The sequence below is a fragment of the Rattus norvegicus genome, assembly GCF_036323735.1.
Source record: "Rattus norvegicus strain BN/NHsdMcwi chromosome Y unlocalized genomic scaffold, GRCr8 chrY_unlocalized_10, whole genome shotgun sequence".
Lineage (NCBI taxonomy): Eukaryota > Metazoa > Chordata > Mammalia > Rodentia > Muridae > Rattus > Rattus norvegicus.
In genome coordinates this window covers 704,449-987,500 of record NW_026947368.1, presented here as the reverse complement: position 1 = coordinate 987,500, position 283,052 = coordinate 704,449, and the positions used below count along the sequence as shown (strand labels likewise).

Below are 283,052 nucleotides of genomic sequence, written 5' to 3'. Positions count from 1 at the left end.
TAGTGGATGTCTGCTTCTGTCTGAGTCAGCAGCTTAATGGAGTCTCCAAGAGGGAAGCCATGATAGACTCTTTTCTCCAAGCATAACAGATAATATTGTCAGGGATCAGTGCTCATCCATGGGGTGGGTCTTAATCCGCACTAACCATTGGTTGATCATTCCTCACTCTCTGCTCTATGCACGGCCCTTTCATTTCTTGTGGTCAGAATAAATATTGGGTCAAAAGTTGGTGTCTCTCTCACTCCATTTGGTTTGCTCTCTGGCTACAGGAAATGGCTTCTTCAGGTCCATTTCACTGAGGCTGTGAGTCTCAGCTAAGGAAACACCCACTGATTAATGGGCATCTCTTACCCCAGCTCTCTGCCTCTTTCTGGATATGACCTCTACCTCCACACTCCTATCCATCTAGGCTGTTGTGTCTGGCCTCAGTAGCAGAGGATGTGATCACAGAGACTACATAGGCAAGGTGAGGAAATACCTGTGGGGTCCCCTCCTACTCAGAGGAGAAAGGACTGGGGGAAGGATTGTGAGAGGGGTGAACTGGAGGGGGGCAGTGTGTAGCAGGTAAAGTGAATAAATAAACAAATAACTATGAATATAACTAAGTCTACATGAAGGTAAGAAGCAGGTGTGTGTGTGTGTGTGTGTGTGTGTGTGTATGTGTGTGTGGGTTGTAAGTAAGTAAGTAAATTTGAAGTAAAGATCAGGTGTGCATGCGTCTGTGTGTGTGAGTGTGTGTGTCTGTGTATATGTATGTGTTTCTGTGTGAATATATATATATATATATATATATATATATATATATATATATATGAAAATAAGCAGGTGGGTGTGTGTTTAATATTAAATTATCACATTTGAGAAAACAGTGATCTATGCAGAAGACAGGAAAGCTTAGGCACTATATTTACAAAAAAATGGTGTTTGCTGAAGATGAAGAAATGATTCGATGATCAATAGCATTATCTCCTCTTCCAGAGAACCCTGGGACGATCCCTAGCTCCCGAGTGACAGCTCACAAGTGGCTGTAATTTCAGCATCACAGAATCTCACACCCTCTTCAACCTCCTGGATACTAGGCATGCATGTGCTGCACACGTGAACAAGCACGTCAAACTCTTACATATGTTCAACAAAAAGTTTAAAAACGGAAGAGCAGTTCCTGTTTCGCATAATTTGTTTTTCGTGAATATTCATGGTGATGATCACAGTCAAACAAACACTGTATTTATCTATAGTGCAATCAAAGCCACTAAAATTTAATGATCACGAGTCACATAAAATCTATTTATTTAAAAAAATTACAATAATAATTTGCAGTAATGAAATTAAAATTTTATCAATATACAAATTAATAAACATAAATATTCTCATATAGAGCTGAAAATAATACTTTCCACCTATGTGTTTGGCTTTTATAAATATTGCAGTTTGTGGTTAGTTTTTTCTTGGTTTTTGGAGGAGTTCATTTCCAGGTATTAGACCATAAACTGTATAAACTCATGCAGAATACACTACAGGAACTTAGGCTCTCTTGTGTTGAATCCAGGAAGGTTGCTATCTGTTTTCCTTCTTGTCTGGTCAATTTTCTCTATGTACATTGCAAGGTTATATTTGTTCTTGGATTCTTCCATGTTTGTGAAGCTGACAGATGATAGATGATAAGTGGAGAATATTTAATTTTTGAAGATCATTTTTTGAAGCTATATCCTGATGTGTGCACTTACAATGTTGTAGATTTTCCAATGCGTGGCCAAATGAACAGCTATTCATGGACTAAACATGCCTTATAACTACTGTTCCTTTGTCTTTTTAAAGAAGAAGTCAAAAAGGGGTGGTGTTTAATATAAAGGACTCTGAGGGGGAAAACAGGAAGGAGGACAGCATTTGAGACATAAATAAATTAATAAAATAAATAAATACAAAATATAAAGCAGAAGTCAAACTATACAGGAATATCAAATTTAATTGATAGGAAACAGTATGGTTTTGTATCGTAACCTACTTCCTGGATTTTATTTAATTTAATCAATCTAATGACTAATACTCATAAATCAGAACGTTGACCAAATCATAATAGCAATGTTTCTAGAACTGAACACTTTCTATTCCCATATCCAATCCAGAAATCCAGTTGATATTTAGTTATTACATATCTTATGACATTCTATTCTGTTATAATTCATTACAATTTTTATCTTCTGTGACAACACCTTTGAAGATAAATAATTACTTAGCTAGAATGTTTTTAAATTCTGATTTACTCAGTGTTTTTTCTCTTTTAGGTTGAGATTATATGTACTAGACACAGATACCAAAAAGTGTTTTTTGCTTAGCTTATCACAGTTAATCATTAGGAAAATGACTGTCATCTTAACAACACCCAATTATGGAGCAATGAAATTATTTTAAATTATTTTCCTTTTGTAGTTAAAATATTTTAATGTATTTTTCTTTTGTATTTCCTTTTAAAATAGTAGAAGTAATAGGAGAATTACTTAAAGCCTATGGAAAGACTTTGTGTCTCTTCAAAATTTTAGGATTTGTTTTCAGCATCTCAGTCATTTTTTTACCAACATTTTGACCTGAATGGTCCTTACTGCATGTAAGTAGACTCAGAACAATGAGTCCGAGAAGAATATAATTATTGTCTTTCTTTTGGGTGACTGATACCTAAGACAATACTGTAGTTTTAGTGTCATGGTAATTTTTTTAATGTCTTCCATATTTTCAGCACACTTAAATGGAATTTTATTTTTGTTTCATTATAGTCATAAAGACTCAAGATTCTAATTTTATGTTATTTTATTTTCTTGTTGAATAGCAACCTGAACCTAATGATCTGACACTAGCTGAGTTTTATATTTATATTCTGTCACTTGTAAACCCACTTCAATTCCTGTATAATGTGTGCATGCATGATTTTGTGCGTGTGTGTGTGCTTGTGTGTTTGTACGTGTATTTGTACGTGTGTGTATGTGCATGTGTGTGTGTTTATCTGAAACTATGATATTAATGTTGAGAATCACCTGGCTGAAATTCTTTTCCACCGCCCTATTAGAAATCAAAAAGTGGAGGAAAGCCTACCCCTCTTCCAAAATCATAGGACCTAGGTGCCCAGAACTGAAGTATGAACTGTCCAAATGGTAAACAAAGCAGAGGCTAACAATTCACTGTCCTGAGAACTACTTAGCAGTTCCAGTCCAATGCAATGAATTTACATGTACTGAGGAATATGGAATTGTAGAATAATGAGCTGAGATCATTTACAAACAATTTCTGGAAGATTTCCAAAGAGCTGTGAATGGATACAGAGAATTTTCAAGGCCCCTGAAACATAGCATGTAGTTTACAATTGTTTGCAATTAAGCATGGTGGTGAATAAAGAGAACACTCTAAAACAAAGTAATGTTTTTTTTTTAAGTTTGTTTCAAGACAGCCAGAAAGAGCACAGTGGTTTTGTTTTCTTTCTTTCACAGACTTTGCACCTTTTTGAAAGTGTATTTTGGGATCCTTAAATACCTATTTATTATCAGAACTTTCTTCAGACCCAGAGTTCTTCTCAGTGCTGTTTTGACTTCTCGGTTCCTTAAGCTATAGATGATGAGGTTCAGCATGGATATCACTGTGGTATGGAAGATGACCTAGAATATATCAACTCCTTGTGGGTGGTAAGATTTGGGCTTCAAGTAGTTTTGTCCCAACCCTACAAGGCAACCTAATCCACATGAAACAATTGCCAAAGAGGCACATACCTCAAAACTCATTTGATTGCATAGTAAAGCTGGGCCATATACTGGTAAAAGACCATGGTTGCCAATAGGCAGCACTCAGTTGTACCAAAAAGTGTGAAGAAAAACATGTGTGGCACATCCCTCCTGAGACATTCCTCAGATCTCACTTACAAGGCTCTAAATATCTTGGGTATGACAGAGCCAGTGTAACCAATTAACAGGATACATAACTTCACCAAAAAGAAATACATGGGGGTGTGTAGAGATGGACTAGTGTAGATAGCAAAGGCTATGAGAGTAGAATGAGGGAGAACAGGAGGAAGCATTCTCCAGGAACCTCAAAGTTCTTGGCAATTGCAAAGCATTTGACAGACAAGACTTTTTCCTGCCACAAAGAGCAATTGACACAATTCACACTCATCTCCAGGAAGACAGCAGTAAGCCATTAGAAGGATTCTTGAAGATGAGAGATATTGATGTTTTAATACTTTTAGAAAATCAGTTACATCAGAGTCAAAGTCTTTCTCTGTAGACAAAAAATCAAAGCTTAGAAGTGATTTTTCTCACAGATTTTCATATCTAATACTTTCTCTCTTAACACCTGGGTATTTTCCAAAGTGTGCTAAGCATTGAGCCAAGTGTCCAAATATTTACAAAGATAGTGCAAGCTTGAATCCTGGCATTAGTGAACCTCAGGCAGAAGGTTTATCATGGGTCTGAGTCCAGTTTCACAAGCTGTATAAGCAATCATTCAAATTAAGGAAAAGAAAACCTTGAATGTATCTCAATTTTTTACCCATTCTTATCATTCACGAGTTATCAATGTTATGCTGAAAAACTGATCAACCCACACATTTTTATGTTTTCATGTTGCCATAGTTATAGTCTTTCCAACCACCCTGTGTGTGTGTTGGGCCCCGATTATTCTCTGATTGCTATTATGAATATTCAAACCCACACAATAAAGGTATCATTTCCTCACAACTCATTATTTTTGAAGATAAAGGAAAATAAAATAATCATTTGATAAATAAATTATTACTGGTTTTAATACATAGAATTAATGCAAGGCACATATCGATGTCTGCACAGTAACAAGGTCATCAGAGAAGCTTTTTAAGATGTGTAAAGTGAGCCATGAAAGTGAAGAAGGATCATCCACACAACACCATACCCCTCATGCCACAACCTTCAATATGAAAGCTTGTATTTGTAACTTAATTGTTCCTGTCTCTTTATAGAACATGTTTTCTTACCAGGAGTATCACTGCGTAGGCATTAAATTTCTGTTTTCTTAATATCGTTAATGATATTCTATCAACCAGACTATTGATTTAAATAAAGAAAACTAGAATAAAAGATGTATTATCTGGATATGTAGTCCAGGCTAACCTGAAATTCCTAATTTCTCTCCCTCATTCTCTTGAATGTCAGTATTCTAAGAGCAAGACATTGTGCCTGGCTTGATAGAATTTCCTTCCTATTCTTTCATCTGAACATCATAGAATTCCAACAAACTACCTGTATTTCTTTACACACAGTATCTTTACAGTTCATTCCTCTTTGTTCATTTTTGCATATGGCACCTGCTGTGTGCTTGCTTGGTTACTTACTTGGAAAACTGTTCACTTCCAGCACAGCCTTGTATGTGTTCAAATACCATCCTTCTCTTCTGTCTATAGTTACACTCTGTTTTTCACAATGTAACTGATAAGGTAGCTGTTAGCGCTGTGGTGGTGACTACTTTTCATCTTGTTCACATTGTAGCCTTATATGGAAACTGAGTATGGACTGCAAAGTTCTTATCATTATGTTTACCATCCTTAATAATCTCTGAGCTCTTGTGTAATGAGAAGCTCCAGTATTTAGCTTAGTTTGGTTCCTTGGGGATTCTGCCTTTCCCTTCCCATTATATCTTTTGAAGATATAATGTCCTCATATCCCTCAAATATTGGAATGTGGCAAACTCATATTTCTCACACTCTGATAACTTTTCCCTTCAAATGAGATGGCCTCTCCTGTCTTGAGTAGTGAATATGTCTTTTCTGAAGTTTGGGTTTTTTGCCAAAAGATACTCCACTCTTTCCTGACAAGAGTATAGTAGGAGATATCACCAGCCTCTTAGGCTCTCTTTCTATTCACTTGATATCATGAAACGTCAGAGGTATGTGAGTACATCAGCAAATGGATGATCAACAAATCAAATGTGGGTTTCAGTATTTTCAAATTATAAATAAATAAACATGTTACATATGTTCATAAATACCATATAAGAAACACAACCACATGCACACATACACAAACACACACACACACACACACACACACACACAGAGAGAGAGAAACACACACTTTTATGCCACATCCACATTTGTGCCTATATATTCATGCAGAGAGAGAGACACAGAGAAACACAATAGGGAAAGAGCACGTAGAGATTGTACATGAACTAAAATGTTAGTATAAATAACAATGAAGGATAACAATATTTGTTTACATCCTGCTTCACCATTTGGTCACTTATAAACAGGGCTAAGAAAAATATGTTTTCCCCATGAGTTTTCTTTTCTGTAAATACGTTAATTTCCCAAATCACTTAAGTTGATTGTGTGTGGAATGCTTGTCATCTACGTGCGTCATGAGCATGTGTGCACGTCTACCCACAAACATTTCAGATTTACATTTTATACACTCTGTTTTGGAGAATTTCTCACCATGTTACATAATTTTTGTTTCTATTCACTAATTGATAACTAGATAAATTTTATACTGGGGATAATGAAAAACACAGCTCCCCAAAACAACAACAACAACAAAAAAAGAAAAACAATACATAGTTTTCTTATGGGGGCAGGGGAAATAGTCAGGTATAATAGCTTATTAGATCTATTAGATTAGATCTGCCCATTCATGCAAAGTTATGAAAATCTAAGTGTAGAGAACATAGAGTAGACTTAAAGCTCAGACAATTATGAAGCAGGAGTGCTCTTGTAAATAACTGACAATTTAGTGGACTCTGCTCTTGTAGAAAAAATGCTTGAATCCATAGGATTCTATTGTGATGCATTTCACACTTATCTTGATGTACTGTAAGTATTTCTCCATATTAAATTAAAACAAACCAAAACAAATAAATAACCTTCCCACAGCCAACACAGAAATAGACTACATTTTTATTTGAAATATGTTTAAAGCAACTTCCTTTTCCTTAGTAGTTTCTGTATTTTTATTGGTAGCTTTCTAGAGAGTGAGGCCTTGCCACTCCCAGTAAAATTTTCAAAATATCAACTCAAGAACTAGCATGTTTTATTTACATTTGAATTTGTGCAATAAAAAATGATTCATGAGAAATCTAGAGGCTGGGATTTTTACTGTGATCTTTGTTGCAGAGACTGTAATTAATTCTTTACACAAAGCTTTGATTGTTGTTAGGTATGATACTGGCTTAAGTAAGTAAGGGACTGTTCATTCTCCCCCTTAACCACAGCTTCATAGCCTTATATGCATGTCTAAATTACCAGTACCATCCATGTTCATTGAACGGGACTTAAGCAAAATTAGAGTGCTGTTGGCTGTCACCAAGCTATTTATGCCACTGCCCTGCCCTTTTGGTTATCCTGCCATGTTGATCATTGTGTTTTACAGGCTTGATGTGAACAATCACTTGAAGCTGGCAAGACTGATGATTGTAATTACAGGTTATACTAGAAATTCGACCTGTGCCTGGCACATCTTGCTTTATAAGAATAGTGACTTTCTGATAGGCAGGAGGATGTAAAAGTTAAATTTGGTCTTAACTAAAAAAAGTAAATTAACTTTTTCCTGCTACAGCATCTTTAATTAACTGAAGCAAAATAAAATCTATTTACTTAATGTTGGGGAAACATCATTTAACAGTATAATCCATCTCCTTTTAAGTTATAAAAAGTCACAGATAGTTGGAAGCTGTCATACTCTGTAAAATTGGCATCAGGATAGTGACAAGGAAATATTCTCTGTTTTATGCAAATGCATAATAATAATAAACAAAATTATGTACCAAGCTTCATGCTTTAGGTAACTAATTGCATGCATTCAATTGTATCTAAGATAATTTCATATTAGCTAGGTATCAAGTGCTTTATAATTATGATTAAATTATTAATTAAATATTAAAATAAGCATACAAGAGTTACCAAGTAGACAGGGAAAATACAATATATTAGAATAGTCAAAAATATTTATTAAAATCCAAATGATGAAAAAATTGTATATATAAAAGCAGCCTGGAGTTATATGTCACCTTAAAGTGTCATAGTGTGTTCCAGTGAGGTAGTTTAGCAGATAAAATTTCATGCCATGAAAAACCAAGAACCTAAATTTGATACCTACACATATATGTTTGAAAGACTTCTATATTCACCACATGACCAGAACACATAAAAGCTTACACAGAATATTAATAATGAGACTTATGAGAACAATAATAATAAGAAAAAGAAAAAACAAAACTCTAGGAACATTTTAAAGAAATAATGTATTGGCCTTAAAATAGGAAATTCAACACATTTTCTTTGTACATTTACTATTCAACTTTTACTTCATTCTATATGGAATAAAAATCACATCAGATGGATTGTATAAAGAAAGAGAAGACTGCAAACTGTAAAATTAATATAGTCATTGCAGGGAAAGAAACAGAAACTATCCCAAGGTTCGATAAGTAAACATTTAGAGGATTTATTGCATAATATTAACATATTTAATCCAACACATCTTACGATGAAAAAGAAAAGAAAGCTGGAAAATATAATGCCTGAATGTAGTCATAGCACCTAAAATGTGGCAAGATGTCTCAAATTCAAAGATACCATGAAATACATGAGAACATTATAAATAGTTTGATTTTATTATGGAATAAGTATTGTAGTGTTAGCTTAGTAGTTAAGAGCACTTACTGCTCAAAGAGCAAACATGTTCAGTTTCCAACACCCAGGAAGCCACTTGCAACCAGCTGTAAATGCAGCTCCAGGGGATCTGACAGCTCCTGGTCTCCCCAGGTGCCTGTGTTCATATGCACAAATCTATACAGAGACATTCACACATAACAGATAATTAAAATAAAAAGATTAATGAATGTATTTTCTGCCAAAATTATAAATAGTAAGCCTTCTACATATGCAAACACAATTGATGCAATGTAATAAGAAAGGAGACAATTCGCAAATAGTACTTAGCGTAAACTAAGGATTAATGCTAACACAGTTCAGTAAGCCTAAAATTCTAAACTTCACGAGTGAATTGCAATGTGGATGTTAAAAAGAAACTAGCATTTTAATTTTTGAGTAAACTATTTTATAAATTATATCATTTATTTACATTATTTCCATTGTACACTCTCCTGGTCCCTTCCCACAGTTCCTCATCCCATTCCACCTCTTCCTTCCCTGACTCCAAGAGGATATTCCCCAGATCCTACCAGGCACCATAATCCCTGTCGACTCAAGTCACTCAAGGGTTAGGCCAGACCAGCCAGTCCTCTGCTATACATGTGTCAGGAACTCAAATCACTTTGTGTATCCTTCCTGGTTGGTGGCACAGTGTCTGGGAAATCTCAGCGGTCCAGATTAGTTGAGACTGCTGGTCTTCCTACAGAGGTTGCCCTCCCCTTCAACTTCCTCAATCCTTCACCTAATTAAAGAACTGACAGAGACTGATAACTTTTTAAAATATATGTCCTATTTAATTTTTAATGGTATAGTATGGGTTTTAATATAAAATAGATGGAAATTTGGCAGTATTTATACAAGTATTGCATTAATTAACAGCCTTGACATCATTCCAACAACGTGTTTTGTAATTTGTACAAAATATAATGTAAATAATCACCATTGAGAACAGTGCCTGAGTCAGTGTCCATGCTGATTTTCTGTAGTAAACTTTAGTTAATGAAAATGAAAATTATCTGAATGCCACCATTAGGTTATTATTTAAGCAAATGAGTATACTACCATTTATTAAATGCATGATGTTCCATGAAGAAATTCCCCATGAACATGTATTCAATATATATTTTAAATGAAAAACAAATGACAGAATTATGTAATCAAACTTCATAAACATAAGATTTACACATATTCTATAATTTTGTTAATGTAGAGTAAACCTACCTCAACAGCAGGGGAGGAAGTAGACAGAACACTGGAAGTTCTAGGTCAATTTGAACTACACACTGAGACATAATTTTAAAAACAAATATATCAGATTTGAAAGAATGTCTGTCAAAGTGTTCTTAGTGGTTACATTTGGAAGTTTTAAGAAAGCAAGTTATTCTTTGACAACACCATACATGCACAGCACATGTATGGAAGCCCTCTAAACTCCCAATCTCCTATGTGCCCCAAATTTTTAGAACAAATCCCCATAGCACGTGCATGTCTTTATCTTTTTTTGCTTCATGACTCCCTGGATATAACCTGAGCCTCTTCTGTGAGCATGGGCATGAAGCTATACACGTAAGAACCGGTAAGACACCCCTGGCTACATCATTTTCTATTCTCCAGCACTGTGCTTAGTTCTTTAAATAGGCAGGATCAATATTATATAGAGTCTATTCCGATAGATGTAACTATTATTTGTTACTGAGTGCCACAACTGTATCATGCTCAGAGGACAGATCCTCACTGATCTCCTTACCTATTAATTAGCCCTTGAAAGAAGCCAAGCCCTGCATATCACCTTATCTCTAAACTGGAAGTTATCTCCAATGGGTAATCATTTGAATGTGAAAACTTAGTTTTCTCCAAGGGAATCTAACTGGGTACATGAACTAATTTTAAACGTAGACTTCATATAAAGCACTAACGGAACTGAACATCATCTTTGGAGGATCCTTGTCTCATAATGGGTTAGGACTTTTTCTTTAAAATGTCTTTTTCCTTTTGTTACTTGTTTATTTATCTAGTAATTGTTACTCTGTATGTTTTGTGTATATATTTTTTCCTGGTTTTATGTTTCCATGGAATTCCTGAGTGTGTGAATGGAAGTCTGGGTCTCTGTGTCTGTATCTGATATTTTTACCTTGTATTGGCTCTTTTCTATCTGCTTGTTTTGTTCTACTCCAGTTCATTAACTTTTATTTTATTTTTATCCCTTAAATAACTGTTTGTTTTCTAGTGAGTGTCAGAACAATGTAGATACAGATGACAGGAGAGGAATAGAAGAAAGGGGGTAATAGAGGGAAGGGAAATCATAATTCAAATATATTGCAACAGAAAGTCTAATTTTAAGAAAAGAATTTTAAAAACATACTTTTTAGTGCCTGTCTGCCCCCGTTTCTCAAAGTCTTAACTAGTTTCATATCAAAAGTTAATGAAAATATTTTAAACCCTTTCCAAATCACAGAAATTGATTTTATTAGAGCCGATCTGGAACTGCAACTATGGGAGTGAAGCTTCTATAGAGTTGCCATAATGCAGTAGGTGAGTCTTTAAATATTTTCAGAGACATTAATCCACTGAGGTTCAGTGGGAGTTTCACATGATGGATGTTACAAATTATGAATTGGAAGATATATATTTTTGATACTTCAGTTTTCATGAAACATTTCAAGATTAAATTAAAAGTTGTATGGGATACAATCATGGAATAAGTATGTTCCTTTGACATTTTCAAAATTAACCCAAATAATACTAAAATATCATTAATAAATCAGAACATATTGTATCCTAAGCCCATATCAACATGACAATTAAGAAATAGAAGTAGATGCGTATTAGTGGATAAAAGCTGTTTCTGTAGAGGCACTATAGTATTTCTGGAACAATTTCACTTTGTTGGTAGATGGGTTAAATCAAAGTCTGATAATGAAAGTCTTGCTGTAAAAGTCCATTCTCTCACTAAGGGACTCTCAAACCCTTTTGTATAGAGCACTAGCAGTTCAATCAATCATCTGAAGCAAATTTGGCAATGTCTTTATAACATTATAATTAATTTATAACATTATCATTACTTATAACATTATTATTACTAGTGTTCATCAACATCTATTCTTCAAGCAGAATACTTCTCATTTCATTCTTCAGTGTAACAAAATTCTAAATTCAATTTCATTTAAATTAGATGATGTTGGTGATGATGGCGTTGATAATGGTGTTCGGGGGACTGGGGGTGGTAGTGGTGGTGGTGGTGGAGGTGATTATGAAGATGACGTTGAAGAGGTCAAGAAAGAACTTTTTGGACAGAAAACAAAGCCCTAACTATTTTCGATGTTTTTCGTATCTTTAGTGTGTATAAGATCGACAGTGAAAAATAATCTATTGTAAGTGCTATCTTGGAAAGGAAGAGGTTTAATCTCATCAATAGTCCACAAACCAGAAGAGAAAGCAAATTTTGGCATGAGAAATTTATATGTATTCTCACATGAAACCCTTACCATAATTATAGCAATGAATCAATATAATTTTGTGAATTAGCAAATTGCCTTTCATAGTTTAAGTAATTAATATAAAGTGATCATATACAGAGTGAAATCCATGGCTCTCGGACCAAAGCCCATGGATTTAATATCTTGTTGTCCTAGGATTTTAAAAATGAATGACATAATTGATGGCAATGTACTACCCTGAAATTCTTACCATATAAGTGACAAAGACACCATATTATATGCTGTGTATCAGGTTAGACTTTTTTCATTCATATGTATTCAGAGTTTCAAAGAGTAAAATGGTTGAGGTTAAGAACAGGGCATTTTTCGGTTTGCATTTAAATCTCTAGTGTGCAGTTTGGTTTTGGTGGATCATTACACAGTGTTTCATTTCATCTTATTTGAACAGGTAATATAAGGTAACTGTACAGATTAATGAGCCTCAGTTCTATATTTCCATAATGCAGACACCATGCACTGAATTAATGTAACTACTTTTTTTTTTCACTGACTTTCCTGCAACTTACCAAAAGTTAAGATACTGTATTCTACTTTTAGGGGGAAAATTGAGTTCCATAGGATATCAAAATCCTTAATAGATTTTCAGAATTTTTTCTCATTTTAGAAATTTTATTTATTCTTCATACATGTATGTACAATGTACCATGATCACACCTATCATTAGTATGGTTCTACTCCCCCCAGATACATTTCCTTTCCAGTTTCATCTTCTTTGTATTTTCCATTTTTCTTTTCTTTGAAATCCATTTGTTCAGTGAGTACTCACTACTGGGATGTTCTCTAATCTTGTTGTCTTAATCATGTGCAGAACATGTGCATAAGAGTGTAGCTGAGGGGGTCGGGGATTTAGCTCAGTGGTAGAGCACTTGCCCAGCCAGCGCATGGCCCTGGGTTTGGTCCCCAGCTCCGAAAAAAAAAAAGAAAAAAAAGAAAGAGTGTAGCTGAAGTGAGACCATCGGTCCAATAATTGTGTCATGTCCAGAAGTCACAATTGCATCCTCCCTCCCATCACGTTCTGCCTTCTCCTTTTAGGCAATGTTTCCCCAGCCTTATGCTCAGCATTCTTCTTCTCACGCTCTTAGCACGTATATACGTTACACATATCTGCACTAATTGCAGCACAGTACACGTATACTTTTCTCTGACCACGGCTCATGAAAGCTGTAATCTATGGACAAAAACAATAAGAATTGTAGGGCAGTTTTACAACATGGCCATTTAGCAAAACAGGAGTAGTAGAATCCTCTCTACAGCCATCTGAGACATGGGAAAACTTTGACCGTGTTTATAACATGACATCTGACTTTCCTTCTATAGAAGAGGCTTCAAAGTCACACAAACAGTAGTTGCCTACTTTCATAAGATTAAGGTATTTGTCCTCACAGTTCTGTTTCTTTCAATTGGGACAATGATATCTAGCTTCATCAATATCCGTGCCAATGATGTAATTGTGCTCATTTTATGGTTACATAAAGGTCTATTGCCTATATATGTTATTTATCCAATTTTGTAACATGGATATTGTGAACTGTGAGAAGATAAACTCATTTAATGTAGGTATCACAGAAATATACAGGTAGATTCCTACAGGTACATATTTCATTAGTGGTACTACTGAATCACAAATGATTTCAGTTTTTAGTTTCTATATCTTTTTCTATAATAGTTATATTAAAATTTAGTCTGAGCAACTGTATACCAGGGTACATTTTCAAGCAACACAGTATAATCATTGTCATTTGTATTTATACTTAACCAATGATTTGTGGGTTTAGTATTTTTCATGTACATTTTGATAATTATTGTGCAATTATTTTAAGCATTTGTTCTAGTGTGTAATATATTTCTGAAGAATAAGGTATATTGGGTCTTATGCTATGGATATGATCCCTATGTCAGATAAAGAGTTGGAAAACACCTTCTTTTATGATAAGGTAAATTGCATCATCATTGCACTGATTCTTCTGCTGAGTTTCAAGTGCTGTTCATGCATATATATATAAACTAGAAATATCTATGGGAAGGTGAAGGAGAGGAAAATGTAAGACCAAAAATATGTTAAATGCTATATATATATATATATATATATATATATATATATATATATATATATGGAATCTTCAGTTCATGTATTTGTTCATGATAAAAAGCATGTTATTTAATGGGAAATAAGTTTTATGTTAACGACTCTAGCTCAATCCTCAATACTCAGTTATATTTCTTTTGCCCACTGTCCTCGTTTGGCATAGCTATGTGTGCCTTCTGAAGAAAATTGCATTCCCAGACCTCTATTTATGACCTCTGGTGGTAAGGAGAGAGAAGCTAAACAGCTAACCAAGAGGAAGTCCACAAATTGAGATTGGATTCAGAGCACAGTATTTATCTACAGTGAGACTATAATCTAGGAGATTACTGTTAAAGAAATAGCAAATTGTGTAATATTTTTTTTAATTTCCATACCAAACGCTGTCACTCCCTTGTCACTTCCTCAGAGTTCTGTCCCAATCCTCTTCTCTCCAAAGATGATGACACGGCTTGTTATGGCCCCAACTCTGAAACATCAAGTCTCTACAGAATTAGGCACATTCTCTCCAACTGTAGCCCGACAACGGAAACCTGTCTGGGAACAGATTCCTCAGTCAGGCTACAACTTTCAGGACTTCCCCCACTCAAGTTTTTTGCGGAAGCCGCATGAAGATTGATCTACCTGTCTGCCACATATGCACCAGGGGCCTAGGTCCACCCTGTGCATGATCTTCGGTTGGGGGCTCAGGCTCTAAGAGTTCCCCGTGGTCTAGGTTAGTTGACACTGTTGGTATTCGTGTGCAGTTCCTATTGCCTTTTGGGCCATCAAACTGTCCACAAGCTCCATCCATTGTTTGGCTGTAGGTGTCTATATCTCTCTGAGTCAGCTCCTGGGTGGAGTCTCTCAGTACAACATGCTCCTATGTGCAAGTGTAACACAACAACATTAATAATGCCATGAATTGGTGCTTGGCCATGGGATGGATCTCAATTTGCACTGGCAATTCACACAGTCGCTGATTTTCTTTTAGATTTGACAAATTTTGCATAGATTGCTTTGTGGGTGTACTTGTATCTTTAACCCTCCACTGGTGATCCTTCCTGGCTACAGGAGTTGACCACTTCATGTTCCATATCACCAATGTGAGTCACAGCTTAGGAACCCCCATAGATTCGTGGATACCTCCCTTATCCCAGGACTCTTTCTCACCATGGAGATTTCCCCTATGTCCTCATCCCCATAAGTTCAAGATTTCCTTTCCTTCTCATAACTATCTGGCCATATCTCCTGTCCCTTCCCACACATAATCCATTCTTTTCTCCCTTCCTTCTCCCATCCAGTTCCTTCCCTCAATCTCCCTCCAAGACTATTTTATTCCCCATTCTAAATGAGATTCAAGCATCTGCACTTGAGCCTTTCTTCTTGTTTATCTTCTTTGGATCTATGAGCTTTATGGAGGATATTCTGTAGTTTATGGATATTATGAACTTATAATTGAGCAATTTCAACAAGCCTGCTGAATCATATTTTTATAGTAGTATATCAACATTGAAATTATAGTTCAGTAAGAGTGAATGTCAGGAGGGGCAAAAATTAAGCAAAAAGCAACTTAAACATCGATCAAATCACATAATTTACCAGTTGATATTCTTATAATAATAATACTCTACCACCATAAGTAATTGTTACCTCTCAGGCGATTTTTTAAATGATACCAAAATTGGCAGGTAAGTGATTTTTTTACCAAATAATTATGGTTTTTTTGACTAAGATCAAATAAGATAAATATATTGTTTTGATATCACTTACTGGCATTTTTTCTCAAACATGATGTATATTGCATTAAACGTTAAGGTATTATCCTACCTCCGAAAAAAAAAGAAAAAAAATTACGATATCAGTTTTAAATTTTAATATTTATTTTAACCAAACCTATAAAGTAACAGGTTGCCTTATGTCATGTTTGTAGACATTCAACTTCTTCCTTCCTTCCTACTTTTTCCCCATGCACACTATGTCCCTAACACTTGCACTATTCTGTCTGTATTATTCTTACTTTTACATTCATATTCCACATGTTCAATAACATCCAACCCATACTGTTTAAAACCCTACTCTCTAATTTCTTGAGATCCATTCCAGTTTAATGAACTCAAACCACTAACAGCTTCACATAAATACAAGTATAAGAAAATGAGATTCTATTATCTACATTGGAAAGACCACATGGTATTTGCCTTTCTGAGTCTTTGTTACCTTACTTGGTATATTTTCTAGTTGTATCTATTTTCCTGAAACCATCATAGTTTAGTTTTCCTAGGGGTGAATGAAATACCATTGTGTATATAGTGTCAATCTTGCCTATCTACCTATCAATGAATATTCCTTACTATTCTCAATAAAAAAACAATAGATTTCTTTATGAATAACGATGAGAAATCTCAGATACATAAGTCAAGATTTATTACTGACAAACTAAGACAAAAATTTTGAAAGATAAATATAATAACATCTTTGTGTTTATATTAACTAGAGATGTGTATGTTGATAACGTAGTATCCATAGTATTTTATACTAATTAAAAATGGAGAATATTTAATAATTTAGAGAAGGTTTGTAAAATTGTCCATCATTAAGTGATATTTCCACTAAAAATTTAATCTTTTTATAAAATATTTTGATATATATATGTATATATATACATATTTAATTTACCTGCAAAATAAAGCACATTAAAAAGTTACTGGAATAAAAATCAATAAGAAATCCAAAGACCTGTTATATGAATAAACAGCAGACTAGGAATTATTGAAAACCTCTCCAGTTAAATTAAGAGACTTAGAAAGGAGTTAGCATTTTAATTGAAATACACATGTTGAACAAGATACAATAAAATCCTGAAACTCTAGCAAGATGGTTACAATGCATTCCTATCTGCTAAGGTTTCATCACACACATGGTACATGAAGAGAATGTATATATGAGAAATATTTATTCATAATTAACATTGTAACTTTCTTCATAAACTCAAGCAGACATGTATCTATTTTGTTGCTTAAAAAGTATGTACAAACTACGGCTTTTGATAATAACACTAATATTTCAAAACTATCATGTAAACATGCTAAGATTTTAATACAAAAGCCAGAGGTTTCAGAGCAACAATAGAATCTTAAGATGAAAAAGAAAAATGTTCTACGTACATAGACATGCATAATGAAGTCCCCAGCTAACCAATACCAGAGGGGTCAAATTTATTGTCCTATATATTCCATAGAATTATCTGTCCCAGTTCATTATCCCTTAGCTCACTTTTTTCTTATCTTTCTCTGTTTCTTATCTTCTCAGAGCAGGTTGTATTTCTCACAAAATTTGTTCAAATCATCTGATCTTCACTCCAACAAAAAGAAGCTGTATACTTTAGAGGAAAACCAATTAAAGGTTCTCATTCTTTATTGTGTACCGTTTTAGATTAGATTTTGTATGCTTAATAGACATCTACACCTCAATGATGTCCTTTCAAGATTGGTCTGAAATCCACCCTTAATTAACAATGTAAAAGCCCTTTAGCTAATCACAGAAAAGCCTTCAAAGTATATTTATTTGGGTTTATTTAATAAAAATTCAGCTTGTAGTTTAAGCATAATAGTGATGGAAACATCTTTTCATGCATTTTCAGTGCCTTCACATTATTTTATAGCTAAAATATTGCATTAGACTCAAGATAAAATTGTTAACATCTTACTAAAATAAAATGAAAATTTTTTTCTTTGTATACTACAGAACTTATAATTGAACTTTTTTCGAGACAGTGTTTCTTTTGTATCCCTGGCATTACCAGAACCCTCTCTTTCCCTTTCTCTGTAGACCAAACTGGCAATGAATTTGAGTTCTTCTGCCTGCTTCTACCTCCCCAGTGCTAAGATTAAAGGCCTGTGCCACCACACCCAGTGCTTTCTACATCTTTAACAAGCTCTTGTCTGATTATATTCCTAATCTTATTAAGTCAGTTCCCTAGAAGTACCTATAAGAAGTCCAATAACAACATCATATTTAGCACACCTAAATCCATCATCCTGAGTTACTGATTGATCTAGTCATCTAACAAGCTCTCTGAGGGAACTGAAAACAACAAATAATTGCTTTCATTACAGGAATAAAGAAAAGGCCTTCTCACTGCACAATCTCATGATATCATGGAACAATTCTTCCAACATTACAAAGTGAAATATCATAAAAATCCCTGTACCTGAAGCCACAGTTTCTTACCTTGTGTTTGGTTGTGCACACTATGACTGCCATTTCATTATAACCAGGTTGAACCAAAAGGTATTCTCTGCCCCAAGGATCCATTTCTATTATATTGTCATAATCAGCCATGTTCATTTAAATTTAACCACCTAGCACACCAAAGTGAGGATTTATAAAATACCCAACAAAAAACTGGGAAGAAATGCTACAAAAATAAATTCATGCCTAACAAAGAAACAGAATGTCTTTTACTTGTTGTAACACAGCGTCTATACATTTTCATTGTATTGATTGGTTCTGGGTATATTTGCAAGCCAATAAAATTGTATTTAAATCAGGAAACAACTTGTGAGATTTAGTTCTGTCTATTCCATAGCCTATGAACACTAAATTTAGATATCAATAGATATTAATAGAGAGCAATTTTCCATGTTGTGTCATTTCACTGTTTCTCAGATTTTTTTGTATAATTGAAACAGTATAGCTAAAGCTTGTTATTTAATATTTTCCCACTCCATTTCAATTTCTACTGTAATTCTGAATGATAAGTCTAACTGGAATCTGATTACATATATTGGCCCCGTACTTATTTTCCTTAAAATCATGAAGCAAAGTTTTATATGCTAGAAAGTATACTTTGGGAGGATATTTTTTTTTATTAACTTGAGTATTTCTTATATACACTTCGAGTGTTATTCCCTTTTCCAGTTTCCAGGGAAACATCCCCCTCCCCCTCTTGTTGTTTATGGGTTTTCCCCTCCCCATCCTCCCCCCCTTATCGCACTCCCCCCAACAATCGAGTTCACTGGGGGTTCAGTCTTAGCAGGACCCAGGTCTTCCCCTTCCTCTGGTGCTCTTACTAGGATATTCATTGCTACCTATGAGGTCAGAGTCCATGTATAGTCTGTAGGTAGTGGTTTAGTAACTGGAAGCTCTGGTTGCTTGGCATTGTTGTACATATGAGGTCTCGAGCCCCTTTGAGCTCTTCCAACTATTTCTCTGATTCCTTCAACGGGGGTCCTGTTCTCAGTTCAGTGGTTTGCTGTTGGCATTCGCCTCTGTATTTGCTGTATTCTGTCTGTGTCTCTCAGGAGTGACCTACATCCGGCTCCTGTCAGCTTGCACTTCTTTGCTTCATCCATCTTGTCTAATTGGATGGCTGTATATGCATGGGCCACATGTGGGGCATGCTCTGAAAGGGTGTTCCTTCTGTGTCTGTTTTAATCTTTGCCTGTCTATTCCCTGCCAGGTGTATTCTTGTTCCCCTTTTCAAGAAGGCGTGAAGCATTCACATTTTGATAATCCGTCTTGAGTTTCATTTGTTCTAGGCATCTAGGATAATTCAAGCATTTGGGCTAATAGCCACTTATCAATTAGTGCATACCATGTGTGTTTTTCTGTGATTGAGTTACCTCACTCAGGATGATATTTTCCAGTTCCGACCATTTGCCTACGAATTTCATAAGGTCATTGTTTTTGATAGCTGAGTAATATTCCATTGTGTAGATGTACCACATTTTCTGTATCCATTCCTCTGTTGAAGGGCATCTGGGTTCTTTCCAGCTTCTGGCTATTATAAATAAGGCTGCGACGAACATAGTGGACCACGTGTCTTTTTTATATGTTGGAGCATCTTTTGGGTATAAGCCTAAGAGAGGTAGGGCTGGATCCTTAGGGAGTTAAATGTCCAATATTCTGAGGAACCTCCAGACTGATTTCCAGAATGATTGTACCAGTCTGCAATCCCACCAACCTTGGAGGAGTGTTCCTCTTTCTCCACATCCTCGCCAGCATGTGCTGTCACCTGAGTTTTTGATCTTAGCCATTCTCACTGGTGTGAGGTGAAATCTCAGGGTTGTTTTGATATGCATTTGGGAGGACATTTTAATGGAAATTTAGTTCATCCCTTTTCATTAGTTGTTTCTGAATGACTTTATTATTTACTAATTTGTTTTAGACTTTTAGAAGTATTATATTGTTGTGTGTGTGTGTGTGTATGTACATACATATGTATATGTGATAGTTTAAATCTAATTTGACGAGAGAAAGTTGCTTGAGTGTTATTAATAATTTATGGACACAGTGACTTTTTGTATATGCTGTGTATATAACCTTGAAAATATGTACTGTATGTTTCTCCAAGAGCAATGATCAAATATGTATACTAGATCAAGCATACTAATTTCAGTTTTAGCTTTTTCCACACTAATTTTATCTCATTAGATGTCAAGAAAGAAATAAACGGAAGCATGAATCATCTCTTTACTCCAAATATAGGTAGACTCAATGATATATCTTGCTTTTGTACATGATTGCTCACCTTTAGTTCATAAATTATATATTTAATTTGCTCTATTTATATTAGAAATGTGTGGCATATTGTATATAGGTATTCGTTGATAATTTCCTTCTGTCAACAAACATTAGGAATAAAGGATTTATAAACATTATTACAAATTCTAAGATCATCCAGCTTCTTCCATAGTCAAATACCAAAATGCATAAATATCATAAACATTTTGTAATTTTAACTATTAACAGAAGTATTTGATGTACCATTCCTATAAAAATATTTTGATATTAACCATTAAAATTTTTCAAGGCGTAGTATAACTATTAATAAAGGTAAGTATAGTCAAATTGTTAGTATCTTTGAATCACAAATGATGTCAGTATTTTACATAGCCAAATATGCATAAACATGTAATTTTACACCTGGATTCCATAAACGTACATTGATACATTTCCACTCAAATCACCTGGGTCCAACTTACACGCATTCTCACAATTACACTATTACGCACACACACACACACATTCGTACATTCTTGTAATTACATACTTACACAGACATACTTACTTCCATATGCATATGGACCAAAAGACCAAGCACCAGTGCAGAAAAATGAGTTCCAATCTTTATTACATAGAGAAAGAAATCGCTTCTATCCTTTTAATGCTAAGTGAATTAAACCCAAGTTTGTAAGAGAAAAGGCTTGTTCCTTTTAATAAGAGTGAGCCTGAGTTGCTATTATGAAATAACCTTTTCTGTCCTACTATAAGGAGAAATATGCCTGCACCTTCTGTTCTTTCCAGCGTCTTCTCTTTTCCTCTTCTTCTCTGCATTCTGCATATTACTCTCTTATGTTACCTATAGTCTCTATGTTATTCTTCTCTACATTTCTTCTTAGACCAGATATTTTTGACTCAGTTCTACTAAGCTCAGTTCTCCTTAGCTCAAAGCTGACTTTTCAGCTCAGCCCCTCTCCAGCTCAGTCCATCTGTCTCTGTCCTTCCAGTTCAGTCCTTCTCTCTCAGTCCTTCTGTGTGTCTTTTCTTTCTCCTCAATACATAAACATATTTCAGAATACATGATCACGTGTTACAAAGTTCATCACTAGTTCATATGAAAGATCAAACCATAAATTGTAATACAATTTACAACCGAGAATTTTTATATGAATATCCATCAATTATAATTATCTGGCTAAACATTCATCACTAGGGTGAGCTCTACAGGTTCACTGAATATCTAAAACCATAGTTTATAGAGAAATTATTTCCAGACAAACCCAGTAAATATCTTATCCTCTGTCCTTGCACCTGTAACAAACCGTTTGTTCTCTTTTTGTGACTCTTGATAACTGTTTTGCAACCTCTTGGAATGTGTTCTGAGTAGGAGAAAGTCTGTTTATTATCTCAGAACAATTAACTGGTGACACCTGGGAGACTGGCAGAGTTCTCACTGCAATTTTGATTATTACAAAGAGACTTATAGCAGTCCCACTATAAAAGAGCTTAATACCCATTGATATAATTTTAGGAATTATTGTAGAATCATTATTAAGACTAAATAATTCATCTATTTGTCTGTATAGCATCACTACAGGACAGTACAACTTCATAGACCTGTAGAGATCTGCTCCAAAGGGGTGTGCTCTTACTCAATGATTGTTATATATGTCTAATAATAACAACATGAATAGCATTTCAATAGCAGGAAGCTTTCCCAAAATGAATCCCTTACTGCCTTACTTTTAAGGGCAAACCAGTTGTGGATTATAAAATAATCCAAGGCTATCCATATGAGGATTATCACCTGCTAGTTATTAGCTTGTCCTGTTATGGCTCCTGACACTTTCTTCTCAGTCCCACATGGTACCTTCTCCAAAACTGACAATATGATCCATCACAAAACAGGCCTCAACATATACAAGAAGATGGAATTTATCTCATGCTTCCGATGAGATCACTACAGACTAAGAATGGACTTCAATAACAACAAGATCCACATGTACATGGTATCCGAGGAATGATTTACTAAAGGAGAACTTGTTCAAGGAAGAAATAAATAAAAAAAAATTGAAGACATTTTGAATAAAGAAAAGGACAGTGTAACTTGGAACACAAAAATGCAATGCCAAGAGGAAAACTCATAGCTCTGAGAGGCTCCACAAAGAAACAGGAGCTAATATAGTGTAGCAGTTTGACAGAACACCTGAAAACTCAGAATCAATAAAATTCCAAATACACCAAGAGGACTAGACAGCAGGAAAAAATCAAACTCTGAACTGAAATCAACCAGGTAGAAACAAAAGGAATTATATAAAGAATCAACAAAACCAGGAGCTGGTTCTTTGAAAACTCCAGATGATAGGTAAATCCTTAGTATTCAAATTAAAAATAACAAAATCAGAAGTGAAATAGAGATCTACCCTTAGAAAATGATGAAACTCAAAAAATTATCAGATCATACTATAAAAGTCTATACTTAACAAAATGGGAAAGTAAGGATTAAATGGATAATTTTCTGGACAGATACAAGGTACCAAAGTTGAATCACGAGCAGATAATCCATCTAAATACTCCCATAACTCCTAAAGAAGTAGAAACAATCATTAAATGTCTCTGAACCAAATGATCCCAGGACCAGAAAGGTTTAGTACAGATTCTCTCAGACGTTCATAGAATACCTAATACCAATATTCTCCAAACTATTCCACAAACTAGACATAGAAGGAACACTACACAATTCCTTCCCTGACACCACAGTTATGCTTATAACTAAAGCAAACAAAGACCCAACAAAGAAAGAGAATTTCAGTCAATTTTTTCATGAATATCCCTGCAAAAATTCTCAGTAAATTTCTAGCAAGGCAAATCCAAGAACACATCAAAGCAATGATCCACCATGAACAAGTAGGCTTCATCGTGGAGATACAGGGATGGTTTAATATACAGAACCTGATCACTAATCAAACTAATCCCACTATAAAAACAAATTCAAAGAAAACAAAACAAACAATCATCTCATTAGATGCTGAGAAAGCATTGTCCAGAACCTACCCCTTCATCTTAAAAGTCTTGAAAATACCATAAATTCAAGGACCATACTGTACTCACTAAGAACAATATACAGCAAATCAGTAGCCACATCAGACTAAATGGAGAGAAACTTAATGCAATCCCACTAAAATCAGGAACTAGATAAGGATACCCACTCTCTCCCTACCTTTTCAATATAGTATTCGAAGTCCTAGCCAGAGTAATTAGAAACAATTGGAGGTAAATGGATAATATTGCTAAGGAAGTATTCAAAATGTCACTATATGCAGATGATGTGACCCCACAAATTCCACCAGTGAATTTTTAAAACTGATAAACAACCTTGGCAGAGTGGCAGAGTATAAAATTGATTCAAACAAATAAGTAGCCTTCCTCTACTCAAAAGAGAAACAGGCTGAGAAAGAAATTACAGAAATGACACACTTGACAATAGTCAAAAAGCATGTAAAATACCTCAGTGTGACTCTTACCAAGCAAGTGAAAGATATGTAAAAGAACACATGTCTCTGAAGAAAAAAAAATTGAAGATCTCAGAAATTAGAAAGATCTTCCATGTTGTGTATTGACAGGATTAATATTGTAAAAATGGCCATTTTGCCAAACGCAAACTACAGATTCAACGCAATTCCCATCAATATTCCAACTCAATTCATCACAGACATAGAAATGGCAGCTTGTATATTTATTTGGAATAAAATAAATCCCAGGATATGGAAAACTATTCTGAAAAATAAAAATATTTTGGGGAAATCACCATCCCTGAGCACAAGTTGTATTACAGAGCAATGTATGATGGAAAACTGTATTGTATTGGCATGAAGACAGGCAGGTACATAAATGAAATAGAAGTGAAGCCCAGAAATGAACCCACACAGCTATCGCCACTTGAAAATTGACAAAGGATCTAAAACCATCCAGTAGATAAAAAGATAGTATTTTTTTTAAACTGTGCTGTTTCAACTGAAGGACAGAATGTAGAAGAATGCAAATCAATCAATTCCTATCTCCTTGTACAAAGCACAAGTAAAAGTGGAATAAAGACCTCCACATGAAACCAGATAAACTGAAACTAATTAATGAAATAGCAGGGAAAAGCCTTCAACACATTGGTACTGGGGAAATTTTCCTGAATAGAACACCAAAGGCTTTTGTTCTAAGATCAAGAATCAACAAATGGAACATCATAAAATTTCAAAGTTTCTGTAAGGCAAAGGCACTATCATTCGTTTCATACAGCAACTAACAGATTGGGAAAAGATTTTTCCCAATCCTAAATCCAATAGAGAGCTAATATCCAATATTAAAAAAAAAAAAACTCAAGAAGATTTACTCCAGAGAATCAAATACCCTATTTATTAGTGGGGTACAGTTCTAAACAAATAAATTCTCAACTGATGAATATTGAATGGATGAGAAGCACATAAGGAAATGTTCAACATCCATAGTCCTTGTGGAAATGCAAATCAAAACAGTCCTAGATTCTACTTCATATAACTCAGAATGCCTAAGTTAAAAAGTCAGGTGACAACAGACTCTGGCAAGGGTGTGGAGAGAAAGGAACACTCTGTCACTGTTGACATTACAAGCTCTTAAAACCACTCTGGAAACCAGGCTGGAGGTTCTTCAGAAAATTGAACATAATATTTAGTAACTGAGGACCCAGCTCTACCATTCGATGGCATATATCCAAAACTTGCTCCTACCTACAAGGACACATGCTCCACTATGTTCATACCAGCCTTATTTGTAAAAGACAGAAGCTGGAAATAACCCAGATGTCTCTCAAATGAGAAACAGATTCATATAATGTGGTCCATTTACACAATGGTGTGGTACTCAGCTATTAAATAGAATGACTTCATGAAATTCATAGGCAAATGGATGAAACTAGAAAATATCATCCTGAGTGAAGTAACAAAGTCACAAATAAATGCCCATAGCATGCACGCACTGGTAAGAGGAAATTAGCCGAAGAGCTCAGAATATCCAATATAAACTCATATACACTCTGAAGCTTAACAAGAATGGCCAAATTGGGACTGCTTCAATCCCAATCAGAAGGGGGAAGAAAATTATCATGGGAGGCAGATGGAGAAAGGACCCTGTGTGGGAGAGGGGAGTGAAATAGAAAAACAGGAGAGCAGGATCAGATGTGGGAAGAGACAGGAGAGAAGCACAGAGGACCAAGACAATGAGAATAGAAAGAAGGAACAATGGAGGATTTGGGTAACCTCTAGAATGTCCCAGATACTAAGTATGTGACAGGTTTCTGAACCCAAAAGTGATGACATTAGCCAACATACACAACAACAATGAAATTAAACCTGAAGACAACACCTGCAGTAGATAGACATGGCCCCAGTGCAAGGATGGGACCAGTCACCCATCTCTTATTAAATCAGAGTTAGTCCTGTCTAATGGAAATGCAGGGGCAAATATGGAGCAGAGGCTGAAAGAAAGACCATCCAGCAATCTGCAGACACCAAAATAGACACTGTTGCTGATGCTGAGCTGTGCTTGCAAACAGGAGTCTGGTATGACTGTCCTCTGAGAAGCTCTGCCAGAACCTGACTGATACAGATGCAGATATTCACAGCCAACCATTGAACTGAGACTACATATCCCAATGGAAGATGAAGGGGAAGGGCTGATGTTGCTGAAGGAGACTGTAATTAGAGGTAGAACAACAATATCAATTAAGCAGACACCTTAGAGCTCCCATGGCCCTAACCACCAACCTTAGAATATACATGGTTTGGTACCCTACATATGTAGCAGAGAACTGCCTCATCTCACATCAGTGGTAGGGGAACCACTTGGTCCTTTGGATGCTTGATGTCCCAGAAAAGAGTGATTCTAGAGGGGTGAAGAAAGAATGAATGGGGCTTGCGTAGTCTCCCTCTTAGAGACAAAGAGGAGGAATATGTGGAGGTGTGGTTCATGGAAAGGGGATAATATTTGAAATATAAACAAATACAATGCTTAATAATACTACTAATAAAGGAGTGGTATTTTCCATACATTACCTTACTGCACAGGTTAGCTTGGAACATTTATTGTTGCCTAGATGCATATTTCTTCCTACAGTACCTGACATCTTGTTTCTCTGAGGAGTGTAGCCTTAGATCTTCCTCTTCATTCAAAGAAGGAATAAATCTTAACTACTTTCTCCAAGCAAGGGTGATTGTAGATATGTCTCTAAAAGGCAGGAGGCATTTGTAAAAGCTAATTTTTCCTTTGCTGATAATGAAGTGTCCTCCCTTATGCTTTTTGATGACTTTTCGTTGAAAGTCAATTTTCTATGATATTAGAATGCCTATTCCAGCTTGCTTCTTCAGACAATTTGCATGGAAAATTGTTTTCCAGACTTTTACTAAAAGGTAGTGTCTTTCTCTGTCCGTGAAGTGTGTTTCGTTTAGAGCAATACCCTGGGTCCGAATTATGTATCCAATGATCATTCTGAGTATTTTTAGTAGCAAATTGAATCCATTAACGTTGAGAGATATTAAGGAATAGTGATGGTCCCTTTCTGTTATTTTCATAATTGGGGTTAGTTTATGTTTGTGTGCTTCTCTTTGTTTTGTTGTGAAAAGATTAATTTCTTGCTTTATCTATCATTTTACTTGCCTCCTTGTTTTGGGGTTTTCTAGTTAGTGTCCTTTGTAGGACTGGATATGTAGAAAGATATTGTGTAAATTTGATTTTGTCATTGAATATCTTTGTTTCTCCATCTATGTTAATTGACAGTTTGGCTGGATACAGTAGCCTGAGATGGCGTTTTTGTTCTCTTAGTGTCTGTACAACATCTATCCAGGATCATCTGGCTTTCATGGTATCTGGTGAGAATTCTGGTGTAATTCTGATAGGTTTGCTTTTATATGTTACTTGACATTTTCCCTTACGGCTTTTAATATTTTTATTTCTTTTCCCCATTTGTTGTTTTGTCTATGAAGTAATGGGAGGATATCCTTTTCTGGTCCAATCTATTTGGAGTTTTGTAGGCTTTGTGTATGTTTATGGGCATCTCTTTCTTTAGATTTGAGAAGTTTTCTTCTATAATTTTGTTGAAGATATTACTGTCCCTTGATGTTGACAGTCTTCACTCTCTTCTATACCTGTTATCCTTAGGTTTGATCTTCTGATTGTGTCCTGGATTTACTGTATATTTTGGGCTAGCTGCTTTTCCATTTTACATTATCTTTGACAGTTGTGTCAATGTTTTCTATGGAATCTTCTGCTCAATAGATTATGTCTTCTATCACTTTTATCCTGTTGTTGATTCTCACTTCTGTAACTCCTCGTCTCTTTCCTAGCTTTTCTATTTACAGGGTTTTCTTCCTTGTGCTTTCTTTATTTTTTCTATTTCCATTTTTAACTCCTGGTTGGTTTTGTTCATTTTCTTCTCCTGTTTTGTTGTTTTTCCAGTAGTACTTTAAGGTAGTTTTGAGTTCCCTCTTTCAGGGATTCTACTTGTTTACTTCTGTATTTTCTCTTGTTCTGTACTTTCTTAAGGGAGTTATTTATGACCTTCTTAACATCGTCCATCGTCATTATAAAACGTGAATTTAAATCTAGATCTTTCTTTTCTGGTATGTATAGATATCCAGTGTTTGCTTTGATCGGAGATTTGGGCTCTGATGAGCCCAAGTAGTCTTCATTTCTGTTGTTTGCATTACTATGATCTCCTCTAGCCTTCAGGTAGAATCTGAATTTAGCTTGTCTTCCTCTTTCAGACAGTGGCTGGACCATCCTGTAGGCTAAGGTGTCAGGACTGCTCTAGACCTGTTTTCCTGTTTTTTTTTCTCAGTTAATGGAAGAGAGTATTTTGCTCTCATGCATGCAGTTGCTCCTGTCCATTGGCTTTCATCTGTCTCTGTGGGCAGGACCCAGAAGGAATTTCCCATACTTCACCTAGGTACTTCTGTGATGGGAGGCCATACAGAAGGCACAAGGTGTTTTCCTCTTGAGTCAGGAATCTGGGCAGAGAATAGTCTCCTCTATTTTCCCAGGAGTGTCTGCTCCTCTGAAGGTCTAGTTCCCCCACCATCAGGATTTTTGTGCAGAGAGCACTTTGTCCTGTTCTGCTCAGATCCAGGCATAGTCTGGAACATGGTGCTCCTGCAGTTTTACTCCTCCTATATTCCTGTGTCCAGAGGCACTATGCTGTTTTGTCTTGGGCCAGAAATGTGGGTAATGGTGGGCAGAAGTGGCAGTCTCTGTTCCTTGTAGGCCCACTATTGCCAACATTCCTGGGTGGTTAGCTCTCCCACAGTGTCTAGGAGCAGGGAGATCTGGGATGGGATCAGCGAGGTTCAGGAGCCAGCTAGAAACTGGAAGTCCCTTGTACTAGAGGAGTTCTGCCTTTGCATGTCCGAGTCCACCAGTCAGGTCAGTTAGAGGAGAAAAGTTGGACTCACCTCTGGTCTTAGGCCTGAACTCGCTCATTGGACTGACTTTCAGCTTTCAATGAGGGCTGCAACTAGAAACGTCTTGCCCCTACTGCTCCTGGGTCCCTTTGCCCAGGAGGCCCAGATGGAGCTGGGTGTTTTTTTTTCCTGAGTCAATAATATGAGCAGAGTTCTCAGGGTTTTTTGCCCCTCTGATGGTCTAAGACTTCCCCACACCACATGAGATTTGGGTGTTGAATACTGTTTGCACCAGTTCATATCCAGGTGCAGTTTGGACTGCAGGTCTCCTGCAGCTTGACTGCTCCTATATTCATGAGTCCAGAGGCACTATGCAGTTTCCTCTTGGACTAGGGATGTGGATAAAGGTGGGCAGAAGTGGTAATCTCTCCTTCCCTTATTTTTCAGTATTGCCCACTCTTCTGGGTGATCAACTCACTATCCCACAGAGTTTCCAAAGGAGTTTCAAATGTTCATTCCCTATCCTACCTGTCTGCAGTCTTTCCAATTCTCTCCAAAGTGTGTTGAAAAAGACCCCTCTGGTCAAGGGGAGGTACAACAGGCCCCATCAGACAAAGACGACTTCAAAAGTTATTCTCTTAAAGGTAATCTCAGTGATTTCTCATATTCCACAAATGGGTTAAGTCCTACCCACTCTCCACATGAGACTTTACTACCTTCTCCAGCTTTCAAAGCAGTGCAGAGAACTATGTCAACTCAGAAAGACATCAAAGACGTCCCCCATCTCCAACAATGTGCCTTATGCAATCTGCTTCATGTAAATGCGTTTGAAACCTGATTCTGCTGACAAAGGGGATTTCAGAACTTCTCTATTAAACCAAGAGGACATTCAAGAGTCCTCCACTCTTAAAAATGGGCTTAAATCATCACTTATGGTCCAAGGGGGACAAAATACATTCACAAATCCCCAAGTGAACCTCATAACACACATACCAGCCCAAGCAGAGACAAAATTTTCTACATGTACACCAATAGATCAAGGATCATTGCCAGTTTCAGAAGGTGATCTTGAGTGTTCCACACCCATGCAAGATGTGGTAGAAAATTGTGAGTCCACCCTTGGGACGCTTGTGCATTCTGCACATAAAAAATGTGATCTAGCACACTCACCATCTCCCCCAGTACTTCCAGTGTTCCTAAACAACAGAGAATTATTCAAATATCCTCTACCATTGAAAAGGATACTCCTGACTTGTCATCAGGCCCAAAAGAGACAAGTTTATCACAGCACACAGTCTATGAGCCATGGAGTCTCCATATTTATACAATGTACAGAGATGATAAAACATCATCTACCAACTCAGGGGACTCTAGGGCGTTCTGTCCTGAAAGGAGAGGCTAGAAAATTTTCCACATATACATCAGAGATGCTAGAATTTCCCAAAACTGAGCAGGATTCTGAGTAGTATTCTATCTCATAAAGAGACTGTGGGACAAGAAACATCTACAAAAGGAGTCCTACCCACAGCCTCATCTTTAGAAATGGCTAGTGGATATGACACATATACAAAAGATGTTCTAGGATATATTCCATCTGTATAGAAGGTTATGGATCCAACCATATGCAAACGAGGAGTAGGGGAACATGATATGCAAACTTCAGTGTTTGTACCATCCTCGACATCTCAGGAAAGGGATTTCTAGGATGCCCGTTTTGCAAAAGAATGCTTATGACCTCCGCAAACTTCACAGGAGGCTATAGCAACTTCCTTATCTCCTCAAGATCAGCCATCTTCCCCAACTGCAGAAGAAGCTACACACTCTTCCAAATATGCCAAAGGTTGCCCCTTCTTTATATCCACAAGTGGACCAAGAACATCTGCCAATTACAACAAATGCTCTGGATTTTACCTTATCTTCTGAAGGGGCTTTGGAACCTGTTTTGCCTATCAGGCAGGCAAGGGAACCTGACATTTCCATACTAAAGTCTTTTTCCACTTCTCAAGCAGAAGATATTTTTCCTGGAACTTCCACAATTCCACAACAATACCCAGAAACATCCTTATCTGCTCATGAGGCTCTCAGATCTCTCACATATGTCCATGATGCTCTAGGAGTTGTACATCTTCAGAGGAAGCTCTAATACCTTCCCCTGATTCTCATGTCACAGTCAGGATTTCTACATATATACATGGTACATTAAGACCTTCCTCTTCAGAGAAGGATGGCTAAGGACCTACTGCATCTGAACAGCATGCTTTACAACTATCCCCAGCTACCCACATGGATTTATTTCACAAATCCACTCAGGGGATATATAGTTGACATTCTCCCTCTACCAAAATGGACCACAGGCATCCAGTTTATAGAAACAAAATGTTAAGATTTGATCCTTCTGATGTAGTCTTGAGAAAATTCTCCTCTAAGAAGGACAGTTTCAAACTTACCCCTTCTCCCAAAAGGGATCTTGTGCCATCTTCACCTGCCAAAGAGACACCAAAAGCTACAATTACTTCACGAGAGTCTCCCACCTTCTCCATCTGTCCAAAGGTCTTTGGATTTTCCAAAAATGATGAAGGTATTGTGGAAAGTTGCCAATCCTTACAGGGGCATGCTGGACATTCCATATTGTCCCAGATGCTCAAGTAACTCCTCCTTCTATCAAAAAGGCAGGTTCACCATCTGTCCTAGGGTTTCAGGGAATTTCTTCACCCCACTCTAGGGCTCCAGAAAGTGTTCTCCATGCTCAAAGTGATTTGTCATTGTGAAAATTAGACTTTAAAAACACCCTATTTTTGTTTTATATTTCCAAAGGTCTGAGGGATAGTCCACATCGGAAAAACATCATTTAGACATTGTGCCATTAGCCAAAGTATATCAGAAAATTTCCATATCTTCCAAAGCATCTAAAAATCAATCTGGCTCTAGCACTCTTCCAGGCAAATATTTACCATCAGCAATACAAACCTCAGGACAATCGAAATCTAAAAAGGGGTATCTAGAAAATTTACCGTCTGACCAAAGCTATTTAGGAGGTTCAGCAACTTCTCCAAGAGGTCGGTGAATCTAGAGAACAAAAGAACTAAAGCCATCCTCCCAGGGTATTTTCCCAAGACCCACACATTTCTTCTTTTATTTTATGCCAAGACAGGTGTCCAGCTTCCTTCTCCCCATCTCTGATCTCTTCATCCTATATGTGCTCCCTCTAAAATACCTCTTTACTCTGAATTAGAGGCCAATTATTAAACCATAGTTACTAAGAGGGAATATCTGAGAGGCAGTTGCTGTCAAACAACACTTGTGATGTCACAGAAGAAGCTAGGGCTCTCCAGGATACAAGAGATTTTTCATGGAGGGCCTAATGGTGAGGTCACTGAGAACTGCCATAGTCCGACTGCTGAACAGATTTCCTTATTTTGACCAGATTCAAGGGTGCCCTTTCCAGGATGTCTCCTGTGACACTGTGGAAAACTTGACGTACTCCATCACTCTAAAGCTAGAGACTTCTCTCTGCTTCATTACTGGTTAAATGGTCTGAATGGAGAAAGTTTATCAGGGGCTTGGCATGGGTAGAAAAGATCTAGGAACACGGAGATAAGGAGACTCTTCTGAAAATTAATGTTATTCCCAGGTCCAATTCTATGACATAAAGTGCAATTCCCTAGGTTTTCTCTGTTTCCCAGGTGCCAGTATTTTCCCTATAGACCTTTAATTGAGTGAATATTGTGCTACATTTTCTGATTATACATTCATTCACATGGGACAATTTATATTTTCCTGCATGTGTACTAAAAAATTTCATTTTTCGAATTACATTTTTTGCAATGAATATGGCTACAAACGGGGCCTAGCTATAGAGCGAATATAACAGTGTAAATATTGTGTACCTCCTTCAAATGATAAACTCCCAAAACCTCATTTTATCCATTAAGTAGCAGACATCAGTTAAGCAAAGGACAACATGGAGTACAGAATATGGTTCTGTGGTTCTATTAGATATCAGTTCTCTAATATCGACCTTCCTGTGGTCCCATGGCAAGACAGGTCCACAGGGTTTTGGATGTTTGACCATGATTCATTCTTCAGGCTAACCATCAGTTTTTGGGTGATGGGCGACAAGAAGAGTGGCTTGAGGTCCAGTGAAACCTCAACTTCAATAGGTTGTAAGAACACGAGGGAGTCTATTTGGCATTGTCATTTGTGGATCCTGGATTCTTGACCTAATTACGCAGAATCCATGTAAATATTTCATCAAATCTCATAATAGTAGGAGCCACCAAATATATATATATAGATATAGATATAGATATAGATATAGATATAGATATAGATATAGATATAGATGATATAGATATAGATATAGATGATATAGATATAGATATAGATATAGATATAGATATAGATATAGATATAGATATAGATACATTGATTGATATATTGATAAACCAGTCACTAGATAGGATTGTTGAAGCTAAGAAGAGCATGCTGCCAGGAACTTGATATAGATCTTTCATGAGAGACACAACTAGAGTATGTCAAATACAGAAGTGAATGCTAGTGGCAAACAAGAGAACTCAAAATCGACCTCTTTTTTATGGATGTTGAGAAATGATTACTCGAGCTGAATGGGCTTTCAACCCCACAACAACAACAATTTCAACTAACCAGAGATTTCTGGTGCTAAACCAATATTCAGAGACTGTGTCTGGACAGACCTATGGTTCCAACTGCATAGGTAGCAGAGGATGGACTTGTTGGGCCCCAATGGAAGGAGAAGCCCTTGGTCCTCCCTAGGTTTGCCTCCCAGTTCAAGGGAATGTCGTGGTGCAGTAAGGGGGGCTATAGAATAAGGTTAGTGGGACTGTTTAGGGATCTCATGGACAGGAAACTGGAAAAGGAAATAATATTTAAAATGTAAATATAAAAATATCCAATTAGAAAAAGCAATAAAAATTGCTAAAAAATAAAAAAAGAGAGAAAAAAAGAAAAGTTAACTGCCAGCTAATCGCACCTATTCACGCAGAAATCTAAAGGGTAACTGTCAGGGAATGGTAGTCAGAGTAGTACTTGTGGAAAGACTGAGATGATGAAGTCTCAAATAGATGCTCTGCCCTCTCCCAGATGTCAGGGACTGACACAAACTGCACTGTAGGAATACAAAGCAAGGAGGGGTTTACTCCGAGCTGAGGACACAGTACTTTTCTTTTCCTTCTTCCTTGGGACCTTTCCCTTCAGTTAAAAATATAAAAGCCATGAGCTCTCAGGAAACAACTGGGCCCTTTCCAACACCTGGCTTTTGGAATAACAAAATTAATGATATAAACTCTCTGACTACAAGGAACCATAACAAGCAAGGAAGTCCAGATGCTTCTGAGAGGCCCTCAGCTCCTGATTCCCATATGTTGAAGGCTCAGATAAAGGCTATCTCTTCAGCAAACCCACTCAACCCCTAACAAGGTCTCACTGAGCTTTCCAATGGACCAAGTATTTCTTTCTTTTTTATACAAATAGAGAAGGCCAGCTTCTTTCTCCCCAACACTCTTCTCTTTACCCTCTTTCTTCTCATTCCCAAATGGCTGTTTACTCTAAATTAGAGACAATTAGTAAACCTTAGAGGTACTGAAGGATTATCTGAAAGGCAGTTGCAGTCAGAAAAACATTTGTGACATCACAGAAGAAGCTAGGACTCTCCAGGATACAAGAGATTTTTCAGGATGGGCCTAATGATGATGTCACTGAGAGCTGCTATGGCCTACCTGATAAACAGCTTTCCCTACATTGACCAGATTCAAGAGTGCCTTTTCCAGGAGTGTCTCTTGTGACACAGTGGAAGCCTTTATGTACTCCATCTCTCTAAAGCTAGAGTCATCTCTTTGCTTCATTAGTTGCTAGATGTTCTGAATGGAGAAAGTTAGTCAGGATCTTGGCATGGGTTGAAAAGGTTTAGGAACATGGATTGTAGGAGATTCTTCTGGATAATTATATTCCCAGGTTCATTCTTGTCACATACACTTCAATTTCCTATGTTTTCGCTGTTTTTCAAAGACAAGTATTTTTCTTACAGATCTTCAATTGATGAAATATTGTATTAATTTTTTCCTACATTCCTTGAGAGGGGATATTATATATATATTATAATATATATATATATTCCTGAATATGTATTAAAAATTGTTTTCCAATTCAATTTTTTGCAATGATTTTGGCAAATAATGGGACCGGGTACACAGTGAGTATGACAGTGTAAATTTTGTGTACGTACGTCAAATAATAAACTCCCAAATCCTTATTTTTTTCAAAAATTTTCAGACATCAGTAAAGCAGAGGACCACATTGAGTATCGAATTTTTTTCTCTAGATTTTTGATATCAGTAGTACAGTATCACCTTCCAGTGTCCCAGGGACAGATTTCAGGGTTTTGGATGCTTTACCATGATTCTTTCTTCAGGCCAAACAAAAGATTCAGGAGAATGGGCAGGGAGAGGAATTACTGAAGTCCAGGGAACCCTGAACTTCAGTAGGTTCATAAGAACAGGAGGGAGTCTATTTGGCATTTTAATTTGAAGATTCTACATTCTTGACCTAGTTGCACAGAATCCATGTTTAAATTCCACCTTACTTCATCACTGCAGGAACCATCAACGTGTGTGTGTGTGTGTGTGTGTGTGTGTGTGTGTGTGTGCCACCAAAAATAGATAAGATTGATGAAGCTAAGAAGTTCATTCTGCCAGGAACCAGATATATATCTTTCCTTAGAGACATGCACATTAAATGCGAAAGTGGGTGCTAGTGGCAAACCAGTGAACTTAAAATGGATGTCTTGTTGGTAGATTTTGAGAAAGTATTACAAGAGGTGAAGGGGCTTTAACCGCATATGAACAACAATGCAAATAAGTCAGTGCTCTCTGGTACTAAACCAATATTCAATGTAGGTACACAGACAAAACTATGGCTGGTTATGTCCTTCTTAAGCATCAATGGAAGGACAACCCATTTGTTCTCCCTGTGTTAGACTCACAGTTCAATGGAACATAAAGGGCCAGTAAGTGGCATAATAGAACAAGAGCAGGAGTCTGTTTAAGGATCTTATGGGGAGGAAATTGGAAAAGGAAATAACATTTGAATATAAATATAGAAATATCCAATTAATAATAAGGAATAAAGTATGGTAAAAATAAAAAAATGAAAGAAATTAAAGAGCAAGACCAACTATTCACACCTATTGACTCAGAAATCTAAAAAGTAAGAGTAATACTAGTGAAAAGATGGAGACGATGAAGTGTCTACTAGGATCACTTCTCTATCAAAGAGAAAAGGGTCAGACACAAACTTCACTAAATGAATCCAAATCATGGAGCTTACTCTGAGCTGCGGACAAAAGACCTGTCTTTCCTTTTTCCTTAGAAACTTTTTCTTCTGTGAAAAAAAAATAATAAGAGTCAGGAGCTTTCAGGTAAACAACTATGCCCTTTCTAATTCTTGGATTTTGTAAGAAATTAATGATATAAGCTCTCTGAAGTCCAGGACCCATAACAAGCAGGGAAATCCAGATGCTTCTGAGAGGCTCCCAACTCCTGATACCCATATGTAGAAGGGTCAGATCAAGGCTATCTCTTCAGAGAATTCATTCAAAACCAACGCAGGACTCACCAAGCTTTCCCATAGCTAATGTATATCTTCCATTTTTTTTTATACAAAGACAGAAGGTCAGCTTCCTTCCGCCCATCTCTGATATCTTCTTCCTCTTTGTTCTCCCTCCCAAATGGCTGTTTACTCTGAATTAGGAGCCAATTAGTAAACCCTAGAGGTATTGAAGGAATATCTGCGATTCAATTGCAGTCAGAAAAACACTCGTGATGTCACCGAAGAAGCTAGGTAAATGCAGGATACAAGAGATTTTTCAGGGAGGGCCTAATGATGTTGTCACTGAGAGCTGCCATGGCCTACCTACTGAAATCCTTTATTTACATTGAGCAGATTCGAGGGTGCACTTCACAGGAGACTCTTCTGTGACACAGTAGAAACCTTTACATACTACATCTCTCTAAAGCTAGAGAATTCTCTTTGCTTCATTATTGGTTACATGCTCTGAATGGACAAAGTTAGTCAGGGTCTTGGTATGGGTAGAAAAGGTTTAGGAACATGGAGTGGAGGAGATTCTTCTGGATAATAATTTTATTCCCATGTCCATTCCTGTGACGTACAGTTCAATTCCTAGTTTTTCTCTGTTTACCAAGGACACGTATTTTCCATCAAGACCTTTAATTGAATGAATATTGTATTACATTTTTTTATTGTACATTCCTTGATAGGGGACTTTTAATATTCCTGAATATGTAATCAATACTTATGTTTTCCTTTTCAATTTTTTTGCAATGATTTTGGCAACAAAGATGGCACAGCTATAGAATGAATATAACAGTGTAAATACTCTGTACCTTTTTCAAATGATAAACTCCCAAATCCTTATTTGCCAAAAAAATTACGAGACATCAATAAAGCAAAGGACAACATGGACAATAGAATGAGGTTCTGTAGTCCTATTAGATGTCAGTTCTCTAATAACTACCATGCTGTTTTCCCTGTGACACTCTGGAGGGTTTTAGATATTTTATCATGCTTCTTTCTTCAGACAAAACATGAGATTCATTTGGATGGGAAAGGAGAGGAATGGCTTCAGGTCCAGGGACACCTCAACATTACTAATTTCATAAGAAAAGGAGAGATTCTATTTGACATTGTCATTTGTGGATTCTTTATAATTGAGCTTGCTACAAAGAATCAATGTAAATATCATACCTAATCTCATGTGTGTAGGAGCCACCAAATATATATGTAAATATATGAATATTATCCATTATATTATGATATATATATATATATATATATATATGTGTGTGTGTGTGTGTGTGTGTGTGTGTGTGTCCAGCCACCAAAACTAGATAAGACTGTTGAATCTTAGAAGGCATGCTACCAGGAACAGGATGCAGATGTTTCCTGAGAGACACAGCTCAAGGACATCCAATTCAGAAGTGAAAGCTTGTGTCAAACCAGTGAACTGAGAACGGACCTCTTGTTGTTAGATTTTGAGAAACGATTACAAGAGCTGAAAGGGCGTCAACACCATAAGAACAAGAATGCCAAAAAAAAACAGAAATTTCATTTTCAACCAATATTAAAAGAATGTATATGGACCGACCTAGTGCTCCAACTGTGGAGGAGTATGGCCTTTTTGGTCACCAAAGGAAGGAGAACTCCTTTGGTTTAATGCCTAGGTTTAACTCCCAGTTCATGGGAATATCAAGGGGCAGTAAGGGTGGTTATAGAGGAATTGGAGGGGACCGCTCATAGATCTTATGGACAGGAAACTGGAAAAGGACATAACATTTGTAATGAAAATATAGAAATATCCAATTAAAGAAGCAAATAACTTGTTAATTTAGAGAAAATGATAGAAGTTATAAAAAAGAGAACTGCCTGCTAATCATCCTTATTGACTCAGAAACATAAAGAGTCATGGACAATGCATGGTAGTCAGAGTAATACTAGTTGAAAGATTGAGATGATGAAGTCTCAACTAGAAGCACTTCTCTCTCCAAGATGTCAGTGTCAGAAACAATGTGCACACTAATTTCTTCATCCCTCACATAACTGTAGCCTTTTATTTTTGATGTTGAAAAATAAATCGAGGCTTGGATTTGAGAAGCATCATTGATCATAGTATTCTGCTAATGCAGTTTATCCAAGATTCTTAAATACACAACTGCCATAAAATCCCAGAACACACAATTTACTTATTACAAAGCAAAATTAGCACTTCAAAGAGTATTTCAAGGCTGTGCCATTTTGGTAACTAGAACTGCTAGGTACTAAGTGGGAGTATTTATTTAATTTAGTGTTTAAAAGTATTCTTCTTTTATGTGTGTGTTTGCCCGAATGTATGTAAGTTTACCTTGTGTGTACCTAGTCCCTTCAGAAGTGAGGAGAAGAAAATGAGTCCCAGGCATTGGAATTGCAGATGGCTGTGAGCTGTCATGCGGTACTGGGAACTGAGCAAGTTCCTCTCCAAGATCAACAGGTTTCCTTAGGTACTGAGCCATTCCTCCAATCCTATTTTAACTTTAAACAAGTGTATTCATTAAACTAGAAGGTTAACAAAAACTTACAATCAGTCCCCTTGTACTGCTCTCTTTTTGCACTCCCTATAGACAAACATTTGTAATTATCCATCCCATTTGCCTCCTTAATTGTAAATGTTTTGATTAGTCAGTTTTAAACATTATCAATGAGCTGACAATTAGCTTTTAAATAAAAAAAAATATGCCAGCAAAAATCAGCAAATGGTTTCCATAGGGCATCTCCTCAGTCTTCATTCTGAATTCTTCAGATTAGTTCCTACCCCCTGCCCTAACTCCTCTTCTTGCCACACAGTGTATCCTCTTCTATTTTCATGTCACATGTTGTGATCACTACCATCCCCTCCTGCCTTAATAGCTCTTTTTAACCCTTTCATGGTCCCCTTTCTAGTTTCATTTCACACACACCCAACCTAGGTTCCTCATTGAGAGGAGGCAGGCAGAATTTGTATGACACTGTAACAGGATTTCAGAATGAAGGTAAACTGGACTGCACAATGGCTTCTTCACTTTTTTCTTATAAATTTACGATTATATTTCAAGAAAGTATAACTTTATTTTCTAGAGCATTAAAATATAAAATAATAAGGGTTTGGGGATTTAGGTATGCGGTAGAGTGCTTGCCTACCAAGTGAAAGTCCCTGGGTTCAGTCCTCAGCTCCAAAAAATAAGAAAAAAGAAAAAAAAAACAAAATATATAATAATAAAGAAACTGACTGAAAGAATCTATTTGCCAATATCACTGTATGGAATTCTACAAATGAGAAGTGTATGACAGGAAACAAACTAGCATTGATACAGAGCCACTGAACTTACACAGTGAGCACAGGAAACAAATGTGTCCAAGTGTTTACTCAACACAACAACAGTCATAAAAATCCCATGTGTGGTGATAATGAAGCAGCTTTACCTGTCCCTGCTTTCTTTCTTTCTTTAAAACGGTACTAGGGACTGAAATCTGCATCCTGTGCCTGCTTGTGCCTGCATGCTGACACCTGGCCCTGCCCCTTGTTTCCCTTTAGTTGAGAATTATAAAAAAGTATGTTCAATGCTCAGTGATGTTTCCTAAATTCTCATGTGAGGATGACTGCTTCCCTGCAAGGGCTCACCCGTGGCCCTGATACACACAGCATTTGCTTACGTATGCTGCTCCAGTCTTCACAGGCAACTTTCTCTGCCCAGGACCCCACAATCACATTCTTTTCAAAACACAAATTTGACATAATGGTGACATTTTGATATAGGTCAATACATTAACTCAGGCTTAGAAAGATGGTTCAGCAGTTAAAAACACTCTCAAGATGTCCTGAGATCAAATCCCAGCAACCACATGGTGGCTCACAACCATCTGTTATGGAATCTGATGCCCTCTTCTGGTGTGTCTGAAGACAGCTACAGGGTAGTCATATGCATGAAATAATATATAAATCCTTAAAAATTGTTAACTCAATCTCTATGCTATCCACAGCAGAACATTAGGCCAATAAAATTATCAAGAATTAATGAAGTCTAACACTCTTACTTTGATAATCTTCTGCAGACTTCGCTGTCTGAATGGCCTAGTTGGTGTACAGCTGCGATTGGATAAGGACAGCTAGATTCCCAGTTCATGGCTCAATGTTTTCAATATCTAATCACATTTACCTTTACTAAATCATCTGTGTAAGGATTCTTGTTCTTTTAATTTAAAATTCAGCATTTCTTAGCCCTGTAACTCTAATATGCCAGTAAAATCATAAATAATATAATATAATATAAAATATATTATATACAATATATGACATATATATTTTTTCTCCCACTTTGATTGGGTTGGCACTCAATTCTAACAAATGTCCCACTGGCTCTACTACACAAAAAAAAAAACAGATACGGTGTTTTGTGGACTATATTGGTATCTGGGATAATTGTTTTGTAATCATATTAGTTAACTAGACCTGTGTCAGTACTGCTGTATGACCTATCTAAAGATATATCTAAGATAAGTGTAAATGTTCCACACATGCTTTTTGGGGGTATAAAATTTCTTGACAGAGGAAATTGTTATCTCCTGCATTCTTATCAAAGAAACCCCAGTCCATCTTGAGATCCCAGATGAGGATATAGCAGGAGCTGATGATGCAAAGGATGACCACAGGTAAAAGAACACCATGGTGTCAGAGTGACTTTGTTCTGGAGAAAGAGGAGAGAAGAGGAAAAGGAAAGAAAAGGTTACTAGATTGAATTACAGTTCCTTAGTGAAGGTAGATTCTTCATAACACCATAAAGAAATCAAACTGTTAAAACAAACATCCTTAAAAGAATCATTGTCAAACAATGGTTAATAACAAATATGACTTCTCTGATGTGCCTCAACAATCATTGAGCTACCCGTATACAAAATTATACAAATGTTTACTAGGGGTCTGTAGCATTTCAGTGTACTCTTTTGATGTCTAAACATGAAATTTAAACTTCTACCACTAGGTGACAGCTTAGGTTAAAAGATGGGGAGAAAAACAGTGCAGAAACCACAGGAAGAGCCTGCACCACTTTCTCTCCAAGAGCATCTGGGGTGTTTTTAACTTTAGAGTATCCTTCACACACTGGATCATCAATGCTTACCCTTCAGGAGCACAGAGGACTCCAGAGAAAATGCTGAGAACACAACAGAGGTTATGATGAGTCACTTACTTGCCCTTTATGTTTATGGAGCTGAGCTTCCCGCAAGCTACAGAGATACATGACATTCCCTCCACGCCTCCCCCAACTGAGGCATCACCCATTCAAAGGCTAATCTGTCTTTATGCTGGAAACTTTTGGCTTTATTCTGAGAACACAATAAAGCACATCAAATTCAAATCAGAATAAAAACAATTTGTAAACATAGTCATACATTTTAAACTTTTTGGTTTTGAGTGCCATTTGCTTTCGGAAATCCTCCTCTGGTTATTTCATTTGTCCCCTTGATGTTCTCCAGTTTCAAGATATGGCTAGATAACCGATAAACTGGTTCTGAATTAGGTTTTAGGTATGAAAGTGTGTTATGTTTAAAAAAATTGTTGTTTATATCTAGGGTTTATAAAACATAAGACAACACACAAGATAGTTTGTAACCACTTGAAATAACATTGGAAAAGACATAGGTTTTGATTTCTGAATGCCTTTTTGAACCTTAGGGTCATTATTTTATTCAAATAAATGCTCAGACGTTTACTGACACAAGAATTGCACAGTCAGAAAGAGCTGATACCTTGCAGGCCTAGAACAACTGGAGTCAGTAGGTCTTATCTCATAAGATACATAACTGTTTGCTGACACAGTCATTATTAAACGGTAAGGCATATAAACTTACAGCTAGGTATATGTTAAAATAATAGACACTCAAATGTATCACTTCTTCCTGGTGTAAACTCTTTTTCTCTACACTTCGAAAGGTTGCATATATTCTATCTGGATGATAGAAACACTGTGCATTGTTGGTCTACTGTACATCTTCTTTCAACTCCACATGCAACAGTAAGTGGCATAAAACTGGGTCTGATGGGAAAATTTATATCATGGAAATCAAGAAACACTATAACAGAGTGTTCCCAATCTGTACTCCCACCTCAGAGCTGGTTTATTAAATAAATATACACCAGCATATGACTTACTTAGCTTCCTTTAGACAGTTAGTATGAGGTAAAGGCAAGTGATCCTAATTGGATCTATCAAAAAAAGAAGAAAATAGAGGAAGAGAAGTAAGAAGAAAAAAGGATGAAGAGGAGGAGGAAGAAAAGAAAGAACAGAACAGAACAGAAAGGCTCTGTTTTGATAGGAAACAATCTCCAGGTTTAATTCACTGTGGTTATTTGAATAGGTTTGGCCAAACAGACTGAAGGCTGGGTCCAAAGAGAGTGGCATTATTAAGAGGTGTGGCCTTGTAGGAAGAGACAGCTTTTAGTTCTAATATGTTCATGCTAGGCCCAATGTAATATACAGTTTCCTTATGTTCCCTTTGGATCAAGATGTAGAACTCTAAGTTCCTTCTCAGCATCAGTCTGCCTGTTCTTTGTCATGCTTCACACCATGAAAATGGATTAAACTTCTGAAACTTGTAAGCCAGCTATAATTAAATGTTTTCCTTTATAAGAATTGCTGTGATGATATTGTCTATTCACAGCAATAAAGTAGTGAGAAAGTCATAAGAATTTTCTTCATAAGCATATTGGTCTAAATATTTATATTAGAACACTGAATTTGAATTCTACGTATCTAACAAAAAACTTGTTATCTAGTTATATTTGGATTTCTTCAGAGGTCAGCTAAGTAGTAGGACTTATCAGCTTCACGGGTAATTAAAACACACTTACAACTTATCTACCAATGTTTACAAAAATAAAGCAAATTCATGAATGGAATGAAATCCAGTCTTCAATATTTAAAAAAATAAGATGAACAGAGAGATTAAAAGACAAGATATTTGATGATAAATTAGCAACATTCAAAATGAAATGTTTATGATAAGCCATGTAATCTACAAATTTTATTTCATTTTAATAATAGTAATAATAATATTATTATTATTAATAATAATAATAATAGTAATAGTAATAAATTAACTAGCTTGCTAGTAAGTGAGGACTTGCACATAATAAAAGACATATATCCAGTAAGTCATATGCTGGTGTTTGTCAAGTGAGCATAAGTAGTATCAAGTCTTATTACTTTATTAGTTAGTGAAGAAATAAATATAAATTAATGTCAGAGGAAAGTATTAATACTGAAACAAAACAGAGTATACTAATCTCCCTGCATTTCTACATTTTTGGCTTGTCTTTATAATACAATTGTTAAGATGGTGTGAGCAGCTTCCTATTTCTAAGCCCATTTATTCTATGAAACTTGTAGGAGAAAAAAATTTAGTTGTACTGGCTTTTAAATATCTTCACAGACTATTCCAGAGTAGGTTATATTTTACGTCAGATATCAATGATGCACCCATGCTACATTTGGGTCTCATTTTTTTATCTTCCCTATTTCCCTAATAAAGAATATTCCGCCTTTAAGTCCTCCTCCTTCTTTGGTATTGAGAGGATGTCCTGGAAGGATGCTACCACCACTTTAGTCCAGCAATTACACCGTAATCTCTCTTGGCTTACCCTGCTAGTCCACTTTAGTAATAATAAGGATCACAGAAAATCAAGTCATTGCTATTCTGCCAGAGGAGTCTCTCTCTTACTCATCTGCCATATTTGAAACAGAATATATGGAACAAATTTATAGAACTGACATCTATTGAATTTAAAATAAAAAAAATTTCATAACAGTTGCTGAGCAACAGCCATGATAGGAATGAAAGTGAAATAAGAAGGGAGAGGAGTGAAAGGTAGGAAACCAGAGCACCAAACAGCAACCCATCTCTTTTTGAAAGGTGCTTAATGGGGCAGCATGTGAAGGGTGTCTATCCTGTCAAAAGTCTCCTACTCTGATAATTAACACTTTGAAACCAAATTTAGATAAAAAGTTAAATGGGGCATACATTGTTTTCAAAGTCCAAACTTTGGAGTAAGCTGAATTATGCCTGAGGTTTGCGCGTATGAAAATTTGCATTTATTCCTATAATCCCCCAGATCAAACTACTGATTTTTGAGATTACTACTGTTCTCTGAGAAATTAATAGACAGAAAATCTGCAACATATAATAATGTAAAAGTTGTATGACTTCTGAAGAAACTATAGCCTGTATTCTGACTAATTATATGTTGCATGACATCCTCACAGTGACAGGCAGCAGCAGTGGGCACAGATCCAGCAGTCATGAGTTCATGACCCTCAGCAACTGGTTCTCCCCAGTGCAAAAGCTCTGATATGTTGTCGGCTACATGCATGAAATCCACTTAGACTGACCATATTCTCAATGCTCATTAATTACAGGACACAACTTTCTCATCCGTCAGAAGTATGGGTGCCTAGTCACTGGTCATCAGTGAGTTTTAGTGCACATATGATTCCACATGGTACTCCTTAGATGATGACCACCTTCATCTTTGAGTGTGAAAAGCAGCCATTCTCATTTTCATTCACAGTTAAAGATACGACAATCCGAGAGACGGGAGGTACAAAAATAACTGGTTTTGATCTGAGTTGGAAGCCAGACTCTATCACTTCCCAAGCTTATGGTTACAGGAGACTTGTACTCTTACATAATTGGATGTAGAATGTGGCTAACTAGTCCTAAGAATAAAAGAGGAAAAATGAAATAGCAATTCTATTCTGAAAATTTGTACCTCAGAGCATGCTTCCCTGATCCCCTCTCACATTTAAAGTGAAAAGGAAGTCCTAGAAGTATGGAGTACGATTAAAACTATTTCTAAGATAATGCAGGGAAATTGTTTTAAACCATACATAGAGGTTAAGGGAGCAGCTCTGTGGTAGAGCAACACTCTGCCTGTGTGAGACCTGGACTTGATATTCACATCAAAAAGAAAAAAAAAAAACCCAGCTGGCGGGGATGTGAGCAATGGGAACATTACTCCATTGCTGGTGGGAGTGACATTTGGAGATTTCTCAGAAAACTGGGAATAGTACTAACCCAAGACATAGCTATACCAGTCCTGAGCATATACCCAAAAGATGCTCCACCATCCCACAAACACTTCCTCAATTTTATTCACGATAGTCAGGAATTGAAAACAACCTAGATGACCCTCAGCTGAGGGATGGATACAGAAGACTTGGTACATCTACAGAATGGACTACTATCCAAATATTAAAAAAAATACATCATGAATTTTGCAGACAAGTGGATGGAGAATATCATCCTGAGTGATGTAACCCAATCCCAAAAGGACATGCCTGGTATGTATTCACTAATAAATGATATTAGCCAGAAAACACAGGATACTCATGTTACATTCCACAGACCCAATGAAGCTAAACAGGAAGGAAGGCACAATTGTGAACACTTCAAACTCACATAGAAGGGGAATAAAAATGTCATTAGAGTCAGATGGAGGGAGGGAACTGGGTAGAAGAGGGGATGAGAAGGGGAATGGGGGGAATTCATTAACAGGTGTGGGGAGGAAAAGGAGGGATGGCCAAATGGACATGAGAATGAGTGTAAATCTGCAACTGACAGGGGTAGGGGTGGGCAACTCCAAGGTGAGACAGACCTGGGATAAGGGAGTTGACCAAGGTCAATGGGAGCATCCTTAGCTGTGACTCACAGCACTGGGGATATGGTACCCAAAGAGGACACTTCCTGTAGCCAAGGCAGAAACCTTGGTGAAACAAGAGAGACACCATCCCATCCATGAAACTTGACCCAAAATCTATCCTGTCGTCAAGAAATGCAGGGACAGAGGATGGATCAAAGACTTAGAGAATGGCCAACCAATAACTGGCCCAACTATAGATGCATCACATGGGCAAACACTAATCCCTAACAGCATTAATGAGTCTCTGTTATGCTTACATACAGGAGTCTAGCATGGCTGTTCCCTGAGAGTCTCCACCGAGCAGCTGACTCAGACAGATGTAGGTAACCAAAGGAAAAGAGTTGTCAGAACTTGAGGACTCTTATGTAAGAATTAGAAGGAAGGATTTTGGGACCAGGAGGGGAGTGGAACACCATACAAAGACCAACAGAAGCAACTCATCTGGATCTTTTAGGCTCTCAGAGACTGAATCACCAATGAAAGAACATACCCAGGTTAGACCTAGGCCTCCCTGCACAGAAGCAGCCTGGACTTCATGTCGGTCCTGAACATCTTGCGGTGGGTGTTCCCAAAAGCTGTTGCCTGCATGTAGGATATGTTCTAACTGGGCTGGCATGTCAGGTTTCAGGAGCAGTGGATATGCCTAGTCTTTTAGAGACTTGATGTGTAAGGGTTGGGGGATATCCAGGAAGAACCCTACCTAGTCAGAGGAGAAGGGATTGGGGAATGCGGAGAAGGAATGTGTGAGTCAGTGATGAGGAGGGGGCAGTGGGCAGGATGTAAAGTGAATTAAGTTAAAAAATAATAATAAAGGGGGAAAAAACCCTAAGTGGTAGTGTCACATATCTTTAATCCCAGCACTTAGGAGGCAGAGGCAGGCAGTATATAACTGATAAGTGGGTTCAATATAATTCTAAAATTAGGAAAAGAAATTAAAAGAGGCAAAACAACCAGGAAACGAATAGTAAGGCAGGGGGAATCTGTTTACCAAATTGAGATGTAATATGCAGTTCCAGTATTGGCAAACACAAAACACAAATGAAGAATCTAGGAATGGACACCACAGCCCCCAAAATGCCTAATTGATCTTGAAAGCTGACGTTCAATAGAGCAGAGACAGCTCTTTTCAATAACACTAGTGTTACTCAAACCTGACAGCCAGATATAATAAAAATTTGACTATTTCAAAACTTACATAGAAATTCAATCAAAATAGATCATGGACTTACCTGTAAAACAAGAAAATAGGACACCAATTAAAACGTGAAGACCGAGATAAAAAAAAGAAAAGAAAAAAAAAAAAAAAGAAAACTTCAGACCAAGGCCTTGGTAAAGAGTCTTCATACAAGGAAATATTGATAAACTAAACTTTGATTGTTAAAGGCCATGTTAGGAGGAAAAGCATCAGCAGATGCTTCTTTGTGTAGCCCTGCCAACTTGGAACTCTCTGTAGACCAGACTGATTTGAAACTCAGGGATACACCTGCCTCCACTTCCCTAGTGCAGGGATTAAAGGATGGGCCACGACTGCATGACTGGGGTAATATTTTCTTATAAAAACTACCAGATTTTAAAAACTACCAGATGAATTCTACCTAATATGTAAAGAACTCAACAAATTAAAAAAAAAACTAATAGGAAATTCAACGAAGGGTGGATTGAAAACATACACTGATAATTCATCAAGAAACAAGAAATTCCAAATGAAACGGCTAAATTCCAATTTAATCATCTAGCAGTGTGGCACATGTGCTTGCAAATTGCTCTACAGAGTGACAGATGAAAACTGAAGCGACCTCTGATATACTGAAGTTCTCCAGAAGTGTGCTAAAAAGTAGACAAAGCTCCTTTCTGGGACTGGGTCAGTGTTTGAGATGGCTGGCTGTTCTTCCAGAGGACCCAGGTTTAATTCCCAGCATCCATATTTTTCTTCACAACTACCTAAAACTCCAATTCCAGAAGTTTCCATACCCTCTTCTGACTTCTAAGGACATCAGGCTCACACATGGTGCAGACATACATGCATGCTCAATGTTCACATTCATAAAAATATTAAGAGGAAGAGAGAGACATTCTCTAGTATTTCACTTGTGCTTTCTACATGTTTCTGTCACACCATGGAGCTCAACCAACCAAACTCAGACACAGGAGTCTTACACAGAAGGTAAACCTTACAGGTAACAAAGGAACTGTATTTTACACTTATAAACCTATAATTTAGATGAGTGCCTCTTTCAGTGTAGCACAGTTCATACGGTAGAAAAGTAAGCCAGTCCTACTCTGTCTATATTTCCAAGGCCATGTTCCAGCTCTTGACATACCAAGGCTTTTCACTCAAATGTTTCTTTAAAATTCTTTCTGGCAGAGGACTTGGTTAAATTGAAAGAGAGAAGTAATGAAACCTTACTGTAGGCAATGAAAAATTATGTGGGGGATTAATAAGAAAACAATTAGAATCTTTTAAGTAGTGTTTGTTTGAAGAGGAAGAATTGGGTGGGGAGGTTTTTGATACAGGGTCTTACTGTATAACTTTGGCTGTCCTCAAACTCAAAATCCTCCTGACTCAGGCTCTCAAGTGCTGGGATTACTGGGCTATACCCCCACACCCAGCTGTGAAGTTCTTGATATAGGAAACAGAATAGTGTTTGTGTAAGTGTCAGGGAAAAGAAGGACCACCCAGCAGTTTCTACACTTTGTACAGTTTTCTTTGCTTTAGTCTTTCTGTACCAGAAATGAGATATGTTGAGTAGGTTATAATATTTCACTTTATTTGGTAAATGTTGATTCCCCTTATGTAAACATGTAAAATTTTTGCCTTTAAAGAAGATAAGCTCTTTGATCTCCTTTAAAACCATTAAAAAATATGTACCAAGCACTGAGAAGCCTGCCTGAATCAAATGCAAATGCTGTTTCGATGAAATATTAGGTGATGACTAGATTTTTCTTTTTCTTTCCACTAAATAGAAAGGAAGCAATATTTTACTGTATGAAACAAATTTTCTTTCCATATTTCAATGAAAACCATATACTGCATACTATTCAGGGTATCACTGAGGAGGCCAAGGTGTAGCTGAGTATAAGGATATGCTTATCATGCTCAAGGCTTTATTGTAAATCCCCAACATGTGTATGTGCAATGTGTGCACATTTTTATCCACTACATTTTAAGATATATATATATATATACATATGTATATATATATATATATGTATATATATATGACATGTTTTATTTATTAGCATAATAGCCAACTTCCTAATTTTTTTCAATACTTCCTTTAAAATGTATTTTATTGGGGCAGAACAGATGGCTCGATGTTAAGAGCACTGGCTGTTCCTCTAGAGGATCCGGGTTTAATTCCTAGGACTCACATGGCAGCTCACAGCTGTGTGCAGCTCCAGTTCCAGAAGAACCTGGAGAGAAAGAGAGAGAGAGAGAGAGAGAGAGAGAGAGAGAGGGGGGGGTATAGATACACACACACACAAATGGTATTTTTTTTCAAATGTGTTCATGAATGAAATATGAATCTTTGAACACAGAGATTGGCTGCTAGCTGAATTCTTTTGTCTCCAAATATCAATGATAGCAAATAACTAATATCAAATATGTTTATTTTTTAATATAACAAAAGAGGCCAAATAAATATTATCATAATTAATCTTCCTAAATAGGGTGCCTAAATGCTCACCCACAATGATTCTAAGTGCAGAGTTAATGCATCCACCTCTATCTTAACAAATCATGCAGCATAAAATAAAAACAACCACTTCACTGTATCAATTTTGAAAGTGCACTTAATACAGTGCTGTTACTATGGTAACCCAGGCAGACTAGTTCTTTGAAAGAATCACATCAGAGTCTAAACAAGATCATGTCATGGTCTTTTACTCTACTTTCCTCACGAATCTTTCTTTTGCAAAAGCCTCAATAGAACAATATCTACATAATTAGTCATTTTGTCTACCTTCTTTTGTCCCAGTAATTATTTCTAAAGACTTTGTTTTTTAGGACACTATCCAATAAAATAACCTAACTAGGGCTGGGGCAATGGCTCAACTGGTAGGGCATCAGCCTAGCAAACTGATGCCCTGAGTTTGATGTCCATCACCACATAATACTGGTTGTTGTTGTTGCACATTCCTGTAATCCCAGCACTTAAGAGGGAAACAGAAAGAAAGGAGTAGGAAGTTCAAAGTCAAGCGTGCTACATAATGAATTTGAAGCTAGTCAGACCTATGTGTGGCCTAGCCCTGTCTTTTTTTAATTTTTATGTGAGACTTGTAATTTTTGTTTTGTTTTGTTCTGTTCTGTTCTGTTTTTTGTTTTCTCATTCAAGACAGTGCTTTTCTGTGTAACTCTGGCTATCTCAGAATTCACTCTATAGACAAGGGTGGCCTTAAACTCAAAGATCTACCTGCCTCTGTTGGGATTAAAGGGATGCACTGTTACCACCTGACATGAGACCCAATCTTAAAGAAAGAAAAAAGGAAAGAAAGGAAGGAAGGAAGGAAGGAAGGAAGGAAGGAAGAATGGAAGGAAGAAAAGAAGGAAGGAAATGAAACCTGAACACAATTCAACGACAAAATTTTGCCATGCCAAGTTCTAGACTTTTTGGTACAAAAATTATTTATGTGTCCGATATGCAGCAATATTCAATTTTTTAAAAAAACTTTTTGATATGATCAACAAAATTAATAAACGGCTACTCCATTTTTCTCTCCAGGGCATTCATGCAGCAAGCACACCTATAAAGTCTATAACATGTTTTCAGGACGATTCTTACAATGATTCTGTGAAGTAAATAGATATAGGTATTATTATCTCCACTTTAAAGATATAGCTATGTGTAAGACAAAAACAGCCGTGACAAATGGGGTCAAGGGAAACAGAAGAAGGAAACAGAATTACCCCTTACACTGCCAGGTGAGACTGGATGAGCCCTGTGGCTCAGTGACCACATGGCACACCACACTCAGGATCCTGAGCACGAGCCTGGTATCAAAAAATAAAAATAAGGAGTGAGACAGGGCTACTCACTTCTGTAAACCCAGAACTTGAGTGGTTATGGCAGGAGGACCAGACCTTCACGGTCATTCTCAGCTGCATGTCGTCTGAATGTCATCTTTTATCTGTGGTCTTGCAGGATGTGTGAGAGATTTGTGCTAAGGGTTTTCCTAATCACTGCTCACAAAAAATAGTATAATAGAAGCCTTTCAAAAATATTTGGTTTTAAACCTCCACAAATTTACCACTTTAACCATTCCTTAGGATATACAGTTAAACAAAGCTCTATTATTTTAAATCAGATATAAGGAAATAATAATAAGGTAATCTCACATTGTTTTGTTTTTGAGAAAAGAATATATTTACTATCAGTTTACATACCTATGCAGTAGATAAGTAATCAATGCATCAAATATATTAATGTAAAACTCTACCACATTAAACTATAGTTAAATAGGAAATATATATATTTATTAGTACAGAACTGCTTCATTTATAAATAAATTTGCTGGCTCAAACTTCTGTTCACATTCCCTAGCCCCCTGTGATACTGGGGACAAAGCATCCATTTCCTCATAAGCCAACTGTTCAAACACAGAGGTCAGAAAACAACCTGATGGAGGCAGGTCTTTTTTCTCTACCATGGGTGCTCAGGGACTGAACTCAGGCTGTCAAGTTTTGCTTCAGGTGCCTTTACTTGTGAAGCCATTTTGATGGCCCATCCCAACCTTCATTGTATTTCTTCTTACATCGTGCTAAGGAATGACCACAGAGCTCCATGAATGACAGGTAAGCTATATTATTTATTTTGAGACAGGATCTTATTATGTTTCCAAGTTTTTCTGAACTCACTCTGTAAATAAGACAGGCCTTTGACTTGTAATCCTTTTGTGTTGTTAAAGTTCTTTATGTAAACATAAGTTCCTCAAGGCTGAGTCTCAATGCTGAGCTTCGTGATTGTAAATGGTGTGAAGACCCTAAGCCGACTACCTTAGGCTGTCCCTTTGAAAGTCACTCACTGTTCACGCCTGAGTCTGAACATGCCTGTGACTATCCAAATCTGTCAAATGTGTTCTCTGTGTGTGGGGAGCTTGGCATCAGTGTCTTCCCAGGTGTTTTCTACCTTATTTTTTCAGACAAGGTCTCTGATTGAACCTGCAGCTCAATGACACCATAATATGACTGGAAAGCAAGTCACACTGTCTATCTCCCCAGAGTTGGAGTTATAGGTGTTTGCTGCCTTCCACAGCCTTTACATGGGTGTTAGGGACCAAATTCACTACAGCCCTAAAATGTATGCTTAGCAGGGCACCAGCCCTTACCAATCTGAAAGCTAAACATGTGACCAGACATCACAGATCTACACAGAGTTCCCCTTGTTTTGCTGCAGCCTGCTTATTTGCAGTGACCACCAATGTGATAAATGCACTGATTTATGTTTTTTTTTCTGTATCAAATAAAATATTATGTGATCACCTCCAGTGGTTATAACCTGAGTCTGTGCTCCCAGGCTACGAGCACTTAGGTTTTCCTCAAGAATTAACTATCTCTTATTTCCTGGGGTGAGTGCTGTATTTTGTGTCAATAGCACCTACCAGCAATTTTAACTTCCTAATGAATATATTACTAGTATAATTTATCCAATACTCATTTATATCTGAGACAGGAGGCAGATGTTTCTGATTATTTAGTAAAAGAAGCCATATAGCATCTTTTACCAAATCAACTGTCAATTCTATAAATCAAGGTGCATACTGGTATTGACTACTGGCATTCCTTAGGAGGAACTAAAATTATGGAATTCATGGGGATGTGTTTCCTTCACTGAGGTACTAAATTAAATTCTATCACTTAACAAGAATGGATACATTTTCAATACTATTCTAGCATAGACCCTATGTCATACTATGAATGTTCAGGGACACCAATATCATGGTACTAACAGTGCCCTCATCTGACATAGCATCAGATACATGTTAGAGCAACAGTAGTTTTGTACTTCTGAATATGTCTCCCAATTGAGCCACACAGAAAAGGTTACTGAGAACAATTTACGTGAGTATTTAAAAGCACTTTACTAATCTGCATTAGTCACAGCTCTTTGCACTGTGTAAGGTGTGGGCTGATGCCCTGTACTCAGCAGACAAAGAAGGAATGCATTTTAGTGCAAGGATGGGATATCACTGATTGACAGTTCTTGGAAAAAGGTTAAAAATTCAAAAGGAGCGTCTGCATTTGGTTCTGAACTTAAAAGTTTTTTTTTTCTATTCCCAACAGAAGAGCAGGAGCAAGTCATAGCAGGATGCCTTGGAGATGAGAAACAGGAGCGATCAGAGAACTCAATTTGCAATTAAATGGACTGTAAACAATTCTTACAAGTTCATCAAGGAAAATGATTAAAAATAAACTTGGTTGCGAGAGGGATTTTTATGCACCTAACCATTTCTTAACCTCATTAATAAACAAGGAAATTTCAACCTCCCCAAACCCCCCAAGAAAAATTAACAAAACAGTGCTCAAAAACAAAAAAAAAAAAAAAAACACTCTAATGAACTAAATTAAAACCCCAGGCAGCTATACGTTTACAGCCACTGAGCAACAGACAGGGTGAAACAGCATCACAATTCTTACCAACTGACTGCAAGTCTTACTGATAATAACTGCTAATTGAAATGAGATAAAAACTGTATTCAAGGCTAAACTGAGATAACCCGGGTCTGGAGCCTCAGCAGAACCAACGGCAGGGATGGCAGAGTCCAGGGCAACAGATTGCAGTAGTAAGGGCTCAGATGGGAGACCTCAGCCTACCTTTGTGGGTGCTGTAAAGGGCTGGAAATGTCACGATGAAGAAAGTCGTAGAGTATGTGCCAGGCAGCATGTACTGGATGAGAAAAGGCTCTTCTTGTGTCACAGTACCAGCACAGGCACTGAATGAAATAAAGCCAAGCAGGAATGCACTGAACAGTGGCTCGCACTCCGTATGTATATCTGTGGCAAAATTCTGGTTCTGTGAAGATTTCAAAGAAGAAGGAAAACAATATCACAATTCAAATGAATTAACTGTTCATACCATTTAGTCTCACAGTACAGGCAACCATCAACATATCCGTAAAACCCTAACCCGTGGGTTCACAGTCACTTTCTCCTATGCAGACACCACTTGCTCGACCTCTTTAGTGGATGAGAAACCGGAGAAGCTGAGGTGACTACTGGGCAAAGTTTTTTTTGATTTCGGAATATCCTAGAACCAATTCAAACAATTTTGTACTTTTTTCAGTTGGAATAAAATTATAGGAAAAGAGTCTATTAATAAAAGGAAGAAAAACACATGCTTTGTTCTATGACTTTAAACATAGGAAAATGTAGAAATATCACGGGTACTGAGACAACTTTGTAAGTGGCAAGTTACTATAAACATACACCCAGAGCACGCTCTCTATGGCCTCCTCATAATCATAGAATGCTTATGGCTCATTATTGTTTTTTATTGCTGCTCTGCAGTAATTTTTATTTTGGGGACAGGATTACATTTATGCACCCCAGTATGACCGACCATCCTATGGCTTCAGCCTCCCTTGCAGGGATTGCAGGGGCGTGGTGGCCTGCCACACCCAATTCATCATGATCTTTTCTGAGTACAAGCTAGATCTGTCTCCATTAGATCTGTGTTATTAATGCAGAATTCCTAACTAAATGAACTTGGCATCACCTAAGCATGAGTAAAGAACCAGAAGAAGGTCAAGACTTCTGAATTGACCAGGATGTTCTTTCTCACGGCATCTGACATGATTCTAAGCAATCAGTACATGGACCACTGGCACCTACAATGGCATCCTGAGCATTTCTATGAGGACAAGTTGCTGGCACTCTAGCCGTTGTGATACAGCTCCCAACACATATGAAGGTTGAGAGATTACTGCTGAATTCTTTAAGTGTAAGTTTTAGATATATTGGCAAGTGGTTGACTAAAATCATAACACAACCTAAAAGCCAAATAAATGATTTCAGATAAGGAGATTGCTAACAGGGTGACAAACACATTTAATTAGATGTGCAATGCTGTTGGATGAGTTTTCATCATGACCTTTACTGTCATAGTTATCATTCCCAATAGTTCTTTGTTTATGCTGGCAATTCACTAGTGTGAATACAAAATTATACACTAACTTGTGGATCATTTGGCAACCGGCCCGCCTCTCATCCCATTTTAGTTCTAATTGTTAAAACAGATCATATATTCCAGGTCCATGTGAATCACTGACAGGCTGATCATCTGATCAGCCAACCAGAAATTTTCAAAGCCTACCTAATGGAAGGGAGCAGTAAATACTGGATACTGAGAAAAAGAAAGGAAAAAAAATGAGAAAACATAGAAACAGTTCTCTGGTTCAAGGCTGACCATTCAGAGTGACTGCTGGTAAAAAGGAAACCAATAAATCACACAGATACACAAAGCTCAGACAACGAGGGTGGGTAAAGTAGTAAAGTAGGAAGGAGTTGAATGCAAAATTGGAAGGTAAACAGTGGATGAGTGTGTGGTTGTTGTTGAGGAAAGGAGGAAGGAAGGGGAGGGAGAATATGCTAGCCATAGTGGTTCGTTCCTGTAGGCCTTCACTTAGAAGGCTGAGGCAGCAATGCAACAAGTTTGAGGCTAGTCTGTGCTATGGAGTAAGACCCTTTCAAGAAAAAATAAGTGATGGAAGCACAATAGGCAACCTGTTGTTAGGGTACAAAGCATTTGCTGGACAGGGGAGCACTTGGTTGACTACAAATCTCTGCTTTGCCTATAAAAGACATGAAGGGCCAGACAGTGGGGGCTCATGCCTCTAATCCCAAAACAGGGAGGAAGAGGCAGGCAGATCTCTGAATTGGTGGCCAGCGTGGTCTACAATGTGAGTTGTAGGACAGCTGCACAGAAAAACCCTGTCTCAGAAAATCAGGGAGAGAAAAACAGGCAGGGAGTGTGATCATCTAAGGCCTGTTGCATTCTCTAAACTAAATGACACTCTTAGAGCATTGGGTTTCAAGCCCAGGGTCTTATGCACATGATGTATGCACTCTACCACTTGACTGCACCCACAGACTATATAATATTGATTTCACTAATGAAATGGTAATGACTGTGTTCGCCTTAAAATTTCCACAAAAATCACATCTGACCACTATTCTGAATATAATGATAAATCTTTTAAGCAACTAACTCATGCAATATATTCCCTTAGAGTTTATTGAATGGTATAGCTCAATTCTTATAACAATTCTCTTAAGGAGAATAGGTTGAGACAGAACTCACTATGTAGCCCAGGCTGACCTCTAACTTGAAATTCTCCTGCCTAAGTGCCAGGATCATAGTGTGTAACATCACGCCAAACTATGTCAATGGCATGTTTGCTGCTTTAGAGACATTAAGGGAGTTTTACTTTTGCTACTGTGAATGCTATCTTTTGATCAGAAAATTGTCATAGTACATTATTGAGGAATGAATATGTAGGTACAGAGACCATTATGAAATCAATTTCTCTGTCACAAGTTTAAGTTTTACCATAGGCTCCTGGAGTACAGCACCCTGGGCCCCATCACTGTTCTAACTGTAGGACTTGCTGTACCTTTTACTTCCAATTACAATACTAATTTTCCAATGTTCACTTCATTTTCAAGAGGCATATTTGTCTTGCTCCAATGGTTGCTTGCTCTCTTCTAGCCCTTTTCATATTTGTTTTAACAGACTTGATTATTATTATTCAGATTTACTCTTCGGATTACCACTAATGGCCTTCTTAAATCTCCTGTCCTCCTGGCTTTCATTCAGATTTCTATTTTCACACTAATTTAAACTACTACTAACCACTGAGACTCATCAATACCTCCACATCCCTCTAATCTTTTTAAATCAAATATCTTGTGCGAACTGAGTGACAAAAGCACACTTCAACATCTGTCTAGGTCCAGGGCATCTAGGACTATTGGAGTAGAGATATGATAAGTCCATAAAAACTATTTTAGAAAAGAAGGATGTTCTGAGGTACCCTGGGTGAAGTCACTTACTTTTATAGGTTTTCTGGCTTCTGAGCTGCTGCTTGTAGCCCAGCCAGAAAGTCTGGAATTAGATGCCCAGAACCACAGTACCTTGGTCAAGGTCAGAATCCTAAGGGAGGTGTGTGGAATGGAAACTGACTCTCAATACTATTATTGTTATCAGTCAGAGATCCATAAATGGACCCAGAACTTGGTTTTTATTTTCCAAAATTATTCAGTCCCTCTTTTTTGATATGAACAGGGTGGCCAGTAACAGTTTGCCTGCATTGCCTTTGGGTTGATTAACTTTAAAAACATTCTATAAAATAGAGATGAGTGTCTGAGTTTTCTCAGAGGAAGAGGGTTTCTTTGTGCTCTATTTGTATTGTTCACTGGATCTTAAGGAAACGCTTATCATAACTCTGGATACAGGCTCTTTACTCAGATCTTTTCTTCCCAAAGGAGAAAGATCAGAGGTTACCTGTAGGAAAATAATTGCAGGAGCTGCACATTCTGAAGCCATATTCGACTGTTGAGGACACAAGGAACTTAATTGGATCAATCCTAGGTATGCAATGAGATACTTCGGGAGAAGAAGAGGAAAGGGCACTTGGGCATGGCTGATGCACAGCATGATGTCATCAATACTAAAAAGAAAGAGGGTTGGTGTAGTTCTTCTTCATCTTAATAAATGTGTATAATTTTTTTAATGTTTTTTCTCTCCACGCATGGTTACGGAAAGATTGACATAATTTATTTATTTTTATTTACATTTTAAATGTTATTCCCTTTCTTTGTTTCACCTCCAGGAACAAACTATCCCATCCCTCTTCCCCTGATTCTATGATGGAGCTTCTTATACACCTACCACCTACTCCCTCCAACCTCCATTCCCTGACATTCCCCTACTCTGGGACATTGAGACTTGACAGGACAAAGGACCTCTCCTTCCAAGTCCATCCTCTGCTACATATATGGCTAGAGTTATAGGTAAATCCCTGTGTACTCTTGGGATTGTAGTTTTGTCCCTGTTATTTCCTAGGGGAAGGATATTTTTAAAGTTGTCACAGATATAATTTTAAGGAAACAGGTGCAAAGCAGAGAGGAACATGTTGTTATAAACATAAGCACACATCTATTGAAGGAAACTAATTAGAATGTCCAGTAGTTCTTATGATGCCCAGCCATACTTCTCCAGATTTCCAGTGTTTTTTTGTCACTGAACTCAGCCATTTAACATTAAAGGAAGGCCATTCTAACTCAAAGAATCCATACACACATCCTTGTCTTTATAAGTCTTCAGGAAATAATAAAGATATTATCCCCAAGGAGAGAACTGCTTATTAGTTTTAATACAAAATTCTCAACTCACAATGACAAACAACAGAATGTTCAGAAGAGACAGAGATAGACAACACATAAACAAATGTATATAAGGAGACAATTAATGGTGGCTACAACACAATCATACACTTCCGAAAAGGGTCATTTGGAGACATCTCACTAGAATCTTGATGTCTGTTACCAGAAGTAAAAAAATGGCCATCACTATGTTCAACAGAAGTTGTTATATCGAGTAGTGAAGTGGCAAGATAAATGACAATTTCTATAGGCAATTTAGACCAGGGTATCACAGGTGAATGAACAACTCTGTTGAGTTTCTTTGTCTTGGTTCCCTGTTGAATGCCTCAGGTTGCACTTTGAAAGAATTCTTCAGATATCAGGGTCATAGTCCATGATAAAATGTATAAGTTGCTCAAACTGGTTACAATTTCAAAAAGATAAATCTAAGGCTTCCCGATATTACAGGGTAAAATCGACAGACACCTCAGAATGACCAAAGCTTGGAGGAAAACATTTTCAATAGACTAACTCCAAATGCAAATTGCCAGATTGAGTTTTAAAGACACATATCCTGTTTGGCTATTGAAGGGGGAAACAAGAAAGCAGTCTAACAAGAGTCAAGAACATGTGGTTAGCTATGTCATCTTCTCAGTTTCTAAAAGAGCATTGGGTGTTCTGCCATAAAACTTATCAGGCCAGGGGGTAGAATCGCGAAACAGATTGAGCTTAGAAAAGATGGAGGGATCTTTGTCCTCATAGCCAATGTGAAAAGAAAATAGACAAACTAATGCAGAATGACAAAGGGTACAAAACCACCAGGAATGGAGATTGGTATCTAATGAAGTGCTTCTAATGGGTGAAGAAAATAAAACAGAGTAGTGAAAAAGGTATTTATAAATATAACCTAAGGTTGTATTTACACATGGTTGTCTAAATAACCATAACTAGTTGTAGAAAATGATTAATAATTGAAATCAATAATTGCTTCGTATTTTGTTAACAAAGTGTTTCTATAGATTTTTGTGTTTTCTTTCATCAACTACTGTACCATGCAATATAATAACAATTAAGACAATACAATCATTTTCATATTCATTTCAAATTTGAGATAATAAAGAAAGTGCCATAAATCCCATTTCACCTATTCTAAATCTATAACATGTTTGACATTGTGGAATTGATAATTATATCGCATTCAGTATAACTACGACCTGGTTTAATATATAATTCGTTTCGATTTGTATGTAGCATCATTCTACTATATCAAGGTACCATTATAATCTGGTCATTAATTTCATTTACAAATTATTCACAATATAAGGAAGTATGATGTTGTCTCAAGTTGACAAGAAGTAGACTCGTGATGGCTAATTTGGTTGCCTACTTGATTACAACTGGAATTATATAAAACCATAAAATAATGGGCATGTCTTTGAAGGAATTCTGCTTTCATTCAATGTGAAAAGATCTACTTCTAGTCTGAATATGTAAAATACAAAAACACACATTGAATCCAGATATTTAATTCTGCTACAAAGTGAGCAATTCCTTCTATTGGAAGCCTATATGAGGACATGGAAGAAAGAGGTGTTTGTTCTTATCCTGCTTGTTCTGTCTTGATAGAAAGTTTATTTCATTACTGGCATTAAATCTTAATTTAAAAGAATTCCAAAACCACAGAAGACAACTTAAGACATCATTCTTGGTGATGGTGCAACTATAAGATTCTTGAACTTAACTTTCACAGCCAGTCATTGTTGGATTAACTGGACCAGAGACTGTAAGTCACTGAAATAAATCTCTCCTCACCCCATATGTCCACAAACCAATACAGGCACACACACACACACACACACACACACACACACACACACACACACACACATATATATATATATATATATATATATATGTGTATATATATATATATATATATATATATATATATATATATATCAGATCTATACTTCTCTATCTGTTCATCTACCTACCATGATACCTAGATACCTAGACATATAAATAGACACAAACATTAATGTTAGGTTGTGTCAAATTGGTATAGACTCAGGATAGAGTAGGTGCCTCCAACCAAGTCACAGGGATTTGGTGCTTAATTCTTCTCAATCCAAGATATCTGTTACTGCTGTGGAAGCAAACTTCCTCCATAATTAGTATTCAGTTAAACAGGACATAAACAAAACTGTGCGAGAGTTTATAGGTATCTTAAGAAAAAAGATAAAGAATGCCAATAAAGAATTTTGGTTTCAATTAAACTTCATGCATTTAGACTCCATCTTTAGCACTATGTTTCACGGCTCAAAACTCTACTTTTTTTTCCCTGAGGCCTACATGCACAATGGACAACCGGGAAGACACTGCTTCAAGCACTTGCCAGTCAAATCCCCTTAAAGCACACTCTGCAGGAGTAAACTACACCCTCAATCTTGCACTCCATTTTCTGATGCACAACTCTGACTGCTTTCATGGAGACCAGCTGTGACTAGGACTAACCACATAAGGTCCTGCCCCAATTCCTTGTGTAACAAGACGCCTTAAAGCACACGCAGGAACCTTAAATAGCATCCCAATCCCTAGGGTCCATTATCTGGAGAACAACTTCCACCTCTTTGCTCTAGATTAATTTGGTAACAGGGTCCCCAATCAAAACTTATACTAGGTACCATAGAAACAAGTTAAGCACCCAAAACCCAATAGGTCACATAGGCCATAAACATCCGTGGATAGACTCCTACTGGGTTTGAACTTTTGCAAGTAACTGGTGCTCTGGGACACTCAGACTAGAAGTTAGAGAAAAAACAGGAATCAATGGTGTGGGGCATCCAAAAGCACTTTTCCAACACTGATAATCTCAGAAATCATCATGTAAATCAATAATAACTGCAAAACCAAGAGAGCTAAAGGCCAACATAAGATCACAATCAATAACTCCAGGGCAATTGGTAAAACCATGTTCTAGCTATCCTAAAGCAGCCTGTCATGAATATTAAATCACAGCTGCAGCAGAAAATGACCTTAAATCTAATCTTATGAAGATGGTAGAGAACTTTAAAAAAGTAATGAATAAGACCTGTAAATAAATATAGGAAAAGACGATCAAATGAGTGAAGAAAATGAATAAGATTGTACAAGGCCTGAAAAGAAAAATAAAAGAAATGATAAAAACATAAAATAAAGAAACCCTGGAAACAGAAACCCTAGGTAAGAGAACAGAAACTATAGACACAAACATCAACAAGGGAATATAAGAGATGGGAGTGGCAATTGCAGCCATAGAAGACAGAAGGAATTAATCTATCAGTAAAGAAAAATAGTAAATCTAAAACCTCTGAGAAATATGGGACACTATGAAAAAAGTAAAAAACAAACAAACAAACCTAAGTGCAATAGTAATAGTTGGAGAAGATTCTCAGTTCAAAATTCCAGGAACTATTTTCCACAAAGTAATAGAAGAAACCTCTCCTAACCTAAGGGAAAAGATGTCCATGAATGTACATGAAGTTTACAGAACAAGAAATATGTTTGACTAAAAGAAAAGAAATCAAACAAATGTGTCCACATAATAATCAAAACACTTAATCTACAGAAAAAGGATATTAAACGGTACAAGGAAAAAGCCCAAGAAACAAACATAGGCAAACTTAACAAAATTATATTAATTTTCAACAGAAGGTCTAAAAGCCAGAAAGGCCTAGCCAGATGTCTTACATACAATAAGAGAACACAGATATAGGAAAAGATCACCATGGATTAAAGCTAGGATTAAAAATCAAGGAAAAGTCTCTACAAACTCATATAAATTAGACAACTCTTTACCAAATGACTGATGGCCTCGAGAGGACATACAGAAATTAAAAACATTCTAAAATTCAGTGAAAATGAAGGAGTAGCATACAGAAACTCATGAGAAACAATGAGAGAATTGCAAAGAGGAGAGTTCACTTCAAAAAGGGCCTTTCCAGTCCAATCAGAGAGATCACGTACCAGCAACTTAAAAACACAGGGGAAACATCTAGAAGAAAAAAAAAAAAGAAAAAGGGATGGAGACAGAAGGAAGTTATCAAACTCAAGGCTGGAATCAGTAAATTAGAAAAAAGGAACACAATAATATTATCAAGGATCCCAAGAGTTGATAAAATTAACAAGTTAGCTAATCTAATTCAAACATGGAGGGACACTATCCTAACTAACAAAATAGAGAAATGAAGGGAAGCATAACGAGGAACAATGAGATAACTCAAAGAATCCTTAGGTTTACTACAAAAGCATATATTCCTTAACATTAAAAAATCAGAACAAAATAGTCAATTTCAAATTTAAATCAAGGTAAACAACTTAAATGGAGGTAAAGCCCCTAAGGAAATAGAATCATTAAAAGTCTCCCAACTAAAAAAGGGGGTGTAGAGTATGGCAGATTGGAACACATGTGGGAATCCTCCATCTCTAAGGCAAAGGATAGGGAGCAATTGAAGAGGAGCATGTGAGAGTGGGAATGGGATGAGAGGACTTGGAAAAGGCTGTAGTCCAGATGCAAAGGGAAGAGATGAAGGGAATTAAAACAAAGAAATTACTGGCCACATGACCTAACTCTCCCGCAGTTTTCCTTACTGTGTTGCAGTCTTCCTTTCCCTAACTTATGTTCCTTGTCTCACACACCTGTGGGCCCCTCAGACATGGGCACAGAGCTGTCACACAGAAGAGCCTGGAGAAATATTTGTTGACTGTCTGCTGAGAAGAGGGCAAGCTGTTGAACACACCTCCTCTCATATTTTGATTTTCGCCAACTAGCAACCTTCTAGGACACTTATGGAAGGTGATTTCGACCAATTGTGGATGACAGAAATTTTCTTCAGTCCTTTAAGGGGAGAAAATGCAAAGTTGGGAGTAGGTGAGAAAGCCTTCTGAATCCTAAGTGAAAGCTTTGTGTGGAGTTCCTCTACTTGCTTTCTGGTAAATCAGGGAAGAACCAGGCAAGAGTGCTTTCCTGGCGTACTAGGATATTGTAATCTAGTTTGTATGCAACAGGGCCACCAGGGGAAAGGATGGTTAGGAAGGCAAGAAATAACCAAAGAGCCTTGTAAGAGTCCATTGTCTTGGAAGTATGTCTGACTAATGCATACTACACATCACCATTAAGAGCTCCTTCTAATGTCACAGTGGGAGCCTGTCTGTATGTGACAATTGCGGCACCCTGACTGTACAGAGGATCTCTGAGATATACAATTCTTTATACACTAATCCTGATCTCTATAAGGTGTCTGGGGAGTGACCTTGGAGCACTGAGACAATAGGAAGACATAGCGCAAAACACACACACACACACACACACACACACACACACACATCAACACCACCACCAACACCACCACCACCACCATCAACAAGAAAAACAAAAACAAACAAACAAACAAAAAACAGCAAAGAGGTAATTTGTTGTAGAAAGAAAATTAATCCCAATCTAGTGTTTTTACCCTGTCTTTGTCCATTTTATTCCCTGTTAAAAGACACACACACAACACACACACTCACACACACACACACACAACAAACATACATACACAATTTTATTTAGATAAGCTATTATGAGGAATGGAACTGGCCAGATATTTACACTTTATCTCATTAAAATCTATTGTCTATCTATAATTCCACACTATTAGTATGTTTTCTCTGGCCTTCTCTTAAGTCCAATTAACCAGATGGTATGTCCATGCTTTTTTGAAACATCAACCATTGCATGTTCCTCCTCTTTCACTCTGTTTTCTCTTCTGGGTCTAATATGCCTTCCTCCCCCACCCTGACAGTAAATTCAGCCTCAAGTCTTCCAATGATCCCTTTTGGCTTCTTCAAACATCACACATACCTGTGTGTGTGCATGGGCATATGCATGTGCCTGTGAGTTTGTGTGTGTGTATGTGTGTGTGTGTGTGTGTGTGTGTGTGTGCATGCACACATTCACATGGTTAAAACACAAACAAACTTTGAACATAAAAAGAGAACTCATAACTCATTTGAAACAGCGCTCTTAGATGAGTTTATCAATCATCAAAAAAAAGTATTTCTGTTCTCAACTGGTGGCTTTTTACATACATGTTGGGAATTCAAACTCAGGTCCTCATATTTGCATGACAATGAAATCACAAAATATGACATCAGCCGAACAAATTACATTTGAATTTTGTAAGCTTCTTAGGTTTAGTCTACATGTTAGTTATAAATTCAGATACTATTTGTTTAAATACAAGTTGTATGGTTGCGTAGAAATTTTTAAGAGTCCTCAGATGCCTGATAGTGTTGGTTCATGCCTTTAATTCCAGTACCTGATAATGGGTGGGTGTAACTGTGAACTAAAGGCCAGCCTGGTCTATGTAGTGAGTACCATGATACCCAGGGCAATACAAATAAAACACTGTTTAAGAAAACAAAACAAACACAAAGACAGACAAACAGACAAAAGTGGCCCTTTGTCTGGAGCAATCTAGGAAAGGCTCAGGCTAACAGGTGACCCTCCTTGATTTCTCTGACCATTTGCGTGGACTAAGATGCATGAGCTAGAGTTCCAAAGGGTCAAGAGACTTCATCTGGGGATTGCTTCTTGCACCTGATTTGCCTTTCCTCTCAGACTTACAAGCACAAGAATTGCTGTGCATTGCCCTGTCCCCCAACAGTCCCCACTGAGTATCTGTCCTGCAGATCAACATAAAGATAAGCTTTCATATAATAATGTTGGTTAGATGAATTAATGATTTTATAGACTTCCTCATTTGCTTCAGATAATCTTAGAAATTAGGATTAAAGATATGATTTTAGTTGTTTGCTAGAAAGATGTAATAAAGCAAAACTAAAGGATAGAATGAGACCATTCCACTTAATAGTAAATAAAGGCTATATAATGATAAATACAAAAGTATTTCATTATTACCCTAAAAAGAGAAATAAGTTGGGGACGAATTTGTATTCAAGGTAAATATTCAGGACCACGTCTTAAGTCACAACTGTGCATGAAGTTTAGGCAATGCCATAGGACACTGTTTCTTTCAAATTATAAAGAACATATAGAATGAAACAACCCTTTGAACATCCTTCTCTAACTCCCATGATTTGTAATATTTTATATCTGAGGTAATTTTTAAGATCATTTGTTTAAGGAGACATAAAAATGCCATTGAAAAGAAATAAGTTTGGTGCTTTGGGGGACTCTTTCTCTACCCTATCAATCCTTGCATCGATCCATCGATCCACCCAAATGTATTGGTAGGTCCTCTACGTTTAATATCCACATACATGGAGGTATATTTGTATGCATTTAAGTATGCAGAACACCTGTGGATGAATCAGCTGTTGGACTGAATGACTATATATAAAATGTACACCAGTCTAAGCACATTATCCTATGTAAAGTATTTAACAATAACCTTTGGAACATTTTACCTAGATGGAATTCTTTTTTGCATAGAGAGAATATTGTCTAAAATCTATGAAAAGGTAAAAGCACTAAACAAAAGGTTGTGCAGCTTTTTTTTTGGTTCATCTGATATATATGGACTATATATATATATATATATATATGTATATATATATATATATATATATATATATAAACATCAGTGGGAGTGATGTCTTTCTTTCCCTTTTATATGAGGTTCAATAACAGTTAAGGAGCTCCCCAATCAGGGAGAGGCTCCTGGCTGACTTGCCAGAGAAAGCAGGAATAAATATTTTTCCTGAATTCCTTCTGCTAAATAGCATGTGGTAATCAACACATATTAACACTTGTTTAAGAACAAGTAATGAAGAGCTAAGGATTAGCACAGAACAGTAGGACAAAACGGAAATAGTTAATAAAGTGTCAAATTTGATGAACAAGTGATTCCCATATTTCTTTATTTATAGTCATTTGGATCTGATCACAATCTATGGTTCTGGTAATCAACTTCTTTGTTCTGGGTGAAGGTCCCCACAATGACTCTTCATTGCTCTGGAATGCCATCTTGTATTTACATGCTTTTGTGCTAATTTAACAATAATCCAGAATCATCCAACCTAGCTGTCAAACATCACATTATCTGATGTTTCCAAACCAAGTAATTGCTAGTCCCTACTGGCCATGGCATATCACGGTGTTGAAAATCCATTGTAGCCCTCAGCAATGCTTCTTCAAAACTTGTCAGCAGCTGCTGTACTAATCCACACATCTTTTGATACATAAACTTTCTCCTGTGAGAAAGAATAACCTATACAGCAGGCATCGTGTACTCTGTTGTATACGATGTTATTCTTTCAGCCGACACATTTCACTGTGTACTTATTATATATCGCAAACACTATTGGGAAACATCTGCCTATCCAAAAATCTCAAATGAAACCAGGATGAACTTTAAAAACTTTAAAAACGATTTTTTATGATCAGACCTTTAGTTCAGGCTTTGAAACATAACAATACACATTGATTTTCCTTATGGAAGAATAAATTCCTGACAAGAGTAGGGAGAGATTGCTGTCATCTCTGTAGAATATTAACATCAGTATCCCATTTATGTGATGTGGAGAGGCTTCAATACTGTACTGTGTAAATAATATGATGTTTTTGGTGTAGTCTGTCTAAATAACAGTGTGACATCCATATAGATTCCTGACCCAGCACATACGGAGGCCGGAGGATTCAGTCAGCTTGCTAAAGCCACTAATAGAGGAATGTTGCTCACCAACTCCTTGTTGTTGTACACCTTATTGGACTACTTGCCAGTGGGTGTCAAGGTTCAGAACAACTTTGTCATATATATATGACAGGAAACAAATTGGGGAAAGGTCTACACCAATCCTACACCTGACAGAGGGCTATTACCTAATACATACAAAGAACTCAAGAAGTAATGATTCAGAGAGACAAATAACCCTATTAAAATTGTGGTCCAAACTAAACAAAGATTTCTCAACTGAGGAATATCAAATATTTGAGAAGCATCTAAAGAAATGTGCATCATTTTTAGTCATCTAGGAAATGTCAATGAAAACAACCCTGAGATTCCACCTCACACATGTAAGAAAGGCTGAAATAAAAACTCAGGAGATAGCAGATGTTGATAAGGATGTCAAAAATGGGGAATGCTCCTTCTTTGTTGGTGGGATTACAAACTGGTTCAAACACTCTAGAAATCAGTCTGAGATTCCTCGGAAAATTAGAAATTGCACGACCTGAGGACCCAGATATATTTCTTCTTGGCATATAACCAAAAGATGCTCCAATATACAAAAAAGAGACAACCTCAACTATGGTCATAGCAGCCTTATTTATAATACCCAGGACCTAGAAGGAACCCTAATGGCATTCATCAGAGGAATGAATACAGAAAATGTGGTACATCTACGCAATGGTGTACTACTAGGGTATCAAACCAATGATCTCAAAAAAGACATAGACAAATGGAATGAACTAGAAAATATCACACTGATTGAGGTAATGCAATCACAGAAAAATACACATTGTTTGAAATCACTGAAAGTGAATATTGGCATAAAAGCTCAAGTGACCCAAGATGCAGTACACAGATAACTGGAAGCTTAAGAAAATTACACACAAAATGTGCATGGTTCACTCCTTTTTAAAAGGTGGAACGATACTATCTATGAATTAATAGCAGAGACTGATGGAATCCCATTCAGATCATGCCAAATATGTGGCAGAAATATGTATGTATGTATGTATATATATATATATATATATCACTCACTAGAATAGATAAATTGATAAGTTTGATAAAGCTAAGAAGTGCATGCTGACAGCAACTGTATATAGATCTTCCATGTGAGACACAGCTAGAGCACATCAAATACAGAAGTGCATTCTAGTGGCACATCAATGAGCTGAAAACGGACAGTAAGGGGGGGTTATATAAGAGGAGGGGGACCAGATAGAGATCTTCTGGGCAGGAAATTGGGAAAGGAAATAAGATTTGACATGTAAATATAAAAATATCGAATAAAACAGGAATAAAATTTGCTTAAAATTAAAAAATGTAAGAAATAAGAGAAAAGAAAGCTGCTAGGTAATCACAGCTATTAACTCAGAAATCAAAAGATCATTGTCAGGGAATGGTAGTCAGAGTAATACTAGTGGAAAGACTGAGATAAGGAAATCTCAACTAGAATCATTCTCTCTCTGAGATATCAATGTCAGACACAAACTGCACTATAGGAATCCAAAGAATGGAAGAGTTAACTGTGAGGGGAGGACACAATACTTGTCTTTCTCTTCATCTTTAGGACCTTTTTCTTCTTGACAAAAAGAATAAAGGCCATGAGCTCTCAGGAAAACAACTGTGCCCTGCTGAACACTTGGCATTTGGAATAAAGAAATTAATGATATAAAATCTCTAACTTCCAGGAACCAAAAGAACAGGGAAGTCCATATGTTTCTGAAAGGGCCCAAGCTCATTATTCCCATATGTGGAAGGGTCAGATCAAGGCTATCTCTTCAGAGATCCCACTCAACCCCTACTAAAGTCTCTGTGAGCTATCCCAAGTATCATATATTTCTTCCTTTTTTTTGTTACACCAAGTCAGAAGGCCAACTTTCTTCTCCCCATCACTGATATCATCATCCTCTTTATTCTCCCTCCCAAGTGGCTGTTTACGTTGAATTAGAGACCAATTAGTTTACCCTAAAGGTAATGAAGGAATATATGAGAGGCAGTTGCAGCCACGACAATACTTGTGACATCACAGAAGAAGCTAAGGGCCTCCAGGCTACAAGAGATATTTGAAGCAGGGTCTAATGATGATGTCACTGAGAACTGCCATGGCCTAATAGATAAACAGTTTTCCTTACATTGATTAGATTTGGAGTGCCCTCTCCAGGTATGTCTCCTGTGACACAGTGCAAACCTTTACGTACTCCATCTCTCTAAAGCTAGAGAAATCTCTTTGCTTCATTAGTGGTTACATGCTCTGAATGGAGAAATGTACTCAGGGTTTGGCATGGATAGAAATGATTTAGGAATATGGAGTGGAGAAGAATCTTCTATATAATAATTAATTGCCATGTTCATTCCTGTGATATATAGTTCAATTTTCTAGGTTTTCTCTGTTTCCTAAAGGCCAGTATTCTCCGTACAGATATTTAATTGAATAAATATTGTATTTCACTTTCTTATTGTACATTCCTTGATAGGGGACTTTATAAATATTCCTTAATTATGTACTCAAAAATATTTTGGTTTACAATTTCATTTTTTGGAATGATTTTGGCAACAAAAGGGGCCCAGCTATAGAGTAACTATAACAGTGTAAATATTGTGGACCTACTTCAAATGATAAACTCTCAAATCCTTATTTAATCCAAAATAGTTTGGTGCATATATATATATATATATATATATATATATGTATATATATATATATATATATATGTGTGTGTGTGTGTGTGTGTGTGTGTGTGTGTGTGTGTGTGCCAAAAGTCTAGCAGATTCTGAATGGCCATTTCTTCAGTCTCCTAAGAAGAATGCCTCCCTACCCCTCTTATGGATATTTTATTTACCCTTAAGGAAGGTGTGAATCATGTGCATTTTGTTCCTCCTTCTTGAGTTTCATGTGGTCTGTGCATTGTATCATAGCTAATTACAACATTTAGGCTGATATTCAATAATCAATGATTATATACTTTGTTTTTCTGTGATTGGGTAACCTCACTCAGGATGATATTTTGTAGGTCCATCCATTTGCCTATGAATTTCATGCACTCATTGTTTTTGATAGCTGAGTACTAGTCCATTGTGTTAATATAGGCCATTTTCTGTATACATTCTTCTGGTGAAGTACATCTGGGCTCTTTCCAGCTTCTGGATATTATGAATAAGGCTGCTATGAACATAGTGTAACATGTGTCCTTGTTGTATGTTGGAGCATCTTTTGGGTATATGCCCAGGTAAGGTGTAGCTGCGTCTTCAGCAAGTGCAATTTTGGAGGAAACTCAGGACTGATTTACAGAGAGGTTTTACCAGTTTGCAATCCCAACAACAATGGAGGAGTGTTCCTCTTTCTCCATATACTTGACAGCATATGGTGTAACCTGAATTTTGACATTAGTCATTCTGACTGATGTGAGGAGGTATCTCACGGTTGTTTTTATTTGCATTTCAGTGATGACTAAGTATGTTATACATAACACAAAGCGTTCTAAGAAATGATATTCTCCTAACTGGTGGTCTAGATATAGCTCTGTGCCAATTGATCCATTTCTCTCTCCTTCAAAGTTAAAGGCCAAGAACATCAATGAAATCCTCACAAAATCAGATATGCAGAAGCCAATTGAAGGGACAGTGTCAGAAAGTGCCTAGAACACATTTGCACAGGAGAAAATTTTAAGAACAGAACACCAAAGGTTCAGACTCTAAGAGCACCAATCAATTTACGAAATCCCATCATTCTGAAAACTTTCTTTAAAGTCAAGTACACTGACAATAGGAAAACAGCAACCTACACATTTGGAAAAGAGTTTTATGAACCATACATCTGAGAGAGGGCCAAAACCAAAAATATAGAAAGAACTCAGTAATGTAAACTCCCAGACAATCAAGCAACACAACTTTTAAACTGGATTACAGAGCTAACAAAGAATTCTCAACTGAGGTAGCTCAGTAAGTGAAAAACATATCGAGAAATGTTTAACATCCTTAGTTCACAAAAAGGCAAATCAAAATGAACACAAGAGTCTTTGTTAAAACAATCAGGATGGCTAAAACAAAACATTAATGCAGTAGCATAGTGGGCTATAATGTAGAGAAAGTTTAACACTCCTACAATGCTCGTGGGATTTGTAGCTGGATAGTCACTTTGGATGTCTAAGTGGAGGTTCAGAGAAAATTGCACATAGCTTTACTTGAAAACCCAGCTTTACCACTCACTTCAACAAATAGACTCAATCTTGATCCACACATAACACGGACATGTGATTGAAGATATTCACAGCAGTCTTACTTATAATATTTGAATGCTGGAAACAATCATGGTATACCTCATCTCCACTCAGGAATAAATACAGAAAATATGCTATATTTAAACAATGGAACATTATTCAGGTATTAAAAATGAGGACACCAAGAACTTTGTAGACAAAGGATGAACTGGAAAATAGTGAAGTAACAGAGATCGAAAAGGACCAAACACGGGATGCACTCAGTGACAAGCAGATCTTAGCCCTGCTAATAGAATACCCGCTATACAAATCCTTTATAACATGAAGGGTAACATGTTAGAAGGCCAAATTGTGGATGCCTGCAATCCACTTAGGAGGGAGAACAAAATAAACATGGAAGGCAGAGGAGTGGAGGAAGAGAGAGTAGCTAGAGGTGGAAAATGATGGACAAAGTGGTGGGAGTTGCAACAATTAAAAGAGACAGTGGAGAAATTCAGAGGAAATGTGGAGTAAATAAAAATAAGCATCAGTTGTTGGTGGTGAACTTGGGTATCTCCAGGAAAATCCCTGATGCAAGGGATGCAAGTATATCCCAGAAACTTACTGTGATGGTGGTAGTTTAAATTCCGAGCAGGAAAATAGATAGAACAACTAGAGACTGCCTCCTGTAGCTCGACATGCCCACCTGTGAAGGGATGGTGCTGCCCACACAGCTCACAATTTTTATCTATAAATGTCAAATCTAAAAAATCTAAATACAAAAATTAGCAGAGACTGTAGGAAAGGCAATGCAGATACCACCCAACCAGAAGATCAATTTCATCCACAGACTCCAAATCCTCAGACTATTCCTGATGTCAAGATGTGCTTGCATTAAGACCCTAATACGTCTCCCCTCTGAGGGGCTCTGCCATCTCCTGACTGTGACCGATGCAGAAAAACCTAAGCATTTGACAACACCTGACAGCCACAAAAGAAGAGTTAGGGGAATGAATTATGGATCTGGAGTGGATTGGAACCAATATGAAGAACAAAAGTATCCATTAAGTTTTCTCTTCAGATGTTCAGGAAATTTTCCATCTCCTAGAGTATGCTTTGTCCAGTCCAAGACTTCTGCTACATAGATATCAGAGCATATGTGGAATACAACTGCCTCATCTGCCATATCTGGGAAGGGAGGCAATTGGTCCTGGGAGACTTCATATCCCAGAGAAGGGGGATGTGGTCATGTAGATTGGGTAGCACAATATTAGAAAAATGAGGATCAGAATACCTTAGGGGTTTCAAGAAAGGAAGACCAATTTGGGAAATGACATTGGAAATGTAAATAAAAAGTAGATTATTTTACACATATAATGTATATAATATAATACATTTATGTTTACAACAGAGATATTCACATCTGTCTCATTAAGGAATATATATTTCATTATCTATACTATAGGTTTATTGAAAGTTGAAATCCATAATTTTTGTGAGTTTCTTATTATTGAAAATTCACATAGATATACCCAATCAATGTTTTATTTTATGTCCTTATGGCTATAAATCTTTAGTTACGTCGACAAAAAAAAATATTTTTTATTTCTGTTTCATTAGGTTTCCATTCAATGCCTCCAATGTCTCCAAATTTAACTGTACATCTCTATATTCCCTCCATTGTCATCCTCTTCCCTCTTTCTTCAAATGTGACATTCCCGTTCCTGACAGTGTTCCTCTGCAATCCATAAGTACATGTGTAAATGCCAAAGTGAGGACAGTCTGGACCACATCCCTTGACATTTACAATAAAGTAATCATAGCAATACAGTGTGGAGACTTAACATTCAGATTAAAGTGAAAATGTATCCCATTTTTCTTTTTTGATCTGGATTATCTCATCTATGATGACTTTTACAAAATACATTCATTGTCCTGAAAATTACATGCTTTCCCATTCCAATCTGTTAAAAGCACCACATTTTCTTTATGCATTCATTTGTTAAGGAACAACTTGAACATTACCAAATATTCAAGGGTTTCTATACTAGGATGAATCAACATTTGGATATATTTTCCTCGAGTTATTTCCATTTCTGCATTCCTGTAGAAACATCATATTGATTTCCAAAGTTGCTGTACAAGTTTGCATCCCCACCAGGAGAATAGGAATGTTCCACTCCCTCCACAACACAATAAACAAAAGTTGACTCATGTGTTATAAAACTAAATTTTCAGAAAGGGAAGAAAAAAATCTCAGAATAATTTTGATTTGCATTTCAGTAATGTATAAGGATGATAAATATTTCACTTTCGATTCTTAGTCACTTGAATTTCTTCACTTTTGAATGTTTTGTTTGGATATGTAGCCCAATATAATTATGTTTTCTTGATATATAGTGTTTTGGTTTTTATAATATGATTTATAGAAGCCCGTTGTTGAACATGTACATGGAAATAAAGCTTACTATTTTTGAAAAAAACCACTTTAAACTTATTAAGATAAAATTACAAAATGCACTCATTAAACTCACAGAATTGGCAGATCTGTTGTAACCAACAGAAACCATAACGTAGCTTCATTAAATATCCCTATATAATAAAACATTTTCTATATACATAATATTGAGGAATATAGTTTATATATTTTACTCTTTGAGAATTTCCACCAATGAATTTTGATATTTTTCCATTTATTTTACACATATCACTCTATTTCTTTGAATCCTACCTGTGTATATCTTCTTCATTAAAATAGTGTTTAATAACTCTATGATAAACCCTTACTAATATTTTTTTCAACCCTCCAACAGAAGACACTAACTGTCCATTGTATGTCAGGTAGTTATAGCAGCTTTCAGGTCTTTTCACTGGATTCTTGACTGTTGACTGGCTTGAAGCTGTGTAGGAAGCCACAGCTGCTATGTGACATGAGGGCAGCACTTCTTGTATCCAGAAGACGCTTCATGTCTGATCCCATCCACAATTTGGGCACCTACACTCTCTTTGCACCTTGTTTCAGGATGGCTTTTTAGCCTTGGGGAAGGGGTATAACATGTGTATCCAACTCATTATGGCTGAAATCAATAAAATGTAGACAACTATATAATGAAAGAAAGGAAGAGGTCACCCTTGGAAGGTATTAACAAGATCGTCATACCCTCTGGCCATGTTACGTAATGAAAGGTTTGAATTAATAAAATGAAAGAGAATATAGGAAACATGGAGAAAACTCAGACTATTTAGATTTACAGTCCCAAATCTAGAATATTTTTAAAGCATTCGTGATTTACTGTGGGAAGCGAGTTTAGCGGAAATCCCAAGATGGAGCTTGGGACTGCTACCCTGTCTCCCGACCAGCACGTGAAATTAAGCCACGCCCCATCATGAGAGCTGCACCTGTGCACCATGACGATTGATCAGGCCATGTGACATGGACCTATGAATGGAGGTTATGCAGACTGGACGGTTGAGGTGGTTGAGGGCGCATATAAGGGAGTGGGCTCGGGGGCTGGATGGAGACATTGTTCTGGCTTGCAGAAAAAGGGTTCCTGAATAAACTGCTTTGGGAAGAACATCACTGTGTCACACCTTTCCTGCTGGTCAGGGTTGGAAGCGACAGGAAAAAAAGAGTTACAGATGACTGGCAGAAAGAGAGGAAGTTATCACACATTAATTTGCACCTATACACTCATATTCTCAATAAAATACTTGTGAACAGATTCAAGACAACATTAAAAAATAATCTTCAACCAGGTAAGCTTTCTCCAATTCCCAGACTTACAAGTTTGATTAGTCTTGGGGAAGCTATAAGTATGGAGGATATAGTTCAACATAGTAAAGGCAAGGTACAAGAAGCCCACCACAAGCATCGTGCTAAAGAGAGAAAAATTCAAAGCAGTTCTACTACAAGCAGGAAGAAGACAAGTATATACACTGGTTTCATACCTATATATTACAGTATTTGTAATTTTACCTAGAACAATATGACAACTGAAGAAGATCCAGGAATACAAAAGAAAAAATGAAGAAATCAAATTGGTCTCAGTTGCAGATGTGATGATACCATTTTAAAAACTCTAAAAATGTGTCAGTCTCTTAAGACTGAAAAATATGGTCATAAAAGTAGAATATCATACGAACACACATAATTCCTGAGCCTTCATTTATGCCAATCCAAACCATACTGTGAGAAAATATGGGTAAAATTCCCCTCACAATAATCTGAAAATATAAAATAAAATATTGTGGATAAAAATATTTAAAACGCAAAGAGCACTATGAATTAGCTAGAAGTGATGCTGAATAGAGACAATTGTTCTCTGAAAGATTAAGTTTCTTAAAGCTGAAAATACATTCATAAAATAGTAGAATTCAAAGTGAACACAGAAAACACGTTATCTTTCCTGTTTTCCAATTTCAAACCAGAGGAGGGAAATCAAGGAAATATTCCACTTGAAACACTCTTAAAGTATATAACAAAATACCGTAGATTAGCATAGTTTTAAAGCATAATATTAGTTAGAAGACATATGAAGTAACCATGATCCATCCAGAATATATATAAGAACGTTCCAGCTGATGTTCTGAAGAACCTTAAAGACTTGTATAAATCAAATCTTTTATAGTTTTAAGGATAAGTAGATAATATAATAATGTCAATTTTTGATTAATTAAAAAGTTAATGCAATAAATATTGATTAGAAAATTTTACTACAATAAATCACCTACTTTTACGAAAGTCAAGAATTTGACTATAATTATTCTGCTATGGGACAGAGGACAACTTTAAAATACAAAGTGCTAACATGTCTAGGGAGATAATTTTAAAGAGAAATAAAGAGGGAGGAAAAATATCATGAGATTAAAAAAAGTAAGAGTTACATACATATGATGTTGTTGGCAGAGTAAATATTTCAAAAGATTGGAGCGTCCAGGATTGATTTATTGTTTTAAAAGTGAGGTTACATACCAGCAGGAGGATGGACTATCGGATCAGATCTCAAGAAAATGCCAAATGTTCTAGTTAGTACTACTATGTTTTAGTAAATATAAATGCCAATGTGGGAAATTGAAGGTTTTATTCACAACACAAGTTCCAGTTCATAATCAATGGAATCCAAGAAAAGAACACAAGGCAGCAGCATGAAATGAAAGAGGAACTCTGCTTATTAATCTGCTCAGCTACCTTTCTCTATAACCTCCTCAGCTTACTAGTGCTGGTACCATCAACAGTGGGCAAAGTCCCCATACATAAACTAGCCATCAAGAAAATGCAATACACTGATGCCTACAAGCCATTCTGATGGAGTCAGTTGCTCAATAATGCATTGTTTAGACAGCCACAATAAGCAATCACAGTAAGCCATAAAAGGAAAATAGAAAACTTACTCAATGCAAGGTAAGAGTACCCCTTCATGAATGGAATTTGAGGTCAAAAGTGAAGTTCTATGTGAGGAAGAAATTAGAAGGAATTATGCCAGAAATCACACATTATTTAAAATAAAAGTGACAAGACAAAGCTACAAATAAAATATTGTTAAGTTTGACATTTTGAAACCTCTTCTGGAGATTGAAAGGTAGCCTCAGGAAATGGATTTTGGCTGGCAGCATCATTGAACATCCAGTATTTGGTGGAGGATTTTCCATCAGAAGCCTTAGCTTTACCACAGAGGCTAGGTACAAAATACAAATCATAGTCAGTCAACTGATTGCCATATCTTGTGCTCCAAAGAAAAGGAACAGTTCATTTATTCATGATTTGGTGATGACTCTAACTCATTTCAGAGTCATAGATATTGCCAGCATATAGAAAACCATAAGACCCATTGTCAAACAGCAGTATTTTCCGCATTGCCCACAGTCACCATAGTAATACCAGTGGTGAGCTCTACAGTATTATTTGTTTCTGTTTCCTGTTTTTGCAGCTTATAAACCTTGTTCCTTGGACCCAAAGAGAAGTTTCAAATAAAATAATGAACAATTTTTGCATTGAAAGCTATTGGTGGTTTGTAGTGTAGTTAAAAATGAGGACCTCAAACAATCTTCACTCGGTCTTCTTCTTTTAGGATTGCGGTTGATTCGGTTTTGCTTTTGCTTTTTGTTTCATTTTGTTTGTTTTTTTTGTTTAATTATGTTTTCTTTTTCTTTTTGTTATTTGTACATACAGAGATCAAGAATTGGTCAGAAGAATTTCAAGTTCAAATTCAGATGGCTGGGAAGAACCCAGTCTTTCTACCACGTTCACATTGTTTGCTGTACTAGGGAATTTCTCTTGCCTTTAATGTTGCCCATTTCCACTTTTTGGATCGTTTTATCTTGGCATAATTAATACTATAAATATATTATAATTATTTGAATTTCAACTCTGAAATTCTAATTGCTCTATCTCCCTCCCAAAACCAGAGATATGGATTGAGTCTTGTTTGGTCACGTTTTGATTCTTAGATCGGGAATCTTCCTGCAAACACTGAAGGTCCTGTTCCAAAATTGATTCTGTATAGTTCAATAAAGATGCTCTTGGCCAATCAGTTGTGTGAATATCTAGTATTCCTGCAAACAGGCTAGTAGACACAAGGGTGAAGAAAGGATTTAAGGGTGGAGTAATAGCTACCAGTCATGTGAGATCTAGTATGGAGTGGCCATTGGTGTAGCAGGCAGGATGTTAGAAAAACAGTAAGATGAGGGCATATTGGGGTGCTGAGCTATGACCAATGAAACTGAGCAATTGAGCTAGGGCTCATTTAGAGGTGTTGAGGAGGGAGTAAAAAGGACAGCTTGCTATTTGTTAGAGGCTTAAAAAAACTTGACAATAGAGCTAAAGCACATCAAAAGTTCCTCAGCGTATGTGTCTTTCAAGTGCATTCTAAGGGAACCTGATCAGCTCTGGTAGCTTGGTCTTCCTGGAGCTTACACTGAGGCAATAGGAAAAACCTTCTGCAGAGTCTTATGAGAGCAATCCATGACCACAATGAGCGTGTCCAAATTGACCTTGACCATGAGAGTTAGAGCTGACCCACATGTATCTTTTGATTATAACCATTTCTTCTATGTGATCTTTTAGTGTTCTATTTGCTCAAAACTATTAGTGAAGAGGGTAAAATGATTCTAAAGGCTATTCTTGTTTGTCAACTATTCATCTGAGATTATTTAATCCCCAATGATAGAGGGAATATGTGAAGAATTTCTTAATAATATAAGGTCAATGTCAAATGTGCTTCTTATATGGATCATTGGAGTAGGATGTTGCATCTTTACCCTAGAATTTTATCAAGATCTATTCTTTATATTTATTTTTTCAGGCATCTGCAGATACATCCCTTTGAAAAATGAATCCTTCTCACTAGAGACTATAGAGAGAACCTGCATTTCAATGATAATTAAATGTCATTTCAAGACATCAAATCAAAATATCAAAGTGAGAATGGAATAAATTTATTAGGACAGTGTTTTGCGAACAACTTCTTTCACAAACAGCCTTGGAAGGAGAGTTCTGAAATTTTGCATTTTATATTTGACTTTGCTCGTACTCTGACACAATCAACTCAGAGCTGTTTGGGACTTTATGGGCAATTAAACACGACAAACAGAGCTGAATGCATCATATACTCTGCCGTCTGTGTTAATATGGCTACAGTGAAGAACAACCATGCTAAAGCTATTCATTAGTTTTTCAAACAACATCCTCATACAAGTGTGGACTTCTGTGGGTTGTTGGATGAATAGGTTAAAACACTGGCTGAGAGTTGCCAAGGCAGATGTGGGATGGTACATGCTTGGGGCATGAAAGGCCTGTGTGTAGATCATAAACAACTTCATAATACTCATTGCTTTAATAATTACTAGGAAGTGGACTTCTGTAAAATGACTTCAGAAGACCAGCATGGTAGGCAAACAGTAACTGATTCCCTGGAGATTTAAATGATCTGGATTGTGAAACATGGACTTAGAGGTAGAGACATGTCAGAACATGAAGACTGGAAAATCAAACCTCTGTTGCCTCTTAAGTTTCCCTACCCCATGGGTTGAGGCAAACAGCAACAGATTTTTTGCACTGAGGAATAGAATAAAAGCCAATTTGTTCTAAATCCCAATCCTAAGAAAATACTGAAATCATCTGTGATGCACTTCAACTCTCAGCATGGTTGAATGTCTGCTGTCAGCATGGGCTTTTACAGCCATCCCTTTTATAACTGCAGAGCTCCAAACTGCTTCAGCAACATCATTATATTCTCTTTCTGTTGCAGGGAGATTAGATCACTGTGACTACCTATGCAGTCTTTCTCTACCTTTAAAGATCCAAGGAACTATTCTCACTCCAGTGACCTGTTGTAAGTAATCTTGAATCGCATTGTTGTTGTTAGTAGATCTAATCTCTTCGAATCCCAGAAGACCATGTGTCCAAAAAAGTTGATTGAGGATGTCTTGGGTGTTTCTGTAATAGTGGCAGGTGTGATTGATGAACAGGACTGCCTTCCCAGACTAGATCTTGCAGTTCACATACACCTGAGCCATTCTGACAGCGTGCAGCTTCCCAGAAATGAATGTTCAGTTGAAGATACTGGTCTGTTTGAGAATGGCAATCCCAGTCTATTCTTAACTATGCCTTTTATTTGAATCCCCATAGAAAACATGGAAGAATGAAGCTTTTACTTTTTCATGTTTGCACTCACAATGCTACCAAACCCTCACATACATTAGAACCTGCATACTGAAAATTTATCCATATACTTATGACCAGATGAGACACCAAGCCTTTTGGACTAATAATCTAATGGATTCTAGGAGTTTACAAATAGTCAGCCATTGTTAAATTATGTGGTCCGTAGTCTGTGATCATTTTGAACAATCAGATTCCTCTATACAGAGAGATTCATCCTTTACTATCTGTTGGGAACACCAACTACTACACCAGGTATCTAGAGAAGACCTTTTATGGCAGTTTGTCTCTAGTAAGAGTTTCAGCTAAGTTACAAATTTCCAATGGACACATTCCCGTAGTCTGACTTTCAAAGGATGCTTTGATACAGCCCTTCTTATTTTCTATAGTTCTTGGCAACAGAATTAAAATATCAATTGTAATCTATCAATGAAATGCACCCTAATTTATTTGCATTAGTGCATCAGAGAGAAGGATTATAGGATGAACAAGAATTGAAAAACAAGATGTCCTTCCTTCTGAGGACCAAGACCAGGAAATCTGAACTACATAGAAATCTGAGACAAGTTGTCTGAAGTTTGTTCTTTCCTTCAATCATGGATCTCCTAGTGAAGGAGCTCAGGTCTCATGAGTTGGCAAAAAATAACTTTATTGCTGAGCCAGGTCAACTGCTGAATACCTCTTTCATGGACCTGAAGAAACTCTGTATTCATCCTGCTATAATGTGTATATATCTATGTATCATTCATAGAATGGACACTTTACTGTTTGTTTGAAAGCAACAGTTTGTCCCTGAAGAGACACTAATTTCTTCTTTCGCACATTATTTCACAGGCTGATGGTGGGTCTCATAAGTTTATTCTGGAAGTTGCTTTACAATAATCATTCTCTGATCTGGAAGAGACCCTTTTTAATGTTATAAGATCTGTTAGAACCATATCAACCATCATTTTCCATTCCCAGTTTAGTACTGAATCATTCTAAACTAAAGGTCTGTGGTCTCTGATAAAGGCAGCATCTCCCCAGACTAGTATTAATATTGCTCTTGGCACTGCATTTATGATACATCAATGTGATTTCCTTACCATTTTCATCCCCAAGAGAGTTTTTCAATTCTTAATTTCATCTGATGGGTCTAATCTACATCGTCACCCAGGATATTTGAGAGTTTTGCTAAAAAATTTTTAAAAAAGAAAGAAAGAAAAGAAAGGAAAAATGCAAGCTTATTTCACCAATTGACTCAGAAAACTTAAGTGTTAGTCAGTGGAAATACTAGTGGAAAGATTGAGATGATGAAGTTTCAACTAGAAGGACTGCTCTCTCCCAGATATTAGTGTAAGAAACAAACTGCACTATTGGTATTCAAAGCATGGAGGAGTTTGCTCTGAGCAGAGGACACAATACTTTTCTCTCCCTTATTATTTAGGACCTTTTTATATTTTACGAAAAGAATTAATGCCATGAGCTCTCAGGAAAACATCTGTGACCATCCAAATACTTGGCTTTTGGAGTAAGGAAATGAATGATATAAAATCTCTGACTTCCAGCAGCATAAGAACTGCGAAGTCCAGATGTTTCGGAGAGGCTCACAGCTCTTGATTCCCATATGTGTAAGGCTCAGATCCAATCTATCTCTTCAGTGATCCTCCTCAACCCCTACCAAGGATTCACTGAGATTTCCCAAGGACCACATATTTCTTCCTTTTTTTTGACACCAAGTCAGAAGACCAGCTTCCTTCTCCCCATCACTGATCTCTTCATCCTCTTTCTTCTCACTCCCCAATGGCTCGTTTTTCTGAATTACAGGCCAGTTAGTAAACTCTAGAGGTCCTGAAGGAATATTTGAAAGGGAGTTGCAGTCACAACAACACTTGTGACATCACAGAAAAATCCTACCTGCTAAATAGCTTCCTTACATGAACCAGATACAAGGGTGCCCTTTCCTGGTATGTCTCTTGTGACACAATGGAAACCTTTACGAACTCCATCTCTCTAAATCTACAAACTTATCTTTGCTTCATTAGTGGTTACATGCTCTAAATGGTGAAATTTGGTCAGGGACCTGGCATGGGTAGAAAAGATTTAGGAACATGGAGTGTAGGAGATTCTTCTAGATAATATTTTATTCCTAGGTACATTACTGTGAAATACAGTTCAAATTCTAGGATTTCTCTGTATCACAAAGGCCAGTATTTTCCCTACAGACCTTTAGTTTTAATGAATACTGTATTTCACTTCTTACTGTATATTCCTTGATAGGTGATTTTATAAATGTTCCTGAATGTGTACTCAAACATTCTAATTTCTAACTCATTTTTTGCAATGATTTCTCAACAAAGGCGCACAGCAATAGACTGAGTATAACAGTGTAAATATGGTGTAGCGACATCAAACGATAAACTCCAAAATTATAATTTATCCAAAATTTCCAGTTATCAGTTAAAAAAGGACCATATGGAGCATAGAATTTTCTTTTCTAGTCACTTTTGATATCATCTGCAAAAATATCTACATTCTAGTGTCTCAGGCCCAGATTTAATTGTTTAGGATGTTTTACCATGTTTCTTTCTTAAGGCCAAGCAGAAGGTAGAGGAGGATGATCACAAAGAAGAATGGCTTCTGGACCAGTGAAACCTCAACTTCAATAGGTTCATAAGAACAGGAGAGAGTCTACTTGGCAATGCCATTTGTGGATTCTACCTTCTTGACCTATTTGCACAGAATCCATGTTAAAATTCCACCTAACTTCATAATTGTAGGAGTCACCAAAAGTATATATAACAGCCACCAAATTAAATAAGATTGATGAAGCTAAGAAGTGCATTGTACCAGGACCTGGATGTAGATATTTCCTGAGAGACATAGCTAGAGAATGTCAATTACAGAAGTGAATGCTAGTGGCAAACCAGTGAACTGAAAACGGACCTCTTTTTGGTAGATTTTGAGAAAGGATTACAAGAGTTGAAGGTGCTTTCAACACCATAACAACAACGGTACCAATGAACCAGAACTTCCTGGTACTAGACCAATATTAAAAGACTTTACATGGACAGACCAATTTCTCTAAATGGATATGTGGCAGATGATGATCTTAATGGACACCAATGGAAGGAGAAGCCCTTGAACCAAGCCAGAATTGTCTTATAGTTCAAGGGATTGTCAAGGGGCAGAAAGTGTCATTAAAGAAGGGATAGTGAATAGGTAGGGATTTTATAAGAAGGAAAATTAGAAAGAAAATAATATTTTACAGGTAAATAGAGAAACATCTAGTTTAAAAAAAAGCAATTAAATTTGCTAAAAAATAAATAAACTCAAGATATAAAAGATAAGAAAACAGTCATCTAATCAAACCCATTGACTCGAAAATCTAAAGTGGTATTCAGAGTAATACTAGTGGAAAGACAGAGATGATGAAGTCTCAACTAGAAGCACATCTCTCTCCCAAATATCAGAGTCAGATAAAAACTGCACTATAGGAATCCAAAGCATCGAGGTGTTTACTCTGAGCTAGGGACACAATACTTGTCTTTCCCTTCTTCCTTAGGACGTCTTTCTTTTGGACAAAAAAAAAAATAAAGGCCATGAGGTCACAGCAAATCAACTGTACTGTTCCCAAAACTTGGCTTTTGGAATAAATCAATGAATGATATAAACACTCTGACTTCCAGGAACCATAAGAACTTGGAATTACAGATGCTTCTGTGGAGCTCTCAGCTCCTGATTCCCATATGGTGAAGGCTCATATCAAGGCTATCTCTTTAGATACTCCAGTCAACAGCTATGAAGTATGCACTTAGCATTCCTAAGGATGACGTATTTTTCTCTTATTTTAATACCACGGCAGAAGGCCAGGTTCCTTCTCCCCATCATTGTTGGGCACTATGGGAGTAGAAGCCTTTTGTCCTCCCTAGCTTTGTCTCCTAGTTCAAGGGAATGTCAATTGGCAGAAAAGGGGGTTTGAAAAGAAGGAAAGGGAACAGATATGGATCTTAAGGGCAGGAATCTGGGAAAGGAAATAATATTTTAAATTTAAATATAGAAACAACAAGTTAAAAAAAAACAATAAAATTTGCTAAAGAGTAAATATAATGAAAGATAAGAAAGAAAACTGACAATTAATCACATATATTGACTCGGAAATCCAAAGTGGTATTCAGAGTAAAACTAGTGGAAAGACTGAAATGATGAAGTCTCAAACAGAAGCACTTCTCTCTCCCAGATATCAGTGTCAGACACAAATGGCAGCATAGGTATCCAAAGCATGGTGGAGTTTACTCTGAGAAGAGGACACAATACTTGTCAATCCTATCTTCCTTAGAACACTTTTTTTTTTACAAAAAGAATAAAGGCTGTGAGATCTCAGGAAAACAACTGTGCCCTTCCCAAAACTTGGATTTGAAATAAAGAAATAAATGATATAAATTCTCTGACTTCCAAGAACTATAATAACAGGGAATTCCAGATGTTTTTGGGAGGCTCCCAGCTTCTGTTACCCTTATATTGAAGGCTCAGATCAAGGCTGTCTCTTCAGCCATCCCATTCAATCTGTACCAATGACTCACTGAGCTTTCCCAAGGACCATGTATTTCTTCCTTTTTTTATATCAAGAAAGAAGGCCAGCATCCTTCTCCCCATCTCTGATCTCTTCATCCTCTTTGCTTTCACTCCAAAATGGCTGTTTACTCTGAATTAGAATTCAATTAGTAAACACTAGAGGTACTGAAGTGATATCTGATAGGGAGTTTCAGTCACAACAATACTTGTGACATCACAGAAGCTAGGGCTTTCCAGGTTACAAGAGATGTTTCAGGGAGGGCCTAATGATTATGTCATTGAGAAGTTCAATGGTATACCTGCTAAACAGCTTTCCTTACATAGACCAGATTCGAGGGTGCCCATTCCATGTATGTCTCCTGTGACACAGTGGAAACCTTTACATACTCCATCTCTCTTAAGCTAGAGATTTCTCTTTGATTTTTTAAGCAGTTACATGCTTGGGATGGAAAAAGTTAATAAGGGCCTTGGCATGGGTAGAAAAGTTTAAGGAACATCTAGTGTAGGAAGTTCTTCTAGATAATATTTTTATTCCCAGGTTCATTCCAGTGACATAGAGTTCAATTTTCTTGGTTATCTATGTATCACAAAGGCCAGTATTTTCCCTACAGTCCTGTAATTAAATGAATATTGTATTTTACTTTCTTATTGTAATTTCATTGACAGGGCATTTCATAAATATTCCTGAAAGTGTACTCAAATATATTGATTTCCAATTCCATTTTCTACAATGATTTGGCAACAAATTGTGCCTAGCTATAGACTGAGCATAATGGTGTAATTACTGTGTACTCACTTCAAATGATAAACTCCTAAATGCTTATTTCATCTAAAAATTACCAGACATCAGCAACACATGGACTATAGAATTCGGTTCTCTAGTCCCATTTGATATTAATTCTGTACTACCTATCTTCCTGTGTTCCCATGGCCAGACTTGAGGGTTTTGGATGTTTTAATATTATTCTTTCTTAAGTAAAAACCTTAGATACTGGAGGATAGGCAGGGAGAAGAATGGCATTACCACCAGTCAAACCTCAAATTCAATATGTTCATAATACAGGATGGAGTCCATTTGACATTGTCATTTCTGAATTCTACATTCTTTACCTAGTTGGGAAGATTCTATGTTAACATTCCACCTAACCACCTAGTTGTAGGAGCCACCAAAAGTATTATATATATATATATACATCTGCCACCAAAACGATATAAAATTGATGAAGCTAAGAAGTGCATACATTATGCCAGGAACAGATATAGACCTTTCCTGAGAGACACAGCTATAGTATGTGAAATACAGAGTTAAACGATAACGGCAAATTCTGTACTGAAAATGGACTTCTTGTTGGTAAATGTTGAGAAAGAATTACAAGATATGAATGGGGCTTTAATCCCCATAAGAACAATGACAATGAACGAAACCTTTCTGGTACTAAATCATCATTCAAGACTGCACATTACAGACCAATGGCTCCAATTCCATATGTAGCAGAGGATGGTCTTGGTGAGCAACAATGGAAGAAGAGGCCCTTGGTCCACCCTAGGTTTGATTCCCAGATCAACGGAATGTCAAGAGGCAGTAAGGGGGTTATAGAAAAAGGGAAAATGGACAGGTCAGGGCTCTTTTGGAGAGGAAACTGGGAAAGGAAATTATATTTGTAAAGAAAATATAGAAGTATCCAATTAAAAAAGCAATAAATTGCTTAAAAAATGATATAAGTAAAAGAAAAGAAAATTGTCAAGGAATCATACATATCGACCCAGAAATTTAAAGGGTACCTGTCAGTGAATTGTAATCAGAGTAATACTAGTGGAAAGACTGAGATGATGGTGTCTCAGCTAGATGCATATCTCTGTCCCAGATATCAGTGTCAGAAACAAAGTGCACTATAGGAATCCAAAGCAAGGAGGAATTTACACTGAGGAGAGGATACAATACTTGTCATCACTCCTTCCTTAGGAACTTTTTCTCATGGAAAAAAAAATAATGAAAGTCATCAGCTCTCAGAAAAACAACTGAACCCTTCCGAACCCCTGCCTTTTGGAATAAAGAAATTAATAATAAAAAATCTCTGATTTCCAGGAACCATAACCAGCAAGGAAATGCAGATGCTACTGAGAGGCTTTCACCTCCTAAATCCCATATGTGGAAGGTTCAGATCAAGGCGATGTGTTTAGTGTACCCTCACAACCCCTACACAGCACCCAGAGCTTTCCCATGTACCATGTATTTCTTCGATTTTTAAACTAAAACATTAGGCCAACTTCCTTCCCCCCATCTCTGATATCTACATCCTATTTGTTCTCCCTCCTAAGTAGCTGTTTAAACTACAATAAAGGCCAATTAAAAAACCTTAGAGGTACTAAAGGAATGTCTGAGAGGCAGCTGCAGTCACAACATTACTTTTGATATAACAGAAGAAGCTAGGGCTCTCTAGATTGCAAGAGATTTTTTAGAGACGGCCTAATGACGTTATCCCTGAGAATTGCCATGGCCTACCTGCTAAAAATCTTTCTTTATATTGACCAGATTCTGGGGTGCCCTTTCCAGGAGTGTCTCCTTTGACACAGTGGAAACATTTATGCAGAATATCTCTCTAATGCTAGAGAGTTCCCTTTGCTTTATGAGTGGTTACCTGCTCTGAATGGACAAAGTTATTCAGGGTCTTGGCATGTGTAGAAAATACCTAGTAACATGGGATGTAGGAGAGCCTTCTGGATAATTTTATTACCAGGTCCATTCCTGTGACAAACAGTTCAATTTCCTAAGTTCTATCTGTTTCCCAAAGGACATTGTTTCCCTACAGATATTAAAATGAGTGGATTATGTATTTCATTTTCTAATTGTTAATTCCTTGATAGGGGACTTTATAGGTATTCCTGAATGTGTACTCAATAATTCTGTTTTCCAAATCTAGTTTTTTGCAATGATTTTCGCAACAAAGCTGGCCAAGCTAAAGAGTGAATTTAATAGTGTAAATATTGTGTACCTACTTCAAATGATAAACGCCCAAATTTTTATTTAATGCAGAAATTACCTGACATCAGTAAATCAAAGGACAGCATGGACTATAGAAAGCAGTTCTGTAGTCACATTAGATATCATTTCTTTAATATCTACCTTCCTGTGTTCCAAGGGTGAGACTTCAGGCTTTTGGATGTTTTAAAATGATACTTTCTTCAAGCCAAACAATAGATACAGGATGATGGGAAGGGAGAAGAATGGCTTGAGTTCCATTAAAACCTCAACTTCAATAGGCTCAAAAGAACAGGAGGGAATATATTTGGTATTGTCATTTGTGGATACTCCATTCTTCACCTAGGAGCGCAGAATCCATATTAAAATTTCACATAATTTCCTAGATGTAGAAGCCACCAAATATATATATATATATATATATATATATATATATATATATATATATATGTAGAGAGACAGAGACAGAGACAGAGACAAGGATGGATAGATAACTAGATAGATAACTAGATAGATAGATAGATAGATAGATCAGCCACCAAAATTAGATATGATTAAGATTAATGAAGCTAAGAAGTACATGCTTCCAGGGACAGGTTATATATATTTCCTGAGAGACACAGCTAGAGCATGTTATTTACACAAGTGAATGCCAGTGGCAAACCAGAGAATTGTAAATGGACCTCTTCTTGGTAAATTTTGAGAAAGGATTACTAGAGCTGAAGATGCTCTACACCATCAGTAGAACAATGACAATGAACAAGAACATTCTGGTACTATACAGATATTCAAAGACTGTACATGGGCAAACCTATGGGTCCAAATGCATATGTAGCAGAGGATTGCATTGTTGGACACCAAAGGAAGGAGAGGCCCTTGGTTCTCCCTAGGTTTGACTCCCAGTTCAAGGAAATGTCGAGGGGAAGTAAGAGGGGTTTAAATGTAAAGGAAGGGAAACGTTCAGGTCTCTTATGGAGAGGATACTGGGAAAGGAAAAAAAACATTTAAAATGTAGATATAGAAATATCCAAAAAATATTAAAATTAACTTAAAAATTAAAAAAAAATCAAAGAAATATAAGTAAATAAAACTGCAAGGTAATCAGACATATTGATTCAGAAATCTAGAGGGACACTGTCAGGGAATGGTAGTCAGCATAACACTAGTGGAAAGAATGAGGTGATGAAGTTTCAAATAGAAGCGTTTCTCTCTCCCAAATATCAGTGTCAGACAGAAACTGTACTATAGGAATCCAAAGCTGGAGGAGATTACTCTGAGCTGAGCATACAATACTTGTCTTTCCCTTCCTCCATAGGTCTTTTTCCTTTTGGGGGAAAAAATAAAAGCCATGAGCTCTCAGAAAAAAAAAAAAACACTATACCTGTCCCAACACCTGACTTTTGGAATAATAAAATTAATGATAAAAAATCTCTGATTCCCAGGAACCATAACAAGCAAGGAAAACCAGATGCTACTGAGAGGTTCGCAATTCCTGAATCCCATATATGGAAGGCTCAGATCAAGGCTATGTGTTCAGTGAACCCTCACAACCCCTACACAGCACTCACTGTGCTTTCCCATGTACCACATATTTCATTTTTTTAAACTAAACAGAAGGCCAACATTCTTCTACTCATTTCTGTTATGTACATACTCTTTGTTCTCCCTCCCAAATGACTGTTTGTACTGAAATAAAGGCCATTTAGTATTCCCAAGATGTACTGCCGGAATATCTGTGATGCAGTTCCTTGTGACATCACAAAAGCTAGTGCTCTCCAGGGTACAAGAAATTTTTCAGGGAGGGCCAAATGATGATGTCACTGAGAACTGCCATGGCCTACCTGCTTTCCTTATATTGACCAGATTCAAGGGTGCCTTTTCCAGGAGAGTCTCCTGTGACACAGTGGTAACCTTTATGTACTATATCTCTCTACAGCTGGAAACTTCTCTTTTTTTCATCAGTGGTTACAGGCTCTTAACGGACCAAGTCAGTTAGGGGCTTGTATTGGGTAGAAAAGATCTAGGAACATGGGTTGTAGGAGATTCTTCTGGATAATAACTCTATTACCGGGTCCATTCCTGTTACAAACAGTTCAATTTTCTAGATTTTCCCTCTTTCTCAAAGGCCATTTTTTTTCTCTACAGGCATTTAACTGAGTGAATTTTGTATTTCATTTTCTAATTGTTCATTCCTTGATAGGGGACTTTATAGATATTCCTGTATGTGTACTCAAACATTCTGTTTACCAATTCTAGATCTTTGCAATGATTTTGGCAACAAAGGTGGCCAAGCTATAAAGTGAATTTGCAAGTGTAAATATTGTGTATCTACTTAAAATGATAAGCTATCAAATTTTTATTTTATGCATATACATAGCTGCCTGAGTAAATAAAAGGAGAGCAGGGACAATCGAAAATGTTTCTGTAGTCCCATTAGATATCATTTCTGTAATATGTACCTTCCTGTGTTCCAAAGGGTGATATTTCAGCATTTTGGATGTTTTAAAATGATTCTTTCTTCTGGCCAAAGATAAGATAAAGGAGGATTGACAGGGAGGGAAGAACTTGAGGTCCAGTGAAACCTCAACTTTAATAGGCTCATAAAAACAGGAGCGATTCTATTTGTCATTGGCATTTGTGGATTCTACATTCTTGACGTAGCTGCTCAGAATCCATGTTAAAATTCCACCTAATCTCATAGCTCTAGGAACCACCAAAAGTATATATATATATATATATATATATATATATATATATATATATATATATATATATATACACATATACATATATGTACATATATATACACATATACATATATATAATATATATATATATACACATATACATATATATATAATATATATATACACATATACATATACATACATATATATATATATATATATATATATATATATATATATAATCAGCCACCAAAACTAGATAAGATTGATGAACCTAAGAAGCACATTCTGTCAGGAACCAGATATAGATCTTCCCTAAGGGACACACCTAGAGCATGTCAAATACAGAAGTGAATGTGCTGTTGCAAAAATATAAAAATAAAAAAGTAGTCTTTTACCCCGCTTACACTGTCACCATAGTTTCCCAAGCCTCTGCTAGATATCTTGGTTGAATACAGCCCTACTCCTCATCTTCCCAGTGTCTCTTACTGCCACACACATTCTTACTCAAATCCTCACATAAAAGAACACACAACAAAATAATCTTTGACCCAATTGATAAGATATAATAGCCCACTTAAGCATACCAAGCCTGGTACCATCCATACCTTTGGAACATTAATAACAACAAGTAAATAAACAGAGCAGAATCTTAACTTCACCTGCTATGGCTTCTCACCTCTCCTCTTCCTGTCTCTCCTTTTTCCTCTAGTCTCTTCTACTTCCTTCAAACTTCTTTCCTGCCCATTCTTCCTTCCTCCAATGATAGGCCTCCTTCTTTCCTGGACCCGCCCCTCACCTGTACTTCACAAATTTAATGGGAAAGTGGTTTTGGAGAATTCACCTGAGTTCTGAATACAGGACAAGGCACCTGTCCTTAGAGCAGTGGATTAGCATCAAAATACAGATAACTTCAGTGTAAACAATGTTTCCCCCTTTTTGTCCAGTTAAACAGACTTTTAATTTACATATCAATTGAGTAAGATTATTACCATTCAACAATTTTAAAGCATTTGATATACTCAACACCCAGTCTGTCACTATATCAGTTAGAAATAACATTTAGTTCTTCATTTCAGCTTCAGAAAGGCTTAAAATCTATATTATGTCTTGGCTAGATTGTATACTATCTGATAACTATCCGAAAAATATGTATATCCAGAGTTATACGGCCTGATAAGCAACGAGACTATAATCAGTCTCCAACCGTGCCAGAAATCTGAGAAAGACCAATATCTATACACATAGGAAGCCTAAGACCACTTCTAGTACTGAGAGGTTGTAGAGACACATTTCCACTAGCACAGTCCACTGTTAGCAACATGTGAGTGGGATACTTTCTAAACTTTTCAGTGTTTCTTCCTAAATATTGACTTTAAAATGCATTTAGCATAATAAATATTGAGGAGGATGGAGGGAGGAAACTGAAAGGGAGGGGAGGTAGGGAAGGGAGTGGGCTTTGGAGGAATTAGTTATAGGGAAAGCAGGGAAAAGAGAATGGAAATCACAAGTTTGGGGTGCACATCTCAAGGAAGATCCAGAGAACTGGGAAAGGCGAGTCCCCAGGATGTCTATTGGGGTGACTGTAGCAGTGAGGGTACAGATCCTTAATTTGCCAATTCTGTAGCCAGGAATGACCCACAGTGATGTGACAAGGAAAAAAACCCACCCATTAAACCTTCAATCCAAAGTTAACACAGCCTACAAGATCTTCAGAGACAAAGATAGAAACAGTAGACATGGAAGGAATGTCCAACCAATGGTTATTACAGATTGAGACCTACCGCATGAGCAATCACCTATCTCTGATACATTAAAGATACTCTATCATGCTTGCACACAGATTCCTAGTATAACTTTCCTCTCTGTGACTCCACCCTATACCTGAGAGAAACAAGTGTAAAGATTCACCACCAAACATTAGCTGGAGCTTGGGGAGTCTTTAAAAAAACAGGTGAAGAATCAAGGCCCAGATAATATGAGGGACTTCACAGAAAGACCAATAGAATCAACTCATGGGGACTCTTGGGGTTTTTCAAAGACTGAACCACCAACCAGAGAGTGAATATGGACTGAGCCTGAGCCACCAGGACATAGGTAGGAAATGTATAGCTTTGTCTTTTTATGGGTTCCCCTGACAATGGGTGTTGGCGTACCTTGAAGATGGAGCACCGATCTTGGGATGTAAAATGAGTAAATAAATGAATGAATTTTAAAGAAACAGATGTCCCATCTACATACAACATGTTTTGGGGAAACCCAATTCTAGTTGTTCGGTACCCACATGAAGACAAAGCCTGTGGACTGCCTATATCCTTAGAGGCCATAATCCTTTTCATTCTGTTCTTCCATCTGTGTCCCCAAGCACCACCCCTGGTATGGCTAATGGATGTCTGCTTCTGTCTGAGTCAGCAGCTTAGTGGAGTGTCTCAGAGGGAAGCCATGTTAGACTCCTTTCTCCAAGCATAACAGAGTGTCAGTAATAGTGTCAGGGATTGGTGCTCATCCCTGGGATGGGTCTCGATCTGCACTAACCATTGGTTGATATTTCCTCACTCTCTGTTCTATGCACGGCGCCTTCATTTCTTGTGGTCAGAATAAATTTTGGGTCAAAAGTAGGTGTCTTTATCACTCCATTTGGTTTGCTCTCTGGCTACCGGAGATTGCTTCTTCAGGTCCATATCACTGAGGCTGTGAGTCTCAACTAAGGAAACACCCATTGATTCATGGGCATCTTTTACCCCAGCTCTCTGCCTCTTTCTGGATATGACCTCTACCTCCTCAACCCATTCATCTAGGCTGCTGTGTCTGTCCTCACTAGCAGATGGTGTGATCACAGAGACTAGATATGCAAGGTGAGGAGATACCCGAGGGTTCCCCTCCTGCTCAGAGGAGAAAAGGCTGGGAGAAGGATTGTGAGAGGGGTGAACTGGAGGGGGCAGTGTGCAGCATGTAAAGTGAATAAATAAACAAATAACTGAAAATAACTAAGTCTACTTGAAGGTAAGAAGAAGGTGTGTGTGTGTAAGTAAGTAAGTAAACTCGAATGTAAGAGCAGTGTGTGTGTGTGTGTGTGTGTGTGTGAGTGTGAGTGTGTGTGGCTGTGTATGTATTTGTGTGTGTATGATATATATATATATACATATATACAAATACATATATACATATATATACATATATATATATACATATATATATATATATATATATATGAAGTTAAGAACAGGTGGGTGTATGTTTAATATTAAATTATCACATTTGAGAAAACAGTAGTCTATGCAGAAGACAGGACAATTTAGTCACTATATTTACAAAAAATGGTGTTTGCTGCAGATGAATGAATGATTCGGTGATTAATAGCATTACCTGTTCTTCCAGAGAACCCGTTGACAGCTCACAAGTGGCTGTAATTTCAGCATCACGGAACCTCACACCTTCTTCAACCTCCTGGACAGTAGGCATGCATGTGTTGCACATGTGAACAAGCATATGTACAACTAAAAGTATAAAAACAGAAGAGCAGTTCCTGCTTGACATAATTTGATTTTCGTGAATATTCATAGTAATGATCACAGTCAAATAAATACTTTATTGTTCTATAGTGCAATCAAAACCACTAAAAGGTAATGATCACATAAGTCACTTAAAATCTATTTATTTAAAAAATTGCAATAAAAATTTGCAGAAATGAAATTAAAATTTTATTAATATACGAATTAAAAAACATTAATATTTTCATATAGAGCTGAAAATAATACTTTACACATATTTCTTTGGCTTGTATAAATATTGCAGTTTGTGGTTAATTTGCTGCTGGTTTTTGTAGGAGTTCTTTTCCAGGTATTAGCCCATAAACTCTATAAACTCATGAAGAATACACTACAGGAACGTAGGCTCTATTGTGTTGAATCCAGGAAGGTTGCTACATGTTTTCCTTCTTGTCTGATCAATTTTCTCTACGTACATTACAAGGATATTTTTGTTCATGGATTCTTCCACTTTTGTCAAGCTGATAGCTGATAGCTGATTACTGGAGAATATTTAATTTTTGAAGATCATTTTTGAAGATATTTCCTAATGTCTGCACTATCAATGATATAGATTTTCAAATGTGTGGCCAAAGGAACAGCTATCAAGGGACTAAACATGACTTTTAACTAGTGTTGCTTTATCTTTTTGAAAGAAGTAATCGGAAAGGGATGCTGTTTGTTTTAAGGGACTCTGGGGGGAAAACAGGAAGGAGGACAGCATTTGAGACATAAATAAATTAAAAAAATAAATAAATACAAAAAATAAAGAAGAATTCAAACTATACAGGAAAAACCGATTTAATTGCTAGGAAACAGTATGGTTTTATGTCGTGTCCTAATTCCTGAATTTTTATACTTTAAGCAATCTAATGACTAATTCTCAAAAATCAGAAAATTGAAAAAAAATTGTTACAAGTAACACAGTAGGTTTACCAAATCATAACAACAATGTTTCTAGAACTGTACACTTTCTATGCCCATATCCAATCCAGAAATCCAGTTAACATTTACTTATTACATATCTTAAGTCATTCAGTTTTGTGATAATTCATTACTATTTTTATCTTCTGTGACCACACCTTTGAAGATAACTACTTACCTTCCAAGAATGTCTCTGAATTTGGATTTGCCCAGTAGTTTTCCTCTTTTAGGTTGAGATTATATGTACTTGACACAGATACCACAAAGTGTTTCTTGCTTCGCTTATCGCAGTTAAGCATTAGGAGGATATCTGTCATCTTAACAAGAACCAAATATAGAGCAATGAAATTATTTTAAATTATTTTCCTTTCATATTTAAAATATTTTAATGTATTTTCTTTTGTATTTCCTTTTAAAGTAATAGAAGTTAAAAGAGAATTACTTAATGCCTATGGAAAGACTGTGTGTCTCTTCAATACTTTATGCATTGCTTTCAACATCTCGTCATTTTTTTACCAACATTTTGACCTGAATGGTCCTTACTCCATGTAAGTAGACTCAGAACAATGAGTCTGAGGAGAATATAATTACTGTCTTTCTGTATGGGTGACTCATGCCTAAAACAATACTGTAGTTTTGGTGTCATGGTAATTTGTCAATGTCTTCAATATTTTCAGCACACTTAAATGGAATTTTATTTTTGTTTCATTATACTCATAAAGACTCAAGATTCTAATTTTATATTATTTTATTTTACTGTTGAATAGCAACCTGAATCTAATTATATAACTCTAGCTGACTTTTATATTTGTATTCGGTCACTTGTAAACCCACTTCAGTTCCTGTATGTGAATGCATATTTGTATGTGTGTGTGTAAGTGCATGTGTGTATGTGTGTGTGTGCGTGTGTGTGTGTGTGTGTGTGTGTGTGTGTACGTGTGTGTGTGTTTATCTGAAACTATGATATTGATGTTGAGAATCACCTGGCTGAAATTCTTTTCCACAGCCCTTTTAGAAATCAAAAAGTGGAGGAAAGACTACTCCTGTTCCAAAATAATAGACACTGGGTGAACAAAACTGAAGTATGGACTGATCAAATGGTACACAAAGCAGAGGTTAACAATTCACTCTCCTGAGAACTAATTAGCAGTTCCAGTCCAATGCAAAGAATTTACATGTACTGAGGAATATGGAATTGTATCATAACGAGCTGAGATCATGTACAAACAATTTCTGAAAGATTTCCAAATAGCTAAGAATGGATACAGAGAATTTTCAAGACCCTGAGACATTAACATGTGGTTTAAACTCTGTCCAGAGGAAACCACTTAAGTACAGGATTAATCTACTAAAGTAATTTAGTAGCAAGCATACTTTACAATTGTTTGCAATTAAGCATGGTGGTGAATAAAGAGAACACTTTAAAAAAAGGTATGTTTCTTAAAGTTTGTTTCAAGACAGCAAGAAAAAGCACAGTTATTATTTTTTTTCTTTCTTTCACAGACTTTGCACCTTTTTGAAAGAGCACTTTGGGATCCTTTATTACCTATTTATTATCAGAACCTTCTTCAGACCCAGAGTTCTTTTCAGTCCTGTCTTGACTTCTTCGTACTTTAAGCAAAGATGATGGGTTCAGCATGGATATCACTGTGGTATGGAAGATGACCAATAATTTTTCAACTCCCTGTGGGTGGTTAGATTTGGATCTCAAGTAGTTTTTTCCCAACCCTACAAGGCAACCTATTCCCCATGAAACAATTGCCTTGTGGGAACATACCTCACTACTCATTTGGGCTTCAGAATGAAGCAGGGCCATACAGTGGACAAAGGCCATGGCTGGCAATAGGCAGCACTCAATTATACAAAAAGTGTGAAGAAAAACGTCTGTGTGGCACATCCCTCCTGAGAGATTCCTCAGATCTCACTTTCAAGGCTCTCCATATATTGGGTATGACAGAACTAGTGTAACCAATTTTCAGGATACATAAGTTCATCAGAAAAATGTACATGGGGGTGTGTAGAGATGGACTAGTGCAGATAACAAAGGCAATGAGAGCAGGATGAGGGTTGACAGGAGGAAGCATTCTCCAGGTACCTCAAACTTCTTGGCGATTGAAAAGCATTTGACAGACAAGTCCTTTTCCTGCCACAAAGAGCAATTGACACAATTAACACTCATCTCCTGGAAGACAGAGCATTAAGCCATTAGAAGGATTCTTGCAGATAAGAGATATTGATTTTTTAATACTTTTAGACACTCAGTTACATCAGAGTCAAAGTCTTTCTCTGTAGTCACAAAAATCAAAGCTTAGAAGTGATTTATTCTCACAGATTTTCATATCTAATACTTTCTCTCTTAACACCAGGAGATTTTCCAAAGTGTGTTAAGCATTGAGTCAAGTGTCCAAATATTTACAAAGCTGGTGCAAACTTGTAGTCTTTGCACTAATGCTGTTCAGGCAGAAATTTTCCCATGGGTGAGTTCAGTTTCACATGCTCTATAAGCAATCATTGAAATTAAGGAAAAGAAAACCTTGACTGTATCTCAACTTTTTCCCCATTCTAATCAGTAACTAGTTATAAATGTTATGCAGAAAAATAGATCAACCTACTTATTTCTATGCTTTCGTATTGCCACAGGTATAGTCTCTCCAACCACCATGTGTGTGTGTTGGGCCCTGATTATTCTCTGATTGCTATTATGAATATTCAAACCCACACAATAAAGGTATAAATTCCTCAAGACCCATTATTTTTGAAGATAATGCAAAATCAAATAATCATTTGATAAATAAATGATAACTGGTTTTAATACATAGAATTAAAGGCAAGGCACATATTGATATCTACACAGTAAGGAGGTCATCAGAGAAGCTTTTTAAGATGTGTAAAGTGAGACATGGAAGTGAAGAATGATCAACCAAACAACACCATACCCCTTCGTGCCACAACCTTCAATATGACAGATGGTATTTGTAACTTACTAATTAACGTCTCTTTATAGAACATGTTTTTTAGCAGGAGTATCACTGCATAGGCGTTAAATTTCTATTTTCTTAATATTTTTCGTGATATTCTATCAACCAGACTTTTGATTTAAATAAAGAAAAAAAAGAATAAAAGATGTATTGTCTTGATATGTAGTCCGGGATAACCTGAAATTCCTAATTTCTCTGTCTCAGTCTCTTGAATGTGAGTATTCTAAGAACAGGATATGGTGCCTGACTTGATAGAAATTCCTTCCTATTCTTTAATCTCAACATCATAGAATTCGAACAAACTACCTGTATTTCTGTACACATAGTATTTATACAGTTTATCCCTCTTTGCTCATTTTTGCATATGGCACCTGTGGTGTGATTGCTTGGTTACTTTCATGGAAAATTGTTCATTTCCAGCAGAGCCTAGTCTGTTTTCAAATATCTACCTTTTCTTCTCTCTATAGTTACACTCTGTTTCTCACAATGTCACTGCTAAAGTAGCTGTTAGCACTGTGGTGGTGACTACTTTTCATCTTGTTCACATTGTTGCCTTATATTGAGACTGAGTATGGACTGCAAAGTTCTTATCATTATGTTTACCATCCTTACCAATATCTGAGCACTCATGTAATGAGGAACTCCAGTGCTAAGCGTACTTTGGTTCCTTGGGGATTCTGCCTGTCCCTTCCCATTATATCTTCTGAAGTTCAGTCTCATGTCCCTCAAATATTGGAATGTGGCAAACTCATTTTTCTCACACTCTGATAACTTTTCCCTTCAAATGAGATGTCCTTTCCTGTTTTGTGGAGTGTATATGTCTTTGCTGATGTTTGGGTTTTCTTGACAAAAAATATACCACTTTTTCCTGACAAGTGTAGAGTAGGAGATATCACCAGCCTCTTAGGTTCTCTCTCTATTCACTTGATATAATGAAATGTCAGAGGTATGTGAGTAGATCAGCACATGGTTAATCCACAAATCAAATGTGATCTTCAGTATTTCCAAATTTTAGATAAATAAACATGTTATCTATGTTTATAAATACCATATAAGACACACACACACACACACATACACACACTCACACACACACTTGTATGCCTATATATTCATGCAGAGACAGAGACACAGAAAACACAATAGAAAAAAGCACGTAGAGGTTGTACATGAATTAAAATGTTAGCATAAGCAACAATGAAGGATAACAGTATTTGTTTACATCCTGCTTCACCATTTGATCACTTATAAACACGGCTAAGAAAAAAAGCATTCCCCATGAGTTTACTTCTGTATGAATAAGTTAATTTCCCAAATCACTTAAGTTGATCAGGTGTGGAATGCTTGTCAGCTACATGGGTCATTAGCTTGTGTGCATGTCTAGCCACAAACATTTTAGATTTACATTTGGGTACACGCTATTTTGGGGAATTTCTCACCACAATACATAATTTTCGTTTCTGTTCAATAATTGATCACTAGATTAATTTTCTATTTGGGTTAATGAAAAAACACAGCTCTCCAAAACAACAAAAACAACAAAAACAACAAAAAAAGAAAAACAATACACGATTTTCTTGTGGGGGCAGGGGACATAGTCAGGTATAATACTTTATTAGATCTATTAGATTGATCTGACCCATTCATACAAAAGTTATAAAAATCTAAGTGTAGAGAACATAGGGTAGACTTAAAGCTCTGACAGTTATGAAGCGAGAGTGCTGTTGAACATACTTGACCATTCAGTGGACTCTGTTCTTGTAGAAAAAAAAATGCTGGAATGCATAGGATTCTATTGTTATGCATTTCACACTTATTTTAATGTAGTGTAAATATTTGTCCATATTAAAATAAAAGAAACAAAAAACAAAAACAAATAAACAGCCTTCCCACAGCGAACACAGAGAATGACTATATTTTTAATATGAAATATTTTTAAAGCAACTTACTTTTCATTAGTAATTTCTGTATTTGTATAGTTAGCTCTCTAGTTAGAGAGTGAGGCCTTTCATCTCCCAGGTAAATTTCCAGAATATTAACTCAAGAACTAGAATGTTGTATTTACATTTGGATTTGTGCAATAAAAATGACTCACGAGAAATCCTGAGGTTTCATAAAAGAAAACTTACTAAAGCTAAAAGCACACATTGCACCTGACATGATAATAGTAGGATATTTCAACACCCCATCCTCATCACTGGAGAGATCTTGGAAACAGAAATTAAACAGAGATGTAGAGAACATAATAGAAGTTATGAACCAAATGGATTTAACAGATAATTATAGAACATTCCATCCTAAAATATAAGGATATACATTCTTCTCATAACGTCAGGGAACCTTCTTCAAAATTGACCACACAATCGGTCCCTCAGCAGACCTCAACTGATACAGGAAGATAGAAATAATCCCATGCATTCTATAAGATCACCACACACTAAGACTTTTCTTCAACAATAACAATAATGTCAGAATGCTCACGTATACATGGAAGTTGAAAAATGCTTTACTCCATGACAAACTGGTCAAGGAAGAAATAAGGATAGAAATTAAAGACTTCTTAGAACTTAATGAAAATGAAGACACAACATTCCCAAACATATGTGACACAATGAAAGCAGAGCTAAAAATAAAAACTTATAGATCTGAGTTCTTGCGAAAAGAAACAGGAAAGAGCATATATCAGGAGCTTGATAGCACATGTAAAAGCTCTAGAACAAAAAGAACTAAATAAACCCAAGGGGGGTAGAAAGCAGGAAATAAAACTCAGAGATGAAATCAATGAAGCAGAAATGAAAAGGACCATACAAAGAATCAACAAAACCAGGAGCTGTTTCTTTGACAAAAACAATAAGATAGATAAACCCTTAGCTAAACCAACCAGAGGTAAAATAGACTGTATCGAAATTCACAAAATCAGAAAAGAAAAGGGAGACATAACAAGGGAATCTGAAGAAAGTAAAAAAAAAAAAAAAACAAACAAAAAAACATCAGATTCTACTATAAAAGCCTATATTCAACAAAACTACAAAATCTGGAGGAATGGACAATTTCGAAGACAGATACCAGGTAGCAAAGTTAAAACAGGAACAAATAAACTATCTAAAGAACCCCATAACTCCTAAAGAAATAGAAGCAGATATTGAAAGTCTCCCAACCAAACAGAGCCCAAGTAGAGATGGTTCAGTGCAGAATTTTATCAGACCTTCTTAGAAGACCTCATACAAATATTATCCAAACTCTTCCACAAAATTGAAACAGACAGAGAACTACCACATTCCTTACATGAATCCACAATTACTCTTATACTTAACCCACACAAAGACTCAGCACAGAAAGAGAACTTCAGACCAATATCCCTTATGAATATTGATGAAAAATACGTATAACATTCTTGCAAACCGAATCTAAGAACACATCAAAAAAATCATCCATCATGATCAAGTAGACTTGAACCCAGGGATGGAAGCATGGTTTAATATAGTAAAATCCATGAATGTAATCCATCATGTAAACAAACTCAAAATTAAAGAGCACATGAACATTTCATTAGATGGTGTGAAAGCATTTGACAAAATTCAACAATCCTTGTGGATAAAAATCCTGGAAAAATCAAGAAATGAAGGCTCATATCAAAACATAGTGTGGGGCTGGGGATTTAGCTCAGTGGTAGAGCGCTTACCTAGGAAGTGCAAGGCCCGGGGTTCTTTCCCCAGCTCTGAAAAAAAGAACCAAAAAAAAAAAAAAATACATAGTGTAAGAAATATACAGCATACCTGTTGCTAACATCAAACTAAATGGAAAGAAATTTGAAGCATTCACACTAAAACCAGGAACTAGACAAGGCTGCCCAACTCTCCCCTACTCATTCTAAACAAGACTCCATGCCATAGTCAGAGAAATCAGACAGCATAAGGGGTTCAACCAGATACAAATTGGAAGAGAAGATATCAAAATATCACTATTTGCAGATGATATGATTGTATATACTTAAGTGACCCCAAAAGTTCCACCAGAGAATTTCTCAACCTGATAAATAACTACAGTAAAGTGTCAGGGTATAAAATTACCTCAAACATACCAGTATCCTTCCACTCCTCAATGGATAAACACGCTGAGAAAAATAATGAAATCACACACTCCACAATAGTCCCAAATAATATAAAATAACTTGGTGTTAGTTGAAACAAGCAAATGAATGATCTCTATGACAATAAGTTCAAGTATCTGAAGGAAGGAATTGAGGAAGATCTCAGAACATAGAAAGAGATTCCTTGCTCATGTATTGACAGGATTAATTTAGTAAAGATGACTATTTTGCCAAAAGCAATGTACAGATTCAATGTAATCTCCATCAAAATTCCTACTCACTTCTTTAATAAAGCTAGAAAGAGAAATTTGCAAATTCATTCCGAATAAGAAAAAAGCCATGTAGCTAAAACTATCCTCAACAAAAAAAGAACTTCTGGGGGAATCATCACCCCTGAACTCAAGCAGTATTACAGAGCAATAGTGATAAAAAAAAAACTGCATGGTATTGGTAAAGAGACAGATGGATAGACCAGTGGAATAGAATTGAAGACCAAGTAATGAACCCACACACCCTATCGTTTGATATTTGGCAAAGGAGATAAAACCATCCAAATGAAGAAACATAGCATTTTCCAGAAATAGTGCTGGTTCAACTGGAAGTCAGCATGTAGAAGAATGAAAATAATCCCAATTTTATGACCAAGTACAAAGCTTAAGTACAAGTTAATCAAGGACTTACACATAAAACCAGATACACTCAAACTAATGGAAGAAAAGGTGGGGAAGAATCTTGGACACATGGGCATTGGAGAACATTTCCTGAGTAAAACACTAGTGACTTATGCTTTAATATCAAGAATTGACAAATAGGAGATCATAAAACAGCAAAGCTTCTGTAAGGCAAAAGACACTGTCATTAGGATAAAACTGCAACCAACGGATTGGAAAAGATTTTTGCCAATCCTATATCTGACAGTGGATAATATCCAAAATATACAAAGAACTTAAGAAGTTAGACTCTAGAAAGCAAAAATACCCTATTAAAAATGGGGTAGAGTGAGTTACAAGACATTCTCAGCTGAAGGTTTTCAACTGGTCAAAAAACACCTAAATAAATTTTCAACATTCTTAGTCATCAGGGAAATTCAATCAAAACAAATCTGAGATTCCACCTCACAGCAGTCAGAATGGGTAAGATATAAATCTGAGGTGACAGCAGATGCTGGCAAGGATGTGGAGAAAGAGGAACACTCCTCCATTGTTGGTGGGATTACAGACTGGTACAACCCTTTTGAAAATCATCTGAAGTTTCCTCAGAAAAATGGACATTCCATTACCTGAGTACCCAGTAATACGTCTCTTGGCCATATAACCAAAAGATGTTCCAACATACAACAGTGCAATATAGTCGAATATGTTCATAGCAGCCTTATTTAAAATAGTCAGAAGCTGGAAAGAACCCAGATGCCCTTCAAGAAAGGAATGGATACAGAAAATGTGGTACATCTACACAGTAGAATATTACTCAGCTATCAAAACAATGACTTCATGAAATTTATAGGCAAATAGAATAAACTAGAAAATATCATCCTACATGAGGTTATTCTATCAAAGAAAAACATACTTGGTATGCATTCATTGGTAAGTAGATATTATCCAAAAAGCTTGAATTACCCATCGTGCAATACACAGACCACATGAAACTCAAGAAGGATGATTAAAATGCAGATGCTTCACTCCTTCTTTAAAAGGGGAAACAAAATACCCATGGGAGGGGATAAGGAGGCAAAGTTTAGAACTGAGATTGAAGGACCTGCCGTTCAGAGCCTGGCTCACATGTAGCCCATACATATACAGTCACCAAAACTAGATAAGATGTATGAAGCTAAGAAGTGCAGGCTGACGATAACTGGATATTTATCTCTCCTGAGTGACACAGCCAGAATATGTCAAATACAGAGGCAAATGGCAACAGCAAACCACTGAACCAAATCAGACCCCAGTTGGAGGAATTAGGGAAAGGATTGAAAGAACTGAAGTTAATAATAACAATCTCAACCAAACAGAGCTTCCAGAGACGAAATTTCCAACAGCAAGACTATACATGGCCTGACCCATGGTTCCAACTGCATGTGGCAAAGGATGGTCTTGTTGAGAAACAATGGAATGAGAAACAATTTTTTTTCGGACAATGTTGTACCCCCAGTGTAGGAGAATGTGGGGAGGTGTAGGGAGGCTGTGAGTGAGAGGTGAACTCCCTTATAGAAGGGTAGGGGGAAGGGTTAAGGGGCTTGTGGACTGGAAACCTGGAAAAGGGAATAACATTCGAAATGTAAACAGGAAATATCCAACACTGAGAGAGAGAAAGAGTGAGAGAGAGAGAGAGAGGGAGAGAGAGAGAGAGAGAGAGAGAGAGAGAGAGAGAGAGAGAGAGAGAGAGAGGAGGAAGAATAAGAGGAAGAATAAGAGGAAGAATAAGAGGAAGAATAAGAGGAAGAAGAAGAAGAAGAAGAAGAAGAAGAAGAAGAAGAAGAAGAAGAAGAAGAAGAAGAAGAAGAAGAAGAAGAAGAGGAAGAGGAAGAGGAAGAGGAAGAGGAAGAGGAAGAGGAAGAGGAAGAGGAAGAGGAAGAGGAAGAGGAAGAGGAAGAGGAAGAAGAAGAAGAAGAAGAAGAAGAAGGAATTGAAAGAGAAAGAAAAATAAACTTCCATACTTCCCCATTTCCTCTCTTCCTCAGCTGTTGTTTAGGCAGTCATGTTAGTGAGATGCTATAAGTGTAATTTCTGGTGTTACTTTGGAACACCATCTCATAGTATACTTTAATCTCTTACAATCTTCTTTCCCCTCTTCTGTAATGTTCCTCAGCCTTGAATCAAGTGACGTTTTATAGATAGATGCATTGAGACTGCACCTGAAATTTCTGTCCTGCATTTTGAAAGGCTGGGATTTTTACTGTGATCTTTGTTGCAGAGACTGTAATTAATTCTGTATATAAGGACACATGACTTTGATTGATGTTAGGTATGATACTGGCTTAAGTAAGTAAGGGACTGTATATACTCCCCCATAGTCACAGCTGCAATAGCCTTATATATGTGGCTAAATTACCAGTACCATCCATGTTCATTGAACAGGACTTAAGCAAAATTAGAGAACTGTTGGCTATCACCAAGCTATTTATGCCACTGCACTGCCCTTATGTTTATCCTGTCATGTTGATCATTGTGTTTTACAGGTATGATGTGAACAATCACTTGAAACTGACAAGACTGGTGATTGTAATTATATGATATACTAGAAATTAGACCCGTGCCCGGCATATCTTTCTCTTTAATAGTTACTTTCTGATACTCAGGAGAATGTAAAAGTTAAATTTAGTCTTAAACTAACAAAAGGAAATTAAACTTTTCCTGCTATAGAGCATTTTTTAAATTAAGCAAAATAAATATTTACTTGATGTTGGGGAAATATAATTTAATAGTATAATCCAAACACCTTTTAAGTGATTAAAAGTCACATGTAGTTGGTAGCTGTCATACTTTGTAAAATTGGCATCAGGATTGTAAAGATGAAATATTCTCTGCTTTATGCAAATACATAGGAATAATGAACAAAATTATGTACCAAGCTTCATGCTTTAGGTAAATAATTGCATTTATTCAATTGTATATAAGATTATATAATATTAGCTAGGTTTCAAGTGCATAATAATTATGATTAAATTATTAATTAAATATTAAAATAAGCATACTTGGGTTACCAAGTAAAATGGAAAATAAAATATATTAGAATAACCAAAAATATTTATTAAAAGCAAAATGATGAAAATATTGTTTACATAAAAGCAGCCTGGAGCTATATGTCACCTTAAAGTTTTATAGTGTGTTCCAGTGTGGTGTCCCAGCAGATAAAATTTCATGCCTTGAAAAACCAAGAACCTAAATTTGATACCTACACATATATGTTTTGAAGACTTCAATATTCACCACAACACCTGCACACATAAAAGGCTACACAGAATATTAATAATGAGACTAATGAGAACAGTAATAATAAGAAAAAGAAAAAAAACTATAGGAACATTTTAAATAAATAATATATTGTATTGGTCTCAAAATAGGAAATTAAACACATTTTCTTAGTACATTAACTATTCAAAGGAAAACTAACTGGCTTTTACTTCATTCTATATGAAAGCAAAAACACATGAGATCGATTGTGCAGAGGACAGAAACAGACACTTATCCAAGGTTCTATAAGAAAAATTGGAAAGATCTACTGTATAATATTAACATATTTAATCAAACACATCTTACAATGATAAAGGAAAGAAAACTGGAAAAAATAATGGCTGAGTGTAGTCTCAGGACCAAGAATGTGCCAAGATGTCTCAAATACAAAGACACCAGAAATACATGAGAAAATGATAAATAGATTGATTTTATTATGGAATAAGTATTGTAATATTAGCTTAGTGGTTAAGAGCACTTATACTCTTAAGAGCAAACACATTCAGTTTCCAACATCCACGAAGCCACTTGCAACCAGCTGTAAAAGCAGCTCCAGGGGATCTGACATCTCCTGGTCTCCCCAGGTGCCTGTGTCCATGTGCACAAATCTATTCATACGCATTCACACATAACAGATCATTCAAATAAAAAAGATTCATGAATGTATTTTCTGCACATATTATGAATAGTAAGCATTCTACATATGCAAACACAATTGCTACAATATAATAAGAAAGAAGACAATTCGCAAATAGTATGAAGAGTAAATTAAGGATTAAAGCTTACACAGTTCAGTAAGGATAAAATGTTAAACTTCACTATTGAATTGCAATATGAATGTTAAAAAAATCTAGCATTTGAATTTATGAGTAAAACTATTTTATAAATTATTTTATTTAAATACATTCCTTCCATTGTACAATCTCCTTGTCCCCTCACACAGTTACTCATCCCATTCCACCTCTTCCTTCCCTGACTCCAAGACGATGTTCCCCAGATTCTGCCAGGCCCCATAATCCCTGGGGCCTCAAAACTCTCAAGGATTAGGCCAGACCAGGCAGTGCTCAGCTATACATGTGTCAGGGCATCAGAACAGATAGTGTATGCTGCCTGGTTGGTGGCTCAGTGTCTGGGAGATATCAACGGTCCAGAATAGTTGAGACTGCTGGTCTTCCTATAGAGGTTGCCCCCCACTTCAACTTCGTCAATCCTTCCCCTAATCCAACAACTGACAGAAATCAGAGACTGATACCGTTTTAAAATATATGTATCATTTAATTTTGAATGGTATACTATGGGTTCTTTCACAAAAAATTGATAGCATTATGTATTTATTATAGTCTTCAGAGATGGAAATTTGGCAGTATTTATACAAGTATTTCATTACTTTACAGCATTGAGATCATTCCAACAATGTGTTTTGTAATTTAAACAAAATATATTGTAAATAATCACCACTGAGTACAGTGCCAGAGTAGTGTCCATGCTGATTTTCTGTAGCGAACTTTACTTAATGAAAATGAAAATAATCTGAATACCACAATTAGGTTATTATTTAAACAAATGAGTAATCTACCATTTATTAAATGCATGATATTCCATGAAGAAATTCCTCATGCACATGTATTCAAGATATATTGTTAAATGAAATACAAATGAGAGAATATTGCATTATGTAATTAAACTTTATAAACAGAAGATTAACATATATTCTATAATTTTGTCAATATAGAGTAAACCTGATACAAGAGCATGGGAGGCAGTAGAAAGAACACTGGGAGTTCTAGGTCATTTTGAGCTACACAATGAGATCCAATTTTAAAGACAAATAGATCTGATTTGAAAGAATATCTGCCCAACCGATCTTAGTGGTTACATTTGGAAGTTTTAAGAAAGCAAGTTATTCTTTGACAATTCCATACATGCACAACACATGTATGGAAGCCCACTACACTCCCAATCCCTTATCTTCCCCAACCAACATATCCTCTTTAGACCAAATCCCCTCAGCACATGCATGTCTTTTATTTTTCCTTCATGACCCCCTGGATTTACCCTGAGTCACTTCTGTGAAAAAGACCATGAAGCTATACACTTAACAACTGGTAAGACACCAGTGGCTACATCATTTTCTATTCTCCAACACTTCGCTTAGTTCCTTTGAAAAGGCAGGGACAATATTATATAGGGTCTGTTCAGATAGATGTAAATATTCTGAGTTCCTGAGTGCCACAACTGTATCAATCTCAGAAGACAGCACCTCACAGATCTCCTTACCTATTAATTAGCCCTTGAAAGAGGCCAAGCCATGCATATCACCTTATCTCTACACTGGAAGTTATCTCCGGTGGGTAATCATTTGAAAGTGAAAACTTAGTTTTCTCCAAGGGAATCTCACTGGGTAACCAAACTAATTTTAAGGGTAGAATTCGTATAAAGAAATAAGGGAACTGAACAACATCTTTGGGGGATCCTTGTCTCATAATATGACAGAAGTTTTATTCGGAATGTCTTTTTCCTTTTGTTATTTATTTATTTATTTATTTATTTATTTATTTATCTATTAATTTTTACTCTGTATGTTTTGTGTATATATTTTTTCCTGGTTTTCTGTTTCCATGAAATACCTGATTGTGTGAATGGAAGTCTGTGTCTCTGTGTCTGTATCAGATTTTTGTAGCCTGCATTGGCTCTTTTCTATCTGTTGTTTTGTTCTATTCAAATTCATTAACTTTCATTTTATTTTTATCCCTTAGATGACTGTTTGTTTTCTAGTGAGAGTCAGAAGAATGTAGATACAGATGACTGTAGAGGAATAGAAGAAGGAGGGAATAGATGAAAGGGAAATCATAATTCAAATATATTGCATGAAAAAGTCAAATTTTAAGAAAAGAATTTTAAAAACATACTTTCTAGTGCCTGTCTGCCCACTTTTCTCAAAGTCTTAACAAATTTCATATTAAAAGTTAATGAAAATATTTTAAACCCTTTCCAAGGCAAGGAAAATTATTTGTTTACAGCCAATCTGGAACTGCCACTATGGGAGTGAAGCTTCTGTAGAGTTGCAATATTGCAGTAGGAAATTCTTTAAATGCTTTCAGAGATATTAATCCACTGAAGTCCAGTGGGAGTTTCACATGATGGATGTTAGAAATTTTCAATGGGAAGATATACATTTTCGATACTTCAGTTTTCATGCAACTCTTCAAGATCAAATTAAATGTATGGGATACAATAATGGAAGAGGTATGATCCTTTGAAATTTTCACAATTAACCCAAATAATACTAAAATACCATTAATAATTCAGAATATATTGTATCCTAAGCCCACATCAGCATGACAATTAAGAAATAGAAGTAGATGTGTATCAGTGGATAAAAGCTGTTTCTGGAGAGGCACTATTTTATTTCTGGGACAATTTCACTTCGTTGGTAGATGGGTTAAATTAAGGTCTGATAATGAAGGTCTTGCTGTAAAAGATCATTCTCTCTCAACAGGAATTTCAAACCCTGATGTACAGCGCGCTAGCATTTAAATCAATCATCTGAAGAAACCGTGATAATGTCTTTATAACATTAAAATGGCTGTACAGGAGTTAGTGTTAATCAACATCTCTTCTTCAAGCAAAATACTTCTCATTTCATCCTTCGGTGTAACACGATTCCAAATTCAATTTCATGTAAATTAGATGAAGATGATGATGGTGATGTTGATGATGGTGGTGGAGGGGGTGGTGGTGTTGGTGGTGGTGTTGGTTGTGGTGGTGAATATGATGAAGAAGTCAAAAACGATCTTTTGGGACAGAGAACAAAGCCCATACTATATTCAGTGTTTTTCCTATCTTTATTGTGTCTAGGATCGAGAGTGAAAAATAATCTATTGTAAGTGCTATGTTGGGAAGGAAGAAGTTTAAGCTCATCAATAGCCCACTATCCATTACAAGAGAAAGCAAATTTGTCATGAGAAATTTATATATATATATATATATATATATATATATATATATATATTCTCACATGAAACCCTTACCATAACCATAGCAATGAATCAATTTAATTTTGTGAGGCAGCAAATTGCCTTTCAGAGTTTAGCTAATTAATATAAAGTGATCATGTACAGAGTGCACTCCCTGGCTGTCAGGAACAAAGCCCGTGAATTTTAGATCTTGTTGTCCTAGGATTTTAAAAGTGAATGACATAATTGATAGCAATGTGCAACTCTAAAAGTCTTACCATATAAGTCACAGAGACACCATAATATATGCTGAGTATCAGGTTAGAACTTTTATATTCATAAGTATTTGGAGTTTCAAAGAGTAAAATTGTTGAGGTTAAGAACAGGGCATTTTTAGGTTTGCATTTCAATCTCTAGTGTGCAGTTTGGTTTTGGTGGATCATTAGACAGTGTTTTATTTTATTTTATTTGAACAGGTGATATAAGTTAACTGTACAGATTAATGAGCCTAAGTTTGATATTTCCATAATGCAGACAGCATGCACTGAACTAATGTAACTACATTTTTTCACTGAATTTTCTGCAACTTACAAAAAGGATTCTCCATTCTATTTTTGGGAAAAAATGACTTCCATAGGATATAAAAATCCTTAATATATTTTCAGAACTTTTTCTTATTTTAGAATTTTATTTATTCTTCACACACGTATACAATGTACCTTGATCACACCGATCCTTAACTTGGTTCTACTCTCTCTGGATACATTCCATTTCCAGCTTCATGTTCTTTATATTTTCCTGTTTTATTTTCTTTATAATCTATTGGTTCACTGATTACTGCCTGTTGGGATCTTCCCTAATTCATTGTCTTAACTGTGTATAGGACTTGTGCATACGACTGTAGATGCAGTGAGTCCATTGGTCCAACAACTGTTTCATCTCTAGATGTCACGGTTGGATCCTCTCACTCCCCAAGTTTGGCCTTCTCCTTTTCTGCTGTTTCCCCATCCTTATGCTCAGCTTTCTTTTTCTCACGGTCTTAGCACTTATATAACTTACATAGATCAACAGTAATTACGGCACAGTACACCTATACATTTCTCTGACCACAGATCATAAAAGTAGTAATGTATGGATAAAAACAGTAAGTATTGGAAGTCAGTTTAACAACATGGCCATTTAGCAAAACAGGAATAGTAGGATCCTCTCTATGGCCATGTGAGCCATGGGGAAAATGTGACCATGTTTACAACATGACATCTGACTTTCCTTCTATAGTAGAGGCTTCAAAGTCAAACAAACAGCAGTTGGCCATTTTCATAAAATTTATATAATTGTCTTCATATTTCTGGATTTTCAACTGGCACAATGTTATCTAGTTTCATCTATATCCATGCCAATGATATAATTTTGCTCTTTTGATGGTTGAAAAAAGGTCTGGTGCCTATATAAATTATTTTTCCAATTTTGTAACATGGATATTTTGAACAGTGAGAAGGTAAATACAGTCATGGAGTTATACCTGGAATAGACATATTCCTCAAGGTACATATTCCTTCAGTGTTACTATTGAATCACAAATAATTTCAGTTTTCAGTTTTATATTAATTTCTTTAGTAGCTATATTAAATTTTAGATCCAACAAACATATACCAGGGTTCTTTGTTCCAGCAAAACTATACAAACACTGTCATTTGTATTTGTACTTCATCAAAGATTTGTGGGTTTAGTAATTTTCATGTAATTTTTGATAATTACTGTGCCATTATTTCAAGCATTTAATCAACCATATTGCATATTTAATTGCATTACTTTATTTCTGATGAATAAGGTATTTTGTGTCTTATAGATATGATCCATACATCAGATAAAGAGCCAGTAAAGTTTCTCCATCGTTATTTAGTTGGTATCTCTTAATGACACTCCATTGTGAACATGTGCCATATTTCCTGTATCCATTCTTCTGTTGATGAGCATCTAGGTTCTTTCCAGCTTCTCCTATTATAAATAAGGCTGCTATGAACATAGTGGAGCACGTGTCTTTGATACATGTTGGGGCATCTTTGGATATATGCCAAAGAGAGGTGTAGTTGGGTCTTCAGATAATTCAATGTCCAATTTTCTGAGGAACCTCTAGACTGATTTCCAGAATTGTTGTTCCAGTCTCCAATCCCACCAAAAATGGGGGGTGTTCCTCTTTTTCCACATCCTCGCCAGGATTTGCTATCAGCTGAGTTTTTGATCTAAGCCATTCTGACTGGTGCGAGGTGAAATATCAGGGTTGTTTTGATTTGCATTTACCTTATGACTAAAGATGTTGAACATTTCTTTAGGTATTTCCCTGCCAATCGATATTCTTCACCTGTGAATTCTTTGTTTTGCTCTGAACCCCATTTTTCAATAGGGTTCCTTGTCTCCCTGCTGGCTAACTTCATGTGTTCTTTGAATATTTTGGATATACGCTCTCTATCTGTTATAGGATTGGTAAAGATCTTTTTCCAATCTGTTGGTTGCCATTTTGTCCTAACAACAATGTCCTATGCCGTACAGAAGATTTGCAATTTTATGCGATCACATTTGTCAATTCTTGATCTTAGAACATGAGCCATTTTTGTATTATTCAGGAAATTTTCTCCAGTGCCCATGTGTTTGAGATACTTACCCAATTTTCTTCCCTTAGCTTGAGTGTATCTGGTTTGATGTGGAGGTCCTTGATCTAGTTGGACTAAAGGTTTCTACAGGGCAGTAAGTATGGATCAATTTGCCTTCTTCTACATGCTGACCTCCAGTTGAACCAACACCATTTGCAGAAAATGCTATCTTTTTTTCCATTGGATGGATTTGGTTCCATTCTCAAAAGTTATGTGACCATGGGTTCATTTTTGGGTCTTCAATTCTATTCCACTTGTTTATATGCCTGACTCTGTCTTAATGCCATACGGTTTTTTATCACTATTGCTCTGTAATACTCCTTGAGTTCAGGGATAGTGATTCCCAGGGAAGTCCTTTTATTGTTGAGGACAGTTTTAGCTATCCTGGGTTTTTTTTTCCAGAAGAATTTATGAATTGTTCTGTCTAACTCCATGAAGAATTGGACTGAAATTTTGATGGGGATTGGAATCAATCTGTAGGTTGCTTTTGGTATAATGGCCATTTTTACTATATTAATCCTGCCAGTCCATGAGCATTGGAGATCTTTCCATTTTCTGAAATCTCCTTCACTTACTTCAGAGACATGATGTTCTGCTCATATGCTTATATTTTTTACTTGCTTGGATAAAGTCACCCTGAGATATTTTATATTATTTGAGGCTATTTTGAAGGGTGTCATATCCCTAGTTTCTTTCTCCGCTTGTTTAGCTTTTGTGCAGAGTTATTTTTATACCCAGGCCCTTTGCTGAAATTGTTTATCAGGCTTAGTAATTCTCTTGTGGAAATTTTGAGGTCACTAAGTATACTATCATATCATCTACAAAGAGTGCTATTTTGACTTCTTCCTTTCCAAACTATATCCCTTTGACCTACTTTAGTGTCTGCTTGCTCTGCTAAGACGTCTAGAACTGTATTGAATAAGTTGTGAGAGAGTGGGCAGCCTTGTCTAGTCCCTGATTTCAGTGTGATTGCTTTAAATTTCTCTCCACTTAGTTTAATGTTAGCTATGTATTTGCTGTATATATTTAGGTATGGGCCTTAAATATCTGTTCTTTCCAGGACTTTTATCATCAAGGGATGTGGAATTTTTTCAAAATCTTTCTCAGCATCTAATGAAAGGATCATGTGGTTTTCATCTTTGAGTTTCTTTATGCACTGGATTAGATTGTTGGTTTTCTGTATTAAAGCATCCCTGCAAGTCTGGGATGAATCCTACTTAATCATAGTGTATTATTGTTTAAAGTGATGTAGGATTAGGTTTGCAAGAATTTCTTTGAGTATTTTTGTGTCGATATTGGTAAGAGAAATTGGTCTGAAGTTCTCTTTCTTTGTTGGGTCTTTCTGTGTTTTAGTTATTACAGCAATTGTGGCTTCATGAAAGCAATTCGGTAGTACTACATCTTTTCAATTTTATGGAATAGTTTGGACAGTATTGTTATGAAAACTTCAGTGAATTTTGGATGGATTTCTGCATTAAACCTATCTGATCCTGGACTCTTTTTGGTTGGGAGAGTTTTGATGATTGCTTGTATTCCTTTGGGAGTTATGAGTTGTTCAAATGGTTTATCTTTTCCTGATTTAGCTTTGGTACCTAGTATTTGTCTAGGAAATTGTTCTTTTTCTCCAGATTTTCAAGTTTTGTTGAACATAGGCTTTTGTAGTAGATTGATTTTTTTTTTAAATTTCCTCTGATACTGCTGTTAAGTCTCCCTTTTTAATATTTGATTTTGTTAATTTGGACACTCTTTGTATCCTCTGTTTAGTCTGGCTGTGGGTTAATATATACTGTTGATTTTCTCAGAGAGCCAGGTATTGGTTCTGTTGATTCTTTGTATAGTCCCTTTTTTTTCTACTTGGTTGATATCAGCTCTGTGTTTGATTATTTCCTGACTTCTACTCATCCTGGGTGTATTTGCTTCTTTTTAATCTAGAGGTTTTAGGTGTGCTGTCAAGCTGCTGATGTATCCTCTCTCCTGTTTCTTTCTGCAGGCACTCAGAGATATGAGTTTTCCTCTTAGAACAGCTTTCATTGTGTCCCAAGAGTTTGGGTGTATTGTACCTTCATTTTCATTGAATTATAAGAAGTCTTTAATTCCGTCCTTTAATTTTTCCTTGACCACGTTATCATTGAGTAGTGCATTATTCAACTTCCATGTATATGTGGGTGTTCTTTCCCGATTGTTTTTGAAGAACAGCCTTAGCTCATGGAAGTCTGGTAGAGTGCATGGAATTATTGCTATATTTCTGTATCCTTTGAGGCCTGCTTTTTGACTGATTATATGATCAGTGTTGGAGAAAGTGCCATGAGGTGGTAAGAAGAATGTATTTCCTTTTGTTTTGGATAGAATGTTCTCTAAATATCTGTTAAGTCCATTTGGTTTATACCTTCTGTTAGTCTCTCTATGTATCTGTTTAATTTCTCTTTCCGTGATCTGTCCAGTGGTGAGAATGGGGTGTTGAAATCTCATACTCTTATTATTTGCAGTACCATATGTTCTTTGACTTTAGTAAGGTTTCTTCTTTGTATATAGGTGACCTTGTATTTGGAGCGTAGATATTTATGATTTCGAGTTCATCTTGGTGGATTTTTCCTTTGATAAATATGAAGTGTCCTTCCTTATGCTTTTGGATGACTTTCGGTTGAAAGTTGATTTTATATGATATTAGAATGGCTACTCCAGCTTGTTTCTTCAGACCATTTCCTTGGAAAGTTTTTTTCCAGTCTTTTCCTCCGATGTAGTGTCTGTCTTTGTCTCTGAAGTGTGTTTCCTGTAGTGCAACACGCTGTGTCCTCAATACATATCCAGTGTGTCAATCTGTGTATTTTTAGTGGGTAATTGAGTCCATTGATGATGAGAGATATTAAAGAATAGTGATGGTCACTTTCTGTTATTTTCATAATTGGAGATTAAAAAATGATTGTGTGCTTCTCTTATCTTTGTTTTGTTGTGAAAAGATTAATTTCTTGCTTTATCTATGATTTTACTTGCCTCCTTGTTTTTGGGTTTGCCAGTTAGGGTCCTTTGTAGGACTGGATATGTAGAAAGATATTCTGTAATTTGGTTTTGTCATGGAATATTTTGGTTTCTCCATCTATGTTAATTAGGAGTTTTGCTGGATACAGTATCCTGGGATGGCGTTTTTGTTCTCTTAGTGTCTGTATGACACCTATCCAGGATCTTCTGGCTTTCATAGTATCTGTTGAGAATTCTGTTTTAATTCTGATAGGTCTGTCTTTATATGTTACTTGACCTCTTCCGTTACTGCTCTTAATATTTTTATTTGTTTTTCGATTTTGGTGTTTTGACTATTATGTGATGGGATGATTTCCTTTTCTGGTCCAATCTATTTGGAGTTTTGTCGGCTTTGTGTATGTTTATGGGCATCTCTTTCTTTAGATTAGGGAAGTTTCTTTCTATAATTTTGTTGAATATATTACTGTCCCTTGATGTTGACAGTCTTCACTCTCTTCTATACCTGTTAAGCTTAGGTTTGATCTACACATTGTGCCCCGCATATCCTTGATGTGTTGGGCTAGCTGCTTTTCCATTTAAATTATCTTTGACAGTTGTGTCAATGATTTCTATGGAATCTTGTGCTCCTTAGATTATGTCTTCAATCTCTTTTATCCTGTTGGTGATTCTCGCATCTGTGACTCCTGGTCTCTTTCCTAGGTTTTCCATTTTCAGGGTTGTCTTCCTTGTGCTTTCTTTATTGTTTTTATTTCTATTTTTAACTCCAGGGTGGTTTTGTATATTTCCTTCTCCTGTTTTCAGTTTTTCCAGTAGTTCTTTAAGGTACTTTTGAGTTCACTCTTTCAGGGATTCTACTTGTTTACTTCTGTATTTTCTATTGTCCTTTATATTCTTAAAGGAGTTATTTATGACCTTCTTAACACACGCCCCCATCATGATAAAATGTGAATTTAAATCTAGATCTTGCTTTTGTTTAGATATACACTGTTTGTTTTGATGGGAGAATTGGGTTCTGTTGTGCCTAAGTAGTCTTGTTTTCTGTTGCTTGTGTTCCTGACTAGCCATCAGGTTGTCTCTGGAGCTAGCTTCTCTTGGTCTTTCTGGCGGTGGTTGACCGCCCTGTAGGCTTGTGTGTCAGGATTGCTATAGACCTGTTTTCCTGTTTTGTTTTACCCAGTTATAGGAACAAAGTATTCTGTTCTCAGGCATGTAGTTGCTCCTGTCCACTCCCTTTCATCTTTCCCTGTGGGCGGGAACAAGAAGAAAATTCCCATACTTCTCATAGGTCCCACTGTAGGTTGGGGACACTGATGGCACAAAATGTTTTCCTCTTGAGTCAGGAATCTTGGAAGAGTGTAGTCCTCTCTGGTTTCCCAGGAGTGTCTGCTTCTCTGAAGGTCTAGTTCCCCCACACTCAGGATTTTGGTACAAGGAGCTGTTTGACCAGTTCAGTTCAGATCCAGGCACAGTCTGGAACATGGTGCTCCTTTAGATTTACTCCTCCTATATTCCTGTGTCCAGAGGCACTAGGCAGTTTTGTCTTGGGCTAGAGGTGTGGGCAATGGTGGGCAGAAGTGGCAGTCTCTGTTCATTGTACGCTTGGTATTGCCCATACTCCTGGGTGATCAGCTCTCTTTCCCACAGCATCTAGAATCAGGGAGTTCTGGGCCAGGACCACAGAAGTTCAGGAGCCTGCAAGAAACTGGAACTGCCTGGTCCCAGGGCAGTTCTTCCTTTGTGTGTCCTGAGACCACAACTCAGCTCACTTCGAGCAGAAAAGTTTGATTCACCTCTTGTCTCATGCCTGAAGTTGCTCGTTGGGCTGACTTGCAGTTTTCCATGAAGGCTGCAACCAAAATTGTTCTGCCCCTACTGCCCCTAGGTCCCTATTAACAGAAGGCCCAGATGGAGCTAGGTGTTTTTTTCTTGAGTCAGGACTGTGAGCAGAGTTCTCAGGGGTTTCTGTCCCTCTGACAGTCTAAGACTTCCTCAACCCACACGAGATTAGGGTGTAGAATAATGTTAGGACCAGTTCAGATACAAGTGCAGTTTGGACTGCAGGGCTCCTGAAGCTTGACTACTCCTATATTCATGTGTCCAGTGGCACTCTGCAGTTTCCTCTTGGGCTAGGAATGTGTGCACCGGTGGTCAGAAGTGGCAATCTCTCCTTCCCTGTGGTCTCAGTATTGCCCACTCTTCTGGGTGATCAGCTCTCTGTCCCACAGAGTTTCCAAAGGAGTTTCAAATGTTCATTCCCTATCCTATAGGTCTCCAGTCTTTCCAATTCTCCTCCAAAGTGTATTGGAAAAGACCCTTCTGTTCAAGGGGAGTACAACAGTTCCCATCAGACAAAGAGGGCTGCAAAAGTTCTTCTCTTAAAGGTAATCTCTGTGATTTCTCATATTCCACAAATGGATTAAATCCTGCCCTGTCTCCACATGAGACTTTACTATCTTGGCCAGCTGCCAAAGCAGGGAACAGAGCCAAGTCCACTCACAAAGACAGACAAAGATGCCTCCCATCTCCACCAAAGTGCTTTATGCAATCTACTTCGGGTAAAATGAGCTTGAAACCTGATTCTGCTGACAAAGGGAATTTCAGAACTTCCCTATTAAAACAAGAGGACCTTCAATGTCCTATACTATTAAAAATGGGCTTAAATAATCACTTATGGTCCAAGGGGGACAAAATCCCCAAGTGAACCTCATAACACACATACCAGCCCAAGCAGAGACAAAATTTTCTGCATTTACACCATTAGTTCAAGGACCACTGCCAGTTTCAGAAGGGGCTCTTGAGAATTCCAAACCCATGTAAGATGTGTTAGAAAATTCTGAGTCCACCCAAGGAACTCTTACGCCTTCCGAACATAAAAAATATGTTCTAGCACCCTCACCATTTCCCCTTGTACTGCAAATGTCCCTATACAACAGAGAATTATTCAAATATCTTCTACCACTGAAAAGGACCCACGTAACTTGTCATTAGACTCAAAAGAGCCAGGTTTATCACAACACACAGTCAATGAGCCATGCAGGCTCCATATTTATACAATGTGCAGAGAAGATAAAACATCTCCTACATCCTCAGGGGACTCTAGGTCATTTTGTCCTGAACGGAGAGGATCCAAAATTTTCCACATATAAATCAGAGATGCTAGAATTTCCCAAAACTGAGCAGTATTCTCTGAGTAGTACTCTATCTCATAAAGATTCTGTGAGACAAGAAACATCTACAAAAGAAGTTCTACCCACAGCCACATCTTTAGGATTGACTTGTGGATTGGACACATGTGCAAAAGATGTTCTAGGACATATTCCATCTGTAGAGAAGGTTATGGATCGAACCATATGTGAACCAGGAGTGGTGGAACATGATACGCAAACACCAGTTCTGTAGCATCCCCGATATCTGAGGAAAGGGATTCCTTGGATTCCATTAGTGCAAAAGAATACATATGACCTCCGCAAACTTCACAGGAGTCTATAGAACTTCCTTATCTCCTCAAGATTAGCCATCTTCCCCAACTACAGAAGATGCTACACACTCTTCCAAATATGCAGAAAGGGTTGCCTGTCCTTCTTTATACCCACAAGCAGACCCAGAACATCTGTAAAATACTTCAATGGCTCTGCACTTTTCCTTACCTTCTGAAGGGGCCTTGGAACCTGTTTTGCCTATCAAGCAGGCTAGGGAAACTGACTCTTCTATACGAAAGTCTGTTTCCTCTTCTCTAGCAAAAGAAATTTTTCTTGGAACTTCCTCAATTAGTCAACAATATGTAGAAACATCCTTATCTGCTCATGAGTCTCTCAGCCCTCTCACATATGCCCATGATGCTGTAGGAGAGGTCTCACCTTCAGAGGTAGCTCTAATACCTACACCCCATTTTGATGTCAGTCAGGATTTCTAAACATGTACAAGGTACATTAAGACCTTCCTCATCTGAGAAGGATGTCTTAGGATCTACTGCATCTGAACAGCATGCTTTACAACTATCCCCATCTACCCAAATAGATTTCTTTCACATGTCCACTCTGGGCAGAAATACTCGACATTCTCCCTCTACCAAAATGGACGACAGGCATCCAGTTTCTAGAAACAGTGGTTTAAGGTTTGTTCCTTCTGATGGAGTCTTGAAAAATTTCTCCTCTAAGGAAGACAGTTTCAACCTTCCCCCTTCTGCCAAAAGAAATCTTGTGCTATCTTCTTCTGCAAAAGAGACACCAAAAGCTACAACTACTCTTCAGGTGAGTCCCACACATTCTCCATCTGTCCAAAGGGCCATGGAATTTTCAAAAAATGATGAAGGAAATGTGGAAAGTTACCAATCATTTCAAGGGAATGCTGGACATCTCATGTCGTCCAAAGATGCTCACAGTGATTTGTTATTGTGCAAATTAGACTTCAAAAATACAAAATCCTTTTATATTTCCAAAGGTCTGAAGGAATATCCACATCAAAAAAAAATCATTTGGACCTTATGCCATTAGCCCATGCATCTAAAAATCAATCTGGCTCTAGCACTCTTCCTGGAAAACATTGACCACCAGCCATACAATCCTCAGGACAATTGAAATCTAAAAAGGGGTATCTAGAAACTTTACCATCTGCCCAAAAGTCTTTAGGATGTTCAGCAACTTCTCCAAGAGCTCGGTGCACCTAGAGAACAACATAACTAGAGTCATCTTCCCAGGGTATTTTCCCAAGAACCACATATTTCTTCTTTTATTTTATATCAAGACAGAAGGCCAGATTCCTTCTCCCCATCTCTGATCTCTTCATCCTATCTGTTCTCCATTCCAAATGGCTCTTTACTCCGAATTAGAGGCCAAATAGTAAACCATAGATATATAGGAGGAATATCTGGGAGGTAGTTTCTGTCAAGATAAACCTTGTGATGTCACAGAGGAAGCAGGTGTTCTCCAGGAAGCAAGAGATTTTTCATGGAGGGCCTAATGATGATGTCACTGAGAAGTGCCATGGCCTATCTGCTGAACAGCTTTCCTTACATTGACCAGATTTGGAGGTGCCCTCTCCAGGAGTGTTTCCTGTGACACAGTAGAAATCTTTACATGCTACATCTCTCTAAAGCTGGAGACTTCTCTCTTCTTCATTAGTGATCACATGCTCTGAATGAAGAAAGTTATTCAGGGGTTTGTCATGGGTAGAAAAGATCTAGGAACAAGGAAGGAAGGAGATTCTACTCAAGATTTAATTTACTCCAATTTCCAACCTTCTGACATAAATTTCAATTCCCTAGGTTTAATCTGTTTCCTCGTTGCCACTATTTTCCCTACAGACCTTTAATTGAGTGAATATTGTGCTACATTTTCTGACTGGAAATTCATGGACCGGGAGCATCATTTATGTTCCTGCATGTGTATTCAAAAATTTCATTTTTCCAATTCCATTTTTGCAATGAATTTGTCAACAAATGGGGCCCACTTGTAGAGTGAATATAAGAGTGGAAATATAGTGTACCTACTTCAAATGATCAACTCCCAAATCCTTATTTTATCTATAAATTACCAGACATCAGTTAAGCAAAGGACAGCATGGACTATAGAATTTGGTTCTGTAGTTCTATTATATATCCTTTCTCTAATATCAACCTTCCTGTTTGTCCAGGGAAAGACTTGAGAATTTTGGATGTTTTACCATGATTCTTTCTTCAGGCCAAACATTATTTTCTGGGTGATGGGCAGCAAGAGGAATGGCTTGAGGTCCAGTGAAACCTCAACTTCAGTAGGTTATGAGAACAGGAGGGAGTCTATTTGGCATTGTCATTTGTGGATCATATATTCTTGACCTAGTTAGGCACAATCCATGTAACTATTCCATCAAAAATCGTAGTTGTAGGAGCCACCAAAAGTATATATAAGTATAAAAGTATATATAAAGTATATATATGATAGATAGATAGATATAGATATAGGTATAGATATATATAGAAATAGGTATAGATATAGATATAGATGATATAGATATAGTTATAGATATAGATGATATATATACATATGTATAGATATAGATGATATAGATTTAGATATAGAGATAGAGATAGATAGAGATAGAGATAAAGATAGAGATAGATAGATATAGATAGATATAGATATATAGATATACCAGGCACCAAAACTAGATACGATGATTGAAGCTAAGAAGATCATACTGCCAGGAACTGGATATAGATCATTCATGAGAGAACCAGCTAGAGCATGTCAAATACAGAAGTGAATGTTAGTGGCAAACCAAAGAACTGAAAATGGACCTCTTTTTTTAAGATGATAAGAAAGGATTACAACTGAATGGACTTTCAACCCCATAAGAACAACAATTCAACTAAGTAGAGATTTCTGGTACTAAACCAATATTCAAAGACTGGGCATAGACAGACCTATGGCTCCAACTGCATAGGTAACAGAGTATGGTCTTGTCTCCTTCCCAATGGAAGGAGAAGCCCTTGCTCCTCCCTAGGTTTGCCTCCCAATTCAAGGGAATGTCAAGGTACAGTAAGGGGGGTTATAGAAGAAGGTTAGTGGGACTGTTTAGGGATCTCATGGACAGGAACCTGGGATAAAAAATAACATTTGAAATGTAAATATAAAAATATCCAATTAGGAAAAGTAATAAAAATTGCTTAAAAAATAAAAAATATGACAGAAAAAAAGAAAAGTTAACTGCCAGCTAATCATACCTATTGACTCAGAAATCTAAATGGTAACTGTCAGGGAATGGTAAGCAGAGTAATACTAGTGGATAGACTGAGATGATGAAATCTCAAATAGAAGCACTTCTCTCTCCCAGTTATCAGTGTCAGACCCAAACTTCACTATAGGAATCCAAAGCAAGGAGGACTGTACTCTGAGCTGAGGACACAATACTTGTCTTTCCCTTCTTCCTTAGGACATTTCTCTTCTGGGAAAAACTAAAAGCCATGAGCTCTCACAGAACAACTGGGCCCTTTCCAACACCTGGATTTTGGAATAAAGAAATGAATGATATAACTCTCTGACATCAAGGAAACATAACAAGCAGGGATGTCCAGATGCTTCTGGGAAGCCCTCAGTTCCTGATTCCCTTATGTTAAGATTAAGGTAAAGGCTATCTCTTCAGCCAACCAAGTCAACCCCTAAACAGGGCTCACTGAGCTTTCCACTGGACCAAGTATTTTTTTTTATTTTTTTATACAAATACACTCCCAATTGGCTCTTTATTCTGAATTGAAGGCCAATTATGAAACCCTGGAGGTACTGAAGGAATATCCAAGAGTCTGTTGCTGTCAGCACAACACTTGTGACATCACAGAAGAAGTTAGGGCTCTCCAGGATACAAGAGTTTTTACACGGAGGGCCTAATGATGATGTAACTGAGAATTGCCATAGCCTACCTGTTAAACGATTTTTTTACATTGACCAGATCTGGAGGTGCAATTTCCAAGAGTGTCTCCTGTGACACAGTAGAAACCTTTACATATTCATCTCTCTAAAACTAGAGACATCTCTCTGCTTCATTAGTGGGTACATGCTCTGAATAGAGATAGTTTCTTAGGGGCTTGGCATGGGTAGAAAATATCTAGGAACAAGGAGTGAAGGAGATTCTTCTGGAGATTAATTATTTCCCCAGGTCCAATCTTGTGACATATAGTTCAATTCCCTAGGTTTCGTCAGTTTTCCATATGCCAGTATTTTCCCCACAGAACTTTAATCGAGTGAATATTGTTTTACATTTACTGATCGTACATTAATTGACAGGAGACATTATATATATTCCTGCATGTGTACTCAAAAATTTCATTTTTACAATTCCATTTTTTTTTGCAATGAATTCGACAACAAACTTGGCCCAGCTATAGAGTGACTAAACAGTGGAAATGTTGTGTACATACGTCAAATGATCAACTCCCAAATCCTTATTTGATCCTAATATTACCAGACATCAATAAAGCAAAGGACCACATGGACTATACAATTCAGTTCTCTAGTCACATTTGATATCTGTACTACAAAATCTACCTTCCTGTATTCTGATTGCCAGACTTGAAGGTTTTAGATATTTTACCATGATTCTTTCTTAAGGCCAATATAAGAAACAGGAAGATGGCAGGGTGAAGAAAGCTAGAGGAACAGTGAAACCTCAACTTCAAGTACAGGAGAGAGTCTACATAACATTGTCATTTGTAAATGGTACATTCTTGACCTAGTTGTGCAGAATCCATGTTAACATTCCACCTAACCAAATAGTTGTAGGAGGCACCAAAAGTGTGTGTGTGTGTGTGTGTGTGTGTGTGTGTGTGTGTGTGTGTGTGTATCAGTCACCAGTAATAGATAAGATTTATGAAGCTAAGAAGTGCATTCTGCCAGAAAACGGATATAGATATGTTTTGAGAGACACAACTACAGCATGTCAAATAAAGAAGTGAATGCTAGTGGCAAACCAGTGAACTGAAAATGGACCTCATTTTGGTAGAATTTGAGAAAGGCTAACATGAGCTGAAGGAACCTTCAACCCCATAAGAACAACAATGCTAATGAAACAAAGTTTTCTGGTACGAGACTAATATTGAAAGACTGTACGTGAACAGACCTATGTCTCCAACTGCAGAGAATGGCCTTGTTCGGCACCAGTGGAAGAAGAAGCCCTTGGTCTTCCCTTGGTTTGATTCACAGTTAAAGAGAATTTGAAGGGACAGTAAGGGGGGGGGGTTATAGAAGAAGTGGAGAAGGACCGGTTAGGGATCTTATGGGAGGAAACTCTTAAAGGGAATAATATTATAATTGTAAATAGAGAAATAAACATTTAAAAAGACAAATAAATTTGTAAAAATTAAAAAAATAAGATATAAAAGAAAAGAAAACTGACAGCTAAACACAGCTCTTGACACAGAAATCTAATGGGTCACTGTCAGGGAATGGTAGTGAGAGAAATAATATTGGAAAGACTGAGATGGTGAAGTCTCAACTACAAACACTTCTCTTTCCCGATATCAGTGTCAGACACAAACTAAACAATAGATAAAATAGTATGGAGGAGTTTACTTTGAGCTAGGGACAAAATACTTGTTCTTCCCTTCTTCCTTAGGTCCTTTTTCTTCTTGTCAAAAAGAATAATAGCCATGAGCTCTCAGAAAGAAAACTGTGCCCTTCCCAACACTTGACTTTTGAAATAAAGTAATTAATGATAGAAACTCTCTGACTTCAAGGAACCATAATATTCAGGAAACTCCAGATGCTTCTGAGAGTTTCCCAGCTCCTGATTCCCATATGTGGAAGGCTCAGGTCAAGGCTGTCTCTCAAGAGAACCCACTCAACCCCTACTAAGGTCTCATATAGCTTTACCATGGACCACATATTTCTTCTTTTTTATACCAAGACAGAAGGCCAGGTTCCTTCTCCCCATCTCTGATCTCTTCATCTTCTTTTTTTCTCTCCCAAATGGCTGTTTATTCTGAATTACAGATCAATTAGTAAACTCTAGAGGTACTGATGGAATATCTAAGAGGCAGATGATGTCACAACACTTGTGACATCACAGAAGAAACTAGGGCTCTCCAGGATACAAGAGATTTTTAATGGAGGGCCTAATGATGATGTCACTGAGACTTGCTATGGCCTACATGCTGAACAGATTTCCTTACATTGACCAGGTTCAAGAGTGCCTTTTCCAGAAGAGTCTCTTGTGAAACAGTCAAAACCATTACATACTACATCTCTCTAAATCTAGAGAATTCTCTTGGCTTCATTAGTGGTTACATGCTCTGAATGAAGATATTTAGTCAGGGACTTGACATGGGTAGAAATCACTTAGGAACATAAAGTATATGAGAATCTTCTACATAACATTTTTATTCCCAGGTTCATTCGAGTGACATACAGTTAAATTTTCTAGGTTTTCTCTGTTTCCCAATGGGCAGTATTTTCCCTATAGACCATTAATTTATTGAATATTGTATTACAAAAAGTGTGATCATGTTTTAGTTTTCTTCTCTTGCATAGTGTTGAAAAAGTGATACCCAATACAGTATTAGAACAAATATTACATAGTCACCTAAAGAAAGCAAATTATTCCCAAGGCCAACATAACTTCATAAGTAAGCAATTTGAATTTACAGAGAAATGGTTAAGTATTGTATTATTTATCTTCAAAAATACTCTTATAAGAATCTTTAAAAAAAAACAGAAATATAAACATCTGTATAAAAATGTCATCTGCTTCAAATGATCAGAATGCACATCTGTAATTGGGAATCATTATTAAATCCTATCAGGAAGCAGAGGGTAAAACTGGTTCAGAAATCAGTCATCAACATTCCAGCCTTTGTGACAGTCACACCATTAGTCTGTGCTGCCATTGTTCTTGATCCCTGACCTTAAAAGGTCCCAGCCTTTCTGAACTACCAATTGTTTCATACATTGTTTTTTATAACAGAGTCAGTAGGGAAAAGATCTTAGCCAGCTTCACAATCAATTTTATTTTTCCAAATGCTTTTTAAGGGTTGTGGTCCTTTTTACGGGTTGTGACAATTCTACATTTCCTTGGTCAACGATAGAAGCACTGATCTACCCCAGGGGCAATTGCTAAAAGACCTGGACCACGGTTATTGCAAATGCCAATGGCACTGCCCTCTGAGTGGTGGGAAGCTCCATGAGGATTTTCATGCACTTCTTAGATTAAGAGAGAATGATTGCAATAACTGAATGACACTCTGTGGGAAGTTCTCGTGGGGTTCATGACTCACCAAGGTCCAAGGAGACTGTGCTGAAGAGTGGGCCATACCCCAGGAGTTCTAAAGCTGTGTGCCATTCCTCCTTCACAGGCCTTGGCCATACTCCATGTCAGAATCAATATTGAACTATGCTTTTACCCTGGATAGAATTTCAAATACTATAAAGAATAGGGAGAGTGGGCAGCCTTACATTGTCCTTGATTTAATGGAATTGCTTTACGTTTCTTTCCCTTTAGATTGATGTTGGGTACCGGCCTGCTGTCCATTGCCTCTATTATGTTTCTGCATAGGAATCGTATCCCTGATTGGTCTCATGCTTTTAACATGAATGGGTGTTGGAATATTTTTGCAAGCTTTTTCAGCATATAATGAGATTATCATGTGATTTTTCTCTTTCAGTTTCATTTTATAGTGAATTATATTGATGGATTTTCAGAAATTGAACCATCCCTGCCTCCCACTAGAAATTAATAATTACACAGCATAAAGTACAGAAAGTATCTCACATTTACATGCATACTCCAACAGCTCCCCAGAAAACAAAAACAAAAAATACAAACAAAAAAACATGCACCCCACTGAAGAGAAGTAATACTCACATACCTTCTCAAACATCCCAATCGAAAACACAAAACCAAAAAACATGCAAGCAAAAAAACCCTGCTTCCGCAACATCTCATTAATAACTTTAAGCATTAATGTCCTCTACTCAACAGTAAAAGGACACAGGATAACACAGTGGATTTAAAAAGAGGAAAGATCCTTCTGTTGCACCCAAGAAACACAATCCAGGTACCGAGCTAGACACAACCTCAGACCAAGGGGTTGGAAAAGTTTTTCCAAGCAAATGGACACAAGAAACAAGATTGTGTAACCATTCTAACATCCAGCAAATCAGACTTTCTACCAAAAGTAATGAAAAGAGACTGGGAAGGACACTTATTATGCATCAGAGGAAATATCCACCAAAATGGCATCTCGATTCTGGATGTCTATAAGACAAAGACAAAAGCAGTAATATTGGTGAGAGAAATATTGCTGAAGTTTAAATATCACATTGAAGCTCACACATTAATAGTGGGGTCCATCAATGTCCCACTCTCACTAAGGGCAGACCATTGAAACAGAAACAAAAAAAAAATAAATGATGTCCCTAACACGGGGTTCAATTAAATTGACCACACTGATATCTACAGAATAGTTCACATGAACACAAAAGTACACACTCTCTTTTCAGTACCTCATGTAACCTTATCCTAAACTGACCTTGTTCTCCCACTCTAAACAAGCCACAACGGATACAAAAAGACTATGCTAAGCATTGGATCTTCTCAGATCACCAGGGATTAAAACTGGACTTCAACAATAAGAAAAAGTATATAAACTCATTGAAATTCAATAGCTCCAAACTGAAGAACCACAAGTTCAGAGAAGACAAGAAAAAGAAAAAGCGTTCTTAGAATTTAATGAAAATGAAGGCACAGATTCCCCAAACTTAAGGGACATAACGATAGCAGTGTTAAGGGGAACATGCATATGCAGCACAGGGAGCTTTCATAAAGAAATCAGAGTGACCTCACACTAGCAACTTCCCAGCATACCCTAAATCTCTAAAATAAAAAGAAGCAAATACATATTAAAGGAGGGGACAGAAAGAAATGATCAGACTCGGGGTGAGAGTGATCCATCAGAAACAAAGTGAATACAAAAATTAACAAAAAGTAGAGCTAGTTCCTTGGGAAAATCAAGCAGACACACAAAGCCCTAAACAAATAATGTAATAGGAGGTAAGACAGCATCCAAATAACAAAATCAGAAATGAATAGGGAGCCGCATAGATGGACACTGATGAAAGTCACAGAATCATTAGGTGTCAAAAACCTGCTGTCTGCAAAATTAGAATCTCTGAATTAAATGGATGATTGTATCGAAGGATAACACTGACCACAGGTAAACTGAAGTCAGATAAACTATGTGAATAGCTCTACAACACTTAAAGAGTAATTTAACCTTTAAACAGTAATTAAAAGTTTGCCCACTGTAAAATTGCCAGGACCAGATTGATTGAGCGCAGACTTCTACCAGATTTTCAAAGATATCTCAACCTACGCCTAAACACAGAAACAGAAGGAAAGTAGCCAAACTGATTCCATGACAGCATTGTCGCCCTGACACCAAAATCACAAATAACTCAACAAAGAAAGAATTTCAGACGAATTTCCCTGACGAACATTGGTGAAAAAAAGACTAGGTAAAATGCTTGAAAACAAAATCCAAGGACATTTCAATCCGCCATCCAGCGCCATTTAGTAGGCTTGCACCTGAGGATGCAGGAGTAGATCAATCGATGAAAACTTATCAAAGTGATCCACCATATTAACAAACTGAACTGAAAAAAAAATTCTGCCCTCAGCACTTTACATTAACGTGGGAGCTCTCCTTTGATTTTACTTTTTGGTAGTTGCATATCATGAAATATATATATATTTATATATATATAGTAACATATTAAATTGTTATATCCTAATATTATAATATATAACTAATATTAATATATTATATTAATATTAACATTTTGTATTATACATTAAATTATATTAATATGGTAAATATAATTAATATTGATATATTATGATATGATATTAAATTAATAAATAGTGATATAATAAATTAAATGAAATAGTACATTAATATATCAAAATTAATATATTAATTATTAATATATTTAATATGAATTTTTAATATGCACTATTACACAATGGTGTGAAGGAGCAGAATTGAAGAAACAAAGAAAAAAATGCAAGACTATCTCTTTAGATGCTGAAAAAGCCTTTGACAGAATAAATCGTCCTTTGCTATTTATGGTCTCAGGGAGACCAGGGATGACAGGCACATACATAATGCAATAAAATACTAAAATAAATAAAAAAAATATTACATAAAATGAAATAAAGCAGTCCAACAGTTAATACCAAATATGGGGGGGGGGGGAAAGGCAATTCGACTAAATTGGAGAATGAGAACAGAATGCTCATTTCGCAGCATCCTTTCAGTAAAGTCCTTAAATTCCCAGCTAGAGCAATAAGACAACCAAAGGAAGTAGAGGGGATGATATTGGAAAATCAGAACTCAGTGTATCACCATTCACACATCATATAATAGTGAACATATGTGATCCCAAAGATTTACCAGAAATGACCTACATATGAAAAACACCTTCAGCCGAGTGGACGGATGAAATATTAAATGAAAATAATCTGTCATGCAAATGACAGAGAGGCTGAGAAGAAATTAGGGAAGCAATGCCATTCATAATGGGCATATATATATATATATATATATATATATATATATATATATGAAATATAAAATAACTCTAACCTAGCACATCAGAAACATGTCTGGTGTGAACTCCAAGTCTCTGAAGAGAGAAACTGAGGAAGGTAGCAGAAGACAAAAAGACCTCCCATGCTCACGGACAGGTAGGATTAAGAGATTCAAAGAGGCCATCTTACTTTTGGGTGAAGATACAAAGTTGCTATCTCACTGTCAGGTGTGACATGGTTGCCAAGGTGCATGCAGGACAAGAGGCAATCTTGCAGTCATGTGTGGAGTCAAAGACGACATCTTGCTATTTGGGTGTGACATGGTTGCCCAATGAGCACATGTTACCTCATTGGCTGTGGAGGCAGGGTCAACCTGAAACATCTCTAGCTTTCTAACATGCAGATGGTGTCACAATTTCTAAATCACATAAGTCACCGAAAATAACCAGGGTAAAAATCTCTGACAGAGGGATGGCAGCCATTACTGGAGAAGGAAATGGATTTGGTGTCTGTAAGAACAAACTGCTCATGCCACGCCATTCAATCAGCCCAAGCATCATTGGATGAGGAGATCTAGATTTAGAGACTGAATGTTTAATGTTTTCTTGGGAAATTTTAACCTGCTCGCTACGGTTCACTATTATCAGGAAATATTTGAAATGGTATACTATGCAGCTGTGAAAAATAAGGACATTGTGAAGCTGCAGTCAACTAGATGGAACGAGTTGAGAAACCTGAAATTCCTCTGAGTGACATCATTGAAGACCTCGAGAAAAGGGAAACCTGGGCCTGGGCCACTGAAGACACAGATATCCATAGAAATTACAACAAACATGACCAAAGAAGAAACAAGTTTGTCTACTGGACTTTGGAGCAATGGTTAGAGACCCTACAATGGGAGATCTCTATTAACAGAAAATTTAATCCAGAAATACTGTTGAGGAAAGCTTGTTGGAATTTCTGAACCCAATGAACCCATAAAGAAAACACACAATCTGGTTATTATAAATACTATCTATAAATGTGTATTGGGCAGATCTAACGCTATCATAATGTATTCCCCAACCAGAAAACACGTTGCTACATGTGCTTTCTCAAGGCCATATGGATTCTTTCCATCATTACTTCTTCCTCGTTTTCTTCAGTCCTCTGCCTTCCCCTCTTACCCTCTTCTGCCTCTCTACCTAACCCCACAGTCAAACCTCCAGTACCAACTTTCCCCTCTGGCTCTCAGTAATAGGCTCTGGCATTTATTGAACGGTTAAAATGGGAAGAAGGTTCATATGCAATCACCTGAGTCCATGACAGAGGGCCAGTCGGGGGGAAACCTCCTTTAAGGAAGCAGATAAATATCAGGATACAAATTACTTTTGCTGGGGGAAGAGCAAATACTTATAATGCTTTCCATATCTATCCAGTGGATTCTGATAAAATGGGGAATATTCTTCCTAAAGAACTGGCTATACTACATCTTGTCTTATATCTGAAAAGACCTCTGCCATACCGCAAGGACATGTACTCCATTATGTTCATAGTGGATTTCTTCATAATGAACAGAAATTAGAAATAAGCCAGATGCCCCTCAACCAAACAATGGCTACAGATAATGTGGTTCCTTTACACAATGGAATACTACACACATATGAAAAATAAGGACATTGAGAAGCTGCAGTCAAGTAGATGGAATGAGAAAGTATTATCCTGAATGAGGTTACTGAGACCCAAAGTAACATGTACATATTCATTTAAAGGGGGTGTTAGCCATAAACTACAGAATTCACACACTAAGATCTACAGAACTAAAGAGGATAAACAAGAAGAAAGGGCCAAGAAAAATTCTTTAATTTCACTCAGAAGGAGGAATAAACTAATGAGAGGAGGCAGATGGAAGGAAAAGATTCTGTCCCTAAGGGGATGGGAAGGGAAATGGGGTTTGAGAATCATTTCTTGGGAGAGACGGGCAAGAGGGACAGAGGGCCAAGAGAACAAACTGTAATCAAAGACTGGGCAGGGTGGGTGCTATCTCTGTGATTTCCCTGCAATCTGGGATGGGTGAGACTACCCCTGCGTCCATGAGAGTGACTTTAGCTGAGACTCTTAACAGTGGGGATACAGATACTGAAATGGTCACTTTCTTTAGCCAGAGAGGACCCAAGGTGGAAGGATAAGGACCCAAAGCCACCCCCAAAATTTTGACTCAGAAATTGCCTCCACCATAAGAAACACATGGACAGAAGTAGAAAAGGAAATGAGGGAATGGCCAAAGGATAAGTGCCCGGATGTGAGCCTTATCCTAATGGCAAACGACAAACACTGACATTATTAATGGTCCTTTCTTGTGTTTGCAGACGGGAGGGTAGCGTTATGTCCTCAGCCAGGCTCCACCAAGCAGCCGACAGACACAGAAGCAGAGGCGCACGGCCAAATATCGGACGGAGCTCAGTGATTCTCACTGAAGAGCTGAAGGAAGGACTGACAGAGGTAGAGGAGCACAACAGTCTTCACGTGTGTTCACTAAACCTGTCGCCTGTCTGTGGATCCTGTTCTCCTACTCGGGCTGCGTTTTCAGTACCTGATGGGAGATAATGAATCTAGTTCTACAGAGACTTGATGTGCCAGGGGAGAGGTTGCACCAAGAGGGGTCCTCCACTCTGTCAGAGAAGAAGGGGAGTGAATAGAAGGAGGGACTGTAAATGGGTGGAGCCTGGAGGAGTGTGGTGAAAGGGCAGCATTCAGAATGTTACCTGTTGAATATATGCAACTATTCAAGCAAGGGGCGCAGGCATGACATCACTGGGATGAGTGCGTGAAATCATGGGTGTTGGGCATGACATCGTGTGGGTGGGACATGACATCATGAGAGTGGGACATGACCTCATGGAGGTGGGGGCATGATATCATCGTGATGAGGGCATGATATCATGAAGCTTCATGGAAAATAGTTGAAATTAGGAAAAAAAAACACCCCGAGAGTGAACTGAGACCTAGGGAGACAAACGTGGCGCACGTTTACCTATGGATAGTATCAGCTGTGAGATAAATCTTATTCTATCTACAATCCACAAATGGAGAGAGGTCACAGGAAAGGTGAAGGCCGGTGAGGGGAAAGCATTGACCTCTCTGAAAGGAAAACTGGAACAGATTCTGTGGATGAGTGAGGGCGACTGAGGACAGGAGCAGAGGGTCAGATGGGAAGAAGGAGAGATGGCGCGGTGCAGAGAGAACCGGCCAGAGTTAGGGGACATACGGGTTAGTGCAGAAACTTGATGGATGAACTGGTTTATTCACGGCATCTAGAGGGCAACCCCCCGAGGATGTAATCTGATAGAGAACGCAGAGTCCGAACCTTCAATCCTTTGAAATCAAGCGAGTAGGACCTCAGGGTTGGGGATGGTCACATTCAGTCGAGTCGATTTCTGAGGAAGTCAAATGGAGATCCCTGAACAACAGACGGATGCTGGGACAGAGATTATAAAAGCTCAAGCAAATGATGCCTTCCTGGTACCTTAAGCCTATTATCGATGTAAATGCACCCGAAAACCCCTTCCCCCTCTCCAAGATTTGTGTAGCCCTTGTTCAACCTGAGTAAAATATATGCACACAGCACGTCCCTGAATACCTTCTAAGAGAGTTGTGACACTGAATACCTTGGAGCAACCCCCAACTCACTTGCAGGCTGACCAATATTCTGTTGACCGACTAGTTCCTGGGGCCACTTCATCCTTTTGCACCTAAACACTCTAGGAAGCATACATCAGAGATGTGTGTGTGTGTGTGTGTGTGTGTGTGTGTGTGTGTGTGTCTGTGTGTTTCTGTCTGTGTGTATTTTTATGTGTGTGAGTGTTTGTGTGTGATTGTGTGTCTGTGTGTCTCTCTGTGAGTCTGTGTGTGTGTGTGTCTGTGTGTGTATTTTTATGTGTGGGAGAGTTTGTATGTGTGTGTTTCTTTGTGTGTCTCTCTGTGTTTATGTTGTCTGTATATGTGGGTATGTGTGTCTGTCTCTGTGTCTGTGTCTCTGTGTGTGTGTGTCTGTCTGTTTGTCTATTGGTCTGTGTCTCTCTGTGTGTCTTTGTGTATGCGTGTGTGTGTCTGTTTGTTTTTGTGTGCATGTGTGTGTGTGTGCCTGTGTGTGTGTGTGTGTGCATGCGTGTGTGTGTGTGTGTGTGTGTGTGTTAGTCATGCACAAGCTAACCATCCTTACACACAGACTGTCTGGTTTGCTTTTCTTTTTGGAAGGTTGGCAAATCTTTCTCTTGTCCTAAGAAAAGACCACCCTTGTTCTCAACTCTCTGTGAAGACATGACAGGTTGAGTGATTTTCATGTATGAGGAGTCTGTCCTAGTGAGAATTACTTTAATGGATTCAATAACCCTTGAAAAACACGTCTCTACATTTACTTTCCATAGTCTGTGATCCCTTGAGGGGAATATTCCATTATTATTATTATTATTATTATTATTATTATTATTATTATTGTCATCATCATTATATATTATTATTATTATTATTATTATTATTATCCCAGAATTATTCCATTATATTATTGTCTGCGCTGTTACTAGTTTGCTAATATTCACTGATGCCAGGAAGATTATGGTTCATGTGCATCCCAATGGACGGCCATGTTTTAGTTCTTGAAACTGAAAGTTTTATTTACATGTTCCCTAGAGCAAATACATGCAAGTACAGAAAGTTCCTTAGTCTTCTTCATGAGACTGACACCCTCACATAGTCCTCTGATCTATTTGAGAAAGAGAATTTGGACGAGCAATGGAAAGGTTGGTGACCAAAGACCCAAGGTAGGGAGAAATAATACAATTTTTCACAATGTTTCAGGCTTTGGGGATTGGTAGACATTAAATAACCATCTCTTCATTCATAGCAGGAATAGTCAAAATTATTAAATAATAGTAGGCTGAAAAATTTAACAACATATGTATGATGACTAATTTAAATTCCATATTTCGTCTCTGGAACATTACGTATTCTTTTTCAGGTTCTTCTTGTAATTCTTTGAAAACGTGGAACCCAGTATGTGTTTATCTGTACACATTCATAAAGCATGGCCGTCGCTCTAGTGATGGACAGATGACATGACTATCAAGAGACAGACTGACTTTCTTGCCAAAGGAGTAAATCTTCATGTTCACGGAGCCAGTTTCATTCCTAGGTGCAAATGATTAAAATACCCTGAGAATGCTTCCTCCAGCAGCTACCGTTTCGTATATGTATTAATATCTTAGGATGTGGGTTTGTTCTTTGCATTTTGTTTCAAGATCTACAAGAAAGTTTCGATTGTGTATACTATTTGGAGATGTTGTCTTTTATCTTTTCTATCGTTGTATACTGGGTTGTAGACACTCAGCATTTTCTGATCCATCTCTCACATGAGGAGCTGCAAATGAGATGAGTCTTCATCAGGAATAAAGGAAAGAAGACAGGTAAGGTTATAGATGACTCCCTGATGTATTTATCTCCTGTGAATCTGAGATGACTGTTGTCATCAACCTGTATATATAAACTTTAACTTTACAACAAAGTACACTTACATGAGTTTAAACCATTGTACTTTTCATTTTGGAAATATTTGCAATAAAGAGAGCATTCAAAGTAATAAAGTTGTGTGATGTATGTAACTCTTTTAACAGATTCCCTTGTATAACTTAATAGAATATATAAATGGTTTTCCTTCAAGTTGAATGTAATAAAGACAGTGACTCTTATATCAATATATGTAGTAATTGTGGCCTCTATAAAATTTAATATGTTCATATCTTGCCTAAACATTGACCACAATTACTGAAATTCTTCCTATACTTACTCAGTATTTTTCCTAAACACTGACTTTAAAATGCATTCAGCAGAATAGATATTGAGGCGTATGGAGGAAAGGAGGAAACTGAATGGGAGGGGAGGTAGAGAAGGGAATGTGTAGGAGGAATTGGATATAGTGGGTTTGCAGGAACTAGGTATAGTGAATGAAGGGAAAAGGGAATGGAAATCACAAGTGTGGGGTGTGCATCTCTAGGAAGTGCCAGAGACCTGGGAAAGGCAAATCCCCAGGGTGTCTATTGGGGTGACACTAGCAATGGGGATAAGGATTCTTAAAATGCCACTTCTGTTGCCACACATGACTACCAGTGATGTGACAAGAAAAAAAAAACCAACAACCAAAAAACCTTCAGTCCAAAATGAACACAACCTACAAGACCTTCAGAGACAAAGATAGATAGAGCAGACATGGTAGGTACGTCCAACCAATGGTTAGCACAGATTGATATCTACCCCGTGGGCAATCACCGATCGCTGACACTATTACAGATACTCTATCATGCTTGCATACAGAATCCTAGTATAACTGTCCTCTAAGTGACTCCACCCAACAGCTGAGAGAAAGAAGTGTAAAGATTCACCACCAAACATTAGCTGGAGCTTGGGGAGTCTTTAAAAAAACAGGTGAAGAATCGAGGCCCAGATATTATGAGGGACTCCACAGGAAGACCAATAAAGTCAACTCACAGGGACTCTTTTGGTTTGCCAAACACTGAACCACCCACCAGAGAGTGAACTTGTACTGAACCTGAGCCCTTAGGACATAGGAAGGAAATGTGTAGCTTTTTTTCTTTTTATGGGTTCCCCCGACAATGGGTGTTGGTGTACCCTGAAGATGGGATGTAAAGTGAGAAAATAAATAAATAAATTTTAAAGACACAGATGTCTCATCTATAGACAACTTGTTTGGGAAAGCCCAATTCTAGTTGTTTGGTACCCACATGAAGACAAAGCCTGTGGAGTGCCTATACCCTTAGAGGCCATAATCCTTTTCATTCTGTTCTTCAATCAGAGTTCCAAGCTCCACCCATAGTTTGGCTAGTTGATGTCTGCTACTGACTGAGTCAGCAGCTTAGTGGAGCCTCTCAGAGGGAAGCCATGCTAGACTCCTTTCTCCAAGCATAACAGAGTGTCATTAATAGTATCAGGGATTGGGGCTCATCCATGGGGTGGTTTTCAATCTGCACTAACCATTGGTTAATCATTCCACTCTCTCTGCTCTATGCACTGCCTTTTTATTTCTTGTGGTAAGAATAAATTTTGGGTCAAAAGTTGGTGTCTCTATCATTCCATTTGGTTTGATCTCTGGCTACAGGAGATGTCTTCTTCATGTAGATATCACTGAGGCTGTGAGTCTCAGCTAAGGAAACACCCATTGATTCAAGGGCATCTCTTACCCCAGCTCTTTGCCTCTTTCTGGATATGACATCTACCTTACCACCCTTATCCATGTAGACTGCTGTGTCTGTCCTCTGTAGCAGAGGATGTGATCACAGAGACTAGATATGCGAGCAGAGGAGATACCTGTGTGGTCCCCTCCTGCTCAGAGGAGAGAGGGCTAGAGGAAGGATTGTGAGAGGGGTGAACGGGAGGGTGGCAGTGTGCAGTATGTAAAGTGAATAAGTAAACAAATAGCTTTGAAAATACCTAAGTATACTAGAAGGTAAGAAGCAGTGTGTGTGTGTGTGTGTGTGTGTGTGTGTGTGTGTGTGTGTGTGTGTATGTAAGTAAGTAAGTAAACTTGTAAGTAAGTAAGGTAAGAGCAGTTGTGCATGTGTCTGTGTATGTGTGTAAGTAAGTAAACTTGTAAGTAAGAGCAGTTGTGCATGTGTCTGTGTGTGTGTCTGTGTGTATATGTATATATATTATATACATATATATATGATGGCAAGAAGCAGGTGGCTATGTGTTTAATATTAACTTATCACAATTGAGAAAATAGTGGTTTATGCAGAAGACAGGACAGTTTAGGCACTATATTAAGAAAAAAATGGCGTTGCTGAAGATGAAGGTATGATTCGGTGATTAATAGCATTATCTGTTCTTCCAGAGAACCCAGTGCCGATATACACTACCGAGTGACAGCTCACAAGTGGCTGTAATTTCAGCATCACAGAATCTCACACGCTCTTCAACCTCCTGGACACTAGGCATGGATGAGTTGCACACGTGAACAAGCAGGTAAAACTCTTACATATGTAGCACAAAAAGTATAAAAACAGAAGAGCAGTTCCTGATTGACATAATTTGATTTTTGTGAATATTCATAGTGATAATCACAGTCAAATAAACACTTTAGTAATCTATAATGCAATCAAAGCCACTAAAGTTAATGATCACGAGTCACTTAAAATCTATTGATTTAAAAATTTGCAATAAAAATTTGCAGTCATGAAATTAAAATTTTATTAATATACAAATTAATAAACATTAATATTCTCATATAGAGCTGAAAATAATACTTTCCACCTATTTGTTTGGCTTTTATAAATATTGCAGTTTGTGGTTAGTTTGTTCTTGGTTTTTGTAGGAGTTCATTTCCAGGTATTATCCCATAATCTCTGTTGAGGCTCTCTTATGTTGAATCTAGGAAGGTTGCAATATGTTTTTCTTCTTGTCTGATCATTTTTAACTATGTATATGACAAAGATACTTATGTTCTTGGATCTTTCCAGTATTGTCAAGCTGATAGCTTATAGCTGATAACTTGAGAATATTTAATTTTTGAAGATCATTTTTGAAACTATTTCCTGATGTCTGTACTATCGGTGTTGTAGATTTTCAAATACATGTAAAACAGCTATTCAGGAACTAATCATGCCTTATGTCTACTGTTGTTCTGTCATTTTAGAAGAAGAAATCAGAAAGGGATGGGGGTTGAGGTAAAGGACTCTGTGGGGGAAGACAGGAAGGAGGGCAACATTTGAGATATAAATTAAAAAAATGAATAAATACCAAAAATAAAGCTGAAGTCAAAATGTACAGGAAAATCAAATGTAATTGATAGGAAACAGTACTCCTTTTTTATCATAATCTAATTCCTTAATTTTATATTCCATAATCCATCTAATGAGTAATTCTCAAAAATCAGATAATTGAAAAACATTAACATATTACAAGTACCACAGTGATTTGAGCAAATCATAAAAGCAATGGTTCTACTACTGTACATGTTCTATGCCCGTATAAAATCCAGAAATCCAGTTGACCCTTAATCATTACATATCTTTGTTTATTCTATTCTGTGATAATTCATTACTATTTTTATCTTCTGTGACTACACCTTTGAAGTGAAATAATTACTTTGCTAGAATGTCTCTGAATTTGGATTTGCCTAGTGTTTTTTCTCTTTTAGGTCGAGATTCTATGTACTTGGCAGAGATGCCAAAAAGTGTTTCCTGCTTTGTTTATCTCAGTTCAGCATTAGGTGGATGACTGGCATCTTAATAACACCCAATTAAGGAGCAATGAAATTATTTTAAATTATTTTTCTTTTGTAGTTTAAAATATTTTAATGTATTTTTCTTTTATATTTTCTTTTAAAGTAATAGAAGTTATAGGAGAAGTACTTGAAGACTATGGAAAGACTGTGTGTCTCTTCAAAACTTTAGGCTTTGTTTTCAGCTTCTCCGTCATTTTTTTCCAACTCTCTGGCCTTAATGGTCCTTACTGCGTGTAAGTAGACTGAGAACAATGATTCTGAGGAGAATCTAATCATTGTCTTTCTGTATAGGTGACTCATGCCTAAAATAATACTCTAGATTTAGTGTCATTGTAATTTATATTTTAAAGTCTTCCATATTTTCTGCACACTTGAAAAGAATTCTATTTTTCTTTCATTATACACTATTCTAATTTTATTTTATTTTATTTTATTTTATTTTATTTTATTTTATTTGAGAATAACAACCAGAATCTAATTATCTGACACAAGCTGACCATTTATATTAGTCTTCTGTCACTTGTAAACCCACTTAATTTTCTGTATAATGTGCAGATAAATGCATGTGTATGTGTGTGTGTGTGTGTGAGTGTGTGCGTGTTTGTGTGTGTGTGTGTGTGTGTGTGTGTGTGTGTGTGTGTTTATCTGAAACACGGATGTTGATTTTGAGAATCACCTGGCTGAAATTCTTTTCCACCGCCCTCTTTGAAATCATAAAAGGGAGGAAAGATTACTCCTGTTCCAAAATAATAGGCCCTGCGTGCCCAAATCTGATATGTGGACTCACCCAATAGTACAAAAAGCAGAGACTAACAATTTACTGACCTGAGAACTACTTAGCAGTTCCAGTCGAATGCACTGAATTTACATGTACTGAAGAGTTTGGAATTGAAACATAATGTGCTGAAGTATTTTCTTGGAAGATTTCCAAATATGTAAGAAAGGATACAGAGGACTTTCAAGGCCCCTGAGACATTAGCATGTGGTTTAAACTCTGCCCATATCAAAATCTTTAAGTACTGGACTAATCTACTAAAGTTATTTAATAGCAAGCAAACATTAATATTTTTACAATTAAGAATGGTGGTGAATATAGAGAACACTCTAAAACAAAGTTATGTTTCTTAAAGTTTCTTTCAAAACAGCCAGAAAGATCACAGTGTTTTGTTTTCTTTCTTTCACAGACTATGCACATAATTATTATCACAATTTTCTTCAAACCCAGATTTCTTCCTAGTGCTTCCTTGATTTCTTGGTTCCTTATGCTATAGATGATGAGGTTCAGCATGGATGTCACTGCTGTATAGACCAAGAGTTTATCAACTCTTGATGTGTGGTTATATTTGGGCCTCAAGTAATTTTGTCCAAACCCTACAATGGAACCTATTTCCCATGAAATAATTGATAAATGGACACATACCCCATGACTAATTTGGATTGCATAGTTAATCTTGCCAATACCATAGCCAAAGGCCATGACTGCCAATAGACAGCACTCAGTTATACTAAAAAGTGTGGAGAAAAACATCTGTGTGGTACATCCCTCCTAAGAGAGCCCTCAGATCACACTGACAAGTCTCTCCATATCGTGGGTATGACAGAGCCCATGTAGCCAATTTCCAGGTTACATAAGTTGAGCAGAAAGAAGTGCATGGGGTGCGTTGAGATGGACTGGTGCAGATAGCAAAGACAATGAGAGCAGGATAAGGGTGAACAGGAGGAAACATTCTCCAGGGACCTCAGAGAACTTGGCATTTGCAAAGCATTTGAAAGACAATACCTTTTCCTGCCACAAAGAGCAATTGACACAATTGACACTCATCTCCAGAAACACAGAGCAGTAAGAAATCAGTAGGATTCTTGCAGATGAGAGATATTATTTTTTTAGTATTTTAGAGCCTCATTTACATCAGAGTCAAAGTCTTCTTCTGCAGTAACAAAAATCAAAGCTTAGAAAAGATTTTTTCTCACATAATTTCATATCTAATACTTTCTCTCTTAACACCAGGGGATTTTTTTAAAGTGTGCTAAGCATTGAGCCAAGTGTCCATATATTTACAAGAGAAGGTGGAAACATGGAGTCCTGCCACTAATGAAGCTCAGGCTCAAGATTTACCTTGCGTTTAAGTTCAGTTTCACATGCTGTACAAGCTATCAATCAAAGGAAGGAAAAAAAACCTTGACTGTATTTCAATTTTTTACCCAGTCTTATCATTAACCTGTCATCAATATTATACAGAAAACCTGATCAAAACACTCATCTCTATGCTTTCCTGATGCCACAGGTATAGTATCTCCAACCATCCTGTGTGTGTGTGTGTGTGTGTGTGTGTGTGTGTGTGTGTGGAGCCCAGATTATTCTCTGATTGCAATTATGTATATTCAAACCCACACAATAAAGGTATCATTTCCTAAAGACTCATCGTTTTTGAAGATAAAGTAAAATCAAAAAATCATTGGATATATAAATGATTACTGGTTTACATACATAAATTTAAAGCCAGGGAACATCTAGATGTCTGCACAATAATGACGTGGTCAGAGATGCTGAGCCATGAAAGAGAAGAAGGATCAACCAAACAGGATCATAACCCTTCATGCTACATCCTTCAATAATGCAGCTGTTATCTGTAACTTAATAATACCTGTCTCTTTATAGAACATGTTTTCTTAGTGAGAGTATCACTGCATAGACATTACATTTCTGTTTTCTTAAAATTGTTCATGATATTCTATCAATCACACTAGTGATTTGAATTTAAAAAAAGAGAAAAAAAGAGGTGTTGTCTTGATATGTATTCCAGGGTAACCTGAAATTCCTTATTCCTCTCCCTCAGTCTCTTAAATGTGAGTATTCTAAGAGCAAGACATTGTGCCGAGCTTGATAGAAATTTCTTCCTATTCTTTCATCTCAACATCTTAAAAATCTACCAAATTGCCTGTATTTATATACACATAGTATCTATACTGTTCATTCCTCTTTGCTCACTTTTGCATAGGGCAGCTGCTGTGTTGCTTGGTTACTTACATGGAAAGCTGTTCAATTCCAGCACAGCCTGGTCTGTTTTCAGATATCATCCTTCTCTTCTTTCTACAGTTACATTCTGTTTTTCACACTGTAACTTGTAAAGTAGCTGTTAGCACTTTGTAGGCTTTTCAACTTGTTCAAATTGTAGTCTTATATGGAGACTGAGTATGGTCTACCGTCCTTACCAACCCATGAGCTGTCATGTAATGAGAAGCTCCAGTGTTTAGCTTATTTTGGCTTCTTAGGCATTCTGCCTGTCCCTTCCCGTTATATCTTCTGAAGTTCAATCTCATGTCTCTCAAGTATTGGAGATGTGGCTTACTCATTTTTCTCCCAGTCTGATATCTTTTCCCTTTAAATGACATAACCTTTCCTGTTTTGTAGGGTGTATATGTGTTTGTTGAAGTTTGGGTTTTGTTGCCAAAAAATATTTTTTTCCTGACAAGGGTAGAATTGGAGATACCACAAGCCTATTAAGTTCTCTCTCTATTCACTTGATATAATGGAATTTCAGAGATATGTGAGTAGATCAGTCGCATGGTTGATCAACAAATCAAATGTGAGTTTCAGTATTTCCAAATTATAAATACACATGTTACCTATGTTTACAAATTCCATAAAACACACACACACACGCACACACATATACACACACACATGCACAAACACTCACATGTATGCCACATACACATGTGTTCCTATATATTCATACAGAAACACAGACACAGAGAAACACAATAGAGAAAGAGCACATGAAGATTGTACATGAATTAAAATGTTAGTATAAACAACAAAGCAGGGTAACAGTATTTGTTTAGATACTGTTTCACCATTTAGTCACTTAAAGACGCGACTGAGAAAACAATGTATTCCCAATGAGTTTGCTTGTGTGTGAAATAAGTTAATTTCCCAAATCACTCAAGTTGGTCTGGTGTTGAATGCTTGTCAGCTACATGGGTCATGAGCATGTGTGCATGTCTACCCACACACATTTCAGATTTACCTTTGTGTTCACTCTGTTTTGGGGAATTCCTCATAATCATTCATAATTTTCGTTTCTATTCACTAATTCATCACTAGGTTAATTTTCTATTGGGGATACTGAAAAACACAGTTCTCCAAACAACAACAACAAAAAAGCAAAATAATACATAGTCCCTCATGGGGGCTGGAGACTTAGTCAGGTATACTAGCTTATTACATCTATTAGATTAGATCTGCACCCATTCATGCAAAAGTTATAAAAATCTAAGTGTAGAGAACGAGACAGACTTAAAGCTCTGACAATTATAAAGCAGGAGGTCTGTTGTACAGACCTCTCAGTGGACTCTGGTCTTGTATAAAAATTGCTGGAATGCAGAGGATTCTATTGTGATGCATTTCACACCTATTTTGATGTACTGTAAATATTTCTCAATATTAAATTAAAACAAACCTCAGCCCACATCCCCGATGCAAGGAGAAATTGAACAGTACTTCTGGACACTGGGATACAGGAACAGTCAGCCACAGGTACCCACGATTCGGGTCTATAACAAGGCCTGCACTGAATGGCCAAACAGTTCCCTGTACGCAAATCCCTTAGGGGAGAGAGCTGGACCCTCAGAAGTGTGGATAATCCTGAGAAGTCAGAGGAGAATACCCAGCTTCCCACCATAAAGACCCAAGAGGGTTTTGCACAGTGCCAACTTTGCCCATGGAGGGTAAGTACGTACAGGAACAGTCAGGGTCATGATCATTTGATTCCTGCCTGTTCCTAGAGCTGGAAGAAGGTCTCCAGGAGTGCTTACACATATGGGAACAGAACACCTGTTCGCAGGAAAGGCTGACAGAAAACAAGAAAAGAGTTCTACCACAGAGCTGACACAGAGGGCTACAGCAGGGTCAAGTCACTCACAGAAGCAGTAAGGCAAGTGAACACCAAAGACAACCCAATAACTAGGAGCAGGCGAAGAAACCTAACTAACAAAAACCAATACTACTTGGCATCAGCAGAGCCCAGTTATCCCACCTAAGAAAATACTGGATATTTAAACACACCGAAAAGCAAGACTTAGATTTACAATCACATTTGTTGATAATGATGGAGGACTTTGAGGGAAACCTAAAGAATCCCCTTAGAAAAATGCAGGAGAACACAAGTGAACAAGTAGAAGCCCTTCAAGAGGAAAAAAAAATCCATGAAAGAATTACAGGAAACATCACCAAACAGGAAGATGACTTGAAAATAGATATAGAAATAATAGAGAAAGTAAAAAGTTGACAAAGATGGAGACAGAAAAACAAAGGAGGAGACAAAGGGCCGTAGATACAAGAATCACCAGCAGAATGCAAGATATAGAAAAGAGAATTTCATGGACAGGTGATTCCATAGAAATCATCCACACAACTGATGAAGATAATGGAAAACAAATGTTCCTGGCCCAAAACATACAGGATATCTAGGATAAAATGAAAGTTCAAACCTGAGGTTAATAGGTATAGAAGAAAGAGAAGACTCCCAACTTGAAGGGCCAGTAAATATATTCAACCAAATTAAAAAAGAAAAGTTCCCTAACCTAAAGAAAGTGATGCCCATAAACAAACAAGAAGCCCACAGAACTCCAAATATATTGGAGCAGAAGAGAAATTACTCATATCACATAATAGTCAAAACTCCAAATGTGCAAAGCAAAGAAAGAATATTAAAAGCAGTAAGGAAAATAGGTCCAAGTGAAATATATAGTCAGACCTATAAGAATTACACCAGACTTCTCACTAGTGACAATGAAAGTGAGAATATGCTGGACGGATTTCAAATAGACCCTAAGAGAGCACAATTGCCAGACCAGGTTACTGTATCCAGTAAAACTTTCAAGGATCATAGACAGAGAAACCTAGATATTCCATGACAAAACCAAATTTATGAAATCTCTTTCAGCAAATCTAGGCCTACAAAAGAAAATACATGGAAAACTCCAACACAAGGAGAGAAAATACATCATACCAAAAACAAGAATATAATTTCCTTGCAATGAAATGAAAAGAGAGACAAAGAAACATAATTCTACCTCTGACTAGGAAAATAACTATCTCTCAACATCAATGAACTCAATTCGCCAATGAAAAGACACAGACTCACAGAATGGATACATAAAGAGTAGCGAGCATTTTGCTGTAGACAGGAAACACACCTCAGAGACAAAGACGGATACTACCTCAGAGTACATGACTGGAAAACAAATTTCAAGAAAATTGCCTGAATAAGCAAACTGAAGTTAGATTATAATATCAATTAAAATTGACTTTCAACTAAAAGTCTTTAAGAAAAAGATAAGGAAGGACATGGCTTTCTAAGGAGGAAAAGGAGGATTATGACATCATAGTCATCAAAGGAAAAATCCACCAAGATGAACTCTCAACTGTATGTATCTATACTCCAAATGAAAGGTGACCTGCATTCATAAAAGAAACCTTACTGAAGTACAAAGCATACATTGGACTTCTCATGATAGATAATAGTAGGAGATTTCAACACTCCACTCTTATAACTGGAGAGATCATGAAAACAGAAATTGGACAGAGATGTAGAGAAATTAACAGAAGTTATGAACCAAATTTATTTATCAGATATTTATAGAACATGCCATCCTAAAAATAAAAGGATATACATTATTTTCAGAAACTCATTGAACCTTCTCCAAAATTTACCATATAATCAGTCTCTAAACAGGCCTCAACATATGCAGGAAGACAGAAATAATCACATGTATTCTATCAGATCACCACACACAAAAACTGGTCTTCAACAATAACAATAATGTCAGAAAACTCACGTATATGTGGAAATTGAACAATGCTCTACTTTATGACAACTTGGTCAAGGAAGAAATAAAGAAAGAATATAAAGACTTCTTAGAACTTAATGAAAATGAAGATACAACAGGCCCAAACATAAGTAACACAATGAAAGCAGTGCTAAGAGGAAAACTTATAGCACTGAATGCTTGGGAGAAGAAATAGGAGAGAGCCTATATCAGCAGGTTGACTACACACCTAAAAGCTCTAGAACAAAAAGAAAAAAGTAAACCCAAGATGTGTAGAAGGCAGGAAATAATCAAACTCAGAGCTGAAATGAACCAAGTAGAAACAAAAAGGACTTTAAAAGAATCAACAACACCAGAAGCTGTTTCTTTGAGATATATAAACCCTTAGACAGACTAACCCGTGGTCACAGAGAATGTATCCAAATTGACTAAATCAGAAATGAAATGGATCCAGAACAAAGAATCTGAAGAAATTCCCAAAATCAGGAGATTCCACTATAAAAGTCTATATACAAGAAAACTGAAAAATATGGAGGAAATGGACAATTTTCTAGACAGATACCAGATAGCAATGTTAAATCAGGATCAAATAAAGTATCTCAACGCCCCATGAATCCTAAAGAAATAGAAGCAGTTATTAAAGGTCTCCCAAGCAAAAAAAAACAAAAAAACAAAAAAACAAAACAAACAAAAAAAAACCCAGTTCCAGAAGGATTCCGGGCAGAATTTTATTAAACATTCATAGAAGACTTCATACAAATACTGTGCAAACTAGTCCACAAAATTGTAACGGAGCGCTACCAAATTGCTTCTATGAAGCCACAATTACTCTTATACCTAAACCACACAAAGACCCAACAAAGATAACTTCAGACCAATTTCCTTTATGAATATTGACGCAAAAATACTCAATATAATTCTTGCGAACCGAATCTAAAAAACAATCATCCATCTTGATCAGGAATGCAGGGATGTTTTAATATACAGAAAACCATCAATGTTATCTAACATGTAAACAAACTCAAAGATAAGGACACATGGTCATTTCATTAGATGCTGAGAAAGCATTTGACAAAATTCAACCACCCTTCAGGGTAGGGAGCGGCTCGGTAAAATAAAGATGGTGCCCACATCCAGTCCTGTCTGGTAATAATCAGTTTATCCCACATGCGCAGGCTTGTCCCCTTGCCAGGGCAGCTGTAGAATAATGAGGTGATCCGTATCCCTCCTCTGGTGAACTCAAAGGAAGATAGTCGACAGGGTTCCCCCTTATTCAGAAAGCTTGGATGATCGCCCCGCTACTATAAGCAGAACTGTCAAGTGAGGCAGCTCCTGACGGCCGGTGCAGTCTCGAGAACAGTCCCTCTCGAGCTTTGCTTGTTTCTCGAGATCAATGTACATTCAAGTTCGGCCTGCTTCCAGTTCAGGAAGTATCCATGGTTCTTGGGAGAGAGAGCCATACTCAAAGAGTACAGCTTAACTCATGTTCTCCACGACTCACCATTGGAAAGCACATTCACTGCCCCTTCACGGGGTAGTAGGCCACTTGACATTTCTTGTTCAATTTCCTTAATGACTCAATGGGCAAACGTGTGGAGAGGGACCAGCGAGCCTCATACCGGACTTTACCCTCAGACCATGCACCGCCTATATCCCAGCCTCCACAGCCTGTGAACCCCTTCAGTGCCCTCCAAGATGATTATAACATAGGACTCCAATGGTGGAAGCACTTGAAGGGTTCCCAGCCACCGCCGCCTGGACCCCCTTCAGTGTCCACCAACCAGATTGCAACATCCTATCCCAACTGGGGAAACACTTGAACAGCAGAAACCCGAGGGACTTTGCACCTCCGGGACATCTTAGAAGGACTCGGCACAAGTTCAGATGCACAAAACCTTATGAAGACCAGAGATTAAAAAAACCTGATGCTCGTGTTACAGAAAAGCTACAGAAACTCAAAGATCATATAAAGGCTTCAGTCAATAAGAGGGCCCTAAACCCCAGAAGGGAACTGACGGAGTACAAGAAATGGACAGTTCCACTTCCTTTGAGGGTTTCTGAGGGCATGAGTAATCCACTGACCAAGGTTAGCACATCACTGAGTAACCCACTGGCCAGGGATACCAGAACATCTGCTTTACATCCTGCTACTAGAAAAAGAGTGGCCTCATCTTTAGTGCCCATTCTTGGGAAGATGAAAAAAAAAAGGCAGATTGTCTACTGGGTTTGAAGAACATGTGGACTATGACGAGTTGGTAGCCAGAGTGCCTGCAACATCTACAAAACACAGTAGTGGAGAGAGCAGTGAAAGTCTCAAAGAAGATCACACCGTGCCTGGGCCACCATCTGCTGACTCTTCTACTGAAAAACTGGCACAGGTAATTTCCCCACACATTACAGGTTCCCAACATCCTTCCCTATCTAGACATGGAGAACTTGGATCTCCCATTTTTCCCCAAGATGTTCCTACCCACCCAAGACTTTCCGGAAATAACTAAATGTTTCCAATGTTCTATAGGTTTTTTTTCACATTTGTCAAGGTGTCCAAAATTCCAACCACACATCCTGAACGGAAAATCATACATTCTCCTCTTCCCAGAAGGAGTGTTTTTTTTTCAATCATTATTAACTTGGGAATTATTAACTTGGGACATTTCAAATGTTATTCCCTTTCCAGGTTTCCCCGTTAACATTTTTCTAGTCCCTCCCCCTCCTCTTCTATAGGGGTGTTCCTCTCCCGATCCTTCCCCACATTACTGCCTTTCTCCCAAAAATGCCATTCACGGGGTGTTCAGTCTTGGGAGGACCAAAGACTTCCCCTTCCACTGGTGCCCCTAATAAGCAGTGATTGATACGTATGAATTTATAGTCCAGGGTCAGTTCATGTATAGTCTTTGGGTACTAACTTAGTTTCTGGAAGTTCTGCTTGGATGGCACTTTTGTTTATATGGGGTCTCAAGCCCCTTCAGCTCTTTCAGGCCTTTCTCTGATTCCTTCACCTGGGATCCCTTTCTCAGTTCAGTGGTTTGCTGCTGGCATTTGCCTAAGTGTTTCCCATATTCTGGATTTGTCTCTCAGTAGAGATCTACATCTGGTTTCTGTGAGCCTGCACTTCTGTCCTGCTTCATCCATCTTATCTCGTTTGGTGGTTGTATATGTGTGGGCCCCATTTGAGGCAGGCTCTGAGAGGATGTTCCTTTTGCCTCTGTTCTATAATGTGCCACCCTATTCCCTGACAAGGGAATTCTTGTCTCATTTTTAAAGAAAGAGTGAAACATTCACATTTTGGTCATCCTTCTTGACATTCATGTGTTCTGTGCGTCTAGGGTAATTCGACCATTTCGGCTAATAGCACTTACCAATGAGTGCATACCATGTGTGTTTTTATGTGATTGGGTTACCTCACTCAGGATGGTATTTTCCAGTTCCATGCATTTGCCTATAAATTTAGAAGAGTCATTGTTTTTGATAGCTGAATAATATTCCATTGTGTAGATGTACCACATTTTCTGTATCCATTACTTTGTTGAAGGAATCTGGGTTCTTTCTTGCCTCTGTCTATTATAAATAAGGCTGCTATGAACATAGTGGAGCACGTGTCTTCATTATATGTTGGGACACCTTTTGGGTATATGCCCAAGAGAGGTATAGCTGAGTCCTCAGATAGTTCAATGTCCAATTTTCTAAGGAACCTCCAGATTGATTTGCAGAATGGTTGTACTAGTCTGCAATCCCACCAACAATGGATGGGTGTTCCTCTTTCTCTATTTCCTCACCAGCATCTTATATCACCTGGGTTTTCATCTTAGCAATTCTAACTGGTATAAGGTGGATTCTCAGGGTTGTTTTGATATGCATTTCCCTTTTGACTAAAGATAGTGAAGATTTCTTTAACTGTTTCACTGCCATTCTAAATTCTTCAGCTGTGATTTCTTTGTTTTGCTCTGAATCGCATTTTTCAATAGGGTTTTTTGACTCCCTTTAGTCTAACTTCATGATTTCTTTGTATATTTTGGATATTAGCCCTCTCTCTGTTGTACGAATGGTAAAGGTCTTTTTCCAATCTGTTGGTTTCCATTTTGTCCTAACAACAGTGTCCTCTCCCGCACAGAAGCATTGTAGTTTTATGAGATCACATTTGTCTATTCTTGATCTTAGAGCATGAGCCTTTGGTGTTTTGTTAAGGAAATTTTCTCCAGTGCCCATGTGTTCGAGATGCTTCCCCACTTTTTCTTCTGTTAGTTTGAGTGTATCTGGTTTGATGGGGTGGTCCTTGATCCAATTGGACTTAAGCTTTCTACAGGGCAGTAAGTGTGGATCAATTTGCGTTCTACATACTGACTCCCAGCTGGACTAGCACCATTTGCTGAAAATGCAATCTTTTTTTCCATTGGATGGTTTTGGCTCCTTTCTCAAAAATTAAGTGACCATGGGTGTATGGGTTCATTTCTGGGTCTCAAGTTCTATTCATCTGGTCTATCTGCCTGGCTCTGTCTCAATGCCATACAGTCTTTATCACTGTTACTCTGTAATACTGCTTGAGTTCAGGGATAGTGATTCCCAAGGAAGTCTTTTATTGTTGAGGACAGTGTTAGCTATTCTGTATTTTTTGTTATTCCAGATGAATTTATAAATTGATCAGTCTAACTCCATGAAGAATTGGATTGGAATTTTGATGGGGATTGGAAAGAATCTGTAGATCGCTTTTGGTATAATGGCCATTTTTACTGTATTAATCTTGCCAGTCCATGAGCATGGGAGATCTTTCCATCTTCTGAAATCTCCTTCAGTTTCTTCAGAGACTTGAGGTTCTGCTCATACACATCTTTTACTAACTTGGATCAAGTCACCTGAGATATTTTATATTATTTGGGGCTATTATGAAGGGTGTCATATCCCCAGTTTCTTTCTCCACTTGTTTAGCTTTTTTGCAGAGTTTTTTTTTTGTTTTTTTTTTTTTTATACCCATCCACTTTGCTGAAATTTTTTATCAGGCTTATTAATTCTCTGGTGGTACTTTTAAGGTCACTAAGTATAGTATCATATCAACTACAAAAAGTGTTATTCTGACTTCTTCCTTTCCGATCTATTTCCCTTTGACCTCCTTCAGTATCTGCTTGCTGTGGCTAAGATGTCTAGAACTATATTGAATAAGTTGTGAGAGAGTGGGCAGTCTAGTCTAGTTCCTGATTTCAGTGTGATTGCTTCAAGTTTGTCTCCACTTAGTTTAATATTAGTTACGGATTTGCTGTATATGTTTAGGTATGGGACATAAATTCCTGTCCTTTCCAGGACTTTTATCATCAAGGGATGTTCAATTTTGTCAAAATCTTTCTCAGCATCTAATGAAAGGATCATGTGGTTTTCATCTTTTTGTTTTTTTATGCAGTGGATTAGGTTGTTGGTTTTCTGTATATTAAAGCATCCCTGCAAGCATGGGATGAATTCTACTTAATCATAGTGGATTATTGTTTAATGTGTTGTAGGACTAGGTTTGAAAGAATTTCTTTGAGTATTTTTGCGTCCATATTGATAAAAGAAATTGGTCTGAAGTTCTCTTTCTTTGTTAGGTCTTTCTGTGTTTTAGTTATAAGAGTAATTGTGCCTTCATGAAAGCAATTTGGTAGTACTCCATCTGTTACAATTTTACGGAATAGTTTGGACAGTATTGTTATGAAATTTTCAGTTAATTTTGGATGGATTTCTGCACTACAACCTTCTGATACTGGACTCTTTTTGGTTTGGAGAGTTTTGATGATTTCTTGTTTTCCTTTGTGAGTTTTGGGTTGTTTAAATGGTTTATCTTTTCCTGATTTACCATTGGTACATTGTATTTGTCCAGAAAATTTTCCTTTTTTTCCAGATTTTCAAGTTTTACTGAACATAGGCTTTTGTAGTACAATAATATTTTTTTTTAAATTTACTCTGATTCTGCTGTTTTGTCTCCCTTTTTAATATTTGATTTTCTTAATTTGGACACACTCTCTGTATCCTCTGGCTAGTCTGGTTATGGGTTAATGTATCCTGTTGATTTTCTCAGAGAGCCAGTTATTGGTTCTGTTGATTCTTTTTATAGTCTCTTTTTTTCTACTTGGTTGATTTCAGCCCTGTGTTTGATTATTTCCTGCTTTCTACTACTCCTGCATATATCTGCTTCTTTTTGTTCTAGAGGTTTTAGGTGTCTTGTCAAGCTGCTGATGTATGCTCTCTTTTGTTTCTTTCTGCAGGCACTCAGGGCTATGAGTTTTCGTTTTGCACAGCTTTCTTTGTGTTCCAAGAGTTTGGGTATACTGTACCTTCATTTTCATTACAATCTAAGAAGTCTTTAATTTCTTCCTTTAAAATTTCCTTGACCAAGTTATCATTCAGTAGAGCATTGTTCAACTTCCATGTATGTGTAAGTGTCCCTTCCTAATTTTTATTGAAGAACAGCGATAGCCCATGGTTGTTTGATAGAGTGCATGTAACTATTTCTATCTTTCTGTATCATTTGAGGACTGCTTTTTGACTGATTATATGATCAATGTTGGAGAAAGTGCCATGAGGTGGTGAGAAGAATGTATATTCTTTGTTTTGGATAGATTGTTCTCTAAATATCTGTTAAGTCCGTTGGGTTTATACCTTCTGGTAGTCTGTCTATGTCTCTGTTTAATTTCTCTTTCTGTGATCTGTCCAGTGGTGAGAATGTGGTGTTGAAATCTCGTACTCTTATTATTTGCGGTGCCATATGTTCTTTGAACTTTAGTAAGGTTTCTTTTATGTATGCAGGTGCCCTTGTATTTGGAGCATATATATTTATGATTTCGAATTATTCTTGGTGGATTTTTCCTTTGGTGAATATGAAGTGTCCTTCCCTATGCTTTTTGATGACTTTTGGTTGAATGTCAATTTTATATGATATTAGAATGGCTACTTCAGCTTCTTCTTCAGACCATTTCCTTTGAAAGTTTTTTTCCAGACTTTTACTCTGAGGTAGTGTCTGTCTTTGTCTCTGAAGTGTGTTTCCTGTAGTGCAAAACGCTGGGTCCTCATTACATATCCAGTGGGTCAATCTGTGTATTTTGAGTGGGTTATTGAGTCCATTGATGTTGAGGGATATTACGGAATAGTGACAGTCACTTTCTTTTATTTTCATAATTTGAGGTTAGTTAATGTTTGTGTGCTTCTCTTATCTTTGTTTTGTTCTGAAAATATTAATTTCTTGCTTTATCTATAATTTTACTTGCCTCTTTTTTTTGGGTTATGCCATTAGTGTCCTGTGTAGGACTGGATATGTAGAAAGATATTCTGCAAATTTGGTTTTGTCATGGAATATCTTGCTTTCTCCAGTTGACAGTTTTGCTGAATACAGTAGCTTGGAATGGCGTTTTTGTTCTCTTAGTGTCTGTATGACATCTGTCCAGAATCTTCTGGCTTTCATAGTATCAGGTGAGAATTCTGGTTTAATTCTGATAAGTTTGCCTTTATATGTTACTTGACCTCTTCCCTTACTGCTTTTAATATTTTTATTTATTTTTTTGATTTTGTTGTTTTGACTATTATGTGATGGGAGGATTTCCTTTTCTGTTCCAATCTATTTGGAGTTCTGTAGGCTTTGTGTATGTTTATGGGTATCTCTTTCTTTAGATTAGGGAAGTTTTATTGTATAATTTTGTTGAAGATATTACTGTCCCTTGATGTTGACAGTCTTCACTCTCTTCTATACCTGTTATCCTTAGGTTTGATCTTCTCATCGTGTCCTGGATTTCCTGTATGTATTGGGCTAGCTGCTTTTCCATTTTACATTATCTTTGACAGTTGTGTCAATGATTTCAGTGGAATCCTCTGCTCCTTAGATTATGTCTTCTATCTCTTTTATCCTGTTGGTGATTTTCACATCTGTGACTCCTGTTCTCTTTCCTAGGTTTTCCATTTCCATGGTTGTCTTCCTTGTGCTTTCTTTATTGTTTCTAATTCTATTTTTAACTGCTAGATGGTTTTATTTATTTCCTTCTCCTGTTTTGCTGTTTTTCCAGAAGTACTTTAAAGTATTTTTGAGTACTCTCTTTCAGGGATTCTACTTGTTTACTTCTGAATTTTCTATTTTCCTGTATATTCTTAAGGGAGTTATTTATGACCTTCTTAACATCCTCCATCGTTAAAATAAAATGTGAATTTAAATCTAGATCTTGCTTTTCTGGTGTGTTTAGATATACAGTGTTTGTTTTGATGGGAGAATTTGGTTCTGTTGTGCCTAAATAGTCTTGATTTCTGTTGCTTGTGTTCCTGACTAGCCATCAGGTTGTCTCTACATTTAGCATGTCTTGGTCTTTCTGACAGTGATTGACTGCCCTTTAGGCTCATGCGTCAGGATTGCTGTAGACCTGTTTTCCTGGTTTTTTTTTTAACCTAGTTATGGGAACAGATTATTCTGCTCTCAGGCATGTAGGTGGTCCTGTCCACTGGCTTTCAACTGTCCCTGTGGGCAGGAACCAGAAGGAAATTACCATACTTCTCCTAGGTCCCTCTGTAGAGGATGGGTTCACAGATGGCACAAAATGTTTTCCTCTTTAGTCAGGAATCTGGGCAGAGTGTAGTCCTCTCTGGATTCCCAGGAGTGTCTACTTCTCTGAAGGTCTAGTTCCCCCACACTCAGGATTTGGTACAGGGAGCTGTTTGACCAGTTCAGTTCATATCCAGGCACAGTCTGGAACATGGTGCTCCTTTAGCTTTACTCCTCCTACATTGCTGTGTCCAGAGGCACTAGGCAGTTTTGTCTTGGGCTAGAGGTGTGGGCAATGGTGGGCAGAAGTGGCAGTCTCTGTGCCTTGTACGCTCGGTATTGCCCAAAATCCTGGGTGATCAGCTATCTCTTCCACAGCATCTAGGATCGGGAGCTCTGGGCAGGGATCACGGAGGTTCAGGAGCCAGCTAGAAACTGGAGTGCCTGGTCCCGAGGTAGTTTTTCTTTTGCTTGTCCTGAGCGCATGAGTCAGCTCACTTTGAGCAGGCCTGAATTCGCTCATTGGGCTGACTTGCAGCTTTCCATGAAGGCTGCAACCAGAAATGTTCTGCCTCTACTGCTCCTAGGTCCCTATGCACAGGAGGCCCACACTGAGCTAGGTCTTTTTTTTTCTTGATTCAGGAAAGTGAGCAGAGTTCTCAGGAGTTTCTTCCCCTCTCATGGTCTAAGACTTCCTCACCCCACACGAGATTAGGGTGTAGAATACTGTTTGGACCAGTTCATATACAGGAGCAGTTTGGACTGCAAGGCTCCTGCAGCTTGACTGCTCCTATATTCATCTGTCCAGAGGCACTATGCAGTTTCCTCTTGGGCTAGCGATGTGGGCACAGGTGCACAGAAGTGGGAGTCTCTCCTTCCCTGAGATCTCAATATTGCCCACTCTTCTGGGTGATCAGCTCTCTGTCCCACAGAGTTTCCAAAGGAGGTTCAAATGTTCATTACCTATCCTGCAGGTCTCCAGTCTTTCCAATTCTCCTTCATAGTGTGTTGGAGAAGACCCCTCTAATCAAGGGGAGGTACAACAGGCCCCATCAGACAAAGACGCCTGCAAAAGTTCTTCTCTTAAAGGTAATTTCAGTGATTTCTCATATTCCACAAATGGATTAATTCCTGCCTCTCTCCACAAGAGACTTTAATACCTTTGCCACCTGTCAAAGCAGGGCAGAGCTATGTTCACTCAGAAAGACAGTCTAAGATGTTCCCCATCTCCACCACAGTGTCATAAGCAATCAGCTTTCGGTTAAATGAGTTTGAAACCTGATTCTGCTGACAAAGGGAATTTCAGAAATTTCCTATTAAACAAAGAGGACTTTCAATGTACTACACTATTAAAAATGGGTTTAAATCATCACTTATGGTCCAAGGGGGACAAAATGCAGTCACAAATCCCCAAGTGAACCTCATAAGACACATACAAGCCCAAGAAGAGAGAAACCTTTCTGCATGTACACCATTAGATCAAGGACCATTGCCAATTAGAAGGGGCTCTTTAGATTTCCACAACATGCAAGATGTGGTAGAAAACTCTGAGTCTACCCAAGGGTCTCTTGTGCCTTGTGCTTATAAAGAAATGGGATGTACTGTCCTCACCATCTCCCCCAGTGCTTCCTATATCCTTATACATCAGAGAATCATTCAAATATCCTGTACCACCCAAAAGGACCCTCCTGACTTGTCATTAGACCAGGAAGAGACAAGTTTATCACAACACACAGTCAATGAGCCATGCAGACTCCATATTTACACAATGTATAGAGAAGAGTAAATATCCCCTTTCTCCACAGGGGACTCTAGGTCATTCTGTCCAAAAGGAGAGGCTCCAAAATTTTCCACATATACATCAGAGATGCTAGAATTTCTCAAAACTAAGCAGGATACTCTGAGGAGTACTCTATCTCATAAAGAGATTGTGGGACAAGAAACATCTACTAAAGGCATTCTTCCTACAGCCACATCTTAAGAAATGGCTTGTGGATGTGACACGTATACAAAAGATTTTCTTGGATATATTCCATCTGTAGAGAACATTATGGATCCAACCATATGTGAAAGAGTAGTGGTGGAACATAATATGCGAACACCGGTGTCTGTAGCATCCTCGACATCTGAGGAAACCAAATCCTTGGATTCCATTTGTGCAAAAGAATGCATACGACCTCTGCAAATTTCACAGGAGGATATGGGAACTTCCTTGTCTCCTCAAGATCAGCCATCTTCCCCAACTACAGAAGATGCTACACACTCTTCCAAATGTGCACAAAGGGTTTCCTGTCCTTCTTTATACCCACAAGGGGACCCAGAACATCTGCCAAATACCTCAATGTCTCTGGATTTTACCTAATCTCCTGAAGGGGCCTTGGAACCTGTTTTGCCTATCAATCAGGCTAGATAAACTGACTCTTTTATACTAAAGTCTGTTTCCTCTTTTCCAGCAGAAGTAATTTTTCTTGGAACTTCCTCAATTTCAAAACAATATATAGAAACATCCTTATTTGCTCATGAGACTCTCAGACTTCTCACATATGTCCATGATGCTTTAGGAGAGGTCAGCTCTTCAGAGGTAGCTCTAATACCTAACCCCCATTCTGACTTCAGTCAGGATTTCTCCACATATACACAGTACATTAAGACCTTCCTCACCTGAGGAGGATGTCTTAGGATCTACTGAGTCTGAACACCATTCTTTACAACTATCCCCATTTACCCAAGTAGATTTATTTCACATGTTCACTCTGGGGAGAAATAGTCGACATCCTCCCTCAACCAAAGTGGACCACAGGCATCCAGTTTCTAGAAACAAAGGGTTAAGATTTTATTCTTCTCATGGAGTCTTGAAAATTTTCTCCTCTAAGGAAGACAGTTTCAACCTTCCCCCTTCTGCCAAAAGGAATCTTGTGCCATCTTTTTCTGCAAAACAGACACCAAAAGCTACAACTACTCTTCAGGTGAGTCCCACACCTTCTCCATCTGTCCAAAGGGCCTTTGGATTTTCAAAAAATGACGAAGGAAATGTGAAAAGTTACCAATCCATTCAAGGGAATGCTGGACATCCCATGTCGTCCAATGATGCTCAAAGTGATTTTTTCATTGTGCAAATTACACTTCAAAAATACAAAACTTTTTTATATTTCCAAAGGTCTGAAGGAATGTCCACATCGAAAAGAAAATCATTTGGACTTTATGCCATTAGCCTAAGTATACTAGAAAAATCACATGTCTTCTAAAACATCTAAAAATCAATCGGGTTCTAGCACTCTTCCTGGGAAAAATTTACCATTAGCCATACAATCCCCAGGACAATTGAAATCTAAAAAGGGGTATCTACAAACTTTACCAAAAGTCTTCTTCTGCCCAAAAGTCTTAAGGATATTTAGCAACTTCTCCAAGAGCTCGGTGCACCTAGATTTTTATGAACTAAAGTCATCTTCCCAGGGTATTTTCCAAAGAACCACATATTTCTTCTTTTATGTTATACCAAGAAGAGGCCCAGCTTCCTTCTCTGTATCTATGATGTCTTCATCCTATTTTTTCTCCCTCCCAAATGGCTATTTACTCTGAATTAGAGGCCAATTAGTAAACCATAGATATAAGTAAGGAATATATGAGAGGCAGTGGCTGTCAAGATGACACTTGTGATGTCACAGAAGAAGCTAGGGCTCTCCAGGATACAAGGGTTTTTTTAGGCACTGCCTAATGATGAGGTCACTGAGAACTGCCATGGCCTACCTGCTGAACAGATCTCCTTACAATGACCAGATTCAAGGGTTCCCTGTCCGGGAATGTCTCCTGAGACACAGTGATAAGCTTTATAAGCTACATCTCTCTAAAGCTAGAGACTTCCTCTCTGCTTCATTAGTGGTTACATGCTCTGAAAGAAGAAAGTTAGTCAGGTGCTTGGCATGGGTAAAAAATATCTAGGAATGTGGAGAGAAGGAGATTCTTCTGGAGATTAATTTTATTCCCAGGTCCAATCCTGTGACATAATGTTCAATTCCCTAGGTGTTCTCGTTTTCCAAGTGTCAGTATTTTCCCTAGAGACCTTTAATTGAGTGACTTTTGTGCTACATTTTCTGAATGTACATTCATTGATAAGGGACTATATATATATATATATATATATATATATATACACACACATATATATATATATAATTTATTCCTGCATGTGTACTCAAAATTTCATTTTTCCAATTCCATTTTATGCAATAAAATTGGATACAAACGGGGACCAGATATAGAGTGAATATAACAGTGTAAATATTGTTTAGGTCCTTCAAACGATGAACTCCCAAATCCTTATTTTATCCATAAATTACCAGACATCAGTTAAGCAAAGGACAACATGGATTATAGAATGTGGTTTTGTAGTTCAATTAGACATCAGTTCTCTAATATCGACCTTCCTGTGTTCCCAGGGAAAGACTTGAGGTTTTTGGATGTTTTACCATGATTCTTTCTTCAGGACAAACATCAGTTTCAGGGTGGTGGGCAGCAAGAAGAATGGCTTGAGGTCCACTGAAACCTCAAATTCAATAGGTTATAAGAACAGGAGGTAGTCTATTTGAAATTGTCATTTTTGGATCCTATATACTTGTCCTGGTTTCAATTCTTGACATATTCCAATAAATATTCCATCAAAATTCATAGTAGTAGGAGCCACCAAAAGTATATATATATATATATATATATATATATATATATATATATATATTGATATATTGATATACCTGGCACCAAAACTAGATATTATTGTTGAAGCTAAGAAATGCATGCTGCCAGGAACTGAATATAGATTTTTCTTGAGAGACAAGCTAGAGCATGTCAAATACAGAAGTGAATGCTAGTGGCAAACCAGAGAACTGAAAATGGACCTCATGTTTGTAGATGTTGAGAAATGACTACAAGAGCTGAAAGGACTTTCAACCCCATAAGAACAACAATTCAACTAAGCAGAGCTTTCTGGTACTAAACCAATATTCAAAGACAGTGTATGGACAGACCTATGGCTCCAACTGCACAAGTAACAGATGATGGCCTTGTTGGGACCCAATGGATGGAGAAGCCCTTGCTCCTCCCTAGGTTTGCCCCCCCAGTTCATGGGAATATCAAGGTGCAGTATGGGGGCTTATAGAAGTAGGTTAGTGGGACTGTTTAGGGATCTCATGGTCAGGAACCTGGGAAAGGAAATAACATTTGAATTGTAAATTTAAATATATTTAATTAGAAAAAGCAATAAAAGTTGCTTAAGAATTAAAAAAATGAGAGAGAAAAAAAAAAGAAAAGTTAACTGTCAGCCAATCAAACCTATTGACTCAGAAATCTAAAGGGTAACTGTCAGGGAAAGATAGTCTGAATAATACTAGTGGAAAGACTGAGATGATGAAGTCTCAAATAGAAGCACTTCTCTCTCCCTGATATCAGTGTCAGAAACAAACTCCACTATAGGAATCCAAATCATGGAGGAGTTTACACAGCTGAGGACACAATACATGTCTTTCCATTCTTCCTTGGGACTTTTCTCTTCTAGGAAAAATTATAAAAGCCATGAGCTCTCAGACAACAACTGGGTCCTTTCCAACACCTGGCTTTTGGTATAAAGAAATTAATGATATAAACTTTCTGACATCAAGGAACCATAACAAGCAGGGATGTCCAGCTGTTTCTGGGAGACTCTCAGTTCCTGATTCCAATATGTTGAAGGCTCAAATAAAAAATAACTCTTCAGCTAACCCACTCAACCCCTAAACAGGTCTCACTCAGTTTTCCAATGGACCAAGTATTTCTTCCTCTTTTATACAAATAAAGAAGGCCAGCTTCCTTCTCCCCATCACTATTCTCTTTACCCTCTTTCCTCTACCTCCAATACGGTTGTTTATTCTGAATTAGAGGCCAATTAGTAAACCCTAGAGGTACTGAAGGAATATTTGAAAGGCAGTTGCTGTCAGGACAACACTTGTAACATCACAAAAGAAGCTAGGGCTCTCCAGGATACAAAAATTTTCAGGCAGGGCCTAATGATGATGTCACTGAGAACTGCCATGACCTACCTGCTGAACAGCTTTCTTTACATTGATCAATTTCAAGGGTTCCCTTACAAGGAGTTTCTCCTGTGTCACAGTGGAAACCTTTACATACTCCATCTCTCTCAAGTTAAGTACTTCTCTTTGTTTCATTAGTGGTTACATGTTCTGAATGGAGAAATTTAGTCAGGGTCCTGGCATGGGTACAAAAGATCTAGGAACATGGAGTGGAGGAGAATCTTCTGGATAATGATTTTATTCCTAGATACATTCCTGTGTCATACACTTAAATTTCCTAAGTTTTCTCTGCTTCTCAAAGGCAACTATTTTTCCTGCAGCCCTTCAGTTGAATGAATATTGATATAAATTTTTTCTACATACCTTGATAGGGGACATTATATATATTCCTGAATGTGTACTCAAAAATTCTGTTTTCCAATTGACTTTTTGCAATGATTATGGCAACAAAGAAGGAACAGCTATAGAGTGAATATAAAATGTCCCGCGCTATTGTCTTGCCAGCAAGAACGCACGTGTCCACAAGGATCCTTGTGCAGGAAAGCATTTATTGCATCTTGAAGAGGAGCGGCGCCGCGGCCCCAGAGAGTGTTAGTTTTTTTGGTTCTTTTTTTTTTTTTTTCGGAGCTGGGGATCGAACCCAGGGCCTTGCGCTTCCTAGGTAAGCGCTCTACCACTGAGCTAAATCCCCAGCCCCGAGAGTGTTAGTTTTTATCCCCCAAAGCAACGTGTTCCTTCCTGATTGGCTGCATGCCTTATTCTCATTGGAACGCCCCAGAGTGGGCAAAGACTTGGCGTGAACAAACCTTTGCGTATGTGCACTTCGTCCTTCGGGGGGGACAATAGCTGTGCCCTGTAGTAACAGACAACCGCTGGTACGGGTGGCTACCAACAATTAAAGTGTAAATCTTTTGTACCTTCTTCAAATGATAAACTCCAAAATTCTTATTTTATCCAAAAATTACAAAACATCATTAAAGTAAAGGACTGCATGAACTATAGAATGTGTTTCTGTAGTCCCATTAGATATCAGTTCTCTAATATCTACCTTCCTGTATTCCCAGGAAGACACTTGAGGTTTTTGGATGTTTTACCATGATACTTTCTATAGCCCAAACATAAGATTCATGAGGATGTGCAGTATGAGGAATGGCTTGAGGTCCAGTGAAACCTCAGCTTCATTAGGTTAATAAGAACAGGAGAGAGTCTATTTGGCACTGTCATTTGTGGATTCTACTTTCTTGACTTTATTTCCCAGAATCCATGCTAAAATTCCACTTAACCTCATATTTATAGGATATATATATATACATATATATATATATGTATATATATATGTATATATATATATGTATATAGATAGATAGATATAAATATATATATATATATATGTAAATATATATATATATATATATATATATATATATATATATATATCAATCACCAAAACTAGATAAAATTGATGAAGCATAGACTTCCATGATTAGAAGAAACGGATATAGCTCTTTCTTGAGAGATACAGATAGAGCATGTCAAATACAGAAGTGAATGGTAGTGGCAAACCAGTGAACTGAAAAAAGATCTCTTGTCCGTACATTTTGAGAAAGGATTATAACAGCTGAAAGAGCTTTCAATCCAATAAGAAAAAAAAAAATGCCAACCAAGCAGAGGTTTGAGGTACTGTACGAATATTCAACAATTGTACATGGATAGACCTATGGCTCCAACTGCATATGTAGCAGAGAATGGCCTTGTATGGCACCAGTGGAAGGAGATGCCCTTGGTCTAAAAAATTGCTAAATAATAAAAAAAAATAAGTTAAAGATAAGAAAACTGCCATCTAATCACACACATTGACTGAGATATCTAAAGGGTCACTATCAGGCAATGGGAGTCAGAGTAATACTAGAGGAAAGACTGATATGATGAATTAGAAACACGTCTCTCTCCCAAAACCAGTATCAGACACAAACTGCACTATAGGTATCCAAATAATCGAGGAGTTTTTTCTTAGCTGAGGACACATTACTTGTCTTTCACTTCTTCCTTAGGACCTTTTTCTTCTGGGCAAAAAAAATAAAATAAAATAAAAGCCATGAGCTCTAAGGGAAGAACAGTGCCCTTCCAAACACTTGACTTTTGGGATAAAGATATTAATGATATAAATTCTCTGACTTACAGGAACCACTAGAAGTTTGGATGTCCAGATGCTTGTGAAAGGCCCCGAGCTCCTTATATTATGTGTTGAAGGCTCATATCAATTCTATCTCTTCAACGTAACTACTCAGCTCCTACCAAGGACTCAGTGAGATTTCCCAGGGTCGAAATATTTCTCCCTTATTTTTATACCAAGACAGAAGGCCATTTTCATTCTCCCCAACTCTGAGCCTTTCATCCTCTTTGATCTCACTTCCAAATTGATGCCTCCTGTGAACTAGAGGTCAATTAGTTAACCCTATAGGTACTGAAGTAATATCTGAGAGGCATTTGCAGACATGACAACACTTGTAACATCACAAGAAGCTAGGACTCTCCAGGATACAAGAGATTTTTCATGGAGGGCCTAATGATGATATAACTTGGAACTGTCAAGGCCTACCTCTAAACAGCTTTCCTTACATTGACCAGTTTTGAGAGTGCCTTTTCCAGGAGTTTCTCCTGTGACACATGGGAAACCTTTATGTACTCCTTCTCTCTAAAGCTAGAGACTTCTCTTTGGTTCAATAGTGGTTGCATGCTCTGAATGGAGAAAGTTAGTCAGGTTCCTGGCATGGGTAGAAATGGTTTAGGAACTTGGAGTGAAGGAGATTCTTCTGGATAATATTTTTATTCCCAGGTCCATTCCTGTGATATACAGTTCAATTTTCTAGGTTTTCTGTTTTGTAAAGGCCAGTATATTCCCTATATACCTTTAGGTGAATGAATATTGTATTTCACTTTCTTATTGTACATTCCTTGATAGGGGACTTTATAAATATTCCTGAATGTGTACTCAAAAATTCTGTTTTTCTATTCCATTTTCCACAATGATTTTGGCAATGAAATAGGCTGTTGTACAGAGTGAGTATAACAGTGTAAATTCTGTGTACCTACTCAAATAATAAACTCCTAATCCTTATTTTATCCAAAGATTACCAGTCATCAATAAAGCAAATGACCACATGGACTATACTTTTCGGATCTCTAGACACATTTGATATCTGTACTACACTATCTACTTCCTGTGTTCCCGTGGCCACACTTGAAGGTTTTAGATGTGTTATCATGATTCTTTCTTAAGGCCAAATATAATAAACAGGAGCATGAGCAGAGAGAAGAAAGGCTTGAGGAACAGTGAAACCTCAACTTCAATACCTTCATAAGTACAGGAGGGATTTCTATTTGATATTTTCATTTGTAAATTCTAAATTCTTGATCTCATTGCACAGAATCCATGTAAACATTCCACCTAACCACCTAACCAAATAGCTGTAGGAGGCAACAAAAGTATATACATACATACATACATACATACATACATACATATATATATCAGCCACCAAAACTAGATAAGACTGATGAAGCTAAGAAGTGTATTCTGCCAGGAAACAGATATAGACATGTCCTGAGAGACACAGCTAGAGCATGTCAAATAAAGAAGTGAATGCTAGTGGCAAAGCAGTGACTTGAAATGTACCTCTTGTTGGTAGATTCTGAGAAAGGATAACGAGAGCTGAAGGAGCTTTGATCCCCATAAGAACAACAATGCCAAAAACCAGTGATTTCTGGCACCAAACCAATATTCAAAGACTGTTATTGGACAGACCTCTGCATCCAACTGAATATGTAGCAGAGTATAGACTTGTTGGGCACCAATGGAAGTAGAAGGCCTTGGTCTTCCCTTGGTTTGTCTCGCAGTTAAAAGAAATGTGAAGGGAGAGTGAGGTGGTTTATAGAAGAAGTGGAGAGGAACCCGTTAGGGCCCCTATGGGTGGAAACTCTTACAGGAAATAATATTTTAAATGTAAATATAGAAATTTATATGTTTAAGAAAACAAATAAAATTTGTAAAAAATAAAAAATATGAGAAATAAATGATATAATATTGGAAAGAGTGAGATGGTGAGGTCTCTACTAGAAGTCCTTCTCCCTCCCAGATATCAGTGTCAGACACAAACTGCCCAAAGGATATATAAAGCTTGGAGGAGATTACTCTAAGCAAGGGACACAATACTTTTCCTTCCTTTCTTGCTTAGGTCCTTTTTCTTCTTGTCAAAAAGAATAAAGGCCATGTGCTCTCAGGAAAACAACAGTGCCCTTCCCATCACATGGCTTTGGAATAAAAAAAAATTAATGATATTAACTCTCTGATTACCAGGAACCATAAGAACAGAGAAGTCCAGATGCTTCTGAGAGGACCCCAGTTCCTGATTGCATATGTGGGAGGCTCATATCAGTGGTATCTGTCCATCAATACCAGTCAACACCTACCAAGGACTCACTGGGCTTTCCCACACACACATATTTCTTCCATTTTTTAGACCGAGACAGAAGGGCAGCTTCCTTCTACCAATTTCTGATCTCTTCAACTTCTTTGTTCTAACTCCCAAATGGCGGTTTACTCAGACTTAGATGCCAATTACTAAACCCTAGAGGTACTGAAGGAATATCTGAGAGGCAGATGCAGACTTGACAATACTTGAGACATTAAAGAAGAAGATAAAGCTCTCCAGGTTACAAGAGATTTTCAGGCAGGGCCTAATGATGATGTAACTGAGAACTGCCTTGGCCTACTTGCTAAACAACTTTCCTTACATTGACCAGATTTGAGGGTGCCCTTTCCTGGTATGTCTCCTGAGATTCAGTGGAAACCTTTATGTACTCCATCTCTCTAAAGCTAGAGACTTTGCTTTATTAATGGTTACATGCTCTGAATGGAAAAAGTTAGTCAAGGCTTGGAATGGGTAGAAAAGATCTTGTAACATGGAGAGGAGGAAATTCTCCTGGGTATTAATTTTATTCCCAGGTACAATCTGAAAAATACAGTACAATTTTGTAGGTTTGTCTATTTCCCAAAGGCCAGTATTTTCCCTACCGACCGTCAATTGAATGAATATTGTATTTCACTTCCTTATTGTACATTAATCGATATGGAACTTTATAAATATTGCTGAATGTGTACTCAAAAATTCTGTTATCCAATTCCATTTTCTGTAATGATTTTGGCAACAAATGTGGCCCAGCTATAGAATGAGTATAACAGTGTAAATATTGTGTACCTATTTGAAATGATAAACTTCCAAATCCTTATTTTTATCCCAAAATTACCAGACATCAGTACAGCAAAGGACAACATGGACTATGGAATTCAATGGTTCTCTAGTCCCATTTGATATCCGTTCTGCATTATCAACCTCACTGTGTTCCCGTGGCCAGACTTGAGGTTTGTGGATGTTTTACCATGATTCCTTCTTGAGGAATAATAAGATACAAGACGAAGGACAGTGAGAGGAATGACTTGACGTCCAGTGAAACCTCAACTTCAATATGTTCATAAGAACAGGAGGGATTTGACATTGTTCTTTGTGGAATCTACATTCTTGAATTAGTTACACAGAATCCATGTGAAAATTCCCCCTACCCAAGTAGCAGAAGAATATATATATATATATATATATATATATATATATATATATATATATAAAACTAGATAAGATTGATGAAGCTAAGAAGTGCTTTCTGCCAGGAACCAGATATAGATATTTCCTGAGACCCAGCTAGAGCATATTATACAGAGAACTGAATGTGTTCTTTTAAAAATATAAAAATAAAATAAAAAAAGTAAAATTTTGTTTTACCCTGCTAACTCTGGCACTGAAGAATCTGAAATTCTCTGCTAGATATCTTGGGAGAAACACCACCCTGCTCCTCGGCTACCAAGTGTTTCATGCCGTCACACACTCTCCTATACTCAAACCCTCACATAAAAAACACACAGCACAATAATCTTTGATTTAGTTGATTAGATATAGTTGCCCACTGAAACATACAACGTCGGGTACTATCCATCACTTAGGAACATTAATAAAGACCTGTAAATACACAGAGCAGAATCTTAAATTCACCTGCCATGGCTTCTCACTCTGTCACATTCCTTTCTCTCTTTTTTTCCTCTTGTCTCTTCCTCTTCCTTCAAATATCTCTCCTGCCCATTCTTCCTTCTCCTCCATGATAACCGTCCTTCTATCCTATTCCTGCCACTCACATATACTTTACAAATTCAATGGGGAGGTGGTTCTGGTGAATTCACCTGAGTTCTGAGTAGAGAACTATGTAGCTGACCTTGGGGTAGTGGAATTAGCATCAAACACAGATAACTTCAGGGCAAATCACAACATGAACCCTAGTGGCAAACCAGTGAACTGAAATTGAACTTGTTGTTGGTCGATTTTGAGAAATAATTAGAAGAGGTGAAGGTGATTTCAACCCCATAAGAGCAACAATGCCAATGAAACAGAGCTTTCTGGTAATAGACCAATATTCAAAGAATGTACATAAAGAGACCTATGGCACCGATTGCATGTGTTGCAGAAGATGGCCTTGTTGGGCAACAGTGGAAGGAGAACCCTTGGTCCTGCCTAGGTTTGACTCCCAGTTCAAGGGAATGTCAAGGGTCAGTAAGGGGGTTTATAAGAGAAGAATAAGGGGACTGGTAATGGATCTTATAATCAGGAAACTGGAAAAGTAAATAATATTTTAAATGTAAATTTAGAAATATACAATTAAAAAGCCATAAAATTTATTAAAAATTAAAAAAATGAAAGTAATAAAAGAAAAGAAATCTACCAGCCAACCACACCTATTGACTCAGAATTTTAAGGGGTCACTGTCAGGGAATGGTAGTCAGAGTATTACTTGTGGAAAGACTGAGATGATGAAGTCTCATCTATAAGCACTTCTCCGTCTCTGATATCAGTAACACACACGAACTGCATTATTAGAATCCAATGCATGGAGGAGTTTACTCTGTGCTGAGGACACATTACTTGTCTTACCTTTCTTCCTTAGGATCTTTTCCTTCTTGGCAAAAGGGTAAAAGCTATGAGCTCTCAGAAAAAATTATAGTGCCTTTCCCAACACCTGGCTATTGGGATAAAGATATGAATTATATAAACTATCTGACTTCCAAGTTAAATAATAAGCAGGGAAGTCCAGAAGTTTCTGAGAGGATCCCAATACCTGATTCCCATACGTGGAAGACTCAGATCAAGGCTAACTCTTCAGTGAACCTACTAAACCCCTACCCAAGACTCAAGGAGCTTTCCCATTGACCACAAATTTCTTCATTTTTATACCAAGACAAAGGGCCAGCTTCCTACACCCCATGTCTAATCACTTCATCCTCTGTGTTCTCCCTCCCAAATGACTGTTTACTCGGCATTAGAGGCCAATTAGTAAATCCTAGAAGTACTGAAGGAATATCTTAAAGGCAGTTGCAGTCAGGACAACACTTGTGACATCACAGAAGAAGCTAGGGCTCTCCAAGATACAAGAAATTTTTCAGAGAGGCCTAATGATGATGTCACTGAGAACTTCCATGGCCTAACTGCTAACCAGCTTTCCTTACCTTGACCAGATTTGAGGGTGCCCTTTCCAGGAGTGTCTCCTGTGAAACAGTGGAATCATTTACATATTATGTTTCTCTAAAGCTAGAGATTTCTCTTTGCTTCATTAGTGGTTACATGCTCTGAATGGACAAAATTAGTCAGGTGCTTAGCATGGCTGGAAAAGATTTAGGAACATAGAGTGGAGGAGATTCTTCTAGATAACATTTTATTCCCAGGTTCATTCCTGTGACATACAGTTCAATATCCCAGTTTTTCTCTGTTTCCCATAGGACAGTATTTTGCCTACAGACCTTAACTGAATGAATATTGTATTTCACTTTCTCATTGTACATTCCATGATATGAGACTTTATTAATATTCCTGTATGTGTACTCAAAAATTCTGTTTCCAATTCCATTTTCACTAAAGCAAAGGACAAAATGACTATAGAATTCAGTTCTCTAGTCCTATTTGGTATCAGTACTACACTATCTACCTTCCTGGTTCCCATTGCTAGACTTGAAGGTCAGATGTTTTACCATGATTCTCTCTGAAGGACAAACATAAGATACTGGAGGACGAGCAGAAAGAAGAATGGCTTGCGGAGCAGTGAAACCTCAACTTCAATTGGTTCATAAGAACTTGAGGGAGTCTATTTGGCATTGTCATTTCTGAACTCCACATTCTTGACCTAGTTGCTCAGTATCCATGTTACCATTACACCTAATCACATAGGTGTAGGAGCCACCAGAAGTATATATGTACATCAGCCACCAAAACTAGATAAGATTTTTGTAGCTAAAAAGTGCATTCTGCCAGCAACCAGATATAGGTATTTCCTGAGAGACACAGGTAGATCATGTCAACTACAGAAATTAATGCTAGTGGCAAACCAGTGAACTGAAACAGACCTCTTGTTGGCAGATTTTGAGAAAGAATTTCAAGAGGTAAAGGAGCTTTAAAACCCACAAGAACAATAATGTCAATGCTTTCTGGTACTAGACCAATATTCAATGAATGTACTCTGACAGAGCTATGGCTCAAACTGCATGTAGCACAGGATGACCTTGTGCATCATAAATGGAAGAAGAAGCTATTGTTCCTCTCTAGGTTTGTCTCCCAGTTCAAGGTAATGTGAAGGCACAGTCAGGGGGGTTAGAGAAGAAGGAGAAGGATACGGTTAGGAATCCTATGGTAATAAAATGGGAAATGAAATAACATTAAAGGTAAATATCAAGTTAAAAAAGCAATAAAAATTGCTAAAACATAAAAAATGAAAGAAATGAAAGAAGAGAAACTGACAGCTAATCATACCTATTGACTCAGAAAAGTAAAGTGTTAGTCAGTGGAAATATTAGTTGAAAGACTGACATGATGAAGTCACAACTAATAATACTGCTGCTTCCCAGACTGTACTATAGATACCCAAAATATGGCAGAGTTTACTCTGAGCTATGGACACAATACTGGTCTCTCCATTTTTCCTTAGGACCGTTCTATTCTTCTCAAAAAGTGTAACGGCCATGAGCTCTCAGGAAAATAACTGTGTCCTTCCCAACACTTGGCTTTAGGAATAAAGAAATTAATGATATAAACTCTCTGATTTCCAGAAACCGTAAGAACAGGGAAGTCCAGATGCTTCTGAGAGACTCCAAGTTCCTGATTCCCATAGGTGGGAGGCTCAGTTAAAGGCTATCCCTTTAGCAATCCCACTAAATCCCTACCAAGTACTCACTGAGCTGTACCAAGGACCAGGTATTTCTTCCTTTTTTTATACCAAGACAGAAGGCCAGCTTCCTTCGTTCTCCCCATTTCTGATCTCTTCATCCTCTTTGTTCACCCTCCCAAATTGATGTTTACTCTGAAGTAGAGACCAAGTAATAAACCCTAGAGGTTCTGAAGGAATACCTGAGAGGCAGTTGCTGTCAGGACAACACTTGTGACATCACAGAAGATAGGGATCTCCAGGTTAAAAGAGATTTTTCAGGAAGGCCTAATGATGATGTCTCTGAGAACTGCCTTGGCCTACTTGCTTAAAAGCTTTCCTTACATTGGCCAGTTTTGAGAGTGCCTTTTCCAGGAGTGTCTCCTGTGACACAGGGGAAAACTTTACATACTCCATCACTCTAAAGCTAGAGACTTCTTCTTGCTTCATTAGTGGTTTCATGCTCTGAATGGAGAAAGTTATTCAGGCACTTGCCATGGGTGGAAAAGATCTAGGAACATGGGGAGGAGGAGTTTATTCTGGATAATAATTCTATTCCCTGGTCCATTCCTGTGACATACACTTCAGTTTCCTAGGTTTTCTCTCTTTCCAAAAGTCCAGTGTTTTCCCTACAGACCTTTAATTGATTGAATAGTATTTCATATTTGCATTGTCCTTTCCTTTATAAGAGACTATATGTGTGTATATATATATATTTTTTTTTCCTGAATATGTACTCAAAAATTCTGTTTTGCAATTCCATTTTTTGAAATGAATTAGCAATAGAGTGAATATAACAGTGTAAATATTGTATACCTAATTCAAATGATAAACTCTTAAATACTTATTTTACCCAAAATTTATGAGACATCAGTAAAGCAAAGGACATCATGGACTATAGAATGCAGGTCTCTAGTCTCATTAGATATCAGTTCTATAATATCTACCTTCCTATGTTCAAAGGGCCAGACTTAAAGATTTTGGAGGTTTTACCATGATTCTTTCTTCAGGCCAAACACAAGTCTCAGGGGGATGAGCAGGAAGAGAAATGGCTTGATGTCCAGAGAAACCTCACCTTTAATAGGTTCATAATAACAGGAGGGAATCTCATTGGCACTGGCCTTTGCTGATTCTACATTTTTACCTATTTGCACAGAATCCATCCTAAAATTCCACATAACCACATAGCTGTAGGACCCACCAAATATATACATATATAGATATAGAGAAAGATATAGATATAGATATAGATAAAGATATAGATAAAGATATAGATAAAGATATAGAAATTGGAAATTGATATAGAGATAGATAGATAGATAGATAGATAGATAGATAGATAGATAGATAGATAGATAGATCTGCCACAAAACTACATGAAATTGATGACGCTAAGAAGTGGATGCTGCCAGGAAAAGGATATAGATCTTTCCTGAGAGACCCAGGTAGAGCATGCCAATTACAGAAGTGAAGGTTATTGGCAAACCATTGGAATGCAAACGGACCTCTTGTTAGTAAATTTGGAGAAAGAATTACCAGGGCTGAATGGGCTTTCAAGCCCATAGGAACACAATGACAATGACCTATAGCTTTCTGATACTAAACTAATATTCAAACACTGTACATGGACAGTTCTATGGCTCCAACTGCATATGTAGCTGAGAATGGCCTGTTTGGACATCAATGGGCAGAGAAGCAATTAGGCCTACCAAAGCTGGACCCCCAGTGTAGGGGAATGTCAGGGGATGCTGGGAAAGGGAGTAGTTGGTGAGGGGGAACATCTTTATAGAGGAACTGGTGGGGGAAGGGATAGGAGTCTTATGACTGGAAAACTGGGAAAGTGAATAATATTTGAAATTAAACAAAAATATCCAATTTTTATAACAGGAAAAAATAATAGTTTAACAAGCTGAAGAGCCAAAGTGATGAATCTCAATCCCACATGAGAGGGAGAAGAAATAAACCCCAGGAGAGAAGAGTGAGGGACCTGGGTGAGAAAGGAGACAGTAAGGGAAAGAGGAGAACATGGTCAGGTATGGATGGGGAGTAGGACTGAAGCCTTGAGTGCCAGCAGAATGAATGGAAAAAGGCAACTTCAGGAACTAAAAGGTTGGGGGTGGGTGGTATCTCTAGAATATTCCAGAGACCTGAGACGTAACAGACTATCAGGACTCAGTGAAATGTCCAGGAGTGGTGAGAGGGAACTTGTAGAGACTAACTCCATGAGGAAGAGAGAGCATCAAGTGAGGGATAAGATTGCCATCCACAATCCTCTCTGAAAGAACTTCAGGGACAAAACCAGAGAAGAGCATGAATAAAAGAAATTCCAGTGACCGGCCATATCTGAGAAGCAGATTAAGTAGAGGCCCCTAAGGCCTGACACTATTACTCATGCTTTGCAATATTCCTACAACATACGTGTCATGACTGCCTTCTGAAAGACCCAACAAGCAGCTGAAAGAGTCACATGCAGACAATTACACTCAGCCATTGAACAGAAGCTGCTAAGCCCTGTGGTCAAACTAGGGAAAAACTGGACGAAGCTGAGTAGGGGAGCAGCCCTGTAGAAGGACCAGCAGTGTTAACTAACCTGGACCTCAGTGATTTTTTAGACACTGAGACACCAATGCGGCATCATGCACCAGCTAATATGAAGCCCCTAAAACTGGGGTGCTGGTTCTGGACACAACAAGAGAAGATGCACTTAACTGTCAAGAGACTTGAGACCCCAGGGAGTGGAGAGGTCTGGTAGAATGGGGGTGGAGTGGAAGATAGCTTCATGTGACAGGAAGAATAGGAAGAACACTTCTGGAAGGGAAAGCAGAGCTTGTAGAAGACCTCATGCAGGGAAGTGCGTCATGCAATTGTAAACAAAAAATGTAAAAGACCTGAACTTTTATATAGAGTGCAAGTTGTTGAAAAATATTTACAAGTGATTCTGAGTGGACTACATAAATATGTTTATTTACAAATCCATGGTAAATACTAGAAAAATGGCAACAAATAGTAATAGGGCAGAAAAGGAAATAAAGTTAAAGTTGGTACAGGTTACCATATGGATGTTGTTAATTTCAACATGCTGAAGGTTAGTGGATGAATAATTTGATGAATGACTCATATATACTAACAAAATTTCTTTTTTTTTTATGGTTCTTTTTTTTTTTGGAGCTGGGGACCGAACCCAGGACCTTGCGCTTCCTAGGCAAGCGCTGTACCACTGAGCTAAATCCCCAACCCCCAAAATTTCTTGACTCTATAGTGAAATTCACGGAGGGAGAAAACTATATTATTTAATATTTCTTTTTAAGTACATTTATTTAATTAAATAAAATTCAATAAGGAACCGAAGATAACCCTTTTCATCTCTGACATATCCAATCTCTAAACGGGGGTATAGTGGATGAAACTTCATATAGCATTTGCCTCCTCCAGGTATTATTAATTTAAAATAATAACATAGCAGTGTATCATATTTGTGGGCCTTTCTTATTAATGCCCATTATCTCCTCAGAAGGATATCCATTAAAAGCAATCTAACACAACTTTGTTTCCTTTAAATATTAAAAATCTTGAATATTGTGCTTGCTTATCATTTTAACAGCATAAAACACCATATGTAATTACTTCGTTTTTACATATCAATATCAATCACTTTACTTTTCTGATTTTGATACATCCCAAGCATAACAAAGAGCAGATTGTATGCTCTTCAGCAATCCTTACATTTCTCCCATAGTCCACTACATGTGGGCCATATTACAATCAATTAATTTAATATTCTTGTAAATGACAATGGCATGCAAATGTAGATTTTGATATTTCATACAATAAAAAAATCAAAGATCCAATGAATAAATAGTTACAGAATTTACTTTTATAGGAAGACAGTAGGTAAATAATACCTTATAATATCGACCCTAATTAACATTGAGTCAGTGCTGGAATATGTGTAATAATGTTTGTAATAAGAATAAGTACTTTTCTGTATCTTTTAAATAGCAATTGGATACAGTCAATAAGGAAGTGTCAGATAAATGTAGAAATAATTAAAAAACTTTTTAAAATTATTCTGAAATTTATTTCTAGAATATCCGAGTTCAACTCTCAGGCTCCATATTACTAGCTAATATAGTGCTGAACACTTGTATTCCATGTGCATACACAATACTAATCTCCATAGGAAATAAATGTGTTAAAATCGCAAAAGCTATATTTATTTAAGAGTAAGATTTTTGACGTTTAAGATTACACCTTCTTTCCCATTTTTATTAAATTGGGTATTTACTATATACATTTCAAATTTTATTCCTTTTCTGTGGTTCCAGGCCATCAGCCTTATCCTCTCCCCCTCCCCTTCTATAATATGGTTGTACTCTCCACATCCATTCCCTTCTTTAAAGCACCCATCTGTACTTTCCCCTACATGAAGTGTCCAACCTTAATAGGACCAAGGGCTTCACAATGGTGCCCCAAAAGGACTACATATGCAGTTGGAGCCCCGGATCAGATCATGTATAGTCTTTGGGTTGTGGTTTAGTACCTGGAATATCTGGTTAGCTGGCAGTTTTTTTTTCTTTGAGGTTGCAAGTCCCTTAGCTCCTTCAGTCCTTCCTTTAATTCCTCCAAAGGGGGTCTTATGCTTAGTTCAGTGATTTGCTGCTGACATTCATTTCTGTGTTTCAAATGCTCTGGTTGTGTCTCTAAGGAGAGATCTATAAACATTACCTGCCAGCATGCACTTCTTAGCTTCATCAACCTTATCAAGTTTTGACATATATATATATATATATATATATCCAGCACATGTCCAGCAGACTCTGAGTGGCCATTCCTTCAGTCTCCTAAAACAATGCCGCCCTACACCTATTATGGATATTTTAGTTACCCTTTTAAGGAAGGTGTGAATCATCTCCATTTTGGAACTCTTTGAGTTTCATTTGGTCTGTGCATTGTATGCCAGGTAATTTGAGGATTTGGAGTAATATCGACCTATCAATGAGTTCATGCCTTGTGTGTTTTTCTGTGATTGGGAAACCTCACTCAGGATGATATTTTCTAGGTCCATCCATTTGACTATGAATTACATGCACTCATTGTTTTTAATAGCTGAGTAGTAGTGCTTTCTGAAAATATATGTCATTTTCTGTATCCATTCCTCTGGTGAAGGTCATCTGGGTTCTTTCCACCTTCTGAATATTATTAATAAGACTGATATGAACATAGTGTAACATGATTGTTTGTTGTATGTTGGAGCATTTTTGGGTATATGCCCAGGGGAGTTATAGCTTGGTCCTCAGTCAGTGCAATGTCCAATTTTTGAGGAAACTCAGGACAGATTTACAGAGAGGTTGTACCAATTTGCAATCCCAACAACAATGGAGGAATGTTCCTCTTTCTCCACATCCTCTCCTGCATCTGCTATCACCTGAGTTTTTATCTTAGCCATTCTAACTAATGTAAGGTGGAATCTCAGGGTTGTTTTGATTTGCATTTACCTGATGACTAAGTATGTTGAACATAACAGAAAGCATTTTAAGAAATGATGCTACCCTAGCTGTTGTTCTGTATATAGCTGAGTTCCAATTGATTCATTTCTATCTCTTTCTTAAAAGTTTAAGTCAAAGTGCATCAAAGGAATCTATATAAAACCATATATGCAGAAACCAACAGAAGGCAAAGTGTCAGAAAGTGCCTAAAACACATTTGCACAGGAGAAAAAATTCAGAAAAAATACCAATGGTTCAAGCTCTAAGATCAGCAGTCAATATATGAAATCTCATCAATCTGAACATTTTCTTTAAAGCAAAGTACACTGCCAATAGGACAAAACAGAAATCTACATATTTGGAAAATACTTTAAGCAACCCTATATCTGGTAGTGTGGCATAATAAAAAATGTAGAAATAATTCAGAAAGGTAAACTCCCACACAACCAAGTAACCCAACTCTTAAAATGGGTTAGAGAGATAACCTAGTATTCTCAACTGAGGTATCTCAATAGCTGAAAACACATCATAAAATGTTCAACATCCTTAGTTATCAGAAAAATGCAAAGAGAAATGAACTTGAGAGTCTACATTACACCAGTGTGACTAAGACAAAAACTAATTCAGTAGCAGAGTAGGCTAGGATGTAGAGAAAGTGGAACACTCCTCCACTTCTGGTGGGATTGGTATCTATACAGCCACTTTGGATGTCAGTGTGAAGGTTCTGAGAATATTGCAAATAGCATTGCCTGAAAACCCGGCCTTACCACTCACTTCAATGCAAATACTCAAACATGATCCACATATAACAGTGACATGGGGTTGAACATGTTCAGGACAGCCTTACTTTTTTTAGTCAAATACTGGAAAAAATCGTGATATATGTCAAATCAATTGAGGAATAAATACAGAAGGTGTGCTATATTTAAAGAATGAAATACTACTTGGGTATTAAAAATGAGGAAACCAAGAAATTTTTAAGCAAAGGGATGGACCTGGAAATTAGTGAAGTAACAGAGATCGAAAAGGACATAACATGGGATGTACTTAGTAAGAAGTAGACATTAGCCCCAAAGATCAGTATACCCAATACACAAATCATTTATCACATGGAGGGCAAAATGTTAGAAGGCCAAACTGTGGATTCTTGCAACCCACTAAGAAGTGAGAACAAAATGGTAATGGAAGACAGAGGGATGGAGGGACCTTGCTAGAAGTAGAGAAGGATGGACAAAATAGGGGGAGTAGAAACAATATAAAGAGAAAAGAGAGAAATCTGGAGGATAATTGGAAAAAATAACAATAAGCATCAGTGGTGGGTGGTGAACTTGGATATTGCCAGGAAAGTCACAGATGCCAGGGATGCAAGAGGGTCCCATAAATGTATTGGGATGATGGTAGTTGAAATAATAAGCAGCAAAGAGTTAGAACCACAAGAGTCTGCCTCCGGTCGCTAGACATGCCCACCTGTGAAGACCAGGTGATGCCCACACAGTTCAAAATCTTTAACCTATAAATGTTCAAAGTCCAAAAAAATTGCAAAGACAAAAAAAGAGGCAGAGACTGAAGGAAAGGCAATCCAGAGACCAACCAACCAGAAAAACAATTTCATCCACAGACTCCAAATCCTCAGACTATTCCTGATATCAAGATGTGCTTGCAGATAAGACTCTAATATGTCTGTCCTCTGAGGGGCTCTGCCATCAACTGACAGTGACAGATTCACATACAGATAACCATTTGACAGAAACTGAGAGCCAGAAAAGAATGGTTAGGGGATTGTCTGAAGGATCTCAAGGGGATTGGAGCCCAATATGAAGAACAACACTATCAATTAAGTTTACCCTTCAGAGGTTCAGGAAATTTACCACAGACAAGTGCATACTTGGGTCAGTCCATGGCTTCTACTACTACATAGATCATAGAGTGTATGGAGAAGACAACTGTCTCATCTCCCATATCTGGGAAGGGAGTCAATTGGTCCTGTGGCGACATCATATCCCAGAGAAGGGGGATGGTAGAAGACTAAATTGGAAGTGGGCAATTAGATGGGGGAGTAGCATCTTAAAAACAGAGAGGATCAGAATGGCTTGGGTGATTCAATAAAGAAAGACAAATTGGGGAAATGACATTTGAAATGTAAACAAATGAATAGTTTATTGTACACATATAGTGTTTATAATATAATACATATATGTTTCCAACAGAGACATTCACATCTCACTCCTTAAGGACTGTACAGTCATTATCTGTACTATAGGTTTACTGAAAGCTGAAATCCATAGTTTTTGAGATGTACTTATTATTGAAAATTTACATAAATAAAATCAATCAATATTTTATTCTCTGTCCCTGTACCTATAATAAATTGTTATTAACCTTGATAAAAATGTAAAAAAAAAGTATTTCTACTCAATTTGGTTTTCATTCTCTGACTCAAATTTCACGCACTTTTAGTTGTACATCTCTATATTCCCTCCATTGTCGTCCTCTTCTCTCTCTTCACATTTGATATTCGTGTTCCTTACAGTGTCCCTCAGCAGTACATAAGTACACTGGTACTTCCCAAAATGAGGACAGCGGGCACTAAACTGATCACACAGATACAGAGTCTTCTGAATTAACATTATGGTTCAAGTGAATAAGTATCCCATTTTCCCTTTTTGATCTGGGTTAAGTCATCAATGATGACTTTCACAAGATCCAGTCACTGTCCGGAAAATTACATGCATTCCTCTTCCAGTCTGTCAATGCACTATATTTTCCTTATGCATTCATAAGTTAAAGAACAACTTGAATATTTCCAAATTATCAAGTGTCTCTATACTAGAATAAATCAACATTTAGATATATGTCCTTGAGGTATATCTTTAGGTGTATCCATTTCTACATTCATGAAGAAACATCATACTGATTTCTAAAGTTGCTTTAGAAGTTATTCCTCCTAATTATTCCTCCGGATAATTTTTAAATTTTTCTTTGTCTATTAACAGTCCACATACCATAGCATCAGATTATTTTAAGTTTCTCCATGAAGTGTTTTCTCTCCATCCTGGCTTAGAATTGGGTGAGGATACTTAGATCAATCTGTGTAGCCCTACAGAATTCTTCTTGATATATTATCTTCTATTGATGGTGTCATATCTACAACCCTTGATACACAGCCTTTGATACACCTTCCTTCACCTGTGTAAAAGAAAATATTTACAGCAGACGGATTCTGTAATGTTTTGGATACTACATGAATCCCGTAACTGAAATAAGTCTATGCATGCTTATTCAGGCCCAAATATATCCATGGGGAGACGTGCCGACTAAAAATGTCAGCTACTACTCAGATGTCCTCTATGTATACCATCTAAGGTTATGACAGTCACTACAGTTCAGTTGTGGAACTGAAGAATACTCAGTCGTTTTCCAAATTAAAAAAAATAAAACAAACCAAACCAAAACAAAACAAAACAAAACAAATTACTAAGACAAGTATTGAGATAATGCTTTTTATCTATGTAGAACATTAATTTCAGCCTCACATACAAATGTGTGAAGTGAATTAATTTTAACTCAGTACTGCAGAACAAATAATATACTTTTGGGTATGGTCTCTCTGGATTAGAGTATGATATCAATACAATCTTCCATGACAGATTTCCAAGCACATATGAACATTTGAGGACTCCAGGAGAGTAACTCTTGATCAACAAAATAACCTTCATGTTATTTGTGACACTGTCCGGGACCACTTCTTGCTATGTATCAGAGATCTGACTCATTTTTAAGTCGTTTTTCTATCTCATGCTAATTTTTACGCAGCATGATCAGAGGGTGGTTGTAATTTTCCTCCCTGGTGAATTCACAGCTACAAGAAAGTATGAGAAGGCCTAGACATTCTAGAATGTAGAATGTTGTTTTCTGTGTCTTTCCTTGACTCCCTCCATTCTCACAAGGTTCATATCAGTGAAGAAACTGCACACAGAATGTGAAAAACACTTGCTGGGCCACAGGATAGACAAAATCAACAATACTTTCCTTTCTTGGGATTAGACATAGTGGACAGGAGATACATTGAGTTTAGTCAATGAAATGCTCCCCCTGTATACCTATTGGACAAACGTTTACCCACCTGGATTGACTTGTTAACCATGTGTACTTACCCTACTTACCCAGTTCTCAGGAGACTTTATTCTCAGGAAGGGATAAGGTGGTGGACCAACATCTTATGCTTACTCATTATTTCGCAGTTACTCCAAGATAAACAGATTCCTCCAAAAGAGCTCCCATTTCCATAGTTTACCTGACTTCAGGTCTGAAGTTATGAGCCCAGTCAACAAGAAAATCTCCATAACCAAGTCAAAGAAAATCTTTTCTTTCTTTAGTGCTGGGGGGGATGGGCAGCTCTGATGGTGTCTTCCTTATTGTAGGTTCTTCTTGAGACAGGATAGGGGGAAGAGCATGGGAGGAGGGTAAGTTTTGATCTATTTAGAGTTGCAGTATAATAATAATATTAATCATCATCATCATCATCATCATCACCATCACCATCATCATCATCAATAACATCAGCATCATCAATAAAATCACCATCACCATCAAAAGTAATTTAGGCTGGTAAGATGATTCAGCATTTAAGAGAACTGACTGCTTTTCCATAGGTCAGAGTTTAATTTCCAGCAAAAACATCGTGGCATACAACAATGTATAACGGCATCTGATGCCCACTTCTGTTGTGTCTGAAAGTTACAGAATAATCAAAAATCAAATAATAAAAATCTTTAAAAAGAAATAAATAAAAGTTTACTTATCTAAGTTTAAGTACTGTGCTTCTTTAGCTGACCAGCTTTTTGTATTCCACTGAGGACAGAAAATGTGTTCCATGTCTATTAAAATCCATGATGAGAGCTCACACATTACTTGCCATATTCCTAGGCTGTTATTCAAAACACAGCTTCTGCTTTTATGAGAAATTAAATAGCTTCTTATCACACTCCTATCCTTTCTTCATGTCCTGGCTCTGAGAGCCACATAATAAAATTAGTTTGTACATGAGGACATTACAGTTGAATTTTCCTGTTGTGTGAGAAAAGTGAGGTTAACACAGAGGTGTCAGGACTGTATACAAAGAAGTGGGCATAATGACTAACTTAAATCCAAATGCTGTTCGTGCAATTGTTCAGTATACATGGGAGTTTTCCAACTCACAGTTCATCTTTTGGATCTCAATAGTCAGTTTCTCCATCTTCTTAATCTGTTGTACTTGCTCATTGATGGTGGAAGTTTGGAATGATAGCTTTCCTGCAGATCGTGTAGATAAATACAGGGAACATGCACAGCAAAGGCCCACACAAAGGATAGAATATGCTGAATCCCCCAATGAAGCCTGATGAAAGAGGAAATCTACAGACACTTGAAGCGCTGAAGGAGGAGGAAAGCTCTCTTCAAGCTGGCCTACTAGCTATTTTCTTTCTCCCAACCATGATCGATAGACATATGACTCACTCCTTTCTGTAGTCCCCCTGGCACCTAACAACAAAATCAGTCCAATACATGAAGAAATTGAGGACATTTTAAGTTCTTATCTGATGGGATGCAGGTAAGTCCTGGAGTCCATAGTGATTAGAACCACCAAGACTTAATCATGCATGTTAAAGAAAAAGAGTCAGAAACCTTGATGGATGTCCAGAGAAGTAGCCCTTGTCATAATATTCCAAAGGCATGTCCAGAAATCCTCTGAAGATAAAATTCAATACTGTACCCTGAGAGTCAAAGCTTTTATCCCTGTAGATCTTATTGGTATTCTTCCTCATTTAGAATGAAATTAAGGAAGTCATAGTAGACCAGCTGCATGATTGACAATTCCTGGCTCTCTGCCAAAAATTCATCAAGTATTCCTGACTCTGGGTCTCTTCTTTAGGAATCCAGAGACTTCAGGTCATAAGTCCTACTCCTAGAAGGCCTGGGGCAAGAACACCTCCTCTAGGAAGCTCCTAAGAACCAGTCCACTGCTCTCCCTCTCCCTTTCCCACCAGATAATTTATGTGTTCAGTTCTATAACAAGAAAGTATCTTAATTTATTCTTCCTCTCTCTTTTGCCTCTCCATGCTCTCTGTTTTCTCTGTAAATAGCTTGATCATACTGAAAAACATTTTTGTGGGTAAACCAATAAGTACTTACTAAATGCCAGAAGGGCAGTTTCTGTTTCCATTACACTAGAGACATCACAGAGACTATCGTGGAATTTCCAGCATACATTAGAATATCCAGATGAGAGTCCCCTTCAACAGCACAAAACTACCCATTAACTAGATCTTATCCAAATAAACAAGCCAAGTTGCCCTTTCAAAGATTTTTGCCTGAGACACAAGGGAAGACTTTCTATCACTGTCCCTTCTTACCCAGAGATATCACTGATCTATTGTATTTTTTACCACATTCATGCATGAAGAGAGAAGACTCAATTTTCAAACATAGCCGACAAATTTTTGCCCTCACCTTCGGTAGCACACTCAAAATGACAAAGAAGAAAGTAAACTGAAAACATAGTTCAGACTGTTTGTCAGTGATTCGATGATTCAACACAGTTAATCCATCTCAGGGGACATCTTCTGTAGCTCAATGAGTAATTTATCCAAATTCTTCATCTACTCCTCCTGCTAAGTAATATTGGTAGTTTGTGTTGATGGCTTCCCAGTAGGCCATGTACATAGATAAATACAATTAAGCAAAGACTTGGGGAAGATCCACAGACTACAACAGATGGGATAGGGGGTAAAAAATACAGAAAACATACATTCTGTTAAAACTTCCTTCAGAGCCTCGAAAACTACTTATTTTAGCCATGAGGCTGGTTTTGATGACATCAATGGTACACAGTTCTGGCTACAGGTGCATTGATTAAGACAGGTGTAATTTGAGTCATCAAAAGCAAACACTCAGAGAAAACATGATGGGTCAATCTTGGAATGAGCAATTAAGTTGTCAAACTGAAGTACAGAGAGGTATCATGGGGAAGAAACAAACAGAGATAAAGGCAGAAAGACAGAAAGAAAGACAGAAAGACACACGCAAAAAAAAAACACACACACACTCACACACACAAAACAAAGCAGGAATCATTGGGAAAAAGATGTTGTATGTAGATCATTGGTATGGAGTTTCAGCCAGGGAAGAGAAGTCAAATTCTTCATTTGGGTGCCACATGTGACAACTTCTGTACTGCTGAAAGGCAGTCACTACTACATTTATGTACAACATCCATTAGGAAAACACAGACAGGGAAGGGTAAAGTAAGGGAGGAGACTAGGTATTATTACAGGATGCATGTTTATTAAAACCCCATGTTACCTTTCTCCTGATGCTGGCCGTCCCTGTAAAGAGAAGACAGTCCATGGTCAGCCTGGCATGCATTTCTTGGATCTCTGACAATATTCCTTCCATACATGATCCTTGGCCCCTAGGCTTGTTGTGAGTTGTTGAATATTCTACTTCTTCTCAGTTGTTAAAGTTCTAGTCTAGTAGATTTGGACATAAATTCTATTTTCAATTGTGGTTCTCCAGTGGACAGCAAGTTCAGAACACACTGGGGTTTATGAGAGAAGCAAGTGCATAAAATGACATGAAATATGTTATCATTAGTAAAGACTGTTGTAGGAAAGCTGAAAAATAGGACAGAGAGGCAGACAGAGAAAGAGAGATGAGACAAAGAGACAAAGACACATACATACAGAGAGAGAGAGAGAGAGAGAGAGAGAGAGAGAGAATACTATGCCTTTTGTATAAGAAGCCAGAAAATAATTTGTCAATCTAGAAAACAAAGTATAAATGACTGCCTGTAAATCCCAGTAACTAAGAAAGAAACCTGGAGCCAGTTCTGCTATTGAGATCATACAAAATTGGTCTATACCAATGTGAGACACTAGACTTCCTTGAGCAAATCCTTAGCTTGGAAAATGTAGTTATGGTGGTCCAAAAAAAAAAACACAGATTTGTCCCCTCCGTCCCCTCTCATTACTCTGATCTCCCATATCACAAGAGGATGAATGGTCTTCCACTTATCCTGAAAAGTAGCTCAAAATGAATAGCAGCTATTTTCAACGGTCCATCATTTGAGCCTACCCTTGGCTTGTGGATGGTACTCAGGAAGTGAACTGACTGATTACACTTTGCCAAGCTGGGTGTCAAAGTTCAAACATGAGACCTCATTCTGTGATTGTCAACCCTTCGATGTTTCCATTGGTAGAGCAGTGTCACAATGGCCTGATACTCTCTTGTCACTCCTTTCATATGATTCATATGACCAATTGATAGTCTGCTACAGGTTATTCACAGATCAACAGGATGCACCTTTGCTTCAGAGCCTTCATGTCTGGCCAAAGAAGCCAAGAGAAATATGTAACAGTTAACAGTGATAATGTAGCCATGCCAGGGCATTTCCTCCAAGTTTTACTTTCAAGTGTATTATTTTATTGTAGATTATGCTACTATTTCTAGAAGGTCATGTTTGGGAGAATATTTGGATGCTTCCTCATCCACAGTTTCTAAATTTCTTACATAGACTCCTTTCAGTGACAAGATTTCTGTAAACTTGCATAAAAATTAAAAATATAAGTAGACAAACACACACACACACACAAACACACACACGGTGTATGGATATTAGAGAAGAGTTTATTGAAGAAAAGGTTGGTCAGTTGATTTACAATATAAAATGTGAAGGGTTTCACTAAAATCTATTACCCTAAAATGAAGAGTTAGAAAATGGGAAATAATTGTGTGTCGTGCTTCCCCCACAACTTGGCCACATGAACAATGAAGTATGATACAATAGATCTCCATGATCAAAGCAAAAGATCAGGAACGTACACAGTCAATTGAATGTGAATACAGCTCATCGCTCTGATCCTGAATGGAAGACTTCAGGTGTTTCCCACACCTCTCCTGCATAGTATTTCATTGCAGTCCAATGCTAGCACACTGAAGGATATTCAAGAACATTCCTGAGAGGTGATATTTTTAATTAGCTTCATATAGATATGAAGCAAGAGTGTCAGCATTCCCAGAGCTCTGTTGTGCAGGGGGTGCTGATTTCCTCTGGATCCCTTAGCAATGCTTCAGAAATCCAAGAGGTTAGCCTTCTCAGGCCTATTCACAGCTGCACATGGTATATCTTGGCTTCACAACACCACAGCCTGTAGTTAAAGAAGTCAGGATGAAAACTGCAATCTCCCCCAGCCTACATTTCTTTGACTGATGCCCACAATCACAGATAAGTCTCTCTAGACCCACTACTATAGATAGGGATGCTTGTAGGGAGTATAACATGGTTGTTTAGTTTTCCCAATTACTGTCAGGAAGTCAGGAAGGAGCCACTCCGTGTTCTAGTTTACTAACTGACAGTTCTTCACTGTAGTAGGAAACTGCCTTCCAAAGGACACTGTTAGGACAAAACAGCAAGGAGCAGATTTGGAAAAGGTCTATACCAATCCTCCATCTGATGGAGGGCTATTACCAATATATACAAAGAACTCATAAGTTAGACTTCTGACAGACAAATAACCCTATTAAAATTATGTTCCAGAATTAAACAAAGATTTCTCAACCGAGGAAAATCAAATATCTGAGAAGCATCTAAAGAAATGTTCAAAGTACTTAGTCATCAAGGAAATGTAAATGAAAACAACCCTGAGATTCCATCTCACACATGTAAGAATGTCTGAAGTAAAAAACTCAGGAGACAGCAGATATTGATAAAGTTGTCAAGAGGAGGAATGATCTTTCTTCATTGGTGGGATTACAAATTGATTCAACCATTCTGGAAATGAGTCTGGAGATTCCTCAAAAAATTGGAAATTTCACTACCTGAGGACCCAGATATACCTATGCTGGGCATATAACCAAAGCATGCTCCAACAAACAAAAAAGACACGTTCAACTATGTTCATAGCAGCCTTATTCATGATACCAGGAGCTAGAAGGAACCCTAACTGCACAAATCATAGGAATGGATACAGAAAATATAGTATTTCTACACAATGGTGTACTATTCAGCTATTAAAAGCAAAGATTTCAAGAAATTCATAGACAAATGGATTGAAATAGAAAATGTAATACAAACTGAGGTAACAACCACAGAAACACACACATGGTATGAAATCACCAAAAATAGATATTGCCGCAAAAGCTCAAATTACCGAAGATGCAGACTACAGACCACTGGAAGCCCAAGAAGGACTCCCAAAATGTGCTTGCTTCACTCTTTTTTAAAAGGGGGAACAAAAATATCTATGAAATTAGAGGAGAAACTGAAGGATCCCATTCTGAGCATTACTTCCTCATGGAAAATATACATTTATATATATATATGTATATATATATATTATAATAAATATTATATATATATATATATATATATATATACATATCACGAAAACCAGATAAGATTGAAGAAGCTAAGAAGTGCATGCTGCAAGTAACCAGATATAGATCTTTCTTGAGAGACACAGTTGGAATCTGTCAAATACAGAAGTGAATGCTTGTGGCACAGAAGTGAACTGAAAACGGACATATTCTTGGTATAGTTTGAGAAAGGATTACAAGAGCTGAAGGAGATTTCAACCCTATAAGAACAACAATGCAATTGAACAAGAGCTTTCTGACACTAGACCAATATTCAAAGACTGTACATGGACAGACCTATGGCTCCAACTGCATATATAGCAGAGGATGGCCTTGTTGGGAACCAATGGAAGGAGAATTTCCTGGTCCAACCTAGGTTTAACTCTCAGTTCAAGGGAATATCAAGGTGCACTAAGCGATGTAATAGAAGAAGGGTAGGGGCACTAGTTAGGTCTCTTATGGACAGGGACCTGGGAAAGAAAATAAAAGTTGAAATGCAAATATAGAAATATCCAATTAAAAAAATAATAAAATTTGCTAAAAATTAAAAAAAAGAAAGAAAATTAAGAAAAGAAATCTGTCAGCTAATTACACATATTGACTCAGAAATCTAAAGGCTCACTGTCAGGGAATGGTAATCAGAGTAATACTAGTGGAAATACTAAGATGATGAAGTCTCAACTAGAAGCACTTCTCTCTCCCAGATGTCAGTGTCAGACACAAATTGCACAATAGATATCCAAAGCATGGAGGTGTTTACACTGAGATGAGGACACAATACTTGCCTTTGGCTTCTTCCTTAGCACCTTTTTCTTCAGTGCAAAAATAATAAAAGCCAAGAGCTCTCAGGTAAACAACTGTGCCCATTCCAAACCGTGCTTTTTGGAATGAAGAAATTAATGATTTAAAGTCTCTGAATTTCAGGAACCATTAAAATGAGGAAAGTGCAGATGCTTCGAAAAGTATGACACCTCCCAATTCCCGTATGTGGAAGGCTCAGATAAAGGCTGTCACCTCAGTGGAACCACTCAACCTCTACCCAGGAATAACTGAGTATTACCAAGGACCATGTATTTCTTCCTTTTTTATATGAAGATAGAAGGCCAAGTTCCTGTTCCCCATCTCTGATATCTTCATCCTCTTTGTTCTCCCTCCCAAATAGCTGTTTACCTTGAATAGAAGGGTAATTGTAAACCCTAGAGGTACTGAAGGAATATACGAGGTGCAGTTGAAGACATGACAACATTTGTGACATCACAGAAGAAGCTAGGGCTCTCTAGGACGCAAGAGATTTTTCAGGGAGGGCCTAATGATGATGTCATTGAGAACTGCCATGGCCTATCTGCTGAAAAGGTTTCCTTACATTGACCAGATTCAAGGGTGCCTTTTACAGGAGTGTCTCCTGTGACACAGAGGAAACCTTTATGTACTACATCTTTCTACAGCTAGAGACCTCATTTGCTTCATTAGTGGTTACATGTTCTGAATGGAGAAAGTTAGTCAGGGGCTTGGCATGGGTAGAAATGTTCTAGGAATGTGGTGTGGAGGAGATTCTTCTGGATAATAATTTTATTCAGTGAACCATTCCTGTAACATATGATTCAATTTCTTAGGTTTTCTCTTTTTCCCAAAGTCTAGTGTTTTCACTACAGACCTTTAATTGAGTGAATTTTTTTTTACATTTTCTTATTGTACATTCCTTTATATGGGACTTTATATTCCTGAATGTGTATTCAAAAATTTCTGTTTTCCAATTCAAGTTTTTGCAATGATTTTGGCAACAAAGAGGGCTCAGCTATAGAGTGAATATGACAGTGAAAATATTGTGGACCTGCTCCAAATTACAAACTCCCTAATCCTTATTTTATCCAACAATTACCAGACATCAGTAAAGCAAAGAACAACATGGATTACATAGTGTGGTTGTGTAATTCCATTAGATATCAGTTCTCTAATATCTACCTTCATGTGTTCACATGGCCAGACTTGAGGGTTTTAGATGTTTTACCATAACTCTTTCTTCAGGCCAAACATAAAATATAGTTGGAGGGTCAGGGAGAGGAATGGCTTGAGGTCCAGGGAAACCTCAACGTCAATAGTTTCATCAGAAAAGGAGGAAGTCTATTTGGCACTGTCATTTGTGGATTCTACATTCTTGACCTAGTTGCTCAGAATGCATGTTAAAATTCCTCATTACCTCCAAGCTTTAGGAGACACCAAATGTGTATATATTCCACCAATATGTGTGTGTATGCTACCAAAACTAGGTATGATTGATGAAGGTAAGAAGTGCATCCTGCCCGGAACTTTATACAGATCGTCCCTGAGAGACACAGCTAGAGCATGTCAAATACAGCAGTGAGTGATAGTGGCAAACCAGTGACCTTTAAATGCACCTTTTGTTAGTAAATTTTGAGAAAGGATTACAGGAGCTGTGTAAGTTAGGGGTCTGAGGGTACCTGGTAGAGAAATGGGGACAAGCAACGTGAAGAAGGACACCAAGACAAGAGTCTGAACCACACGTCAATTTTATTTTTCACCATAGCTGAATTTATACTGTAACAGGGGTAACAGAGGGAGGGGGAAGTAAGAAACACTTATGTAGGACAAGGACAAAATATTCATGTGGTCAGAAAATCGGGCAATGTTTACAGGATGTCAGAAAGTACACAGATTTGTCATATTATTAGTCATCAGGACAACTTTATCATATTATTATTTTTCTTAACCACCAGATTTGTAATAGGCTCCTGCACCTGGCTGGGGATTTTGCATGAACCCAGTCATACTTAATTCTAACCATAATAATAACATCAACAACGTAGGTCTTCAATGACATCACTCCCAACATCTCCTGCTTCCTATAGTCAAGAGAATATGTGTCAAATGGCCATGCTTATCCTGGAATGAACCCCTCCAGAACTTTGTCGGTCTTAGGTTGGAGTGATATTTGTCACATGGCCAAGAGACTCTTTTAGCCAGGGTCCGTCATGGGATAAGGCAGCAAGTAATGGCGCCCACCAGTCACATGTCTTTGGCCCTTTATTCATGAATATATCACTCTCTTACCAGTCATTGACTGTCCAGCTTAGCACACAGGAGTGACAATTTCTTGATTTTTCAGCAAAGGCATCAGGACAGTAGGCAGAAAAGAATGTTGGCCTCATTTGACTGAAGGACAAAAATATTCTTACCTGGGGTGGGAGGAGATGTGTAGGTGAGCTTGTCCCTCATCAAAGCCTCTTCCATAGCTAGCCTATGATAATATACCTGAATAGAGAACTGCCACTTAATCATATCTATTGACTCAGAAATCTAAAAGGTCATAGTCAGGTGAATAATAGTCAGAGCAGCACAAGAGTATATATGTGCAGCGCAAAACAAGGTAAGATTGAAGAAGTTAAGAAGTAGTGCATGCTGCCAGGAACCAGATATAGATTTTTTCCTGGCAGGCAAAACTAGAGCATGTCAAATAGCGAAGTGAATGCTAGTGCCAAACCAGTGAACTGAAAATGGACCTTTTGTTGGTAGATTTTGAGAAAGGATTACAAGAGCTAATTGTGCTTTCAATCACATAAGAACAACAAAGTCAATGAAGCAGAGCGTTCTGGAACGAAAACAATAATCAAAAACTGTTTGTGGACAGACCTCTGGCTCCAAATGCATATGTAGCATAGGATGGTCTTGCACAAATGGAAGGAAAAGCCCTTAGTCCTCCCTAGGTTTGACTGATAGTTCAAGGAAATGTCAAGGGACAGTAAGGGGTATTAGAGGAGAAGGGGAGTGGGACTAGTTAGAGATCTTTTGGACAGAAAAGTGGGAAAGGAAATAACATTTGAAATGTAAATATAGAAATAAGCAATTAAAAATACAATTAAGTTTTTAAAATAATAAAAAGTAAAAGAAATAAAAGAAAAGAGAACTTCTAGCAAATCACATCTATGGTCTAAGAAATGTAAAGATTCACTGTCAGGGAATAGTAGTCAGAGTAATACTAGTCAAAAGATTGAGATGATGAGGTCTCAACTAGAAGCACTTCTCTCTCCCAGATATCAGTGTCAGACACAAACTTCACTATATGTATCCAAATAATGGAGGAGTTTACTCTGAACTGAGGACACAATACTTGTCTTTCTTTTCTTCCTTAGGAGGGTTTTTTCTGGACAAAAAGAGTAAAAGCCATGAGCTGTCAGGAAAACAAATGTGCCAAGATGAAAATCTGTCCTTTGGAATAAAGAAAGTAATGATATAAACTCTCTGACTTTCAGGAACCATAACAAGCAGGGAAGTCCAGATTCTACTGAGAGGCTCCAATCTCCTTATTCCCATATGTGGAAGGCTCAGATCAAGGCTATCACTTCAATGATGCCACTCAATGCCTACCCATGTTTCACTGAGCTTTCACATATACCACATCTTCCTTCATTTCTTCATACAAGACAGTAGGCCAGCTTCCTTCGCCCATCTCTGATCTCTTCATGCCCTTTTATTCTCCCTCTCAACTGGCTGTTTACTCTGAATTACATGGGGAATTAGTAAACCGTAGAGGTACTGAAGGGATATCTGAGAGGCATTTTCAGTCACAAGAACACTTGTGACATCACAGAAGAAGCAAGGGCTCTCCAGGATACAAGAGATTTTTCAGGGAGGGCCTAATGATGACGTCACTGAGAACTGCCATAGCCTACCTGCTGAACAGATTTCCTTACATTGACCAGATTTGGAGGTGCACTTTCCTGGAGAATCTCCTGTGACACAGTGGAAACCTTTACATTTTACATCTCTCTATTCTAGGGAATTCTCTCTGCTTCATTAGTGATTACGGCTCTGAATGGAGAAAGTTCCTCAGGGGCTTGGCAAGGGTAGAAAAGATATAGGAGCAAGGAGTGAAGGAGATTCTTCTGGAGATTAATTTTATTCCCAGGTCCAATCCTGTGACATTCAATTCTATTCCCTAGGTTTCCTCAGTTTTCCATGTGCCAGTATTTTACCTACAGACCTTAAAATGAGTGAATATTTTTTACATTTTTTGATTGTACATTCATTGACAGTGGACATTATATACATTCCTGCATGCGTACTCAAAATTTCATATTTCCAATTTCTTTTTTTTTGCAATGAATTCGGAAAAAAACTTGGCTCTATTGAGTCAATACAACAGTGGAAATATTGTGTACATAAGTCAAGTGATCAACTCCCAAATCCTTATTTTATCGAAAAATTACCAGACATCAATAAAACAAAGGACCTCATGGACTATAAATTCAGTTCTCTATTCATATTTGATATCTGTAATACACTATCTACCTTCCTGTGTTCCCATGGCCAGCCTTGAAGGTTTTAAATATTTTACCATGATTCTTTCTTAAAGCTAAATATAAGGAACAGGAGGATGGGCAGGGTTAGGAAAGCTTGAGGGACAGTGAAACCTCAACTTCAAGTACAGGAGGGAGTCTATTTAACATTGTCCTTTGTAAATTCTACATTCTTGAACTAGTTGCACAGAATCCACGTTAACATTCCACCTAAACAAACACCTGTAGGTACCAAAAGTGTATATATATATATATATAATATATATATATATATTATATATATATACATACAGCTGCCAATAATAGGTAAGATTGATGAAGCTAAGAAGTGCATTCTGCCAGAAAATGGATATAGATATGATTTGAGAGACATAGCTAGAGCATGTCAAATACAAAAGTGTATGCTAGTGGCAAACCAGTGAACTGAAAATGGACCTCATGTTGGTAGATTTTGAGAAAGGCTAACAAGAGCTGAAGGTACTTTCAACCCCATGAGAACAGCAATGTTAATGAACCAAAATTTTCTGGTATGAGACTAATATTGAAAGACTGAACGTGAACAGACCTATGTCTCCAACTGCATATGTAGCAGAGAATGGCCTTGTTGGGCACCAATGGAAGAAGAAACCCTTGGTCCTCCCTTGGTTTGATTCAGAGTTATTGAAAATTTGAAGGGACAATAAGAGGGTTATAGAAGAAGTGGATAGGGACCGGTTAGGGATCTTATGGAAGGAAACTCTTAAAGGAAATAATATTATAATTTTAAATAGAGAAATACATATTTAGAAAAACAAATAAAATTTGTAGAAAATTAAAAAAAAGAAATATAAGAAATGAAAACAGCCAGCTAATCACAGCTATTGACACAGAAATCTAATGGGTCACTCTCAGGGATTGGTAGTCACAGATATAATATTGGAAAGACTGAGATGGTGAAGTCTCAATTAGAACCACTTCTCTCTCCCAGATATCAGTGTCAAACTCAAACTTCACTATAGATATAGAAATCATGGAGGAGTTTACTCTGAGCTAGGGATACAATACTTGTCCTTCCCTTCTTCCTTAGGTCCTTTTACTTTTGGTCAAAAAGAATATAACCCATGAGCTCTCAGGAAGAAAATTGTGCCCTTCCCATCACTTGGATTTTGGGGTAAAGATATTGATGATAGAAACTCTCTAACTTCCAGGAACCATAACAAGGAGGGAAGTCCAGATGCTTCTGAGAGGTTCCCAGCTCCTGATTCCCATATGTGGAAGGCTCAGTTCAAGGCTATCTCTTCAGCGAACCAACTCAACCCTTACAAAGGTCTCACAAAGGTTTCCCATGGACAACGTATTTCTTCCTTTTTTTTATACCAAGACAGAAGTCCAGGTTACTTGTCTCCATTTCTTATCTCTTCATCTTCATTTTTCTCCCTCCCAAATGACTGTTTACTCTGAATTACACATCAATTAGTATACTCTAGAGGGACTGAAGTAATATCTAAGAGACAGATGATGTCACAGCAACAATTGTGACATCACAGAAGAAGCAAGGGCTCTGCAAGATAAAGAGATTTTTTTTTAGGAAGGGCCTATTTATGATGTCACTGAGTACTGCAATGTCTTACCTGCTAAACAGCTTTCCTTACATTGAAGAGTATTGAGGGTGCCCTTTCCAGGATGTCTCCTGTGACACAGTGGAAACCTTTACGTGCTACATCTCTCTAAAGCTAGGGACTTCTCTTTGCTTCATTATTGGTTACATGCTCTGAATTGAGAAAATTATTCAGGGGCTTGACATGTGTCGAAATGATCTCAGAACGTGAAGTGGAGGAGATTCTTCTGGATCATTATCCTATTACCAGGTCTGTTCCTGTGACTTACAGTTCAATTTCCTACCTTTCCTATGTTTCCCAAAGGCCAGGATTTTCCTTCAGACCTTTACTTGAATGACTATTGTATTACATTTTCTAATTGTACATTACTTGATAGGGGAATATATATATATATATATATATATATATATATATATATATATATATATATTCCTAAATGTGCATTCAAAAATTCTGCTTTCCATTTCAATTTTTGCAATGATTTTGGTAACAAAGGGGGCACAGCTATGTAGTGAACAGAACAGTGAAAATATTGTGTGCCTACTTCAAATGATGAACTCTGAAATGCATATTTCATCCAAAAATTACAAGACATCTGTAAAGCAAAAGACAACATGGACTATAGAATGAAGTTCTATATTCCCATTTGATATTAGTTCTATAATATCTACCTTCCTATGTTCCTAGGGCCAGAGTTGAGGGTTTTGGATGTTTTACCATGATTCTTTCTTCTGGCCAAACATAAGAGTCAGGAAGATGGGCAGGGAGAGGAATGTCTTGAAGTCAAGGGAAACCTCAACTTCAATAGTTTCATAAGTACAGGATGGAGTCTATTTGGCTTTGTCATTTCTGGATTTTAAATTCTTGGCCTAGTTGCACAGAATCCATGTTACAATTCCACCTAGCCTCATACCTGTAGGAGCCACCAAAAGTATATATATATTATATATTCAGCCACCAAAACTAGATAAGATTGATGAAGCTAAGAAGTCCCTGATGCCAGGAACTGGATATAGATCTTTCCTGAGAGAAACAGCTAGAGCATATCAAATACAGAAATGAAAGCTACTGTCAAACCAGTAAACTTGAAAAGGGTCTCTTGTTGGTAGATTTTGAGATAGGATTACAAGTGCTGGAGGGACTTTCAACCCCATAAGAAAAACAAAGCCAATGAACCAGAGATTTCTGGTACTAAACTCATATTCAAAGAATGTGCAAGGAGAGAACTGTGGCTCAAACAGGATGTGTAGCAGAGGATGGCTTTGGTGGGCACGAATGGAAAGAGAATACCTTGGTTTTTCCTTTGTTGACACCCTGTTCAAGGGAATGTCAAAGGTATGCAAGGGGTTTATAGAAGAAGGGGAGGGGGACCTGTTAGGGAACTTTTGTACAGGAAATTGAGAAAGGAAAAGTTTTTGAAATGTTATTATAGAAATATCCAATCACAAAAGTAATAATATTTGGTAAAAAGTAAAAAAAAATGAAAAAAAGAAACTGCCAGCTAATCACTCCTATTGACTCTGAAGTCTAGAGAGTCACTGTCAGGGAATGGTAGTCAGAGTAATACTAGTGAAAGACAGATGATGAAGACTCAACTAGAAGCACTTCTCTCTCCCAGATATCAGTGTCATACACAAACTGCACTACAGGGATCATAATCCTGGAGGAGTTTACTCTGAGCTAAGGACAAAATACTTGTCCATCCCTCTTCATTAAGATGTTTTTCTTCTTGACAAAAAGAATAATGGCCATGGGCTCTCAGGAAACAACTGTGCCCTTCCCAAAACATGGCTTTTGGAATAAAGAAATGAATGATATAAACTCTCTGACTTTCAGGAACCATAAGATCAGGGAAGTCCAGATGCTTCTAAGATGCTTCCATCTCCGGATTCCCATATGTGGAAGGCTCAGATCAAGGCTGTCTCTTCAGGGAACCCACTAAACCCCTACCCATGACTAACTGAGCTCTGCAATGGACCACATATTTCTTCCTTTTTTATACCAATACCGAGGGGCAGCTTCTTTCTCCCCATCTCTGATCTCCTCATCCTCTTTGTTCTCCCTCACAAATGGCTGTTTACTCTGAATTAAAGGCCAATTAGTAAGCCCTAGAGGTACTGAAAGAATATCTGAGAGGCATTTGCTGTCACAGCAACACTTGTGACATTACAGAAGGAGCTAGGGCTCTCCAGGATAAAAGAGATTTTTCAGGGAGGGCCTAATGATAATGTCACTGAGAACTGCCCTGGCCTACCTGCTGAACAGCTTTCCTTACTCTGACCAGTTTTGAGAGTGCCTTTTCCAGGAGACTCTCTTGTGACCCAGGGTAAACCTTTATGTACTCCATCTCTCTAAGTCTAGAGACTTCTTTTGTCCTCATAAATGGTTACATGTTCTGAATGGAGAAAGTTAGTCTGGGGCTTGGCATGGGTAGAAATGATTTAGAAACAAAAGTTTAGGAGATTATTTAGATAACATTTTTATTCCCAGGTTCATTCATGTGACTTACTGTTCAATATTCTATGTTTTCTCTTTTTCCCAACAGGCAGTATTTTCCATATAGACCACTAATTTATTGAATATTGTATTACACAATTGTGTTTATGTTCTAGTTTTCTTCTCTTGCTTAGTGATGAAAAAAGTGATACCCAATACTGTATTAGAACAAATATTACAAAGTACACATAAAGAAAACAAATTACTCCCAAGGCCAACGCAACTTCATAAGCAAACAATTTGAATTTACAGAGAAATAAATGGTTAAGTATTGTATTATTTATCTTTATATTTACTCTTATAAGAATCTTTAAAAAAATAGAAATCTAAACATCTGTATAAATATGTCATATCTGCTTTAAAATATCAGAATGCACATCTGTGATATTGGGATGTAATGTGAATAAATAAATAAATTAATTTTAAAGTCACAGATGTCGTGAAAGCCCAATTCTATTTTTTTTTTGGTACCCACATGAAGACTCTGGAGTGACTATGTCCTTAGATGTCATAATCCTTTTCATTCTATTCTTCCGTCAGAGTCCCAAGCTCTATCTAGGGTTTGGCTAGTTGATGTCTGCTTCTGTCTGGGTCAGCAGTTTAGTGGAGTATCTCAGAGGGAAGTCATCCTAGATTCATTTCTCCAAGCATAACAGAGTTTCATTAATAGTTTCAGGGATCGGTGCTCATAAATAGGGTGAGACTTAATCTGCACTAACCATTGGTCAATCATTCCACACTCTCTGCTCTATGCACGGAACTTTCATTTCTTGTGGTCACAATAAATTTTGGGTCAAAGGTTGGTGTCTCTATCATTCCATTTGGTTTGCTCTCTGGCTACAGGAGATGGCTTCTTCAGGTCCATATCACTGAGGCTGTGAGTCTCAGCTAAGGAAACACTCATTGATTCATGGGCATCTCTTACCCCAGCTCTCTGCCTCTTTCTGGATATGACCTCTACCTCCACACCTATATCCATCTAGGCTGCTGTATCTGGCTTCTGTAGCAGATGATGTGAACACAGAGACTAGATATGCAAGGTGAGGAGATACCCGTGGGGTCCACTCCTGATCAGAGGAGAAAGGGCTAGGAGAAAAACTGTGAGAGGGGTGAACTGGAGGGGGGGAGTGTGCAGTAGGTAAAGTGAATAAATAAACAAATAACTATGAAAATAACTAGGTAACCTTGAAGGTAAGAAGCAGGTGTGTGTGTGTGTGTGTGTGTGTGTGTGTGTGTGTGTGTGTGTGTGTGTAAGTAAGTAAGTAAACTAAGTAAAGAGCAGTTTTGCATGTGTCTGTGTTTGTGAGTGTGTGTGTGTGTCTGTGTGTGTATGTGTGTGTGTATGTGTGTTTGTACATGTGTGTTTGTACATGTGTGTGTGTATGTGTGTCTGTGTTTGTTTATCTGAAACTATGATATTGAAGTTGAGAATCAACCAGCTGAAATTCTTTTCCACTGCCTTATTAGAAATCAAAAAGGGGAGGAAAGACGACTCATGTTCCAAAATCATAGGACCTGGGTGCCCAGAACTGAAGTATGGACTGACCAAATAGTACACAAAGCAGAGGATAACAATTCACTGTCCTGAAAACTACTTACCAGTTCCTGTCCAATGCAATGAATTTACATGTACTGAGGAATATGGAATTGTAGCATAATGAGCTGAGATCATTTACAAACAATTTCTGGAAGATTTCCAAAGAGCTAAGAATGGATATAGGGAATTTTCAAGGCCCCTGAGAGATTAGTATGTGGTTTAAACTCTGACCAGATGAAAACGTTTAAGTACTGGACTAATCTACTAAAGTAATTTAGTAGCAAGCATGCTTTACAATTGTTTGCAATTAAGCATGGTGGTGAATAAAGGGAACACCGTAAGGAGGGGGAGGGGGGAGGGGGATGTTTGCCCGGAAACCGGGAAAGGGAATAACACTCGAAATGTATATAAGAAATACTCAAGTTAATAAAAAAAAAAACAAAGTTATGTTACTTAAAGTTTGAAGACAGCAAGAAAGAGCATAGTGGATTTGTTTTCTTTCTTTCACAGAATTTGCACCTTTTTGAAAGAGCACTTTAGGACTCTTAATTACCTATTTATTATCAGAACTTTCTTCTGACCCAGAGTTCTTCTCTGTGCTGCCTTGACTTCTTGGTTCATTAAGCTATAGAAGATGGGGTTCAGCATGAATATCACAGTAGTATGGAAGATGACCAAGAATTTATCAACTACTTGTGGGTGGTTACATTTGGGTCACAAGTAGTTTTGTCCCAACCCTACAAGGCTACCTATTCCCCAGGAAAAAATTGCCAAACGGGAACATACCTCACTGCTCATTTGTGTTGAATAGTGAAGTAGGGCCATACAGTGGTCAAAGGCCATGGCTGCCAAGGCAGCACTCAGTTATACCTAAAAGTGTGAAGAAAAACATTTGTTTGGCACATCCCTCCTGAGCGATTCCTCAGATCTCACTTACAAGGCTCTCCATATCTTGGGTATGACAGAGCCAGTGTAACCAATTTCCAGGATACATAAGTTTGCCAGAAAGAAGTACATGGGGGTGTGTCGAGTTGGATTTGTGTAGATAGCAAATGCTATGAGAGCAGAATGAGGGTTAACAGGATGAAGCATTCTCCAGGAACCTCAAAGTTCTTGGCAATTGCAAACCATTCGAAAGACAAGCCCTTTTCATGCCACAAAGAGCAATTGACACAATTGACACTCATCTCCTGGAAGACAGAGCAGTAAGCAATTAGAAGAATACTTGCAGAAAAGAAATATTGATTTTTTAATACTTTTAGACACTCACATCGGAGTCAAAGTCTTTCTCTGTACTCACAAAAATCAAAGCTTAGATGTGATTTATTCTCACAGATTTTCATATCTAATACTTTCTTTCTTAACACCAGGGTGTTTTCCAAAGTGTGCTAAGCATTGAGCAAAGTGTCCAAATATTTACATAGATGGTGCAAACTTGTAGTCTTGGCACTAATGAAGTTCAGGCTGAAGGTTTACCATGGGTCTGAGTTCAGATTCACATGCTGTGTAAACAATCATTCAAATTAAGGAAAAGAAAAAGTTGACTGTATCTCAATTTTTTACCCATTCTAATCATTAATTAGTTAAAAATGTTAGGCAGAAAAACAGATCAGCCCACTTATTTCTATGCTTTCGTGTTGCCACAGGTATAGTCTCCAACCACCCAGTGTGTGTGTGTGTTGGACCCCAATTATTCTCTGTTGCTATTATGAATATTCAAACCCACACGATAAAGGTATAATTTCCTCAAGACCCATTATTTTTGAAAGTAATGTAAAATCAAATAATCATTTGATTAAAAAAATGTTTATTGGTTTACATACATAAATTTAAAGCCAAGGAACATCTAGATGTCTGCACAATAATGACATGGTCAGAGACACATCTGAGCCATGAAAGAGAAGAAGGATCAACCAAACAGGACCATAACCCTTCATTCTGAACTGCCTTCAATATGGCAGTTGTTATCTGTAACTTAATAGTTTGTCTCTTCATAGAACATGTTTTCTTAATGAAAGTATCACTGCGTAGGCATTAAATTTCTGTTTTCTTAATATTGTTCATGATATTCTATCAATCAGACTATTGATTTAAATTTAAAAAAAAAAGAGAAAAAAGAGGTGTTGTCTTGATATGTATTCCAGGGTAACCTGAAATTCCTTATTTCTCTCCCTCAGTCTCTTGAATGTGAGTATTCAAAAAGCAAGACATGGTGCCCGACTTGATAGAAATTTCTTCCTATCCTTTTATCTCAACATCTTAGAATTCCACCAAATTGCCTGTATTTCCGTACACATAGTATCTATACAGTTCATTCCTCTTTGTTCACTTTTGCATATGGCAGCTGCTGTGTGCTTGCTTGGTAACTTACATGGAAACATGTTCAATTCCAGCACAGCCTTGTCTGTTTTCAGATACCACTCTTTCTTCTTTCTACAGTTACATCTTTCTTCTTTCTACAGTTACATTCTGTTTTTCACAGTGTATCTTTTAATGTAGCTGTTAGCACTGTGGTGGCGACTACTTTTCATCTCGTTCACATTGTAGCCTTATATGGAGACTGAGTATGTACTGCAACATTCTTATCATTATGTTTACCACCATACCAATCCATGAGTTCTCATGTAATGAGAAGCTCCAGTGTTTAGCTTATTTTGGCTCCTTTGGGATTCTGCCTGTCCCTTCCCATTATATCTTCTGAAGTTCAATCTCATGTCTCTCAAGTATTGGAGATGTGGCAAACTCATTTTTCTCCCAGTCTGAAATCTTTTCCCTTCAAATTACATAACCTTTATTGTTTTGTAGGGTGTATATGTCTTTGCTGAAGTTTGGGTTTTCTTGCCAAAAAATACTTTTTCCTGATAAAGGTAGAATAGGAGATACCACAAGCCTATTAGGTTTTCTCTCTATTCACTGGATATAATGGAATTTCAGAGATATGTGAGTAGATCGGTTGCATGGTTGATCCACAAATCAAATGTGAGTTTCAGTATTTCCAAATTACAAATACACATGTTACCTATGTTTACAAATACCATATAAGACACACACACACACACACACACGTACACACACACATGCACACACACTCACATGTATGCCACATACAAATATGTTCCTATATATTCATGCAGAGACACAGACACAGAGAAACAGAATACAAAAAGAGCACATGGAGATTGTACATGAATTAAAATGTTAGTATAAACAACAATGCAGGGTAACAGTATTTGTTTACATCCATTTTACCATTTGGTCACTTAAAGACAAGGCTGAGAAAACAATGTATTCCCAATGAGTTTGATTGTGTTTGAAATAAGTAAATTTCCCAAATCACTTATGTTGATCTGGTGTTGAATGTTTCTCAGCTACATGGGTCATGAGAATGTGTGCATGTCTACTCACACACATATCAGATTTAACTTTGTGTACACTCTGTTTTGGGGAATTTCTCATCATCGTACATAATTTTCATTTCTATTCACTAATTCATCACAAGATTAATTTTTATGGGGATAATAAAAAAACACAGCTCCCCAACAACAACAACAACAAAATCAAAGCAATACATAGTTTTCCATGGGGGCAGGAGACACAATCAGTTATACTAGCTTATTAGATCTATTAGATTAGATCTGCATCCATTCATGCAAAATTTATAAAAATCTAAGTGTAGAGAACATGAGACAGACTTAAAGCTCTGACAATTATGTAGCAGGAGGTCTGTTGTACATATTTGACATTTCAGTGGACTCTGCTCTTTAGAAAAATTGCTGGAATGCAGAGGATTCTATTGGGATGCATTTCACACTTATTTTGATGTACTGTAAATATTTCTCAATATTAAATTAAAACAAACAAAAACAAGTAAACAACCTTCCTACAGCTAACACAGAAAATGAATACTTTTTTAAATTTGAAATATTTATAAAGAAACTTCCTTTTCATTAGTAGTTTCTGTATTTGTAAAGGAAGCTCTTTAGGTAGAGAGTGTGGCCTTTCCACTTACAGTTAAATTTCCAGAAAATCAACTCAAGAACCAGAATGTTATATTTACATTTAAATTTGTGCAATAAAAATGATTCGCGAGAAATCCGGAGGCTGCAGGACAGATTGACACATCTGCGCACCTCAGCCCAGATCCCTGATGCAAGGAGATATTGAACAGTGCTTCTGGACACTGGGATATAGGAACAGTCAGCCACCGGTACACACAATTCTGGTCTGCAATGAGGACTTCGCTGAATGGCAAAACTGTTCCCTGTACCCAAATCCCATAGGTGAGAGAGCTGCCTACACACATGAGAACAGACCACCAAAGAAAACCCAATGCCTAGGGGCAAGCGTAGAAACCTAAGAAACAAAACCAATACTACTTGGCATCAGCAGAGCCCAGTTATCCCACCAAAGAAAACACTGGATATTTAAACTCACCAGAAAAGCAAGATTTAGATTTCAAATCACATTTATTGATAGTGATGGAGAGATACCAAAAGAAATCTATTAGAAAAATGTAGGAAAACAAAAGTGAAAAAGTAGAAGCCCTTTGAGAGGAAACACAAACATCCATGAAAGAATTACAGGAAACATGACCAAATAGGTGGACGACTTGAAAATAGAAATAGAAATAATAAAGAAAGCAAAAGTTTACAAAGATGGAAATAGAAAAACAAAGGAAGAAACAAGGATCCGGAGATACAAGAATCTCCAACAGAATGTAAGAGATAGAAGAGGAATCTCAAGGCAGGACCTTCCATAGAAATCATTGATTCAACTGATGAAGATAATGTAAAAACAAAAAGTTCTTGGCCCAAAACATAAAGGAAATCCAGGAAAAAAATGAAAAGTTTAAACCTTAGGTTAATAGGTATAGAAGAAAAAGATGACTCCCAACTTAATAGGCCGGTAAATATCTTCAACAAAATTAAAAAAGAAAACTTCCCTGACCTATAGAAAGTGATGCCCATAAACAAACAAGAAGCACACAGAATTCCAAATAGATTTGAGGAGAAAGAAATTCCTCCCATCACATAATCGTCAAAACACCAAATGTGCAAAACAAAGAAAGAATATTAAAAGTAGTAAGGGAAAAAGGTACAAGTGACATATATAGTCAGACCTATAAGAATTACACCAGATTTCTCACCAGAGACTATGAAAGTGAGAATATCCTGGACAGATGTCAAAAAGACCCTAAGAGAGCAAAATTGCCAGACCAGGTTATTGTATCCAGTAAAACGTTCAAGTAACATACACAGAGAAACCAAGATATTCCATGACAAAACCAAATTTATGAAATCTCTTACAGCAAATCCAGGCCTACAAAAGAAAATACATGGAAAACTCCAACACAAGGAGAGAAAATACATCATACCGAAAACAAGAATATAATGTCCTTGCAATGAAATGAAAAGAGAGACAAAGAAACATAATTCTACCTCTAATTAGAAAAATGAATATCTCTTTACATCAATGGACTCAATTCCCCAATGAAAAGGCACAGACTCACAGAATGGATACATAAAGAGTATCGAGCATTTTGCTGTAGCAGGAAACACACCTCAGAGACGAAGACGGACACTACCTCAGAGTACATGGCTGGAAAACAAATTCCAAGAAAATTGCCTGAAGAAGCAAGCTGAAGTTGGATATAATATCAAATAAAATTGAATTTCAAATAAAAGTCTTTAACAAAAGATAAGGAAGGAAATGGCTTTCTAAGGAGGATAAGGAGGATGATGACTTCATAGCCATCATAGGATATATCCACCAAGATGAACTCTCAAACCTATGTATCTATACTCCAAATGAAAGGGCACCTGCATTCATAAAAACGTTACTAAAGTACAAAGCATACATTGCACTTCACATAATAGATAACAGTAGGAGATTTCAACACCCCACTCTCATCACTGGAGAGATCATGGAAACAGAATTTGGACAGAGATGTAGAGAAAGTAACAGAAGTTATGAACCAAATTTATTTAACAGATATTTATAGAACATTCCATCCTAAAAATAAAAGGATATACATTATTTTCAGAACCTCAATGAACCTTCTCCAAAATTAACCATGTAATTGGTCACTAAACAGGTCTCAATATATACAGGAAGATAGAAATTATCCCATGCATTCTATAAGATCACCACACACTAAGACTGGTCTTGGACAAAAACAATAATGACAGAAAGCTCATGTATACATGGAAATTGAACCATGCTCTACTCTATGACAACTTGAAATTAAAGAGTTCTTAGAACTTAATGAAAATGAAGATACAACATTCCCAAACATTAGTGACACAATGAAAGCAGTATTAGAGGAAAACTTATAGCTCGGAATGCTTGGTAGAAGAAACAGTAGAGAGCATATATCAGCAGCTTGACAGCACACTTAAAGCTCTAGAACAAAAAGAAATAAGCAAACCCAAGAGGTGTAGAAGGCAGGAAATAATCAAACTCAGAGCTGAAATGAACCAAGTAGAAACAAAAAACTTTACAAATAATCAACAACACCAGAAGCTGTTTCTTTGAGAAAAACAACAAGATATATAAACCCTTAGTCAGACTAACCCGTGGTCACAGAGACTGTATCCACAGTAACAAACTGAGAAATGAAAGGGAGACATAATAACAGAATTTGAAGAAATTGCAAAAATCATGAGACTCCACTATAAAAGCCTATATTCGAAAAATTGGAAAATATGGAGGCAATGGACAATTTTGTAAACAGATACCAGGTACCAATGTTAAAACAGGAACAAATAAACCATCTAAACAACCCCATTAATCCTAAAGTAATAAAAGCAGTTATTAAAGGTCTCCCAAACAAAAAGATCCCAGTTCCAGTTGGGTTCCGTACAGCATTTTATTAAGCCTTCATAGAAGACCTCATAAAAATACTATCCAAACTAATCCACAAAATTGAAACAGTGCACTATCATATAGCTTCTATGTAGCCACAATTAGTCTTATACCTAAACCACACAAAGACCAAACAAAGAAAGAGAACTTCAGATCAACTTCCATTATGAATATTTATGCAAAAATACTCAATAAAATACTTGCAAACCAAATCTAAAAAAACATCAAAATATTCATCCGTCATGATCAGGGATGCAGCAATGTTTGAATATACAGATAACAATCAATGTGATCCAACATGTAAACAAACTCAAAGATAGGGACATATGGTCATTTCATTAGATACTGAGAAAGCATTTGACAAAATTCAACAGCAATTCAGGATAAAAGTCGTGGAAAGATCAGGAATTGAATGTCCGTATCTTAACATAGTGAAAGAAATATACAGAAATCCTCCAGCTAAGATCAAACTAAATGGAGAGAAACTTGAAGCAATCTCACTAAAATAAAGGACAAGACAAGTCTGCCCACTCTGTCCCCACTTATTCAATACAGTTCTTCATGTCAAAGCCAGAGCAATCAGACAGCAAATGGAAGACAATGGGATACAAATTGGAAAGGGGAGAAATCAAAATATCACTATTGGCACATGATATGATAGTATAATTAAGTGATCCCAAAAGTTCCACCAGAGAACTTTTTAACCTGATAAACAACTTCAGAAAAATGTCAGGGTATAAAATTAACTCAAACATACCAGGAGCCTTCCTCTCCTCAATGTATCCATAGACAGGCTGAGAAAGAAAATAGTGATTTCACAAACTTCACAATAGTCCAAAATAATATAAAATATCTTGGTGTGAATTTAACCAAGATAGTGAATGATCTGTATGCAAGAAGTTCAAGTATCTGAAGAAAGAAATTGAAGAAGGTCTCAGAAGATAGAAAGAGCTTCCATGCTCATGGATTGACAGTAGTAATATAGTAAAGGTGACCATTGTGCCAAAAGCAAACTACACATTCAATGCAATCTCCATCAAAAATCCAACTGAATTCTTTAATAGAGATAGAAGAAACAATGTTAAAATTCATTTGGATTAAGAAAAAGCCAGGAAAGTGAAAACTATCTTCAACAATAATAGAACTTCTGGGGAAATCTTCAACCCAGAATTCAACAAGTATTACAGAGCAACAGTGATAAAAAGTGCACGGTGTTGGTACAGAGACAGAGACATCGACAATGGAATAGAATTGAAGACCCAGAAATGAACCCACACACCTATCAGTTGATCTTTGGTAAAGGAGATAAAATCATCAAAGGAAGAAACATAGCATTTTTCAAAAATAGGGCTTATTCTACTGGAAGCCAGCGTGTAGAAGAAGGGAAAATATCCTATTCTTTTTTTTTTTTTTGGTTCTTTTTTTCGGAGCTGGGGACTGAAAAATATCCCATTCTTATGACCATGTACAAAGGTTAAGTCCAATAAGGGAGAGAGAGAGAGAGAGAGAGAGAGAGAGAGAGAGAGAGAGAGAGAGAGAGAGAGGGAAGAGGAAGAGGAAGAAGAAGAAGGAGGAGGAGGAGGAGGAGGAGGAGGAGGAGGAGGAGGAGGAGGAGGAGGAGGAGGAGGAGGAGGAGGAGGAGTTGAAACAGAAAGAAAACTAAACTAAACTTTAATTCTTCCCCATTCCCTCTCTTCCTCAGCTGTTGTGTAGGCAGTCATGTTAGTGAGACATTATGAGTGTAATTTCTGGTGTTACTTTGAGAACCCATCTCGTAGTACTCTTTAGTCTTTTACAATCTTCTCGCACCCTCCTCTGTAATGTTTCTCAGCCTTGAATCAAGTGACATTTTGTAGATAGAGCCATTGAGACTGGACTTGAAATTGCTAACCTGCAGTTTGAATGGCTGGGGTTTTTCCTGTGATCTTTGTTGCAGAGACTGTAATTAATTCTGTATATAAGGACACATGGCTTTGATTGTTGTTAGGTAAGATACTTGCTTAAGTAAGTAAGGGGCTTTTCATTCTACCCCATAACCACAGCTTCAATAGCCTTCTACACATGGGTAAATTACCAGTACCATCCATGTTCATTGAACAGGACTTAAGCAAAATTAGAGAGTTTTTTTGCTATTACCAAGCTATTTATGCCACTGCCCTGCCATCGTGGATATTCTGCCATGTTGATCATTGTGTTCTCCAGGCATGTTGTGAACAATCACTTAAAACTGACAAGACTGATGATTGTAATTACAGGTTATACTAGAAATTCGACCAGTGCCTGGCACATCTTTCTGTAATAGAATATTGACTTTCTGATAGGCAGGAGGATGTAAAAGTTAAATTTAGTCTTAACTAATAAAAGCAAATTAAATTTTCCTGCTATAGCACATTTACTTAATTGAAGCAAAATAAAATCTATTTACTTGATGTTGGGGAAATAAGATTTAACAATATAATCCTAAATCCTTTTAAGTGATTAAAAATCACAGATAGTTATTAGCTGTCATACTGTGTAAAATTGGCATCAGGATTGTGACTATGAAATATCCTGTTTTATGCAAATGCATAGTAATAATGAACAAAATTATGTACCAAGCTTCATGCTTTAGGTAACTAATTGCATGTATTCAATTGTATCTAAGATAATTTTACATTAACTAGGTATCAAATGCATAATTATGATTAAAATAATTAAATATTAAAAAAAGCATACTAGAGTTACTAAGTGGACATGGAAAATAAAATATATTAGAATAATCAAAAATATTTATTAAAAGCCAAATGATGAAAACATTGTATATATAAAAGCAGCCTGGAGCTATATGTCACCTTAAAGTGTTAGAGTGTGTTCCAGTGAGGTGGTTTAGCAGATAAAATTTCATGGCATGAAAAGCCAAGAACCTAAATTAGATACCTACTCATATATGTTTGGAAGACTTCTATATTCACTATATGACCAGAACACATAAAAGCTTACACAGAATATTAATAATGAGACTAATGAGAACAATCATACTAAGAAAAAAAACAAAACTCTAGGAATATTTTAAAAATTAATGTATTGCCCTTCAAATAGAAAATTCAATACATTTTCTTAGTACATTAACTATTCAAAGAACAACTAAAAAGCTCTTATTTCATTCTATATGAAAGCAAAAACACATCAGATGGACTGTGTAAAGAGAGAACTGCAAGGTGTAAAATTAATATAGTCATTGCAGAGGAAAGAAACAGACACTAACCCAAGGTTTTGTAAGTAAACATTTGAAGGATTTACTGCATAATATTAACATATTTAATCCAACACATCTTAAGATGATAAAGAAAAGAAAGCTGGAAAAAAATAATGCTTGTATGTAGTCATAGCACTTAAAACGTGGCAAGATGTCTCAAGTTCAATGATACCCTGAAATACATCAGAAAATTATAAATAGGTTGATTTTATTATGGAGTGAGTACTGTAGTATTAGCTTAGTAGTTAAGAGTACTTACTGTTCTTAATAGCAAACACGTTCGGTTTCCAACACCCATGAAGCCACTTGTGACCATCTACAAAAGCAGCTCCTGGTCTCCCCATGTACCTGTGTTCATATGCACAAATCTATACATAGACATTCACACATAACAGATCATTAAAATAAAAAGATTCATAAATCTATTTTCTGCACAAATTATAAAGAGTAAGCCTTCTACATATGCAAACAGAATTGATGCAATGTAATAAGAAAGAAAATTCGCAAATAGTATGAAGAGGAAGTTAAGGATTAAAGCTTACACAGTTCAGTAAGCATAAAACGCTAAACTTCATGATTGAATTGCAATGTAGATGTTAAAAAGAATCTAGCATTTGAATTTATAAGTGAATCTATTTATAAATTATTTTATTTATTTACATTCTTTCCATTGTACACTCTCCTGGTCTCCTCCCAGAGTTCTTTATCCCATTCCACCTCTTCCTTCCCTGACTCCAAGAGGATTTTCCCCAAATCCTGCCAGACACCATAATCCCTGTGGCCTCAAGGCTCTCAAGGATTAGGCCAGACCAGTCAGTCCTCTGCTATACATGTGTCAGGGCATCAGACCAGCTTGTGTATGCTGCCTGGTTGGTGGCTCAGTGTCTGGTAGATCTCAGAGGTCCGGGTTATTTGAGACTGGTGGTCTTCCTATACAGGTTGCCCTCTGCTTCAACTTCGTCAATACTTCCCCTATTCAAAATATGACAGAAGTCAGAGACTGATACCCTTTTAAAATATATGTCTCATTTAATTTTGAATGGTATACTATGGGTTCTTTCACATAAAATTGATTACTATATGTATTTATTATAGTCTCTGAGATGGAAATTGGCAGTATTTATACAAATATTACATTACTTAACAGCCTTGACATCATTCCAACAACGTGTTTTGTAATTTATACAAAATATAATGTAAATAATCACCACTGAGTACAGTGCCTGAGTCAGTGTCCATGCTGATTTTCTGTAGCTAACTTTAGTTAATGAAAATGAAAATAATATGAAAGCCACCATGAGGTTATTATTTAAACAAATAAGTATACTACCATTTATTAAATGGATGATGTTCCATGAAGAAATTCCCCATGCACATGTATTCAAGATATATTGTTAAAAGAAAAACACATGACAGAATATTGCATTATGTAATCAAACTTCATAAACAGAAGATTTACACATATTCTATAATTTTGTCAATGTAGAGTAAACCTGCTACAAGAGCATGGGAAGCAGTAGATAGAACACTGGGAGTTCTAGTTCAATTTGAGCTACACTATGAGACCCAATTTTAAAAACAAATAGAGTAGATTTGAAAGAATGTCTGCCAAACCGTTCTTAGTGGTTACATTTGAAAGTTTTAAGAAAGCAAGTTATTCTTTGACAATTCCACACTTGCACAACACATGTATGGAAGCCCTCTACACTCTCAATCTAATATCTTTCCCAATCAACATACTCTCTTTACACCAAATCCCATAGAACGTGCATGTCTTTTATCTTTTTTGCTTCATGACCCCCTGGATATAAACTGAGCCTCTTCTGTGAACATGTGCATGAAGCTATACATGTAACATCTGGTAAGACACCCGTAGCTACATCATTTTCTATTTCCAGCACTGCGCTTAGTTCCTTTGAATAGGCAGTATCAATATTGTATAGAGTCTGTTCAGATAGATGTAACTATTGTGAGTTCCTGAGTGCCACAAATGTATCATGCTCAGAGGACAGCATCTCACAGATCTCCTTAATTATTAATTAGCCCTTGAAAGAAGCCAAGCCCTGCATCTCACCTTCTCTCTAAACTGGAAGTTATCTTCAATGGGTTATCATTAGAAAATGAAAACTTAGTTTTCTCCAAGGCAATTTCACTGGGTAACCAAACTAATTTTAAGGGTAGACTGCATATAAAGCACTAAGGGAACTCAATATTATCTTTGGAAAATCCTTGTTAGGACTTTTTCTTCAGAATGTTTTTTTTCCTTTTGTTATTTGTTTATTTATTTATTAATTTTTTCTCTGTATGTTTTGTGTATATATTTTTTCCTGGTTTTATGTTTCCATGGAATTCATGAGTATGTGAATGGAAGTCTGGGTCTCTGTGTCTGTATCTGATTCTTGTAGCATGCATTGGCTCTTTTCTATCTGCTTGTTTTGTTCTACTCCAGTTCATTAACTTTCATTTTATTTTTATCCCATAGATGACTATTTTCTACTGAGAGTCAGAAGAATGTAGAAACAGATGACTAGAGAGGCATAGAAGAATGGGGTAGTAGAGGGAAGGGAAATCATAATTTAAAAATATTGCAAGAGAAAGTCTAATTTTAAGAAAATAATTTTAAAAACATACTTTCTAGGGCCTGTCTGTCTCCTTTTCTCAAAGTCCTAAGTAGTTCCACATCAAAAGTTAATGAAAATATTTAAAACCCTTTCGAAGACACAGCAAATGATTTATTTACAGCCAATCTGGAACGGCCAATATGGGAGTGAAGCTTCTGTAGAGTTGCAATAATGCAGTAGGAGAGTCTTTAAATGCTTTCAGAGACATCAATCCACAGAGGTTCAGTGGGAGTTTCACATGATGGATGTTACAAGTTTTGAATGGGAAGGTATACATTTTCGATACTTCAGTTTTCATGAAACTCTTCAAGATCAAATTAAAAGTTCTATGGGATACAATCATGGCATAGGTATGTTCCTTTTTAATTTTCAAAATTAAACCAAGTAATACTAAAATATCATTAATAAATAGAACATAATGTATCCTAAGCCCATATCAACATGACAATTAAGAAATAGAAGTAAATGCATATTAGTGGATAAAAGCTGTTTCTAGAGAGGCACTATCCTATTTCTGGGACAATTTCACTTCGTTGTCAGATTTGTTGAGTCAAAATCTGATAATGAAGGCCTTGCTGTAAAGTACCATTCTCTCACTAAGGGACTCCCAAACCCTGTTGTATAGGGCACTAGCATTTCATTCAATCATCTGAAGCAACTTTTGCAATATCTTTATAACATTAAAATGACTGTACAGGACTTAGTATTCATTAATATATCTTCTTCAAGCACAATACTTCTCATTTCATTCTTTGGTGTATCAAAATTCCAAATTCAATTTCATGTAAATTAGATAATGATGGTGTTGATGATGTTGATGATGGTGGTGGTGGTGTTGGTGTTGGTGGTGGTGGTGGTGGTGGTAGTGGTGGTGGTGGTAGTGGTGAAGATGATGAAGAAGTGGTCAAAAACGATCTGTTGGGACAGAGTACAAAGCACATACTATATTCAGTGTTTTTCCTTTCTTTAGTGTGACTAGGATCTACAGTGAGAAATAATCTATTGTCAGTGCTATGTTGGGAAGGAGAGGTTTAAGCTCATCAAAACCCCACAAAACACCAGAAGAGAAAGTAAAATTTGTCATGAGAAATTTATTTCTATTTTTAAAAGAAACCCTTGTCATAACCATAGCAATGAATCAATATAATTTTGTGAGGCAGCAAATTGCCTTTCATAGTTTAGCTAATTAATATAAAGTGATAATGTACAGAGTGCAATCCCTGGCTGTCAGAACCAAAGCCCATGGATTTTATTTCTTGTTGTCCTAGGATTTTAAAAATGAATGATATAATTGATGGCAATGTACCACCCTAAAAGTCTTACCAAATAAGTCACAGAGACACCATAATATATGCTGAGTATCAGGTTAGAACTTTTATATTCATAAGAATTTGGAGTTTCAAAGAGTAAAATTGTTGAGGTTAAGAACAGGACATTTTTCGATTTGGATTTCAATCTCTAGTGTGCAGTTTGGTTTTGGTGGATCATTATGCAGTTTTTTTCATTTTATTTTATTTGAACAGGTGATATAAGTTAACTGTACAGATTAATGAGCCTCAGTTTGATATTTCCATAATGCAGACAGCATTCACTGAACTAAGGTAACTAAATTTTTTCACTGAATTTTCTGCAACTTACAAAAAGTTAGGATACTCTATTCTATTTTTGAGAAAAATGACTTCCATAGGATATAGAAATCATTAATATATTTTCAGAAATTTTTTTTTATTTTAGAATTTTTATTTATTCCTCATACATGTATACAATGTACCTTGATCACACCGATCCTTAACTTGGTTCTACACTCTCTGGATACATTCCCTTTTCAGCTTCATGTTCTTTATGTTTTCCTGTTTTATTTTCTTTATAATCCATTGGTTCACTGAGTACTGCCTGCTTGGATCTTCCCTAATCCATTGTCTTAATTATGTACAGGACTTTGTCATATGACTGTAGATGCAGTGAGCCCATAGGTCCAATAACTGTGTCATGTCTAGATGGGACAATTTCATCTTCTCGTTCCTCAAATTCTGCCTTCTCCTTTTCTGCAATGTTTCCCTAGCCTTATACTCAGCTCCCTTCTTCTCACTTTCTTAGCACTTATACCAGTTACACAAATCTACAGTAATTGCTGCACAGTACACCTACTCATTTCTCTGACAAGAGCTCATAAAAGCAGTAATGTATGGACAAAAACAATAAGAATTGGAAGGCAGTTTGACAACATGGATATTTAGCAAAACAGGAATAGTAGAATCCTCTCTATGGCCATGTGAACCATGGGAAAAATGTGACCATGATTATAACATGACATCTGACTTTCCTTCTATAGAAGAGGCTTCAAAGTCAAACAAACAGCAGTTGGCCACTTTAATAAGATTTAGATAATTGTCTTCATACTTCTGAATTTTCAACTGGCACAATGATATCTATTTTCATCAATATCCATGCCAATGATATAATTTTGCTCTTTTGTTGGTTAAATAAAGGTCTAGTGCCTATATAATTTATTTTTCCAATTTTGTAACATGGATATTGTGAAGAGCTAGAAGGTAAAGACATTCATGGAATTAAAACTGGAGTAGACAGATTCCTTCAGGTAGATATTCCAAAAGTGGTACTATTGGATCACAAATAATTTCAGTTTTCAGGTTTATATTAATTTCTTTAATAACTATATTAAATTTTAGACCCAACAAACTTATACCAGGGTTCTTTGTTCCAGCAACACTATACAAACACTGTTATTTGTAATTGTACTTCAGCAATGATTTGTGGGTTTAGTATTTTTCATGTAATTTTTGATAATTACTGTGCCATTATTTTAAGCATTTATTCAAATATATAGCGTATTTAATTGCATTACTTTATTTATGAAGCATAAGGTATTTTGTGTCTAAAAGATATGATCCATACGTCAGATAAAGAGCCAGTAAAGTTTTATTTTCTCCATTGATATTAACTTGGTATCTCTTAATGACACTCCATTGTGAGGATGTACCATATATCTGTGTCCATTCCTCTGTTGAAGAGCATTTGATTTCTTTCCAGCTTCTGGCTATTATAAATAAGGCTGCTATGAACATAGTCGAGCATGTGTCTTTGTTAAATGTTGGGGCATCTTTTGGGTATATGGCCAAGAAAGGTGTAGCTGGGTCTTCAGATATCTCAATGTCCAATTTTCTGAGGAAACTCCACACTGATTTCCAGAATTGTTGTTCCAGTCTCCAATCCCACCAACAATAGAGGTGTGTTCATCTCTTTACACATCCTCGCCACATTTGCAGTCACCTGAGTTTTTGATCATATCCATTCTGAGTGGTGTGAGGTGAAATCTGAGGGTTGTTTTGATTTGCATTTCCCTTATGACTAAAGATTATACATTTCTTTAGGTATTTCCCTGCCATTCGATATTCTTCAGCTGTGAATTCTTTGTTTTGCTCTGAACCCCATTTTTCAATAGGGTTATTTTTCTCATACAGTCTAACTTCATGGTTTCTTTGTATATTTTGGACGTAAGTCCTCTATCTGTTGTAGGATAGGTAAAGATCTTTTTTCCAATCTGTTGGTTGCCGTTTTGTCCTAACAGCAGTGTCCTATGCCTTACAGAAGCTTTGCAGTTTTATGAGATCGCATTTGTCGATTCTTGATCTTAAGCATGAGTCTTTGGTGTTTTGTTCAGGAAATTATATTCAGTACCCATGTGTTCCAGATGCTTCCCCACGTTTTCTTCTATTGGTTTGAGTGTATCTGTGATGAAATGGATGTCTTTAATCCAGATGGACTTAAGCTTTCTACTGTGTAGTAACACTGGTTCGATCTGCATTCTTCTACATGCTGACCCCCAGTTGAATCAGCACCACTCTATAAACATGCTATCTTTTTTTTTCCATTGATGGTTTTGGCTCCTTTCTCACAAAATAAGTGACCATGGGTGTATGGGTTGATTTTTGGGTCTTCAATTCTATTCCACTGGTTTATTTGCCTACCTCTGTCTTAATGCCGTACAGTTTTTATCACTGTTGCTCTGTAATACTGCTCGAGTTCATGGATAGTGGTTCCCAGGGAAGTAATTTTATTTTTGAGGACAGTTTTAGCTATTCTGTGTTTTTTCTTATTCCAGATGAATTTATTAACTTTTCTCTCTAACTCTATGAAGAATTGGATTGGAATTTTGATGGGGATTGGAAAGAATCTGTAGGTTGCTTTTGGTATAATGGTCATTTTTACTGTATTATTTCTGCCAGTCCATGGACATGGGAGATCTTTCCACCTTCTGAAGTATGCTTCAGTTTGTTCAGAGACTTGAGGTTCTGCTCATATGCTTATATCTTTTACTTGCTTGTATAAAGTAACCCTGAGATATTTTATATTATTTGGGGGGTATTGTGAAGGGTGTCATATCCCTAGTTTCTTTCTCTGCTTGCTTAGCTTTTCTGCAGAGTTATTTTTATACCCAGCCACTTTGCTGAAATTGTTTATCAGGCTTATTAATTCTCTTGTGGACTTTTTGAGGTCACTAAGTATACTATCATATCAACTACAAACAGTACTATTTTGACTTCTTTTTTTCCGATCTATATCCCTTTGACCCCCTTCAGTGTCTACTTGCTCTGGCTAAAATGTCTAGAACTATATTGAATAAGTTGTGAGAGAGTGGGCAGCCTTGTCTAGTCCCTGATTTCAGTGTGATTGTTTTAAGTTTCTCTCTACTTAGTTTAATGTTAGCTATGGATTAGCTGTATATGTTTAGGTATGGGCCTTAAATTCCTGTACTTTCCAGGTCTTTTGTCATGATGGGTGTTGAATTTTGTCAAATGCATTCTCAGCATCTAATGAAAGGATCATTGGGTTTTTATCTTTGAGTGTGATTATATAATGGATTAGGTTGAAGATTTCCACATACAAAACCATCCCTGCATGCCTGGGATAAAACCGAATTGATCATGAGGGATGATTGTTTTGATGTGTTCTTTGACTTTTTTTGCAAGTCTTTTATCGAGTATTTTTGCATCGATATTCATAAGGGAAAATGGACTGAAGTTCTCTTTTTTTGTTGGGTCATTTTGTGGCTTAGGAATTAGAGAAATTGTGGCTTCACAAAAGGAATTCAGTAGTGCTCCATCTGTTTCAATTTTGTGGAATAGTTTTGACAGTATTGGTATGAAAATTTCTATGAATTCTGGATAGATTTTTGCACAAAACCCATCTGATCCTTGACTCTTTTTGTTAGGGAGGTTTTTAATGATTGGTTGTATTTCCTTAGCAGTTATTGGTTGTTTAAACATTTTTTCCTGTTCCTGACTTAGCTTTGGTACCTGGCATTACTCTAGAATATTGTCATTTTTCTCCAAATGTTCAAGTTTTGTTGATTATAGGCTTTTGTAGGATGATCTGATGACTTTTTTAATTTTCTCTGATTCTGTTTTTATGTCTCCCTTTTCAATTCTTTTTTTGTTAATTTGGACACACTCTGTGTGCCCTCTTGTTAGTCTGGCTAAGGGTTTATGTATCCTGTTGATTTTCTCAAAGAACCAGCTTTTGGTTCTGTTCATTCTTTGTATAGTCCATTTTGTTCTACTTGGTTGATTTTAGCCATAAGTTTGATTATTTCCTGCCTTCTACTATTCCTGGGTGTATTTGCTTCTTTTTGTTCTAGAGATTTAGGTGTGCTCTCAAGCTGGTGACATATGCTCTCTCCTGTTTCTTTATGCAGACACTCACAGCTATGAGTTTTCCTTTTAGCACAGCTTTCATTTTATCTCAAAAATTTGGGTATATTGTACCTTCATTTTCATTACATTCTATGAAATCTTTAGTTTCTTTCTTCATTTCTTCCTTGACAAAGTTATCATTGAGTAGAGCATTGTTCAACTTCCATGTTTATGTGAGTAGTTCTTTCCTAATTGTTATTGAAGAAGAGCCTTAGCCCATGGAGGTCTGATAGGGTGCATTGGATTATTTCTATTTTTCTGTATCCTTTGAGGCTTGCTTTATGACTGATTATATGATCAATTTTGGAGAAAGTGCCATGAAGTGGTGAGAAGAAGTTGTCCTTTTGTTTTATGATAGAATATTGTAAAATATCTGTTAAGTCCATTTGGTTTATAACTTCTATTAGTCTGTATATGTATCTGTTTAATTTCTGTTTCTGTTATCTGTCTAGTGATGGGAGTAGTGAGATTAAATCTCCTGGATTATTATTTTCGGTGCAATATGTTTTTTTGAGGTTTAGTAAGGTTTCTTTCATGTATTTGGAGCATAGATATTTATAATTTCTAGTTCATCTTGGTGGATTTTTGCTTTGATGAATATGAGATGTCATTCCTTAAGCTTTTTGATCTCTTTTGGTTGAAAGTCGATTCTATATGATTTTACAATGGCTACTCAAGCTTGATTCTTCAGACCATTTGCTTGGAATTTATTTTTCCAGCCTTTTATGCTGAGGTAGTGTCTGTCTTTGTCTCTGAAGTGTGCTTCCTGTAGTTCAAATGCTGGATCCTCATTGTGTATCCAGTTTGTCAGTCTGTGTCTTTTCTGTGGGGAATTGAGTCCATTGAAGTTGAGAGATATTAATGAATAGTGATGGCCACTTTCTCTTAATTACATAAATGGTGGTTACTTTAGGATTGTGTGGTTCTCTTTGATTTGTTGTGAAAATTAATTCTTGCTTTATCTATGATTTTACTTGCCTCTATGTGTTGGGGCATGCCAGTGAGTGTCCTTTGTATTACTGGATATGTAGAAAAATATTGTGTAAATTTGGTTTTGTCATTGAATATCTTGGTTTCTTCATCTATTTTAATTGAGAGTTTTGCCGGATACAGTTGCCTGGGCTGTCGTTTGTGTTCTCTTAGTGTCTTTATGTCATCTGTCCAGGATCTTCTGGCTTTCATAGTCTCTGGTGAGAATTCTGGTGTAATTCTTATAGATTTGCCTTTATATGTAATTTAATCTTCCCCTTACTGCCTTTAATATTTTTATTTGTTTTGTGCATTTGGTGTTTTGACTATTATGGGATGGGAGGATATCATTTTCTGGTCCAATCTATTTGGAGTTCTGTAGGCTTTGTGTATGTTTATGGGCATTTCTTTCTTTAGATTAGGGAAGATTTCTTCCTTAATTTTTTTGGAGGTATTACTGTCCATTGACGTTGGCAGTCTTCACTCTCTTCTGTACCTGTTATCTTTAGGTTTGATCTTCTCATTGTGTCCTGGATTTCCTGTATGTTTTGGGCTAGGAGCTTTTTCTGTTTTACATTATCTTTCACAGTTGTCTCAATGTTTTCTATGGAAACTTCTGCTCACTAGATTATGTCTTCTATCTCTTTTATCCTGTTGGTGATTCTCACATCTATGACTCCTGGTCTCTTTCCTAGGTTTTCCAACTCCAGGGTTGTCTTCCTTTGTGATTTCTTTATTGTTTCTATTTCCATTTTTAACTCCTGGATGCTTTTATTCATTTCCTTCTCCTTTTTTGTTGTTTTTCCAGTAGTTCTTTAAGGTATTTGTGTTCCTTCTTTTTGGGATTCCACCTGTTTACTTCTGTATTTTCTGTTATCCTGTATTCTCTTAAGGGAGTTATTTATGACCTTCTTAAAATCCTCCATCGTCATGATAAAATGTGAACTTAAATGTAGATCTTGCTTTTCTGGTGTGTTTAGATATCCAGTGTTTGCTTTGGTGGGAGATTTGGGCTCTGATGAACCCAAGTAGTCTTGATTTATGTTGTTTGATTTCCTGTGCTTCCCTCTAGCCATCAGGTTGTCTTTGGAATTTGCTTGTCTTGCTTTGTCTGTCAGCGGCTTGACCGTCCTGTAGGTTCATGTGTCAGGACTGCTGTAGACCTGTTTTACTTGTTTTTTTTTTCCCCAGTCATGGGAACAGAGTATTCTGCTCGCATGCGTCCAATTGCTCCTGTGACTGGCTTTCATCTCTCCCTGTGGGCAGGAGCCAGAAAGAACTTCCCATACTTCTCCTAGGTTCTTCTGTGGGGGTAGATGACACAGAAGGTCCAAGGTGTTTTCCTCTTTAGTCAGGAATCTGGGCAGAAAGTAGTCTCCCCTGGTTTCCCAGGAGTATCTGCTCCTCTGAAGATCTAGTTCACCCACCCTCAGGATTTGTGAGCAGGGAGGTGTTTGACCAGTTCACAGTCTAGAACTGCTCCTGCAGTTTTACTCCTCCTATATTCCTGGGTCCAGAGGCACTATGGAGTTTTCTCTAGGGCCAGAGATGAGAGTATGGGTGGGCAGACATGGCAGTCTCTGTGCCTTCTAGGCTCAGTATTGCCCACACTCCTGGGTGTTCATCTCTCTCCCACAGTGTTTAGGAGCAGGGAGCTCTGGGCCGGGATCAGCAAGGTTCAGGAGCTTGCTAGTAACTGGAAGTGCCTGGTACCAGAGATGCTGTTTCTTTGCTTGTCCTGAGTCCACCACTCAGGTCACTTAGAGGAAAAAAGATGGATTCACTTCTGGTCTGAGGCCTGAAGTGGCTTCTCAGGCTGACTTTCAGCTCACTATGAGAGCCTCAGCGAGAAAGGTCCTGCCCCTACTGCACGTAGGTCCCTATGCGCAGGATGCCCAGATGGAGCTAGGTGGTTTTTTTTTTTATTTCTTTTTTCTTTTTTTTTTTGAGTCAGGAATGTGAGCAGAGTTCTCAGGAGTTTCTGCCTCTCAGACAGTCTAAGTCTTCCCCCCCCCCATGAGAATTGGTAGTAGGTGCAGTTTGGATTACAGGGCTCCTTCAGCTTAACTGCTCCTATATTCATGTGTCCAGAGGCATTATGCAGTTTCTTCTTGGGCTAGGGATGTGGGCACAGGTGGGCAGAAGTGTCAATCTTTCCTTCACTGAGGTCTCAGTATTGCCAGCTTGTAAAAATACAAGACTGATTTCCAGAATGGATATACCAACTTGCAATCTGACCAAAAAAGGAGGAGAGTTCCTCTTTCTCCACCTCCTTTTCAGAATCTGTTGTGAATTTCTTATCTTACCATTCTGAGTTGTGTGCTGTGTAACCTCAGAATTTGTTGATTTGCATTTACCTGATGGCTAAGGATGTTGATATTCCTCAGTAGAGAATTCTTTGTTTAGTGCTATTCACCATTTTTGAAAGGACTATTTGATATTCTGGAGTCTAACTCCTTGAGACTTTTATAGATAGATTTTAGTCCTCTATCAGATGGAAGCTTGGCAAAGATATTTTCTTAACCTATTTTATTACCTTTTTCCAAATTCCAGTGCCCTATGATTTTCAAAAGCTTTATGAAGTCCCATTTGTCAATTCTTGATCTTGGAGCAAAGACATTGGTGTTATGTTCAGTAAATTTCCCCACTTTTTCTTCTATTAGTTTTAGATTATATGTTTCTTGTGGAGATACTTGATCCACTTCGACTTGATCTTTGTACAGGGTGATAAGAATTGTTTGATTTCCATTCTTCTATATGCTAACCTCCAGTCGAATGAGAACCGTTTGTGGACAATTTTATCGTTCCATTGGTTGGTTTCGGTTCATTGTCAAACATCAAGTGGCCATAGGTGTGTGCCTTCATTTCTGGGCCTTCAATTATATTACATTGATCTACCTGACTGTCCCTTTACCATTCCGTTCAATTTTTATCATTATTGTTCTGTAATACAGCTTGAAGTCATCAATAGTGATTACCCCAGAAGTTCTTATATTGTTGAAGAACTTTTTCTCTATCATGGGGTTCTTGTTATTCCAACTGAATTTTCAAATTGCTCCTTCTAACTCTTTGAAGAATTGAGTTGGAATTTTGATGGTGATTGCCTTGAATCTGTTGATAACTTTTGGCAAGATGGCCACTTTTATAATATTAACCCTGCAAATGCAAGAGCATGGGAATTTTTTCCATCTTCTGAGATCTTCTTCAAAATTTTTCTTCAGAGACTTGAAATTCCTGTCATACAGAGCTTTCACTTGCTTGTTTAGAGTCAAGATGAGGTATTTTTTATTATTTGTGACTATTTTGAAGGCTGTCATTTCCTTATTTTCTCCTCAAACTGTTTATCCTTGAAATAGAATGCTATTGATTTGTTTGAGTTAAGTTTACATCCAGCCACTTTGCTGAAGTTGTTTATCAGATGAACGAGTACCCTGGTGGAATTTTGGGGTCTAAAATATACAATCACATCATCTTAAATCATGATATTTTAAGTTCTTGCTTTCTAAATTTTTCCGTTTTCCTACATGTTTTTGTCTAATTTTTGTGGATAAGACTTCCAGTACTATATTGATGGGGTAAGTAGATATTGGGCAAAATTTTCTAGTTCGTGATATTTGTGGTAGTGCTTCAAGTCTCTCTTCAGTAAGTTTGTTGTTGGCAACTTTTTTTATGTAATTTCTATTACTATGTTTAAGTATGGGCATTGAATTCCTAATATTTTCCAAGACAATTAACATGAAGAAATATTGATTTTTCAAAATATTTTATCAGCATCTATAAAGATGATCATTTATTTCCCCCCCAGGAGTTTATTTACATAATTGATTCTTCTATGTCCTGAAATCCAGTTGAACCATAATTTCTTGAAAATTCTGTCTTTTTTCCATTTCATAATTTTAGCACCTTTGTCAAAGACAAAGTGACCATAGGTGTGTGCATTCATTTCTGCATCTTCAGGCTAGTGATCATTTCTTTGTCCCACAGAGTTCCCAAAGGAGTTTCAAATGTTCATTCCCTATCCTACAGGTCTCCAGTCTTTGCACTTATCCTCCAAATGTGGTGAAGAAGACAACTCTCGTCAAGGGGAGGTACAACAGGCCCCATAATACAAAGATGATTGCAAAACTTCCTATCTTAAAGGTAATCTCAGTGATTTCTCATAATCCACAAATGGATTAAGTCCTGCCCCCTCTCCACATGAGACTGTATTACCTTCACCAGCTGCCAAAGCAGGGCAGAGAGCTATGTCCACTCACGAAGACAGTCAAATGTGTCCCCCATCTCCAACAAAGTGCGTTATGCAATCTGCTTTGGGTAAAATGAGTTTGAAACCTGATTCTGCTGACAAAGGGGATTTCAGAACTTCCCTATTAAACCTAGAGGACCTTCCAAGTCCTCCACTATTAAAAAATGTGCTTAAATCATCACTTATGTTCCAAGGGGGACAAAATACAGTCACAAATCCCCAAGTGAACCTCATAACACACATACCAGCCCTGGCAGAGACAAAATTTTCTGCATGTACACCTTTAGATCAAGGACCATTGCCAGCTTCAGAAGGGGCTCTTGAGAGTTCTATACCCAAGGAAAATGTGGTAGAAAATTCTGAGTCCACCCAAGGGACTCTTGTGCATTCTGTACATAAAAAATATGATTAGCACACTCTCCATCTCCCCCAGTACATCCAATGTCCCTATACAGAACATTACTCAAATATCCTCTAAAATTGAAAAGGACCCTTTTGACTTGTCATCAGGCCCAAAACGAGACAAGTTTATCTAAACACACAGTCAATGAGCCATGCACTGTCCATATTTATACAATGTACAGAGAAGATAAAATACCCCCTACCTCGTCAGAGAACTCTAGGTCATTCTGTCCTGAAAGGAGAGGCTCCAAAATTTTCCACATATACATCAGAGATGCTAGAATTTCCCAAAACTGAGCAGGATTTTCTGAGTAGTACTCTACCTCATAAAGAGATTGTGGGACAAGAAACATCTACCAAAGGATATCTACCCACAGCCACATCTTTAGAAATGACATGTGGATGTGACACAAATAAAAAAAGATGTTGTAGGACATTTTCTATCTTAGAGAAGGTTATGGATTCAACCATATGTTAACGAGGAGTGGGGGAACATGATATGCAAACACCAGTGTCTGCAGCATCCTTGATAACTGAGGAAAGGGATTCCTTCTTTTCCATTTGGGCAAAAGAATGCATACAACCTCTGCAAACTTCACAGGGGGCTATAGGACCTTCCTTATCTCCTCAAGGTCAGCCATCTTCCCTAAATACACAAGATGCTACACACTCTTTCAAATATGAACAAGGGGTTTCCAGTCCTTCTTTATACCCACAAGCTGGCCCAGAACATCTGCAAAATACATCAAAGACTTTGGATTTTACCTTATATTCTGAAGGGGCCTTGGAACCTGTTTTGCCTATCAAGCAGGCTATGGAACCTGACACTTCTACACGAAAGTCTGTTTCCACTTCTCCAGCAGAAGAAATTTTTTTGGAACTTCCTCAATTACACAACAATATCTAGAAACATCGTTATCTGCTCATGAGGCTCTCAGCCCTCTCACATATGTCCATGATGGTCTAGGAGAGGTCACATCTTCTGAGGTCGCTCTAATACCTATACCACATTCTGACGTCACAGTCAGTATTTCTACACGTATACACGGTACATTAAGACCTTCCTCATCTGAGAAGGATGTGTTAGGATCTACTGCAAATCAACAGCTTGCTTTACAACTATCCCCATCTACCCAAGTAGATTTATTTCACATGTCCACTCTGGGGAGAAATGGTCACCATTCTCCCTCTACCAAAATGGACCTCAGGAATCCAGTTTCTAGAAACAAAGGGTTAAGATTTGACCCTTCTGATGGAGTCTTGAGAAATTTCTCCTCGAACGAAGACAGTTTCAACCTTACCCCTTCTGCCAAAAGGTATCCTTTGCCATCTTATGCTGCCAAAGAGAAACCAAAAGGTACAACTATTCCTCAGGAGAGTCGCACAAATTCTCCATATGTCCAAAGGGCCTTGTAATTTTCCAAAGATGATGAAGGAATTGTGGAAAGTTGCCAATCCTTACAAGGGCATGCTAGATATTCCATATTGTCCCAAAATGCTCAAGTACCTCCTCCTTCTACCAAAAAGGCATGTTCACCGTCTGCCCTAGGATTTCAGGGAATTTCATCACCCCTCTCTAGGGTTACAGAAACTGTTCTCCGTCCTCAAAGTAATTTGTCATTGTGAAAATTAGACTTCAAAAATACAAAAACGTTTTTTATACTTCCAAAGTTCTGATGGAAACTCCACATCGAAAAAAACTCATTTATACCTTGTGCCATTAGCCCAAGTGTATCAGAAAAATTCCATGTCTTCTAAAGCATCAAAAAAATCAATCTATTTCTAGCACTCTTCCTGGGAAACATATACCATCAGCCATAGAATCCCCAGGATCATTAAAATCTAAAAAAGGAGTATCTAGAATATTTATCATCTGCCCAAAGGTCTTTAAGATGTTCAGCAACTTCTCCATTAGCTTGGTTAACCCATAGAACAAAAGAACAAAAGCCATCTTCCCAGTGTGTTTTCCCAAGAACCACATAGTTTTTCTTTTCTTTATGCCAAGATATAATGCCAGCTTCCTTCTCCCCATCTCTATTCTCTTGACCCTCTTTCTTCTCCCTCCCAAATGGCTGTTTACTCTGAATTAGAGGCCAATTAGTAAACCCTAGAGTTACTGAAGGAATATCTGAGAGGCAGTCTCTTTGAGGACAACTCTACAAACATCACAGAACCTGCTAGGGCTATCCAGGATACAAGAATATTTCAGGCAGGACCGAATGATGATGTCACTGAGAACTTCCATGGCCTACATGCTAAACAGCTTTCCTTACATTGACCAATTTCTAGGGTGTCCTTTCCATGAGTGTCTCCTGTGACACAGTGGAAACCTTTACATACTACATCTCTCCAATGCTAAGTACTTCGATTGTTTCATTAGTGGTTACATTCTCTGAATGGAGAAAGTTAGTTAGGGGCTTAGCATGGGAAGAAAAGATCTAGGAATATGGAGTGGAGGAGATTCTTCTGGATAATAATTTTATTCCCAGGTCCATTCCTGTGACATACACTTCAATTCCCTAGGTTTTCTCTGTATCTCCAAGCAAGTATTTTCCCTACAGACCTTCAAATGAATAAATATTGTATTAATTATTTTGTCTGCATTCCTTGAGAGGGGACGTTATATATATTCCTGAATGTGTACTCAAAAATTCAGTTTTCCAATTAAATTTTTTGCAATGATTTTGTCTACAAAGGGGGCACAGCAATAGAGTGAGTATAACAGTGTAAATACTGTGTACCTTCCTCAAATGATAAACTCCCAAATCCTTATTTTATCCAAACATTACCAGACATCATTAAAGCAAATGACAGCATGGACTATAATATTCGGTTCTCTTGTCCCATTTGATATCAGTTCTGCATTATCTACCTTACTGGATTCCCATGACGAGACTTGAGGGTTTTGGATGTTTTACCCTGATTCTTTACTCAGGCCAAACATAAGATTCAGGAGGATGTGCAGGATGAGGAATAGAGTGTGGTCCAGTGAAACCTCAGCTTCATTAGGTTCATAAGAACAGGAGAGAATCTATTTGGCACTGTCATTTGTGGATTCTATCTTCTTGATCTTGTATCCCAGAATCCATGTTAAAATGCCATCTAAATTCATAGCTATATCATATATATATATATATATATATACATATATATATGTGTGTGTGTGTATGTGTGTGTATATAGATAATATATATATATATATATATATATGATTTATAGACATATAGATATATAGATATATAGATATACGGATATAGATTTATAGATATATAGATATACAGATATATAGATATATAGATATACAGATATATAGATATACAGATTATAGATATGGATATAGATAGAGATAGATATATTAGCCAGCAAAACTAGATAAGATGGATGAATCTTATTATTGCATGATTAGAAGAAACGGATATAGGTCTATCCTGAGAGACACAGTTAGAGCATGTCAAATACAGAAGTGAATGGTAGTGGCCAACCAGTGAACTGAAAACCGATCTCTTGTTGGTAGACTTTGAGAAGGGTTACAAGAGCTGAAGGAGCTTTTAATCCTATAAGGAAAAACATGCCATCAAACCAGAGTTTTCTGGCAGTATACAAATATTCAAAGATTGTACATGGATAGACCTATGGCTCCCACTTCATATGTAGCAGAGAATGGTCTTGTTGGTCACCAATGGAATGAGATGCCCTTGGTCTAAACTAGGTATTATTACCAATTCAATGGAATGTCAAAGAGCAATAAGAGGGATTATAGAAAAAGGGCATGGGGACCGGTTAGGGATCTCATGGAAAGCAATCTGGAAAAGGAAAATATTTGAAATGTAAATATGGAAAATCAAATTAAAAAAGCAAAAAAAATCTTGCTAAAAATAATAAATATTAACTAAGTTAAAAATAAGAAAACTGCCATCGAATCATACATATTGAATGAGAAATCTAAAGGGTCACAATCAGGCAATGGCTGTCAGAGTAATCCTAGCGAAAAGACTGATATGATGAACTATAAACACATCTCACTCCCAAATCCCAGTATCAAACACAAACTACTCTATAGGTATTCAAATAATTAAGGAGATTCCTCTGAGCTGAGGACACATTAATTGTCTTTCACTTCTTCCTTAGGACCCTTTTCTTTTGGGCAAAAAAATAAAAGGCATGAGCTGTAAGGAAAAGGACAGTGCCCTCCCCTACCCCTGGCTTTTTTGATAAATATATTAATGATATAAACTCTCTGACTTAAAGGAACCATTAGAAGGAGAGAAGTCCAGTTAGTTTTGACAGGTTCCGAGCCCCTGAACCCATGTGTGGAAGGGTCAGATCAATTGTATTTCTTCAACGTACCTACTCAACTCCTAGCAAAGAGTCAGTGAGATTTCCCGGGGTCAACATATTTCTTCCTTTGTTTTATACCAAGAAAGAAGACCATCTTTGTTCTCCCCATCTCTGAGCTTTTCATATTCTTTGTTCTCACTCCCAAATTGATATTTCCTCTGAACTACAGGAGAATTAGTAAACCTTATAGGCACTGAAGGAATATCCAAGAGGCATTTGCAGACACTTGTGACATCACAGGAGAAGCTAGGGCTCTCCAGGATACAAGAGATTTTTCATGGAGGGCCTAATGATGAATGTCTCTGAGAACTGCCATGGCCTACCTGTAAACAGCTTTCTTTACATTGACCAGTTTCAAGAGTGCCTTTCCAGGTATGTCTCCCGTGACATAGGGGAAACCTTTATGTACTCCATCTCTCTAAAGCTAGGGTCTTCTCTTTGCTTCGACAGTGGTTACATGCTCTGAATGGAGAAAGGTAGTCACGGTCCTGACATGGGTAGTAATGATGTAGGAACTTGGGAGTGTAGGAGATTCTTCTGGATAATATTTTTATTCCCATGTCCATTCCTGTGACATACAGTTCCATTTTCTAGATTTTCTCTGTTTTATAATGGCCAGTATTTTCGCTATAGACCTTTAGGTGAATGAATATTGTATTTCACTTTCTTATTGTACATTCCTTGATAGGGGACTTTATAAATATTTCTGAATGTGTACTCTAAATTACTGTTTTCCAATTCCATTTTCTGCTATGATATTGGAAACAAATGTGGCCCGGCTATAGAGTGAGTATAATAGTGTGAATACTGTGTACTTACTTCAAATGATAAACTCCCAAATACTTATTTTATCCAAAGATATCCATACATCAATAAAGCAAAGGACCACATGGACTATACATTTCGGTTCTCTAATCAAATTTGATAACTGTACTACATTATGTACCTTCCTGTGGTCCCATGGCCAGCCTTGAAAGTTTTAGATGTGTTACCATGATTCTTTTAAAGGCCAAATAAAAGAAACAGGGGTATGGGCAGGAAAAGGAAGGCCTGAGGGAAAGTGAAACCTCAACTTCAATACCTTCATAAGTATAGGAGTGAGTCTATTAGACATTGACATTAGTAATTTCTACAATTTCTACATCTTTACATAGTTGCACAGAATCCATGTTGACATTCCACCTAACCACCATATATATATATATATATATATATATATATATATATATATATATTTTTCTTTTCAGACACCAAAACTAGATAAGAGTGATGAAGCTAAGTAGTGCTATTGCTATTGGCCAGGAAACTGATATACATATGTCCTGAGAGAAACAGCTAGAGCATTTCAAATAAAGAATAGAATGCTAGTGGCAAACAGGTGAACTGAAATGGACCTCTTGTTGGTAGATTCTGAGAAAGAATAACAAGAGCTGAAGGAGCTTTCAACACCGAAAGAAAAAAAATGCTAATGAACCAGAGCTTTCTGGTACTAAACCAATATTCAAAATCTGTACTTGGACAGACCTATGAATCCAACTGCATATGTAGCAGAGGATGGCTTTTTGGGCACCAATGGAAGTAGAAGGCCTTGGTCCTTCCCTTGGTTTGACTCAAAGTTAAAATAAATGTGAAAGGACAGTAAGGTAGTTTATAGAAGAACAGGAGAGGGACCAGTTAGGTATCTTATGGTAGTAAACTCTTGAAAGAAATAATATTTTAAATGTAAATGTACATATTTATTTGTTTAAAAAAACAAATAAAATTTGTAAAAATAAAAAAAAATATAAGAAATAAATGAAAAGAAAACTGACAGCTAAACACAAACACAGATGTTGACTCAGAAATCTAATGGATCACTGTCAGGGTATGGTAGTTACAGATATAATAGTGGAAAGACTAGGATGGTGAAGACTCAACTAGAAACACTTCTCTCTCCCAGATATCTGTATCAGACACAAACTGCACAATAGATATCTAAAGCATGGAGGAGTTTACTCTGAGCTAGGGACACAATACTTGTCCTTCCTTTCTTCCTTAGGTCCTTTCTCTTCTTGTCAAAAAGAATTAAGGCCATATGCTCTCAGGAAAACAACTGTGCCCTTCCCATCACTTGGCTTTTGATATATATGAATGATATAAACTCTCTGATTTCCAGGACCCATAAGAACAGGGAAGTCCAGATGCTTCTGAGAGGACCCCAAATCCTGATTCCCATTTGTGGAAGACTCAGATCAGTGCTATCTGTTCAGAAATATCACTCAACCCGTACCAAGGAGTCACTGAGCTTTCAGAAGCACACATATTTCTTCCTTTTTTTAGAGCAAAACAGAAGGGAAGCTTCCTTATCTCCATATCTGATCTCTTCATCCTCTTTGTTCTCACTCCCAAATGGCTGTTTACTCTGAAATGGATGCCATTCACTAAACTCTAGAGGTACTGAAGGAATACCTGAGAAGCAGATGCAGTCATGACAACACTTGTGACATCACAGAAGAAGACAAAGCTCTCCAGGTTACAAGAGATTTTTCAGGCAGGGCCTAATGATGATGTCACTGAAAACTGCCCTTGTCTCCCTGCTAAATAGTTTTCTTTACATTGACCAGAGTTGAGGGTGCCCTTTCCTGGTTTGTCTCCTATGATTCAGTGGAAACATTTACTCCATCTCTCTAAAGCTAGAGATTTCCCTTTGCATTATTAGTGGATACATGCTCTGAACGGGAAAATTTAGGCAAGGTCCTGGAATTGGTAGAAAAGATCTTGTAACATGGAGTGGAGGAGATTCTTCTGGATATTAATTTTATAACCAGGTACATTTTGTGAAATACAGTTCAATTTTGTAGGTTTTCTCCGTTTCCCAAAGGCCAGTATTTTCCCTACAGACCTTCAATTGAATGTATATTTTATTTCACTTTCGTATTGTACATTCCTCGATATGGGACTTTATAAATATTGCTGAATGTGTACTCAAAACTTTTTTTTTCCAATTCCATTTTCTGGAATGATTTTGGCAACAAATGTGGCCTAGCTATAGAATGAGTATAAGAGTGTAAATATTGTGTACCTACTTGAAATGATAAACCCCCAAATCCTTAATTTATCCCAAAATTATCAGGGATCAGTCAAGCAAAGGACAACATGGACTATAGAATTCGATTCTCTAGTCCCATTTGATATCAGTTCTGCATTATCTACCTTACTGTGTTCCCGTGGCCAGACTTGAGGTTTGCGGTTGTTCTACAATTATTCATTCTTCTGGAATAATAAGATACAAGAAGGACAGGGAGAGGAATGGCTTGAGGTCCAGGGAAACCTCAACTTCAATATGTTCATAAGAAAAGTAGGGAGTCTATTTGACATTGTCCTTTGTGGATTCTACATTCTTGACTTAGTTAAGCACAATCCATGTGAAAATTCTACTTATCCACGTAGCGGCAGGAGCCACGCAAAGGATATATATATATAAGATAAGATTAGATAAGATTGATGACGCTAAGAAGTGCATTCTGCCAGGCAACAGATATAGATATTTCTTTTTTTTTTTTTTTTTTTTTTGGAGCTGGGGACCGAACCCAGGGCCTTGCGCTTCCTAGGCAAGCTCTCTACCACTGAGCTAAATCCCCAACCCCAATATTTCTTGAGAGACACAGCTAGAGCATATTATATACAGAAAAGAATGTGTTTTGTAAAAATATGAAAATAAAAAAGTAAAATTTCCTGTTACCCTGCTAACTCTGGCACCAATATGTCTGAAATTCTCTGCTAGATATCTTGGAGGAAACACATTCCCACTCCTCGGCTGCACAGTGTTTTTTGCCACCACACACTTTCCTATACACAAACCCTCACATAAAAAACACACAACACAATAATCTTTGATCTAGTAGAATAGATATAATTGCCCACTTAAACATACAAATCTGGGTACCATCCATCCCTTAGGAACATTAATAATAACATGTAAATACACAGAGCAAAATCTTCGATTCACTTACCATGGCTTCTCACTCTGTCATCTTCCTTTCTCTCCTTTTTCCTCTAGTCTTCTCCTCTTCTTTCAAACTTCTCTCCCGCCCATTCTTCCTTCTCCTCCCATGACAACCCTCCTTCTATCCTGTTCCTGCCACTCACATATACTTCACAAATTCAATAGGCAGGTGGTTCTGGTGAAGTAACCTGAGTCCTGAGTACAGGACTATGCAGCTGACCTTGGGGCATTGGAATTAGTATCAAACACAGATAACTTCAGGGCAAACCACAACATGAACCCTATTGGACAAAAAGTGAACTGAAAATGGACTTCTTGTTGGTAGATTTTGAGAAAGGATTAGAAGAGGTGAAGGTGCTTTCCACCCCTTAAGAACAAGAATGCTAATGAAGCAGATCTTTCTGGTAGTAGACCAATGTTCAAAAAATGTACATGAACATATTTATGTCTCCAACTACGTATGTTGTAGAGGATGACCTTGTTGGACAACAATGGAAGGAGAACCCTTGGTCCTGCCTAGGTTTGGCTCCCGGTAAAGTAAATGTCCAGGGGCAGTAAGGGTGGTTATAGGAAAAGGGTAAGGGGACCGGTAAGGAATCATATAGTCTGAAAACTGGGAAAAGAAATAATATTTTAAATGTAAATTTAGAAATATCCAATTAAAAAAGCAATAAAATTTGTTTAAAAACTAAAAAAAAATGATAGAAATAAAAGAAAATAAATCTGCCAGCTAATCACACCAATTGATTCAGTATTTTAAGGGGTCACTGTCATGGAATGGTATTCAGAGTAATACAAGTGGAAAGACTGATATGATTAAGTTTCATCTAAAAGCACTTCTCCTTCCCACATCTCCGTGTCAGACACGAACTTCATTATTAGAATCCAATGCATGCAGGAGTTTACTCTGTGCTGAGGACAAAATACTTGCTTTACTTTCTTCTTTAGGACCTTTCCTTCTTAGCAAAAGGATAAAAGCTATGAGCTCCTTGGAAAAACTAGAGTGCCCTACCAAAACCTGACATTTGGGATAAAGAAATGAAATACATAAACTGTCTGACTCCCAAGAAAAATAACAAGCAGGAAAGTCCAGATGCTTCTGAGAGGCTCCCAGCTCCTGATTCCCATAAGTGTGAAGCTCAGATAAATGTTATCTCTTCAGTGAACCTACTCAACCCCTACACAATACTTAAAGAGCTTACCCATTGACAACGTATTCCTTCCTTTTTTTATACCAAGACAGAAGGCTAGCTTCCTACTCCCCATGTCTGGTCACTTCATCCTTTGTGTTCTCCCTCCCAAATGGCTGTTTACCCCCCATTAGTTGCCATTTTGTAAACCCTAGAGGTACTGAAGGAGAATCTGAGAGGCAGTTGCAGTCATGACAACACTTGTGACATCACAGAAGAAGCTTGGGCTCTCCAGGATACAAGAGATTTTTCAGGGAGGACTAATGATGATGTCACTGAGAATTGCCATAGCCTACCTACTAAACAGCTTCCCTTGCAATGACCATATTTGAGGGTGCCATTTCCAGAATTTCTCCTGTGACACAGTGGAAACCTTTACATACTAATTCTCTCTAAAGGTAGAGACTTCCCTTTGCTTCATTAGTGGGTACATGCTCTGAACAAAGTTAGTCAGGTGCTTCGCATGGCAAGAAAAGATTTAGGAATATAGAGTGGAGGAGACTCTTCCAGATAATATTTTATTCCCAGGTACATTCCTGCGACTTACAGTTCAGTATCCCAGGTTTTCTCTATTTCCCAAAGTCCACTATTTTGCCTACAGACCTTAATTGAATGAATATTGTATTTCACTTTCTCATTGTACATTCCTTGAAAAGAGACTTTAATATTCCTGTATGTGTACTCAAAAATTGTTTCTAATTCCATTTTCATCAAAGCAAAGGACAAAATGACTATAGAAATCACGTTTTTAGCACTATTTGGAATCAGTACTACACTATCTATCTTCCTGTGTCCCCATTGCTAGACTGGAGGGTCGGATGTTTTACCATCATTGTCTCTGAAGGCCAAACATAAGATAAGAGAAGATGGGTAGAAATAAGAATGGCTTGAGGACCAGTATAACCTCAATTTCAGTAGAAACATAAGACAAGAGGGATTCTATTTGTGTCAATTCTCAACTCTACATTCTTGAACTAGTTGCGCAGAATCCATGTTACACTTCCATCTAACCACATAGCTGTAGGAGCCATCAAAAGTATATACATGTATATATATATATATATATATATATATATATATATATATATATATATATATACCTCTGCCACCAAAACTAGATAAGATTGATGTATCTAAAAAGTAAATTCTGCAAGCAACCAGATATAGATATTTCCTGAGAGACACAGGTAGATCATGTTAACTGCCTAAACCACACAAAGATCCAACAAAGAAAAAGAACTTCAGACCAATTTCCTCTATGAATATTGACACAAAAATACTCAATATAATTCTTGTGAACCGAATCTAAAAAACAATCATCCATCATGATCAGGGATGCAGAGATGTTTCCATATACAGAAAACCGTCAATGCTATGTGACATATAAACAAACTCAAAGATAAGGACACATGGTCATTTCATTAGATGCTGAGAAAGCATTTGACAAAATTCAACAACACTTCAGTGTAGGGAGCATTGAGGTAAAGCATAAATGGTGCCGAAATCCAGTCCCGTCTGGAAGTAAACGATTTATTGCATATGCACAGGCTTGTCTCCTTGCCAGGGTTGGTGTAGGGTAATTAGGTGATCCGGCGCCCTCCTCTTGTGACCAAAGATACTGCACATGTGCGGGTTTTGCCCCTGGCATCAGTTTGACGGGATGGTAATAAGCTAATGAGGAATTCATGCGCCGCCAATACCTGAAGGAAAAGTAGCAGGGGTGATAGTGGGGTGATTCATTCTCCGCCAATCCCTGAAGGACAATTAGCATAGCCACAGCCTGTTGTGTATAGAAGGCAAGTGCTTTTGCTGTTAGAGGTCCCTGTATCACCAAAGAGGTGGTATTGCCATAAAGGCTGTAGAGAAGAATCCGACAATGTTGTGTCTTCCTTGCCAGATGAGGTGTATACACTTATTGACCCCAAAAGTTTACCAGAGAACTTCTTAACCTGATAAACAACTTCAATAATGTGTCAGGGTATAAAATTAAGTCAAACATACCAGGACCCTTCCTCTCCTCAATGGATAAACAGGCTAAGAAAGAAAATAATGAAACCACACACTTCACAATAGTCCCAAATAATGTAAAATATCTTGGTGTGAGATTAACCAAGCAGGTGAATTATCTGTATGACAAGAAGTTCAAGTATCTGAAGAAAGAAATTGAGAAAGATCTCAGAAGATAGAAAGAGCTTCCTTGCTCATAGATTGACAAGATTAATATAGGGAAGATGACTATTTTCCCAATAGCAATGTACACATTCAATGCAATGCAATATCCATCAAAAATCCAACTGAATTCTTTAATAAAGATAGAAATAGCAATTTGCAAATTCATTTGGAATAAGAAAATGCCAGGACAGCTATAACTATCCTCAACAATAAAAGAACTTCTGGAGGAATCATCACTCCTTAACTCAAGCAGTTTTACAGAGCAATAGTGATAAAAACTGCTTGGTATTTGTAAAGAGACAGATGGATGGACTAGTGGAATAGAATTGAAGACCCAGAAATGAACCCACACACCTATAATTTGATATTTGGCAAAGGAGATAGAACCTTCCAAAGGAAGATACATAGCATTTTCCAATTAGTGCTGGTTCAACTAAAAGTCAGCTTGTACAAGAATGCAAATTATCCCAATTTTATGACCATGTACAAAGCTTCAGTACAAGTGAATCAAGGACCTACACATCAAACCAGAATCACTCAAACTAATAGAAGAAAAGGTTGGGATGAGTCTTGAACACATGGGCACAGGGAAAGTTTCCTGAACAAAACACCAATGATGTAGGCTCTAAGATCACAAATTGACAAATAGGACCTAATAAAACACGAAAGCTTCTGTAAGGTAAAAGACACCATCATTTGGGCAAAGCTGTAACCAACAGATTGGGAAAATATTTTTACCAATCCTTTATCTGATAGTGGGTAATATTCAAAATGTACAAACAACTTAAGAAGTTAGACTCTAGAAAGCAAAAAAAAAAAAAAATTAAATACATACGTTCTAGGGCCTCTCTGCCCCCTTTTCTCAAAGTCCTAACTAATTTCATATCAAAAGTTAATGAAAATATTTTAAACCCTTTCCAAGGCACAGAAAATTATTTGCTTACAGCCAATCTGAATCAATCAGGCTGACTTTCAGTTCTTTATGAGAGGCACGAAGAAACGTCCAGCCCCTACTGCTCCTATGTCCCTATGCACAGGAGGCCCAGATGGAGCTGGGTGTTTTTTTTTTTAAGTCAGGAATGTGAGCAGAATTCTCAGGGGTTTCTGTCCCTCTGATGGTCTCAGTCTGACCACACCACACGAGATTTGGGAGTAGGATGCTGTTAGGACCAGTTCAGATCCAGTTGCAGTTTGGACTGCAGGGCTCCTGCAGCTTGACTGCTTCTATATACATGTGTCCAGATGCACTATGCACTTTCCTCTTGGGCTAGGACTGTGGGAACAAGTGGGCGGAGGTAGCAGTCTCTCCTTCCCTGAGGTCTCAGTATTGTCCACTCTTCTGTCTCACAGAGTTTCCAAAGGAGTTTCAAATGTTCATTCCCTATCCTGCAGGTCTCCAGTCTTTCCAATTCTCCTCCAAATGTGTTGGAGAAGACCCCTCTGGTCGAGGGGAGGTACAACAAGCCCCATCAAACAAAATGGTCTCCACATCTTCTTCTCTTAAAGGTAATCTCAATGATTTCCATATTCCACAGATGGATTAAGTCCTGCCCACTCTCTGCATGAGACTTTAATACCTTCGCCAACTGCCAAAACTTGGCAGAGAGCTTTGTCCACTCACAAAGACACTCAAAGATGTCCCCCATCTCCACCAAAGTGCCTTATGCAATCTGCTTCGGGTAAAATGAGTTGAAAATTGATTCTGCTGACAACGGGGATTTCTGAAATCACTATTAATCCAAGAGGAACTTCAAAGACCTCTACTATTAAAAAAGGACTTAAATCATCACTTATGATCCAAGGGGGGCAAAATACAGTCACAAATTCTCAAGCCAACCTCATAACACACATAACAGAAGAGGAGTGACAAAACTTTCTGCATGTACACCATTAGATCAAGAATGACTGCCAGTTTTTGAAGGGGCTCTTGAGAGTTCCACACCCACACAAGATATGTTAGAAAATTGTGAGTCCACCTAAGGAACTCTTGTGCCTTCTTCACATAAAAAATATGATCTAGCACCCTCACCATCACCCCCAGTACTTCCAATGTCCCTATAAAACAGAGAAATATTCAAATATCCTCTACCACCAAAAAGGACCCTCCTGACTTGTCATCAGGCCCAAAAAAGACAAGTTTATCATAACACATTGTCAATGAGTCATGCAGACTCCATATTGATACAATGTACAGAGAAGATAAAACATACCCTTCCTCCTCAGGGGACTCTATGTCATTCTGTCCTGAAAAGAGGGGCTCCAAAATTTTCCACATGTACATCAGAGATGCTAGAATTTCCCAAAACTGAGCATGATTCTCTGAGTAGTACTCTATCTCAAAAAGAGACTGCAGGACAAGAAACATCTACAAAAGGAGTTCTACCCACAGCCACATATTTAGAAATGGCTTGTGGACGCAACACGTGTACAAAAGATTTTCTAGGACACATTGCATATGTAGAGAAGGTTATGGATCCAACCATATATGAACGAGCAGTAGGGGAACATGATATGCAAACACCAGTGTCTGTAGCATCCTTGAAATCTGAGGAAAGGGATTCCTTGGATTCCATTTGTGGAAAGAATGGATATGACCTCCGCACACTTCACAGATGACTATAGGAACGTCTTAATCTCCTCAAGATCAGCCATCTTCCCCAACTACAGAAGATGCTACACACTCTTCCAAATATGCACAAAGGGTTTCCAGTCCTTCTTTATACCCACAAACTGACCCAGAACACCTGCCAAATACCTAAAAGCCTTTCAATTTTACCTTATCTCCTGAAGGGGCCTTGGAACCTGTTTTGCCTATCAAGCAGGGTAGGGAACCTGACACTTCAATACTTCAATATGAAAGTCTCTTTCCATTTTTCCTGCAGAGGGAATTTTTCTTGGAACTTACACAGTTACACAACGATGTCTAGAACCTCCTTATCTGCTCATGAGAGTCTCAGACCTCTCACATATGCCCCTGTTTCTGTAGGAGAGGTCACATCTCAGAGGTAGCTCTAATATATTCCCCCCATTCTGACATCACAGTCAGGATTTCCACATATATACACGATACATTAAGACCTTCCTCATGTGAGAAGGATGTCGTAGGATCTACTGCATCTGAACAGCATGCTTTAAAACTATCCCCATCTACCCAATTAGATTTATTTCACATGTCCACTCTGTGGAGAAATACTTGACATTCTCCGTATACCAAATTGGACCACAGGCATCGAGTTTCTAGAAACAAAGGGTTAAGATTTTATCCTTTTGATGGAGTCTTTAGAAATTTCTCCTCTAAGGGAGACAGTTTCAACCTTCCCCCTTCTGCCAAAAGGGATCTTGTGCCATCTTCTGCTGCCGAAGAGACACCAAAAGCTACAACTACTACTCAGGTGCGTCTCACACCTTCTCCATCTGCCCAAAGGGACATGGAATTTTCAAAAAAGACTAAGGAATTGTGGAAAGTTGCCAATCCTTACAAGGGCATGACAGACATTCCATATTGTCCCAAGATGCTCAAGTAACTCTTCCTTCAATTGAAAAGGCATGTTCACCATCTGCCCTAGGTTTCAGGGAATTTCTTCACCCCTCTCTAGTGCTCCAGAAATTGTTCTCCATGCTCAAAGTGATTTGTCACTGTGCAAATTAGACTTCAAAGATACAAAACCTTTTTTTTATATTTACAAAGGTCTGAAGGGCAGTCCACATCGAAAAAAAATCATGTAGACCTTGTGCCATTAGCCCAAGTATATAAAAAAATTTCCATGTCTTCTAAAGCATCTTAACATCAACCTGGCTCTAGCACTCATTCTGGTAAACATTTACCATCAGCCCTACAATCCCCAGGACCATCAAAATCTAATAAGGGGTATCTAGAAACTTTGCCATCTGGCAAAAGGTCTTTAGGATGTTCAGCATCTTCTCCATGAGCTTGGTGAACCCATAGAACAAAAGAATTAAACCATCTTCCCAGGGGGTTTTCCCAAGATCCACATATTTCTTCTTTACTTTTATACCAAGACAGAAGGCCAGCTTCCTTCTCCCCATCTCTGATATCTTCATCCTCTTTGTTCTCCCTCCCAAATGGCTGTTTACTCTGAACAGAAGGCTAATTGCTAAATCCTAGAGGTACTGAAGGAATTTCTGAGGTGCAGTTGAAGACACGACAATACTTGTGACATCACAGAAGAAGCTAGGGCTCTCCAGGATGTAAGAGATTTTTCAGGGAGGGCCTAATGATGATATCACTGAGAATTGCCATGGACTACCTGCTGAACTGCTTTACTAACATTGAGTAGATTCAAGGGTGCACTTCACAGGAGTGTCTCCTGTGACACAGTGGAAAACTTTACATACTTGATCTCTAAAGCTAGGGAATTCTCTTGGCTTCCTTAATGATTACATGCTCTGAATGGTGAAAGATAGCTAGGGACTTGGCATGGGTAGAAAAGATTTAGGAACCTAGAGTGGAGGAAATGAATGTGGATAATAATTTTATTCCCAGGTCTAGTTCAATTTTCTCAGATTTATCTGTTTCCCAAACACTAGGATTTTCCCTATAGTCCTGTAATGGAATGAATATTATATTATATTTTCTTATTGTACATTCCACGATAGGGGACTTTATAATATTCCTGAATGTGTACTCAAAAATTCTTTTTTCCAATTCCATTTCTGCAATGATTTTTGGCAACAGAGGTGGCCCAATTATAGAATGAGCATAACAGTGTAAATACTGTATACATACTTCAATGACACACTCCCAAATCCTTATTTTATCCAAAAATTACCAGACATCAATAAAGGAAAGTACCACATGGACTATTTAATTCGTTTCTCTAGTCCCACTTGATATCAGTTCCGCAATATCTACCTTCCTGTGTTTCATTGCCATACTTGAGGGTTTTGGATATTTTACCATGATTCATTATTAAAGTCAAACATAAGATATAGGAGGATGGAAAGCGAGAGGAATGACTTGAGGACCAGTGAAGCCTCAATATAAGTAGTTTCAAAAGAACAGGATGGAGTCTAATTGGTGTTGCCATTTGTTGATTCTACAGTCTTGACCTAGATGCGCAGAATTCATGTTAAAATTCCAGCTAAAATTATAGCTGTAGGAGCCAACAAAAGTACATATATATACATCAGCCACCGAAACTACACAAGATTGATGGAGGTAAGAAATGCATTCTGTCAGATATAGATATTTCCTGAGAGACACAGCTAGATTATACAAATACAGAAGTGAATGCTAGTGGCATACCAGTAAACTGGAAATGGACTTCTTGTTTTTAGATTTTAAAAAAAGATTACAAGAGCTGAAGGGCTTTAACACTACAAGAACAACAATGCCAATGAACCAGAGCTTTCTGATACTAGAACAATATTCAAAGAATGTACATGGACAGAGCTATGGCTCCAACTGCATATGTGGAAGAGAATAGACTTGGTGGGCACCAATGGAAGGAGAAGTCCTTGGTCCTCCCTAGGTTTGACTCCAAGTTCAAGGTAATGTCAAGGGGTAATAAGGAGGGTTATAGCAGAAGGGCAGGGTAACGAGTAAATGATCTTTTAGGCAGGAAACTGGGAAAGGAAATAACATTTTAAATGAAAATATAGAAACATCCAGTTAAAAAAAGCAATAAAATTTGCTAAAAAATGAAAGACATAAAATAAAAGTAAACTGCCAACTAATTATACCTGTTGACTTGGAAATCTACAATGATAGTCAGAGTAATACAAGTGGTAAGACTAAGATGATGATATCTGAACTAGAGCACTTCTCTCTCCCAGATAGAAGTATCAGACAGAAACTGCACTATAGGTATCCAAAACATTGAAGAGTTTACTCTGAGCTGCGGACATAATGCTTGTTCTTCCCATCTTCCTAAGTAACTTTCTCTTTTTGAGAAAAAGTATAAAGTCCATGACCTGTCAGGGATACAAATGTGCCATTCACAACACTTGACTTTGGAATAAAGGAATGAATGATATAAACTCTCTGACTTCCAGAAAGCAAAAGAAAAGGAAGTCCAGATGCTTCTGAGAGGCTCCCGGCTCCTAATTCCCTTATGTGGAAGGCGAAGATAAAGGCTATCTCTTCAGAGTTACCCCTCAACACCTAACAAGGACATACTAAACTTTCCCAAGCACCACATAATTTTCCCTGTTTTTTTATACCAAGACAGAAGGCCAGATTCCTTCTCTCCATTTCATATCCTTCATCCTCTTTTTTCTCACTTCCAAATTGTCTCTGAATTAGGCCAAATAGTAAACCTTAGAGGTATTGAAGGAAAATCTGAGAGGCAGTTGCAGTCATGACAACAGAAGGAGCTAGGGGTCACCAGATTATAAGAGAGTTTTCAGGCAGCTTCTAATGATAATGTCACTGAGCACTACCGTGATCTACATGCTGAACACTTCCTTACATTGACCAGATTCAAGAGTGCCTTTCCCAGGTATGTCTCAGGAAACACAGTGGAAACCTGTATGTACTACATCACTCTAATGTAGAGACTTCTTTCTGCTTCTCTAGTCGTTACATGCTCTGAATGTAGAAAGTTAGCCAGGGGCTTAGCATGGGTAGAAACGATTTAGGAACATGGAGTGTAGGAAATACTTCTAGATAATATTTTTATTCCCAGGTTCATTCCTGTGACATAAAGTTCAATTTTCTGTGTTTTCTTTCTTTCCCAAATGCCAGTATTTTCTCTACAACCTTTAATTGAATGAATATTGTATTTCAATTTCTTACTGTAAATTCCTTGATAGGGGACTTTGTAAATGTTCCTCATTGTGTAATCAAAAATTCTGTTTTCCAATTAAATTTTCTGCAATGATTTTGGTCACAAAGGGGGCCCAGCTATAGAATGAGTACAACACTGTAACTACTGTGTACCTATTTCAAATGATGAATTCCCAAATCCTTTTTTTTTACCAAAAAAATTACCAGACATCAGGAAAGCAAAGTATAACATGGATTTTTTAATTCGGTTCTCTACTCCCATTTGATATCAGTACTACCCTATCTATCTTCTAGTGTTCCCATGGCCAGACTTGAGTGTTTAGGATGTTTTACCATGATTCTTTCTTAAGGCCAAATGTAATCTACCAGATGATGGGCAGGGGAGAAGAATGGCTTGAGGACCAGTTAAATGTCTACTTCAATAGGTTCATAAAAACAGGAGGGAGTCTATTTACATTGTTATCTGTGAATTCTACATTCTTGACATAGTTGGGGAGAATCCTTGTTAACATTCCGCCTAACAACGTAAGTGTAGAAGCCTCCAAAATTATTTATATACATCAGCCACCAAAACTAGATAAGATTGATAAAGTTAATAAGTGCATTCTTCCAGGAACTGGATAAAGATATTTACTGAGAGACACAGATACAGCATGTCAAATACAGAAGTGAATGCTAGTAGCAAACCAGTGAACTGAAAACAGACCTCTTGTAGGTAAATATTGAAAAAGGTTAGAAGAGCTGAAGGTGATTTCAACCCCATAAGAACAACAATGCCAATAAACCAGAGCCTTCGGATACCAGACCAATAAACAAAGAACGTACATGGATTGATCTATGGCTCCAAATTCATATGTGGCAGAGGATGGCCTTTTTGGGCAAAAATGGTGATGATGCCCTTGGTCCTCCCTAATTTGTCTCCCAGTTCAAGGGAATGTCAATGGACAGAAAGTCTGGTTATAGAAGTAAGAAAAGGGAACATGTAGGGATCTTAAGGGAATAAACTGGGAAAGGAATTAATATTTTAAATGTAAATATAGAAAACAACCAGTTTAAAAAAAGCAATAAAATTCTCTAAAAAATATGAATGACATAAAAGAAAAGAAAGATGCCAAGTAATCACATGTATTTCCTAGGAAATTGAAGTGGTCGTCTGAGTAATACTAGTGGAAAGACTGAGATGATCAAGTCTAAACTAGAAGCACTTCTCTCTCCCAAATATCAGTGTCAGACACAAAGTGCTCTATAGATATCCAAAGCATGAGTTTACTTGGAGCTAAGCATACAATACTTGATTTCCCTTCTTCCTTAGGACCTTTTCTTCTTGACAAAGTATAAAGGTCATGACTTATCAGGAAAACAAATATGCCCTTCAAACACTTGGATTTTGGAAAAAAGAAATGAATGATATAAACCCACTGTCTTCCAGGAACCATAAGAACAGAAAAGTCCAGAGTGTAGGAAGTTCTTATAGACAATATTTTTATTCACAGGTCATTCCTGTATACTCTATCTAGTTTCCAGTGTTTGCATGCCCAGACATAAGGGTAGGATGATTTATCATCATTCTTTCTTAAGGCCAAAAGTAAGATACTGGACTAAGGACAGGGAGAAAAATGTCTTGAGGACCAGTTAAACATATTCTTCAATAGGTTAATAAAAACAGGAGAGAGTCTATTTGAAATTGTCATTTGTGAATTTTACACTATTGACATATTTGGCCAGAATCCATGATAATTTTCCACTTAAACATTTAGGTGTAGGAGCCACCAAAAGTATATATGTATACATCAGCCAACAAAACTAGGTAAGATTGATGAAGGTAAGAAGTGCTTTCTGCCAGGCACCAGATATAGATATTTACTGAGAGGCACAGATACAGCATGTCAAATACAGAAGTGAATGGTGGTAGTAAACCAGTGCACTGAAAATGGACATATTGTTGCTAAATCTTAAAAAAGGATTAGAAGAGCTGAGGGTGCTTTCAACACCATAAGAACAACTATGCCAATGATACAGAGCTTTATTGTACTAGACAAATATAAAAAGAAAGTACATGTACTGACCTATGGCTCCAAATGAATAAGTGGCTGAGGATGTCATTTTTGGGCAACATTGAAAAGAGAGGCACTTGTCCTTCCTAGTTTTTCTTCCAATTCAAGGGAATGTCACGAGCCAGAAAGGCTGTTTAGAGAAGAATGAAGGGGTTGGGGATTTAGCTCAATGGTAGAGCGCTTGCCTAGGAAGCGCAAGGCCCTGGGTTCGGTCCCCAGCTCAGAAAAAAAGAACAAAAAAAAAAAAAAAAGAAGAAGGAAATGGAATGCGTAGGGAACATATGATCAGGAAACTGGAAATTGAAATAATATTTTAAATGTTTATATCTACTTAAAAATCTAGTTAAAAGGAATTAATTTTGCTAAAATATAAAAAAATGAATGATATAAAAGAAAATAAATGTGCAAAGTCATAACAATTATTGGCTCAGATATTTAAAGTCATAGTCATAGTAATACTAGTGGAAAGACTGAGATGATGAAGTCTCAACTAGAAGAATATTCTCTCCCAATAATCATTGTCAGACACAAACTGCACTATAGGTGTCCAAAGCACAGAGGAGATGATTAACTTGAGTTAGGGACAGAATATTTGTTTTTCCCTTCTCCTTAGAACCTTTTCTTCTTGACAAAGAGAGTAAAGGTCCTTAGCTCTCATTAAAACAACTGTGCCTTTCACAACACTTGGTTTTTGGAATAAAGAAATGAACGATATAATCCCTCAGGAACCATAAGAACAGGAAAGTCCTGTTGTTTCTGAGAGTCTCCAAGCTCATGATTCCCTTATTTATAAGGCTCAGATTAAGGCTATCTTTTCAGCGATATCACTCAAGCCCTACAAAGGACTCACTGAACTTTCCAAAGGACCACATTTTTCTTCCTTATTTTTTATACCAAGACAGAAGGCCCGCTTCCTTCTCCCCATTTCCAAACACTTCTTCCTCTTTGTTACCACACCACAATTTGCTCTGAATTAGAGAATATTAGTAAAACCTATTGGTGAAGGAATAACTGAGAGGCAGTTGCAGTCACGACAATAGTTGTGACATCACAGAAGCTAGGACGCTCAAGGTTACAAGAGAGTTTTCAGGGAGGTCCTAATGATTATGGCAGTGAGAACTGCTGTGGACTACCTGCTGAACACATTTCCTTACATTGACCAGATTCGAATTTTCACTTTCCAAGTATGTCTCCCGTTACACAGTTGAAACCTATACATAACACATCTCTCTAAAGCTAGAGACTTCTCTCTGCTTCACAAGTGGTTACATGCTCTGAATGGAGAAAATTAGACAGGGTAGAAAAGATTTAGGAACATGGAGTGTAGGAGATAATTCTAGATAATATTTTTTGTTTCTTTTTTTTGGAGCTGGGGATCGAACCCAGGGCCTTGCACTTCCTAGGTAAGCGCTCTACCACTGAGCTAAATCCCCAGCCCCTCTAGATAATATTTTTATTCCCAGTTTCATTCCGTTGATATAAAGTTCAATTTTCTGTGTTTTCTCTGTTTCCCAAAGGCCAGTATTTTCCCTACAGACCTTTAATTGAATGAATATTGTATTTCAATTCCTTATGTTTAATTCCTTGATAGGGGGTTTTGTAAATATTCCTCAATGTGTACTCAATAATTCTGTTTTCTAATTCCATTTTCTGCAATGATTTTTGTCACAAAGTGGGCCCAGCTATATAGTGAGTAAAACAGCATAAATACTGTAAAACTACTTCAAATGATAAACTCACAAATATTTATTTTAACAAAAAAATTACCAGACATCAGGAAATCAAAAACAACATGGATGATTGTATTTGGTTATCTAATCCCATTTGATATCAGTACTACACTATCTAGCTTCCAGTTTTCCCATAGCCAGAACTGAGGGTTTAGGATGTTTTACCAAGATTCTTTCTTAAAACCAAATGTAATTTACCAGATGATGGGCAGGAAGAAGAATGGCTTGAGGACCAGTTATACGTCTACTTCAATAGGTTCATAAAAACAGGACGGAAACTATTTGCATTGTCATTTCTTAATTCTACATTCTTCACATAGTTCAGCAAAATCCATGTAAACATTCCACTTGACAAAAATAGGTGTAAGAGCCACCAAAATTATATTTGTACTCATCAGCCAACCAAACTAGATAAGATTGATGAAGGTAAGAAGTTCATTCTGCAAGGAACCAGGTATAAATATTTACTGAGAGATACAGATACAGCCTGTCAAATACAAAAGTGAATGCTGGGACATACCAGTTAACTGAAAACAGACCTCTTGTTGGTAAATTTTGAAAAAGGATTCAAAGAGCTGAAGGTGCTTTCAACCCGAGAAGAATAACAATGCCAGTGACCAGCGCTTTCTTATAATAGACAGATTTACAAAGAAAGTACATGGACTAACCTATGGCTCCAAATGCATATGTGGCAGAAAATGGCCTTTTTGGGCAACTTGGAAAGAGAAGCTCTTGTATTCCCTACTTTGTCTCCCAGTTCAAGGGAATGCATTGCGGCAGAAAGGCTGGTTTGAAAAGAAGGAAATGGAACGGGTAGGAACCTTATGGGCAGGAAACTGGGAAAGGAAATAATATTTTAAAAGTAAATATAGAAACATCCAGTTATAAAACAATAAATTTTGGTAAAAAATAAAAAAAAGAATGATATGAAAAAAAGAAAGCTGCCAAGTAAAAAGACATCTTGACACAGAAATCTGAAGTGTTATTCAGAGTAATAGTAGTGGAAAGACTGAGATGATGAAGTCTCAACTACAAATACTTCTCTATCCCAGATATCAGTGTGAGAGACAAACTGTACTATAGGTATCCAAAGCGTGGAGGAGTTTATTCAGAACTAGGGATACAATACTTGTTTTTCCCTTCTTCCTTAGGACCTTTTCTTCTTGAAAAAAAGTGTAAGGGTCATGAGTTCTCAGGAAAACAACTGTGCCCTTCACAACACTTGGCTTTTGGTATAAAGAAATTAATGATATAAACTCTCTTATTTCAAGGAACCATAAGAACAGAGAAGTCCAGATAAGAACAGAGACGTGCAAATGCTTCTGAGAGTCTCCCAGCTCCTGATTCCCTTATGTGGAAGACTCAGATCAATGCTATCTCTTCAGCGATATCACTCAAACCCTACAAAGGACTCACTGAACTTTCCAAAGGACCACATATTTCTTCCTTGTTTTTTATACCAGGAAAGAAGATCAGCTTTTTTCTCCCTATTTCTATTCTCTTCATCGTCTTTGTTATCACTCCCAAATGTGCTCTGAAGTAGAGGCCTATTAGTAAACCCTAGAAGTACTGAAAGAATATCTCACAGGAAGTTGCAGTCACAACAACACTTGTGACATCACAGAAGAATCTAGTGCTCTCCAGGTTAGAAGAGAGTTTTCAGGGAATGCCTAACAATGATGTCACTGAAAACTGTCATGGCCTACCTGATGAACACCTTTCCTTACATTGACCAGATTCAAGTTTGCACTTTATAGGTATGTCTCCTATGACACAGTGGAAACCTTTATATACACCTTCTCTCTAAAGCTAGAGAATTCTCTGTGCTTGACTAGTGGTTACATGCTGTGGGGCGTGGCATGGGTGAAAACGATTTAGGAACATGGAGTGTAGGAGATGTTCCTAGATAATATTTTTAATCCCCAGTTCATTCCTGTGACACACAGTTAAATTTTCTAGGTTTTCTCTGTATCACAATGACCAGCATTTTCCCTACAGATGTATAATTGAACGAATATTGTATTTCAATTTCTTATTGTAAATTCCTTGTTAGGTGACTTTGTAAATTTTTCTCAGAAATTGATCTCAAAAATTCTGTTTTCAAGTACCATTTTCTGCAATGATATTGTCACATATGGGGCCCTGATATAGAGTAAGTATAATAGTGTAAATTCTGTGTACCTACTTCAAATGTAATCTCCCAAATTCTTATTTTATCAAAAAATTACCAGACATCAGGAGAACAAAGAAAACATTGACTATTGAATTCTGTTTCTTGTCCCATTTGATATCAGTACTACACTCTCTAGCGTCCAGTGTTCCCATGGCCAGAATTGAGGGTTTAGGATGATTTACCATGATTCTTTCTTCAGGCCAAACGTAAGATACTGGATGATGTGCAGGGAAAAGAATGACCTGAGGACCAGTTAAACGTCTACTTCAGGTTTGGGATTTACCTCAATGGAGAGCGCTTGCCTAGCAAGCGCAAGACCCTCGGTTCCTTCCCCAGCTCTGAATAAAAGAGAAAAAATAAAGTCTACTTCAATAGGTTCATAAAAACAGGGGGAGTCTCTTTGAAATTTTCATTTTTGAATTCTATATTCTTGACCTAGTTGGTCAGAATCCATGTTAACTTTCCAATTAACTTCATAGGTGTAAGAGCCACCAAAAGTATATATGTATACATCAGACCAAAAAAAAAAAAAAACTAGATAAGATTGATGAAGGTAGGAAGTGCATTCTGCAAGGAACTGGATATAGATATTTACTGGAGACACAGATACAGCATGTCAAATACAGAAGTGAATGCTAGTAGCAAACCAGTGAACTGAAAACAGACATGTGGTTAAATTAAAAAAAAAAGGATTAGAAGAACTGAACGTGCTTTAAACCACATAAGAACAATGATGCCAATGAACCAGAGATTTTTATAACTAGACCAATAATCACAGAAAGTACATGGAGTAGTCTATGGCTACAAATGCATATGCTGCAGAGGATGGCCTTTTTGGGCAACATTGAAAAGAGAAGCCCTTGTCCCCTCTAATTTGTCTCCCTGTTCAAGGCAATGTCATGTGGCAGAAAGTTTGGTTAGAGAAGAAGGATATGGAACAGGTAGGGATCTTATGCACAGGAAACTGGGAAAGGAAATAATATTTTAAATGTATATATAGAAACATCTAATTAAAAAGCAATAAATTTTGTTTAAATATAAAAAAATGAATGATATAAAAGAAAAGAAAGCTGCAAAGCCATCACAAATATTGACTCAGAAATCTGAAGTGGTAGAGTAATACTAGTGGAATGACTGAGTTATTGAAGTCCCAACTAGAAGCACTTCTCTCTCCCAAATATCAGTGTCTGACACAAAGTGCATGATAGGTATACAAAGCATGTATGTGTTTACCTTTAGTTAGTGACACAATACTTGTTTTTCCCTTCTTCCTTAGGACCTTTTCTTCTTGCGAAAAAGTGTAAAGGTCATGAGTTCTCAGGAAAACAACCGTGCCCTTCACAACACTTGGCTTTTGGAATAAAGAAATAAATGATATAAACCCTTTGACTTCCAGGAACCATAAGAACAGGGAAGTCTACAAGCTTCTAAGAGCCTCACAGTTCCTTATTCCCTTATATAGAAGCTCAGATCAAGGCTATCTCTTCAGCCATCCCACTCAACCCCTACCAAGGGCTCTCTGAGTTTTCCAAAGGACCACATATTTCTTCCTTGTTTTTTTATACCAAGATAGAAGGCCAGCATCCTTCTACCCATTTCCAATCTCTTCATCCTCTTTATTATCACTCCCCAATTTCTCTGAATTACATGTCAAACAGTAACCACTTTCAAAGTATGTCTCCTGTGACACAGTGGAAAACTTTATGTACTCCATCTGTCTAATTCTAGAGATTTCTCTCTGCTTCACTAGTGGTTTCATGTTCTGAATGGAGAAACTTGTTCAGGGGCTTGGCATGGGTAATAAAGATGTAGGAACATGGAGTGTTGGAGATTCTTCTAGAGAATATTATTATTCTGTATGTCACAGATTTTTTCCTGTGACATACAGTTCAATTTTCTAGGTTTTCTCTGTTTCCCAAAGTCTAGTATTTTCCCTACAGACCTTTTATTGAATGAATATTGTATTTGAATTTCTTATTGTAAATTCCTTGAAAAGCAACTGTAGGCAGCTGCGACGTGCCAGGACTCTAAGTTGGTGCTAGTTTCTGCCTTCCACCCTCCCAATGGTGAGCTCTCCTTTTAGTAAACTATTCCTTATTTGGCTATGCCACCTGGCCTGCCAGATTCTGCATTTTGAAAGCCTATCTGCATGACCCATTTGGCTTGCTAGGATTGGCCAGCGCTATCTATTTAAGTTTGGTTTGGGGGTTCCCTGTGGTCAGAAAATTGTATCAACGTTCCTGAGTAAAACTCGTCGAAGAAGATCTTCACTATTCGTGTCTTCCATGCTGGTCGAGGGTGGACACGGCAAGTGGTGACCCGTAAAGGGACCTCCTGATATCAGAACTTCTTGCAGTCGGGGCATCGCTGGAAATTTCCCAAGGTAAGGTGGGACCATAAGGACCGTGGGAAATAAGTGGTTTTAAATTCTCAGGGTAGTTAAAAAGTAAGTTCTCGGTAGAAACAAACTGAAGTTAGGAAGACGCTTGGTAAATTTAGTCACAGCAGCCTAGAAAGTTTTGATCCTGAGGACCTCACAGTCTCATCCAATTTTTCTGGCTCTTCAAGAGCTGTTTGAGCATAAGAAACTAAAAATAAAAAGGAGCACCATAGAGAGATTTTTGTGTGAATGCCATGTCTTTGCTCCCTGGTTCTCAGACTCTGGTAACCTTACTGTGGCAAGTTGGGAAAAAATAGGGAAAGACCTTGATTTTGCATTGGAACAGGGGACTCTAAGACCTGGGGTCCATCCAGTGTGGCATTTACTGCATAGTTGTCCTGAGGATCAAAAATGTTGTCAGGCAACTATAGAGAAGGGGAAAGCTGCCCATGAAATGCTTCAAGAGGAAAGAACAGAAAACCAGGGAAGTACAAAGGAGACAGACTCAGAAAAGACAGATATAGAGGAAGAAACAGACGAAACAGATTAAGAAGAAGAAAAGGAAAAAGTCTAAAATGGTGGACGAACTCCGTAGGAGGGTCCCCTCAGCTCCTCCTCCCTGCAAAGTTGTAGAGGGAGAAAATAAAGTTTCAGGTGCAGGGGGTCCTCCTGTGGTTAACAACGGCACTGTACATGTGCAGGGTTTTCACCCGGCATCAATTGGCTAGTAATATGCTAATGAGGGAGCAGCACAATGCTAATGAGGTAATTCATGCTCCACCAATCCCTGAAGGACAATTAGCATAGCCTCTGCTGCTGTCTATATAAGGTGAGCACTCTTGCTGCTTGAGGTCCCACTGTCCCTGTTCAAGAGAGCTGTACAATAAAGGCTTGTTCGCAGAGGAATCCTGTTGCCACGGCTTCTTCTTGCGAGACATTGGGCATGCAACAAACAGGTAGTCCATTCTGCCCAGAAGTGTGGGAGCCAGTCCGCACAGAAGTGAATCTGGCCTATCCTGTTTATGTGGATGCTAATCAACAAAGGTATCATGAGCCTTTAGACTTTAAGGTGATCAAGTCCCTGAAGGAATCAGTAACACTTATGGCATTATGGCCTCATTTACCATAGCTTAGGTTGAGGTCTGACACAGATTTTGCATGACTCCTAGTGATTGGATTAAACTTACTAGGGCCTGTCTTAGACTGGGACAGTATTTGTATTGGAGAACTTGTCTTATTGAGTTTCCCAATGAACACGCTGACTCTAACTTGGCAGCAGGGCGAGGGGCAGCCAGTCTGTCTGGGATAGAGATATGCTGCTGGGTCAGGGACGCTTTGCCAATGCTCAGACAGGGTATCCAGGACAGGTTTACCAGCAGATTAAGAAGTTGCAACAAAGGCATGGAAATCCTTACCTAATAAGGGAGAAGTGAGTGGAAACCTAATCAAGATCCTTCAACGACCTATGGAGCCATTCTCTGACTTTGTAGCCTGATTAGTGGAAGCAGCGGGGAGAGTCTTTGGCGACCCCGATACGGCTATGGCGTTGATTAAACAGTTGGCCTATGAACAGTGCACAAAGGAATGTCGAGCTGCTATCATTCCTTACAAGAATAAGGGACTTGAAGCTTGGATGAAGGTCTGTAGAGAAATAGGGGGACCTTTGTCTAATGCTGGACTTGTGGATGCTGTTATGCAGAAGACGCAGAGAAAAGGAGGAAGTTCAGGAGTGTGTGTTAAGTGTGATCAACAGGTGCACCTAAAAAGGCAATGTTGAGAAAGGAGAAGTCTATTCAGTACAGGAATTGGCCAACGCCCAAGGCAACAAGTTCTGTGCCACAAGTCCAAAAAGGGGAACCATTGGGCTCATGAGTGCCACTCGGTAAAAGACATCAATGGGCAGCCTCTTAGCTCGGGTTTTGGTGGAGCAGGTCCAAAAAATGGACAGCCGGTTCCAGGACACCAGGACCTACAAATATATGGGCCAGTGGAGAATCAGGACGTATAACAGAGACACGAGATATGGCCGTCCCTTCGCCATCCGAGAGGACAAGGTGAGCCACTAAGTGCTCCACAGGACTGGACCTCTGCTCCACCAGCAGACCTGTACTAACGCCTTGAATGGGGGTCTAGTTGATAGAATCTGATTTTAAAGGACCCCTTGAACCTGGGCCAGTAGGGTTACTTATAGGGAGATCATCTACATATTTAAAAGGACTACATGTCCATCCAGGAGTTATTTACCCAGATTAAACTGGGGTAGTCAAGATCATGGTAGAATCACTGAAAGGTATTGGTACCATTTCCCCTGGGGACAGAATACCCCAATTATTACTTTTGCCTAGACTTCATGAAAGATTTGTAGCCCACTCTAGAGGGAGAGGAGAGAATGGTTTCCGTTCCACAGTCCCCGACCTTACATTTTTAGCCTTGGGTTTAAACCAACGCCCAGTAATGGAGCTAAGGGTAGATGGTAAAAGGATCCTAGGAGTGTTGGATAAAGGGGCCGATAGAAGTATAATAGCTAAGAAAGATTGGCCCTCTGGAAGACCAGTACAGGCCTCATCTCAAACATTACAAGGTCTCCATTAGACAAAAGCTCCTGATATGAGGGCAAGACAACTGAGTTGGAGAGATCAGGAAGGGCATTCAGGAGTTATGCAACCCTATGGGTTGGATTTGCCCATTTCCCTTTGGGGGAGATATTTGCTGAAAGATATGGGTTTCAAATTGACCACTGAGTATTCTGAAACTTCACTAAAGATTATGAAACATATTGGCTATTTTCCTGGTATTGGAATAGGGAAACACCTGCCGGGTATGACTAACCCTATAACTGCCCAACAGAGAGAAAGGAATCAGGTCCTGGGTTTTTCCATGGGGCCACTGAAGAAGGGTTCCCATTACCTGGAAAACAGAGGAGCCGGTTTGGGTTCCTCAGTGGCTGCTTTCTTCTGAGAAGTTTGCTACAACTAAAGCTGGCTGCCAAGCTTATAAAACCATCAGTATTATCTTGGAATACCCCAATTTTTGTGTTTAAAAAGAAGTCAGGGAAATGGAGACTGTTGCATGATTTATGAGTTATTAATGAACAGATGCAAATCATGGGCCCCAGTGCAACTCGGGCTTCCTCTTTTATCCTCTCTGCCAGACTGTTGGCCTGTTGTAGTGATTGATATAAAAGATTGCTTTTTCTCCATACCTCTTTGTCCAAGAGATAGTGAAAGATTTGCTTTTACTGTTCCATCATGCAATCATGAAGAACTTGATCAACGACTACAATGGGTAGTTTTACCACAGGGTATGGCCAATAGCCCTTCTGTGTGTCAACTTTTTGTGGGCAATGCCATTGCCCCAATAAGACAGAAGTTTCCTGCACCCAATTTTACAGATGATATCCTTTTAACTGCAAAGTATGAAGAGATTTTAGATTTAGTATATGGAAATTTAGTTAAATTACTAGAAGGTAGGGGATTTGATTACTGCCCCAGAAAAGGTACAAAAGGGAAATTTTGTAAATTATTTAAGAACAAAACTAAGTCCTTATACCTTTATCCCCCAGAAGGTTGAATTGAGGAAAGATAATCTTAAGACTCTTAATGATTTTGAAAAATTACTCGGAGATATTAATTGGGTCAGATGTCATTTAAAATTACCAAATAATGAATTAAAACCATTGTATAATACTTTAGTTGTGGATTCGGCCTTGTAATCTCCAAGACAATTGACTGATGAAGCAAAGGAAGCTTTAGAGAAGGTTGAAAAAGGAATACAAGGCACAATTTTACATCGATGGAAGGAGGGTGCTATGCATTCTAGCCACCCACAGGCAGCACACAGTATTGTTGTGGCAAGATGGTCCTCTGCTTTGGGTTTATCCCAAGGCTTCTCCAGCTAGATCAGTAGAGTATTACCATACAGCAGTTGCATGATTAGCCCTGAATGCGATCCAACAGTGCGTACAACAATTTGTTGTTTCCCCAACCTCAATCATTGTGCCCTATACAGGTCAGCAGATGAAGATCTTGTGTGGCACTGTGGATGATTGGGCTATATCATGCTGTGGATTCCATGGAGAGATAGATAATCATTATCCAAAACACTCTTTGCTATCCTTCTTTAAAGAACATCCCGTGATCTTTCAGCGTTCCTATATAGGGGGCGCCAAACATTTTTACAGATGGATCCAAAAATGGCTGTGGAGCTTATGTGATTAACCATCAAGAGACAATTTTGTGCCAATATCAACCCGGCTCTCCACAAATAATTGAATTCAAGATTGTGCAGGAAGTGTACAAAATTGTTCCTTTGCTTTAATTTGCTCTCTGATTCGTCATATATGTTAATGCAGTTAAGATATTAGAAGTGGCTGGCCCTATTAAAATTAGCAGCACGGTATGCCAGCTGCTGAGGGAACTTCAGGAATTGATCTGAGAAAGAGGTCACAAGTTTTTTGTCCAAAATATTAGAGCACATAAAGGTTTGCCTGCTCCTCTCAGTGAGTGAAATGATCTTGTGGATAGATGTACCCGAATGGAGTTCATATTCCTAAGCTCATCATTGGATGAAGCCCAACAGTTTCATAAACAATTTAATGGGCTTACTAAGACCTTAGAGCAGAAGTTTCACTTGTCTTGAGCAGATGCTTGACAGATAGTTTTAGGATGTCAACAGTGTATCACTTTTCACCATCCCCATAGTGTAGGGGTTAATCCTAGAGGACTTTTGCCCCTAAAGGTTTGGCAAATGGATGTAACTCACATATCTGGATTTGGGAGCCTAAAATACATTCATGTTTCTGTGGATACTTGTTGAGGTGTCATTCATGCTACCCCTACGAGTGGAGAAAATGGACCCAATGTTGTTGGACACTGCCTCTAAGCCTGGGCTGCTTGGGGAAACCCTCAACACTTAAAAACTGATCGTGGCCCAGCATAAACTGCCAAATCTTTCAAATCCTTTTATAAACAGATGAATGTGCCATGACCTGCCTTATAATCCCCAACATCAATGTGTTGTTGAGCAAGCACATCGTACCTTGAAGGAATGCATAATTAAACAAAAAAGGGGAATAGGCCATGGTAGAAGCCGCAAGGAACAGATATCCTTAGCCCCTTTTATTCTTATTTTTTTTTTAATTTTGAATGATGATGGCCTTTCTGCTGCTGACCGACATCAGTGTCGGGCGGGCACATTGAAAGTTATGTGAAAGGGAAAGATGTGATCACTGTCTTATAGCATGGACCAGATCCCATGTTGGCATGGGCAAGAGGGTCTGTTTGTGTGTTTCCTCTGGATCTGCAAGATCCTTTGTAGGTCCCTGAAAGATTGACATGGAGGTGCTACAAGAATGATGATCCTGCTGTTGCTGACACTCCTCGGTGTGACCCAAATGCTGGTTCAAACAGAGCCCTGGTGGGGGATACTACCGGTGTTCCCAAGACTCATGCCGATATGTCATGACTTTTAAGCCCACTCCTCTAATTTGGTTAAACAGTTGTCACGTTATCCTCAAGGCAATTGGGCAGGAGAATTCGACTCCTAAATGGATCAGCTACATGTAGCCATCCTGAAGATGAACTCCACACGTGCAGATGCTAGACTGGCTACAAGATTGTCATCTTGGATTGCTAATGCTATGAATCATCTGAGGGTATGGGTGGGTATGGAAACCCTAGCTGGACTCTTGCTGCTGGTCTCCCTAGTGTGCCTGTGGTTTCTATTTTAGAATGAGGTTTGTTCAGAGGTGGCACACAGTTTGCAGCCATTGAAGCAGGACAGTCCCCTCAAGCCTGTCTAAGGGTCATTCAGAAGACCTTGTTGTACCTCACGCCCGAGTATGTGTGAGTGACTGTGCACAGTGATGGGCAACCTACCTTCTATCTATGGCATGGAAACTTGTGGAAGATGAGTTGTCCTAAGACTGGTTTAATGAAGAGATGATCCTAAGACACGTGGTTGGGGGGGGGTCACCATGCTCAGTGGTTCCTTTGCCTGCTTGGTTAATTAAATAAAAGGGGGAACTATAGGCAGCGGTGTTTGGTCCGCCTCAAACATGGCACTGGTTTCCACCTTCCACCCTCCCAATGGTGCGCTCTCCTTGTAGTAAGCAGGTTCTTATTTGTCTATCCCTGCCTGGTCTGCTAGCTTCTGCATAGTGACAGCCTACCGGCATGGCCCACGTTGCTTGCTGGGATTGGCCAGCACTAGCTATTTAAGTGTGCTCCGGGGGTTCCCTAGTGTCTGAAAATTGTATCAAGGTTCCTGAGTAAAACTGCTTGAAGAAGATCTTCATTGGTCATGTCTTCCTTGTTAGTTGAGGTTGGGCATGATAAGGGACTTTGTAAATATTCCTCCATGTGTACTCAAAAATATTGTTTTCAAATTCCATTCTCTGCAATGATTTTGGTCACAAAGGGGACCCAGGTAATGAGTGAGTATAACATTGTAAATATGGTGTACCTATTTCAAATGATGAATTCCCAAATCCTTATTTTATAAAAAAATTACCAGACATCAGGAAAGCAAAGGACAACATGGACTAATGAATTTGGTTTCTTGTCCCATTTGATATCAGTACTACACTATTGAGCTTCCAGAATTCCTATGGCCAGACTTGAGGTTTTAGGATGTTTTAACATGATTCTATCTTAAGGCAAAACATAAGATACCAGATGATGGGCAGGGAGAAGAATGGCTTGAGGAACAGTTAAACATTTACTTAAATAGGTTTATAAAAACAGGAAGGAGTATTTTTGAAATGGTCATTTGTGAATTCTATGTTCTTGACATAGGTGGGCAGAATCCATGTTAACATTCCACTTAAACACTTAGGTGTTGGAGCCATCAAATATATATATATATATATATATATATATATATATATATATATATATATATATACACATCAGTCAAAAAAACTAGATATGATTGACAAAAGTAAGAAGTGCATTCTTCCAAGAACCAGATATAAATATTTCTTGAGAGACACAGATATAGCATGTCAAATACATAAGTTAATGCTAGTAGTATATGGACCTCTTTTTCGTAAATTTTGAATAAAGATAGAGGAGCTGAGGGTGTTTTCAAACCCATACTAACAACAATACCAATGACCAGAGCTTTCTCGTACTAGCCCAACATACAAAAAAAGTACATGGCCTGACCTATGACTCCAAATGCATATGTGGCTGAGATGGCCTTTTTGGGCAACATTGGAAAGAGAGGCCTTGTCCTCCACAGTTTGTCTCCCAGTTCAAGGGAATTTCATGCGGCAGAAAGGCTGGTTAGAGAAGAAGGTAATGGAATGGGTAGGGATCTTATGGAAAGGAAATGGAGAAAGGAAATATTTTAAATGTATATGTAGAAACATCTACTTAAAGAAGAAAAAATTGTTAAAATATAAAAAAAAATAAATGATATAAAAGAAAAGAAAGCTGCCAAGCAATCTCACATATTGACTCAGAAATCTGAAGTGGTAGTCAGGTTAATACTAGTATAAAGACTGAGATGATGAAGTCTCAACTAGAAGCAGTTCTCTCTCCCAGGTATCAGTGTCAGACACAAAGTGCCCTATAGGTTTCCAAAGCATTGAGGAGTTTAACTTGAGTTAGGGACACAATACTTGTTTTTCCCTTCTTCCTTAGGACCTTTTCTTCTTGACAAAAACAGTACAGTCATGAGCTCTCAGGAAATCAACTGTGTCCTTCATAACACTTGGTTTTGGAATAAAGAAATAAATGATATAAACCCTCTGACATCCAGCAACCATAAGATCAGGGAAGTCCAGAAGCTTCTGACAGTCTCCCAACTCCTATTTCCCTTATGTGGAAGGCTCACATCAAGGCTATCTCTTCAGAGACCCCACTCAATTCCTACGAAGGACTCACTGAGCTTTCCAAAGGACCACATATTTCTTCCTTGTTTTTTATACCAAGACAGAAGGCCAGCTTCCTTCCCCCCATCCTATCTCATCATCCACTTTGTTATCACTCTCCAATTTTCTCTGAATTAGAGGCCAATTAGTAAACCCTAGAGGTATTGAAGGATATCTGAGAGACAGTTGCAGTCATGGCAACAGTTATGACATCACAGAATAAGCCAGAGCTCTCCAGGTTACAAGAGAGTTTTCAGGGAGGGCCTAATGGTCATGTCACTGAGAAATGCCATGTCCTACATCCTGAACATCTTTCTTTACATTGACAAGATTCGAGGGTGCCCTTTCCTGGTGTGTCTCCTTTGACACGGAGGAAACCTTTATGTACTCCATCTATCTAAAGGAGAGACTTCTCTCTGCTTCACTAGTGATTACATGTTCTGAATGCAGAAAGTTATTAAGGGGCATGGCATGGGTAAAAAAGTTTTAGGAAAATGGAGTGTAGGAGATTCTTCTAGATAATATTTTTATTCTATATATCATAGGTTCATTCTTGTGACATACAGTTCAATATTTGAGGGTTTCTCCGTTTCTCAAAGGTCAGCATTTACCTACAGACCTTGAATAGAATGAATATTGTATTTCAATTTCTTACTGTATATTGTTTGATAAGGGACTTTGTAAATATTCTTCAATGTGTACTCAAAAATTTTCTTGGCCAATTCCATTTTCTTCAATGAATTTGGTCACAAGTGACTCCAGCTATAGAGTGATTATAAAAGTGTAAATACTGTGAACCTACTACAAATGATAAACTCCCAAATCCTTATTTTATCAAAAAATTTCCAGACATCAGGAAAGCAAAGGACATTTTTCACTGTTGAATTCAGTTCTCTACTCCCATTTGATATCAGTACTAGACTACATAGCTTCCAGTTTTCCCATGGGCAGACTTGAGGGTTTAGGATGTTTCACCATGATTCTTTCTTCAGGCCAATCCTAAGATATTGGATGATGTGAAGGGAGAAACATGGCTTGAGGAACAGTAAATTATCTACTTCAATAGGTAAACACAAGAGGACTATATATAAGCCAACCTAACTAGATAAGATAGGTGAAGGTAAGAATTGCATTCTGCCAGGAATCGGAAAAAGATTTTTTCTGAGAGACAATGATACAGCATGTCAAATACAGAAGTGAATGCTAGTAAAAAACCAGTGAACTAAAAACGGACCTGCTCTTGGTAAACTTAAAAAAAGGATTAGAAGAGCTTAAGGTACTTTCAACCCCATAAGAACAACAATGCCAATGAACCAGGGCTTTCTCTTACTGTACGAATACACAAAGAAAGTACATGGACTGAGGAATGGCTCCAAATTCATATGTGGCAATGGATGTAATTTTTGATCAACATTGGAAAGAGAAGCCCTTGTCCTCCCTTGTACATCTTTCAGTTCAAGGGAATGTCATGCGGGAGAAAGGCTGGTTAGAGAAAAAGGAAATGGGAATGTGTAGGGATCTTATGCTCAGGAAACTCAGAAAGGAAATAATATTTGAAATTTAAATATAGAAACATCCCGTTAAAAAAAAACAATAAAATTTGCTAAAAATAAAAAAGAAAGATATAAAAGAAAGTAAAAGCTGTCAAGTAATCACACATATTGACTCGTAAATGTGAATTGGCAGAGTAATACTAGTGGAAAGACTGAGATGATGAAGTCTCAACTAGAAGCACTTCTGTCACGTTAATATTAGTGGCAGACAAAAAAATCACTATTGGTGTCCAAAGCATGTTGTTTACTTCGAGATAGCAACACAATATTTGTACTTCCCTTCTTCGTTAGTACCTTTCTTCTTGACAAAAACAGTAAAGGTCATGAGCTCTGGAAAACAATTGTGCTCTTCACAATACTTGGGTTTTGTAATAAAGAAATGAATGATATAAACTATTTGAATATTAGGAACCATAAGAACAGGGAACTTCAGATGCTTCTAAGAGACTTGCAGCTCATGATTCCCATATGTGGAAGGTTCAAAAAAGGCTATCTCTTTAGCGATCCCACACAAATCCTACCTTGGACTCACTAAGCTTTCCAAGGACCACATATGCCTTTCTTTTTTTAAAAAAAAAACAAGACAGAAAGCCAGCTTATTCCCCTTCTCATATCTCTTCATCTTCTTTTTTCTCACGCCCAAATAACTGTTTACTCTGAATTAGAGGCCAATTAGTAAACCCTAGAGGTAATGAAGGAACATCTGAAGATCAGTTGCAGTCACAGCAATACTTGTGACATCACAGAAGAAGCTTTGGCTCTCAAGGATACCAGAGATTTTTCATGAATGAACTAATGATGATGTCTCTAAGACCTGCCATGGCCTATCTGCTAAAGAGCTTTCCTTACATTGACTAGATTTGAGGGTGCCCTTTCCAGGTATGTCTCCTGTGACACAGTGGAAATGTTTACATACTCCATCTCTCTAAAGCTAGTGACTTCTCTTTGCTTCATTAGTGGTTACATGCTCTGAATGGACAAAGTTATTCAGGGTCTTGGCATGGGTCGATGAGATTTAGGAACAGGAGTGTAGAAGATTCTTCTAGATAATATTTTCATTCTTAGGTTCATTCCTGTGACACAGTTCAATTTTCTTCGTTTTCTATTTTCCCAAAGGCCAGTTATTCCCTACAGACCTTTAATTGAATGCATGTGTATTTCAATTTTTATTGTATATTCCTTGATAGGTGACTTTATACATATTCCTGAATGTGTACTGAAAATTCTTTTTTCCACTTCTATTTTCTTCAATGATTTTCGCAACAAAGGCACCCAGCTCTAGAGTGATTATAACACTGTAAATTGGGTGTACCTACTTCAAGTGGTAAACACCAAATTACTATTAAATCCTAACATTTCCACATATAAGTAAAGCATAAGACCACATGTAGTATAGAATTTGGTTCTCAGGTCCGTTTTGATCTCGGTTCTTCTGTTCCAGTGTCTCAGGGCTAGATTTGAGGTTTTTGGATGTTTTACCATGATTCTTTCTTGAGGCCAAACATAAGATAGAGAAGGATAGGAAGTGATAAGAATGGCTTCAGGACCAGGGAGACCTCATCTTCAATAGTTTCATAAGAACAGGAGGGAATCTATTTGCCAATGCAATTTGTGGATTCTACATTCTTGACCTAGTTGCACTGAATCCATGTTAAAATTCCCCCTAACTTCATAACTGTTGGAGCCACCAAAAGTATATTCATATATATCATTATATATATATATGTATATATATACATATATATCATTATATATATATATTATACGTATATCACACACACACACACACACACACACACACATATATATATATATATATATATATATATATATATATATATATATATATGGTGATCAGCCACCAAAACTAGATAAGATTTATGAAGCTAAGAAGTGCATTCTACCAGGAACTGGATATAGATATTTCCTGAGAGACACAGTTAGAGAATGTCAAATACAGAAGTGAATGTTAGTGGCAAACCAGTGAACTGAAAACGGACATCTTGTTGGTAGATTTTGAGACAGTATTACAATTGTTGAAGGTGCTGTTAACTACAAAAGAACAACATTCTCAATGACCCAGAGCTTTCTGGTACTAGACCAATATTCAAAGAATGAACATAGACAGAAATATGGCTCCAAATGCATATGTGGCAGAGGATTGCTTTTTTGGCACCAATGGAAGGAGAAGCCCTTGGTTCTACCTTGGTTTGTCTCCCAGTTTAAGGGAATGTCAAAGGGCAGAATTATGGTTAGAGAAGAAGGGATTGTGAACAGGTTGTGATTTAATGGGCAGGAAACTGCGAAAGGAAATAATATTTTAAACGTAAATATAGACTCATCCAGTTTAAAAATCACTTAAATTGATAAAAAATTAAAAAAAGAAAGAAATAAAAGTAAAGAAAACTTCCAACTAATCACAGTTATTTACTCAGAAATCTAAATTGGTATTCAGAGTAATACTTGTAGTAAGACAAAGATGATGAAGTCTCAACTAGAAGCACTTCTTTCTCCGAGATATCCGTGTCAGACACAAAATGCACTATAGGTATCCAAAGCTTGGAGGAGTTTACTCTGACCTGAGGACCCAATACTTGTCTTTACCTCCTTCCTTAGGACCTTTTTCTTCTGGGCAAAAAGAAAAAAAGGCCATAGATCTCAGAAAAACAACTGTGCCCTCTCAAAATTTTGCTTTGTAATTAGGAAATGAATGATATAAAACCTTTGACATCCAGGAACCATAAGAACAGGGAAGTCCAGATGCTTCTGTGAAGCTTCCAGCTCTTGATTCCCATATGTGTAAGTCTCAGATCAAGTCTATCTCTTCAGTGATACCACTCCAACCCTTCCAAGGGCTCCCTGAACTTTTCAAAGTACCACTTATTTTTCCTTTTTTTTTCATACAAGGACAGAAGGTCAGCTTCTTTCTCCCCATCTCTGATCTCTTTATCCTTTTTGTTCTCACTCCCAAATGGCTGTTTACTCTGAATTAGTGGCCAATTAGCAAACCGGAGAGTTACTGAGGGAATATGTGAGAGGCAGTTCCTGTCAGGACAGTAATTGTTACATCACAGAAGAAGCTAGGGCTCTCCTAGTTACAACAAATTTGTCACGGAGGTCCTATTTATGATGTCACTGAGAACGGCCATCTCCTACATGCTAAACAGCTTTCCTTACATTTACCAGATTCGAAGGTGTCCTTTCCAGGTATGTCTCCTGTGACACACTGGAAACCTTTATGTACTCAATCTCTCTTAAGGTAGAGACTTATCTCTGCTCCACTAATGGTCACATGCTCTGAATGGGGAAAGTTAGCCAGAGGCATGGCTTGGGTCTCTAAGATCTAGGAATATGGAGTGCAGGAGATTCTACTGGATAATAATTTTATTCCCAGTTCCATTCCTCTGGCCTATAGTTCAATTTCCTCAGATATCTCTCTTTTCTAAAGGCCAATATTTTCCCTACAGACCTTTAATTGAGTGAATATTTTATTACATTTTCTTATTGTACATTCCTTGATAGTGGACTTTATATATATTGCTGAATGTGTACTCCAATGTTCTATTATCCTATTCCATTTTTTTGCTCTGATTTTAGAAAAAAGGGGGCCCAGTTCTAAAGTGAATATAATAGTGTAAATATTCTGTATCTACTTAAATGATAAACTCCTAAATCCTTATTTTATCCAAAAATTACCTGACATTAGTAAAGGAAAGGACAACATAGACTATATAATGTGGTTCTGCAGTGGCATTAGATAGCAGTTCTCTAATATCTACCTTCCAGTGTTTCCATGGCCAGATTTGAGGGTTTTGGATGTTTTACCATGATTCTTTATTCAGTCCAAACATAAAGTTCATGACATGGGCTGGGAGAGGAGTGGCTTGAAGTCCAGTGAATCTTCTACTTCAGTAGGTTCATAAGAATAGGAAGGAGTCTATATGGCTTTGTCATTTGTGGATTCTAAAATCTTAACCTAGTAGTGCAGAATCCATGTTAAAAATCCACCAAACACCATAGCTGTACAAGGGACCAAATATATCCTCGTCATTCTGATTGGTGTGCTGTGGAAACTCAGGATTTTTTTTCTTTATTTCCATTTACCTGATGGCAAAGGATGTTGATATTCCTCATTTGAGAATTCATTGTTTAGCTCTACAGACACAGAAACACACACACACACACACACACGCACGCACACACACACACACACACACACATTCAGCAACCAGATGTAGATAAGAGTGATGAAGCTAAGGAGTCTATGCTGCCAGTGAACTGAAAATTGACATCTTGTTGGTAGGGTTTGAAAAAGGATTAAAAGAGCTAAAGGTGCTTTCAACACCATAAGAACAACAATGCAAATGCAACAGAGATTTCTGGTAATAAACCAATATTCAAAGACTGGACATGGAAAGAACTATGGCTCCAACTGCATATGTTGCAAAGGATGGCCTTGGGTTCACCAATGGAAGGAGAAGTCATTGGGTTTGACTCCAAGTTCAAGGCAATGTCAGGGGGCAGTAAGGTGGGTTATAGAAGAAGGGGAGCAGAATTGTATAGGCTAATTATGGAAAAGAAACAGGGAAAGGAAATAACATTTGAAATTCAAATGTAGAAATATCCAGTTAAAAAAGCAATAAAATTTTATAAAAAATAAAAACAATGAAAGAAAGAAAAGAAATCTGCCAGCTAATCAAACCTATTGACTCAGAAATCTAAAGAGTCACTGTCAGAGAATGGTATTCAGAGTAATACTAGTGGAAAGACTGAGATGATGAAGTCTCAACTAGAAGCTCTTCTCCTCCAGATATCAGTGTTATAAACAAATTACACAATAGGAATCCAAAGCATGGAGGTGTTTACACTGCTGAGGAGACCATACTTTTCTTTCCTTTGTTTCTTTGAACCTTTTTCTTCAGAGCAAAAAGAGTAAAAGCCACGAGCTCTGAGAAGAACAAATGTGCCCTTCCCAACAACTGGCTTTTGTATTGAAGAAATTGATTACATAAACGCTCTGACTTCCAGGAACCATATCAAGCAGGGAAGTCCAGATGATTCTAAGAAGATCGCAGCACCTGATTCCCATGTGTGGAAGGCTCAGATAAAGGCTACTACTTCTGCAATCCCACTCAATACGTACCCAAGACTCACTGAACTTTCCCATGGACCAGATTTGAGGGTGCCCTTTCCAAGAGTGTCTCCTGTGACATACTGGAAACCTTTACATATTATATATCTTTAAAGCTAGAGACTTCTCTTTGCTTCATTAGTACTTACATGTTCGGAATAGAGAATGTTGGTCAGGGGCTTGGCATGGGTAAAAAAGATCTAGGAACATGGTGTGGAGGAGAATATTCTGGATAATAATTTCACTTCCACGTCCATTCCTGTGACATACAATTCAAGTTCCTAGGTTTTCTCTGTTTCCTAAAGTCCAATATTTTCCCTCCAGACGTTAAATTGAATGAATATTGTATTACATTTTCTTATTGTACATTCTTTGAAAGAGGACTTTATATATATTCCTGAATGTGTACTCAAAAATTCTGTTTTCTAATTTTATAATTATAATTATAAAATTATAATTATAAAAATTATTAATTATAATTTTATATTTTTGTAATGATATTGGCAACAAAGTGGGCCCAGCTAAAGCGTGAATATAACAATATAAATATTGTATACCTACTTCTAATGATAATGTCCCAAATCCTTATTTTATACAAAAATTACCAGCCATCAATAAAGCAAAGGAGAACGTAGACCCTAGAATACGGTTCTAAATTTCTTTTAGGCTTGAAAAATTTTGCCTAGAAAGTTTTGTAGTTGTATTTGTGTCTTTATCCCTCCACTGGTGTCCTTCCGGGCTACAGGAGTTGGCCTCTTAATGTTCCATAACACCAATGTAAGTCACAGCTTCGGTAAACCCCATTGATTCGTGCGTACCTTCATTATCCCGGACTCTTTCTCTTCCTGGAGATTTCCCCTACCTCCTCATCTCTAAAAGTTCAAGATATCCTTTCCTTCTCCTGACTATCGGGTCATATCTCCTCTCCCTTCCCACACAGGATCCATTTTCCTCTTCCTTCCATCTCCCATCTAGTTCCTTCCCTCAATCGGCCTCCTAGGCAATTTTATTCCCATTCTACATGAGACTCAATCATATGCACTTGGGGGCATTCTTCTTGTGTATCTTCTTTGTATCTATGAGCTTAGTGGAGAATGTCCTGTAGTTTACGGATAATATTACTTATAATTGAGCAATTTCAAAAACCCCGCTGGATCATATTTTTATAGTAGTATTCAACTTTGAAAATGATAATTTAATATGTGTGAATGTCCGGAGGAACAAATTTAAGTAAAAAGAAACTTAAAACATAGATCAAATCACAGATTTTAAAAGTTGACCTAATAATAAAATTGTGTACTATCATAAAGTTTGATTATACCACAGGCAATTTTTTAAGTTGTACAATAAATTTGGCAGACAAATGATGTTTTTACCAAATAATTATGGATAATTTGACTAAGATCAAATAAGATAAATATATTATTTCCATTTCGATATCACTTGCTGGCATTTTTCCTCAAACATGATGTATATAGCATTAAACATAATGGTATTAGTTTTAAATTTTAATATTTATTTTAACCTAACCTAAAAAGTAACAGGTTGTCTTATTTTATTCTTGTTGACATTCAACCTCATTCTTGCTTTTTCAGTTCTTTGTTCCTTCCTGTCCTATGTCCCTCACCACTTATACTAGTCTCACTTCATTATTCTTACATCTACATCCATATCCCACATGTTCAATATCTTCCATGGAACACTGTTTAAAACCCAACTTTCTAATGTCTGCGACCTATATCAGTTAAATAAACTCAAACCATCCACAGCTTCACATAAATACAAGTATATTAGAAGGAGATTCTATGATCTATATTAGGAAGAACACATGGTATTTGCCTTTCTGAGTCTTTGCTACCTTACTCGGTATATTTTCTAGTTACGTTTATTTTCCTGAAACCATGATAGTTTAGTTTTCCTAGGGCTTAATGAAATACCATTTCGTATATTGTCATATTCTTATGTATCTACATATCAATGAACATTCCTTACTATTCTCAATAAAACAACAATAGATTTTTTTGTGAATAATGATGAGAAAGCTCAGATAGAGAAGTCAAGATTAATTACTGACAAACTAAGAAAAAAATTTTAAAGATAAAAATTTGTGGTTATGTTAACTAGATCAGTGTATGCTAAGGTTAATAAAGGTTGTGGTATATATAATGTTTTAATACTAATTAAAATTGTAGAATATTCATACTTTAGAGAATGTTTATAAAATTGTCCATCACTAAGTGATTTTCCACTAATAATTTAATTTTTTTATAAAATATTTTTGTTATATATATATATATATATATATACCTATTTACCTTAAAAATAAAGAACATTAAGAAGATACTGTCATAAAATTCAATAATAACACCAAAGACCTGTTAAATTAATTAAAAACGGACTAGAAGTTATGGAAAACCTCTTCAGTTAAATTAAGAGAATTAGAAAAGTGATAGCATTTTAATAGAAATGCACATGTCAAACAATATACTATAAAATCCTGAAACTATACTAAGATGGTTACTATTCATTCCTATGTGCTAAGGATTCATCAATAAGCATGGTATATGAAGAGAAGGCATATATCAGAAAAATTTATTCATGTTTAACATACTAACTTTCTTCATAAAACTCAAGCGGACAATTCTCTTTTTTGTTGCTTAAAAAGTTTGTACAAAGCACGGCTTTTGATTATAACATAATATTTCAAAACTATCATTAAATATGCAAAGATCTTAACACAAAACCCAGTGTTTTCAGAGCAACCATACAAACTTAAGAAGAAAAGAAAACATTTTTAAGTACATAAATATGCGTAATGAAGTCCCCACCTTACCAGTAACAGATGGGTCAAATTTATTGATCTATATATTACCTAGAATACTCTATCCCAGTTCATTGTTCCTTAGCATATGTTTTTCCTCATCTTTCTCTGTTTCTTATCTTCTGAAAGCAGGTGGAATTTCTCATAAAATTAGTTCAAATCATAAAATCTTCACTCAACAAAAAGAAAGTGTTTACATTAGAGGAAAACCAATTAAAGGTTCTCATTCTTTATTGTGCAAAATTTTATATTTGATTTTGTATGCTTAATATGCTTCTACACCTTAGTGATGACCTTTCAAGATTGGCCTGAAATTCACCATTCTTAATTCACAATGTAAAAGCCCTTTAGCTAATCACAGAAAAGCCTTCAAAGTGTATTTACATAGGTTTATTTAATAAAAATTCAACTTATAGTTTAAGGGGAATAGTGATGTAAAGCACCTTTTCTTACATTTTCGGTGCCTTCAGATTATTTTATAGCTAAGTCATTTCAGTAGAATGAAGAAAGAATTATTAACATCTTACTAAAATAAAATGAGAATTTTTTTCTCTGTATAATACGGAACTTATTCTTGAACATTTTTTTGACAGTGTTTCTTTTATATCCCTGGCAGTACCAGAAAACTCTCTCTCTCTCTCTCTCACCTTTTCTCTCTTTCTCTCTCTGTAGACCAAGCTGGCCTTGAACTTAGAGTTCTGCCTGCTTCTGCTCCCTAGTACTAAGATTAAAGGCCTGTGCAACCACACCACGTGCTTTTCTACATCTTTAACAAGCTCTTTTCTGATTATATTCCAAATCTTATGAAGTTAGTTCCCTAAAGTACCTAGAAGAAATCCAATACCAAAAATATATTTTGCATATCTAAGTCCCTCTTCCCAAGTTCCTTCTTGATCTAGTCTCCTAGCAAGCTCTCTGAAGGAACTGAAAACAATAAATGTTTGCTTTCATTACAGGAATAAAGAAAAGGACTGTTTACTGCACAATCTCATGATATCACAGAACAATTCTTCCAACACTACAAAGTGAAATCTCATAAAAAGATGGGTACCCGAAGCCACAGTTTATTACCTTCTATTTGGTTGTGCACACTGTGACCACCATTCATTTTAATCAGGTTTAACACAAAGGTAATCTCTGCCCCAAGAATCCATTTCTACTATATTGACATATGCAGCCATGTTCAGTTAAATTTAAGCACCAACCGCACCAAAGTAAGGATTTATAAAATATCCAACAGAAACATGGGAAGACATTCTACAAAAATAAATTCATACCGAATAATTAAACAAAAGGTCTTTTACTTTTTGTAACACAACATCTATCCATTTTTATTATATTAATTGGTTCTGTGTACATTCACAAGCAAGGAAAATTGTATTTAAGCCAGGAAACAACTTGTGAGATTTAGTTCTCTCTATTATTTAGACTATGAAGACTAAACGTAGATATCAATGCTTAATAGAAAGCAATTTTAAATGTTGTGTCATTTAACTGTTTCTCAGATTTTTTTGTATACTTGAAAAAATATAGCTAAATCTTGTTATTTAATATTTTTCCCACTCCATTTTATTATCTACTTTAACTCTGAGTAATAAGTCCAAATGGGATCTGATTACATATATTGGCCACATATGTATTTTTCTAAAACTTATAAGGCAAAGTTTTATATGCTAGAATGTACACTTTTGGGAGTACTGGAATTTAGTTCATCCTATTTCATTATTTTCTCTGAAAGACTATTATTTACTAATTTGTTTTAAATTTTTAGAAGTATTTTGTGTGTGTGTGTGTGTGTGTGTGTGTGTGTGAGTGTGTGCCTGTTTGAGTATACATACATACATATACATGTTCATTTGATAATTCAAATATAATAAGACCAGAGAAAGTAGCTTGAGTGATATTGATAATTTATGGACACAGTTAATTTTTGTATATGATGTATATATAAACTTGAAAATATTTCTGAGTATTTTTCAAAAGCAATTTTTAAATATGTACACTAGATCACACATGCTAATTGCATTTTTATCTTTTTCCACACTAATTTTATCTCATTGGATGTCTAGAAAGAAATACATGGATCCATGAATCATGTCTTAACTCCAACTGTAGGTAGAATCAATGATAGATCTTACTTTTACTCACCTTTAGTTCATAAATTATATATTTAATTTGCTCTATTTATATTAGAAACGTGTGCCATATATATATATATATATATATATATATATATATATATATATATATTCATTGATAACTTCCTTCTGTCAACAAACATTAAGAATTAATTATTTATATGCATTATTACAAAATCTAAGAACGTTTAGTTTCTTCCATAATCAGCTACCATAATGCATAAATATTAGAACCATTTCCTGACTGACGCTATTAACAAAAAGTACTTGATGTACCATTCCTATAAACATATTTTGATATTATCCATCAAAGTGTCTTCACGGAGATGTCTAACTTTTACTAAAGGGAAATATAGTAAAATTGTTATTATCTTTGAATCACAAATGATGTCAGTATTTTTTCCATTCTATATTTATTTAAATTGTAAAATACAGTTCTTTTAAAATAAGGCATAGAAAAAAGGGACATATTGGCTATAGACAGCAAAAGAGAACAAAGAAATTAATGCTAAACTCTAATATTTGAGCCAATATCAGAAATGGGAAATGATATTTTACTATTAATTTAATGAGACATAGTGTCATTTTTATTTAATAATTTTTCCTGAATATTTTATGTATTTTCAGTTCAAATGGTATATCCTTTCCTACCTTTCCCATAAACCCCCACTTCAGCTTCTTTGAGGATGTTCCCATTCCCACCCACCCACCTCAACCTCAATCCTCTGGCATTACCCTACACTGGGGATATAAGTCTTCACAGTATTAAAGGCTTTTCCTTCCAATCATGCTCGACAGTGCATTTCTCTGCCACACATGTGGCTGGTATCGTGGGTTCCTCAATCTGTACTCACTAGTGGGTTGTTTAATCCCCCGAATTTATAGTGGGATCTTGTTGGTTGGTGGTGTTGTTTTTCCTGGGGTTTTGCAAATCCCTTCAGATCATTAAGTATTTTTTCTAAAACTTCCATTGAAACCCCCTTGTTTAATCCAAGGTTAGCTGCAACCATCCTCATTTATATCAGTAGGGATCTGTCAGAGCCTCTCATGAGACATCCATATCTGATTTCTATCAGTAAGGATTTGTTGGCATCAGCAATAAAGTCTGGATTGGGTGGCGGCATAGTGGATGGATCCCCACGTGGGGCAGTCTCTGGTTAACCCTTCTTCAGTCCCTGCTTGACTCTTTATCATTGTATTTCCTCCCATGAATATTTAGTTCCTTTTTCTTAGAAACAATGTAGCATCCACATTTTGGTATTCTTTATGCTTGGGCTTCATATGACCTGTGGATTCTTTCTTATGAATATGTTTGTGTGTGTGTGTGTGTGTGTGTGTGTGTTTATAATACAATATATATGTATGTATGCACATATAATTATATATATATATATAATTATATATATATTGTTCCTATACACATATAGCATCATGTGTCCTTGTTACATGTTGGAGCATCTTTTGGGTAAATAACCAAGAAGTGGTATTGCAGGATCCTCATGTATTACCAATTGTGTTAGAAAATTCCAGACTGATTTCCAGAGTGGTTATACCAGCTTGCAATCCCACCAACATTGGAGGAGTGTTCCTCTTTCTCTACCTCCTTTTAATTATCATTTGTCATCTGAATTTGTTTTTATCTTAGCCATTCTGATTGGTGTGCTGTGGAACCTCAGGTTTTTTTTTTTTTTTTTTTTTTTTTGGTTTACATTTACCCGATGGGTAAGGATGTTGATACACCTTAGTTAAGAATTCATTTTTTAGCTCTATACACCATTTTGAAAGGACTATTTGATTCCCTGTAACATAATTCCTTGAGTTTTTGTTTAGATTGAATTTAGCCCTCTATCATATGTAGGATTGGTAAAGATCTTTTCTTAATCGATTGGTTGCTCCTTTTTCCTAATGACAGTGCCTTTTTCCTTACAAAAGCTTTACAATTTTATGAAGTTCCATTTGTCAAATCTTGATCTTAGAGCATAAGCCATTGGTTTTATATTCAGGAAATTTCCCCAGTGCCCAAGTGTCCAAGATTCTTTCACATTTTTTCTTCTATTAGTGTTAGGTTATATGATTTTATGTGGAGACCCTTGATCCACTTTGACTTGAGCTTTGTATGCGGTGATAAGAATTGATTGATTTCCCTTCTTCTGCATGCTAATTTCCAGTCAAACCAGCATTATTTGTTGAAAATGCTATGTTTATTCCATTGGATGGTTTTGGCTCCTTTGTCAAATATCAAGTGCCTGGGATGTGCCTTCATTTCTGGGTCTTCAATTCTATTCCATTGATGTGGGTATCTGTCTCTGTACCATAACCATTAAATTTTTATCATTATTTTTCTGTTATACAGTTTGAGGTAAGGGATAGTGATTCCCAAAGAAGGAAAAGATCTTTACCAATCATGCAACAGATAGAGGCCTTATATCCAAAATGTACTAATAACTCAAGAAGTTAGACCGCAGGGAGACAAATAACCCTATTAAAAGTGAGGTTCAGAGCTAAACAAAGAATTCACAGCTGAGGAATGCCAAATGACTAAGAAACACCTAAGGAAATGTTCAACATCTTTAGTCATAAGGGAAATGCCAATCAAACCAACCCTGAGATTTCACTTCACACCAGTGAGAATGGCTAAGACCAAAAACTCAGGTGACAGCAAATGCTGGCGAGGATGTGGAGAAAGAGGATCACTCCTCCATTGTTGGTGGGAATGTACAACCATTCTCGAAATCAGTTTGGAGGTTCCTCAGAAAATTGGACATTGAACTGCCTGAGGATCCAGCTATACCTCTCTTGGGCATATACCCAAAAGATGCCCCAGCATATAAAAAAGACACGTGCTCCAGTATGTTTATAGCAGCCTTATTTATAATAGCCAGAAGCTGGAAAGAACCCAGATGCCCTTCAACAGAGGAATGGATACATAAAATGTGGTACATCTACACAATGGAATGTTACTCAGCTATCAAAAACCATGCCTTTATGAAATTCATAGGCAAATTGATGGAACTGGAAAATATCAACCTGAGTGATGTATCCCAATCCCAGAAAAACACATATGGTATGTACTCATTAATATGTTGCTATTAACCCAAATGCTTGAATTATCCTAAATGCCTAGAACACATGAAATTCAAGATGGATGATCAAAATGTAAATGCTTCACTCCTTCTTTAAAAGGGGAATAAGAATACCCTTGGCACAGAATAGAGAGGCTAAGATTAAAACAGAGACAGAAGGAACATCCATTCAGAGCCTACCCTACGTGTGTCCCATACATATACAGCCACCCAATTAGACAAGATGGATGAAGCAAAGAAGATCAGGCAGACAGGAGTCAGTTGTAGATATCTGCTGAGAGACACAGCCAGAATATGGCAAATACTGAGGCAAATGCCAGCAGCAAAGCACTGAACTGAGAACAGGAAACCCGTTGAAGGAATCAGAGAAATAACTGGAAGAACTTGCAGGGGCTCTAGACCCCATATGAACAACAATATCAAGCAACCAGAGCTTCCAGTGACTAACCCAGTACCTAAAGACTATGCATGGACTGACCCTGAACTCTGACCTCATAGTAGCATTGAACATGCTAGTAAGATCACTCATGTAAGGGGAAGTCTTTGGTCCTGCTAAGACTGAACCCCTAGTGAACATGTTTGTTGGGGGGAGGGCGGCAATGGGGGGAGGATGGGGAGGGGAATACCCATAAAGAAGGGGAGGTGGAGGGGTTGGGGTATGTTGGCCTGGAAACCGGGAAAGGGAATAATACTCAAAATGTAAATAAGAAATACTCAAGTTAATTAAAAAAAAGAAATGAAAGGATCCAGTGTTAGAAATATGCAAAAAAAATTAAGCGAAAGACTACAGAAATTTGGAAGGGAGATGAGATGCGGACAGGTCTAGGAGGAGCAGGAGGGATTGTGGGTGCACTTGATCAGAGCACATTGTATTACATGTACGGAATGTTCCACAAATGAAAAGCAAACCTTCCCATCCTTTTGCTAACCTTATGCTGTGTTACGATGCAAGGCTTTCAAGAAGAACACAGATCAGATATCAGCTCCTGCTTCTTCCTTTAGGGGTGCCCTTGTGGTGAATAAACTCTACAAGCAGAAAAAAAAGAAAAAGTAAAGAAGTTCTTTTCTTGTTGAGGAGAGTTTTCTCTGTCATGGGTTTTTTGTTATTTCAAATGAATTTTCAAATTGCTCTTTCTAACTCTATGAAGCAGTGAGTTGGAATTGTGATAGCGATTGCCTTGAATATGTTGATTGCTTTTGCCAAGTTTGCCATTTTTGCAATATTAACTCTACCAATCCATAAGCATGGAAAATCTTTCCATCTGAGATTTTCTTCATTTTTTTTTCTTCACAGAGTTGAAGTTCTTGTCATAAAGACCTTTTACTTGCTTGGTTAGAGTCACACTGAGGTATTTTTTATTATTTGTGACTAATGTGAAAATTGTCATATCCCTAATTTCTTCTCAACCTGTTTATCCTTGAAGTAGAGGAAGCGTAATGATTTGTTTGAGTTAATTTTATATCCAGCCATTTTACAGAAGTTGTTTATTGGCTGAAGGAGTTCTCTGGTTGAATTTTTGGGGTCACTAAAATATACTATCATATCATATACAAATCATGATATTTTGACTTCTTGAATTCCCTTTATCTCCTTTGGTTGTCTAATTTCTGTGAATAAGATTTCTAGTGCTATATTAAAGAAGTAAGTGGAGATTGGGCAACCTTTTCTATTCCCAGATATTTGTTGAATTGCTTCAAGGTTCTCTCCATTTATGTTGATGTTGGGTACTCTTTTTGTAATATTGTTTTTACTAAGTTTATGTATGGACCTTGAATTTATAATATGTACCAAATCTTTTAACATGAAGAGGTATTGATTGTTTTCATTTTTTGTCACCATCTAACAATGTGATAATTTGTTCCCCCACCCTGTGAGTTTGCTTAAATAATTGATTTTTCTATATGCTGACCTCACATTGAACCATCACCATTTTTTGAAAATTCTGTCTTTTTTCCATTAAATGGTTTTAGAACATTTGTCAAAGATAAAGTGACCGTAGGTGTTTGCATTTATTTCTGGATCTCCAGGCTTGGATATCTGGTAAATTTTTCACTTACCATGAATGCAGAAACCAAGATACTCCATGACAAAGCCAAATTTACAAAACATCTTTCAACAAATCTAGCCCTACATGGGATAGTAGATGGACACTTCCAACACAAGAAAGGAACTACACCCTAGGAAAAATTTGGGAATTAATCTTTCAACAAACCCAAAAGATGATAGCCACACAAAAGTAATTCCATTTCTAACAATAAAAATAGCAGGAAAGAACAATAAATTTTATTTAATATCTCTTATCATCAATGGACTTAATTCTCCAATAAGAATATATAAACTAAGGGATTGAATAAATAAAGTGGACCGAACATTTTGCTGCATACAGGAAATATACCTTAATTATATAGACAGTCACTATCTCAAGGTAAAAGGCTGGAGAGAAATTCCAAGCAAATGGTCCCAAGAAATAAAACGGAAATAGCCTTTCTTACATTGAATACAATTGACTTTCAACCAAAGATATCAAAAATGATAAGGAAGGACAAAATAATTGTAAAAGAAAAAATAATACTAAGATGAACTATCAATTATGAACAACTATGTTTCAAATGCTAGGGCACCTAAATTCACCAAAAGAAAATCACTAAGCCTCAAAGAGTATATTGGCGCCAACACGATAATAGTAGGAGATTTCAATACCCAAGTTAATCAATTGACCGTTTGTGGCAACTGAAACTAAACTGACACATTAAAAATAACAGAAATAATCATCCAAATGGATTTAGCAGATATTTAAATAACATTTCATCCTAAAACTAGAGAATATACCTTTTTTCTTTGCACCTAAAAGTAACTTCTCCAAACTTACCATATACTGTGTCACTAAACAGGTCCATATAGATACCAGAATATTGAAATAATCCCATGCACCCTATCAGATTATCATGGACTAGTGCTGGTCTTCAATACTTTCTTATTTTTATATTTGTTTTTATTATCGATATTTGCTTAATGTGGTATTTTTGAAACACTAGCTTTCTTGATAGTTTGGCACTATGAAATCTAGGTTGGGTTTAGCCTAATAGTAATTCTTCCATTTTGCCTCTATAGTAGCAAGAATGAGAGCTCCATTCCATTCTTTGGTATATACTATATTTTGAGTGAACATTTTGGGCACACAGTGCATTTAATGGTTTTCATCTCTTCTTAAGTATATATTATTATTATCTCATCTTAAAAATTTGTAACTTGACAATGACATTTTTAATATCATGTTTCTGAATGGGTCTTTTGATCTCATTTTGTTTATATTTTATCTCCATTTTAAATAGATTTTCCTTTGTGAATATTTTCTGTCTTTAAGTATGTTTGTGCCTTTATGAGATTTTATTATTGTTTATCAATGAAAAAATGCATTTTATTTACACCAGCAGCCATACAGGAAGGGGAACACAAGAGTTAGTTAGCTATTTGTATAGTATTGGTTACTTATTAAAAAATAAAAATCTCTGAAACAAAGGACAGTGATTAATTTCACACTATCCTCCCCCAATGTTCCCAGCATACAGTAATTCCTAGTAATGGCCTGAGGTCATGTGGTGTTGGGAAATACTTTATGGAAGAATAAACCCACAAACCACAGAATATTTAAAGAAAATCTTTCTTCCATACACACAGATACATAATACGATTACAGGGAGGTCAATACAATTAATTAAAGAAGATGTAAAGAATATGTTGTTACAAGAAACTGAGGACAAGGAAAGAATTTCAAACCACTGTCAACTATACAATGGTGAACATTTGTTCCCAAAAAGTAGTTTGTGTGCCAGAACAATAACAGCTGTACTGGACCCACCTTTTATCTACACAAAGTGGGGAGCTATGGTCCTATTGGAAACAATGAAGACAGAAAACCAAAACAATAGCAAAAGGGGAATTAATATAAGCAATCTGGTAATGCAAACTACCAAAGACATCTTTATGTTCTAACCAGAAATCGCAGGAAAACTCATATCTGAGCGCCCTATCTAATGACAAGAGTGAGCAAGCCATGGCCTTTCTCCCTTTCATATTTTTAAGTACTTTACAGAAACAAGAATCTCAGATTGCTTTATCCATGATTTATGAAAGGGTTTTCTAGGCGTAATGTATTAAGAAATCATTTAAAAGTATTTTTAGCTCCTGACAAGTTTTTATTAAAGTCCTCAAACTTCTTGGACTTAGATCCCAAAGTGTAACTAGGCCAAACCTGAGCTGTAAAACTATGACAAGGCAACAATAACAGATATTTTCATGGCCCAAGCACTATAGCAATATACTATTGAGTACAGAGATCCAAATTTATTCAAACAGATCAAGAGAGAAGGGAGAAAAAAAGTTAGAAAAGTGATGAAGAATCAACACCTCCCTTGTGTATGCCAGCATTTATGGTTCTGCAGTAAGTCCTAAGAGGCAGTATCCAAGTACCAAGGGGAGGAAAGGACTAAGGACAAGACAGGGAGATAAACTAGCATGGCAGGTGTATGTAAGAGAAAAACTTAGACATAAAAATGTCCTGTAATTTAAAAAAAAAGATTTTTTTCATTATTTTTTCATTCCAATCAAAAGAGACATCCATGAATGATTCTCCTCTAAGGCTTCCATAAAAGAGGTAAAACAAAAACGAATATAAACATTGAAAGTTTGAAAATAAAACAAAAGAAAAAGAACTTGTGTACGTTTCAGAGCAGGAGCACTGAAAAATGAACTAAATCTGGTCAAGATGAAACCTAGAGTGAGAAGTAGGAACTAGAATTAAGAGCTGCAAGAGATAGGCAGGTGAGGAGTGACAGGAACATGGCCAGGCCTGAGAGATAAGACTGGTCCTTTACAAGGGCACAGAATGAGGTAAGAAAACATTTCAAATAAAGCAGCACCTTTCCTTTCTGCTCACCTCAGTAATCCCATCCTCTAATAACCCCCATTTACATACTAAAATAGAAGAGTTGTGGTATGTATATCACTCACTTCCCATTTACTTTTAACCCTGCCTCCAAAGTCAGGAAGTCCAAACTTTCTAACTTCCAAGAACAAAAATACAGCCCCAGGTATAAGGGGGTCCTGAGGGCCAAGTGACAAACTGCAATATGTGAGAGTAGAGAATATGGAGATTTCTCATTCAACATAGCAGAAGTTTGATGGCCCAAGCTAAGAAAGGAAAAGGCAACCATATCAGGTAAACAAGGTCTGCTTCTCATAACATTAAACTCATTTATATTATTCTTTCCTTTAAAAAAGAAATACTTTATTTGGGCTTATAATCCAGAATATCAGAGTCAGTGATGGATGATATCAGAGTAAAGATAAACAGGCAGAGGTTGCTGAAAGATTACATCTCAGACCATAAGCAGAAGGTGGAGAAAACTAGATTGAAATAGCTTCAGTCTTTTGAAACCTCAAAGCCTACCCCTAACAACATACCTCCTGAAACGAGGAAATACCACTTAGTGAGATTGCAATTTTTGGGCATTTACATTATTCTTAACTACACTTAGTCAAATCACTTCCCAGCTCAATCTTCATTTTGAATGAAGCTGATTTTCCTGCAAAGTGGCTGTACCATCTTCTCTTCCTAATATTGGCTTTCATCATGGTGATAATAGATGATTCTGGATACATAGGGGATGTTTTTATTCCTATGTATCATTCCATTTATGTACTACATGTGTACTGACATTTCAATGAGTTTCATTTGGAAAAGGTATAAATGGTTGATCTTAGATATACGGTTTCAACCTCTATTAACATCTTTTAGAAAATATCAAATATCCATTCTTGATTAATAATTTCTTCTCTCATAAGATAAAAAAATAAAATTTTACTCTAATCAAAATAATTATCTATATTTTCATACTGAAAAATACAGAAGAATATTAAGATAATGTGGAATATTAAATCAGCTGAAATGCATGTTCATTAATTAAGAATAACCAGAATCATTGATATGTTTTTGGAACATAATATACGAACAAATACCAAAGCATTGAATAAATAGTGTCAGAAGACGAGGGTCATTATATAAAATGTACCTTACCTTCAGATCCAGTGTTTTTGTTCATGTAGCAAGAATTCAATTTACCTACTCTTCCTCAGTATTTTTCATCCTCTCATTGACTCGAATTTCAAAGCTGTATCCTATAACTAGCATGATTGTTAAATTTCAAACCAAGAACAGTGCATGTGTCAATCATTTTCCGCCTTTCCTTATTTGTGTTTTATTCTGTTCCCAAAGGCCATGTTGTGTTGAAGTTATGAAGAATTTCTTGCTCCTTTGATGAAAATTTTCTGAAAGCATAGATTATTCATATTTGTAAAATACTATTGATATGTTTAATAGTACTGGATATTATAGTTAAAATCATCTGGGTTAGGAATTTTTGCATGTATATCATAACACACTAAAATACTAAAGATTAAAAGTAGAAGAGATAGAATTTATTACGTTTTTACTCTTCTAGGGTTTGTAAGTTTACAAAATCTTAGCAAATGATTTCTTTCTGTGAAATTCACATTCATGAGCTATTATATTCTAATCAAACAGTGTGTCAGCACCAATAAACTTGGATTAAATTCTAATTGCAATACAAAATGTTTGTAGTAAGTAAATGGGCAAATAATTTGTCTGAATATACTAAATAAGCATGTAGTATAATCATAGGTTTGCTCTTAATTAAATAAGTACTCCCAGATACACCTTGAAAAAATACAGATAGTAATGTAAGTTTTTTTTTTTTTATATAACAGCTAATAATGGTCTGAGTAATGGTTTAAATCAACAAACCATGAACAGTAAGTAGGAATGTCTAGTGAGTTGGAGGTTCTTTCAAGCATCTTCAAGGGTCTAAAATAAATTCCTTTATAATTCTCCTAAATCCACTTATCATGAAACATTCCACATCAGAGTAAATAACACCAACATCTTTTCATTTTCTCAAAAAAAGTCATTGGGTTTCTTTTCTTCCTACTCAACCCACCCTCATTCTACTACCAAACACAACAATTTCCATCATAGCTCTCTGATATGACTCTTTTTCATTATCATTGACACTACTTCCAGATAGACTTCAAAAACATCCTTAAAATCATTCTCTGTATCATATCATAATTCATAAGTAACCACAGTCCCTTACTATATACATTGTGAGTTAAACAAACTTATTTAAAACTATTCAATGATTTCTAAGACATTTTCAGTAAATAAAAATTATATGTCTAACATTGTTTCTATATTCCCATATGAGACATTGCCTGAGATTCAGCTTTATTTGGACCGTACTTCTATCTCTTAATCAATGCAAACTACTCTCATATTTACTTTTTTGGATATGTCAAGGTCTTTGTCCTCTTATCATCCTTATATTTACTGTAATTTTGCCCAAAATATAGATCAATTATTTTTCATCTAATTTAACTTAAATGTCACTTCCTCATGACAATCTCCATGACCTTATTTCTAAAATAGATTCTTCAACTACTTGCATACTATCAACTCCAACACACTGATTTATGCATTCATTTTTTTCTTTTTTCTTGTACTATAATGCAATCTTTATAGAAGAAAGTTCATAATACTTTCTATTCATTCCTAATCTATACACTATTATGGACATGGTACATTAGTGGAGACTTATTATTTATTACATGATTCAGTAAGTTGCATAAATAAACTTTATACTATTCTTCATTTTAATGAATATGCATCCCGTGCATTGGTTAGACCATCATGTAGTAATTATGTGAGTTCTTCAATTCAATGACCTAGTTGACATTGCCTAAACATTTTAATTTGTCACAGATAGTCTCTGTCATATTCAAAACAATACTTTGTTCACTGAACAATTATCTCAGATGGGAATATATTTGACATGAAAGAATGAGATTCCTAAGTTTAATTCACAGCATCCATGTGAAAATGCCAGCTGCCATATGTTTGTGGTCCCATCTCTGAAGAGACAGAGAGATGATGATTCCTAGGCACTTACTTATCAGGGAGTAAATTTTCTTTTGTGAGCTGTTCCAGTGAAAGTTTAAAAACCAAGAGGACCTAGAGCTGTGTTCCCAGAGCTGAACCTGTACCTCAGCTCTCTGTCCCCAGATCCAATGAGGAAATAGATGGACTTCCAGGAGTGCTGACACACTCAAGATCACAGGAAAGACTTTTTCTTCTCAGAGGTAACTTCCTGGAGTGCTCAGAACCCACGAAAAGAGGTGCAGTCTGTTACAGCATACTTTTGTTTCTATCTATTCCATATAGCTGAAATTTATCCACAGTTTTTGGCACACAAGATAATTCAAGAGAGAACAACGGTCCCATTACTGTTGACACACAGGCTAAGAGAGAATTCAAGCCACTTTCAGAGACAGCAAAACCAGCTAACTCCAGATGGTGAGGGGCAAGTATAATTCCCTAAGGAACATAAACTGATGTTACTAGACATCATCAGAAACCAGTTCTCCCACCAAAGCTAGCCCAGTATACCCCTGACACACCAGAAAAGAGATAGAAAAGTTTGTAGTTCAAATCACTGAACATGATGAGGTTAAAGGATTTTAAGAAGGACATAAATAACTCCATCAAAGAAATACAAGACAACAGATGTAAAGAGATAGAAGACCTCATAGAGGAAACCCAAAAATCCCTTAACGAATTACATTACAACATAACAAGCTGCTGGAGGAATTGAAAAATCCATCAGGAAGTAAAAATGGAAACAGAAAACAACAACAACAACAACAACAACAACAACAAAAACAACAATAACAACAGCAAACCACACAAAGATGAACACTCTGAATATAGAAAACCTGGGAAAGATATTAGGAGTCATAAACGCAAGCATCAACCAACAGAATATAAAATATAGAAAAGAATCTCAGGGGCAGAAGATACCATAGAAAACAGTTACACAATTGTCCAAAAATACAAAACAAAAAACTCCTAACCCAAATCATCCAGGAAATCATAGACAAAATGAGAAGATAAAACCTAAGGATAATAGGTATAGAAGAGAATGAAACTCCCACTTTGAAGGGTCAGTAAATATCTTCTACAAAATTATACTAGAAATCTTCCCTAACCTAAAGAAAGAGACAACCTTGCACGTACAAAAAGCAAAAAGAATTCCAAAAAAATTGGAGCAGAAAAGAAATTTCTTCCATCACATAATAGTTAAAATATAAAGTGCACAAAACAAAGAAAAAATGTTAAACGCAGTAAGGGAAAAAGGTCGAGTAACATAAAAAGGGAGACCAATCAGTATTCCACACTTCTTAAAATAGACTGTGAAAGCTAGCAATCCTGGGCATATATCACACAGATCCTAAATGAAAAAAAATGTCAGCCCAGGCTACTGTAAAACCTCTCAACTACCATAGATGGAGATTCCAAGATATGCCATGTCATGAGCAAATTTACACAATATCTTTCCACAAATCCAGTCCTACAAAAGATGATAGATGGAAAATTCCAGTACAAGGCAGGAAACTACACCCAGAAAAAGAAAGAACACAATCTACTTTTAAAAAACACAAAAAAGAGATAAAGTAGGTAGCCACAGAAACATAATTCGACATTTAACAAGAAAAATAATAGACAAAACCAATCATTTGTCCGATATCATTAAACATCAAAGGACTCAAATACCTATAAAACGACAAACACTAGAAGTCAACTGCCCTGGAATAAAAACACTTTATTCTTCCTCTGTCTGCAATGGAGGGGTCAGAGACATGGCCATCTGATGGACCAAAATCTAGAATTGACCTTGTGACTGAGGAGTGTCTCAAACATTCAGCCTCTGCTGTAGTGTACCTGAAACTGAATCCTTGTGAACAAGAATCCATAGAAGATTCTCACTTTGTTTGTGGCTGACCAGAACTTGTTCCTCAAACCTTATTGCATAGCCAATACAACTCTGACCACCAAAAAATCTCCAAGAACAATGGATTGAGGTCCCTTGGCCAATGAATAAAAATTCCAGCCTGGATCCAAGGCCACTTATCTAAGATTCTCACCAGAAAGGCCAATATCCCTCACACCCATACCTGTGCGGCTTTTAGTAAGTTTAAATAGGGATTAGATCCAGTGACTTTGACACAAGATTTCAGAATAAATCTCAGATTGCTGTCAAGTCTGTAGTGGAGGCCTTGGAGATAAGAATTTTCTTGAGTTCTCTGAAAATATGGAGCCCTGGAGTGCTGGGACCATAGTCTTCTATAGAAGGTAATCAGGAATAGTCCCCTACTTTCAAACTGGTTTAAGACCTTTCTCCTTTCAAAAACATTGGTATTTTTTTCTGCTCAGGATGATTAGGACTTAGAGTTACTCATTTGACCAAATGGTCTCTCAGAACCATCCCTTTTGCTTGGGGCCCATGGAATATTTTACCTCAGACCATGGAGCATTGATCCCTCTGTTGAAGGTTCACTGAAATCCAAAAGGAGGGAGCAAATCCTGGAATCTCATGCTACTTCCTTGTGTAAGGTCACATGATATGTTGTGAAGTCATCAGTCTGGTGCTCATTTCTTTTTGGTTGAATATAGTTTTTAGGAGGCAATCAGGCTTAGGACACCCCCAACTTTTCTTGAATCATGGAATCTATATTCAGTCTCTTGCAGATTCAGCTAAAGATGTGTATATGCTAGACTGTGAAGTACCATTAGAAGATGAAGCAATGTAGGACCTCTTGAGCTATTGTAAGCAATTTAATTTTTTCTCAAATACTAGGGGAATTTGAATACTCAAAACAATTTCCTGTCACAGGGACATCAGCAACTCTTCTTTACTCGGGGGTACTCATCTATTCTTTCTTTGATTAAGGAGGTGTCATATGTTATCCCTGAAAGAAAGGTTACTTCATATCATTCTAGTTTGTCCAAAGGAAGTTTAGATATTAATTTAGGGTGAGGAAACCCACACTATTTCTTGATATTATGGACTGTGCCACAGATATGTTTCCTAATTTTTCCCTGGTTTCTCTGTCAGTTCAAGGTAAACTGGAGGTTCACTTGGGATGCAATGAAGAGCCCCTGACAAGCATATTCTTCAAAGTAAGATGAATATATTCCCCTTTCTTTGAATAAGAAAATCTAGACATACCCTTAAAGTTGAACGTGGCTTAATACAAATTCTTCTGATAAAGAACATACAGAGAAGCAAATGAAATGAATTCTCATACAGATGTTTATTTTTTCTTAAGGAAACTTTAAATTAATATCCCCTGACAATGGTTTCTTCCGAGAATCCACCTCTATCCAGAGAATCTCAGTTCTATTCTTCTAAGAGGTCTTAATGTTTCCTTCTGACCTGGGTGGCCAGGCATACATAAATGTTTGAAGGAATGGCAGACCACATGGACATGATGTCCTCAGACATGTCAGTGCAAATCTGAGCCCTAACCTACGTTCTGCCTTTAAGGTTTGTAACATAAAATGGAGCAGTTTCATCTTTGTTGTCCATGATTATCCTGCTGCTTAACAGCTTGAGGAAAAGATAAATCCAGAGATTACCACCCAATATGTAAGAGCAAATTCCCTAATTTCTGGCAAGCATGCCTCATAGTCCCCAGACACATGGTTATTCTGGACTGTGAAAACAGTTGCACTTGACTCTCTTCTTCCAGTACCCAAGGTAAACCTTTGCCTGAAGGATTCTGTGACCTTTTCGCTCTTTCCAGTCCTCCTAAATGTTCTCTCTGAATATTGGGCCCTTGAATTTCCAACAAAGTAGTTGTATACCTAACTGATCAGACATATTTTCAAAAGTGACTCCTTCTATAATCCAGGGACTCGACTCTACTCCGGTTTGAAGTCCCAGAGTCGAAGTTTGGAATCAGAGTATATAACCCTTGCAAACTGCAATCAGGCAAATCAATAGAAATGTAATAATTTCAACATTTCTGCTTAGATCTTAACAGCTGAACGAACCAGAAGGATTAACTTAGCCAGAAAAAATTATCCAAAGCCTTTGGCAGAAGAAATATGTTCCTGTCTTTTCTCTTGCATTAACAGAAATTATGAATATATAAAACTCTGAATGAGAAATTGAAACTTATGATTACTGCTGGAAACTTTATCCTGGTGTAAGGTACCAGGGACCTTTTCTGTTGACAGAAGTGTGTATGGCACCTATATACACTATGCCTGAAGAAATTTCTCTTCATTTTCAATAGTGCTTTAGAGTTTTCCTCTCTTACATGGGGTTCACTTTACCCAGTGTTAACTTACTCCTTCTTCTTATATTGTAGAGCATGTCAGTACTCGCCAAAGTACAGCATTGCCCTAGATCCTTTATGGTAAAGAGGCTTAAAACCTGCTTGAAGACTTACATGGCCCTTTTATATTCCTATTCCCATCAAGTGGTGTTGTCTTTTCTCCTTAAAGAGCTGCCAGACCAAGGGAGTGTTATACCACGCATCCTACATGAATGATCATCTAACATTCCCTGTCTTTCCAGTAGGATTGTGGGTCAATTTTCTACTTCAATCCACCCAGTAGATTTTAGACCCTCAGCTTCTGCAAATGGGGGCTTGGGAAATCAAATTCTATTGAAAGGGCTCTAAAAATTATTCCCAGTGCACATCAATTGTCTCAGACCTCCTCCCTGTGTACTATGGGAATTTTGGAGTACCTGTGGTACTAAAGAATCACTAGAGCTGCCCTTCGTCCTATGCCACAGAACACAGCTATTAAGAAAGTTTGCTTAAAACTAACCTCTTTATTCAAGGTATTCATACAACACATATGCAAACAATGGTATCTTATATTTCTCTGCTTCTAAATCCTAGTTCAGAAGACACAAAGCTAAATTGACTCTTATACTATGTGCCTTAAAGTAGGTCATCAAAATATACACCATTCCTATATTTTATTCACATATGTGTGTAGCTGAACACATCCATGAAGAAACATCACCGCTTCCTGAACCACTTATACTGTTGTTGTGACTATTGCCTGGACTAAAAGATATATAGGGTATACATATAGAGAACATACTTAGAAGTTACTGAGATAGAGGCAGAACATTTCTCCAAGACCCAGTGTAGCCGATAACCTTCCCCTGCTGACCATGGGTGAAGTGGATACTTCTTTTCTTCA

At 37.2% G+C, this 283,052-nt stretch overlaps 1 protein-coding gene and 3 long non-coding RNA genes across 26 annotated transcripts in view; 2 read left to right on the top strand and 2 right to left on the bottom strand.

Moving 5' to 3' along the window:
• Window positions 1-39,565: 39,565 nt before the first annotated feature.
• LOC134484566 (uncharacterized) lies at window positions 39,566-170,281 on the bottom strand. Of its 7 annotated transcripts, none has more exons than XM_063280692.1 (6): window positions 169,697-170,273; window positions 120,279-121,483; window positions 95,249-95,387; window positions 93,986-94,116; window positions 54,279-54,477; window positions 39,566-41,456 (listed from the first exon to the last, which is right to left on the bottom strand). In XM_063280692.1, exons 2-6 carry the CDS (start codon window positions 120,387-120,389, stop codon window positions 41,245-41,247), a joined length of 792 nt encoding a protein of 263 aa, XP_063136762.1. In that variant the 5' UTR covers window positions 120,390-121,483; window positions 169,697-170,273; the 3' UTR covers window positions 39,566-41,244. The 7 variants fall into 7 exon arrangements, with proteins under 7 accessions (XP_063136762.1, XP_063136761.1, XP_063136763.1 ...); XM_063280691.1 differs by having other exon boundaries at window positions 120,279-120,333; XM_063280693.1 differs by lacking the exon at window positions 169,697-170,273 and adding an exon at window positions 125,013-125,711 and having other exon boundaries at window positions 120,279-120,333.
• A 54,620-nt stretch (window positions 170,282-224,901) lies between these two features.
• LOC108353331 (uncharacterized) lies at window positions 224,902-247,344 on the top strand. 3 transcript variants are annotated; one of them, XR_010062030.1, is made up of 5 exons: window positions 224,902-225,251; window positions 233,619-233,732; window positions 237,290-237,405; window positions 237,525-237,737; window positions 244,030-245,320. It is a non-coding gene; the product is annotated as an uncharacterized LOC108353331 (long non-coding RNA). The 3 variants fall into 3 exon arrangements; XR_010062032.1 differs by lacking the exon at window positions 237,290-237,405; XR_010062031.1 differs by lacking the exons at window positions 237,290-237,405; window positions 237,525-237,737; window positions 244,030-245,320 and adding an exon at window positions 246,208-247,344 and having other exon boundaries at window positions 225,087-225,251.
• Window positions 247,345-255,640: 8,296 nt separating this feature from the next.
• Window positions 255,641-283,052, top strand: part of LOC134484563 (uncharacterized) — a 63,589-nt gene continuing 36,177 nt past the window's right edge. For 3 of the 15 annotated variants that reach the window (XR_010062027.1, XR_010062022.1, XR_010062015.1), the window contains exons 1-2: window positions 259,857-259,947; window positions 280,942-281,006. This is a non-coding gene — a long non-coding RNA (uncharacterized LOC134484563). Of the gene's footprint in view, window positions 257,620-259,065; window positions 259,948-271,019; window positions 271,263-280,028; window positions 280,653-280,941; window positions 281,007-283,052 lie in introns of those variants that run through there. The other 12 variants (XR_010062019.1, XR_010062023.1, XR_010062025.1 and 9 more) reach the window with 10 other exon arrangements.
• LOC134484564 (uncharacterized) lies at window positions 259,152-262,676 on the bottom strand. The gene is made up of 2 exons (XR_010062029.1): window positions 259,463-262,676; window positions 259,152-259,368 (listed from the first exon to the last, which is right to left on the bottom strand). It is a non-coding gene; the product is annotated as an uncharacterized LOC134484564 (long non-coding RNA).

What these genes read in the sequence shown, in the direction of transcription:
- LOC134484566 (XM_063280691.1), bottom strand. Translation starts at nt 169,788, where the DNA reads ATGAAGAGATCAGAAATGGGGAGAACGAAGGAAGCTGGCCTTCTGTCT. An exon ending in CTGGTCCTTGGTACAGCTCA is followed by an intron (nt 120,334 to 169,696) that starts GTGAGTACTTGG and finishes GTTGTTCTCTAG; the next exon opens with GTGCACCGAGCTCTTGGAGA. An exon ending in CGGGTTCTCTGGAAGAACAG is followed by an intron (nt 54,478 to 93,985) that starts GTAATGCTATTA and finishes AAATCTTCACAG; the next exon opens with AACCAGAATTTTGCCACAGA.